Source organism: Pipistrellus kuhlii, unplaced genomic scaffold (assembly GCF_014108245.1).
Source record: "Pipistrellus kuhlii isolate mPipKuh1 unplaced genomic scaffold, mPipKuh1.p scaffold_m20_p_20, whole genome shotgun sequence".
Taxonomy (NCBI): domain Eukaryota; kingdom Metazoa; phylum Chordata; class Mammalia; order Chiroptera; family Vespertilionidae; genus Pipistrellus; species Pipistrellus kuhlii.
Window position 1 is genome coordinate 12,357,004 of NW_023425516.1, and position 249,015 is coordinate 12,606,018.

At 58.5% G+C, this 249,015-nt stretch overlaps 8 protein-coding genes across 20 annotated transcripts; 5 read left to right on the forward strand and 3 right to left on the reverse strand.

The window, feature by feature from the left end:
* Positions 1–2,233: 2,233 nt before the first annotated feature.
* Positions 2,234–22,474, reverse strand: TANGO2 (transport and golgi organization 2 homolog). 5 transcript variants are annotated; one of them, XM_045585491.1, is made up of 10 exons: positions 22,206–22,227; positions 17,184–17,185; positions 14,144–14,240; positions 13,135–13,223; positions 11,214–11,333; positions 10,268–10,382; positions 9,657–9,727; positions 7,128–7,281; positions 5,161–5,265; positions 2,234–2,934 (listed from the first exon to the last, which is right to left on the reverse strand). In XM_045585491.1, exons 3-10 carry the CDS (start codon positions 14,197–14,199, stop codon positions 2,814–2,816), a joined length of 831 nt encoding a protein of 276 aa, XP_045441447.1. In that variant the 5' UTR covers positions 14,200–14,240; positions 17,184–17,185; positions 22,206–22,227; the 3' UTR covers positions 2,234–2,813. The 5 variants fall into 5 exon arrangements, 4 of the variants coding, with proteins under 4 accessions (XP_045441447.1, XP_036305557.1, XP_045441446.1 ...); XM_036449664.2 differs by lacking the exons at positions 17,184–17,185; positions 22,206–22,227 and adding an exon at positions 22,425–22,474; XM_045585490.1 differs by lacking the exons at positions 17,184–17,185; positions 22,206–22,227 and adding an exon at positions 21,559–21,688.
* A 4,322-nt stretch (positions 22,475–26,796) lies between these two features.
* Positions 26,797–74,305, forward strand: ARVCF (ARVCF delta catenin family member). 5 transcript variants are annotated; one of them, XM_036449102.2, is made up of 20 exons: positions 26,797–27,007; positions 33,251–33,304; positions 53,059–53,286; positions 61,739–61,897; positions 62,053–62,597; positions 63,894–64,399; positions 64,947–65,130; positions 65,976–66,093; positions 66,429–66,600; positions 67,503–67,520; positions 68,533–68,604; positions 69,166–69,293; positions 69,621–69,771; positions 70,677–70,875; positions 70,952–71,063; positions 71,170–71,260; positions 71,626–71,679; positions 72,384–72,469; positions 73,047–73,166; positions 73,578–74,305. In XM_036449102.2, exons 3-19 carry the CDS (start codon positions 53,077–53,079, stop codon positions 73,152–73,154), a joined length of 2,913 nt encoding a protein of 970 aa, XP_036304995.1. In that variant the 5' UTR covers positions 26,797–27,007; positions 33,251–33,304; positions 53,059–53,076; the 3' UTR covers positions 73,155–73,166; positions 73,578–74,305. The 5 variants fall into 5 exon arrangements, with proteins under 5 accessions (XP_036304995.1, XP_045441450.1, XP_045441451.1 ...); XM_045585494.1 differs by lacking the exon at positions 67,503–67,520 and having other exon boundaries at positions 26,798–27,007; XM_045585495.1 differs by lacking the exons at positions 26,797–27,007; positions 33,251–33,304; positions 53,059–53,286 and adding an exon at positions 56,493–56,647 and having other exon boundaries at positions 64,899–65,130.
* A 1,174-nt stretch (positions 74,306–75,479) lies between these two features.
* On the reverse strand, positions 75,480–96,195 carry COMT (catechol-O-methyltransferase). Of its 2 annotated transcripts, none has more exons than XM_036449107.2 (5): positions 96,091–96,195; positions 81,828–82,113; positions 80,592–80,785; positions 79,540–79,671; positions 75,480–76,275 (listed from the first exon to the last, which is right to left on the reverse strand). In XM_036449107.2, exons 2-5 carry the CDS (start codon positions 82,111–82,113, stop codon positions 76,075–76,077), a joined length of 813 nt encoding a protein of 270 aa, XP_036305000.1. In that variant the 5' UTR covers positions 96,091–96,195; the 3' UTR covers positions 75,480–76,074. The 2 variants fall into 2 exon arrangements, with proteins under 2 accessions (XP_036305000.1, XP_045441454.1); XM_045585498.1 differs by lacking the exon at positions 96,091–96,195 and adding an exon at positions 82,282–82,292.
* Positions 92,634–94,301, forward strand: LOC118725568 (transcription initiation factor IIA subunit 1-like). The gene has a single exon (XM_036449499.2). It carries the CDS (start codon positions 92,873–92,875, stop codon positions 93,992–93,994), a length of 1,122 nt encoding a protein of 373 aa, XP_036305392.1. The 5' UTR covers positions 92,634–92,872; the 3' UTR covers positions 93,995–94,301.
* Positions 96,120–142,642, forward strand: TXNRD2 (thioredoxin reductase 2). 4 transcript variants are annotated; one of them, XM_036449150.2, is made up of 18 exons: positions 96,123–96,269; positions 99,651–99,719; positions 100,819–100,875; positions 101,544–101,688; positions 103,122–103,196; positions 104,814–104,892; positions 105,334–105,396; positions 110,699–110,769; positions 118,989–119,008; positions 119,745–119,836; positions 122,879–123,053; positions 133,494–133,630; positions 136,738–136,833; positions 137,266–137,358; positions 138,940–139,011; positions 139,183–139,280; positions 141,231–141,439; positions 142,359–142,642. In XM_036449150.2, exons 1-17 carry the CDS (start codon positions 96,146–96,148, stop codon positions 141,352–141,354), a joined length of 1,590 nt encoding a protein of 529 aa, XP_036305043.2. In that variant the 5' UTR covers positions 96,123–96,145; the 3' UTR covers positions 141,355–141,439; positions 142,359–142,642. The 4 variants fall into 4 exon arrangements, with proteins under 4 accessions (XP_045441452.1, XP_036305043.2, XP_036305042.2 ...); XM_036449149.2 differs by having other exon boundaries at positions 96,130–96,269; positions 99,654–99,719; XM_045585497.1 differs by lacking the exon at positions 96,123–96,269 and adding an exon at positions 96,711–96,732 and having other exon boundaries at positions 99,654–99,719.
* Positions 142,643–151,748: 9,106 nt separating this feature from the next.
* On the forward strand, positions 151,749–156,780 carry RTL10 (retrotransposon Gag like 10). Its single transcript, XM_045585361.1, is given in 5 exon segments — positions 151,749–151,820; positions 155,353–155,442; positions 155,444–155,657; positions 155,660–155,928; positions 155,930–156,780. Coding segments are annotated over 5 exon segments (786 nt in total). The 3' UTR covers positions 156,071–156,780.
* On the forward strand, positions 152,464–207,608 carry GNB1L (G protein subunit beta 1 like). The gene is made up of 8 exons (XM_036449151.2): positions 152,464–152,600; positions 152,864–152,961; positions 177,494–177,627; positions 178,115–178,240; positions 180,388–180,550; positions 184,810–184,908; positions 187,603–187,818; positions 201,404–207,608. The coding sequence occupies exons 3-8, from the start codon at positions 177,515–177,517 to the stop codon at positions 201,653–201,655; spliced, it is 969 nt and encodes a 322-aa protein (XP_036305044.1). The 5' UTR covers positions 152,464–152,600; positions 152,864–152,961; positions 177,494–177,514; the 3' UTR covers positions 201,656–207,608.
* Positions 207,609–214,888: 7,280 nt separating this feature from the next.
* On the reverse strand, positions 214,889–223,071 carry TBX1 (T-box transcription factor 1). The gene is given in 9 exon segments (XM_036449439.2): positions 214,889–215,798; positions 216,153–216,253; positions 216,363–216,430; positions 217,094–217,249; positions 217,749–217,920; positions 218,766–218,867; positions 220,790–221,013; positions 221,015–221,163; positions 222,449–223,071. Coding segments are annotated over 9 exon segments (1,644 nt in total). The 5' UTR covers positions 222,636–223,071; the 3' UTR covers positions 214,889–215,313.
* Between the last annotated feature and the right edge of the window lie 25,944 nt (positions 223,072–249,015).

Here is a 249,015-nt window from a genome sequence, read left to right on the forward strand (position 1 = left end):
TCTGGGGACTGAGGGACTGTCATATCTAAGCCTCGGTTGTCTCATCTGTCAAGTGAAGGTCACAATATATTATTTTGCTAGGACTGCCATGACAAAGCACCACAAACGAGTGGCTTCAACAGCAGAAATGTATACTCTCACGGTACTGGAGGCCTGAAGTCTAAGATCAGGATGACAGCAGGGGGCCACACGCCCTCGAATGGTGCCAGGAAAGGGACTGTTCCAGGCCTTTCTCCCAGCTTCTGGCAATTTCTTGGTGTGTGGCAGCATAGTCATTGTCTTCATAGGGCATTCTCCTGTGTGCATGTCCAAATTTCCCCTTTTTTTAATAAGGACATCAGTCATACTTGCTTAGGGCCCACCTTCATGGCCTCACTTTATCTTGATTGCCTCTAATACGGTCCCATTCTGAGGTCCTGGGATCAGGCTTACAGCATATCTTTTGGGGGTACAAAATTCAACCCCTGCCAAAACCGGTTTCGCTCAATGGATAGAGCATCGGTCTGCAGACTGAAGGGTCCCAGGTTCGATCCCTGTCAAGGGCACGTACGTTGGTTGCGGGCACATCCCCAGTAGGTGGCGTGCAAGAGGCAGCTGGTCAATGTTTCTCTCTCATAGATGTTTCTAGCTCTCTATCCTTCTCCTTTCCTCTCTGTAAAAAAATCAATAAAATATATATTTTTAAAAATCAACCCCTAACAATCACAGAATTACACCTTTAGCTGCCTCTTCCTCTGGGGACCCAGGCTATTGGGCAGCCCTGGGCAGGCTAGACACCGAGGAGTCCATGACACAGGTGGGAAAGCATTCCCTTGATGCCCACCCCTGGGGCAGAGGTGAATACCTTTGGAGACTCTTCAGTGGCTCTGCACCCAGCCCAGTGGTGCCCCACGAGGGTGAGCATGCCTGGCTAGGGTAGATGCTGGTGTGGGCACTGGCCCCCGCTGTGGGGCAGCCTGCTGAGGCAGAGAGGGGCTGTCGACACTAGCAGTGCCTGAGCCAGAAGCCTGGCTCATCTGGCTCAGCCAGCCACTGCAGGGACTTGGGGCCAGTTTCCTCTTGGGCCTGGGAACATGGGGCTGTGTCCCCTACGCAAACCCCCTCCTGCTCAAGCACTTTTCTTCTCAGTTCCCAGTGAGCCAAGGAGGGCATTCAGACCCCTGAGGGCTGAGGAAGGGATGAGCAGCACAGTCGGGCCTGATGCACCCCCATAAGCTCTCATTTCTCTGCGAAGGCCAAGTTGGGGGTCGGCTACGGAGGCAGGGGGAAGCCTGGGTCCTGGCATTGGACATGTGGGACCCCCTTGTGCTTGGCCCCAGATGGGGACAGGAACTTCTGAGTGCTTGCCCAAAACCCTGGTCCTGGGGCTGAGACAGACTCCATTCCCCTCTTACCTTGAAACCCACTCCACAGTCCAGACCAAGTGCAGGTCTGACCACACTGCTCCCTCAGGGGGTCCTCAGGGGCTCCCCACGGAACCTGGATAAATCCCTGGCTCCTCGGCCTAGCTCAGGAGGCCCTGTCACTGGCACCTACTATATCCCATATACACAGGCCCTCTCACACCCCGGCATCAGCCAAAGGACCTGCACTGTGCTCTCCTCACCATGAGCAAAGGAGAAAGTGGGAAGAGCCCTGGACTAGCATCTATGCCGTCGGAGTGCCTGCAGGCTGGAGAGCAGCCACCAACCCCTCGCATAAAACGGCTCCATTTGTCCCCCTCACACAAGTGAAGCACGCGGAATGCATGGACTCACCAGAGCCTCAGAGTTTTATTGTCAACATCTCACAGTCTAGTACAGGTTCCTGTGAAGTTTGATTTGCCTAAGGAGGAGGGATGGGCCGGAGCTGGCTGTGTCCTCTCGCTGAGATGGGCCCGCCCAGAACCCACGACCAGTGGGCAGGCAGAGCCTGACAGGCTGCTGGGTGCCCAGCACACACAGGACTCCAGTCACAGGACAGTCTCATGCACACGGGGCCACTGGATCCACCAACCAGACTGTGCTTCTGTTATGAGAGGAGGTTTTCCTTGGTTCTTATCCAGGACACAGGACCCAGGACCCAGGTCTGAAGACTCCAAGGACATGAGCACTTGTGAGCTCAGTGCTAAGAAGGTTCTGCTGGACCTGAAAATGCCTGTTTGTCCTCCAAGAGCAGGTCTGGTTGCTGGGAACTGGACCATGTCCAGGAGAGAAGGGGACACTTCTAGACAAAGGTCTACTACTCTTGTTTGGATCAAAGCCCAAGACCCACTGGCCAGAAGTGAGTGTGGGTGAGAGAGGCACACCTCTGCCTGTCGTCTGGCACAGGTACGTGTGTGTGTGTGTATGCCTGGGAGCGTGGTGTGTGTGTGAGTGTGTGTGTGTGTGTGTGTGTGTGTGTGTTCCAGTATGTGTGCACACATCTATTGCCTGTGCCTGTGATTGTGTGTGCCTGTGTGTGTGTGTGTGTGTATGCCCCATGGGTGTACACGTGTGCCTGTACACCTGTAGGCATGTATGTAAGCATGTGCCTTGTGTGGGTGTCTCTATGCGTGGGGAGGGGGCAGGGCCAGGTGCATTCACGCATGCACGGCACACCTGGATCTGCCCCTGACCTGGCTGTGGGACTCTTGCCACTCCCTCTGGTGTAAGGATGGATTTCGAGCTGGATACGGGGACACAGACAGATCACACACAAATCAGAGGGCCCTGGTCCTGAGGGATGCTGGCCACACAGTCACACACAGGCAGTGCATGTGTTGTGGAAGGTTCCCATCCGGTCCTCAAGGCAGGGCCTTACAGGAGCCCACTGGCTGCACTCAGGGGTCGGTCTTAGCTCTGCAGCCTAAACTCGTGGGTCCTGGTCTCCCAGCGGGAAGGGTCTTTGTCTAGCATGCTGCGCTCTGTGAAGGTCACGTGCCCATCCGCGTCCACGAGGATGACCGTGTTGGTTCTGAAAGAGAGCACAGGGCCCACGTTCAGCCCACTGCCCGCAGCCCCTGCCCACCTGTCAGAGCCCCAACTGGGGTCAGCTCTGAGGCAGAAGGGGCAAGTCCACCACGCCTGGGGTCTGTGCTGGGCACTCAGCACGGCCAGGGGCAGGTCACCAATGAGCAGCAGCCTAGGGAAGTAGAGTGACCCCCTGGGGTGGCTGGGCACTGAGCCTGGTGGGGCCTGGAGCTCCCTGGCTGAGCCCCCAGGACAAAGCTTGATGACTCCTGGTGCCTCCACGCTGACACACCCCCGGCCTTCCCTGCCCACCCTCTGTGGTACAAGTTCCAACCATCCACCGCTCTCACCAGGGTGAGCCCTGGCTCTCTGGCAAAATGGCCCAGCACGTCTTTGGGCATTTGGCCACACTCAGCTCTTCCAAGCGGTCAATCTGTCAACCATTTGGGGACCAGGCCTGTTCACCTAGGAAACTCCTCTATGCCCTCCCTCGCCTCCCCCACCGCCCTGCTCCAAATGCTCAATGCACCTCTCCTCCTGCCAGGCCCTCCCCACAGTCAAGGAGGGACCCAGCAGCCATGCAAACAGACAGGGAGTAAACCTGGCATTCTGCCTCACATACCAAGTACACATGAGCACATGGTTTAGTAAATAATAATAGTAATAATAATAATAATAATAATAATAATAAATAATAAGTCTAGGATGGAGGAGGGCTTGAGGGAAATATGCCCCTGCCCAAGGAAAAAGCAGCCCAGCCAGAAAGACTGCCATTCAGGTGTGCAACCCTCCTGGGCCCTGGGAGCTTAAGGGCCAGGCATTCACACCATCCACCCCCCGCAGCCAGAGGGCTTGGGACGGTCATTTCCTGGGGGACAGAGACTCAGAGGGGCCTGCCTCTCTCTCGGCAAGCTGGTCACCAGGACTTCACATGCCCATTTCCCTGCCTGACGCCCTCAGCACCAGCCGAGCCTCAGCCATGTCACCGTAGCAAGGTTGGCACACATCCATCCTCCTGGGGAGGCAGCAATAACCAACCCTCCCGCCTGCGGGGAAAGCAGGGGCTCGGCTCACTCAACCTCAAACCTGAATCCAAAAACCAGGCGTATGTGGGACAGCACCCTGACATTAGTCAGTAGTACTGGTCGCGGCCTGAACGCCTCTTCCCTGAGTCCTTGGTAGGCATGGGGCCCCCAAGGGCACGGCCCATCCACCACAGTCACTGCAGGTCCCCGGCCTGGCACAAGGCGGGTGCCCCTGGGGCCTGATGCCAGCTGAGCCTCGGTAGATGTGGCTCGCACAGGAGGATGTGCTCCATCTGCAGGCCGGGGGGCCAGGCACGTGGCAGCAGCACTCCTAACGCATCTGGCTGGACCCCAACCTCCCCTCCCCTGTGCATGCCAGCCACCTCTAAGTACAGCACGTGGGCTGCCCTCTGATGATGGAACCACGTGGGCAGGCCAGGACTCCCAGCCTCACACCCAGGAGGGAGGAAGACAAGAAAAGAATTCAGCTGAAACCAGTTTTGCTCAGTGGGTAGAGCATCGGCCTGCAGACTGAAAGGTCCCAGGTTCAATTCCGGTCAAGGGCATGTATCTTGGTTGTGGGCACATCCCCAGTAAGGGATGTGAAGGAGGCAGCTGATCGGTGTTTCTCTCTCATCGATGTTTCTAGCTCTCTCTCTCTCTCTATCCCACTCCCTTCCTGTCTGTAAAAAATCAATAAAATATATTAAAGAAAAAAAAAGAAAAAGAAAGGAATTCAGATGCCCACGCCAACAGCTTCTCCCCCCTGGACATTATCATCTTGCGGCCGAGACCTTTCCACCTTTCCTGGTATACGGCAGCATCCCAGGCTGAGGTGACCGAATCCCGACCCTGGTCACGCAAAGAACATACAAGGCCCAGGGACACAGGCAAGTGAAGGGGAGAGCCAGACAGTGGGACCTCCGGGCTGACAGGGATCTGCCCAATGCCATGCTGGCCCCCTGGTGGCTGTGGAAGAGGGTAGGGGGCAGCCCAGGACCCCCGCTTAGGAAGCCATGGCAGCCTCAGCGGCCTTGTGCCTGGTCTGCAGCACCCCTGGGAGCTGGCATCTGCTCACCCCACAGCCCCCCGAGCTGAAATGGCACCCACTTCTAGATCAGGCAGAGGCTCTGGGGTCCACAGGGCTCGGGTAAGGCCAGGCTCCTGGTGAGACAGGACCAGACGCGCCCAGCAGCCCGCCGTACCTGGTGCCGTAGCCTGGGCAGCGCACGCACACGGCCGCGTACTTGCTCAGAATGGGCTGCACATACTCCCTGCCCTGGTCCTCGATGGCCGGGTCTGGCAACTGCCTGGAAGGACAAAGGAGGGCTCACATCCCCCGCCTCCCGCCCCCGCTGCCCGCTGCCCGCCCGCAGCCTGTAGTGCCCGAGGAGCTCGCCAGCCTTGGGAGTCTATTTTGTGCACTTTTCTGCTCAAAGGCTCAGATCGTGGTCAAGACTTAGGCCGAAACCGGTTTGGCTCAGTGGATAGAGCGTCAGCCTGCGGACTGATTCCGGACAAGGGCATGTACCTTGGTTGCGAGCACGTCCCCAGTAGGGGGTGTGCAAGAGGTAGCTGGTCGGTGATTCTCTCTCATTGATGTTTCTAACTCTCTATCCCTCTCTCTTGCTCTCTGTAAAAAATCAATAATATATATATATATATATATATATATATATATATATATATATATATATATATTTTTTTTTTTTTTTTTTTTTTTTTTTTTAAGACTTTCACTTAGGACTCCGTGGCTGGGCCTAGGTGACCGGACAGCGGTTACTGGGACAGCGCCCCCTGCCAGGGCCACCAGCAGCTTTCCCAGGACCCAGGACCCAGGACCCAAGACTCTGAGGACATGAGAACTCGTGAGCTCAGTGCTAGGCAGGCTCTGCTGGACCTGAAAATGCCTGGGGAATGAAACCTGATTCATGCTACAGGGTCCTCTGCAGGGGAACAGAACCCATTCTGGGAACAAGCTTGCCTCCTGCTCTCCGTGGGGCCTGGGCCAGTGGGGGCACTGCGGGCAGGGGCCAGGCTGAGAGATGCAGTCACCTGGCCACATGTGCTCCTGCTTATGTCAAGAGGTGCCCTTATGGGCATCTCTCCACATGACAGGAACCCACGCAAGCCCTGCAGCTTGCTGGCCACCACAGCTATCAATAAAAGCAGCCAGGGCCGCCAAAACCGGTTTGGCTCAGTGGATAGAGAGCGTCGGCCTGCAGACTGAAGGGCCCCAGGTTCGATTCCAGTCAAGGGCATGTACCTTGGTTGCGGGCACATCCCCAGTAGGGGGTGTGCAAGAGGCAGCTGATTGATGATTCTCTCTCATCGATGTTTCTAGCTCTCTATCCCTCTCTCTTCCTTTCTGTAAAAAATCAATAAAATATATTTTAAAAAAAAAGGCAGCCAGGGCCTGTCATGAGCCGCAGGGATGACAGGCAGTGACCAGGCCGGCCCAGGCAGGGCTTCCCCGAGGGGTTGGCTGGGCTGAGGCTGTGCCCTGGTTCATGGCTCAAAGAGGGGAGGGAGGGGGAGCCGGGGCAGGAAGGGGCTGTCGGGGAGAGGAGTGAGAGGCAGGCTGTGGGCGGCTCTTCTCAGAGGCCATGGCATCTGGGCAGGACGCTGGCCCGGCCTGAGGGGGGTAGAGGGGGGATGTGCGGACTGTGCTGCTGTGTGGGAGGGAGGTAGCGTGGCCAGCACCTTGACATACTCCCCCTACCCCTCCCTGGGATGCTGAAATGTGCCGTTCCATGCAGAGACCTCTCAGGGGCCTCAGGGGAGTTGGGCCGGAGACAGCTTCTCCCCAGGTGCTATCTGGGCGGGCCTCAGCTCCCGTGTGCAAACAGAGGGGAGCCTCCAGCTCCCGGGAGCACCACCCAAGCCCACATCAAGCTCTGAAAGCACCGAGCTTCCCAGCACCCTAGCCCACGACGGCCCCATCTCCCACCCTCAAAGGTCCCCGTCGGAAACCTTACCCGTCCACAGGGACGGGGGGGGGGGGGGGGGGGGTAGTGTGTCAGCATATCCGTCGGGTTCTCCTTCAGCTGAGGAGCTGGCCCGCGTCACCTCCACGGGCCTCACCGGGCAGCAGAGACCGCCTGCCTCTCTGCCCCAGGGCCGGGGCGATGGGGAGACACTCCGCTCACCCCAGCAGGACCCACCCACTCACGCCTCCTCGTTGTTGAGCACGTCCAGAAGCTGGGCCACGAGGGCATCCTTAGGGAGTGCCTGGCTCCGCTCCACAGCCTCCAGGAAGAGCCGCTTCCCGAAGCACAGCTTCCTCCAAGGCGTGTCCAGTAGCGCGTTGCTCAGCCCGTAGGTCCCTGGGGGGAGGCATCAGTCCACCAGTGCAAAGGGCCCGCGGTCTGAATTTAGGGTAAGCTCCCGCCCACCTACCCAGCACCAGGCAAGGAGCCAGGATACAGCTAGGGATGGGGGTGGGCACTGAAGCCAGGCCACCCCACACGCCAGCTTCTTCTCTATGGGTATTCCCAACCATCTGCATGGCAAGAGGTGGAAAACCAACATGGTAGGGCACCAGTAGGAGACTGCAAGGTACAGAGGCCAAATGGCCTTGACAACGAGGAATGAACAACCAGAAATCCAGCTGGGCCACGGAAAGGGGGAACCACCTCCCCATCTCACTCTCGTCCCTCCCTAAGCTAGGAAAAGGCTTCCATGTGTGGGTCCACCTGTGAACAGGTCAACCAGAGGCCAGGAGGGCGACGGCCCCAAATGGGTCCTGGCTTAGATCAGCAGGTAGAGAACCCACCACATCACGACAGCTCCACCTGGTGGGCACAGGCAGGGCATCCTCTGTTCTACTTGCTGGCAGGGACCCTGGCTGGGGAGCCTTAAGGTCTTGACACAAGTTTCTCAGAACAAGTTCTAGGTGGTTAATAGAAGGCATCATACACACACACACATACACACACACACACACAGGGTTTCTCCTGTTGAGGGAGAAAGAGAGAGAGAGAGAGAGAGAGAGAGAGAGAGAGAGAGAGAGAGAGAGAGAGAGAAAGAAATGGCCTTGAGGTGGAGAGGCTACAGCAGGTAGCAGGGGTAGTAGAGCTCAGAGTCATGCATCCTGAAAGATACGCTGAGGACGGGGAGTCACCACCCTCTCCAGCTACCAGACTTTCCAGGCAAGATCTTGACCAACTATGACATGACGTACCTAGGCCATGTTTTAGCAACTTCCAAGGAAGACAGCCCTGGCTTCGCCGGGCCCCCATAGCCATGCCACCAGCCAAGAGAACCACTGTGCTTTATCTATCCAGAGTGACGGGAAAGGCCCCTCATCCATGGTACGGGCATCTGGGCAGCCACATGCAGAGAAGCGAATGGAACCCCTTCCTCGCACCATATACAAAAATCAATTCAAAAGGTCCCAAAGACCTAAATGTAAAAGCTGAAACTCTTAGAAGAAAGAATAGGGGAAAAGCTACACAACCTTAGATGAGGCAATGATTTCCTAGCTATGATACCAAAAGCGTGCGCGCATGTGCGCGCGTGTGCGCACACACACACACACACACACACACAAATTTAAAAAAAATATATATATATATACATATATATATATAATGAACATCATCAATTTACAATAATGCACTTCAAAACTTTCTTGATCAACAAGAAAGTAAAAAGAAAATTCACAGAAGGGTAGACAATTTTTATAAATTATATATCTGATAAGGGACTAGAAGCTACAATATATAATGAACTTCAACTTAATAATAAAAACACAAACAATCCAATTCAAGATCTGAATAGACATGTCTTCAAAGAAGATATAAAAATGACTATCCAGCACACAAAAAGTTGCTCAATATCATTAGCCAACAGGAACATGCAAATCAAAACCACACTGAGATACCACTTCACACACACAAACAGACAATGACAACTTTTGGCCAGGCTGTGAAGAACCCAGAACTTTGTATACTGTTGGGAATGTCAAATGGTGTAGCTGCTTTGGAAAACAGTTGGCAGTTTCTCAAAAGAGTAAATAGTTGCTTTATAATCCAGCAATTCCACTCCTAAGTATATACCCAAGAGAAATAGAAAACATGTGTCCACACAAAAACTTGTAACAAATGTTCCTAGCTGCATTATCCACAATAGCCAAAAGGTAGAAAAATATAAAAGACCCAAAAGCCCATCAAGGGTTGAAGAGAGAAACAAAATGTAGAATATACATGCAATGGAATATAACACAGCAAGAAGAAGGAATGAAACTTGTTTCATGCTACAACATGGATGAACCTTGAAAGCATGCTAAATGAGAACAGGAAAAGCCATGGAGACAGGAAGTAGATTGGTGGTTGCCAGGGGCTGGGGAAGAGGAGGAAGGGAGTGACTACTAATGGGTCCAGTTTCATTTTCAGATGAAAATGTTGAATTGCCAAAACTGGTTTGGCTCAGTGGATAGAGCGTCGGCCTGCGGACTGAAGGGCCCCAGGTTTGATTCCGGTCAAGGCATGTACCTTGGTTGAGGGAACGTCCCCAGTAGGGGGTGTGCAAGAGGCAGCTGATCGATGATTCTCTCTCATTGATTTTTCTAACTCTCTATCCCTTTCTCTCCCTCTCTGAAAAAATCAATAAAATATTTAAAAAATAAATAAAAGTACAGAGGTGTCCCCACAGGAGCAGCGTCCACCCTGCCACCACCCGCCAGGGCAGGCAAGCTCACCTGGCGCCAGGACGATGGGTTCGGGGTCCCCCTGGTTTCCGTAGTAGCAGAAGACATCTCCCTTCTCGGTGCTGTCAACAGGAGGGCGGAGAGGGTCGCAGGGGGGCCACTCGCTGCCTGGCCCTCTCCACAGCCCTATCCCCGTGGGGGCCCAGAGTGCTCCAGGACCACTGCCGGCTGTGCTTGCACCTTCCTTCTCCAGCAGGGGGCACCCCTGCCTCCCGGAAAGCAGTGCAAGTAAGGCATGGTCCCAAAAGAGGGGGCTCCTCAGCCACAGGCACAGGGAGAGGACCCAGGGCCGAGGGGCAGGTGTCCGGCCGGGGCGTGGCCTGCACCAAGAGAACCCTGCGGTCATGCTCCGGTTCCCCGGTGGCAGGAGCCAACAGCCCTCACCCCGTCACAGCAACCCCCTTTGCTTCCCAAGTCCCCACAGCATTGGGTTTGAGAGGGGCCCAGCCCTCAGGACGCTCACCAAGCCACTAATAGAGGCTGCCAGCAGGGCAAGCACCCTGCTCCCTGCTGAGTCCGGTCCCAATCCTGTGGAGGCACTCAGCGGGCTGCCCCCCCCCCCAAACTTCCCCCACTTTCCCCCCCTCCCGCAGCAGGCTCACCTCAGGTCAGCGGCTAAGAGGTTGAAGCCGTTGTACAGGTGACCCTCTGTGGAGACCTTCTTCAAGTAGGAAAAGCTGTCCATGTCTGTGGTCAGGAAGTGGGTCACCAGCTCACCTGTGAGCAGGGAACAGCTGTGGCTGAGGCAGAAGGCTCAGCCCCCTCCCTGGGGGGGGGGGGGGGGATGGCCCCGCCTGGGCTGGCTACACCCACAGCCAAGGAGGTGAACATAGAGGACTCTGCTTTTATTGGTTAAAAAAAAAAAAAATAGTTTGCAGAAACTGGTTTGGCTCAGTGGATAGAGCGTCGGCCTGCAGACTAAAAGATCCCGGGTTTGATTCTGGTCAAGGGCATGTACCTTGGTTGCAGGCACATCCCCAGTAGGGTGTGTGCAAGAGGCAGCTGACCGATGTTTCTCTCTCATCGATGTTTCTAACTCTCTATCCCTCTCTCTTCCTCTGTGTAAAAAATCAATAAAATATATATATTTAAAAAAAAAAAAAAAGTTTTCCTCCATTATGCCCCCATATGGAAGTCCAGCATGAGGGGGAAGGTCTTTAGTAGGGAGGGCATGTGTCCCTGGAACTATCCTCCCACAGGCATCTGCTCTGCAAACATTGAACAGGTGGGGACAATGACACACAGCCGGAGTGGCACACGGCCTGGGGATGAGTCTGAGGCGCGTTCCCCGAGAGAGGTGAAAGGTCAGTGTCATGGGTGTCATGTGGGCCAGACTAAGGGTGGTGCCCACAGTGACTGCCACCCAGTGGATTACCGGACCCAGGAAACGTGCCCTCTTCCCCATTCTAGCTCCTCCTCCTCCTCCTCCTGTCTCTGCACATGCCCAAGGAAGCCCCCATCCCAGGCCCACCCCCCAGGGCCAGCCCCTGCTCCCCTAAGCTAGCCCCCAGCCCCCAGCCCCCGCCCCCTGCCCCAGCCCCATGGTACCTCGGCCCCTGGCATCTGGGTCCTGCCGCGGCTGCAGGTAGTTGGTGAGTGCTGCCAGCTTCCCGCGAGTGCTGATGCCCAGCCACGTGCCTCCTTCCTTGCCTTCCACCATGTCGAGCCCTGGACAGACGCCAGCATCACCACCAGCCGTACCCACACTCTCCCTGCGTCCTGGCAGTCAGACCTCACCCCCCGGCCCTGGATCCGGGGACGTGACTCCACAGGGCGGGGCAGCAGGACACTGGGAAGATGCCCTCACCATGCTCCGCCCCTTGGGCTAACTGATGCCAACAGCATCCTGGAGCTTGGGTTGGCACTGGGCTGGGAGCAGAGCCCCAGCTCCATCACAGAACCCCATCCTGCATCCGGTGCCAGGGTGTCTGGCTGTCCTCCTCTGGCAGAGAGCACAGGACCCTCACCGTGAGGAGCCAGGTGCACAGCCAGGCCTGCAGTGTACCCACCCGCCGCCTGTGCCACTGACTTTGGTGTGTTTGCCCCTAAGCTGGCGCAGCAGCCCTGGGCTCACCCGCACTGTGCTGCAGCTAGGTCACCCTTCCCCTGGGCAGGCGCACCTTATCAGCAGGCCAGGGCCCCCTCCAAATCACTACAACGGAGGAACAATTTGCAGCGGCTGGAGCGTCCCAGCCAGGACTGGCACAGGGGCAGGGTGCTGGCCAGGGTGGCCCAGGCAGTCTAACCTTTCATCCAAACCTCATCTGCAGAAATCCTTGAGAGGTGCCTCCCGCCCCTCTACCCTAAGGCAACAGCCCCTCATCCCACTCAGCCTGACAAGCCCCCCTCAACACACACACGCACACACACACACACACACACACGCTTCAGCCTCCCTGTGTGCAGCAGCGACACACACAGCCTGCCCTATCCCATAACCCCTTCTGTTCCATGCTAGCCCAAGATGGCCGCGACCCAGCCTCTCCTCCCTCTTGCACTCAGTCATCCTGAGTCCCCACGCACAGCCTCTCGGCAGCTTTCCCCACCACCTCTGAGACCTCCCGCCCTGGACAGCACCCTGCCCTGGTCCCCCCCACCCCCACTCCTGTCCTCCTGTCACACCGCACCAGGATGGTCTAGCAGTGCTTCCTTCCCACCACCGCACAGCTGAGCTTTTAGACGTTCAGAGCACACGCTGCCTCCCTGGGCCCAGGAGGCCACCTGCCCAGCACACTGGGCACCCTGTCAACTCTGCCAGGCTCCCCGGTACTTGCCTGGCGCCTGGCTCCCAGGCAGAGGGACTCCTGACCTAGCCAACACCTGTCTGCATGCCCTCTAAGTCAACCCCTGCCCACCCCATGGGCAGGAACTGCTCCCTGTCCAAGTGGCTAAGGGAGGCTGTTGGCTGGGTGGGCGGAGGACCTGGCTGTCACCTTCATTTCTCCTCCACGGGGACCCCTCATGAGGCTCCCACCCAAAGGTGCCCCAACCAAACCTCTGCTCCCCAAATTCAGACCAGCTCTCACTGGAACAAGGGTGCTTGGATGTAAACAGAAACGTGTTGCAGAGATAAGCACACGTGTGTGTGCACATATACGTGCACACACGCACACACACAACTATGATACTGCACAGAGGGACAGAGGGTGGACTTACACCTCATACCAATACAACTGCATGTCCACGGGGAACATGTGGATCCAAATAAGACCAATCGATCCTTCCAGCTACTTCTTCTGGGGATCCACAACACGTGAAGCCACGGGGACAATGCAGGGGGGACAATTCCGGGGCTGGTCAGCCCAACACTGCCCCGGGACCGAGACTTCGGAACCGACCCCATTAGACCCATGAGTGTCCACTTACTCATTCCGGGTTTACACAGGGAAGCAGCGCCATAACTGCTAGACCCGCCGGGGGCTGGCGCTTCCTGCCACGCTGGCGCCACCCACCACGAGTAAAGACTCACCGCTGAGGATCTCGTTGTTGTTGCCCCAGAAGTCCGCCATCTTGGATGGTCTGTGGTAGAACTCATCCCTGTTGGAGGCCAGGATGAGCCTGAAGAAGAAAGCACGACTGAAACTCCCAAGTCAAAACAGGGAAGCCACACTCCTCTCTCGCTAGTTAACAAAGAAAATTTACCTCAGTAACAACATGGGCAAGTCCCAAAGAGAACAGGAACCCGCACCCTGACTACATGACCCAGACCTCTTCCGGCAACACAGACCAGCCAGTGCAAGTGGGGCTCCCACACTCAATTCTGCTGTGTGTGTGTGTGTGTCCCCGTCCTCTGTCAGCCCACAGGGATGTGCTGCTTGCCTGGACCCACTTGACTCCTCTGTCCTGCCCACACAGTCCATTTTAGTGGCTGAGTCTTAGTATTAGTATCTTATCTAATAATAGATAGACATGTAAATTGACCTACCTCCACCACACCTACCGGCCAATCAGGAACGATATGTAAATTAACCCAACAAAGATGGCAGTTAATTTGCATACACAGGCACCCAGCAACAGGAGGCAGGTGGGATTGCCTGCATCCTCGCCATGGCGATGATGCAGGCATTCCACCCCACCCCTGATCTCTCGGGGCCTCTGGGCAGCGTGGGAAGGCAGGAACAGAGCAGAAAGAGGCGGCTCCAGGGCTGGGCCGGAATGGCAAGGCGGTGCCAGCAGCCAGAGAAAGGAAGGCCCATTCTAGCACGAATCTTTATGCGTTGGGCTTCTAGTGCTTGTACAATTTGTACATCAGCTCCGGTATTTACAGCGGAGAGGTATTCCCTCCAGCACCCACGCTGAATGACCACTGTCTGAGAGGCACTGCCAGGCCTGTGCGGCTCACCCCAGGGCTGCCCTCTCCCTGCCTGGGCACAGCAGCAGCGGCATGCCTCTCCTGCTTGGGTCACCTACATGGGCACTGTGGACTGTGGGGCACCCAAGGCTGAGCAGATGATGGCAGACTCAGAGTGAGGGGTTACCTGTACGCATTTTTGGAAACAGGGCGAGGATCAAACTTAAAGAAGATGATGCACATGGGTCCCTGAGGGTGGCTTTGCTCACACGAAGTTACACAGTCTGTGGGAAAAGGGGGGGGGGAGGGGGGAGGACATGATTTGAGTAACCAGCAGACAACAGAACCACCGTCCCAAAGCTGCAATGGTCTTTGAACAGAACCAGCTCTGTACTGCCCCCGGCCTTCCCTAGACATGCCAGTCATGTGCCCAATGGCATGACACTCAGCAGCACTGCCCAGCCGTCTCCCTGCCGGCACCCCATGGGCAGGTGGATGGGCAGCAGGAGCTACAGCCACAGAAGAGACAAGGGAGGCCAAGGCCCAAGGCTGTCACCACGAACACAACCTCAGCTGAGAGCCTCTCTGAGGCAGCCTCGCTCCTGGGGCCTCCCTGTGGACAAAGCCAGGGTGTTCCCACCACTCCACTCACTTCTGCTCACTGGTCTGGCTGGGGGGAAGGTGGAAGTGAGGGGGGAGGGGGGCAAGAGTAGCGACTCCATTACTATCTCCACTGGTTCCCACGAGCCCTGGAGGGACCCCCAGGACTTGGCCCCCTGTTCCTCCTGGCCCCTTCAGGCGTAGGCAAAGGCGAGGGCCTCAGGGGAGCTACCGTTGCCCCCAGTAAAGCCTGTAGCTGGGCAGGTGAGGTGTCCCCATGGTGACGAGCAGAAGTGCAAAGTGCTAGGGGATGTACAGCCATAGGAGATGGGCTGCTGGCCACCAGCCTGAGCTGACAGGCGCAGGCTGCGTTCCACCCGTGGGCGCCCTGACCATCCCAATATTTGTGGACAGCCTGATGGAACCAACATTCTTGGTCAAAACTCAAAATGCTTGAGAGAATGCGAAAATATCTTCCCAAGCAGCCAAGAGCTAACTGGTCACATAGAATTTAGCCAATATCTTGGAGAACGGAGGAATCCAGAGATGGGAAAAACAGAGCTTGGGGTATTCCTTGCCCTGGGGCACTGACTCATCTGGGCAAACCTGGCTCTGGTGACCCTGGGAGGGAGGGCCAGCCAGAAGACAAAACCCAGGACCACCTCAGGACAAACCTCGTAGGAAACCCCCCAAGGGAAGCTGGAACCCTGAGAAGCAGCATTCAGAGGGCCAGGGTAGGCTGTACCCACAGCCGCCAAGGGTGGCAGGGGCGGCCTACAAGGGAGGAAGTCCTTGAGAAGCTCCGAGAGCCGAACCAGGGCCACACCATGGGTCCAGGAACCCTCAAGCCAAGACTCGGTTTGAGGAGTCCCACACTGGCAGTGCCCCTGGGCACCTAGCAAACCAGAGTTCTCATCTTCACCCCAGACCTCCAAGGAGTCTCCCAAATAATCTCTAGGACAAAGCAGTGCAGGGTCTGAAAGAACCGCATAGCAGAGCGAAGCACCAAGCACAAGAACCAGCAGAAGGAGACCCCCCCCTCCCACCACACACACACACACACACACACACACACACACACACACACGTCTCGTCAATAACCACACTCTGATTGCAGCAAAAAGGGAGTTTGGGAATACCCACAGAGAAAAAGGGGTTCACAAAGCACCAGATACAACTTTTCCAAGTGGGAGACATAGATAACGGCCAACTACAACTCGGCAATGGACTGAACAGCAGGTTAGACACAGCGTATGAGATGAGTCAGCGCAGAATCATCCAGAACATAGTGCGGGGAGACAGGAAGCATGCTGGGCCTCCCAGGACCCCAGGTGTCCCGCCCACCAGGCAGAGCTGGCAGGGTTTCCAGCAGTGCCAGCGGATCATGGTCCAACACAGAAGACACAGGTCTCCTCCCTCGCCCCAGAGGAGCTGGTCTCTCTCAGGCATCAGAATGCTCCAAGCAAGGCCGGCTGGTGGTGTCCCTGGCACCCAGGCTGCCCCAGTCAGCGGCAGGAGCCCTGCCAGTCCATCCCTGCTGAAATCCCACGGGTCCAGACACACACACACACACACACACACACACACACACACACACCGGGACAAAGGGCTGTTCTGAAGGCTGCTTCACTAAGGATGCGCTGCTGGAAACCAATCATTGTCTCACTAATAGAAAGAGGCTGGTCAGCCGTGAAGCTCTGAGAAGTCAGAGCCAAACACTCCCTATCTAATTGAGACCGACGGTAACTGAGGCAACGTCCCTATCTTGTAATCATGTAAATCCTTACTGATATGATAATCCACTTATTACCTGCCTGAGGGCTATGGGTGTTTCCCAAAGCTGCTTAAGGGTACTGGGTGTATCCCATAGCCTCAATAAAAGGGAGAGCAAGGCCAGAGCCTACTGGTAGTCTTCCCACTAGAGGTGGACTCCCCCCTGGCCCCCCATTTTTCCAAATTAACTCTTCCAGTCTCTTCATTTTAGAGCTCAGCCTTCTCCAGAAACAGGACCCTAGCGGGCCCTGAACCACGCGGGGCATCTTAAGAGATCCCACAATGCGCCACTCGGACTGTCATCATGTCTGCCTGGACCTACCGTGTCCCTCCCCACTGATGCTCATGGGCCATATAGAGACTCAGCTGTAGGACCCCATTGACCTAGCTGGCCCAAGTGAGTGGCAGGTCAGCCTCCCAGGTTGGCGCAGGGAGGGTTCTGTGGTCTCAGGAAAGGCCACCCATGGGTCTCCAGGCAGCCTTGTGCCAGAGGGGTGGGCACAGAGCCCAGGGCTGCAGCCTCGACGAAAACGCAGTCATTGGGAGGGAAGGACCAGAGGAAAGCCAGCTCCTGGGGAGGGGACCATCAGGAACTGCCTTTCTCTCCAATCCCTCGCCCCCCCCACTCGGCCAGGCCCGCTGCCCACAGGCCCCTCCCCTTCCTTGCTTCCCTTCCCACCTGCCGCTGGGGCGGACCCACACGTGTAGAGCAGGGCTAGCGCGACCCACATGCACGGGGAGTCCCTGGGTACACACCTCTGAAGGGCAGAACAAAAGGAAAACACCCTCTTCAGACTCAAGCCAAGAGCTTCCCATGCCATCTAAGCGGAAGTCTTCCCAGCTCACAGCGAGACGCCTCTGGCTTTGCCCTGGTCTCACCACCTGGTAATTCGGAAGCACGGGAAGGAGCGGGTCGCAGATTTGGCGCTGGTGCCGGCTACAGAGCACAGAAGCTTTCCAGGCAATCAGCCCATCTGCTGAGAGCGCTTTTGCGGGTTCTCCTGGCCTGCTGCGTCCTGCTGCTCACTCCCTGCCTCTGAATCACCCCCTCCAGCTGGCGCCTCCTTCCTCCTCTCCCGCCTCCAGGAGGACCAACAGGGCTGCTTCCAACAGCCAAGTGGAAACAGCCAGGTAAACTGCCTGACTCTGTCAGAAGGCTCAGGCTTCTCAATGAATCAAGCTTCAAACCTGACTCGGTGTGGCATCTCACAAGAGCACAGTGAGCAAATGACAGGCAGGCAGACAGGCCTGGCCAAGTCAGGCCAGAGTAACGTGCCAAGAGATGCAGCGATGACTGCACTGGCTCAGGCAAGGGCCACGGGGAACGTACCCTGGCAGCGGGATGGACCGGTCCACAGCCTGCTGACCAACCGTGAGGATCTGCTTCCCTGCTCCCCGACCCCCCACCCAGCACCGAGCACAGACAGGTGGGTGAAAGGCAAAGTGAGCCATCAACCTCATGGGGGCCACTGGGAGAGGAGGCAAGAGGGGCCGAAGGGCCACCGACAGGGCCCCGTTGTCACTGCCAGCCGGGGCGGGGGGGGGGGGGGGGGGAGAAGGACCCAGCAGGGGGACCGACAGACCTCAGCACTGCTGGGGGTGGTCCAATCCCTACCTGGCTGCCCGCCTCACCAGACAGGGTGGCTAACGGCAGAGCTCACTGCCTGCTGCCACCCACCCAGTGCCTACCAGCACCACCTCCTGCAGCGTTTGCACCAAGGGCCTCTCCCTTCCCCTTCCTCCCAGCACACCTGTCCTCTCACACACAAGGCAGGCTCATTGGTCCAGCCTCTCGGTACCCAAGCCCAAGGCTCCACACCTCCTGCTGACACAACCAGCAGCTCCTAGGGGGCCAGCGGGGTCTGTGGTTGTGGTTCCCCCTCCCAGGTCGCCCAGGCACACACTCTCTCATCTGGAAATTTTCCAACTATGCACAACCAGCAAGAGCCCCATCTCCAGTCAGCTGTGTGCGTTCACATCTTTCTCGGCCAAGTATGATGTACAGGGTTAGCTCACAAGTGGGATTTCATTGCCCATCTTCCCTGTGACTGGCTAGGCAGGAGGCTGGACAGGCACAGACCCAGCCCTGGCTCACAGTGCCTCAAAACAGGGACCACGCACAGCTGAGCCGTTGCAACGTCTGCACAACAACAGGCTGACACCAAAGTCACACCAGGTGTGGACGGGGCCAGAGGGGTGAAGGGGACCTGCTCCCTGATGGGGACCACTTCCCTTTATCAACTAAAAAGGCCAACAGGGCGTCTGGTCGGCGGGGAGATATAGGTCAGAATGTAGCAATGAACAGCAGGGACGCATGCCGGTGAATGACGAGGTATTTTTGCCACAACACAGAGCCAAGGGGGCGAGACACTCAGGAAAGTGAATCTCCCGGTTCACATCAAATCAGCATTAAAAAAAAAAGACCAGGCCCTAGCCAGTTTGGCTCAGTGGATACAGCATTGGCCTGAGGACTGAAGGGGCCCTCCTGGGTTTGATTCAGGTCAAGGGCACATGCCTGGGGTTGCAGGTTTGATCCCCAATAGTAGGGGATGTGCAGGAGGCAGCTGATCAATGATTCTCTCTCATCAGTGATGTTTCTATCTCTCTCCCTCTCCCTTCCTCTCTGAGATCAATAAAAATATTTCAAAAAATCAGTGACCTGCTCTAGCTGGTTTGGCCCAGTGGATACAGCATCAGTCTGCAGACTGAGGGGTCCCGGGTTGGGATTTCAGCCAAGAGCACATGCTCGGTCCCCAGTGGGAGGGCATGCAGAGGGCAGTCCATCGGTGAATCTCTCTCATCATTGATGCTTCTCTCTCTCTCTCCCTCTCCCTTCCTCTCTGAAGTCAATTAAAAAATATATATATTTTTTTATATTTATATATTTTTATATATATAATATATATACATATGTATTATATATATATATATATATATATATATATATATATATTTTTTTTTTTTTTTTAAGTCAGTGTCCTATCCATCTGCACATGCTAAGGCTCCAGACAGATTTTAACTGGTCCCTGGAGCCAGGTCCAATTTCATTACGCTGAGCATTTTACACATTTGGGAATACATGTTTAAGTCTCACCAGCCTGTCTCTCTGGTCTTGAGAAGCCGTGCAGAGGATAGGATCGCTCAGGCTTCACACATGATGGCTACAGGGCCAGGCACCTCCTCCCCGCCAGGTAACAGCTCCCTGGGGCAGAGCTGGAAAGCACTGGCTCGCTGCTCTTTTCACATGCACATGCCGCCCGAAGCCCTCCTAGCGGTTGCTAGCAGGCGAGGTAAACACACATGGGAACACAGTGTCGCTGTTCCCAGGCCTTGGCTGGGAAAGCCCTGACGTCTGTAAATATTCCAAGCGGCCGGCCCGCTGCAATGCTCCACCCTCCCCGCCACTCAGGGACGGAGCACTCCTGGATCCACACTTGGTGGTTTTGCCTGGGGGGTGGCATTTCACCGTGACAGATGTTCCGCAGTGACACTCTCTCCTAGGAGATCTGAGATGTTTTAGGAGCACTGACTCATTCCGCCTCACGCCACTCGCGGGTCAAAGAGCAGCACAGAGGAGGGACATCGGTGAGCTCTGAGGAACGCACCAGTCGTGAGGTGGCCCCTGCACCTTGGCCTCTCCTGCAGGAACACTCGCTTCCCCACAAGCCAGCCAGGCCTCCCAGTGGTTAGCACAGGAGGAAGGGGCCACCAACCCTTCAAAACAGGACGAAAGCAAGCATTTAAAGTTGGCCTGGTCCTGAAGACCTCAATAGATGAACCCAAGCAGAAGCAGTCACCAGGAGATGGGGCTCGGCTTTTTTACTTTTAAGTGTGCGTATATTATTTTGCCATCTAAAAAGAAAGTTGAGCCGAAACCGGTTTGGCTCAGTGGTAGCGCGTCGGTCTGCAGACTGAAGGATCCCAGGTTTGATTCCGGTCAGGGGCATGTACGTTAGTTGCGGGCACACCCCCGGTAGGGCATGTGCAGGAGGCAGCTGGTCGATGTTTCTCTCTCATCGACGTTTCTAACTCTCTATCTCTCTCCCTTCCTCTCTGTAAAAAAAAGCAATAAGATATATTAAAAATAAATAAATAAGTAAAAATAAAATATTTTTAAAAATAAAAATATAAAAAAAAATAAAAAGAAAGTTGAGCCCGGCTCAGTGGTTGAGTATCAACCTATGAACCAGGAGGTCACGGTTTGGTTCCCGGCCAAGGGCACGTGCCCGGGTTGGAGGCTTGATCCCCAGAGTGGAGCATGCAGGAGGCAGCTGATCAATGATTCTCTCTCGTCACTGATGTTTCTCTCTCTCTCTCCCTCTCCCGTCCTCTCTGAAATCAATAAACATATATTTAAATAAATAAATAAATAAATAAATAGAAAGTTGATGAGAGAAAGAGAAAAGCTGCATTGATAATATGAAAGGGCAGCTCAGTAATTCTGGGGTGACCTATTTTCATAGAACCCATCATCAAACCCATGGTCCAGACCAACCAACACCAGGAACTGCCGTGCTGTCCTCACGTGCAGACTGAAATGTTAGCAGAGGATGGGCTCTGTTCTGGAACCGGAGTATCAGTGTCAGCATAGCCCCACTTCTAGAAGCCTCCAGTTTCCCTGCCTCGGGGCTGTTTCTCTCCAGACAGGCCCTGGGGTCCCCTCATCTGTTCACAGAGGACCTCAGCGGCACCAGCGGCAGTGCCCTCGGAGAGCTTGCCCTTTCCTACAGAGGCCAGGTCCGAGAACACGGAACAAACAACCAAAATGACAGTCATCAAAAGAAAACACAAAAGAAGCTCAGGGGCTGGGCCGCCAAACAGAGGGGCTGGCCTGTTGCCTTCATTCAGGGAAGGACTGTCATCACCACAAGTTGGAGCAGGCAGTGGCCTGCAGTCTGTGGACACATAAGAACATGAAGCTGCAGGACTGAGGTAAACAGTCAGGGCCCTGGGGGTGGGAGCCCCAGAGCAAACCACCCTGTCCCCCGGGAATGCGGGGGTCCTGGAGAAGAGCGTTGGAGTGGGATAGAGACCTCTGTTCACCTGCCTACACAGCACAGCCATCCTCTCCAGTTGTCACCTGACAGGTCACGTGATGCAGGAAGGCTCCTGGGAGAGAGACCCAGAAAGAGAAGCGGCACTAGGAGCCAGCCCTGACTCTATGTGACCTTGGGAGCACCATTTGCCTCTCAGCCTGAGGTTTCTTCATTGTGGTCAATGAACACTTGCCCCAGAAGATAGCCCAGAGGACCATCAGACAAGTGTGAGAAAGCACTGCCAAAGCACTACCAGCTGGAGGCACCTCTTACAGCTGCCACCGCATCACGTCTGCCTCACAGAAGAGGGTGCGGAGCCCAAACAGCAGCAGCAAAACAGTGGTCAGCTGGTCTGGAGCAGGACAAGCCAGGCCTGTACCTGAGGCTCTGGGACCTGTCCAAGGGCAGAAGGCTCCCTCTAGCTGTGGCCCAGCAGGCAGCCAGGAGGCATGGAAGGTGTCAGGGTGGGAAAAGGGGTCTCAAACGCTAGCAAAGGGGCCAGGCCTCACCCTGGGCGCACGCAGCTCTACCCAGCTCTCAACCCTGATGACCTGGGGGAGGGTCTGACCACCAGAGCCACCCCAGAAAGGCCTTGCCCAGGCGAAAGGATAACCCAGCATTTGCTGCCTGCTCAGACATGCATCAGCTGTCACCCCGCTGGCCCCGCTGGACGCCAGGAGGCAGCAGCGTGACTCAGGGCTCCGTAGCTGACCGACACCATGACCACGCAACTCCCAGCACGGACAGTCTCTCTTCGCTGCAGCGAGACCAGCCCTGCTGCCAGCAGCCCCCCGCATCCCATCCTGGCGGGGATCCCTAGAGAAAATGCCTTTCAATTACGCGCGGGGCCCTCCGTCAGCCTGGGTTGGTTTGGTCTCCCCGGAGCTGCCCGCTGGATTTCTTACTCCACGCCTCAGGAAGGGGAAACTGAAGCAGGCAAGGCAGGGAGGTGCGACCCCGCCCCTCTGCACCCGAGCGTCCCGAGCCCAGCGCCCGGAGCCCAGGCCCGCCCCCCGGGGAGCTGAGTCCGCCAGCCCAGGCAGCCAGCCGCGCACTCACCGCCTCCGCCGCCGCCGACTTCCGGGTGTCCTGCCCGCGCGCCGCCGCCGCCACCGCCCAGGTTCCGCCTCTGACACCATTTGCGCGCTCTTCATTGGGTCGTCTGGTGAGGGGCGGGGAAGTGCGCTACATCCCCGGGTACGATTGGCTAGCTGCGCTGTCGCTCCGGGACTGCAGCCTCCCGGCGCCCCGCCCCCAGGGCTGCGCCAAGCCTCAGGGCTGCGCGGCGGCGGCATCTGCGGATCCGTGGTCTGCAAGGACCTCCCAGCCTTCTGCGCGTCCCGATCCTGGGGACGCCCCGCGGGAGTTCGCAGCTGCTTGCAGCCGCCCCCGAGCTCACGCCCGCGAGGGGCCCGTGGGGCCGCAGCCTGAGCTCCAGAAGCTTAAGGTCAACCTGTCCACCCGAAGGCTCGCTGGAAGCACTGCAGGGATGCTCACTTCCGGACCCGCCCCTCAGGTCGGGGTCCTTGTCCTCCTCTTCCCCATCCCCACCCACAGGTCCATCCTTTGTGGGCCTCTGGACCTGGCCATCCTCTTCTCTGTAATCCTGATACCCTGACATTCCTGACAGACCCTGGACTAGGCATCCTAGCCCCTTCCAGCCACCATAGCCTACGAGCCCACCCTGGAGGCTGTTCTGCAGGTCCAGATCCCAAGGATGAAGGGCTAGCCAGGCCTGATCTGTACTAGGTGAGCCAGTGAGCTCTATCCACTGAGTCAAACCGGTTTCAGCACACCCCACTTTTTTGCCATCTCATTTATGTTCCCCCTGGAACCCTGCAAAAGCCCTTGGCAGACACGGGAACTGAGGACTTCAGATGCCTAAGGACATAGTCTTCCTTCCTGTTCTGTCACTCCTGACTCCAGTCTGGATGACGTTTGGTGTTAGGGAGCAGGCAAGACCAATGAGATGGGTCAAGGCGGACATCTGAGCCCTGAAGTCTCAGGGCTGCAAGGGGGCTCACTACCATCCCACTTCTAATTGCACACGTCCCTGGACAGGGAGCTCACTACCTTATGTGGACATGCTTTTGGTGTCTGAACATCTGCATCTGCTGGAAAGCTCTTCCTGACATCTATCCTCCATGTAGTTTTCCTCACGTGCCCCCGGGTGTCATTCAGAGCTGGCCAGTGGCTGAGAAGAAAGAGTGGGAGAGAGGAGACTTGTGGCACGTGATCTCTGCCCTGTGGCAGTGAACGCCTGGTAGAGTCCATCTCTCCTGCTCTCTGACTTTCCGGCCTCCACCCGCAGCTTGGGTCATGGTGGGCCCACTACTGGATAGTGGCCAAATCCTCTTGGAACTGTGGGTGCCCACCCTGATCCTCTGTATGTGCTGGTGATCTAGTTCAGGGGCAGATGGGTCTTTGCAACCCTGTCGAGAATTAAGGGGGGGCCCTAGCTGGTTTGGCTCAGTGGATAGAGCGGCGGCCTGTGGACCGAAGGGACCCAGGTTCAATTCCAGTCAAGGACATGTACCTTGGTTGCAGGCACATCCCCAGTAGGGAGTGTGCAGGAGGCAGCTGGTCGGTGTTTCTCTCTCATCGCTGTTTCTAGCTCTCTATCCCTCTTCCTTCCTCTCTGTAAAAAATCAATAAAATATATTTTTTTAAAAAAAAGAATTAAGGGGGAGGGAGGTGACTGCTTGGGCTGTAAGATCACTGTAAGGAGAGGGGATCCAGAAGGACCAGGGCCCGAGGCCCTTGGTAAGACCTATAGTGAATGTTGGACTAATTAAATCAACTTCTAAATGCCCCAGCCTACGTGGCGAGCAGGCCAGAATGTCACTGATTATGTGGCTCCGAGGGAGAAGAGCTATCTTCCTAAACAAGGCCTTTGTGTTCCAAAAGGGACACCATCCTGCCCGCCCAGAGCTTTGAGCAACATCCTTGTGCCAGGATGCCAAATGGCTGTCCCCTTGAAAAGGGTTAGCTAGCCAGCTTAATTAGGCAGACAAGAAGGGCGGGTGTCCAGGGAGGGTGGAGGCATTTCTGGCCTGAGCAATTAAAACAGCCATAAGGGAGATCAAAAGCAACCCTGACCTGAACAGATAAGATGAATACGTGAAGGGCACCACGTGGGCTTTGAGCTTTGAAACGAATACTCTATAGCAGAATGACCAATGAGGAAAGTATGGCGGTCCTAAATTAAGGAAAGGTCTAATTAGGAAGGTCATGTTTAGACAACTATAGCCTTTATAAACTCTACTGCGTCTCCTTCGCCGCTGTACAAGGAGACTCAGTAGATATAGATTTTAGGTTTTTGAATTTATATTTTTCGAGAGAAAGAGAGAGAGAGCGAGAGAGAGAGAGAGAGAGAGAGAGAGGAGAGCAGGCTTTTCTCATTTAGGGGCCCCTCCCCAGGGGGAACCCTTTGGGGACACTCCTGCCCAGATAGAGTTTGCATATGCTTCCAATAAGCTTCTACGTTTTTATTAAAGAAGCCTCTTTGTCTGCAGTTTCATTCTTCAAATTTCATGGGGCAAGGACCCACGGGAGAAGACTCTGCACCCTGAACCCCACATTTCACCCTTAAGTTCCAACTCCTGTTGATTGGTGGTGGCTGCATGGCTCTGAAAGGCTGCTGGGATCAAGTTGCCTTATATGCCAAGGCGCATGGGGACCCAATGGTGGCACCAGTGGCGAGTTCTAACCTCAAGACAGTTCCCTGTCTTTGTTCTGACTAAGAAACTATTGGGTGGCCAAAAACCGGTTTGGCTCAGTGGATAGAGCATCGGCCTGCCGACTAAAGGGTCCCGGGTTCGATTCCGGTCAAGGGCATGTACCTTGGTTGCGGGCACATCCCCAGTGGGGGGTGTGCAGGAGGCAGCTGATGGATGTTTCTCTCACATCGATGTTTCTAACTCTATCTCTCTCCCTTCTTCTCTGTAAAAAAATCAATAAAATATATTAAATAAAAAAATAAACTATTGGGTGAACACTCTGGCCTCTGACATGGGTGGATAAGACATGGATGTCTGGTCCCTCCATTAGCAGTGTTTTGGGCAGTGTAGCTCCCTGGGTGGCCACAGGGAATATGGTGAGGTGAGGATCTAGCTGGCCATCATCTCCAGGTGCAACCAGGACTGGAAAGGCTTAGAACCAAGAACCAGTTTTCTGAAACAACCCCCCATGGGCAGCATTCCCATGGGTGCCTCCCACACCACAAAGTTAACTGGAGTTGGCCTAGGGTTAGAGTCCCATTCATGGTCACATGTGCACCCTGTGTCACTGCAGGGACCTGGTGGCTGCTCTCCACTTGGCAGGGAAATACAACCTTTGCTAAACTCAACCCAGGTGGCAGGACCCCACAGGGTTCCTCTGTGCACCCAGGGGAGGGTGGAGGAAGTGGAATACCAGGAAAGGGGAGTAATAAAGGCACACATTCCTGTGGCGATGGGAGGAGGGATGTGATAAAGGGTAGTCCCGAGGAGTGCCGTAAGGTGGGCTGAGCCCACTGTGTCTGAAGATTCAGGCCTGATCGTAGAAGAAAACCCCTTAAAAAAAAAACAAAAAACAACAAGCCAGAACCAGTATGGCTCAGCGGATAGAGCTTGGGCCTGCGGACTGAAAGGTCCCGGGTTCAATTCCCGTCAAGGGCATGTACCTGGGTTGCGGGCACATCCTCAGTGGGGGGGTGTGCAGGAGGCAGTTGATCGATGTTCCGCTCTCATCGATGTTTCTAGCTCTCTATCCTTCCTTCCTTCCTCTCTGGAAACCTTGCAGGACATCACCCAGGACAGCCCCTCTGAGCCTGCTCCCTGCCTTGGCTGTGGGAACCCTGGGGAGATGAAGTGGGTGTGTGTGTGTGTGGGGGGGAGCTTCCAGGGCCCAGGTATCAGACGGACTGAGTTCGAGCCGTGGTGGCCTATAGCAAGTGAGAACTTTCCTGCGTCTGGTTCCCAACCTGCAAACGGGGATGGCAGCAGAACTCTCCCTCGTGGGTTGTGGGAGGGACACCATTCCATGTGGACAGGAGAAGCGCTGGGCAAACAGCAGGTGCCAGTGAAGAATACCTACGAAGTGGGGGTGGTGATGTCCGGAATCAGGGGAGGGGGCCTTAGACCTTCCAGCTCCTGTTCGGGGCCCGGACGGTCCGGGGACGTCCCCGAAGGAGGGAGAGAGGGAACCGCCTCGCGGCCCCGACCGCCCACCGCAGCCGCGGTCCAGGCAGGTGCAGGTGTCCGGCCTTCGCCGCTCTACAAGGGGACCGGTATCGGCCGGGACGGACGTTAAGATGGCCCAATGGCAAGCCGGCGTCTTCCCGAGCCTGGCCAATCGGCGCCGGTTGCTGGGCCCTCCTGGCCAATGGGAAAATTTGCGGGCGGAGGGGGCGGGGCGGAGAGCCGAGCCGCTGGCGAGGGCCGCTCTGCGCGAGGGCCACGGTGAGGGGCGCGAGGGCTGTCCTGGGGGCTGATCGCCGGGCCGGAGGGTCCGCCCCCCGCTCGGACAGACCCAACTCTGGGCCCTGCGAACGGTCCCTGGCTGGACGCCCTGGGGACGCCGCGCCCCGCACGCTCGGGGACCCGGGGACACCCGTCTGGGGGCGGGGGCCGCGCTGCGGAGCCGCCCACGCCGAGCTCCAGGTAGGCTGGGCCGGAGGAGGGCGGGGTTCGCGGGGAGCCGGGGTTGGAGATGATGTAGGTGAGGGCCCGGCAGGGGCTGGGGCGGGGCGGGGTCTTTGGCTGGGAGTCCCAAGTCTGGATCCGGCCGGGTCGGGGCTGGGGATCGGAACCCAGCGCCTCCCCATCCGCACCTCCTCTGCGCCACGGCGCGCAAGACCCTCGACTGGCGGGGACAGGTCCCTTTGTGCGTGGCCTCGGGGCCCCGCCCCCGACCGGCCTGGGCCCCGGACTGCACGGTGCCTGGTGGATGGACTAGAACCAGGGCTGTGCATCCACGGAAACTTTACAACCGCGGGGGGGGGGGGGGGGGAGGGAGAGTAATGGGGACAGGGAAGTTTCCTGGAGGCCGTGCGCCTCTGGGAAGCGCTGGGGCTCGTCGGGGGCCAAGGGGATGTCTCTGCATCCCGTTGCTTCCGCCGCCTAGAGGACACGAGGGAGAGGGGGACGCTGTCCTGGGTTCAGAGCGGTGCCCCGACCTGGGCCCCACCCACCTTCATCCCCTCCTCCCCTGCACCACACCGGCCCGAGCAGAACCACGTCCTGTCCGCTCAGAATGCTTCCCCAGCCCGGGTTCGCTGAGGTGTCACGCCTTGGGCAGGCAACCTGGCATTCCCAGCCTTCCATTTTAGTCTTTAAATAATCAAATATTGGGGACTTAACAGCCAGTCACGGTTTCTAACCTGTGCCGGGTGTATTGCTCTGGTTCCGACGATGCACTTCAGATCCAAACACGTTTAGGAACAAAGGAAAGAGCAGAACCTGATCCTTGGGGTTTGGTCGTTGAGGATAGACTTTTAATGTGACCTCAGGCGGTTACCTCTTGCTCACGCCCCTTCCCCTTATCAGCCACGTTACTGTGCCTGGCACAGGGTCAGGGCTTACCCATTCACGTGCTCAGGGGATGAGCAGCTTCAAGCCTATGGGGGAACCTGCCCCATAAGGCCAGCACTGGAGTGGGGGGTGGGGGGAGCCGCACGGTCTGAGTCCCTCCTCTTCCTTCCTCCACTCCCAGATCCAGCCTGCCACCAGAGGTCTGCCTGTCCTGAGCACATTGTGCCTGACCTGTGCTCAGTGCATCTCTGGGACTGGGCTGGACACAGAGGGACAGTCAGAGCCCATGGCCATTCAGTTCCCGAGCAGGTGGTCCAGGCCTTGAGTTTGGCCACAGCGTGTGTGGCCATGAATCCAGAAGGTAGGCTCTCTCCCAGCCTTTCTCTCTTCCATCTGCTGTACCGTGCCTGTCCCCTGTTGGCCCTGCAAGTCTGTGGTGTCTGCCAGCATCTAGCACGGAGCTGGGCACAGAGCATTCTTTTAGCTGGGGACTCTCATCTGGCCTGGGGAGGAGGGTCATGGGAGTACAGCCAGGCCAGCGCCCCCCCCCCCCCCCCCCCCCCGCTCTTCCTCACTTGCTTTTCTGCAAGACACCGGTATCGGATGACCAAGTCCCTCCTGGATGAACAGGCTCAAGCCCTCAGCCTTCAGTCCTACTAAGTCAGAGCTGCCGCCATTCCCCTGTCACATCGGACTGTAGTGCCCCCTCCAGAGGTGGCCCCTCAGGTCTCTTCCTAATCTAGGGGTTCCTTTGCATCTCCTTTCCTATTTGTGTTGCATAAGGATTGGGGGGGGGGGGTTGCTGTGCCCCCTTCACCCCAAGAGACAGGCTTGGGGGACATGGAGAGCGGGATTCTTTGACTCCAAGAGCAACCAGAAACTGAAACACAGCTGGGGGCGGGGAGGGTGTGTGCGCGCCAAGGACAGCAGGCATGCAGAGCCTCAGCCAGCCCCTAGCATCTGCCCTGTGACCCAGCTTCAGCAGAGAGAGGGAGGGGGCAGAGCTGGAGTGGAGGACCAGGAAAGGAACATGAGGGTCCTGGGGCAAGCACTGTGGGATACCCGGAGGCGGGATGGATGGTACAAGGGATTCTGGGAACTTCCCCAGGAATGGCTCAAATGGGGGGGAAGGCATGTGTCTGTTGCTGCAGCTTCCATCAAGATCAGGACGAGGTCTAGGGCCACTCCGCAGGAGCCCCTGAATTAGGGGGTAGCCAGAAGGGGGGACCTGGGGTCAGGAATCCTTTCGTGGGCCTTCCCAACTGGAAGGGCAGCACATCGTGACCCACCTACTTCACAGGACAGAAGGTGAGCCCTGTGCTAGTGGACAACCACCTCCCCTACATGGCTCCCCTTTCCCTTCCCCCCACCCGGGGTCAGTCACAGGCGTCCCCCCTGCCCCAGTGGACCCAGAGGGGCCGGCAGCCTCTAGAGCAGGGGTGGGGAACCTCTTTTCTGCCAACGGCCGTTTGAATATTTATAACATCCATCCAGGGCCATACAAAATGATCAACTTAAAAATCCACTTGAAGTATTCGGTCAGACATCTAATTAACTCACCCCTCACGCCTTGGCAGGGCCGGACCAAACGATTTCTCAGGCCTAGTGCTCCCCAGGGCTGGACAGTCCCCACCCCTGGTCTAGAGCAAAGCAGCAGCGCGCTACGTGCGGCCACCAGAGGGCACCAGGGACCACCATGCCAGGCAAGACTGGCTCCACCCAGGACCCCTCCTGAGGCGCCCTGTGGGGAGACCGGAGCCCTGCTTTCTCCAGGTTGCCGGTTCTGGGGGTGCGGCTGGAGAGGAGCAAGGGCCCCTGGATTTAGCCCCTTGCCAGCCCTCAGACCCCCTCGCCACCTTCGGTGCCGGCAGGGGAGACCCAGAGTCTGGATGGCAGGGTGATTGGGCACCGTCTTGGGCAGGGGCAGCGAGGGACAGGCCCTGCACCTGCACAGCGCTGAGAGCGAGGACTCCTTCGGTTGAATGCCCCAAGCACCGCCCTGCTTCTGTAGGCTGGCCCTGCCACCACGAGCCTTCCAGGCGAGGACTCCGAACTAGCCACTCCGGCCGGGGCTGTGCCCCTGTGCCTCCGTGCCCTCAGCTATAAAATGAAAGGGTGCAGCCAAAGGGGGTGCCTTTTCATGAGACAACGAGTTACCAGAGTGACGAGCGGCTTGGAAGAGCTCGTTAGGAGTTGCCGTGGTGCAGCCGGAGGCTCTGGTGCAAAGCAGGCTCTCCGACAGCCCTGCTGGACCCTCCCCTGAGCTCCTCATAACCCACGATGGCCCCAGGTCACCTGCCCAGCCCTCCCAGCCCCAGCCCCGGCCCTCCTCTGGACTCCGTGTGTGCCCACGGGAGCTGTCTCGTTGTCAGATGTCTGTGGGTCCACAGCTTGCTGCTCTGGCCTGGTGGCTGGCCCTTGAAAGCTGGGCTGGGCTTCTGCCTCAGCTGGAGGCACAGCAGGCCTTCCCTAGGCTGGGGTGGGTCTGAGAAGGGGTGTGGTGACCCCCTTGACTTTGAGGATCTTGGTAGAGGGTCCTTGGCCTGGCAGGTGAGCCCAGGACCTGCAGACCAGTTCTGAGGGGGGTGATGAGAAGGGCTCCCTGTGACAGGTAGCCCCTGCCCTCACCTCACAAATCCCATCACTGGTTCCACCTCCATATCTCAAGTCTGTCCATCTGTTTGTCCATCTGTCCAGTGCCCTGGGACTTCTGTTTTAGGCTCTGCCCCACCCTGACCAACACAACACCGCTGTGACAAGGATGCCCTGGGAGTGGAGACCACGCCTCCCCATACCCTCCCCCCCTCCCCGCCCCTTTTCCCTCTGCTTCCATCCTCCACTGTGGGAAACTCTTCCTTGGACTCCCTCCTCTGTACAGCCCTGCAGACGTCTCCTCCCCCACCCTGGTGTTTACTACTTGGCCTCCTCTGTGCTTGTGGAGTTCTTGGCCTGGCCGGAGCCCCACGAAAAGGAGCACGTTCTTCTTGGGACCGCACATTCCCAGCTCAGTGGGTGAGCCGTGGGAGTCCCCGGACAGGAAAACCTCCTGATGTGCTGGCCCAGTGCTACCTCGCCAGGACCCAGTCTCCCTATCTGTAAAATGGGGTGTTGGGCCGGCCCAAGGTGTTGAGTGAGCGCCCATAGTGCACAGCCAGCACTTACAGAGACTTCTCATCAGTGAATAGAGCGATGGCCTGCGGACTGAAGGGTCCCAGGTTTGATTCTGGTCAAGGGCACGTGCCCAGGTTGTGAGCTTTATCCCCAGGAGGGGGCGTGCAAGAGGCAGCCAATCAATGATTCTCATCATTGATGTTTCTCTTTCCCCCTCTCCCTTCCTCTCTGAAATCAATATATATATATAAAATAAAATAAAATAATAAAACTCCATCATTTTTTAAACAGAGGCTTCTCATGACGCCGGTGTTGGGGAGAGGCTGGTGGTTTGTTTGTTTGTTAATCCTCACCTGAGGATATTTTCCCAATGATTTTTAGAGAGAGTGGAGGGAGTGGGAGGGATAGAGAGAGGGAAACATCGATTAGTTGCCTCCCGCACACACCTGGACCAGGGCCAGGGATTGAGGCTGCAACAGAGGTATGTGCCCTTGACCAGAATCGAACCCAGGACCCTTCAGTCCAAGGGCTGATGCTCTATCCACTGAGCCAAACCAGCTAGGGTGAGGCTGATGGTTTTCAGGCCTGAATAAATAAATAAAAAAGGCATGCAGTTCTCTGGGACAAGCTCTATATAGGAACATTAAAAATATATATATATATATATATATATATATTTTTTTTTTTTTATTTTTTACAGAGAGGAAGGGAGAGGGATAGAGAGTTAGAAACATGGATGAGAGAGAAACATTGATCAGCTGCCTCCTGCACACCTCCCACTGGGGATGTGCCCACAGCCAAGGTACATGTTCTTGACTGGAATTGAACCTGGGACCCTTCAGTCTTCAGGTTGATGCTCCATCCACTGAGCCAAACCGGTTTTGGCTATATATGAACATTTAATCCAGAAACAGGTGTCCCAGAAATGTCCCATTCGGAGCCCAAGCTGATCCTTGAGCCTCAGACCCAGGGACAGGGGCAGCAGCACCTGGCTGTGAGCAGGAGGGCATCCGGGGGCAGGTGGACTCCTGGCCACACCTCCCTTCCTTGGCGCACAAGCTCATGTCTTCACACGTATGTGCGTGCCCAGCATGGGTCCCTGTGCTCCCCTGCCTCGGGCCCAGCGTCCTGCCTCCGACCCCATGGTCCTCCCTGACTTGGAGCCCCTACCCTTGACGAAGGGGCTGCAGTGAGGAGGAAGGCCCACCCACTTGGGCCACGCCCACAAAGGAAGATTGGACACGGGTGGAACAATCTGGAAGGTACCATGGAGCTGAGGGAGAGCGCTCCTGACCTCAGTCACGCCTCTCAGGAGGTAGCTCCTCCCTCTGGGGTCCAGACCCGCCCTGCCTGTCTCTGCCACCCTGGCTTTCTGTTTTCGTGACACAGACACTCCCTGGCTTGATATGAGGGGGGACGTATTCCCAGGTTGTTGGTCAAGACGGAAGGCCACGTGGGTCCTCCGTCCGCACTTCTGCAGGCATGTGAAGGGCGCTGGGCCTTAGCTCCAGCCCTGGGGCCCAGAGACCAGGGTGCTGGGTTGGCCTGAGGGAGCCTCAGGAAAGGCAGGTGGCCTGTCCTGCAGGACAGGCAGGGGGAAGTAAGGCCCAGCAGGGGGTCGGGTCGTGACACCCTGCATGGACTGGACACTGGTGTGAGAGTTCTCCCTTCTGGGCCTTTAACACAACAAGAACACCCTGTCTTCTGGAAGAGGGACAAATGTTATCATCGGTTCACAACTCAGCAGTCACACTTTATATATATATATATATATATATATATATATATATATATATATATATATATATAATATTTTTATTGATTTTTTACAGAAAGGGAGAGGGATAGAGAGCTAGAAAACATAGATGAGAGAGAATCATGCATCAGCTGCCTCTTGCACACCCCCTACCGGGGATGTGCCTGCAACCAAGGTACATGCCCTTGACTGGAATCGAACCTGGGACTCTTCAGTCCGCAGGCTGACGCTCTATCCACTGAGCCAAACTGGTTTGGGCAACAGCCACACTTTTGAAGAATCGTCACAGGATTAGAAACACAGGGACCATGGCACTCCAGTGCCCACTGTAGATGTGACGGCCCCAGTCGAGTGGGGACAGGAGCGTTCACAGCTGTGCGTACCAGAAGCCCCAAAGAGGACCTCGGGATCAGGGATGGCAGTGCCCAGGCAGGCGACTGGCCACATCCAGAAGAGACTTCGCCTGGCAGGGGGGCCTCACGAGGTGCCCTCTGGTTTCCCCGCAGGAGCTGGCGTCGGCAGGATGGGTGTCGGGACATGCTGATCTCCCCTTGAGACAGGTAGGTGACCCGGGCTTGGCCTGGGCACATTTCCTCACACAGGACAGCAGACTGTCCTGGTGGGCTGGGTCCGTGTGGTCAATAGGGATGGACCGTGGCTCTGAGTGGTGTGTGCTCCCAGTGAGCTTCTCGCTGGGTGGGCATAACACCCTGGACTGGACTGGGGCCTCCTGCCACCCCTGCCTGGATTCACTGATGGCGTGAGCGGGGACAGCAGCCACCATCTGACATCTGGCTGGAGGGATGAGCCTGCCTTCGGGCCAACCGACCAGGACGTTAGCTGGGCAGTTCTGTACCACCTTCCCATGGACGTCTGCCACAGCAGTGTCTGATCCTGGCACAACCCTCCCCGCTCTGCTCTTAGCTCAGGGTGGTCTCTGTGGACAGGCAGTGTGCCCACATGCCAGAGTGCCAGGAGGAGGGCACCAAGGCCAAGCAGTAGGCTTTGCCGGGCCCAGAGAGGAAATGTCTCAATCCTGCCGGCCGTAGGTCTTGCCACTCACAGCCACACTGGTCTGCGTTGTAGAGAGAAAGCTGCCCCGGTCGACAGTGCCCTGAACAGTATGATGACATGTGCTGGCCCAAGGCCTTGGGCGGTATCTGTTTTGTGGGTTTCCTCTGCCCATCACAGCTCCAGTGGGATGGGCATGGTGCCAGTAAGTGTAGCAGGAGGCTGAGTGGTCCCTGTCTCCCCAAGGACCCTCTGGATGGTGCAAGGGGTGCCCTGCTGACACCCCAGTCTGCCAGAGTTCCCTGTGGCGATGGCTTTCATAGAGTGGCGGTGGCTTGTAAGAATGCGCCCAGTCACTCTTCTCCGCCCAGTACAGGCTCCCAGTCCCCAGCCCAGTGATCTGCCCCAGACCCACTGGGTGCCGTCTCTGTAGGAGGCTCAGCCGACCAGCTCTGTGAATCCTCAGTGCCACTGAGTGTCCAGGGCGGAGGGCTCAGCTCGGCTTTTGTGGTTGAGCGAGGCTGCACTTCTGTGACCACTGGCCCCTAGCCAGGGTTTCTTGAGGTTTTGATGTGTTTCTTAGCCATTGGTATGAGTCTTGATGCATTACAGAATGAATTCTTCCCTTGTCTGCCTGCCTGCTGCTGCAAGTTTTTTTGGGTTTTTTTTTTTAGCCTTTTAGAATTTGTTTGTGATGGTTTACATATTCAGACATTTTTCATATTTTGTGGTGAAACCTGCTGATTTTTTTTTCTTTCCTTTTTCCTTATTCCATTGTTCTATGCATTGTCCTCCCTACCATGTAGCCAGATAGATCCACATGGATCCTTTCCTGTGGGCATTTCTAGTTTAATGTTTACCCTCGAAGATTTCGTTCATCTGGAATTTACTTCGTCATAAATGTGAGGTGAGGATTTAACTTTAAAAATATATATATTTTTAAAAATTGATTTCAGAGAGGAAGGGAGAGGGAGAGAGAGATTAGAAACACCAATGATGAGAGAGAATCATTGATTGGCTGCCTCCTGCGTGCCCCCTCCTGGGGATCAAGCCTAACCCGGGCATGTGCCCTTGGCTGGAATTGAACCTGGGACCCTTCAGTCCGCAGGCCAATGCTCTATCCATTGAGCCAAACTAGCCAGGGCAGACTCAACTTTTTTTTATATGGTTGTATCTGAACTGTTTCTTTTTTTTGTTTATCTTGAGGATAAGCTGGGGACAGCAGAACAAGGAAGGGCTGAGGGTAGAGGAAGCAATAAGAAAGAGCAGTAGGGCTGCTGTAGCTTTCTAGAAACGTTATGGGGAAGAAGTGAGCCAAGGCGGGGCTGCTGTCTGCTTGCTGGAGCGTCAGAGAAAAGGGGGCCTGGGGGACAAGTTCAGGGGGCTAGCCTGGGATGAGCTGCTGCTGCCCTTTGCTCCCCTGGTTGCAATTCTTGTGGGATCCCTTAGCATTTAGGAGGTGCACGAATTTGGGGGGAAGAAGGAGGAGAAGGAGAAGGCGCAGGCATGCTCTGGGGAGGGGGGGGGGTGCTGAACCATGTCTTTTTGTTGTTGTTAATCCTCACCCAAGGATATTTTTCCATTGATTTTTAGGGAGAGTCAAAGAGAGAGAGAGAAAGATAGGGAGAAACATCATTGATGTGAGAGAAACATTATTAACTGGTTGCCTCCTGCAGCCTGGACCACGGCCTGGGCCGGAGGGGAGTCCGCAACCAAGGTACATGCCCTTGACTGGAATCGAACCCGGGACCCTTTGATCCACAGGCTGACACTATCCACTGAGCCAAAAACGGCTTCGGCTTCTGAACTGTGTCTTGACTAATATTTTCTGTCACCAGAAATTGGGCTTGTGGTGCCCTTGGCCAGAGCCCAGTGGATCGTTAAGATCCGGCCAGGGCCTCCCGTGACCAGCCCTTGTTCTCAGAAGCCCATCCCTCTGTGTGCTTACTTATAGGGACGTGTTGGGTCCACACTGTCGGGACCTCCCCCGTCGCTGGAATCATAGGCTGGCACTGCCGGAGCCCTCTGGCTCTCCCCTCTGTGGGTCTGTGTCACGTCCCTCGTGCACGCTCTATTTTCCCTGGGTCTTGGGCTCGAAGCCCCTCTGAGCACCCGTCATTCCTGGGAACAGGTCCCTGCCATGGTGGGGTCCCCCTCAGAAACCCCGCAGGTGACCGGGTCCCATTGAGGACATCCAGGCTTTGAATGCTCTGTGCTACCTCTGGCCAGGGACAGGCCCAGAACCACCTGCACGGGGGGGGGGGGGGGGGGGGGCATGGGTGTCCCTTACCCAGGCGGCTTTGTCATGCTGGGGGAGTGAACTGGCCTCTTTCTCAAGGGTCAGGAGCCTGGCATCCCCATGCCCGCCGTGGGTGGCACCACCCGGCCAGGGGCTCACGTATCCTGTCTGTGTCTCAGCCTCAGGGGCTGGCAGGCTTGTGGTGACCAGCCAGTCCACCTGCCACACAGGATCTTGACCTCATGGCTGCAAAGCCTGGTTCAGGCCGGCCGGCTGCCCTCTCCCCTGTGGGCCATCCTAAGCCAGGCCTCCAGGGGCCTCTGTGATTGGACGTGTGGGTCATCCCCCAGGCAGGCTCTGTTAGAGTCGCCGAAGGAGGAACACATGAGGCTGAACCTGGTAAAGGATTATAAATTTAGCCGAAACCGGTTTGGTTCGGTGGATAGAGCGTCAGCCTACAGACTGAAGGGTCCCGGGTTTGATTCCGGTCAAGGGCATGTACCTGGGTTGCGGGCACATCCCCAGTGGGGGGGTGGGGGGTGCAGGAGGCAGCTGATCGATGTTTCTCTCTCATCATGTTTTTAACTTTCTATCCCTCTCCCTTCCTCTCCGTAAAAATCAATAATATATATATATATATATATATATATATATATATATATATATATATATATATATAAAGAATTATAAATTTATTAAGTCGTCTGGTTAGACCAGTTAGGCTTGAGCCCCAAAAGGGTGCCTGCAGGGGAGTCGGATATTTTAAAGGACTCTGGGTGGACTTTTTCAGCGGGGAATTCTCTGGGCAGGTCCGGATCCTGGGCAAGTCCGGAGGGGAAAGTGACTGGTCTTCTTAGCAAATGGACTGTGGTCTAAGCAGAAGGGAACGCCAGACCTGAGATTATTTGAAGGTCCGTTTCCCAGGGGAGGGGTTATCGATTCAATGATTTGATCAGACCTAACAGGCTCACTGTGAGAAACGGGAGCCACCACCGCAGCCCCAGAACCCATGCGTCTCAGGGGAGGCCAAGGAAGGACACTGATGCGGCAGGACTGGGTTCAGACCCTGGCTCTGCCTGCCCCACAGGCCGCAGGGCGGGCTCCGTGCCCGCCACTGCGGCTGTGATGTGCGTGCCATGCCAGCTTCCGGCTGCGCCATCCCTCAGGGTGACTCACAGCCCGTGGTGTGGGGGGTACAGGGGGCCAGCTTAGTGAGGCCACGCAGTCCCTGCAGTGGCTGTTGTGGTGTGTTTACCCTCCATCCCCACCCCAGCCCCATCACTCTCCTCCCAGAGCACGCCCTGCCCCTCTGCTCTTCTCTCGTGGCCTCCCCTGGGGCCTCTCGCTGTCACTCTGGCCAGAGTCAGCTTTGGGCTCCTCCCTGGACTTGTTCTGCTCTGTCCCCTCCTCGTACTGCCCTTGAGGGAGCTGCCGAGGGGCCTCTGTTCCCCCAGGCCCCGGCGCCCCGCCCAGCATGCCTCTCAGCTGGAGCCCGGGAGCCGTCAGCTCTGTTTCTCTCCCCCACAGGGAAGGCATCGCGGTGAGTGGGGGAAGCCAGAGGCACCCCACCCCCATGGCGCTTCCTGCCAGGTTGATGTTTGCAGTTGATGAGTTTGGTATTTCGGATATGCCTTTAGTTAAACTCTCTCTTTTCAAAATATTTCGCTCTCCTGGAAAACCTAATTAGGCCATTCATTCGTCTGAATGTGCTTGCTGCTCTCTGCATTTTGGGAGATAATGAGGCGGTGGAGAGAGGCTGCCAAACCGCTCCTGGGGGAGGGGGAGGCCTTTGCTCTGGGCCCTGGAGGGGGAGGTGCCCCTGAGGCCTTCCCTGGCCTGTGGGACCTAAGCCCCAGATGGAGGATGGGGCGGGGGACACGCACCAAGTTTATAGATGGGGAAACAGGCCTCAGTCACTGAATGAAAGGTGAGACAGGGGCGGAGACCGGGACACAGGCTTTATCAGAGGAGAAGGACCCCTGCCGGCTGCCTCCCAAACGGAGAGAGAGCCCGTGTGCAGAGGTGAAGGCACCTTTTTTTTTTTTTTAATTAGTGTTGTTTTTTTTTACAGAGAGGAAGAGAGAGGGATAGAGTTAGAAACATCGATGAGAGAGAATCATCGATCAGCTGCCTCTTGCACTCCTCCTACTGGGGATGTGCCCGCAACCAAGGTACATGCCCTTGACCAGAGTCGAACCTGGGACCTTTCAGTCCGCAGGCCTACGCTCCAGCCCCTGACCCAAACCGGTTTCGACTGGAGACGCCTTTTGAGGGGAGGAAAAAAGGGGCGTGGCCTAGGATACTCGGCACGCGCTGATTGGTGGTTTCATATAAGGCACATGATTAGGCACTTAGGGACTTAGGAATGGGCAGAGGCGGGGCTTAGGGTATTGGGCAGGTGCTGATTGGTGGTTCAATGTACAGTCCATGTAAGGTGCCTGGTCAGGTGCTCAGGAATGTCTGTGCTGCAGGTACAGGTTACATCATACTCCGTCCATCCCTTGGGGTAAGGGAAGATCTGTCACTGAAGAGTCTGGGATGGCATAGGTGGAGGGGTCTCAGCCCCACAAGTCATCTCCTGTCACCTCTTGTCACACACCCTTTTCCCCCACCCCCATCACCTCCTCTCACCCTAGGCCCTGGGTCAAGGCCATGGCCTCAGTGATGCCACGGAGGTGCCTCCTTAAGCCCCTGGGCCAGGCTCACCCCGAGGGGCTGAGAGCCAGGAAGAGGCCACAGGACCAACCCACAGACGCTCAACCACAGTGGCACCAGAGCCTTTTTAATAAATTATAAACCAGCCGAAACCAGCTTGGCTCAGTGGATAGAGCATCAGCCTGCGGACTCACGAGTCCCAGGTTCAATTCCGGTCAAGGGCACGTACCTTGGTTGCGGGCACATCCCTAGTAGGGGGTGTGCAGGAGGCAGCTGGTCGATGTCTCTCTCTCTCATCGATGTTTCTAACTCTCCCTTCCTCTCTGTAAAAAATCAATAAAATATATATATTTTAAAAAAGAATAGCCAATATTCTAAAATAAATAAATAAAAATAAATTATAAACCAATATGTGCCTCTCTATAGAAAATGTAGAAAATAAACCAGAAAAGGGGGGCGGGGAATAGTGGCTGTCACACCCCTGCATCCTGGCCCTGGCAATCCTTCCCAGGCTCCTGGGGGGGGGGGGTGGCTTCTGCATGGAGAAGTTTAAGCTGCTGGGGTTGGGACTCCGCCTCCCCTCACCCGAATCTTCTGTGCTGATGCTTTGCCAACACAAGAGAGTGAGTGCCCTTCACTGCTGGCCCTGCCACCCGCTCCTCTGGCCACCTGGCTGTTCCCTGCCCCCTCCCCACCCACAGCCTCAGGCCCAGCTGGGGCCCGGGACTTGGGTGAGACCAAGACCCCCCTGGCCTCTTGGGCCTCCAGCATGGGCGTGAGAGATTACGAAGGGGAAACTGAGGCTCCACAAGCAGAGTGGTGGTGGGGGAGGAAGGGGGTGGCTCCCAGGCCTGCCCCAGACAAGTACATCTTCCGTTTCCGTCTTCCTGGTAACAGTTCTCCGGCCTTTGTTGCCTGCAGAAACCTATTATTGGTGATGAGGCTGATTCAGAAGATTCAAATTAGTAGAAATAATTCCAGACGTTTATTTGCCAAATCTTTTTTTTTTTTTTTTTTTTTAAACAGGGGCACTCGTTAATTTTTAATCAAGCCTTTGTGCTTGCAGACGTTGTCTCTGCAGAACCGGGACTCCCGGAGGGTTCGTGTTGCTAGCGGGGGAGGTGTACGAGGCCCAGGGTGCCTGGCGGGAAGGAGGCCAGCTGTGACCCGTGACAAAGGAACCCTGGGCCCAGCATGCAGGCTGCCATGTCCTCGTGCTCCTGGTTGTCCTCCCTGGTCTGCTCTGTTAGCTCAGACTCCTCCCTCTGTCCCCACCAACTGATGGGCAGGAGGCGTGGACCTCAGGCCAGGCACATGGAGTCTGAAGACAGCAGGGGAAGGGAGCTGGGTGCAGTGGAAGAGTGTCTGCCATTCCCCCCCCGCCCCCCGCCCTGCCCTGAAGCCGGTGGTGGGCTGCTTTGGCCAGGGCAGGGGAAGCTCCTGAGCTGGGTCTGGTTCTCCTACCGGGTAGGACCTACCCCATGAGATGCTTCCCCATCGCCTTCAGGATAAAGGCCATACCCGGTCCCTGTGATACCACCAGCCTCACTCCTTGCCGCACCCACCTTCAGCATCCGCAGGCTCTGCCTGGGTCAGGTCTCCATGCCCACTCTCCCCTCGTGCCATTCTAGACGACTCAGATGCACTCTCTTCCAGTGTGTGTCCTTCTGAGCCCTCAGGCGCCCCAAGGCAGTCCATCTCCTGACATTTCTCCAGTTTCTTGCAAAAACTGGCCTCTGTGTACAGCACATGCTCTGACTCTTCGGGGCCGCCCCGGCGTGGGAGCCACAGGGCTCTGTTCACCTGCGCACGGTGCTCCAGCTGCTCAGCCTCCCTTCCTTCATGCAGCAGAAACTACTTGAGCTCGGCTGCATGCCAGGCGCTGTGCTGGCTGCCACTCAGCTCTGGCCTGTCATTCAGTATGAGATGAGGTGATGGCTGTCCCCGCCCTCCTGCACCTTCAGCTCTATCGGAGGCCGCAGGTGAAACGTTAGATTGGTTGTTGTGTCTGCCTTGTTCGTACAGAGGCTTAAGGACTGAGGGAGGCATAGCAGTAGCTTCACATTGTGGTCCTCGCTAGGTTCAGAGATTAACTTTCTCTCTGTCTTCCGTCAGCCCTGCTAGGTTCATAGGTTAATTTTCTCTATTAGAAAATTTTTTTTCCATTTCTGGCATATGAAAGGTAGTCAGTGAGAGATGCATTGGTTATTTCAATGAGAATCTTGGTTTGGGGACTTAGATTAGCCCGTGTGCTCATTTATTTAAAAATATTAATTTTTTATTTTTTAATTAGGAAAGTAATTAAGGCAATGAATTTACCTCTGAGAACGGCTTTAGCTATAACCCATATTTTTATTTCCAGCTTTATTGAGATGTAATTAACATATAATACTGTGTAAATTTATGGTATATAATGTGACGATTTGAGATATATATATATATATACATTGAAATGTTTACAACAATAGGATTCGTTAACCCATCCCTTCACCTCACATTATTATTATTGTTCTGTTGTAGTTACAGTGAGAATATTAAAGTTCTTCTCTCATAGCAACTTTCTAAAAATATATATATATTATTGATTGTTTTACAGAGAGGAAGGGAGAGGGAAGAGTGAGTTAGAAACATTGATCAGCTGCCTCCTGCACACCCCCTACTGGGGATGTACCCGCAACCAAGGTACATGCCCTTGACCGGAATCGAACCTGGGACCCTGGAGTCTGCAGGCCGACACTCTATCTACTGAGCCAAACCGGTTAGGCTAAGGTTAAACCCTTTTAAAGATCTCGGGTTAAGGAGGCGAGGTTTCCGGTTTGTTCTTAATAAGGCTGTCAGCTATTTTTTTTTAACAAAAAGAGTGTCTGCAACAAGGGAGGTGATGCGTGGGCAGCGGATGCTGCAGCTGACATCTATGAATATCCGGACCGTGGCCAGGGCCGTGGGCAGCCACACGGAGAACATGAACCCGGACCTCAGTGTGGCCTGGGGCGCCCGCCTGGGCAGGCCTCCCTCCCGCACTGCAGAGTGGGCACCACGTGTGCAAGAAGTCCGAGGGAACAGCAGCCTAAGGAGAGTGAATCGTGAAACCCAGGGAATAGACATGCCCATGGTTTTCTCAGCTCCGACCCGGACGATGGCAGCCCCGCGAGAGGCCTTCTCTGTGAAGGTGGTGGCTGACCTTCTCCTTGGGTCCCCGGTCTATTTTTTTCTGCCTCAGAGAGTCCCTGTGATGTCAAAACTCGGCCCGGCTTTCATTTTCCACATCACCTGTCTCCCCTCTTGTATCAGCTCTTTAATCATCGTCTGCTGGTTTGGAAGGACAGCCTCGGGTTTGCTTTCTGCTAACCCACCCACCGTAACCTGGTTTGCTTTCGGCGCTGCCTCTGCCGTGTTTTCCTGTAAATCTCTGCAGGAGCCTCCTCATTGGTGATCGTTCCTTTTCATTAAGGTCTGTTCTCAGGGCATCCGTTCAACGCTGCCTTTGGCCATCTGAGAACACACGCCGGCTGGTCCTTGATATCGGTGCTAATAAATGCACTAAACACGGTTTAGCATAAGGCTCTCGGGTCTCCAAAGGGCACAAGGTCTGCCCGGGGTGTGGGGTGCTGCAGGAGGTCCCTGCATGCTGGCTACTTCTGACCAGGGTCCGAGGCCCAGCCACCCCCCATCTGTCACAGACAGACCTCAGTGTGGACCAGAGGCATGGGGCTGCTTGCAGACTGTGTTGTCAGGAACAGGTCTGGTCTCATGGTCGGGGGCAGCTTTGCCTGGTGTTTAGGACAGTAATAGGGTCTGCCCAGGACAGTGGTCGGCAAACTCATGAGTCCACAGAGCCAAATATCAACAGCACAATGATTGAAATTTCTTTTGAGAGCCAAATTATTTTTTTAATATGTTTAAAAAATATATATATATTTTATTGATTTTCCACACAGAGGAAGGGAGAGGCATAGAGAGCTAGAAACGTCAATGAGAGAGAAACATCGACCAGGTGTCGCCTGCACACCCCACACTGGGGATGTGCCCGCAACCAAGGTACATGCCCTTGACTGGAATTGAACCTGGGACCTTTCAGTCCGCAGGCCGACGCTCTATCCACTGAGCTAAACCGGTTTCAGCGAAAGCCAAAATTTTAAACTTAAACTTCTTCTAATGCCACTTCTTCAAAATAGACTCGCCCAGGCCATGGTATTTTGTGGAAGAGCCACACTCAAGAGGCCAAAGAGCCAGCCTCATGTGGCTCGCGAGCCATAGTTTGCTGACCACGGGCCCAGGACCTCTGATCCTCACCAGGAGCCACGATGGCTAAGAAGCCATAGTTTTACCTTCCCCTCCTCACAAGGACTGCCAGGCCACCTGACATATGCCACCCATTTTCTTATGGTAAGTTCATCAGCAGCCACACAGAGCAGACAGTATGCGTGCGTGCGTGTGTATGCGTGACTGTGTGGGTGGCTGCATGCAGGTGCTACAGGTGAATTTGAGGAAATCCCCAAATAGTCAGCCAGCCTCTGCAGTGTTCCTTCCTCCTTGTGGCCAGCCACGAACAAGCCTGGTTCCCAGCAGGCTCTGGGGGTATATTACATATGTGTGCGGGTTGGGGGAGCCAGACAGGGCCACTGCAGGGCTTGAAGGCCGCGCTGGGTGGGGGTGGGGTGGAGACCCTGCCCAGTCCCACCGGGGTTATTTGCATATGAAAAGCAGGACTCGGCTGTTGGCTGGAGGTTGGTGGTGTCTGGACTTGTTGCCATGGGCACTCCGCTGCTTCAGAGCAGCAGAGCTGGTTCCCAGGAGGAGGAGAGCGGTTGGGAGCAGCAATGCTGGCATCCAGCTCCGTTTCTGGGAGGGAAGTGCCGACCCTGAAGGTCCCTCCAAGGAGCCAGAGCCGGCCAGAGGCCACACTTGGGAGTGTGGGCTAGAGCAGACCAGAGGGGACCTGGCCCTCGGATGCAGCCGGCCAGCAGTAAGGCTGGAAGTGCCTGGAACCTCGCTCCCCAGGCCATGCCCACCTCTGATCCATCCAGAATCAGGCAGCCACGGCCGCTCTGCCTCTGCCACAGCGGCTGGAGGGGCTCTGACATGGCGCTGCTGTGGGCCCTCTCCCTGTCCCTGAGCTGGGAGTGCTGTGCAGGTGAAGCCACGTGGCGTCTCCCCGCTTGGGTCCCCAGCGCTGATTCCTGATGAGGGAGTGAGGGCCCATTCCCCACACATCTCCCTCCTCCCGGAGAACCTTCTTCTGGGGCCTGCGGGTGATGGAGCTGGGCCCCAAGCCCCATCTCCCCTGGGCTCTGTTGGGGTCCCCTCCCACCTCCCTCCTGCCCAGAGCCATGGGGAGGACTGACTGGGTTTATTGCTGATGATGGTCCCTGTAGGCACATCCAGCTGCCTGAAAGTGTCAGCAGCCAGCAGGAATGCTGAGAGAGCTGGCCAGGTGGGTGGAGCAGGGGCCAACATCGGGGTCAGCAGGGGGCGGTTGCTGACTTGCAGGGGCACTCATGTGTTAGGGCCGCCCTCCCTGGCATCCGAGGGGTTCTGCCCACAAAGGGAAGAATCTGTCGTGGGGGCTGTAACCGCCTCATTTGCCCCCTGGGCCTGTGATTCCCCCCACACACACACATACTCCAGGGGCTTAGTTAGCAAAGCTGCAGGGGGTCAGACTGAGGTCACGTGGGGAGGGCCAGCCCGGCAGGGGCCCAACGGGCAGGGGCACTGCCAAGCGCCTGGTCAGCAGCAGCCAGGGTGGGAGGGACCTGTGGGCTAGGATGGGGACGGGCTCTATGGCTAGGGCCACCTCCAGGGTGGGGGGGGGGGGGGAAGGGATCTGTTGGGGTGAGTCTCCCTGACTGTGGAGCTGGGGCACAAACAGGACAAACATGCGGGGGGTGAGGGTATGGGTGGGAATGGGGCCTCCACGTTTGGTCCCTCTCCCTGTGCCCTGGACCTACGTGGCCCTCATAGTCCAATCTCCCCAACTCTGGAGCAAGCCAGGCTGTTGTGGGATCGAACCCTGGAGTCAAAAATAAGACCACCGGAGGCTGCTGATTGATTTTAAAAAAGAGGCAAGGATTTATTGAACTGGCCAGGACGGCCCCGAGAGCACACACGCAGGCGGAGTCCACACTCGCCGCTCCAGGTGCAGGCAGTCCTTTTAAAGGTCTAAACTAGGGGTGTCTAACTCAATCAGAGAAGGGGCCAAAATCTAAAATCCAGCCTAAATCGCGGGCCGAATGGTTTACTGAACAGTCATAAACTGTCATTGTGATGGAAACGCAGCGGAGTGCAGTGATGACAGCGCGGTGCGGGCCACATTGCAAGGCCTGGCGGAACGGATTTGGCCCGCGGGCCTTGTGTTTGACACATGTGGTCTAAACCACAAACATTCTCCTTTGTTCTGAATTCTAAATCCTAAAGGCAGGGAACAGCCTGCAGGGTCGTTCCCAGCCACACCCTGCTGGACATTGGAATGTGGACCTATCTTGCGAAAGCAGGTAGTACAGAAGCACAACTGAGCAAAGTTCACCTCTAAAGGTTATCTGCAGTTTCTTTTTTCTTTTCTTTTTTTAAATATATTTTATTGATTTTGTACAGAGAGGGAGAGAGATAAAGAGTTAGAAACGTCGATGATAGACATCGATCAGCTGTCTCTTGCACCCCCCCTACTGGGGATGTGCCTGCAATCAAGGTACATGCCCTTGACCGGAATCGAACCCAGGACCTTTCAGTCCCCAAGCCGACGCTCTATCCATTGAGCCAAACCGGTCTTGGCGGTTATCTGCAGTTTCAGCTCCAGGAGCTACAGATTGAGTCAGTGGGAACCCATCTCCTGTGGTCCTGGTCCACAGGCTCAGGAAAATCGCCTTAGCTTCCAAGTCTCAATCTGGACCCTATATTGTTTAAGCAAGTAAGCGAGCGCCGAAGCCGGAGTAGCAGGGTTGAAATTCAAACAGCGGTGTTTACCTAAGCGTGGTGGCTGCCATACCTCACAGGCCACAACCAGGTTCCCTTATCCAAGCCCGTCATAAGGTTGTGGCTGCAGCAAGTCTGCCCCGGGCCCCACGGCTCGGCTGGCAGGATTCTCAGGGCAGGCAGGCAGGCAGGCAGGCGGAGATGGGGGCCTCTACAGTGGGGGAAGCCAGGCTAGAGAATCGAGGGACGGTGAACTGGGATGGACCGGACACTGTGCACAGTCCCTTCAGCACCCTGGTCCCAGGCCTCCTGTTACCTCCTGGCACCCAGGACCTTCCTGCCTGGTTTCCACTGAGGTGGGAGTTCCCCTGTGCTGCTTTCCGTTTACCTAGGCAGAGCACGCTGCTTGTCAGAGGATGGGGGAGACAGCGGGAAGTTTCCCAGCCACTTCCAGGTGCCCCGATGTTCATCCCAGGGACCCCTAACCCTCAGGCTCTCCTGTCCCGGCTTCCTTGGCTCTGTCATGGGGGGGGGGGGGGTGAGCAGGGGATGGAGGGTCCCTGTCTCATCATCTCCCAGGGGCTGTAACCCCACTGCCCCTCAAAGAGGCTTTGTACGCCACAAAGAGGCTCTGTCCCTCCCGGAGAAGCCTGGGTGTTGCCATGGAGACAGAGGGGGCCTGGAAGAAGGGGGTCCACTGTGTCAGGGGGGAAAGAGACATTCCAGGCAGAGGGCACTGGTGTGCACAGGCCCGTGGCTGGTGTGGGCGGCGGCTGCACTGCCAGGCTGCAGCCCCGCTGTGCCAGGTGGGGCCGTCGGAACATCTACCTCACGGACCCCTTGTCCCCTCAGTCGAGGCTGGGCTCCCAGGCCCTTGGTTGCTGTGGGTCTGTCTGGGTTTGGTCCCAGCCTGGCTGTGAGCCTCGGATCACCCCAGAGAGCGGTGGGTTGGGTCACTGAGCCGGGGCCCTTGTAACTGTCCCCCGCCCCCCCCCACACACACACACGGCCCTGCTCTTCCGGAGTGGAAGGCTGTGGGGTGAGCAGGGCTCCCTGGAGGGGTTGGGGCAGCCACACAGGGTGCCTTGCAGGCTGGGTGCCCGGTGGGGAAGGCCAAGGAGGCAGAGGGCCAGCTGACCCCACACAGTGGGGCACCTCTGAGTTCAGCCCCTCCTCTGTGCCTCCGTTCCCCTCTCATGGCGGGACCTGGAGTGGCGCTGGGAGGCTCACCTGCCCGCCTGTGTTGCTGTGTCTGACCTGCAGTCACCGGGCCACTCCCCGGGCTCCCTGTGGCTCTGGCCTCCCACTAGGAGGGGCAGCAGCTGGGAGGCTCACCGGCCCCTGCCTGCCATCGCTACATCTGACCTGCAATCTCCCGGCCACTCCCCAGCCCCGCCCCCGCTCCAGGCTCTCAGGTTCCCTGGGCCCCCGGGCTGTCCCTGCCTGGATCTGACCCTGAACTCACTGCATCATGCGTCCCCCCTCCCCTAACACACACACACACACACACACACACACACACACACAGCCCAGTTCTTCTGGACCGCCTGCCAAATGGTCCCCCTGGGGGTGCTGACCAGTGCTTCACCTAGGGCGCCCCATAAATGTTTGAAGAACACCCCCAGATTGTCTCCCCACGTGTAGGAGTTGTCTTCCATGTGATCGGGGGATGGGTGCTGCTGGGGGTCCATGTGGACAGGCAGTCCAGGGGCAGGAGGAGGTCACCAAGGGGCCGTCTGGTGCCCCCCTCCACCCACCCCCCGTGTATGATCCAATGCAGCAGGCGCGCCTCCTCTGCCGGGGAAATCTAATTTCCGGGATGAATGCAATTACGGCTCTGCCAGCTCCCTGACAACCCTACGGCTCCCCTTGGGCGGGCAGTGCCCAGGCCCCGGCGAGCTCAGTGCCCTAGCCTCTTCACCCGCTTGGCTGCCAGCTGGGCGGGTGTCTGCTTCTCCCGTTTCTCTCTTAGGGTCTGATGGTCACAGAAACTTGTGCTCCTTCCTAGGACCTCGGCTGGGGACCAAGGGGCCTGGAGCTGCCGCGGCCAGAGGTGGACTCCTTCCCGTCTTTGCTCTGTGTCCGCGCTCACGCTCCCACCTGCTCCCCCTCTCACCGCATCTTCTCTCTCGGGCCACGTCCCTTGTCTATGACCTTTACCTACTTGGAGTTGGGGTTTTGGTTTTTCTATTGATTTGTAAGAGCGCTTTGTAGACAAAGGAGACACTTGACCGCAAGGAAACTTTATCCCAGAGTGCCGATGGGCTCCGGGTTATCTTGATGCCTTTTCCTCCTGCTCCCCAGTGTGGAAAATTACAAACCCACAGGCGTGGAGAGACCGGGGTGGCGCGTCTCCACGCACCCTCACCAGTCACCGTCTAGAAGCAGAGTCATTGTCTTCCATCTGTAACGTTCTCTGCGTGTGCTACTGTAAATGGTGTCACTTTAAAAAACACACCAAAAAACCTATAACCAAAATGCAAGGCTTTTATTTATTTATTTATTTGTTTATTTATTTATTTTTATTGATTTTGTACAGAGAGGAAGGGAGAGAGAGAGCTAGAAACATCGATGAGAGAGAGTCATCCATCAGCTGCCTCTTGCACACCCCCCACTGGGGATATGCCCGCAACCAAAGTACATGCCCTTGACCGGAATCGAACCTGGGACCCTTCAGTCCGCAGGCCGACGCTCTATCCACTGAGCCAAACCAGTTTCGGCATGGCTTTTATTTTTGATGGACAGAAATGTCTCATTCTCCCAAAGTTAAGCTGGTTTGCCTTTTCCTTGGCAGTTTCTTTTTTTAAATATATATTTTATTAACTTTTTACAGAGAGGAAGTGAGAGAGAGAGTTAGAAACCATCCATCAGCTGCCTCCCGCACCCCCACCCCCACCGGGGATGTGCCCACAACCAAGGTACATGCCCTTGACTGGAATCGAACCTGGGACCTTTCAGTCCGCAGGCCGACGCTCTATCCACTGAGCCAAACCGGTTTCAGCCTTGACAGTTTCTTTAAGGTTGAGATCAGCCTCCTCCTGCCCAGGCAGCCAGGCCCTGCACTGACTATGAGTGACCCAGTGGCCCTGGCTGGGATGGATGGATGGATGGATGGATGGACGGACGGACAGACAGACGAGGATTCCACCCTTGTGAACCCCACGCCCCGGCCTCCTGTTCCAACCTTGTCCCCAGCCTCGGCACAGTGTGTGTCCTTGTAGGCTGACCAGAAGCTACCCTTGTGGCAGTAACCACAGGAGGGGGCGACAGGGTAAAGTTGGGCCCCCACAGGCCAGAGGTGTAGGGAGCAAGCCTCCCTGCTGGCAGTGCTGAGCGGACATGGCGCCCCCTGGCAGAGGGAGCTCCGGCACCACCAGACCTGGGTTCCGCTCTTCTGCTCCTGCTGGCCCTTCCTCCCCGTCCAGATGGGTGGGGAGTGGGGTGTGGAAGGAGGTTCAACCGGTGCCAAGCCCCCTCTCTCCCCTCCTGGGGGACAGGGACAGCTGGTGGTGTGCTCACAGATGGCCGGTGAGAGGTCAGGACCAGAGCCTGCCCGCCTGACCCTTAGGAAATTCCTCTAATTCCTCAACCCAGATTGGAGTCAGGCCCCATAATTTGATTTTCTGGAGCAGGATTTGGCTGTACTCCCTGTGAGGAGGAATGTCTGGGGTCAGCAGGAAGACGTCAAATGTGGGCTTAGGTCCTGACGGGCGGTGTTCAGTGGTTAGAGCGTTGGCCTGTGCACCAAAAGGTCGGGGGTTCAATTCCCAGTCAGGGTTGTGGTTCGCACCCCACCTCCGGTCGGGAGGCAACCAATCGATGTGTCTCTCTCATATTTTCTCTCTCTTTCTCTCTCTCTCCCTCCTCCCCCCCTTCCTTCTTCCTTCTCTCCCTCCTTCCCCTCCCCAAATTCCTCCCCCCATCCCTTCCAGTGTCTCTAAAGAGGCAATGGAAAAAAACGTCCTCTGGTGAGGATTAACAGCAACAAAAATGTGGCTTAGGTTTCGGGGAGAGGTTCAGCATCTCCCCCCAATTCCTCTGCTGGAGCCTTTGGTTCCGATGGAGCGCAGTGGCCCCAGTTGTGCCCCAGAGGCTCGTGGGCAAGGCCCCTCCTCCCAGTGGTGTCTCAGGGCCTCATTCTTGCCCACCTGCCCGCTCATTGATCTGCCCAACTGTCCATTTACTCATCCCTCCAGCCAGCCTGCACCCATCCCTTTACCCTGCCTATGCAGCCACCCACCCACCCACCCGTCCACTCCTCTGCCCCATCCTCTCATCCAACGACCTACTTATTCCGCAGTCCACACATCCGTTTACTCGTTCATTCCTTTCCCCTTCCATCCAGCCTCTGTACTTTCTTTTTCTTTTTTTCTTTTTTTTTAAATATATATTTTATTGATTTTTCACAGAGAGGAAAGGAGAGGGACGGAGAGTTAGAAACGTCGATGAGAGAGAAACATCGACCAGCCGCCACCCGCACACACCCCACTGGGTTTGTGCCTGCAACCAAGGCACATGCCCTTGACCGGAATCGAACCTGGGACAACCCTCTCCCCCCCAGTCCGCAGACCGAAGCTCTATCCACTGAGCCAAACCGGTTTTTCAGCCTCTATGCTTTCATCCCTCCCCCCTCCCCACCTGGGGACACTCGTGGGTGTCCAAGCCTGGACAGGCTTTCCCCAGGTCGAGCACCTCCACTCCTGCCCTGAGACAGGCAAGGCTGTCTGTGGACGGCCTGTCTGTTCCTGTCTTCTGGCTACATCACCTCCCTGGGCAGGCGGGCGCCGGTGCAAAGGTGGTGCCTGGGCTCAGGGTGGGGATCATGGTAGGTCTGGCCTGCAGGCAGGGCAGGGCCCTTCCCCGGTGAATGGCTGGGATGACGTCAGCCCATGTGGCCCCTCCCGGTCCCAGCAGGACCCCGGGATCGGAGCTCCACCCCAGGGCCAGCTGAGGACACAGCTGGGAAAGTCTTGTGGTTGATCTTAAAAATTCATGCACATGTTTGCCTTTCGTGTCACTACATAGTTATTTATGTTTTAATGTAAAAATAGCATTTTGAGTGATCATCAGAAAAGCCACCTCCGGGACCCCTGTGCCCACTTAGGACGTAGGGAAGCTATCATGCCAGGAGAGTGGGCCTGTGTCTTCCCGGCTCCCTAGATGCCCCCGGCCGGCAGTCTGCCTCCTGTGTGTGCCAGGGCTGCTCTTGGGGCCACCAAGGTGACGAGGCGGCAGCCTGCAAGGTTCAGTGCCCTCACCCACAGGCAGACAGAGGGGTGTACCCTCAGCCCGGAGCAGAGGGCATGGGCCCCAGGCCGGGGTCTCTGTTCTCCAGGAGGCAGCTGTGGGGTACTCTACCCTCCAGCTGGCTGGCATTGGGGAGTGTCACCTGGGAGACGCACAGCCATGCAGCTCCAGCTGAGAGAACTGGGTAATGGAAAGGTCAGTGTGGGGTTTGGCCACCTTCTCACGAGAGGCTCAGAATTCTGGGCCACTGGCCAGCTCCCAGCCAGAGCAAGTGGGCCGGGCCCCTTTCAGAGCTGGGGCCTGCGGGAGGGCTCAGGGCAGGGAAGCTGGAGGCTAAGGCGCCCCCCTCGCCTGCCATCCCAAGGTCTGGGAGGAGGGGAATCCTGAGGGTAGGCAGGAGCCCACGTCTCTGCATGAGGAGGGAGGGAAGCCACCTCCTGGCCCCTAGGTCCTGGTCATCCCCTTCCAGGCACACTGGCCCTCCTCCCGGTGGCCCCGGGCTCAGCTGTGCTGCCCGGGCATGAGGCTCAGCTGAGGCCGCCCTGCTTCAATCAAGACTGGCTGCAGGCTGGCACCTTCACCCTGCCCTGTGCTGCCCTCGAGGGAGAAAGGGCCCATCACACCCACCTGGGCAGCCAGGTTTAGCTGATCTGTGCCCGGGGCCAGGTGGCCACCAGATGCAGGTGTGTCTGTGACCCCGGCACAGAGGGGCTGCGTGCCCCTGGCTGTGTCCAGGCCGGGCCTTGTCCCCTGCTGGCCCACGGCACCCCCACCTCGCTGTGAGTGCCAGGACCTCTCCCGGCAGGAGTTCAGTTCATTCTTCCGCCTGCGCTGACCTCACCGCCCCTCCTCCAGGCCACACTGGCAGTTTGTTTGTGTGACTGGTTCTGGGGAAATGAAGAACAGCTGCTGGGACCCATGCTGGCCTCTTTTCCTCTCTGGGCCTCAGTTTCCCCAGTTGTCATGGTGGATGGGACTCTGGGGTGTTCTTTAAACTGGAGGCGCACCCTTTCTCTCCACAGTGTCCCTGGCCCAGCCAGCATCAGTGGGGCAAGCCTAACACTGACCTTCCTCTAAGCCTAGCACTGACCTTCCTCTAAGGTCTTGGCCCCTGCAGCTGGACCTTCTCACGCGCTGCCCACTCTCTAAGCTCAGGCCTTACATGAGTGGAGGGCTGCGGTGGCCAGCGGAGGCAGCCTCAGTGGCCTGGTGCGGGTCGGATCAGGAGGATGCCCTGAGCAGCACTGGCTCCATGGGGCACCGTAAGTGCCTGGCAGGGTGGCCACATGGCCTATACCCCATGTGGCTGGGTGTGAACTCCCTATTCGGCTAGGTGTGAACGCCAAATGCTCCTCCTGCGTCTTTTTGCCCATGAAAAGCAATCACACTGAGTAGCCAGGGAGCAAGCGGTGAAGAACCTGGCTTTGTCATTGCAGCTGCCAGGCTTTGCCACCCCCTCCCCATCCCCTGGGACCTGCAGGGGAAGCACTGGGCCCGGACCCAGGCAGGCCTGGCCCTGTTGGCACACTGGGCCTGGGTAGCCTGGGCCCCCTACCCTCAGCCTCCTCCGGATCCAGTATTCACGGGCCACTCTCAGGCGCAGCATCACAACCACGCTGTACGCGGCTCTCACTCTGCCCTGCGGGCAGACGTCACCCTGTTCCAGCCGGCGTAGCTGTGAATGGAGGCCGGATCGCTGGTCTGAAGGCCAGTGTCACCCCTGTGCCTGCTGGGTGTCCCGGGTACAGCTAGTGGCTGGGCAGGGACAGCTGACGTCCGGCTCACTGGCACATCGGCTCTGCCACGCCGGCTGTGTGGCTATGGGCAGGTCCCCCAACCTCTCTGGGCCCCAGCTTCACCTCGGTGAGAGGAGCCTGGGCTGCCCCCATGAGATGGGGTGGGTTGGCATGTGCTGTGGGCAGCAGAGGGCCTGGGAGGTCTGAGTGCTGGTCACACCCAGCTCTTTTGGCCCTTCCCTTCCAAGTGGGCTCCCAGGACCCCCCAATAATCTACGGTTCTGCTGAGCCTGCCCCGGAGCAGAGCCCCACACCCCACCGGGAAGGAGCCGGCTGCTTCCGGCCAGCCTCAGATGAATGGCTTTTAATTTAGAATTTAATCAATGTGGCTTCCCTCTCGAGAGCTGGACGCTCCAGCGTGGGAGTGAGTTGTGTGATTGGCGAGTGGGGCTGGCAGGGGGCCCTCGGTGCCCTCCGCCTCGGCCCCACCCTTGACCTTGCTCTGCTTTGCCTGCAGCCGGCAGGCGCCCTGGCCATGGAGGACTGCAACGTGCACTCAGCCGCCAGCATCCTGGCCTCGGTGAAGGAGCAGGAGGCTCGCTTTGAGCGGCTGACGCGGGCGCTGGAGCAGGAGCGGCGCCATGTTGCCCTGCAGCTGGAGCGTGCCCAGCAGCCGGGCGTGGGCAGCGGCGGCGTGGGCAGCGGGCAGCCCCTGCCGACGGCCTGGCAACAGCTGGTCTTGCAGGTAACGGCCCAGGGACTCAGGAAGGGTCAAATGGTCACGTGGGAAAACGGTCGAGGGGTCCTGGTGGGCCACAGGCCAGCATGCATTGGTTTAATTGCAAGACCGCCTGGGGTCTCTGGGGGGAGAGGAGAAAAGGGGGATCCCAGAGAGACTAGAAATCCCGGGTGGGTATGCAGGGCACCATGCGATGAATGGGCAGGACACACCCTGACCCTCCACTTGAGTGAGGCCCCAGAACCCAGGCAGCTGAACAGGGTCCCATCCTGGGCATCTCCTTGGTCAGCATGGCGACACTGAGGGTTTTGCCAGCCCTGGAGTCACCCTGCCAGAGCAACCTTCCTAGCGTGCACCAATGCATCAGCCCCAGCAAGGCCTTGGGCTCTGCCTGCAGCCCGGAGGCTAACCCGGGAGTTCAGTGTCTCCACCGGCTGTTACCCTCAGAGGGGTATCTGGCCCTGATCAGCCCCCAAGAGGTGTGGAACCCTGTCCACTTTGTGGCCAGACTCTGAAAACTGAGGTTCATGGTTAGGAGTCAGGCCACCAGGACTCCTCCCGCCACCCGCGCTGCCCCAGAGCCTGACCTGCAGACCAGTTACAGAAGCACCTTGCTCTCGGGGTGGTAGGGGCAGAACAAAGAGATGCGGGAGTCCTGGAGTTTGGCAAGATTATTTTGGTCTCCATTATTAACCGTGGCATGGGGTTGGGGACAGGCAGGGTGGAGCTAACCCGGGAACTTAGGAGGAGCTGGAAATAGGGTCGCTGTGTGGGGATCCCACCATGCAGGCCTCCCATGGTGCCCCCTCCTCACCACTAGGCTCACTGGCCTCGGCGGGCACAGGAGTGAATGTCCCCCTGGGTTCCTCGCAGTGACCCTGGAGGCCCTCCCCGTGGGCTCCTCAGGTTCCTGGGCCGGACAGCAGGGTTGCTCTCCTAAACTTGGCCCCCGGAGTTCTCCTCCTGATGCTTCCCCATGCACGTGCACATCCTCCCTTCTCTGGTCCCGCCGAGCCCTCCAAAGGTGAAGCCTGTACCCCCCAAACTCAAGGAGGGGGCAGAACAGCCTATAACTGGGTCACATGGGGACAGCAACAGCCAGTGACCCCAAGGCTGCCCCTCAGGCGCCAGGAGCTCTGTCCAGCCCTTCCAGGCCGGAAAAGGCTTGGCCTTCAGCCCAGAGGGCACCGGCAAGGGTTGATGCCCCCGAGGGGAGAGGGAAGATGTTCCCATGGCCTGGAGCTGCCCCAGCTTCCTGGGGGCGGGGCGGGGGAGACCTCAGGCCACCACTCCTCTCTGCCCACCCCCCCTCCCCAGCCTTTCCCAGCCTGCCCTCCGTTTTTTCTATTTGGGAGGATATGGTTTTCTCAGGCTGAGATGGGAGAGTGTGTTCCCAGGGCGGTGGTTAGACTGGCAGGGCTGAGGGGGGTTGTGGGGGAGGTGGGACCACGTCTGGCTGTCCAGTCCTAGCAACCTCCATGCCAACCCTGCTTTCCAGATCCGTCTCAGCACGAGGGGTCCTCGTGACCTCCCTGCCGAGCCACAGAGCTCCCGGGAGCTGCTCCTCAGGGCCAGAGCTGGGCTCCTCGCAGCTTGGGAGCAGGTAGCTGGACCACGGGGGCTGAGAGGCCAGGGGCTACTGCTGCCAGGGGGTGCCCCCACGCCCCTGGACTGTGCCACGGTCCTGGTTGCCTGCCCTTCATCCTCCAGCAGGAAGAGTCCCCTCCTCCAGACACCTGCCTGGAGCAGGACTGGTCCTCACCAGACTGTGTGTGGTGGTGTGTGTGTGTGTGTGTGTGTGTGTATTGGGGGTTAGAGGGGGGCGGTCAACACCTACCCAGCTTCAGGCTGGGGCACTGGCAGCTGGTGTGATTTGGGAGAAGACAGAAATGAACCCAATGTAAGCATCCAGGCCACGTGACCAGGGCAGCGGTCCGTCCTCCTGCTTCTGCCCCAGCCCTCTTGCTTCTGCTCCACCGAGGGCTGCCACGGGTTGACGACATAGGGGCCAGTGGTCAGGTCATCTCACCCCTGTGCCCGTGGTAAAACTGAGGCTCAGAGGGACACGCAGTGCACACCCCGAGTGCTCACGCATGCTGGCTGCGTGGTCTGTGGTACGGGGCGTGTTGTGGAAGGAGAGGCCCCGTGGTAGCGCTGAGGGGTGCCCGCGGAGAAACAGGTAGGCGATGGGAGGCCTGGCCACCTCTCTTTTCTGACACACGGAACCTCCCTGGGCTGGCCCAGCTCTGTGCCTCCCGGCGCCTGGTTAGGTTACCTTGATTATAATGCAAGAGCCACCGGCTTGTTTTTGTGAGATGTGACCCAAGCGGTGGCCCAGCCAGCCCTTTTCTTGTCTACGTTTCTTTCAATCAGAGCCAGACTCCCCGGGGTGTGGCTTCACCTTCTCAGCAGGCTTCTGGGAGGAGGGGGGAGTGTATCCTGATTAACCCACTATTCTGGTCCCGCCCCCCCCCCACACACCACCCCCCCCACTTCCTAGTAGATCAAAGACATGGAAGGGAGAGGGTCTGAGGCAACTCAGCCTCAAAAGCTTTCACCCAGGGTCACCAACAGTCTCCCTCCGCCTTCCTCCCCGCGCCCCGCCCCCTTTGGTCTCCTTAGGGTGGAGAGATCCTGGGCTTGGGCCTTGAGGGAGAAAACCCAAGACAAAGTGGGTCAGTGCAGGTCCCTTGGCCAGGTCTCCGTTGAGCTCTGTGGAGACACTTAGGCCTTTTGGGGATGGACAGCTGGCCTGGAGCGGGATCTGAGAGACCTTTGAGGCACTGCCATGGTAGTAACCGCTGTCTTATCGGCCCCCATTTCACAGCAAGGGGAAACCGAGTCCCAGCCAGGATGAGCAGAGAGTGGCCTTGCACTCTGTCCAGTGCCACACTGGATCCTGCATTGCCCCAGCTGTTTCCTCAACTCTACCGGGGGAGGGGTGGGGAGGTGGAGGGTGTGTGTGTGAGCTTTCTTACTGGGGACGGACCTAAGCCCGGGAAGAGGGACTGGGCCCATCTCTGGGCAGGAAAAATATCACCCTCGCGGGGAAGTGGGGTGCGGGGAGGGATGAGGAGCCCGGGGACCTTTTGCAGGGGAGACCCGCCCCCCTACCTCGCCTCGCCCAGGCTGCAGAGCTCCGCCCGGCCCGGCCCCGCCCCCCGCCCCCGCCCCGCCCCGCCTGGGCGCGGCCCCGCCCGATTGGCTGCTCGCCGCGGCCGCCGCCAGGCCCGCCCCCACGGGTGCGAGTCCGCGGAGCCTGAGCCCCAGCCGCCCAGGCTCCGGAGCCGATCCCGGACCGGCCGCTGCCGCCCCACCTCCGGCCCGCGCCGCCCCCGCCGGCCCGATGCCGGCCGAACTCAGACAGGTTGGAGGGAACTTGGTCCCGGGACCGGCGGCGGCGGGCGGGGCGCCGGTCCTCCTGGGGGGACCCGCTTTTGTTTCTCGGAGGCGCCGGCGGCCGGAGGCGGCTATTGTCTGCGCTCCGGGCCGGCGCATCTGGGGCGGCGGGGTGGGCGCGCCCCCCGGGGCTCTGCCTGGCGCGGGCCGCGGGGTCTCCGGGGGCCGGGCGCGGGGGTCCCGGGCGCTGCGACCCTGAGCGGGGATCGGGGATCTCGGGGGTGGGGGTTGCACCCCGGGCCAGCGCCCAGGACAGGTGCCGGCGACAGGGACGGAGGGCGCAGGCCTTGGGGAGCAGCCCCTCGGTGCAAGGGGGATGCCAAGCCCGAAGGGGGGAGCTCAGCCAGGCCTCTGTCCCCCTCCGTCCCCCCACGCGGGTTTAGGCGCTGGGAGACCCACGGAGGAGGCTCTGGAGGGAGGTTTAAGGGAAACCCTGTCTGCGGCGGCGGCACACGTGAGGGGAGGGGAGGGGTGGGGTGGGGACGGCCCTGCCCACGTGCAGAGGCGGGTGGGGTCTCCGAGGAGAGCAGAGGCGACCTGCCTTCCAGCCCTGGGGCCGGGGGAGGCCTATGTGCAGCCTGCGCTCTAGCCCGGAGTGGGCGGGGCCCAGTGATAGACCCAAAAGCAGGCTGAGTGCAGGAACCACCACAGGGGCAGCCCTTGTGCTGTCTTCCCCCCCCCACATCTGCCTCCTGGGACACCCAGCCTGTCTCTGCTCCTCTGTATCCCCGCTGTGGTCCCCGGGGGCTGGCCACTGACAGCCCCAGAGAGGAGGTAGTCATTGGAGGAGCTGGGGCATCTGGGCCACAGTGTGGCCAATGGGTGTGGGCTGGGTTTGGGGGAGTTGGGGTGAGTGACAGCCAGCTCTGGCTTCTGGGCCCCACCATCCTGCTCCCGCAGCCTGCCTGCTGGGCACCCAGGACCTCTTGGCCTCTCTGCCGCTCAGCGTGAGGCTGTGCCCTGGCAGGAGGACTGCTGCTGTGGAGGGCTGGTCTCCAGCCTGCCAGGGCTGGGCAGAGGCCATGGGCACCGAGGGAGAGAGAGTGTCTGTGGTGGCTAAGGGTTTGCTCCCTGAGGAGAGATGCCAGCCTGGCTCATCCTCGAGTCCAGCTGGGATGGCCCTGCTGGTGGGAGCGGGCTGTCACTCCTCCACCCCTCTGCTCATTCAGCAGCATCCATCTTATGCCCTCTGGGGGCCTGGCCCCGGGGGATTATGGGAGCCAGGTGCGGGATGCCAGCATTCCCTGTGTTTGCTAACGGGAATGTGGACAGAGTGGGACACCTGCCCCTTTGGTTCATTATTCATGAAACAGACTGACCACGGGTGCTCATCTGACAAGTGCAGATGGTGCAGATAGATCCATGCCTCTGGGACCCCAGTCCAGTCTCCCGCACCCGCCCCCCCCCACAACCCCTCCATTACAACTTGGCTTGTTTCCTCTGTCCCCTCCCTCAGCCATTTCCAATGTCCCCCAGAGGCTATTGTGGCCTCTTGCCCAGGTGCTGATCCCTCTGCATTGTCCCACATCTGGCCACAAAGGTGGACGGACACTGTCTCCGCCTGTCCCACAGCCTCGACAGCACGGGTCCTTCCTGTTTGTGTGTGAAGAAGCCAAGCCCCTCCTGTGTGCAGGGGCCCATGGCCCTCATGCTGTGCTCAGCTCTGTGCCTCTGGGCATCCTCTCGTGAGCATTACTTTTCTGGGGAACTCCAGCCCCCACTCGGAGACCTAGGCCAACCCGCTTCCCCATAAGTCCCAGGGAGCTCATGGGAAACCCCAGGTTATGGCAACAGCCCCTCTCTGGGCCAGAGCCCCTGGGCCACGGACCTGGTGAACCATGGATAGGTGTATCCCAGGGCGGATTTGGGCCCAGAGGTGGGTGATGGGAGGCTGGGCAGCGGTTCCAGTGAGAGCTGCAAGGATGAGGCCGGATCTGGAGAAAGAGTGCCAAGACACAGGTGACAGGACTTGACAGGATTTGGGACATGGAGGAGGGCTGGGGTGGTGTGTCCATGCAGGTGCCCATGTCTGGGGTATAGCGGGGTCAAGGGGGGACTGGGGCTGCAGGGCCAGGGGTTCCTTGAGGGTGGGCTGGCCTGGGTAGGTGGACATGGGTGGTACATGGGACCCTAGAGCAGGGCCTCAAAACCAGACAAGCATCCAACTGTGTGCTGGTCATCAGCCTATGATCCCATGTCCCCAACCCAAAGATGTTGGACAGCCCCAAGCCATAGGCAGACCTTGGGCTCCTCCCATCTGGCTTCCAGCTCTGAGACTCCTGGAGTGGATGCCTGGGTGCTGGTAGAGGGAGTCTGGCCCATGGCGGAAGACAGGAGGTGGCGGGGATGTGTGCACACCCCTGCGGGTGGTGGGCACTGTGCACTGAGTGCTGTTAGAGCCCACACACACTGATCTCCTCAAGCCCATGGGCCAGGCTGGTTCTCATGCACACGTGTGTCCCTTTCAGAGGGATCAGGTACATACATGCACATGTGTGACTAGGTCCCTGTCTGCATGCGTGTGCCCCGGCATATGGAATGGGGGCCAGGCCTTTCCATGATCTCCAGCTGACTCAGGCTCCTGCCTGCCCGCCTGCCCGCTTGGGTGAAGTCATCGCCTGTTTTTAGCTCCCTGAGGTCATTTGCCAGCAGGGGCCCTTGGTGCTACAGGGCTGCCTGGACTGGGTGTTGATGGGTGGTGCTGCAGGATCATCAGGCCCTGTTGGGGGGCCCTGGGTCTCCTGGTCACCCCACCTCCTCACCCTCCTGACTTAAAGGTGTCAGAACCTAACTACAGGTCAGAATGAAAAGAATAAGCTGGACCACAGAGTGGTATTGAGATCTGAAATGTGCTTCCCCCAATCCCAGCCAGGAAAGCGATAATGTATGCAAATGTATGCAAATTTACAGAGGGGCCATAGCCCACTTGGCAGTGTCGTGTCCTGGGCAACAGTCCTGATCCCTCGTGCCCGTCTTGCTTCCTGCCCCGCCCTGATACTTGCAGCCACCAGTTCCAGGCCTGAAGCCCCTGCGTGCCTGGCCCTCCGCCTGGCTGTCCGGAGCCCAGCGGAGAGAATGCAGTCCCTGCCACGCATCTGTTCCTGTACTTGCTAAATACAGACGGGGCACCCAAGGCCCCAGCAGTGACGGGCCGTTCCTAAACCTTCTCCTGTTTCAGAACTCTCCCGGCTCCCCAGGGCCCTCCAAGGAGCGCTCAGGCCACCCTGCCCGGCAGCCCATCCGCATGTCCCGGCTCTGGGCCTCAGTGTACTTCTCTTTCCCAGCGCACAGTGTTCCTCCCCCCTGGCCTGGTCTCCGATAGGCACTCCACCTGCAGCCCAAGACAGAGAGTGACAGTCAAGGCTGTGGCCCGCAGGGGTGAGGCGTGGCTAATTGGCTTTGCAAAATTGTCTTCTGTGCAAAATTGTCTTCTATAAGGATGCCTGGAATCCCCCCAGGGGCAGTTTGGGAAGTTCTGGGTAGAGCTTTCTCCCTTGGTCAGGTTTCAGTTTCCCTTTTATAAAATCACATCTTTTCTCCTGCGTTGGTTACGTTCTGTGCCTCTTCCTGTGTCACCAGAGCCCAAGGGATGCACCTGTCCTCTCAGGATAGTTTAGGCCCTTCCCTGGACCCTGAGGAAGTTACAGGGACCCCGAACCTCCACACTGCAAGCTGGGGGGCTCAAGTACTCCTTCAGGACAGGACCCCGACCTGGGAAAATGTCACACCCTGAAGGCACCGCTGACTACCTTCCCCTGCATCACTCTGAGACCCAGGGATAGAAGCTGAGGAGGGCTCTGATGCCAGGCAGATGCAGATGGGAGTTGCTGGCTTCCCCTGGGCCTCAGCCCTACCATGTCTGTGCAGGCCTTCGGGGCCTGGGGCCCAGGTGGGGCACCCATCCTGCATGGCATGGGGCCTGGGCTGCAGAGCAGAGCCTGTGCGTCTGCTGGCTCCGGCTGTCCAGGAATGTGCTCCCCGTGACCCGCCCCCTGAACTGGATTTCAGCCCCTGCCCATCCTGGCCAAGTGCTGACCCTGAGACGCTGTGGGTGGAATTCATGTGGTCAGAGATCCAGGGGTAGATCTCGGTCCCTGTGCCACACGGCACAGCAGGGGACTAGCCAGTTCTTCTATGGGCTGGCCTGTCCTCTTTGAGCCCCCGTTTCCCCATTGGCCAGAGGCATATGGGCCTTTGAAAAGCCTCTGTCCAGAGCCGTCTTGCCTGGAAGTCCACCAGGATCGGCCCCTGCAGGGATGAAGGCAGGAGGTGCGTGTGTGTGTGTGTGTGTGTGTGTGTGTGTGTGTGGCGGGGGCGGGGACAGGTTGAGAATGAGGCAGGTGTTGGGGAGCTGAGGGCCAAGGTTGGGAGACCCGGGGTGGTGAACAGAGAGGGACAAGCTGAACCCTCTTGGCCCGAACCCACTCTCCGGGCTCTCAGGGTCTGAGTGATGGTAGGACTAAGGCCTTGCCCACGCAACACCCTTCAGAGTGTCTGGGCCGGAAGGAGTGTGAGGATATTTTGGTCCTCTGAGTGCCCAAGGCATTCTGGGAGCTGAGTATTTCTGGTCTGCGAGGGTGTGTGGCTGGCCTCGGGGACAGGGGAGCCTCGGTGTGGCCACGGCGAGTTGGTGAACACTAGTGACACTGCCACCTTAAGGCCTCTCACCCAGCATTTGTGAGGTGGGGCAGGGAGGTGGCCCGGGACACCTGGGGGACACCCAGTGGGTCCCTTGGGCCCCCAGGAGCCTGCTGCAGTCACCTCACTGCTAAGACACAGGACCTTCCCTGCCAGCTCAGCCTCAGGAGGCGCTGGAATGGGGGGCCAGCCTCTGGAGCCCCGCCTTGGGATGGGGCGACAGGGCAAGGTCAGCCCCTCAGCGTCCAGAGGCAGGCACGAGCTGTCCTCACCAGCTGGGCTGCTGCAGGCCCTCTCTCCGGTCTGTGGGCTCTGAGGGAGGGGATGAAGTCATTCCTGGCATCCAGGCCGGCACCTACCTGCACGCTAGGGCCGGGCGAGCATTGGGTCCTCCCGCTGACACCCTCCCCCCTCCCCCCAGGAGCAGAGCCCCAGCAGCCAGGTCTCCCTGGCCACCATGCCGGAGGCGCCCGAGGTGCTGGAGGAGACGGTGACGGTGGAGGAGGACCCGGGCACGCCCACCTCCCACGTGTCCATTGTCATGTCCGAGGATGGCACCACGCGGCGCACGGAGACCAAGGTGCGGCTGGGCCCACGCTGTCCCATGTGTAGGGCGGGCGCACGCCCCAGCTTCCTTTTGGGGGGGGGGGGGGAGACTGAGGCCACGCTGGCCCTGTGGGCACTGTCCGGGCCCCTCGGGCTGCCCAGCCCATCGCCTACCTGCTTACCCACCAGGTCACCAAGATGGTGAAGACCGTGACGACACGGACGGTGCGCCAGGTGCCCATGGGCCCGGACGGCCTCCCCCTCCTGGACGGCGGCCCCCCGCCCCTGGGGCACTTCGCCGACGGCCCCCTGGACCGGCACTTCCTGCTGCGCGGGGGCGGCCCGGCGGCCACGCTCTCCCGAACCTTCCTCAGCGGCGGGAGCGGCTTTCCCGACAGCCCGGAGCCCCGGGACATCCCCAGCTACGGCAGCCTGTCCCGGGGGCTGGGGCTGCGGCCCCCACGGGGCGGGCCCCTCGGCCCCGGCCCCGGTGACGGCTGCTTCACGCTGCCCGGCCGCCGGGAAGCCTTCACCGAGGGCCCGGAGCCTGTGCCGCTGGCGCCGCCGCTGCCGGCCGGGCGCTCCCAGCCCGAGCGCTTCCAGGCAGAGCCGTACGGCCTGGAAGACGACACCCGCAGCCTGGCTGCCGACGACGGGGGCGGCCCCGAGCTGGAGCCCGACTTCGGCACCGCCACAAGGAGGCGGCCTGATGGTGGCCGGGGCCTGCGCAGTAGGTGAGCACCCTGTGCCCTGCCAGCACAGACAGGGAGTCTGCCTTCCACTCTGCCCACCACAGAGGACCCCACAGGTGGTCCAGCTGCCGGGTCTCACACACACACACACACACACACACACACACGTCCGTTTGGCCTCTATTCTCCTCAAGGGCAGCAGCAAGGATAGGCTCGGGGATGGTGGACGTTGCCCTGGGTGCCCTCCCTGCAGGTCTGGGCACGAAAGAAGCTGGTCGTAGTGCCCGATCCCCGCTGCCCCTGCTCTAGGCAGGTGACCCTGAAGTCGGGAACCCAAGAGGCTCAGGGTGTTTCTCGAAGTTTGAGGCCTCGGCCTCTCCCCATGCCTCATGCACAGAGGCAGCTGGAACCCCAAGAACGCCCCTTCCCCCAGACCTTCTCGGCGTAACCTCTGGACCTGTTCCCTCCGCCCTCAGTTTCTCCGTCTGTGGAATGGGAACATGAACACAGCCTGGGTCCGGAGTGTGTTGCATGGCCATGGGCAAGACACCTGGCTCCTTCTAACCTTAGTCCCTCTCCTGGGAAGCGGGTTTGATGGGAAAAACCCACAAGGACATCTGTGCCCTGGGGGAACTGGAAGTCTGTATGCCCTTTATTTTTATTTTATGTTATTTTAAAAAATTATTTTATTGATTTTTTTTTTTTTTTTACAGAGAGGAAGGGAGAGAGATAGTTGGAAACATCGATGAGAGAGAAACATCCATCAGCTGCCTCCTGCACACCTCCCACTGGGGATGTGCCCGCAACCAAGGTACATGGCCTTGACTGGAATCGAAGCTGGGACCTTTCAGTCCGCGGGCCAACGCTCTATCCACTGAGCCAAACCGGTCAGGGCTGTATGCCCTTTAGATGGGCCCAGCAGGGTGGCCATATACAAAGAGATCACCTCCCCCCACATCCTGGCACCAGGCAGAGAAGGGGCCTCAGGGGAAGGTGGGACTTCCCAGGCATGGGCAGATATTTCATAGAAAGGCGTTTAGCTCCGAATCGGGGGCCACTGCCTTGGTGATGGGAGTGAGTGAGCCCTCTCTGGGAGGGATGCAGCCCTGGTGGCCATGGGCTGGGGTTGGGTCCGTCACTGGTTCTGAATCGGTTCTTGCCGGGCTGGGGTAGGACTCTCCACGCCCACGTGGTGCGTGGGCCCATGTACCAACACCCCAGGCCCAGTGCCACCCTGGGCGGGTTCAGGATTCCCCGGAGGTCCGCTGGGGGCGGCAGCTCAGGGCTCGGGCGGGCAGCCGCCGAGACCGCGCCCGTGCGCCCTGCTCGTCGGCACAGGCCCTACGAGGACGTGGCAGAGGACGGCGGCGGCGGCGAGCTGATGGAGGAGAGGCCCCCGTTCCCAGCCACGGCGGCGCCCCTGGCCCAGCCGGAGCGGGGCAGCCTGGGCAGCCTGGACCGGGCGGCGCGGCGCTCGCCCTCCGTCGACAGCGCCCGCAAAGAGCCGCGCTGGCGGGACCCCGAGCTGCCCGAGGTGCTGGCCATGCTGCGGCACCCCGTGGACCCCGTGAAGGCCAACGCGGCCGCCTACCTGCAGCACCTGTGCTTCGAGAACGAGGGCGTCAAGCGGCGCGTGAGGCAGCTGCGGGGGCTGCCCCTGCTGGTGGCTCTGCTGGACCACCCCCGGGCCGAGGTGCGGCGCCGGGCCTGCGGGGCGCTGCGCAACCTCTCCTTCGGCCGAGACCCCGACAACAAGGCCGCCATCCGGGACTGCGGCGGCGTGCCCGCCCTGGTGCGCCTGCTGCGGGCCGCCCGGGACAGCGAGGTCCGAGAGCTCGTCACAGGTGAGTGGCGCCCGGCCCGCCCTGCATCCCCCCCCACCCTCCCCGGGGAGAGACGAGAGCGAGGCTTGGCCCCGGAAGGCACCACCCCGTTCAGGCAGGAGTCCCAGCGGCTGGGGGCAGGTGTCAGGCTTAGATGCCATGAAAGGCCCCCAGGCGTTACCTCTGACTTAGCTGCCAACTGGTGGGGTTGGCACTGGGCCCCTCCCCACCGGATCCCACTCCCAATGGCCAGGCAGGGTCACGTGACCGCCTTTGATTGTCACGTGACCGGGGTGGGGACGAGAAGGCACCTGCTGTATCCGGCCCCAGGCTCCCTGTTCTTGTCCTAGCCCCTTGGGCCCTCACCCCCTCCTCAGTGGGAGCCCGTGGTAGGTGCCATATGCCCCAGCCAGGAGGAGCCTTCAGAACCTCTCACAGCTTCTGTCGCTGCCTCCCTCCGGGCCTGAGCTGGGGCAGGATGGATGGCGCGGCAGGTCCTGAGCAGTCCCATGGGCGGTAGGGAGGCAGTGCCCATGGTCAGCACTGGCTGGTCAATGGTGCCCCACAGGCACACTCTGGAACCTGTCATCCTACGAGCCCCTGAAGATGGTCATCATTGACCATGGCCTACAGACACTGACCCACGAGGTCATTGTGCCCCATTCGGGCTGGGAGCGAGAGCCCAATGAGGACTCCAAGCCACGGGATGCCGAGTGGACGACTGTCTTCAAGAACACATCAGGCTGCTTGAGGTGGGGGTGGGGCCGGGCTCAGGCACCCCCTGAGCAGCTGCCCTGGGCTGTTCTTGGTCAAGGAGGCAGGAGCCGGGCACCAGAACATGCATGCAAACAGCTGTCCTGGGAGAGCAAAGTCCTGTCCCACATAAGTGGGAAGACAGCTAGCTGACCGAGTCTTAGGGATCAGCCGTGTCCCAGTTCCTGTCCCAGCCCTGAGTATAACCCCGGCGGGCTTGTACTGACTCCCCAAGGGCAGCCTCTGGACCAGGTCTGCCACCCTGTTGGGCGGTGCCCCATGGCCCTATCCCTGCCCAGCTTCAACCCATTCTTCCACCATCATGACATCCAGGGAACAGACAGCCAGGACCCTCCTCTTCAGTCTGCCTCAGGGGCCTCATCCCATCTCCTGTGACCCCTCCCCCATTCTCGGGGGGCCCCGCAGAGCCCACAGGCAGTCCAGTGTCCCCACCGTCCTGACTGTTGATCAAGATGTGGCCCATCCTATAGGATCCTGACCTGGGGAATAGCAGAGCTGCCATGGGGGCAGGGGGAAGCCAGAATGGTCTGTCCAGGCTTCTGGACCCACTCTGCCTCTTCGCAAGTCAACTGGGAGCCAGGAAAGCCTCTCCCCCGCCCCCCTCCGCCATGGAGATGCCAGGTTAGGGCTCCCTCCCCCGAAGGAAGGCCAGCCTCACCCCCTTCACGGCTGCAGGCTGGTGTCCGCTGCCGACCGCCTCCACAGGGCAGTGTTAGTGTCTGTTCTGTAGATGGAAACAGGACCCCCCCCCCCCAGGCCAGGTAGGGGCCCGGGGCGTTCCGGCGGGAGCCAGGGGTCATGGGGCTTGCTCTTGGCTACCCAGGAACGTGAGCTCAGATGGCGCGGAGGCCCGGCGGCGGCTTCGGGAGTGTGAAGGGCTGGTGGACGCGCTCCTGCATGCCCTCCAGTCAGCCGTGGGCAGGAAGGACACAGACAACAAGGTGGGCGGGGTGGGTGAGGCAGGGTGGTCCCCGCAGGTCCCAGGCAGGGGCAGTCTCGGCCTCCCTCAGAGGTCCAGGGAGATGGACCAGACCCAGGGCTTGAAGCATATGGGTGGCACCGCGGGACAGGCCCGCACCTCCGGGGCAGCGCGGGCCACCCTGTAGTGACCACAGAGCCCCGCTGCCCTTTCCCTCTCGGCCCCTGCCTGAGGGTGCTTGCCCGTGTGGGCCCCCTGCCTCAGGCCTCCATGTCTGCACCCTCCTCGGTCCTCTCAGAGGCATGGCGTCCCCCGTGCCCACCGGCCCGTCCCCCCACCAGCTCTCTCCTCCCGCAGTCGGTGGAGAACTGCGTGTGCATCATGCGGAACCTGTCGTACCACGTGCACAAGGAGGTGCCCGGGGCCGACAGGTACCAGGAGGCCGAGCCCGGGCCCCTGGGCGGTACCGTGGGCTCCCAGCACCGGAGGCGGGACGATGCCGGCTGCTTTGGTGGCAAGAAGACCAAAGGTGTGTGGAGGGGCCTGGGTGGGGTACCACTTTATTTTTATTTCATATTATTTTTTAAAAAAGATTTTATTGAGTTTTTACAGAGAGGAAGGGAGAGGGATAGAGAGCTAGAAACATCGATGAGAGAGAAACATCCATCAGCTGCCTCCTGCACACCCCCTACCGGGGATGTGCCCGCAACCAATGTACGTGCCCTTGACCGGAACCGAACCTGGGACCTTTCAGTCCGCAGGCCGACACTCTATCCCACTGAGCCAAACCGGTTTTGGCTGGGGTACCGCTTTCGCACCTCTTCCCTCCGTCCCCCGACTCTCCCCTTCCCCCGACACAGGCTGCGGCTCTCGGTGCCCATGCCATTCATGGGAAGTGGGGAAGCAGGGAGCCAAGGTGGGTGGGCGGGCCGCCCTGGGGTGCCCATCCCACAGGCCCAGCCTTCACGCCTCTCTCTGCGCTGTGGTGCCTGCAGGGGAGGAGGGGAGGAGAGGACCCACGTGGGGGGCCTAGTCCCTTAGCTCTAGGGAGGGTTCTGTGGGCCCAAGTTTGGAAAGTGCCAAAGGTGATGCCCCCTGCTGGCACTGATAGAGCACCTACCAGGAGACCCTGAGAGATCGTGGGGGGCAGCACCCCACCCCTTCAGGGTGCAGGTTCCAGCATCCCCCAGCGGCTGCCAGGTGGAATTGGGGGATCGCCCTCGCCTGTCCTGCCTGTGTGGGCCTCTGCTGACCCCTGTCCTACACGCGGGCACTCAACCCCCAGCAGCAATTGGGGTGAGATCCCACCTGCCGCCTGTCTAACCCAGGGTGTGCAGTGGGAAGTTGAGGCTTCCTGGGAGGGCCCGGGGTCGGGGGGTGCTGCCCGCTCAGGCTCGTCTCCTTTCTCCTGTGCTTCCTCCGGCCGCCCAGAGGACTGGTTCCATCAAGGTGAGTCCCTGTCTGTCCTGCCATCCAGGCCTGGCGGGTGCCGTGGGCACCAAGGAGGCACAGCCCCCTCCCCTTAGTGCTCAGGCAGCGATGATCTTCGAAACTGCAGGGCTTTCCAGACTCAAGGTCCTGCCCCACCTCCAGTCCCTTCTCCGGGCAGCCATCTCCATGACAACGGCAGGAATGTCAGCCTTGGACTCATTTGGAGGCTCAGGGGCTGTCCCTCTGTAACCTCAGACTTGGCTCCCCGGGCAGGGCTGGGCCTGGAGCTAGGACTGGGGCAGAGCCATGTCCTCAAGGCCTGGGGGGCGTCTCCCCAGTGGAGTGGGGCGTGTGAGGCTCACACAGGGACACACAAAGGCCCCCGGAGGCCAGGGATGGTGGGGGTCCCAGGTCATCTAGACCAGCGGTCGCCATCTGGTGGCCCGTGAGGTCCAAAAAGGTTGGCGACCGCTGAAACTCGGCTCCGCTGCCTTCCGAAGGAGAAACGCCTCCATGGCGGCCCAGAGGGGGACAGGTCGAGGCTGACAGGTGTGAGGTGGAGCTGCTGCAGGGGTTTGGCCCGTGAGCAGGGTTTTCCTGGCCAACAGAGCCTGGGACAGGGTCTAGGCCCAAGACGGGCAAGTTTCCCCTGGGGTAGGACTCCTTGGCCCCCGCCCTGCCTTGTGGGTAGCCAGGCATGTCCTGTCCCTGCCAGGCCTCGGCTTCCCTGTGTGCCCCTACCCACCACCCAGCCACCGGATCCCTCAGTTCACACACCCGCCAGCCACAGGAGGCCACTGGGCAGGTCTGGGCGCAGCTCCCGGCACCTGGTGGGAGACGGACGGATGAGTCCTGGCTGGGACAGCCCTAGGCCCTGCTGCTGACCCTGCTCCCCTGGTCTCTGGGTGTCTAATCCTGGACCTGGGGGTGCTTCCTGGGCTCTAGGCAGGAACGTGCTGGGCCCAGCTCTCATCACACACGCCTTCCCCCGACGGGGTCCACCTCACCTCCCGCTGTTGTTCTGTTCCAGGGAGGAAGGACGGTGAGATGGACCGGAACTTCGACACGTTGGACCTGCCCAAGAGGACGGAGGCCGCCAAAGGTGAGCGGGTGGAGGTGGAGTCCTGGCTCAGGACTGTCTTGTCGTGAAGCTTTGTGCCACGAAGGAGGCCTTGCAGATCCAATATGGACACGGGCCCACAGGTGTGGTGTTCCCCGGAGGACCACCTAGTCCCCGGGCACCAGCAGAGGGTGCCACAGGTGCCCAGGATTGGGGGATAGAGAGGCCAGGCTTTTTTAAAATATATTTATTTATTTATTTATTTATTTATTTATTTTTTTACAGAGAGAAAGGGAGAGGGATAGAAAGTTAGAAACATTGATCAGCTGCCTCCTGCACACCCCCTACTGGGGATATGCCTGCAACCAAGGTACATGCCCTTGACCGGAATCGAACCCGGGTCTCTTCAGTCCCCAAGCCTATGCTCTATCCATTGAGCCAAACCGGTCTTGGCTGGGGCTGCTTTTTCTGTGGGGCAGCCATAACATTGTTAAACATTTCCTGACTCACCACCCCATCTCAGCCTCGCCCCGGAAGGAGGAGGGGGAGGCGGTGATGTGGGGAGGTCTGGGCGACCGTTGGCAGCTGGTGCTCTGTGCCCAGGCTTTGAGTTGCTGTACCAGCCCGAGGTGGTGCGTCTCTACCTCTCACTCCTCACCGAGAGCCGGAACTTCAACACCCTGGAGGCTGCGGCCGGTGCCCTGCAGAACCTCAGTGCTGGCAACTGGATGGTGAGAGGGCCGTGTCTGGCAGGGAGGGGCCAGAGGGGGATTCCCTGTGTGTCTCTGTGGGTGCTGGCAGGCAGGGGGAGGGGAGGAGCCCTCCCTAAGGACAGAGAGAGGTTCAGGGCGCTGGGGCTGCAAGAAGCGTGCCCTGGGTGGTGGGGTTTGGAGGTGCCCTGAGTGGTGGAGTGTGGAGGCGTCTGGCGGAGGGAGCATTGGGCTGCTGGTGGAAGGCTGTGTCAGGAGCACAGTCTCCGCTGCAGGAGTGGCCAGGGCTCAGGCGGGAGCGTGTCCCTCCTGTGCGCTGAGCGCGCTCCGCCCCCTCTGCCGCCGCAGTGGGCCACGTACATCCGCGCCACGGTGCGCAAGGAGCGCGGGCTGCCCGTGCTGGTGGAGCTGCTGCAGTCCGAGACCGACAAGGTGGTGCGCGCCGTGGCCATCGCCCTGCGGAACCTCTCGCTGGACCGGCGCAACAAGGACCTCATAGGTGAGGACGCAGGTGGGGCAGAGCCTGGGCGGGAACCGGTGGAGGGCTCTACCAGTGTTTCCCAAAGTGTGGTACGCGTCCCCCCAGGGGTACGGGAAGAGTTGGATGGGGGTACGCGTTGCACCAGAGTTTGGTGGGGATATGCCCTGCGCTGAGCTTAGCTGCGCCTAATTCTACGTTCTCATGAGTATGAGGGGTACTCAGCGTTACGAAAATTATAGAAGGGGTGCACATATGTCAAAAGTTTGGGGAACACTGCAAGGTGACCAGATCGTCCAGGTGTTGGTGGGACAGTCCTGATTTCTAACAATTTTTCCCGCGTCGTTTAAAAAAAAGTCCCGATTTTTGGAAAGAATCTTTCCAATCTTATAAAAAATCGGGACTTTTTTTTTTAAAAACGCCGCGGGAAGTGGGAAAAGTTGTTAGAAATCAGGACTCTCCCGCCAACACCTGGACGATCTGGTCACCTTACTCTAGGCCCTAGGCTTACTCTAGACTAGAGTCTAGAGCACATGTGTCAAACACAAGGCCCGCGGGCCAAATCCGTCCCGCCAGGCCTTGCAATGTGGCCCGCACCGCGCTGTCATCACTGCACTCCGCTGCATTTCCATCACAGTGACAGTTTATGACTGTTCAGTAAACCATTCGGCCCGCGATTTAGGCTGGATTTTAGATTTTGGCCCCTTCTCTGATTGAGTTCGACACCCCTAGTAGGGCCTGGCCTGGGCCCCATCACATCACTTTGTCCCAGGCGCTGGAGTCTCCCATCAAGCTGCCTGAGCCTGGTCTACCCCTGTGCGCTGGGAGCTGTGGGCTCCTCTCTCCCCATAGGAGGTGGGGGGGTGGGCAGAGGCCTGTCCTAACACCACCCCCCCTCCCCGCTCCTCGTTCCCCCTCCCCCCCAGGGAGCTACGCCATGGCAGAGCTGGTGCGGAACGTGCGCAACGCGCAGGCGCCCGCGCGCCCCGGGGCCCGCCTGGAGGAGGACACGGTGGTGGCCGTGCTCAACACCATCCACGAGATCGTGTCCGACAGCCCGGACAACGCGCGCTCGCTGCTGCAGGCCCGCGGCGTGCCGGCGCTGGCGGCCCTGGGCGCCTCCAGGTACGCGGGCGGGGGAGCGGGAGGGAGGCCCGGGGGCGGGGCCGGACGCTGACCCCGCCCTGGGCCCCGGCCACAGCCAATCGGTGCGCGAGGCGAAGGCCGCGTCCCACGTGCTGCAGACCGTGTGGAGCTACAAGGAGCTGCGCGGCGCCCTGCAGAGGGACGGCTGGACCAAGGCCCGCTTCCAGGTGCACGGCCTTTCTTTGCTCACGTTGCCAGGCTGCGTCCCCCGCCGCCGGAGTGCGTGCCCCTGACCCCCTCCCTCCCCTGTCTGTTTGGCTGTCCCCCCTCCAGTCCGCTGCTGCTCATGCCAAGGGGCCCAAGGGCGCCCTGAGTCCCGGAGGGTTTGATGACAGCACGCTGCCGCTGGTGGACAAGAGCCTCGGTGAGGACGGGCGGGGTGTGGGGAGCCACCCCTGAGCTAGAGCCGTGTCTCTCCACCCGGTGCATGGATAGTGACCAGGCTGGTGAGGCGTGGAGGAGGGAGGTGGGCCTTCTTACAGGAAAATGGCCTCAGGGAGGTCCCTTCCCCCGTTTGCAGCCCTGTACATCCTCTCCCCCTGGGGTACTCCCATTGGTGCCAGGCTGTGGGGAGAGATTGGCAGTGGGCAGTGAGCCAGCAAAAGGGTGCAGAGATGTTAGTGATGAAGGGTGCCCAGGGTCTCTGAGGCCAGCCCTGCCATGGGGGTATCTGCCCTGGGCCCCCCACTGCTGCCTGCAACCAGCCAGCCCCTTGCTTGTGCCTTTTAGATGGTGAGAAGCCAGGCAGCCGGGATGTGATTCCCATGGAGGCCCTTGGCCCAGGTGAGTGCAGGGGCAGTGCCCAGTGCCTCCTGTGTGGGGAGGAGGGGGCGTGGCCAGGTGGTTATGCTCTGTGTGTGTGTGTGTTTGTGTGTGTGTGTGTGCTCGTATGTGTTGTTGGGAATGCCCAGGAAGCAGTGGTTGAAAAAGAAAGGTTTGGCCGAAACCGGTTTGGCTCAGTGGATAGAGCGTCGGCCTGCGGACGGAGGGGTCCCGGGTTCGATTCCCGTCGAGGGCATGTACCTTGGTTGTGGGCACATCCCCAGTAGGGGGTGTGCAAGAGGCAGCTGATCGATGTCTCTCTCTCTCATCCATGTTTCTAACTCTCTATCCCTCTCTCTTCCTCTCTGTGAAAAATCAACAAAATATATTTTAAAAAAAAGAAAAGAAAAAGAGACGTTTGGTGTAGGGGTGCTCAGAGGGTACTGGGGTGGGGCCAGGAAGAGGTCAGTGCCCAGCGAGGGTCTCTGGTCTGTCAGCTGAAGGGAGGCTGGGCAGTCCGGAGCTGCCAAGGGGAAGCAGCGAGCCGCTGCAGGGCCTGAGCGGTTGAGGCAGGGGAGGGTGAGAGCCGGGAGGAGGAGCTTGGGAAGACCCGTCCTAGGCCCCCCGGACAGAGCTGGGGCAGGGAAGCTGGTGCCCTGTCCCAGCCGAGAGGGAGACCTGCTCCGGGGGGCCTGCCCCTCAGGACCTCCCTTGCGCCCCCACAGATGGATACTCCACGATGGACCGGAGAGAGTGGAGGGCTCGAGGCAGTGCCCCCGCAGGGGAGGCCTCTGAGAAGGAGCCCTTGAAAGTGAGTGGCTGGGCAGCTGCCCAGGGGGGCGGCATGAGCAGTGGTTGCCAGGAGAGGGGCTCAGGCAAGGCGGGGCCTGGCATCCGCCCAGGGCGGGCTCACCTGTAGGGCGGCTGGGCTGGGAGATTGGGCCCGGGAGCGGCCCCTCCACCTTGGGGACCTCACATCAGAGCCAGTCTGTGGGTGCAGCTGGTTCAGAGCTCACGCTCAGAGAGGGAGGGGGCCCGTGACCCAGGGCATGGCCTGGCACGGTGCACAGGACCCCAGGAGTCTGAGCAAGGGTGTCTACCCTCTACTCTGGGCAAGAGCGCCTCGTGTTCCCACTTCCAGGGCAGCACCTGCCCCCTGCTCTGTGCCAATCCCCTGGCTTCGGGCTCAGGCCTTGTGCACCCACACTCATCACGCTGCACCTGTGTGAGCCACGTTAGCCTGGCTCCCCGCCCCCTCGGCCCTCTCCTCCTGTGCACCAGCATGGATAGGCCCTGCCCCTCGGACCAGCCCAGCGCCCAGAGCCAGCTCTGACTAACCTCCTGTGTTCTGCCTCTAACACCCCCGTGCCCACGCCCTTCTCCTGCAGCCTGACCCCAGCAGGAAGGCTGCTCCTCCGGGGCCCAGCAGGCCCGCGGTCAGGCTGGTGGACGCTGTGGGGGACGCTAAGCCTCAGCCCGTTGACTCCTGGGTCTAGCTTGCATGCCTGGTACGTTCTCTCCTCTGGTTGTCTGTCCGGCCGTTTCCCCTCCTCTGGGCAGGGGCTCTTCTCGCCTCTGCTGGCTGCATGCTCTGTTCTCCCTGCGCGCTCCCTGGGGGGACCCCTCCCCGACCCCCACCTGGAGCCCAGCCGCCTGAATCTTAGGGGAGGACAAGCCAAGTCGGGGCCCAGAGGATATGGGACCAGAGCAGAGGTGGCCCCCCTACACCTTAAAACACCCCAAGTGCATGGCCTCTGAAGAAGAGCATGTTGGGATTGGCCCCGGGGGTGAAACCCTCAGGGTCGTCCCACAGCAGCTGCCTCTGTATACACCTCCGTCTGCCTAGTCTGAGGGGGCAGCCCTCCCCTGCCACCCCGCCACCCCGCCACCCTGCTCAGCCCTGCCCTCTCCCTCCTCAGGGCCTGGGCCCAGCTTTTCATTCTTAGGAATCTGATGGAGGGAAGAAGGGAACTCCAGGGCCAGCCTGCACAGACCCAGCCTCGGAGCTTGGAGCCCCCTGGTGGCAAGAGTCGGCAGTGCCTCTGCGCGGGAGCCAAGGCCGGACTTTCTGGACACGCCTCTCTTCCCACCCCCTGGCTCCCTCCCTCCTAACTCCCTAGGCAGAGTTAGCTGTTTACTGACATGGTGCTGTGTGCATGGTGCTGTGTGCGAGTGCGAGAGGAGGCTGGGGGGCTGCAGGGCAGGGTCCGGGGAGGCGGCAGGAGAGGGGGGCCTGGAAGGACAGGAGAGGGGAGTGCCCCGGAAGAGCTGGGCAGCTGGCCCTGGGAACAGGCAGCTGGGCAGGGAGTGGGGCTCAGAGGTGTTTGACTCCGAAGGGTAGAGGGGACCCCCTGGGTTTCCACTCCCGGCCCCCCACTCACCCCCGGGGGCAGGCCAGCCACTGGGCTGCCCTAGGGGGGCTGATCCCACAGAGCGGATTGGAGACAGCTTGATGGGGGTCAGGCTGTTCTAGCCCCCACCCTGGCCTTGGGTGCCTGGGACCCCCGTGCAGTGGGAGTCTTCCTCAGTGCCCGGTCTGCCGGCCAGAGCCCGGGACTGACCCGCCCGGCCTGACCCTCCGAAGCAGCGGGGGACTGCTGTTCAGTGCCTGCTGTTTGTGACTTCAAAACGGAAGAAAAGCACTGACGGAAAGCATTATACACAAAACCAAAACAAGACTGTATTGGTAAACACGTACACTTTTGTAAGAAAATTTAAAAATTAAAAAAAGCGACCAAGGAACGTCTCTCACGGCTCAGATCTCTCGCCGCAAGCTGATGGCTCCTGTTTGCCAGGTGGGGAGTGGGGCGGGGGGATGGGGGCCCAGTGCCCAGAGGGACCTCAGCTCTCAGGCCCCCGGCGGTTCCCACACACACACACACACACACACACACACACACACATCCTCCCAGACTCACTGCCATCCCCTCGCTACATACAAAGAGGAGTGGGCTTGCTCCTGGGCGGTGGGCTGGGCCCTGAGCCCCAGCGTGGTGTCCTGGGCAGAGGGGCTCACCCAGGACAGGTGCTCCCCTGAGCTGGCCAGAGGTCCAAGCAGGCTGGGGGTTGGGATGGGAGGGACAGGGCTGGGGCTGGAGTTAGTGGATACAAATCAGCTCTACCTCATTCCTCACCAGCTGTGCAGCCTGGGCTGAGTCTTTTCCATAAACAAGGCTGAGTGGGCCTGGGGCGGTGCCCCCATTAGTGCCACCGGGGGGCCCTGAGGGACCAGCTGCCGGAGGCCATGCCTGGCACTGCCGCAGAGCCGTGTCCTCCATCCCCCCACACCTGCTTGGCCAGAGATGGGTGTGAAGGGTGGCCAGCTGCCCTGTTCTGGTTTCGCAGGTGACCCAGCCTGCAGCTGTCCAGGTGGGGCTGTGACTGGCTCCTGGCCGGGTGACACAGCCTGCAGCTATCCAGGTGTGGCTGGGACAGGCTCCTGGCCGGGTGACACAGCCTGCAGCTGTCCAGGTGGGGCTGGGACAGGCTCCCTGGCCGGGTGACACAGCCTGCAGCTGTCCAGGTGGGGCTGGGACAGGCGCCTGGCCGGGTGACACAGCCTGCAGCTGTCCAGGTGGGGCTGGGACAGGCTCCCTGGCGGGGTGACACAGCCTGCAGCTGTCCAGGTGGGGCTGTGACCGGCTCCTGGCCAGGCCACTGGAGGAGCAGTGCTGGGGGCTGGGAGCCCCTGGGCATGTGGACAACATTGGCATCCAGTCAAGGGGAGCACTGTGTGTTTGGTGCCAACATGGAGGGCGCCAGCGGAGGGAAAGAGCAGCGTGGTGGTTGAAAAACACACACAAAGTGGACCTCTTATATTTAAATACTTAGATCTTTAATTACTGTCTTAGTATCTTTTAGTCATGATTGTCAAGGTATAAAATTGTTAAAACAGTCAGCCAGCTTTAGTGAAGTTGCATTTCTTTCTTGAAAAGGAGAAGGGAAAACCCGGAGGAATCAGAGAGGTGTGATGTGTTGTTGGTCACAGTGCCCTCGCTGAGGCAGTGCTGCTGCCCGGCGACTGCAGAGGACAGACTGGGTGCACAGCCCGGTCTCCAGATGTTCCCACCTCCCCCCTCGCCCGGGCGAAGGGCCTGTCCGTGTAAGAAACCCTACTAGGGTGCTGGTAAGAGGGCCGAGGGAGCCACGGCCACCGCCTCCCCTGGCTCACTGTTCACGCATAGCTTTCCAGATGGACTGCGGGGATGGGGCACGGTGAGCAGCTTGCTCTGGGCGGGGGGCCGGGTGTGACAGCTCGGGGCCATGTGCAGAGGGGCCGGTGTGGCTGGCCTGGGCCTCGCAGGCCTTGTGTGTGTGGCATGGAGGACAGAACTGCAGAAGCAGAGAGGGCAGCAGCGAACCCATCGTGACCTTCCTAACCGGGCTTGGGGGGGGCCCCCCGCGGAGTGTGGGCGGTCAAGGCGGGGCCGGGCTGCCCGGGCCCATGTAGACGGCCTTCTCCAGACCGTCCACGGTCTGGGAGTACTCCAGGAAGGAGGAGAAGTGCGTGCAGTGGAAGCGGCTGTTCCCGCGCACGTACGCCAGGAACTCGGGCGTCCCCGGGCAGATGACGTTGTCGGCCAGCAGCACCGTCCCCTTGCGTAACAGGCCGCACTCCTGCGGGGGACAAGGCGGTGGGAGGGGGTGCAGGTCAGGGGTGCCCAGCCAGTGTGCTCCAAACCAGCAGTTCAGGGGCACCTGACCAGGTGGGGGGCTCCCTATGCTGCTGGCCTGACCCCCGGTTTCACCCCCTCACCTCCTGGGGTCACATGAGTCTCTCTGCAGCTTCCCCTCCCCCAGCATGTCCTCTGCAAGAAGGCTGTGCTGGCCAAAACCGGTTTTGCTCAGTGGGTAGAGCGTCAGCCTGCAGACTGAAAGGTCCCAGGTTCGATTCCAGTCAAGGGCCTGTACCTTGGTTGCAGGCACATCCCCAGTGGGGGATGTGCAAAAGGCAGCTGACTGATGTTTCTCTCTCATTGATGTTTCTAGCTCTTTATCTCTCTCCCTTCCTCTCTGTGAAAACTCAATGAAATATATAAAAAAAAAAAAAAAAAAGAAAGAAAAAAAGAGAAAAGAAAAAAGAAAAAAGAAGGCTGCCGACAGGACCACACACAAGGGGCACCCCCAGGTGACCGGACATCGGACTGGAACTCTGCGCCCAGGACAGAGTCTTCCTGGGGTCCCAGCCCTCCTGGCCGTGCTGGCTGCGGTTCCCTCCAGCCTGTGGGCTGTGGGGCAGCCGAGGGCCCTCCAGCCAGCGCTCCGGACAACAGGCACGGGTGAGGTCACGAGGCTGGGGCAACCCACGAGGCAGAATTGCAACAGAAAGGATCATTACGAGTCACGGAGTGTTTTCTCTTCCAAAAGAGAAGGAACCGAATTTTACGCCAGCACAGGACACAGGCCCCTGGAGACTCCTGCCAGAAGCGCAGTCTGAGAAGCCGGCTTGTGCTAGCTGCCCGGGAGGAAACGGGGTGTGAGCACAGGGGGCCAAGGGCGAGGTGACTTTAACACTGTGTCCCCAGTTCGGCCCTTCAAGGAGTGGGCGTGGGCTGGGCCCAGAAACTGGCTTCTAACACAGAGAAGCAGAAGCCCCAGGGACTAGGTCACACCCAGCCCCTCCTTCTGTCTGTCTGTCTGTCTGTCTGCCTCTTGCTCTCTGACCCCTGGCTTTGGGGGAAGCCAGCTGCCACGACTGAGGACACCTCAAGCCGCCCCGTTGGTGACTCAAAGGTGCCAAGGGACTGAGGCCTCCTCCAAGCGGCCACCTGACTTTGAACTGGCACCCTGCCAGCCCTATTCCCAGCGGAGGGGCGGGGCAGCTGGCCCTGCCCCGCACAGGCCAGGGGCCTGCAGAGCCCCCGGTGAGAAACGCAGCTGGTCCCAATCGGGGCTTCTCTTTGGAGAGAATTCCCAGCCTCGAACGAGGAGCACTGAGAACACGATCAGGCTCCTGGTGACGGAACGGCGGTGTTTGCTGCTCTTCCGTCCGTGCCGGCCCTGTCCTCGCCATCACACCCAGGCTGCTGGAACCCTCCCCGCCCTGTGACACAGGCCCGGCGGGGCGGCCGCCTGCTTTCTGCCCTGAATACCTGACTTCCAGGTTCCCGCCCCTCTGCCTGGTGGACCCCCCCAGGCTCAGGAATGCTTTCTGTTCACATTCTGCCTCGTGGTTGGGTTGCCCCAGCCCAGGCGTCTTCAAACTACGGCCCGCGGGCCACATGCGGCCCGCAGAGGAGTCTGATCCGGCCCGCCAGGGTTTTTTGGGCAGTGAGCGCAGCCGAGGTGTTACAGTAGGAATTAGTAGTTCATATAATCCGGCCCTCCAGCTCTCTGAGGGACCGTGATCTGGCCCCCACTTTAAAAAGTTTGAGGACCCCTGCCCCAGCCTCTTACGGGTTTTAAAACTGTGTCCATGCCCTGGGGCTACTGCTTCTCTGTGTGAGAAGCCAGTCTCTGGGCCCAGCCCACGTCCACCTCTTACGGGTGTTGTCCGAAACTCTGGCTGGAGGGCCCTCGGCTGCCCCACAGCCCACAGGCTGGAGGGAACCGCAGCCAGCACGGCCAGGAGGGCTGGGACCCCAGGAAGACTCTGTCCTGAGGCACAGCCTCTCCCCCCACCCCACCTCTCCTGGTCACCTCCTCATTGCCCGCATGTCTCAGCCAACTCAGGGCCTGCCCCACTTCCAACCCAGGGTCCCCTTCCTTTCCACCACCAGCACCCACTGCCTCCCTGAGGTTCGGGACACCTGCACCCCTCCTCACGGCCATCCCTCCCCACGCTCTGCCCGCCCAACGGGGATCCTTCCTGGACCCCAACCTCACCCTCGTGGGCTGGGAGCCCATGTGGCATTTGAGGCCATCCACACACAGCTCTGGCCCTCTGGCCCAAGTTGGCCCCCACCTGGAACATCCCGTGCCCTTTCACACCCCCCGGAACCACTGGGTTCCAGGTGCTTCCAGTCCCTGCACTGGGCAGAGTGTCCACCCGGAGGGAGCGGAGGTGGGGGAGCCTGGGACAGGTAACATGGGGCGGTGCCAGGCTGGCCCTCGGGCAGGGAGGCGGGGGTGGGACAGTGTCCCAGGTCCTCCAGGAGGGCCCAGATGCTTCTAAGAGTCCTCTTGACCGCCCAGGGAGGGCCAACGCATCCGTATTAAGTGCCGCGTGTCAACTCACTACAGGCCCCAAGCTTAAGGTGACCAGACGTCCCGATGTCTAACAGTTTGTCCCGCGGCCCGCGGCGTTTTTTAAAAAAAAGTCCCAATTTTTCTTTCAAAAATAAATAAATAAATAAATCAGGACTTTTTTAAAAACGCCGCGGGACAAATTGTTAAAAATCGGGACTGTCCCGCCCAAAGCGGGACATCTGGTCACCTTACCCAAGCTCCACCCTCCTGACAAGGCAGCCCAATGGTCACCGCTCTGTGCCGGCTGAGCAGCTGGCACTGAGGGCCGGGCCAGTCTGGTGATGGGGACATGGGGGGTGGGGGAAGGAGGGCAGGAGACGCCGAGTTCCCTAACCCGCACCATCCAGCAGGGAGAGCCAGCACGGCTGCCAGGCTGCTTCCCTCCTGCCTCCTCTGCCCTGGGCCCTCTTGGACCAGGCCATCTGGTCCAGGAGCGCCCGGCCTGCTGCCCTGGCACAGGCCGCCTGAGCCCGTTCCTGGTCTCCTTCCTGCCCCGGGGCCTCCTGCACGCAGCCCTCTGAGCTCCCTGACCATCGGTGGCCAGCAGGAGCCACCTGTGGCCCCCCGGCCCCCCCCCCCCCCCGGCAGGGCCACGCTGGAGCGCTTGGCTCCTCAGAGGCGGAGGCCCCCCGGCCAGGCAGCCCATGCTCGCCGGCAGCCGGTGCATCCCCACCGGGCAGCGGCACAGCTCACCTCCAGGAGGCGGGTGTCCGGCAGGTACCGGTCCTTCCAGTGGTCCAGGAAGACCATGTCCAGCGTGTCCACGTCATACTTCTTCTTCAGCTGGGGGATGATGTCCTGGGACGCCCCAAGGATCACGGTGACCTGCAATGGCGCTCCATCAGTGCCTGTGCCCACGGGGGTCAAAGAGCACCCCCCCCCCCCCGCCGCCCCCAGACTCCTAGGCAAATCCACCCACAGTTCCTCTGCGGTTCTGGGGACACAAGTCTCCGCTCTGCCCCTCCCTCTGCGGAGGTTTCCTGCTCTGAGGGATGGGCAGTAAGACTAAGGCGACCAGCCGAAACCGGTTTGGCTTAGTGGATAGAGCGTCGGCCTGCGGACTGAAAGATCCCGAGTTTGATTCCGGTCAAGGGCATGTACCTTGGCTGTGGGCACATCCCCAGCGGGAGGTGTGCAAGAGGCAGCTGGTCAATGTTTCTCTCTTATCGACATTTCTAACTCTCTATCCCTCTCAATTCCTCTCTGTGTAAAATCAATAAAATATATTTAAAAAAAAAAAAAAAGACTAAGGTGACCAGACGTCCCATTTCTTCCTTCCTTTCTTCCTTTCTTTCTTTCTTTTTAATATATTTTATTTATTGATTTTTTACAGAGAGGAAGAGAGAGGGACAGAGAGTTAGAAACATCAATGAGAGAGAATCATCGACCAGCTGCCTCCTGCACACCCCCCACCGGGGATGTGCCTGCAGCCAAGGTACATGCCCTTGATGGGAATCGATCCCGGGACCTTTCAGTCCGCAGGCCGACGCTCTATCCACTGAGCCAAACCGGTTTGGGCAGACGTCCTGATTTTTTAACCATTTGTCCCGCGTCCTGGGACGTCTGGTCACCTTAAGTAAGATGCCCTCACGGAGCTGCTGGAGGCCCGTGATCCCTGGCCCAGGAGGCGTTGAGGCCTGGCTCCCGCGGGACAAACGTGTTTTGAACTATGTGGGGCAGACCCCAGGCCTCCCCCTCCCACCCGCCCACCCCTGGCTCTGTCACGGGCGGGGGGAGGTGCGCACCCTGTCCTGCAGGCCGGCGAAGTCCAGCATCTGCTGGGTGATGGCGGCGTAGTCGGGATTGAGCTCGATGGTGAGCAGGCGGGCGCCGGGAGCCAGCAGGCGGCCCATCCGGACGGCCGAGTAGCCGCAGTACGCCCCCAGCTCCAGCAGCACGGAGGGGCGCTGCTCGCGCACCACCGCGTCCACGATCTGGCCTTCAGGGGTGGACAGGGGTGAGCGCAGGGCGGGAGGACACCCACTCTGAGTCCTGGCCCCCCCAGCCCTCCCCCAAGGCCCCGTCTCACGGCACTGACCCCTCCCTCCCCCCCAAACCCCCATGGTACCGTAGGCCTCTGCCTTTCCACACACTGGCCCTTCTCTTTCCACGTTCCCTGGCTGGCGCGTACTGGCTCTAACCCAGAGCTGCCCTCTGTGGAAGACCCCCACCCCATCCCCACTCCACCCAGGGGCCACTCTCAGTCCCTGGAGCCAGACAGTAGCTGTCGTTTGTCCTCAGGGCTGGACTTCAGGGCGTGCAACACAGCACATTCCATGCTGGAGTCCAAGGTCAGGAGGCAGCCAATGCCTGGGCCGGGCAGAGTCCAAGGAGCTCTTTGCACCCTCGTGCCTGGCAGGGACACCCAGGAACCCACTGTCCACCTTGCACCAGCCGAGCTCTGAGGTATGGCGTGTGAATACAGGGCCTCCTGGAGCCACTACTGTCCCCCCTAATACTGGCTGTTGGTCTGCGGCAAGGGGGGGGGGCGGGGGAGACGCTACGCAGTGGCCTCCTGAGTGGCTTATCAAATGTCCCTCTCGCCAAAACCGGTTTGGCTCAATGGATAGAGCTTCGGCTTGGGGACGGAAAGGTCCCGGGTTCGATTCCGGTCAAGGGCATGTATCCCCAGTATCCCCAGTAGGGGGTGTGCAAGAGGCAGCTGATCGATGACTCTCTCTCATCGATGTTTCTAACTCTGTATCTCCCTCCCTTCCTCTCTGTACAAAATCAATAAAATATATTAAAACAAAACAAAACAAAACAAAAAAAACACCACCAAATGTCCCTCTCTCCCCATGGAGACAGGGATGTGTGGGTGTTAGGGTTTCTGCACAGGCTTGACCCCTGGCTGGACAGGTGGCTCCGGCCCCCGGGGCTCCAGATGAGTTCAATGTTCAGAAATGGGGTGATAGTTGGCTGTGCTGCCCGGTCTGGGGTCCCCCTCCCTGTAGTCGCCCCCTGCTGGCCGGGCCGCCCACCTTTCTTGTCGCCCACGTTCATGGCCCACTCCTTCTGTGAGCAGTAGGTGTCGATGGCGTCCAGCACGCTCTGCGGGTCCCCGGCGGCCGCGTGCTGCAGCACGTAGCGCAGGATGCGCTGCTCCTTGCTGTCCCCCATGAGCAGGTTGCGCACGGGCTGCAGGACGAACTCGTTCCAGCCGATGAGGAGCAGGCCACTGGGTCCTCCTCGTAGGCACAGCAGCAGCCCCAGCAGGGACAGGCCCAATAAAAAGGCTGCCCACAGCAGGGGTGGGGCCTCCAGCATCTGAGATAGGGCGGGGTGGGCGGGGGAGGAGGAGAGAGGAGGAGGAGGAGGAGGAAGTCAAGGGGAGGGTGGCCGGCTTCAGGGCTTGGTGGCTGGCCAAGGCAGTCCTGAAGCCAGCTGGGGGGAGGGCGGGGAATAGGGCTCAAGCTCCCCCACGTTAGTGCAGACCTGTCCTCCTGGCCCTCCTGCTTCCTCCTGCGTGTGTTGGTGCTACTGGGTTTTTTGTTTGTTTTTAAAATGTAATCAATGGTATTCTTTTTTTTTAAATAAATATATTTTATTGTTTTTTTACAGAGAGGAGGAGAAAGGGACAGAGAGCTACCCTTTCCCCTCGAAAATAAGACAGTGTCTTATATTATTAATTTTTTCTCCCAAAGTTGCGCTAGGTCTTATTTTCAGGGGATGTCTTATCTTTCCATGCGCTAGGTCTTATTTTCGGAGGATGTCTTATTTTCGGGGAAACTCGGTAGAAACATCGTCAATGAGAAAGAAACATCGACCAGCTGTCTCCTGCACGCCCCCTACCATGGATATGCCCACAACCAATGTACATGCCCCCCCCCCCGACTGGAATCGAACCCAGGACCCTTCAGTCCGCAGACCGACGCTCTACCACTGAGCCAAACCGGTTTCGGCTGTTGGCGCTGCTGTTGCAGGCAGTTAGGCATGAGGTCAGGTCCAGAAGGTCATCAGGGCGGAAAGCCCCAGGTGCCTAGCAATGCAGGGTGGGACCTCCCTGCAGGGTGACCTTTTCTCCCCTCGCACATGAGGTTTGGACCCCTTGACCTTTCCTCCCTAGAGATAGTAACATCTAGAGGCCTCGGTTGGTCTTCAGCTCCAGGCCCAGAGAAGCAACAGAACCAGCCATGGGACCAGCTGCATGGAATAGTGACCCCCCTGGCCTGATGCCAGCCAATCCATCAGTGGAGACCACTGAGTGGGCACACCTGGAAAGCTACGGAATATTCTATTAAAGCTCTTGTCCTGGGATCTCCCCTAACATCGCAGCCCTTAAAACCCTTAGAATGGAGGACCCGGGGCCCTCCCTGTCCCAGGAGTAACCCTGTCCCTTCCTCTCTCCCACCTCCCTGCCCAGGCATACTGCCATTAGCTTCCTCATTCCCAAGCTCCGAGGGCCCTTCCACTTTGACTCCCATAACCAGTTTCCTAAGCCCAGTGGTCGGCAAACGGTGGCTCTCGAGCCACATGCGGCTCTTTGGCCCCTTGAGTGTGGCTCTTCCACAAAACGCCACGGCCTGGGCGAGTCTGTGTTGAAGAAGTGGCGTTAGAAGACGTTTAAGCTTAAAAAAATCTGGCTCTCAAAAGAAGAAGTTTAAGTTTAAAAAAATGTGGCTCTCCCACGAAATGTCAATCGTCGTGCTGTCGATTTTGGCTCTGTGGACTAATGAGTTTGCTGGCTACACAGAATGTGCTGTGTTGCACGCCCTGAAGTCCAGCCCTGAGGACAAACACGACTTCCTCTCCCTCTGTGACTTGCCAAATAAGTGTTCTCTTCCAGTTGGGGTCTTGCTCTGAATTCTTTCCTAGTCGGAACCCAAGGACTGAGGTTGCTGAACCCAGGTCCGGACTGACCCCACTGGTCTAACACCTGCTGCCCTCCCACTGCCCGCCGACAACACCACCATTGTCTCCCTGGTGCTGATGGGGCCCACGGCTCAAGAGTTCTACCAAGTGCCCAATCGCCCCTGCTAAGAGCTTCCGGCTAAGGACGAATCCTCAGGCAGACGGCCCAGGTGTGTGTCTGACAGTCCTGCTTGGGGGCCTGCTGGTCACAGTCCCCCCTCTCTGGGCACTTTCCCAGACAGCCTGGGACCAGCCACTGCCCTATGGGGGGCACAGCTGGCACAGGGGAGGTCCTGTTCTAAGTTCAGCCCAGGTGGGTGCCCACTCAGAATGGTCTGGGGTCTCATGTGGTTCTTCACGTGAGTTTTCAGATAAGGACAAAGCCAGTCCTCAGGCCAGGCATAGGGGGCGAGTCTATCTCCCCCCCGCCCCCCCCGCCCCGTTTTTCTTTTTTAAATATACTTTATTGATTTTTTACAGAGAGGAAGGGAGAGGGATAGAGAGCTAGAAACACCGATGAGAGAGAAATATCGACCAGCTGCCTCCTACACACCCTCTACCGGGGATGTGCCTGCAACCAAGGTACATGCCCTTGACCGGAATAGAACTTGGGACCTTTCAGTCCGCAGGCCGACACTCTATCCACTGAGCCAAACCGGTTTCGGCTGAAGATTTTTTTTATTAAGAAAAAGGGAAAGAGAGAGAGAGAAACATTGATGTGAGAGCAAAACATCAATTGGCTGCCTCCTGAATGTCTCCTGCCGGGGGCTGAACCAGCAACCCAGGCATGTGGCCTGATCAGGAATCAAACTGGCAACCTTTTTGGTGCATGGGACACCCAACCAACTGCCCCACACAGGCCAGGGCTCCAGGCCATCTCTGGACAAGGAAGGCCAGCCCTGCCACCTGCCCCCCAGGGTAAGCAAGAGGTGCCAGCTCTATCCACTGCCACAAGTGCCGGTTGGCCTCCCCTGGTTGGGCATTCCTCAAGCAAGTAGGTCAGGAGCCAGCCACGTGGAGCCGGGCCAGGGCCCCCGGAGACAGGGCAAGGCCTGGTTAGCCCCGAGATTTCCAAGTGTGCAGGGCGCATGCTCAGATTTCAGGCTGGAGACTGCACCATGTTAAAGGACAAAAGGGAGAGGATTATGGGAAGCTTCCCTCAGCAGGGTGGTCACTCACAAGAAAGGCCCTTTAGGATCCTGGCAGCCACGCAGGACCCTGCTCTCCACGAAGCTCCCGCTCGGAAAGGCACCCCCAGGGGAGCAGGCAGGCCCAGGGCCTGGGAGGGGCGACCCCCTCCAGAACAGCTGACGGCCAAAACCGGTTTGGCTCAGTGGATAGAGCGTCGGCCTGCGGACTGAAGGGTCCCGGGTTATTTATTTATTTAATACATTTTATTGATTTTTTTACAGAGAGGAAGAGAGAGGGATAGAGAGTTAGAAACATCGATGAGAGAGAAACATCGATCAGCTGTCTCCTGCACACCCCCCCTACTGGGGATGTGCCTGCAACCAAGGTGCATGCCCTTGACCGGAATCAAACCCGGGATCCTTCAATCCCCAGGCCGACGCTCTATCCACTGAGCCAAACCGGTTTTGGCTCAATAAAATATATTTAAAAAACAAAACAAAACAAAACAAAACAAAAATGACACTTAAAAAACCAACAAACAAACAAACAAAAAACAGCTGTCAGCCCAAACCCCACCGCCCTGGACCACGAGGAACAGACAGCGGGCAATGAACGTCAGAGCTGACACTCCACCCAGGGGAGTGTGCACACTCCAGGCTCCCTCAGGCCACAGGGCCTGTTTACACAAGGCTGAGCGCTCAGCAGGTCCAAGTTTGCACAACCAATGGGCCCAACTCCTCGCTCCACACCCCTGCTCCCAGCACCACCCAGGCCTTCAGAGCAGATTTCCCCGCACGCCCCCCCAGTGGGGATCGAGCACGCAACCTGGGCACGTGCCCTTGACTGGAATTGAACCCGGGACCCTGCAGTCCGCAGGCTGATGCTCTCTATCCACTGAGCCACACCGGCGGCCAGGGCTGGGGAGTTCTTTTGCCTTGAGGTTATCACCAGTGGAAACTGTAACTTGAAAATGGCCAGGGTCCAGATATCTGAGCCATTTTCGCTCTCCACCTCCCCTCCTCGGGGGAAGGAGCACGGAAGGCCTCGGAGAGGCCACAGCCCCGGAGACAAGGGACAGGCCCTCTGGTCCTCGCCGGCCCCCCCGGGGTGAGGAGGGCACATGCACCGTACCTGATAGAAAGCAGGAGAAATGAACGAAGGCCGGTGTTCCAGGATAGCAATTTCCAATTTAGACGTGACAGATAAGACCAAAGGCCAGTTACAAAGAGTACATACCAATCAGGGAGAGAAAGACGAGTGAAGGCAGCACGCACGAAGCTGACAGGAGGAGGCCGGGAGCCCAGAGCAGACACGGGAAACGAGGAAAGGTCCTGGCACCGGAGTGGGTGACCCTGGGCCTCACCAGCCTGACAGAGTGTGAGTCAGGCTTGTTTCTGCGGAAGCTCCGGGGCCCGCGGGACAGGACACACCCCGCAGGTGAGGGGTCACGTGGGCAGAGGGCATGATAGGCAAGGACAGTGCCTCTCCTCTGGGGCTCGGATTCCCAGGACTGTTCACAGAGCTCCTGCCTGCTTCCAGCCACCCCTGTGCTGCTGCTGCTGCTGCTGCTGCTTCTTCTTCTTCTTTTTCTTCTTCTTCTTTTTAAAGAATAGCATTTTTTAAAAATATATATTTTATTGATTTTCTACAGAGATGAAGGTAGAGGGATAGAGAGCCAGAAACATCGATGAAAGAGAAACATTGACCAGTTGCCTCTTGCACACCCCTTACCAGGGATGTGACTGCAACCAATGTACATGCCTTTGACCAGAATCCAAGCCGGGACCCTTCAGTCCACAGGCCGACACTCTATCCACTGAGCCAAACCGGTTTTTGCAAGAATAGCATTAAAAAAAAAAAAAAAAAATATATATATATATATATATATATATATATATATTTTTTTTTTTTTTTTTTTTTTTTTTTTACAGAGAGGAAGGGAGAGGGATAGAGAGCTAGAAACTTCGACGAGAGAGAATCATTGATCAGCTGCCTCTTGCATACTCCCTACTGGGGATGTGCCCGCAACCAAGGTACATGCCCTTGACTGGAATCGAACCTGGGACCTTTCAGTCCGCAGGCCGACACTCTATCCACTGAGCCAAACCAGTTTCGGCTACACCTGTGCTTCTTTATTATTGTTACTATTATGGCTAGGGTGTTTGGGTGGTGAGATCCTGGGCCATTTTGTTTTATTCTCTGTATTTTAAAAAAAACACAACCTACTAAATGTTAGAAATAAATATCTTAATCAAGAAAAAGTATTCTGCTTAAATAGCGAATTACTTGGCAAACTCAGGGATCGTGGACTATACATCTCAATCCCCTGAATACTCGAATTGTGTAAGCATCTGGCTTTTAAATCTCTACCTCTAGGTCTGTCTGTCCATCGTTATGGACAGAAGGGTGCAGAGAGGGGCCCCACCTGTGGGGTGGCCTGTAGCCCCTTCCCTTCCTGTAAGGAGCGGGTGGCAGGCCCGACAGGCAGGGCAGCTCTAAGCAGGGCCCAAGTGGCCCCACGTGCAGGGGCTGTCATGCTTCCTCACCGCCTGTCACGCCCACCTCCCACTGGCTCTTCCAGGCCCCCTGGAGTCATGGGGCTCAGGGAGACACTCAGGGTACTATCCCCCACCCCATGCAGTGCCTGGGGGAATGGGCTTCAAGTCCACCTCATCTGGTCCTCCAGCAACCCTGGAGAGAGGGACGCGCTGCCCCTGGCCACCAGCTGAGCACGGGTGACTGGCCACACTGCCTCCCAGTGGGCACCTCCCCTTCTAACACCGAAACCCCACTAGACTTCCCTGACTGCAGGGTCATCCTGTTCCTAAACCTCCCTGCTCTGAGTTGCCCAGCAACGCTGGGCGAGGTCACACCCACCCAGCCCTGGGAGAGAACAGTCCGGGTCCGCCCAGAGCTTTGCAGAACAAAAGGGCGGACGTGTGAAAGAGTCATGCCGAAACCAGTTTGGCTCAGTGGATAGAACGTCAGCCTGCAGACTGAAGGGTCCTGGGTTCGATTCCGGTACCTTGGTTGCGGGCACATCCCCAGTAGGGGGTATGTAAGAGGCAGCTGATCGATGTTTCTAACTCTCTATCCCTCTCTCTCTTCCTCTCTGTAAAAAAATCAATAAAATATATTAAAAAAAAAAAAGAGAGTCATGCCATCTATAATAATAAAAGCATAATATGCTAATTAGAGCGGACATCCTCCCGGACTTCCTTCTGGACGTAGCTGGGACTGTGAGGGAAGCCTGGGTCCCAGGTGCCTGCCAGCAGCCAGAGGGAAGCCGGCAGCCGGGGGCAAGAGGGCCTACGCTTGCAGGAATTCCGTGCATCGGGCCTCTCGTCAAAAATGAAATCACACAGACTCCACAGAGGAAGCCACCCAGAGTGTGCAGATGTTCTGACCTGGGGTTTTGCCCGGCGAGTCCTTCGTGGGGAAATGAGTAGTAAACACAGGAGCTCCTCTTGCTTGGGGCCCTGGGACCTGCATGCCCGCTGCTCTGCCCTGGGGAAGAGCTGAGGGTGAGGGCAGTCTGCTCCCGGCAGACAGACAGCCTCAGCGTTGTTTACAACGGCCAAAGCCCAGCAACCGCCCAAGCGTCCATCCATCGATGAATGAACGGGGAAGAAAATGTGGTCTATCCACCCAACGGGACATCGTTTAGTTAAAGCGAATGCAATACGGATAGATGCTACTCCACAGGTGGGCCTTGATGACATTATGTGCCCAGGACAGTGTGGCACAGTGGGTTGGAGGGTTGTCCCGTACACCGAAAAAGGTTTTGGCTTCAGTCCTGAGTCAGGGCACATATTCAGAAGGGAAAGAGCTGTCTCTCTCTCTCTCTCTCTCTCTCTCTCTCTCTCTCTCTCTCTCTCCCCTCTTCCCTCCCTTTCCCTCTCTCCCTCTCAGAATAAACTCAGGCGAGGATATAAAAAATAAAAATAAAGACGTTATGCTAAGTGAAATAAGCCAGACACAAAAGGACAAATATTGCCTGATTCCACTTATATGGAAAAGAACAGGCAACTCCATAGACACAGAAAGTGGAATAGAGGTTGCCAGGGGCTGGAGGGAGGTGGGATTACTGCTGAATGGATAGAGTTTCTTGTTGTTGTTAATCCTCACCCGAGGATATTTTTCCCTTTTTTTTTGAGAGAGTGGGAGGGGAAGAGACATAGAGAGAAGAGAAAGAATCGAGTGAGAGAGACATGTTGATTGGTTGTCTCCCACATGAACCCCCAACCAGGATTGGGGATCGTGTCTGCAACTGAAGTACGTGCCCTTTGCCTGGAATCGAACCTGGGACCCTTCAGTCCACAGGCCGACGCTCTATCCATAAGGCAAAGCGTTTCTTTTTGGAATGGTGAGAAAGTTCTGGCAATACTGGCCGTAGTTAGACAACAATGCCACTGGATTGTACACTCAGAAATGCCAACGTGGTACGTTTTAGGTTATTATGCTTTACTATGGTAAATAAACAAACAAAGAAAAGAAAACAGTGGAAAACCAATAGCACAAACCTCCGGCACTCCTGTCCCAGAAAGGGAAGGGACATGCCGTTCCCCAAGGAAGCAGGACTGAGAGGAGCAGCCAAGATCTCTGCTCCCTGGGGGACCAGACCCAGGAATGCCTCTCTGCTGCCCGCTGCCTGCCATGATCCAGACTCCCGCAGGCCTGCACACACCGAGCGGGACACCTGCCTCCAGGGTGCACGCTCATCTCCCCCACTCTTTTTAAAAAAAATATTTTATTGATTTTTTACAGAGAGGAAGGGAGAGAGATAGAAACATCGATGAGAGTCATCGATCAGCTGACTCTTGCACGCCCCCTACTGGGGATGTGCCCGCAACCCAGGTATATGCCCTTGACCGGAATCGAACCCGGGACCCTTCAGTCCGCAGGCCGATGCTCTATCTACTGAGCCAAACCGGTTTTGGCTCCCCTCCCCCCTTGGAGGCAGCAGAAGGGGTCTTCCTGTCCCAGCAGAATCTGCCCACCCCACATGCTTCCACACAGCGTGCCAGTGTGTGAATCCCATGTACAATACATCTCAGACAACACAGACATGGGCAAGGGGCAGGCCAGGCCCTTTCCCAAAGCCACGATAGCACGCCCCTCCCCCCAAACTTTCCTTAAATAAGCCCATTCTTTGTAAAATTATATATTTTATTGATTTTTTTACAGAGAGGAAGAGAGAGGGAGAGAGAGTTAGAAACATCGATGAGAGGGAAACATCGACCACCTGCCTCCTGCACATCCCCTACCAGGGATGTGCCTGCAACCAAGGTACATGCCCTTGACCGGAATTGAACCCGGGACCCTTCAGTCCGCAGGCCAACACTCTATCCGATGAACCAAACTGGTTTCGGTGAAATAAGTCAAGGGCACATGCCCTGGGTTGCAGGTTTGATCCCCAGTAGGGGGTGAGCAGGAGGCAGCCGATCGATGGTTCTCTCTCATCATTGATGTTTCTATCTCCCTCCCCCTTGCTCTCTGAAATCAATAAAAATATATTTAAAAAAAAATCTAATCTAAGATGCCCATAAAAAGTTCCACAAAGAACACTTTAAAAAACCTGGTTCCTAGACTGGTTTCATGGGTCCAGCACTACACCTGACAAGCTCAAGGGAGGCCTGCACGGGCGGGCCTTACAAACTCAGAGACCGAAAGTAACCACGCAGGATGGTCCGAACAGAAAAATTCCCAACTGAAAGTGAGTCCGATCTTTATCTTGAGCAAGCCTGTCCACATTGGCTTTGTTTTTTTTGCCTTTAAGGTAACATACCTTTGAAGATTAGTTTAAGAAGATTACTCTTTACGAGGCCCCTCAGGGCACAAGACCGGAAGCCCTCATCTGTTATTTTGTTTCCCATACACCATCTCTAAGTGCTGTAAATATTAGTTATAGCTGTGCTGTAACCTCCAAGAGCTGAGTGTCTCTCCGGTTTACTTTTAAAAAAGTAGTTTATTGATTTTGAGAGAGAGAGAGAGAGAGAGAGAGAGAGAGAGAGAGAAACATCGATGTGAGAGTGTAACATTGATAGGCTGCCTCCTTCACATCCCCTACTGGGGACAGAGCCAGCAACCTGGGCATGTGCCCTTGACCAGGAGTCCGACCTCCCTGTGCATAGGACGACCCCCAGCCGACTGAGCCACACTGGCAGGGGCTCCCGTTTACTTTCTATTTAATCCCAGAGATTTCCCGCCCCCTGTTTTGCTTCCTCTGGCCCCCTGAACCCTCCCAACGGCCCCTCACGGGGAGCGTTTTCTCAAGCCAGTGAGATGTTGCTTCCGGGCAATTGGCAGTTTGGCTCAAAAAAAAAAAAAAAAAAAAAAAAACCTCATAAAAATTCTCTACAGGTTTGGACGCTTCTTATAACAACATAAACCAGGCCAAATTTAATGACACGACTTATTTTGAAAAAAAGAATAATCACTCTGATCATCTTATTTAAAAAACAAACAAACAAACAAAAAACAACTCTGGCTATCTTTGATCAAAAAGGAGAAAGTGACTGTAGAGATAAATTTCTCAACGGAGAAAAAAATGCACCCTGAGGAGACCAGTCCTGTTCACTGTCTTCGAGATTTTATCACCTACAGAGGAGGGACATGGGTCTGCCATCTTATACACATTGTCAGCCTTTACCAAGTCATTTAAAAAAAAAATCTATCTATCTATCTATCTATCTATCTATCTATATTATTGAGTTTTTACAGAGAAGAAGGGAGAGGGATAGAGAGCTACAAACAACCAGCTGTACATGCCCTTGACTGGAATCGAACCTGGGACCTTTCAGTCTACAAGCTGCCGCTGTATCCACTGAGCCAAACCAGCCACGGCTGATACATGTTTCTTGTAATGATGTTTCTCTCCCTTTCTCACCTTCCTCTCTCTCTAAAATAAATACATTGTTTTTTACATGCTGGATTGCTTGCACCATCTAGCAAATATTCTCTATTACCAAGTCCCAACAGATGGTTCAGCTGTTCCTTAAGGAACAAAAGATAAGCAAACAGGCAATGGACCTTCATTCTTCTCTCCTTCAAGGAGAACAGGATTTGATAAGGTCTCTCTCCTTGACCAAATCCTCCCTGAGCCTTCTCCTCAACTAGGCCTCAACCTTGGCCTATAAAGACTTGAACAAACACTAACACAGTTTCTAACAGCTCAAGGCTGCCCCCATCCATCCCCAGGAGGACCCCATCCCTCCCTTAAGGTGTCTGCCTGTTCCAGCCAATAACCGAGGACACACCCGTCTCCCTGCCTCGGTGGGAGGGCAGGAACCTAACGTCCCTAAGTGCCAGTGAGCAAGCTAGTGAGCCAGGATGAGCAGTAGAGGGAAACGGAGACAGACGGGTAGTTCAACTGCCGTGTGCCGCCGTCTAGAAGAATCTAGATGCCAAGCAGTTTCTAGACACCTAGTAAATCCCCTAAATCACTTAGGAGCGGATGGCTTGCACTTTGGGAACCAGAGGGAAAATAGCTTCAATGCCTGACTAGGAAGACAGCAGGAATCCAATTAGTGCCATTGGCCAAGCACACCCAAGGATAGATGAGATTAAGGGAATCAATCTCATTGTGGTCCATCAGCATAAAGTGGATTAATATTCTATTGAGACCCTCCCCTAAAGGCCAGGCTATAAAACCCCTGAGGAGGGGCTGGCGCTGCAGTCGGTGGCGGCAGCGGTGGCGTGAGGACCTGGGGAGAGGCGATCTGTGGTGGTTTCCCTCCTGGGTGCAGCGGGCAACGGCCCCTGGACTCCTCCAGAGTCTTGGCTTTTTCTTTTTCTTTCTTTTTTTTTTTTTTAAGGGCGATTCTCGAGGTTTTAAGCTTCGGGAGGACTGCCCCCTCCTTCCTCCTCTCACCGCTCCCCTCTACTCCTTCAGGATCTGATTTTGCTTTACCCCACCCCCCTTTTACCCCCCAGTCTTGCGGTGACTTGCTTGGGTCACCCTCCGGCGATTTTTTTGTTTGTTTTGTTTTTCCTTTGGTTTTGTTTTTTAGCTTGTTTTCTCGGGGTTGTGTTGTGTGTGGAAATGGCGACCCGGGCAATTACAAACAGCATGCCTAACTTTTACAGATCCGTGATCGAAGACGTTATCGATGAGGTGAGAGACATCTTTTTGGAAGAAGGAGTCGACAAACAGGTCCTGATGGAACTGAAAACCCTGTGGGAGGATAAACTAGCGCAGTCGAGGGCCGTGGATGGATTTCATTCGGAAGAGCAGCAGCTTTTACCGCGAGTTCAACAGCAGCGTCAAACCCAGCAACAGTGGCCTCCTCACCACCACCACCACCACCTGCAAGCTCCACCGCAGCCCGCGGCCCCTCAGCAAGCGCGGCCCCGGCAGGTCCTCATTCCTGCACCGCGGCCAGCTGCCGCGCCACAAGCTGCTGCTGCTCCGGATTCTAAGCTGACAAAGCCCATGAGTGCATCCAACGTGAGTGCTGCTGCTACAGCTGCCATCTTAGCACTCCCTGCTGGAGTGACTCCCGTGCAACACGTATTAACAAGCTCAGGCCAGCTTCTTCAAGTGATCAGAGCAGCCAACGGTGCCCAGTATATCCTCCAGCCTCGGCAGCCCGTGGTTCTGCCGCAGCAGGCTAGACCACCCACGCAGCCTGGCGGAGTACAGCAGGCATCGGCCCCTCTTCCTGGAGGGACTTCGCCACAGACAGCGGTCATCCTCCAGCCTCAGCAAATCGTATTTACCGGAAGTAAGGCTCGAGTTATCGCCACCACGGCGGGGGCTCCCACCCCAGCCCACGCGCGGATAACGGCAGCTGGCCAACAGCCACCGCAGGCCCAGCCTGCCCAGCAACAGGCTCCCTCGGTATTGCAAGTGGATGGAACTGGGGATACATCGTCTGAAGAAGATGGCGATGAAGAAGATGACGACGATGAGGAGGAGGAGGAAGACAAAGAGAAAGGTGGAGCTGAAGGTGGGCAGGTCGAAGAGATGCCCCTCAACAGCGATGACGACGTGAGTGACGAGGAAGGAGAGAAACTCTTTGATACCGAACACGTGGTTGTGTGCCTCTACGATAAGATACACAGAAGCAAAAACAAGTGGAGATTTCATCTCAAGGATGGCATTATGAGTCTTCAGGGAAGAGATTATATATTTTCCAAAGCCTTTGGAGATGCAGAATGGTGAAGCGTTGGTTCTTTGCTTTTATAAATAAGATGAAAGAAACTTTAAAAAAAATTAAAAGGGACCGTTTGACACTTGGGACATACGCCAACCAAAACTTAACTTCTGCATGCCAGAAAAAGTGCTGTGGAAGCAAAGCTACCGGAACAAAGAGGCCTTGACAGCACAGACACTACTTCTAACGGGCGAGCCATGGAACTGCAGCGCCTGGGGTTGCTGGGGATTTTGGGGTTTTGTGTAGGAAAACCCTAATTGTCCATGTTAAATACAGGTGCCTGCCACTGGTCATTAGCATGTAAAGCTTTGTCTGTATTCCTTCTTCCGCCTTGGGTTCAATCAGAAAACACTTGTTAGAATGAAATAAAGAAACTTCCCTTTTGATAGGCTGAAACGAAACTGCTTATTGTATGTGGTTCTATTTGGTGAAAATTGCACGTGTGCTTTTTTATTTATTTATTTATTTATTTATTTATTTATTTATTTTTTAATATATTTTGTTGAGAGGAAGGGAGAGAGATAGCTAGAAACGTCGATGAGAGAGAAACGTCGACCAGTTGCCTCTTGCACACCCCCTACTGGGGATGTGTGCGAAACCAAGATACATGCCCTTGACCAGAATTGAACCTGGGATCTTTCAGTCCGCAGACCGATGCTCTACCACTGAGCCAAACCGGTTTTGGCACATGTGTGCTTTGTACAAGAGGGCAAGGATTATGGTGCTGAATTAAAAAAAAATATATATATATATATATATATATATATATATATATATATATATATATATATAATTTGATTTTTTTACAGAGAGGAAGGGATAGGGATAGAGTTAGAAACATTGATGAGAAAGATCAGCTGTCTCCAGCTGCCTTACTTAGGTGGACCCGCCACGAGCCAGGTCCCCTTTCCCGTAAGTGTCACGTGGACCAATTACAAAAAAAAAAAAAAATCTGCTTTTTGTAATTTTTCACTTTCCTGACTCTCTCAAGCCCCCATACCCTGACCCCCGAGCCCCACCCCCCATTTTATTCTCCCTTTAAAAACACCCAGTTTCACCTAACCGGTGTGGCTCCGTGGCTGAGTATTGACTTGTGAACCTGGTGATCAAAGTTGGATTCCCGGTGAAGGCACATGAGGGCAGGATCCCCAGTGGGCGGCATGCACAAGGCAGCCGATCAATGCTTCTCTGTCATCATTGACATTTCTCTCTCTTTCTCCCTTTCCCTTCCTCTCTGAAATCAATAAAAAAATATACAAAAAAAAAGACATCCAGTTTCCTCTGAGCATTTTATCCTTTGCCCTGGATAAAATTCATCCTCACCGCCTGAGCTAGTGTCTGGCTGTGTTCATCTAGGACACTGTCCTTTCTCTGCACAGGACTCGCCCCTCAGAGCCCCGCTAGGAGTTGGGAGACAAAGGCACTTGGCAGGCGTCCCTGGCTGGAAACCCCCAAAGTTAGCAGGCCGCCTAGGCCTGGGGCCACTTCCCCTTTCTCTCCAGTCCGGGGCTACTGTCATGGCCTCCTGGTGCTGGGGCAGCCTTTTCCTATGATTGGTGCCCCAAGGCCTGCAAGAGGGAGCCTGCTGGGGACATCCCCGAGCCCCCCTGGGCCTGGGCCCTCACTATCCCGCTCCCAAGGTTAAGGATCCAGCTCCAAGGTCAAGGGTGACCATCTCTCGGGGGAGTCAGGACCTGACTCTGCAATCAGGCACCAGGTCAGGGCCCTCCCCCAGCGGCAGGTCCCCCACCCAGGAGTCTGGATCCCCACGGAAGTGGGAGACCACCCCCCCCTAAGTCTGGATCCCCCCCAAGTCTGGACATCCCCATCTCCAGGTCGGATCCTGCCCCACAGCACAGAGCTCCCTCTCCCTCGGTGAAGCCTGGCTCCCCTCCCAACTCCTGCCCTGAGACACCCCCCCAAACCCCCAAAGGTCGGACCCCTCCATCAGGGTCTGAACCCCCCACCCCTCCAACCGAATCCCCAACTCCACTCCAGAGACACCCCCAACCCGCCCTCCTCACCCCCCACCCCAGGTCGCAGCGCCCCCGCCCGGCCCGGACCCCGGCCGGGGCACCAGGCGCGACCGGCCGCGCGCACTCACCTCACCCGGCGGCGCAGGCAGCGCAGCGGGCAGCCCGGCCCGAGGCCCCGCGGCGATGGCGGCGACGGCGGCGACAGCGGTGCTGGCGGCGCTGCGGGGCTTCTTCGGGCGCTTCCGGTGGCGGCCGCAGGCCCCGGCCTTGGCGGGCGGGGTGCGGGGCGCGGCGCGGAGCGCGGCAGGTAGGGCGGGGTCCCCGGGGGAGAGCCGGCGTCCTCCAGCTGCCGCCGGGCGCCCTCGGACCCTGTGCAGACGGAGGAGCTGCGGGAAGCCCGCCCTGCAGCGGTGCTGCCGGGGCGCTCCCTCCCGCTGCCCAGGGCTAACGGTGGGCCCGGGAGGAGGACCGCCCAGCTCCTGAGGTTCCCAGGGGCCGTCCCCTCCTGCACAGCCCGGCGGCCACCCCCTCCCCGGGGTCCTGGCGCCCCACCCACCAGGTTTTCAGAACAGGCACCTGGGGGAGTCCGGGAGGGGTGCCAGGGAGCCGGGAGTGGGGGGCCCCCCAGCTGCTCTGCAGGTGCCCTGGGCAGGGGTCCGGATTTGTGTTCAACTTCCTGGAGCCACTAAGGGACACTGACCAAACCAGGACCGTGATCACAGACCCACACGTGCCACCAGGGCCTGAGCAGGGGCTGGCTGCTCAGGAGGGTGTGAGTGTGTGACTGAGTGTGCAAGGGCCTGGGCAGGGGCCCGGGGAAGGATCCTTCACGGATTTGGGGCTGCGGGAATGGAGTGGTGGGCCCTTGGCCATGGGGGCTGGAGAGCAAGGACTGACTCTGCGCGTGTAACTGGGCAAACAGGGACTTCGTGGCCTTGGGGAACCCGGGAGGCCAAGGAAAAGCTTTGTAAACAGGAGCTGCCCCAGGGTTCAGTTTGTTTTTGTTCTTTTAAAGGAGAGGGTCACACCAGTGGCCTTGGGATGGAGTCTTTAGTTTCCAGTCAGGCAGGAGGCAGTGCACCAAGAATTCTGCCCCCTCCCCCCTCCAGCTGTGGTGAGGAGCAGGTAGGGCCAACCCCCAACAAAGACACCTGGCCAGATGTTACACCTCCTCCTCCGTGCCAGCCTCGCGGTGTGCCTGAGAGGAGAAAGGTGCCTGCTGTGTCCCAGGCGTGTGGGGACACTGTCCCGAACACCTATTGCCAGGGTCTCCCCGAGGAAGTGCCCCGAGCTAGCGGGCACACCCGTGGGCCCCTTGCCCCCCTCCCAGGGCGGCACGCTGTTCACTCAGCCTTGCCACGCTTGCTGGGCCCCTGTCAGAGAGGAGCAGAAAATTAAAGGGCAATTTGCCAAAACCGGTTTGGCTCAGTGGATAGAGCATCGGTCTGTGGACTGAAAGGTCCCAGGTTCAATTCCGGTGAAGGGCATGCACATTGGTTGTGGGCACATCCCCAGTGGGGGGTGTGCAGGAGGCAGCTGGTCGATGTCTCTCTCTCATCGATGTTTCTAGCTCTCTATCCCTCTCTCTTCCTCTCTGTAGAAAGTCAATAATATATATATATATATGAAAATTAAAGGGCAATGGGCTCAGAACGCCATGGCCAGACAGACCTTCCCGGGCCAGCCCTGCCTGCTGTGCCTGGCCGAGGTGGGGAGGGCGAGGCTGTGAGGTTCATGAGTGGATGTGAGGCAGCCCAGGGCCTCTGGGGAACCCTGCAGAGTGGCTCCCACCCCGTCCGCTCTGGGGTCCTTCTGGGTCAGTCCTCCCCAGCGAGCTATCGAAGCCTTCCCCTGAGTGTAGAGGCTCCCACTTACCAAAGGCTCGCTCCACTGTGGCTTCTTCCAAGTGGTTATCGGGCTCGGAGGGCTCCTGGGCGTGCACAGTGAGTGGGGAGAGCAAACCGCCAAAGATAAGCCCGTAATCCACATGGCCAGTTGCTCTTCCTGCCCTCTGCCTGGTAACTGGCCGGATAAAGTGGGGCGGGTGGGGTGGGGGGCACCGGGCGGAGAGACTCAGCGGAGCACCTGCCATGGAAGGTAGGGGTGTTTTACGGGGTAAAGCCTCCCCCTGTCACCCCCCGGCAGGCAGCCGGAGCGGCAGGCCTGAGCTCCTCATCCGGAGGTAGCTTTTCTCCAACAGCAGTTGGTTTGGGGTTCTCTAGGCTCCTGTGGAAGCCGTCCGAGGGACTGACAGCAGGCGAAGACCTCGTGAGAATCCTTGAGTTGCGTTTGGAATTGGGTCCCCTTTGGACCGGCTGTTTGAGCGGAGTTGTGGCTCCATTCGATGATCCCTAAGAACCTGTCGGTGCATCTCAGGTGCCTCCTGCTGGAGGGAACCTGCACGACCCTGCTGCTTGGCGGGCACAGCGGCGGGTCCCCCTGGGCAGGCTGCCTGCAGGCCGTGGACCGAGGGCCTGGGCACAGCTCTGGGCTGCTCCTCCCCAGGCTTCCTCAGCTGCATGCAACCCAGGGCTTCCTCTGGCCCGAGCTGCTGTGTCCCTGAGGAGCTTGGGCCCCGGCCTGGGGCCTGTGGGGCATTACTGAGCTCAGGTCCCTGAGGGGTCCGGGCGCTGCGTGTTTTCTCCACAGCCAGGAAGGTTACGTGGCTGCAGAAACAGCCGCACTCTCCTCGCCGAGAGGCCCAGGCTCGGAGGCTCCCTGGCCTTGGGTAGTTATCAGACCCACGGACTGATCATTTCCTATCATTTCTCCCTTCCTGCTGCTCTGGGCTCACATGGGAGCCATTAGAGTCACTGACAGCCGTTTAAGACTCTTCAGAGGCTTTGATCCTGTGCCTGTGCTGGGTATCCCCAACCTGGGCCTGGGTTAGAGCTCTCACAGGCTGGCCATCCCTAAGGACACCCCTGTCCTTGCCTGCTCACTCCATTCCCCTTCTCCATGTCTTCTTTCCCGCTGTCTGTCTGTCTGTCTCTCTCTCTCTCTCTCTCTCTCTCTCTCTCTTTTGTTGATGCTTGGCATAAAGTTTTAATAGACAAAATTTTGTGATAAATCCAGCTGTCATTTTCTTGCCTAATAACAAAGATCAATTTTGCATTTATTTGGCTGTCTCTTGACTGCCTTCTACGTCAGTAGTTTGCAGAAGAGGCGAGCAGTCCTCTGTGCTGGGCGCGGGAGTGGGGGCCGCGTGCTGCCTCTGAGGTGACACCACAGTGAGCCCCAGAGACATTTCAGGGAGGAGCCTGTATGTGCCTTTGCCCAGAATCGAACCCGGGACCCTTTGGTCCACAGGCTGACACTCTGTCCACTGAGTCTGTGCCACTTTTTTTAAAATTTTTTTTTAAATATATTTTATTGATTTTTTTACAGAGAAGAAGGGAGAGAGAGAGCTAGACACGTCAATGAGAGAAACATCGACCAGTTGCCTCTTGCACACCCCCTACCGGGGATGTTCCCGCAACCAAGGTACATGCCCTTGACCGGAATCAAACCCAGGACCTTTCAGTCCGCAGACCAACGCTCTACCACTGAGCCAAACCAGTTTCGGCCAGCCTGTGCCACTTTTAACCAGGCAGGGCTGCTTGCCCTTTGGAAATGATGTGTCTCCTTCTGGGATTGGTGCCCCAGGCTTGTCCTGCCCTTCCTTCTTACCCCTGTCTCCTTACTCCAGCAGGACGACCGGACTACGACCTCCTGGTGATTGGCGGGGGATCCGGCGGGCTGGCCTGTGCCAAGGAAGGTCTGTGCCCTGTGCCCTGTGCCCTGCTGGTGTCACTGAGTCTCCAGTGCCCCCTGGAGTAGGTGGTGGTGTTCTCAGGGATGTGCCCTGAGAAGCCATGAGCAGCATTCATTGTCTCCACAGCTGGCCTCCAGGGTCCTGTCACTCTGCCGGGATCACCCCAGCAATCTTGCCACCGTGCCCTGCTCCCCACTGTCTGTCCCTCTGCGGGTGACTGTCTTTTTACATAAAGATACTGGTCATATCGTATTAGCGCCTACCCACATGACCTCACTGTACCAGCCCAGCCCCGGAAAGACCCTGTCTTCAAGGACATTCTGAGATTCTGGGGGTCAGCACGCCAATTTGGGAGGGACACAATGCAGCCGATAACCACCCTCAAAGTTTCCTCAAACCCCGGGAAGTCCTCCCTGCCCCCCCTCCCCCTGCGTCCCCCGGCAAGCCCCGTCTGTGTTCTCTCCCTGTACATTAGTTTGCATTTTCTAAAATTGTGTGTAAGTGGAATCATGCTGTATGTACTCCTTCCTGGCTTCTTTCACGTAGCAGGATTACTTTGAGATCTATCTATGTTGCTGTATATATCCACAGTCCTTTCTCTTTTCTTGTTGGTTAGCATTCTGTTCTATACATATCACATTTTGTTGGTTCATTCGCCTGTAAATGGACATTTGGCTTGTTTCTTGTTTGGGCTATCGTGAACAGTGCTGCTATGAACTGTGTGTGTGTGTGGGGGGGGGGGAAGAGGGATATATGTTTGTTTTTTTAAATATATTTTTATTGATTTCAGAGAGAGAAGGAGAGGGAGGGAAGGAGGGAGGAAGGGGGAGAGAGAGAGGGAGAAACATCAACACATTGACAGCACTAGGCTTGCTGAGTGTCTGGGGGTGGGAGGCGAGGGGGAGCTGGGCCCAGAGGAGGGTCCCGCCTGTGGGCAGCACAGCTGGGTGGCGGCAGGCAGTGGGAGACCCAGGTGCAGAGCTGGTGGTGCCCCAGGCCCTCGTCCTTTCCCACCCTCTTCTGGGTCCCATAGGCTCCTGGGGTCCCAGCCCCAAACCAGCTCCCAGTTGTGCCCACCTGCCCTCTCCTCTTGTCATTGCAGCCGCTCAGCTGGGAAAGAAGGTGGCCGTGGTAGACTACGTGGAACCGTCCCCGCGAGGTAGGCAGCCCCCAGCCGGGGCCACGTGTCCCGGGGAAGTGGGCAGGGAAGGGCAGTTCCTGGTACAAAGGGCAGCTGAGCCACCAGGCGCTCTGCTTGCCAGAGTCTCCACAGAGGGCCCTGCCTTCCCTGTAAACTGCCATTCCTTTAAAGATCCTCGTCCTTATGTAAGAACGACTCTGGCCCTGGCTGGTATACCTCAGTGGTTAGAGTGTCGGCCTGTGCTCCTAAGGGTTGCAGGCCTGATTTCCGGTCAAGGGCACGTACCTGAGTGGCAGGTTCGAGCCCTGGCCCAGTCAGGATTAACAACAAAACCACGCTAACAAAGGACCCTGGACGTGATTACACCGAGCAGGGTCACCTGAGCCATGTGAGAGTTACAAACCACAACCTAAGCAGGGGTCCTCAAACTTTTTAAAGTGGGGGCCAGATCACGGTCCCTCAGAGAGCAGGAGGGCTGGACTGTATGAACTACTAATTCCTACTGTAACACCTCGGCTGCGCTCACTGCCCAAAAAACCTGGCGGGCCGGATCAGACTCCTCTGCGGGCCGCATGTGGCCCGCGGGCAGTAGTTTGGAGACGCCTGAAAAGGCATGCTAAACTGCGGCAGAGCAGGAAAGCCCTCGCCTGAATGTGAATCTGAATGTGCTCTTCTGCGCACACCAGGCACCCGGTGGGGCCTCGGCGGCACCTGTGTGAACGTCGGCTGCATCCCCAAGAAGCTGATGCACCACGCCGCGCTGCTGGGGGCCATGATCCACGACGCCCCCCACTACGGCTGGGGGGTGCCCCAGCAGGTCCCGCACGACTGGTGAGGAGCCGGCTGTTCTCAGCGCCTGCCTGCTTCCCTCCCTCCCTCCCTCCCTTTCTCCCTCCCTCCCTCCCTTTCTTCCTAATTTTTAAAAAAATATATATTTTATTGATTTTTCACAGAGAGGAAAGGAGAGGGATAGAGAGTTAGAAACATCAATGGGAGAGAATCATTGATCAGCTGCCTCTTGCACACCCCTTACTGGGGATGTGCCCGCAACCCAGGTACATGCCTCTGACCGGAATCGAACCCGGGACCTTTCAGTCTGCAGGCTGACGCTCTATTTACTGAGCCAAACCGATTTTGGCTTCCTTCCTAATTTTTATTTATTATCTAAAGTTTTTTTTTAAATTAATATATTTTATTGATTTTTTACAGAGAGGAAGGGAGAGAGAGAGAGAGAGAGAGAGTGAGTTAGAAACATCAATGAGAGAGAAACATTAATCAGCTGCCTCCTACAAACCTCCTACTGGGGATGTGCCCCCAACCAAGGTACATGCCCTTGACCGGAATCGAACCTGGGACCCTTCAGTCCGCAGGCTGATGCTCTATCCACCGAGCCAAACCAGTTTTGGCTCTAATTTTTATCTTTTTATTTTTTAAAAATAAATATTATCTTAATTTGTCATTTTTTAAATTAAATTATTATATGTGTACATACCTTACCATTGCCCCCCCCTCTAATTTTTATTTATTGTCTAAAGTTTTACATATGTCTCCTTTTTCCCCAGTTGACCCCCCCCTTCCCCCAGCCACTCCCACCCCGGGGCCAGTCCCCCTCTCCTGCCCCCGCCCAGTGTGTTTCTGCTACCCCCGGAGGAGGCGGGTGTGTGTGTGTGTGTGTGTGTGTGTGTGTGTGTGTGTTATTCATCTGTTAACCTGCAGGGGGCCATGCTGTCCCCTGGGGCTTCTCATCCGGGCAGCCTTGGGCCCCGGACTCGGGGCAGTGTCCGGAGACTTTCTGGTTATCCCCGGAGGGGTGGGTAGGGGACTGCTGCTACGTCTACTGGGGAGCACCCTGGGATGCTGCTAACGGTCCTGCAGCACACAGGACGCCCCCATGTAGGATGACGTGACCCCAAAGGCCAGTGCTTCGGGGCGGACGCCGTTTTAGGCTTAGCAGGCGGCACCTGGTCCGCCGGGAGCCACGCACAGGCCCCTTGGTGGTTCTCGGTGGCTGAGATGCAAGGCCGCTGCCTGGTCCTGCCTCTGTGGACCAAAGCCCTGTTTTCCACGAGGCTAAAGGCCCACAGCCCCGAACCTGGGACAGCGGTGGTGGCCACGGGGAGGGACGTCATGTTTGACCATGGTTAGAAACACCTCTGTTTCTTGGTGTTTCTGTTAACGCTCTATTTGCATCTAACAGGCCGTTTGGGACTCTGCAGCTGCCACTCCTGCGGTGGCTTTTAACGTTTCCTTTTGTGCATTCACAGGAGTAAAATGGCGGAAGCCGTTCAAAACTACGTGAAGTCGCTGAACTGGGGGCACCGGGTCCAGCTGCAGGAGAGGTACGGACCGCGCCGCCCCCGGGCCTTCCCTGGGTCACCTCAGACCCCGGCCAGCCCCTGCTCATGGGAGCTCAGCAGCAGGGAGGTGGGAGTCCCTGCTCAGAGGGTGGAGCGTGCGGATAAGCAGCCGGCAGGCGAGTGCCCTGGGAGCGGAGGCTGCCCTGCAGGGCGGCCCAGCAGAGCCCGGGGCAGCAGAGCGGGAGGCTCACAGCGGATAAGGATCAGCAGGCGGCCCCTGTCCCGGCTCCCGGCTCCCTGGGCACGGGGTCGGGGCCTGGCTCGATGTGATCGCTCCAGCCTGAGCCCAGCGGGGCCATCAGCCCTCTGGGACCCCCTCCCCCGATGCTGACGTTTCCTCCCGGCGCAGCAGCTCCCGTCCGGTCCGTAGGGAGAGGTGCCTGACGCCGCGCTGACCCAGGCTGAGCTGTGCTCCTTGTCCCGCTGTTCTGCCCTGGGCCGTGTGGGTCGTGGAGGACACCCACTCCCTCAGAGCTCTGGCGGCCCTCACCGGAGCACCCTTAGCTTGGTCCCGAGGGATCTTCCTGGCCGTGCCGGAGGCAGCTGTGTTGTGCCCTGCTACCTAAAGAAAGCTCAGCCACGCCGAAACCGGTTTGGCTCAGTGGATAGAGCGTCGGCCTGCGGACTGAAAGGTCCCGGGTTCGATTCCGGTCAAGGGCATGTACCTTGGTTGCGGGCACATCTTCAGTAGCGGGTGTGCAGGAGGCAGCTGATCAGTGTCTCTCTCTCATCGATGTTTGTAACTCTCTATCCCTTTCTCTTCCTCTCTGAAAAATCAATAAAATATATTTTAAAAAGAAAGAAAGAAAGAAAGAAAAGAAAAGAAAAGAAAAGAAAAGAAAGCTGAGCCAGGAGGCTGCTACCTTGGCTTCCCCAGCGGCCCCGCGGGGAGCTAGGCCACATCGTGTCATTTCTTCCCCGAATGGGGCTCGCTGCTCCCCAGTGCGGTTTTCTGGAGGCATCGGGCTCTGCCGTTTGTTCTGTCGGGCGGGCACCCAGCAGGAAGCTGGGGCGGATCTGTGGATCTGTGTCCTGCAGCCCTTCATGGGCTGTGGGTGAGCGAGGACTCTGTAGGGGCTTCAGGTGGGACAGGAGGCACAGGGCTTGGCCTTGGGGAGAATGCCAGGTCAGGGCGGTAGGGACGGCTCACAGCCTTCGTGATCAGAGAGGGCGGGTTGCTTCTGCGCAGCCTGCTCCCCCCACCCTTGGGCTCCTGTTGGACCCATTTCCCGGTCTCCCTGTCCCTAAAGACTGGGGTGCTGCCTGCCCTCTGGGCTCTCTTCCTTGCCCGCGGGAAGTTGGTGGTGGGGATGTTTGGGGGTAACTGGGTGCACGTGGGGGGTCTCTTCCTGGTGGAACGTGCCTGACGCCTAGGGGAGGCCGGGCTTCTGCCCCTCCTCCTCCTCCCCCCCCCCCCCCCCGTGCTTCCCTGGCGCTGTTCTCTCTGCTTCCCCGCCTGGACTGGGGGCCGAGAACGTGCCCTGGGGCCCGCGCTCACACCGTACTGGCCACACAGGGCTCCTCCCTGTGTAAACCGCCCCCCCCCCGGTGATGCCCAATCTGCAAAGGAAACGTTTGAAAATTCCATTTGTTTTGCAGAAAAGTCAGTTACTTTAACATGAAGGCCAGCTTTGTGGATGAGCACGTGGTCCGCGGTGTCACAAAAGGTGGGAAAGAGGTGAGTCCCGGCCGTGCCGGGGGACCCAGGTGCTGTTCTCCGTCATCGGTGCTGCTGGGTGGACGGGGCGGATGCCTCTGAGGCTGCTCGGCATTCTCTGTGAGGGATGACGCGGATCCTGGGCGATTCGTGGGCCTCGTGGGGCGGCGCCTGAGGAGGCGGTGGGGTGGCTGATCGCACCTGGGTTAGCGGGAACGAGACGCCCGCGGGGTGCTTTGTAAGCTTTGTAAGCTTTGACAACTCCCTGCCCTCTTCTGCCTGCCCCTGGACCCGCACGGGCTCCCAGCTCCATGGGGCCTCGGAGCTGCCGTCCGCAGGGTCTGCAGGGCCCGGCAGGGGTTGCATTAGAAGCGTGGCTCTCTGCCCTGGGGTACCTGCTGGCAGAGGCGTGGGTGCCCACAGTGTATCTGTCTGACCCTGGGGCTCCTGGTTTCTCCTCAGACTCTGCTTTCGGCTAAGCACATTGTCATCGCTACCGGAGGGAGACCGAGGTACCCCACGGAGGTGAGTGCCCCCGAGCACAGCCTCCCCTGCCGCCTGCGTGTCCATGGTCTCTGGGCTCGTGTGATGTGCTGTCCGCTGTGCTCACGCTCCCCAGCCCATCAGCACTCCCCGCGCTTCCTCCTCCTCTTTAAAAAGGGGTTTTTGTGTACTTACCATCATTACTTTCTGTTTTCCAATTCTTTCTTGAATCCACTCTGCTGAGTCAGGCCACCAGGACCTGAACACTGCTGAATCCTAAGAGCCATTCTCAAGTCATTCTTTAAAAAAAAAAAAAAAAGGTTTTATTGATTATAGAGAGAGGAAGGGAGAGGCCTAGAGAGATGGGAACATCGATGAAAGAGAAACATCAATTGGCTGCCTCTTGCACGCCCCCTACTGGGAACCAGCTGCAACCTGGGATAGAACTGGGGGCCCTCTCGGTTCTCGGGTGGATGCTCAGGCCCTGAGCAGCACCGGCTGGGCTCGGGTCCTTCTCCAGCCGGCATCTGGGGACCGCCAGGCCCGTTCTCCTTTATCTCAGGGCCACTTGTTCTGTCTCCTTTGTTGGTTCTTCCTTTTCTCTTCAGCCTCAGAACATTGGAACATGCAGGACTTAAACCTTGTTCTTCCTCCCCCAAACCCAAATCTTTTTTTTTTCCTAATTGACAAAATTTACATACCATAAAATGTACCCTTTTATTTTATTTTATTTTTTATTATTATTTTTAAAATATATTTTATTGATTTTTTTTACAGAGAGGAAGGGAGAGAGATAGAGAGCTAGAAACATCGATGAGAGAGAAACATTGACCAACTGCCTCTTGCACACCCCCTACCGGGGATGTGCCTGCAACCAACGTACATGCCCTTGACCGGAATCGAACCTGAGACCTTTCAGTCCGCAGACTGACGCTCTACCACTGAGCCAAACTGGTTTCGGCTACCCTTTTATTTTTTAAAATATATATTCTTCATTGATTTCAGAGAGGAAGGGAGAAGGAGAGAAAGATAGCAATATCAATGATGAGAGAATCATTGATGGGCTGCCTCCTGCACACCCCTCACTGGGGATTAAGCCTGCAACCCAGGCATGTGCCCTTGGCTGGTATCAAGCCTGGGTCCCTTCAGTCTGCAGGCCGACGCTCTATCCACTGAGCCAAGCTGGCTAGGGCTAAAATGTGCCCTTTTAAAGGATACAATTCAGTGGCTGGTTCATGGAGTTGTGCAACCATCAATCACCATTACTTCATCCCAGAACATTTTCATCACCCAAAAATGAATCCCTGTACCCCTTAGCAGTCACTCCCCATTCCCTGCTTCCCCAGCCCCTGGCAACCACGGGCATGCTTTGTGTCTCTCTGGATCTGCCTGTGCCGGACATGTCACATGCATGGAACCACACACGGCGTGGCCTTTGCACTGACTTCTGCCTTGGCGTAACATCTTCAGGGTTCGTTCCTGGTGGAGCCTCTATCAGAACTTCATCTCCTTTTATGATGAGTAATGCCGCATTGCTCATGTGTACGTCACGTTTTGTTTACACCCTTGTCCACTGATGACTATCTGGGCTGTTTCCACTTTGGGCTTTTACAGATCATGCTGCTGTGAACATCTCTGTGGACTTAAGTTTCCACTTCTTCTGCAGATTATTATGATCTCTGAACGCTTAATAATCTGGCCATTCAGTGTGTGTATGTGTGTGTGTGTGTGTGTATTAAAGGCCAGGTGCATGAATTCGTGCATGAGTGGGGTCTGGCCAGCCTGGCCAGGGGGAAGGGACATGGGCAGTTGGCCGGCCTGCCAGCTGGTCAAACTCCTGGTCGAAGGGACAATTTGCATATTGGCCTTTTATTATATAGGATATACACTGAGTGGCCAGATTATTATGCGTTCAGAGACCATAATAATCTGGCCACTCGGTGTATATACGTTGGAGTGGAGTTGCTGGGTCATATGAACTCTATGTTTAACCTCCTGAGGAATTGCCGGGCTGTTTTCCAAAGCAGCTACCTTGGTTGCGGGCACATCCCCAGTAGAAAATTTTATATTCCTGCCAGCAGTGAGTGAAGGTCATGCTTTCTTGTTTCTTTGCTTGTCTCATAGTTTTTTGTTGATAATGTAATTTTTCATTCTTTAAAAAAAATATGTATTTTTATTAATTTCAGAGAGGAAGGGAGAGGGAGAGATAGACACATCAATGAGAGATAATCATTGATTGACTGTCTTCTGCACACTCCCTACTGGGGATTGAGCCTGCAACTTGGGCATGTGCCCTGACTGGGAATCAAACCATGACCTCCTGGATCCTAGGTCCACGCTCAACCACTGAGCCACACCGGCTAGGCCATAGCAGGACTTTTCAAATTAAATAATATGTTAACTCTGGGAATCAGAGTCTCTCTCCACTGTAGGGCTTTGTGTATTGCTGTTGGATGATTTTTTTATGAACTGATTTTGTAAAGTCTTTATTCTTTGTTGTGTGAGGCCTGTGAATTCTCTGCTCAGTTAGCTTAGCGGTCAGCTAACGACAGAGATAGCCTTAAACACCTGGAACCAAGAAATCCCCCGTCTCTGCCGAGGGCCCCGTGGGCATTTCGAGGCAGACCCTTCGGCACGGAGCCAGGCACGGGAACTGCCTGAGCCCTCACTTCCTGCTGGGCCAGAGCCCGAGGTCAGCCCGGGGCTGAGAGCTCGGTGCCACCTCAGGCCTCTCCCGGGCATGTGCGCCGCCCAGTGCCAACGCCCGGCCGTCCAGATCCCAGGAACTCGTTGGAGCTTTCGAAAGCCCCAGTGGACACCTCCGGCCCCAGCTTTTCCTTTTCCGCTCTTGGTTGAGGCTGCTGTTTGCGTCCGTTGTGATCCATCACGGGAGGCAGCCGTGATGCTCAGTCACTGGGCACGTCCTCCCCCGGGAGGGGCTTTCAGCGCGGGCGGGTTCGGGCAGGCCGGAGGGAGAGCCGCCCATGGAGCGGGGCCTTCCAGGGAACCCCCGGCCCCGGCCTGCCAGCGGCTGCTCCCGGGGGAGGAGCTTTGCCCGGGCTCCGGCTCGGCTCCGTTCTGCTCTCTCCGTGCTGTGGTTTTTCAAGGCTGCCCCGGAGCTGGGGGAGGGACTGGCGTAAGTTTATATCCCGCAAAACTTGCCGTTCTTACCAAGTTTCAGCCATTTTTCTTGACTTCACGGTTCCCGGCGTTGCCACAAGCCGTCCGTTAACTTCCGGAGTTATGAAAAAGTCGAATCTGACCAGCTGTGGCCGGCTCTCCTGCTGTTTTCATGGAGGGGTGGGCCTTGGGGGGCCCCTCAGTCCACACCCTTGGTGCTGACGGCACCTCCCGGGGGCTTCTCCGTCCCCCCTGCTGCCAGGAAGGCGAGCCGAGGAAGAGGCCCCAGGTGGGGTGAGGCAGAATGGGCAGCGGGACGGGAGGAAGGAGGGGTTTGGCTGAGCCACATCCTCGAGGGTCTCCCAGGGTCCCCAGGAAGTGGGTGCTGCAAGCCCTGAGCCTCCACGTGGGCTGCAGCAAAGGGCACCACAGGTCCCACCAGCCTGGAGGGCTCCTGCCTCCTCCCGAGACCCAGATGGATGGAAGAACAAGGGCTGGTCCCGTTTCCTCCCAGACGCCTGAACCCCGAACCTCCAGCTCCTGTTTTGTGCTTCCTCTGGAAAGGGGGCGCCGAGGGAAAAGCACCCTCTGGCCTCAGAGACCACTGGGCCTTCCCTTCTGCCGCCAGGCCAGCGGGAGCAGCCTCGGGGATGGGGTAGGGGAAAGCTTGTGCTCAGGGCTGGCCCTGGAGCAGGCTGCGTGGCTCTGTAGGACTGCGCTGTTGGTCAAGGTAGCTACAACACATAGGGGCGAAACGGGTGACTGTCAATGACCCTCCCCCAGCCTAGAGCCCCAGGAGGCGGGTAGTCATCTCAGCTCCTCTGAGGCCCGGGCGGAGCCGCACACAGCCCCACCCCCTGTGGGGGGCACTGGCCCGGCTCCACCCTGCTGGACCTCGGCTGGGCAGCTGCCCATGTCTGCCCAGAGGGAGATGAGGTAGGAGCTGCGGGTCCTAGTCCCGGCTGTCCTGCTCTCGGACACCTCACACTGCTGCCCCTGCTGCCCACCCCCCTGGGTGCCTGCCAAGATTTGCTTGTGTTTCAGTCCCTTTGATTTTCAGAACTTTCGGTTTCCCTTCAGCAAACCCAAGAAATCCCTGACTTTGTTTTTTTTGCCAGTTGGAATCATAAACTGTTTGAAATCCATTTCCTCTCCACCAGCACATCTTGCTCTCACAGGTCTGAGGGAGTGCTCATCTGGGGTCTTTTTTTTAATTTTATTTATTCATTCATTCATTCATTCATTTATTTATTTTAAGTAATCTAGAGGAAGAGAGGGACAGAGAGTTAGAAACATTGATGAGAGAGAAATATTGATGAGCTGCCTCCTGCATACCTTCTACTGGGGATGTGCACGCAACCAAGGTACATGCCCTTGACTGGAATCGAACCTGGGACCCTTCCATCTGCAGGCCGATGCACCTTCCACTGAGCCAAACCGGTTAGGGCTCGCCTGGTGTCTTTCCACTTGTTCGAGAGCCCCACTGGGATACAGGAGGATCCATGTAGTTCCTGAGCATGGCCACCCGTGCTTCCTCTCCAGGGTAGAGACCATTGGGCTTCCCATCCAGCCTTCAGCCTGGTGCCCTTGGAGATGGCTTGCTCCCCCACCCCTGCCTCGCTTCCCCCATCCTTTCCCTCCCCTCCCCACAGCTCTGGGTCTGGAGGAAGTTGGGGGTCCCGGAGAGCGGAGAGGAAAGAGCTGCTGGCCGTGTCTGGCTCTCTGGTCACCTTGCACAGCCGAGGACAGGCAGTGCCTTCATGCTGGGCAGATGGCACACCTAGTTAGGTACAGACAGGTCACCGGTCCCTAGAGCCACACCCTGAAGAAGGCTGTGGAGCAGGAAAGGGCACCCACAAGTGGCCTGGGTGGGTCTGGTTGTGCTGTGTCTACAAAATGGGCGTCCCCTTGCCGAAACCAGTTTGGCTCAGTGGATAGAGCGTCGGCCTGCGGACTGAAGGGTCCCGGGTTCCATTCCGGTCAAGGGCATGTACCTTGGTTGCAGGCACATCCCCAGTGGGGAGTGTGCAAGAGGCAGCTGATCGATGATTCTCTCTCATCGGTGTTTCTAACTCCCTCTCTCTCTCTCTCTCTCTCTCTCTCTTTCTTCCTCTCTAAAAAAATCAATAAAAAATATTTTTTTAAAAAATGGGCGTCCCCGTTGAGGAAGCCCCTCAGACAGGTCCAATGACACTCTTTCACGTTGATCCTTTTTTCTGGATAGATTGAAGGTGCCCTGGAACATGGGATTACAAGCGATGACATCTTCTGGCTGAAGGAATCCCCTGGAAAAACGTAAGACGTGATGCATGCCTGCGTGAGGGACCCTTTGTTCACTTCTTACACATCAGGGTCAAGTAGGACATCATGTGGTCCACTCTCCTGGTGCATTGCTCCCATCTCCCTGGGAGGAGGACAGAAAGCCCATTATCGTGCCCCCGAGCGGGGTTGTGTGACATCTTGGAAATGATGGCACACGTGTCACCAAGTGAATCAAATATTGTCCAGGGCCATGGTCGGCACACTGCGGCTTGCGAGCCACTTGCGGCTCTTTGGCCCCTTGAGTGTGGCTCTTCCACAAAATACCACGGCCTGGGCGAGTCTAATTTGAAGAAGTGGCATAAGAAGAAGTTTAAGTTTAAAAAATTTGGCTCTCCAAAGAAATTTCAGTCGTTGTACTGCTGATATTTGGCTCTGTGGACTAGGAGTTTGCCAACCACTGATCTAGGGCGATAGTGTTCAAACAGGGTTCCTTGGAGCCCCAGGGTTCCAGTGGGTCCAGAGAGAGGAGCATTCAAGAGGGAAAGAGGGTCAGGTCATCAGGAAAAGCCCTCAGCCCCTCTGGCCTCAAACTTTTCTACTTCCTCCTGGTTCGCACCATGGACTTCCCTGAGATCTCTTAAAGTAGGTTCCAGAGGCCTCAGAAACCACATCCCAGTTGTGGAAATGAGGTCTGTGAAGCACGTGAGTGGCTTCATGTTTCCCAAGCAGGTGAAAAGCACTAAGTTCATTTCCTGCCTCCACAGAGCTGTTCTAGGTCCATAGAGCTCCTGCCTCTAGGTTATGGAGGGAACTTCGTGCTAATTTCAACCAAAAGACCACCAGAGGGCGACAGAGGCTTGGCCGTGAGCAGCACCGGGCTGCCTTGGGACTTGCCTGCAAGGAAAGTGGGTGGAAAATGTGTCCAGAGGTGGACAGGCGTATGTGCACAAGCATACATGGGAGGCTGTGTGTGTGTGTGTGTGTGTGTGTGTGTGTGTGTACATGGGGAGTGTGTCTGCATGTCACGTGCTCTGCTCACCATCATCATTTCCTGTTTACCAAGCATCTTTGTTCAGGGCAGAGGCTGGATTCCCTTGAATGGATATATTGTAGTTTATTTTATCTTTTCACTGTACTGGAGAACATTTCAGTAGTTTCTCTTTTTCATTGTTATACAATGTTGCAATGGAAACCTTTGGCGTGTATCTTATATACCATCATAAATACCACTTCTTTCTTTTTTTTTTTTTTTTTTTGGTTAACCCTCACCTGAGATTTTTAGAGAGAGTGGAAGAAAGGGGGAGAGGCAGAGAGAGAGAGAGACACATTGATTGGTTGCTTCCTCATGCGCCCCCAACCAGCGCTGGGGATTGAGCCTGAAACCAAAGTATGTGCCCTTGACCGGACTTGAACCTGGGACACTCTGTCCACTGAGCCAAACCGGCCGGGGCATAAGTGCTGCTTATGTGTGACATATACCTGCGGGTGTTTTGGGAGTAGAAACCGGAGGTCCAAGGCAGATGCCCTTCACACCTTGACCCATCTGCTGACAAGCTCTCCCCTGGCGGGCTGCTCCCTGTTATACGGGCACCTCTGCCTGCTGCCTCCCTCCTCCTGTGGGCACCAGCTTTCCCACAGGCATACAAATTAAAGGAGCCTCTCCCGCCCCCATCAGGTGGGCACAGTGCTTCTGCCCGAGGCACGTCCGGGTCCCTCCCAGCATCTGCGCTCAAGCTCATGCAGGTGTGTGGCCCTCGGTCCCTCACCTTCCACCAGCACCCCCAGGCCGTGGCTTACCTTTTGACTTAAAGGTAGTTTTTCATGCAGACATGTTTAATTTTTATGTTGCCGCCTTTATTCCTTTTTTTCTCTTCATGCATAATTTCTGGGTTTCTGTTCTTTTATCTTGGAGTATCCAATAGGTTAAACTGGTTTTATTTGCATTTGTTATTCTTCATGATCTTTCTGTATATTTCTGGGCCATTTAAGTGCAGTATCTGCATGTGAGTTTGTGTGTGAAGGTCTGTGTGCCTGCGCGCGCACGCGCGTGTGAATTGTTAGCTCGGTCCTCGGCCTGCTTTCTATCTGGTTTTCTTTTTCTCCTCTTATCTCTTATCTCCCAGCTGGTTTGCATATTAGGACTGTGATCCCTTGTCGTTTATGTTGCAGGCTTTCTCAGCTTGTCATGTCTTTTCACTCGAGCAATGTACAAATGTTTCTTTTAATGTAACTTAGATCTCTTTTTACACTTAATGGCTTTTAGATTTATTGCATGTTCAGGAAGGCCTTCCCTACCCCCACGATTTTTTTTTTCCCCCCTTAAAAGAAAAAAAAAAAAAAAAGCTTCTGTATTTTCCCCTTCGGGCTTCCACCCTTCAGCTTTGCCTTTGTGTCGTGCATTTGCAGTTCATCTGTGGTGTGGGTGGGGTGGCGACCCGGCTGCTGGAGTCCAGTGTCGCTGGCCACTCCATCCCTCAGGCCAATCTGAAATCTTCACCTAGGAATTGAGTCCTGTCCTGCCCTGGCTCTCAACTCCAGCTTTTCCTGTGACATTGGCAAGAGTGCCTGCCTGGCATCGTCTTCAGAGGGGTAGGGTGGGAGGCTCGGGTGCAGTGGGAACCGGCGACATTGGCATGTGGCGAGGTGGTCCTGGCTGGCACTGCTCCTCCATTCGGCCAGGAAGACACGGCCCCCAGATACTTTGGTTGAGGAATGAAACTGTAGTGTTTATTTTCTTCGTTAAAAAAATTAGAAGATTTTTTTTTTTTTTTAAACAAGCTCTTTCGTTTAGAAGGAATCTAGGTATGTTATTGTTTAAGGGGGGAAAAAAAGTGTTTGCAATGTATCAGTCACCCGTTTCGTTCTGAGCATGATTTATGTGAGGAAATGGTTTTTTTTTTTTTTTGGTTTTTTTTTTTAAATTAAGCTGGAGATATATCCCTGTACGATGCTTCTGTGAAAATGCGGCTTTTGTCCGGTGCTGTTAATGCAAGTTGTAACAGTGCGATAGGGGAGGCAGTGTTTACATGTTACATTCCTCCGCGCAGTCAAAATAAGCCCGCGGGGTCTACAGTAGCATTTCTGTATTTTATCAGCTTGGGCCGGGGCCGAGGGGGAGGCCTCCTCTCACACTTGGAGGGGCCGTTCCTGCCAGATTTATTTGCCTTATAAATATTCCCCGTGTTTATTTTAACTCGCCTTTAAAATGGAGCTGAAATTAATATGGGCCCGAGGGCTGCCCCCTGGCCCCAAGCGCCTCCCGTCGCCGGCCGGGGCGTTTCTGCTCGGCCCCGTCGAGGAGGCCAGGCTGGTGGCCGAGCGTGCCCGAGCGCCCGGCCTCCTCCCGCAGCGGGCACCGTGCCCTCTGAACCGCTCCCCACGGCCTCCGGAGGCTTTGGGTGGCATGCCCGGCCCCACCCAGCTTTCTCATGGACCTGCTGCACGTACAGGCCTCCCTCTCTCCTCTTCCTGTGAGGGGGCCTGGGCAGCCCGAGACCCTCTTTTTTTTAATGTATATATATATGTTTTATTGATTTTTATAGAGAAGAAGAGAGAGGGATGGAGAGTTAGAAACATCGATGAGAGAGAATCACCGGTCAGCTGCCTCTTGCACACCCCCTCCGGGGGATGTACCCGCAACCAAGGTACATGCCCTTGACCGGAATCGAACCCGGGACCTTTCAGTCCGCAGGCCAACGCTCTATCCACTGAGCCACACCGGTTCCGGCAGCAGGAGGCCTCCTTGCAATGGCGCACGATGACCAGTGACTTCCGATCTGGCACGTGGAGCCCACGGTGGGGCCTGCAGCTTCCAGCTTCCCGAGTTCGCTCCGCCACCTTTGTTGCTCTTTGTGGACCCCCCACAGCCACAGTGGCGTCCTAGCCTCCTGGACGTGTGAGGAGACCCCTTCGTCCTCTGCTTGTGTCCAGGTCTGAGGAGCCCAGGGCTCACAGATGGCAGCGGGGGTGGCCAAGCCAGCCAACACGCTCCCTCCCCAGCTGGGTGCCTGGTTCGGGCCTCCCGGAGGTGACGCATCCCATCTAGAGGACGCCAGCAAGGGCAGCGTGAGTTCCGAGTTCACGGGCAGGCCCTCCGGAGGCCAGGCGGGCTGGGCCAGCACGTGGCGAGGCCTGAGGCCGGCTGTGGAGGTCGGCATCTTCAGCTCGGCCGCCTGGACGCCAGTGCTGTGCCCGGCTTGTGTCCCTTTTCCATTATTCTTGTTTCTCTCTCTCTCTCTCTCTCTCTCTCTCTCTCTCTCTCTCTCTCTCTTTAAAAATATATTTTTATTGATTTCAGAGAGGAAGGAAGAGGGAGGGAGAGAGAGATAGAAACATCAAGGATGAGAGAGAATCATTACAGGCTGCCTCCTGTAAGCCCCTCACTGGGGATCAAGCCTGCAACCCAGGCATGTGCCCTTGACTGGAATCGAACCTGGGACCCTTCAGTCCATAGGCTGATGCTCTCTACCCACTGAACCAAACTGGTGAGGGCCTCATCTCTTTATTTTTGTGTGGAAACCCGGGATGGGTTGTAGATGCACGGATGATTCCGGAAGAAGGAAGGGGTCCTCTGGGCTGGCAGGAGCCTATTGGGGAGGAATGGGCAGGGGGGTAACGGCCACTTTGGGAAGCTGACCCCAACCGGCGGAGGAAGTAGGGGCACAGAGCGGGTGTACAGCCCTGCCCAGGGAGGCCCAAGCCCTGCATGGCACTGTCATTCAGCTGGGCAGCCCCTGGGCAGGTGGAGGGAACCTGGGAGGGGAGAGAGGGGCCCACGCCCCTACAGCTCCTGGAAGGATGCTCGGGTCCTGGGGTATCTACCCCCAAGTGCCCCTGAGGCAGCCGGCTCCACCTCCCTCCACGGCCCCCAGGATGTTCGCTCGTTCACACGGAGGGCCATCTCCCCTCAGAGGCCTTTTGGCCCCAGGCGGCCTGGTTGGGACTTGGGCGCAGCCACCCAACCTGCGCAGGCCCAGGACCAGCTGGTCCCTGCGTGTTGGCGCTGTTTGCGTGCCGTCAGGGTAGGCAGTCAAGGTCACTGTCCTCAACCCCCTCGGCTTCCGGGCGCAGCTTGCTCAGCCCTGCTGCCTGGGGCTCGCTCCGGGCTTGAGGTCAGCTGTCTGCAGACCTGGCTCCGAGCGAGAGCTCTCGGCCGAGGTCAGTGCCGGAACTTTCTCTGATGGCAAAGAGGGCCCGAAGGAGACCGGAGCCACCTGGGGCGGCTCTTCTCCCACGTGGGACCCGCCAGGCAGCACAGAGTTGCCATGTCCAGACGGGACCCAGGATCCTGTGTTCCCGCTGTCACTGGGCCGCCGAGGTCTGTGTGCAGAGGGAGGCGCTGGCCGGCCTGCCCTGCATGGCCCATAGCCTGACCTCTGTCCTTGGGCCCCGGCGAGCGTGAAGCCGGGAGCGTCTGTGACGGGGGCTGCCTGTCAGAGTAGGGCACGGGAGGAGCTTCTGCGGGACCCTTGTTGAGCTCAGAAGCTGATTGGGTACCGTAACCGCTTTTCTCTCTCTTCCTAAGAGCAAGAGAGAAGAATATAAATTTTATTTTTGCGAAGCACCACAGCCATGCATTTAGGAAAATCCACTGCAGCTTCATTTTTCATCTTCCGCCTAACTGCCACGTTTGTGTAGCGTGAGCGTGATATCCTTACGTCCGGCAAAGGGAGTGAGCCAGCAGCGTGGACCTGGCTACCCGGTGGAAGGCACTGCCGCCCGTCTCCCGGAGCGTGCCCCTGTGACTGCGTCGTGGAGGGCTCGGGCCGAGGAGACACCTCCTCGGGGCGGCAGGAGCGGCGGGGCCGGAGCCTGAGGTGGCATCTGAATGTAGAGAACCGGGCCCCGGTGGAAGTGGGCCCGGCCATAGGCCCTGCGGGAGGGAGGGGGCTGGCGCACACGGAGGAGGAGGCCGAGGGTCTCCCGCCCTCTCCCACTCTCCCCCGTGCTGCCTCCCCAGGGCCTGTTTGGCATTTCCTGCGCTGGCAGGGCTGCCAAGGGGCCAGGTGCCTGCCGCGAGGCCCTCCCTTGGGGTGGGTATTCCCCTCGGGGAGCAGATCAGGGGCCTTCAGACTCGAGAGGCAGGTGGAGAGCTCCTTAAGCCAGGGCTTCCCGGCCCGCATTAAGGCTTTTGTTTCTGTTTCCCTCCCACATCCAGATCTCGAACAAGAAAGCCTGCCCTGTGATTAGGCTAATCCCGCGGTAGCTGTGCCTTCGTGTAAAATGTTTGCACACAGAAAGGCACAGAGAGAGAGAGAGAGAGAGAGAGAGTAGGACTGCTCAGAGCGCCAGGAAAATGGAACCAGCGCCTCCGTGTGCAGATGGCGACTTCCGGCGTGGGCTGACGGCCTGGTCCCGGGCCTCCGCATGCAGAGATCGGCAGGTTTCCAGCCCTCAGAGGCTCACTCCTCCCGCCCCAGGTGCAACCGGCGGGCCCCCCACTGCCGCTGCCAGCACCACTGCCCCCCCGTGGCCGGCCAGGGCCAGCATTGGCCACCGAGACGCTTAGTGACCAGCACCCAGGCTCAGCCCCATCGTCCCCAGCCCCCCCCCATCCAGGCCCAGCAGGTCCTCGGTGGCCAGCGGAAGCTGATCTGCAGTTTCAGACTTAACAGTAAAAACCAGGTGGCGCCGAAACCGGTTTGGCTCAGTGGATAGAGCATCGGCCTGGGGACTGAAAGGTCTCGGGTTCGATTCCAGTCAAGGGCATGTACCGTGGTTGCAGGCACATCCCCAGTAGGGGGTGTGCAGGAGGCAGCTGATTGATGTTTCTCTCTCATCTTTCTATCCCTCTCTCTTCCTCTCTGTAAAAACTCAAAATATATTAAAAAACAACAACAACAACAAAAAATGAGGTGGCACCCCTGCCTCCTGGCACTCGCCCCGCTCATGACCTGGAGGCTCCTCTGTTGCTCCGTCTCGCTCATACTTCAGTCCACTTGCAGGGTTTCTCTGGCTGAGTTCTCGGACCCAAGTAGCTAACGTCTGTTCGTGTCGTCATTTCATATCTTCAAGAAAGGCTTACTCCTCTCGTCATATAATCAAGTCCCCCCCAAAAAATAGATCTTTTGTTATTTTGAAAATGTGCCTGTGCTTTGACCTCTATGTGACACCCCACGGGTGCAGGAGTCCCCTCAGCTTCCCCGTGCACCGAGCTCGCAGCAGTCCCCCAGGCCTGACTCCGTGGCTCCCTCCGGCTCCCGAGAGGAAGCCATGTGCCCGCTGCCTCTCACTGGGCACCTGCACGAGTGTTCCCCGGGATCCGCCACTTCTTGAAACGGAATTATATCATTAGTACCGGGCGGGATTAGCGCTGACACCAGGCTTAGCCATCCTTACATCACCTCCTCTTGTTCAAAGGCTGGAGGAGCGATCTGACAAGCCCACCCACACACCGCCTCCCAGGCTGGGAGTTTTCCTCCTGCGTTCGGTTCCGTGCGTGTGTGCGTGTGTGAGCATGCGTGCAAGTGCGTGTGTGTGTGTGTGTGAGCATGCCGGGCGTGGAGCTGAATGGCAGGAGAGCATGTGTACGATTATGGCAGATACTTTAAAATGATTCTGCTGGGTCCCTGTGTCGTGTGTCTGCCTCTGCTCCCAGGTACCCTTCTCCTTGCTCAGAGAAGCTGGCTTTCCAGGCCCTGGGCCTGCCTGATCTGGTTGGGGCTAGACGGGCAGGTGTCCGCCTTCTGGTCTGGTCTTCCCTGGTTAAGAGTGCTCTGCTTTCCAGGTGCCCCCACCCCACTGCGTGGTGCCCTCCCCATTCTGCCAAGTGTCCTTGTTGCCCCCCCCCTGGCCGCAGGAGGTCCAGAGAGACCCCAAGGCAGAGCTTACCTGAGGGAGAAGGGAAAACCCTTCTGCTTCCTCAGACGGGGCTTTTCCCACCATGCCCCTGGGTCCGTGCGGGCCGCACTCCCAGGGCCTTTCACAGGACACGTGCTATTTTGTCACAGGCCCCTCACATCCTTCAGCACCAGGCAGTTCTCTGACCCGGTGACACTGTTTGCCATGCTGTATGTCACAGCGGCAGCCTCTGGGAGTGGGCTTTGTGCCTCGGGACGAGCTGTTTGCACACTCGGCCTCAGCGGACGCGCCTGACGTCGCACGTCCGCTGCCCGAGTGCCCCGCGCGGAGGCCGAGGGGCCCCGTCCCCGCGGCAGAGCCCCCCCGTGGAGCAGCTGCCTGTGCGTGAGTGACGGTGAGCCACGTGGGAGACTCACGTCTGCTCTTCTCCTCTGTGTTCGCTCCTCTAACAGGCTGGTGGTCGGAGGCAGCTGTATCCTTTGGCGGCGTGCAGGTGACCAGGGGCCTCCCCGAGCCCTCCCCCGCCCGCCCTCTGCCCGCGAGTACACTCGCTGCCTGGAAGCAGGCACTTACAGGGCCACTCCGAGAGGATGACCTGTACCCAGGGCACAGTTTCAGGCTGACCTTTGAGTCTAGGGCTTCCGGAGGCTGTTCCTGAGCCACACACGGAGCGGCTGGGGCGGCCGGGCCAGCTGGACGCAGCCGCGAGGCAGGTGATCCGCCCCGGAGGGCGGCCCCCCTCACTGAGGTCCGTTCCGTTAGCGGGAGCAGCAGAACCGGGGGGGAGGGGGGGGGGTGTCAGGCGGGGAGCCACAGGAGGCCCCGGGGTCAGGAAGGGGGTCACCCCGGGAAGATGAAAGTGCTGCTGCCTTGTGTCTTTCACGGTCGGGGTGCTTCCTCTCCGTCACCACCCGGACCCCACAGAGCGGGCCTCATCCTGGAGGCTGAGGTGAGACTCTGGGGAGTCTGGATCGATGCCCCGTGGAGGCAGAAGCCGCCTGGCCCGTGGGTGCTGCAGGGAGCCCCTCCCGTGCCCCGCATGTGTGAGAGATGGGGAGGGGCGCCCTGCGGCTGGTGTCGGGAGACTCCTCTGGGCCGGCCGGGCACTGCCGGGAAGGGGGCTGCTGGTGTCAGGCCCCGGGGATCTCGCCACTTGGCTCCTGACGTCACAATGGGCTGGCGAGCCCTCCTTAGCTGGTCTCTGGCAGACGTGGCCCTGGAGTGCGCCGGCTTCCTCACCGGCCTCGGACTGGACACCACCGTCATGATACGCAGCATCCCCCTGCGGGGCTTCGACCAGGTACAGCCCAGGCCCCGCCCCCAGCCCGTGGCCCGCTCCCGCCAGCCTGTGGGGTCTGCTCATGCCGACCTGTGGGGTCTGCTCACACCGGTCCGTGGCCCACTCACACCGACCCGTGGCCCGCTCCCACCACCCTGTGGCCCGCTCACACCACCCTGTGGCCTGCTCACACGGGCCTGTGGCCCGCTCACACCTCCCTGTGGCCTGCTCACACGGGCCTGTGGCCCGCTCACACCTCCCTGTGGCCCGCTCACACCACCCTGTGGCCCACTCACACCGGCCCGTGGGGTCTGCTCACACCTCCCTGTGGCCCGCTCACACCACCCTGTGGCCCGCTCACACCACCCTGTGGCCCGCTCACACCTCCCTGTGGCCCGCTCACACCTCCCTGTGGCCCGCTCCCACCGGCCCGTGGCCCGCTCACACCACCCTGTGGCCCGCTCACACCACCCTGTGGCCTGCTCACACCACCCTGTAGCCCACTCACACAGGCCCGTGGCCCGCTCACACCGGCCCGTGGCCCGCTCACACCGGCCCGTGGCCCGCTCACACCTCCCTGTGGCCCGCTCACACCACCCTGTGGCCCGCTCACACCTCCCTGTGGCCCGCTCACACCGGCCCGTGGCCCGCTCACACCACCCTGTGGCCCGCTCACACCACCCTGTGGCCCGCTCACACCTCCCTGTGGCCCGCTCACACCACCCTGTGGCCCGCTCACACCACCCTGTGGCCCGCTCACACCTCCCTGTGGCCCGCTCCCACCACCCTGTGGCCCGCTCACACCACCCTGTGGCCCGCTCACACCGGCCCGTGGCCCGCTCACACCGGCCCGTGGCCCGCTCACACCGGCCCGTGGCCCGCTCACACCGGCCCGTGGCTCCCGTCCAGGCAGGCGCAGGTGTGGGCTGGGAGCCTCTCGGTCTTTAGAAGCTGGCCCTTGAGTTGAATGAGGAGGTTGTTCATAAAACATACAACACCTGCCAGAGCAGAAGCAGGATCGTCACGTAGAGCGTGTGGCAGCTCAGGGCACGCCGGGCCAGCCTCTCAGACCTCGGCAGGTGTGTGTCAGCAGAGGTGCGAGCCCCGCCTCCTTGCTGGAGTGTGATGGGGGTGCCCCCTCGGCCAGGGGAGCGCCAGGCAGGGAAGCAGGTGGCAGACTGGCGAGGCCCTTGGCGGCCACTTCAGAAGACAGAGCTCCTAGCCGCAGGACTGGCCGCCTGCCATAGACGGACAGACGGGACCCGTGAGCCCCGGTGAGCACTCTGCTCCCAGCCGCGGGCAGTCACCCTGAGCGCTCGGAGCGTCAGCACAGCCCCTGAGCCTCATCGCTCACATGCCCTGTTCAGGGGCAGCGCCGGCTGCGGGCACAGTGGGCCTGGGTGTCCTCTCCTGACCGCTGTGTGGCAGGCGCTGAGGGCCATCTCCCCTGTGCAGGTTGTCCTCACGAGTGTGCGGGACGCAGACACCTATGTGATGGCAGATGCAGCCACGTGAACAGCATGTTGAATGCTTTTATCTAAAAACTCTCCAAGGAAAGGTCACCTGTTAAAATCCAAGCGTGGGGTTGTTGTTACAATGGCAGACCCTCTGTGCCTCCCCAAAGACAGACAGCCGCTCCTCACACGGTCCCGCTGGCCCTCTGTCTGCCCTCCGCTCCCGGGCCTGCCCTGCCCCGCCTGGTGGGCCCACCATGTGCTGTTTGCACTTCTGCTGCCACCCTCAGCGCACAGGCCCTGAGTGCCTGCTGAGGGGACAGGCCTCTGAGCCCCGGGCTGTGGGGAGAATGTGCCAGGCAGCAGACAGGAGCCACGAGGAGGCCACACGGAGGAGGCAGGAGAGGCTGTGGGGACCAGGGCTGCGGGAGAACTGGCCTTGGCACTGAATGGAGGCAGAAGCTGGGGACAATGGGAAGGGGAGCAGTTCCCAGCGAGGGGCCAATGGAGGGAAGGTGAAGAGGCTGGATCCGGCCCCCCGAGGGGCTGCAGTGAGCAAGGCCGGGCTGGAGGGCCCATTGGCAGATGAGTTCCCCGGAGGCATCGCAGCAGGGGAGGCAGTCTGATGCCGGGGCACAGTCGGATTCGTCCCACTTGGGGACAGCGGGATCACCCGAGGGAGGGGAGGGAGAGAGGGGTGCCCTGGGGGAGGGACAGTGGCAAGGCCAGGTGACCGAGGCCATGCTTCAGCAGGAAGCGTCAGTCAGAGCTCCGCACTGCAGCCCCAGCGGCAGGCCTGGGGACGGTGGAGCTGCGCCGAAGCTCAGGGGGCCAGCAGTTCCCCTCAGACCGAGACAGGGATGTCCAGGCCGTCAGGAGTCCAGAGGGCTCCAGGAAGGGCAGGCAATCCCAGAGAGGCAGGGCTTCTCCTGGTGTCCCCGTCCCTAAGCGAGCTGGTGCATCTGAGCAGACAACAGAGCGTTTAGAGTGACTTTTACTTTCTCCTGTGGCTGACTGCGCCCTGTGCCATGGTGACAGCCCGCGGGGGCTCCAGAACTAGGCTCCCCGTCCGCAGCCCGGGAGCGCGGGCCGGGAGGAAGGAGCCCTCTCTATAGAGGACCCCCGCCCCCCCAGCAGCACCCACTCTCCTGCATTTCCTGGTGGGGAACAGAGGGGCCCCCCTCCTGTCCCAGCTCCCTGCTCCAGGAGGGAGGGTGGGGAGCCCCAGGAGAAGGCTGCTTCTCTGTCATTACTTTCCGTGCAGACGGTTAATTAGCATCTAAAGAAGAGCCCAGAGGTCAAGTGCATCCTGACGGAAGGGCTCAGGGTTCTCTGGCGTAGAGCTGAGGGCTGGGGAAGGGGGTGCCCTGCTCTCCCGGCTCCACGGAGAACAAGGGGGCCCAGAGGTAGGGGCGGGCGGTCCGCATGGGGCCACGTAGAAGAAGGGGAGCCCTGAGCCTCCTCTTTGGAAGAGACCCGCTCTTACCGCCACCTCAAGGCCTTCGCAAGGAGGCAGGCGGCTCGGTCCTCTCTCTCCTCCTGCTCCGTCATCGGTGGCGACATTTTCTCGGCCGCCTGGTCCTCACGGCGTGTGCTCTGTGCTTCGCAGCAAATGTCAGCCCTGGTCACGGACTACATGGCCTCTCACGGGACCCGGTTTCTGAGGGGCTGCACCGTCATGAGCGTGAAACGGCTCCCGGACAGCCAGCTCCAGGTCACCTGGAAGGAGCTCGCCTCTGGCGGGGAGGGCACGGACACCTTCAACACCGTCCTGTGGGCCGTAGGTAAGGTGTGTGAGCCGCGCGGGCGCGGGCGTGAGCGCCACGGGTGGGGAGCGTGGTGCCGCCTCCCCCTCCCGCTGCTCCCGGGGGCCCCCTCGCCCTGCTGGCTCTTAGGTGGGCTGGCGCTGCAGTGCACCCCTGGGGCCGTCGCAAAGACTCGCCGGATTGCTCCTGATAAACCTCCTGGTGGGTTGCTGTGCGCACTTAAGTCATCAGATGCTCCAGGGGCCCTTTTCCCGGCCTTTCTGGCAGTCACACTGCAGATTTCCAAGGACAGCACCCAGGGCCAGGACAGAGACCGAGGCCTCTTCCGGCCAGGCACAGGCTGTGTTCTCATCCTCCAGTGCTAGTGCTCTGAGAGGCCCTGGGGCAGCTGCTGGGAGGGCAGAGGCCTGGCAGGTGGGGCTGCTCAGAACTCGCCCATTGCCCTCCTTGTCGGACACACTCCCTCCCAGTCGGGACCCTCCCTGCACCCCTAGGCCCCCCCTGGGGAGGAGGCGGGGAGTGTGGGGGTGGTGGGGGGAGATCCTTGCTCAGGGCCTGGACTCGGAAGGGGACTGGGCTTTGAGGAAAGGCCAGGAGCTCGGTGGGAGGACAGGGGCCCAGGCACCACGCCCTGGGAGCCTGGTCTCTGCTGGGACGCTCCTGCTGTGGCTTCTGGGGGTTGGAGTTGTTTTCCTCATCGCTCCCCAGCGTGCGTGTTGCATCAAGGTCTTGCTCGCTCTTGAGGTGTTCAGCGTGAGGGGTTTTCTCCGTCTGGTCAGTTGTCCGTCTTCGGTGAATCTGGGCTTGAAATCCTGTGGCTCACAGGCTTGTCCCCGGGCCCGTGTCCGTGAAGCCCGTGGTTACCGAGCGCTGGAGGGCGTCCTGCCGGCGCTGGCGAGGCCTGGTGGCTCGGTCCCCGTGCTCCTGGGGGTGGGGCTTCTGGCGGGAGCAGGTGTGCATCGTGGAGCAGTGGGTTTCCGAAAAGCCTGTGTTCCGAGCTGCTCAGAGTGACCGGAAATCACAGGGAGAACTGACCTCCAGAGGATGCTCCCTTGGGTGGTCAATGTGAGCGGATCTGAGGAGCAAGGAGAAGGATCGGAAATGCCCCCGAGCGAATTGAGTGCCTCTTCCTCCAAAGTCAGTAAGTCACCAAAGGAGATGTTCTTGACCCACTTGTACATTTTAAGTAGCTCTATGCTGATGAACACTGGAAGACTGTAATTGCTCAGACTCAGAAGTGTAAATTGACCGGTAACACCTTAAACCCCCGCTCTAACCCAGGAGGCGGCACGTTTCTCTTTCCCATTTGTGCCCCAGCACCCACCAGTCCTTCGTCTTCTGACGTCTCTGTGCCCCCCCACACCCCTGGTCTCCACCTCTGCATCGAGGTGCAAGCCTGCCCCCAGCGCTACCTGCTGAGGCCATGCCGATGGCAGCCACTCCGAGGGCGTGGGTCTGTGCCCTCAGAGAGCTTTAGGGTCGCCTGGCTTCCAGACGGGGCCCGGTGGAGGGCAAAGCAAGGCCCCCCAACATGCATGCCTGCCCGCCCTCCCCCACCAGGAGTTAGTTTTATTTTTTTTTGTGTGTGTGTGTGTTTTCAAAAAGAGCATCCCCAGACAGTCTGCCCGGCATGATTGATGCCGGGGGTGTAAGCTTTTCACAGCCCTTGGCCTTTGACCCTGCCTCCCCAGGCGGCGCGGCGGCGGCGGCGGTTTCTGGCACGCCTCCCGGGGCTGCACGGGCATGTGCTGACTTTGCTGCTCGCTCCTGGGCCAGGTTTTGTAAACACCGGGAGCTGCTCCCCAGTTTAACAACTGGGAATGCTTTTCTGCCGGTTTGACTCCCGTAAGCCTTTCGCCAACGCTCTCTCTCTACTTGCCATAAAGGATGATCCGATCCGGGAGGTTAAAATAAAACGCCCTGGGGGCGGTGTGTGTGTGTGTGTGTGTGTGTGTGTGTGTGTGTGTGTGTAACACGCCTGGTGCTACAGAGCTCCTGGACCGGACATCCCGCCCCGCAGCGAGCTGGGCTTGGACGTCGGTTAAACAGAGAAGGGAAGGATGCCCCTCACGCCCCGCAGACACGCACGGGGGGCCTGCCAGGAGCACCGGTGGGCTGCGTGCCGGCCCGGCCCCGATGGATGCCCCGGTGCCCGACGCCTGCCTGGGCCACAGCTGGCGAGCGCCGGGCACCGCAGCCTGCAAGCCAAGGAGGACTCTGCGCCTCTTCCTCCGCGCAGCCTTGATCTCCACGTGGTGGATTAGACACATTAGCAGTTAAAGCAGTTAATTGCTGTGCAGGGGGCCCTCTCATTGTTTGTCTCTGAATCACCCACCCACACCAGGTGTCTCAGATAATAGACTGGGAACTCTCCGCGAGGAGGATTTCCTGTCTGCAGATGTGCCGATTACAGTGCTGAGTGAAGACAGTCAGCCTGCGCTGCCGGCTCGAATTCGCCCGGCACAGTTAACCAGTTGTGGCCTGGATCCCCGCCGCCTGGGGGAGCCGGCGCAGGACGGGCGTCGGGAGCGAACACTTCGAGCATCAGCGCTTCTAGGCGGGCGGTCAGCTTTGGTCCGGCCCAGGTTCTGTTTCTAAAGCGCGGACGAAAGGGGTTTGGATCGCAGCCTGGAAAGTCACAAGCCAGAACCCCCTGCCCCTCAGCGTCTCCAGCCTCTCGGGAAGATTCTGTCCTTCACTCGAGGGAAGGATGAAGGCTTTGGCGCCTCCATCCCCGGGCCATGGCACGCTGCTCACTGTTGGAAGAGCCAGATGGCCATGTTCTCAGACCCACCTCGGGAGCCCCCGGGTCTGCTGGGTGAGACCCGGGGAACCAGCCCGGAAGCCATTTCCGTTTCTCAGGCTTCGTCCCAGCAGGGGTCGTCGCCCTGTCAGGTCACTCTGAGCCCCCGAGGTGGTGTAAAAGGAGCCAGCAGGCCCTGGCGCCGAGGCACTGCGGGCCCAGCGTTCCCGCTTCCAGCCACCACCCCGAGGCACCCACCACAGGCCACTCTTGAGTACAGCCCACCCACGCAGCACGGGTCCTGGGACCTCGGCCAGGGACACAGGAGGGGCCCGGGGGCCACGATGGGGGCCACCACGCCCAGGGAGGGGAGCACACGTGTCCAGCGTGGACTGCAGCCTGAGCTCTTCTCTCTCTGCCCCGGGATCGTGTTGCAGGGCACATAGTAGCCGTCCTGGTTCAATTGTGCCCATGGCCTGGCGTGGCCACACTGCACACTCGGCTCACAGAGTCCCTGAGGAGTTTTCCTCACGGGGCCAGGCAGCAGGAGAGGGCTGGCAGGAGGCACCACAGAACTGAGCCCCAGGGCTGGGGGTTCATGGGTGGGAGTGCTCCGAGTCCAGCAAAAAGGACGAGGCAGCCCAGGGCTCCGGCTCCTTGAGGCCATCGATGTTGGGGAGGAGCTTGTGGGCTGACCGGGGACGCAGCCTGGATTGGAGAAGCCAGGTCCACGGCCCGCGGGCCTGTCCTCTGGGAACGCCCGCTGCTGTGGCTGCAGGAGAGCACGTGCCTGGCTGTCTCCGTCCCGGAGGGGGCTCTGCAGTGGCCTGGCTGTGGCAGTCACATCCAGAAGACTGCGCTGTGACAGATAGCGCGATTCACCCAGTGTCCACCCTTCCCTCGCCCCAGGCGGAGCAGCTGGCCTTGAAGAAGGAATCACTCTTCTGCTATCCTAATGCCTTTTAGGTCAGTGCAAACGTCAAGTTTGTAATTACATCAGGAGAGACCCAGACCTGCTTGTGGCTGAGCTTTGCTTTTGGAGGAAAAGAAGATGTGTATGGAGCTCACAGGCCAGGGTGCAGCCACAGGCGTGCCTACCACCCCGTGCGGCCGGCAGTGCGCCCCGCTCCTGAAGCAGCGCCGTCGGCTGTGACCTTCACTTCCCTCCGCCCCGGCTTGCAGTGGCAGAAGCCAGGAGAAGGGCAGCGGGAAGACAGTGCCCTGTGCTCCCAGACTGGCCTCGCGCCCTCTGCTTGGGGTGGAGAGCTGTGCCAGCTCCTTGTGTCCAGGGTCACCGGGCCCCCCACAGCCACCGGAGCCAGCCAGCCTCGGTGCCCACGGGGATCAGATTGGGGCTCTTTACCAAGTCAAATCCAGGATTTATGGTTAGAACTTGGTAGAAGAAACCAATTAGGAAAAAAGGCAAGAGAAAACAAAAACAGAAAAATACCGCACCTTTGTGAAAGTCCTAGAGATAACCGGGCACCACATTAACGTGCACTGTCTGAGTCTGCATGCGCCCCTCGGAGCAGCCAGCCGCGGGGGAATTACATCTCTCACCGTTACAGCTACAACGCTGCCCTCCACAGAGCCGCTCCTTCCTGGGGCCCTTGGGCCAGGCTGCCGCTGGCACCGAGCTGGAGGTTCCGCTGAGTCCACGGGCTGCCTGCAGGCCCAGCGTGGCTTTTTCATGCGATGCTAGTGCTGGCACACCGGCTCGGATAGGAAAGACCCACACGCGGTCTTCCAGATGGACTCTGGCCGACAGTGCGCCCCAATCGGTAAGCTCTCCCCGCTTGTCCAAGGAGCCTTCCAGGGAAGAGGCTCCCTCATGATGGCCCAGGACAGTGGTCGGCAAACTCATCAGTCCACAGAGCTAAATATTAACAGTACAATGATTGAAACTTCTTTTGAGAGCCAGATTTTTTAAACTTAAACTATATAGGTAGGTACACTGTTACTATCTTAATTAGGGTACTCCTAAGTTGTCCTTTGCTAAAAACTCAAGGGGCCAAAGAGCTGCATGTGGCTCGCAGGCCGCGGTTTGCCGACCAGTGGCCTAGGAGGCCCTAGTGGGTGCTAGTGGTCACAGCAGGCAGCCCGCCTCAGGTCGCACTGAGGTCCAGGGCCTCACTCATTCATTCCGCAAACATGGAGCCCTGCCTGGGAGGCCGAGGCCAGCAGGAGAACAGCTCTGTCCTCGGCGGGCTGGCAGCTGTGGGTCGGCCTGGGACTCACTGAGAAGGGGCCATTTGAGAACATAAAAGAAGCCCTTTGCTGTTTTTATCATTTCCCCTTACGTCTGAAGGGTGACGAGACGCACAGCATACATTTTTGAAAAGTTAAGTCTCCAAAAATCCAACCGGAGGCTCCGAAGGTGTGGGTTCCCGTTTGTGCCTGGTTCGAGGTGCTGCACAGGCCTGGCCAGGGCGGGTGGCCGGCTCGGGGGGTCCACGAGCCCCTCAGGAGGGTCGCTCGGAGGTGGGGGTGGGGCTCGATGAGCCTGTGTGTGAAGCTCTTTCCGGGCCCTCGCCCACGCTGTCTGTCCGGCCTCCTAGGCTCCCGAGCTCGCAGCACTGAGCCTCCAGCTGCTTCCTGCAAATCCCTGCTGCATCTCTCTGATCACAGTCCTCACTCACCCCGTCATACCCCTGCTGGCACTTAAATCTTACCTCGTTACACGGATTGCCCTTCACTCGTCAGAACATGTGCTCCAGGCAGGCGTGAAATCGGGGGGGAATGCCTGTCCTTCCCATAATGGATGGAAGAGGCGCGTGAAGCTGCCTGCGCCCAGTTATCTGCGCCCCGTGCCCGGCAGAGCAAGGAGTAATGGCCAGGGCCTCTTGGGGTTCTCAGACGTGGCTTCTCCAGCAGCTGTGTGGTATGGTGGCCGGTGAGCAGCAGCAGCCGTGGGCATCAGGGGAGGGCTGGCCCAGTCCGGTTGTACCATGAACGTCTGGGCTGACTGCTGATTCCACCACCCCTGTAGGGCCCTGGGTGCCCTGGGTGGTGGGTGCTGGGAAGGAGGGACTGTTTGACCTCAGAGATACCAGGGGTCACATGGCCCTCCAGAGGGACAGGGCTGGGCCTGGGGATGGAGGCAGCTCCCCGGGCAGAGAGGGGTGGGGTCCACACATTCGTGCAGATGGTTGTGGCCTCTGAAGAGGAAGGGAGAACATCTGCTTGTACCTGGAACGTTAATGCTCCCGTTGTTTGCTGTAACAACGGCACAGTATCATATGTGTATTCCCTGAGAAGCTCTTGCAAGGCCAGAAAGTCATGAAAACCAACTGTTAGCGAATGAGAAAAGGCAGGAACTGACAATTTGCAAGAGGAAATGGAGTTAATGTGTGGCCAAGAAATAAGCTGACTAGTAACGATCAGCACTGAGAGCGCGCTGAGCCCTCACCTCCCCCCCCCCCACCTCCTCTTTGGGAAGGAGCAGAGCCCTGAACCCCCGAAGAAGCGGCCCTGGGGGTGCAGCCTCCTGCCCGGCCCATGGCCCTCCTCTGAGGACCTGCCCCAGGGAACTAAACGGACATGCGGACAGATGGCCACCTCCAGCCGGGGGCGTCCAGGGAGCAGGACTTGGGAGCCTCCGGGAGCCCCCCGGGGGAGCCATTCAGCCATACTTGGACCCCAGCTGGTGCCAAGAGCCCAGGCTGAAGGGGAGCGATTCTGTGCGGGGTCTGTAGGGGTGTTGGGGGGGATATTGTGTGTGACACGCAGGGTGATGCAGCCTGGGGCACAGTGGGGGCTTCCCTCTTCCCCCAAATCCTTCGAGGAGGGGTACCTTTTATTTATTTTTTAATCCTCACCGGAGGATTGAAAGAGAGGGGAAGGGAGAGAGAGAGAGAAACATCGATGTGAGAGAGAAACATCCGTTGTCTTCCCATACACAGTGGAATCAGGGATCAAACTTGCAACTTTTTGGTTTACTGGACGATCCTCTAGCCAACTAACAGCCATACCGGCCAGAGTAGTACCTTTATTTTAACCTAAGATAAAAGGAAAACGGGCCTAGGCTGGACATTCTCCATGTCTTAGAGCTGCCCTGCTTGTGAGGCCAGCCACTGCTTCCACCCTGGCACCCATTCTCCCCCCTCTGGGCCTCGGGGGTCCTAAACATTCTGCCTTCAAAACGGACTGTAGAGGCAACCTGATTCCTGCATTTGTTATTCATAAGTTTGATATTTAGTAACAAATTTACTACTCTTAAATGTATCTATACAGTGGTCTCCTGGTATGCATGGTTTTGCCTTCTGCTACTTCAGTTACCCGCAGTCGACTGAAGCCCAAAAATATTAAGAGAAAATTCCAGAAACAAACAGCGCACACGTTTTAAATGGCATGCTGTTCCGAGTGGAGGGATGAAATCCTGCGTGATTCCACTCCATCCTGCCTGGGACGTGAATCGTCCCTGTGTCCAGGGTCTCCACAATGTCTCTGCCTCCCACCCATTAGTCACTGAGCAGCTGTCTGTTACCAGATCAACCGCCCAGGTATTAACAGTGCTTGTGTGTTCAAGCAGCCCTTATTTTACTTAATAATGGCCCCAAAGCAGAAGAGTAGCGATGCTGACAGTTCGAATATGCCAACCAGAAGCCATAAAGTGCTTCCTTTAAGTGAAAGGGCATGCATGTATAACAGTGGCTTTCAACCACTGTGCCGCAGGAATTTTTAAAGCAGGGGTCTTCAAACTACGGCCCGCGGGCCACTTGCGACTCGCAGAGGAGTCTGATCCGGCCCGCCAGGTTTTTTGGGCAGTGAGCGCAGCCGAGGTGTTACAGTTGGAATTAGTAGTTCATATAGTCCGGCCCTCCAGCTCTCTGAGGGACTGTGATCTGGCCCCCACTTTAAAAATTTGAGGACGCCTGTTTTAAAGCATGCAATACCCGAACGAGCCAGGGGCACTGACCTCTTTTCCCTTAGGTTGTCAAATGAAAAAATGACAACAGTCACTGTGACAATAGCCGTCCCGTGTGAGTGAATCAAAACTATACCCATTTTTTTTAGTCAGATTGGCAGAAGATATATTTTTTTGGTGTGCCACAGAATTTTTAGTAATCAGTTTAGGTTTGCCACGAGATGAAAAAGGTTGGAAATTGCAGATGTATAAGAAAGAAAAGAAAAAAAGTATAAGTTTCAGTACAATGCATGGTTTCAAGCACCCACCGGGGGTGTTGGAATGAATCACGTCCGTGAACGGGGGATACTGTATTTTCTTAGGGACCTCGGATGTGGTTTGCTGGCATCCGCAAGGTGTGTAGTTACCATGGTTACCGCAAAGCACGTGAGGAAACGCTCTTGGCCTCCTGTGACCTGCCAGGCAGGAGTGCAGGAGAGAGTTCGGGTACGGCGTGGTCAGCACAGTTTGGGGGACCCGCTTGCCCCAGCCCTCAGCAATCCGCAGGAAGCGGCGGGCATGGTGAGCTGCGGTGTGCTGGGTCCCCCAGAACTGGGGGCCTGGGGAAGAACCAGCGTGCTGAGCTGTGAGCCCTCTGCCTGCAGGGACCCTCGGCCCCCCCAGCCAGCCCCCTCCAGCTCTGCCCACGGGACCCAGCTCCTTCCTCACACAGAGGCACAACCAAATGTGTGCCCACTGGTTCCAAAAAAACCAATCTCTCTTATTATGTGGGAGCCAGGCCTGGACCCCCACCCCCACCCCCACCCCCACCCCCAGGCCATCTTGTCCAGGGCAGGACGCTGGCCGCGGTGGCGTGTCCCACTCTGCATCCTCACGGGTCTCCGGTCATACCACTCCCGTCCGTCCGAACGCAGGGACCCCGGAGCCTCTTGCTGCCTGTGTCTGGCCTCCGTGGTGATAGGTGCCAGCCTGCCTGGCACCCGATTCCTGTGGCCGAGGAGAGTGAAGAGGCTGGAGCCGGCTCCCCACGAACTTGAGAAGCACGGCTTAGCCGAGTCTCTGTTTTGACTTCCCGCTTCAAGAGGGCAGCTGGAGGCGAGGTCTCCCTTTCACACGGCTCGGCCCTCCAGATGTTCCGATTGGCACCGCCCGCTCCCGGCCTCTTGTGTGTCTGAGCCACCACACGTTGTGGGAACCGTGCCTCGGGAATCATTAGTTTTTGTCATTGGGGGATCATCCTGAGCCTCGGGGGCACGAGCTGCCCACTGCCCTCTCAGGGTCGGGCGGGAAGAGCGGCCTTTGCCACTTCCTTGCTCAGTGAGGCCACAGCGACTAGATGAGGGGGAAAGGGGGCCCGTGCTGACAGCTCGGCTGTGATGACACCCACGCTGCTGCCTGTGGAGCCTGGCACCCAGGGACCACTGTCCCCTGCCCCTCCTGGCCTCTCTGCACCCAAGAGCAGGGTTAACCGCGCTGACTGCACCGAGGGTGGGTGTGGTGTGCTCTGCCCCTGGGCCCAGGTCTGCTCTGCACTTTGGGGGTCTCCAAGCTGGGGCTGCCTGCTGGTCAGGCCATGACACACAGAAGTGGGGCAGCTGATGTCTGCAGGGTGGAGCTGCCACAGGAACCGCCTTGCAGCCCCCTAGAAGGACTTGGGGGCCCGTCCTGAGACCCTGAGCAGCGTGGGAGTTTGTGCATTCTTGCTGCTTGCTCAGGGCTGGCTCCTGGGACACAAGGCCACAGCTGATCCACTCAGCCTGATGGTAGGATGGAAGCGTAAAATCACCATGAGGTGCTGTCCTCGCCCCAGTGGGGTCATCAGGAGGAGCAGGGGAGCCCTAGGGTCACAGAGAGTGGAAGAGCCATATGAGGACTCACGAGGCCGTCAGCTCACCTGAGGCCCACAGGTGGGCTCCATGGGGACCTCAGTGGAAAATGCACGTGCAGGACAGGAGCTGTGGCTTCTGTGAGGGGCCTGGGTATGGATGGTCTTCCCCGGGGGACGTGATGTCTGTAACAGCTGCATGGCCCTGTCCCGTCATGCCTGTGGCTGCGCTGCCATGTCCAAGGCACCCCGGCCGGAGTGGGCTACACCAGGGTCATGGCCCCTTCATGGCGGACGGGTTTAGTGATCACAGGCTCGATGCACATCGCCTTTGGGTCATCACTGCTTCTAGACCTTTCTGTGGTAAGAACCAGGAACTTTATATATAAAAAAAATGAATGAATTTCAAATTTAACATTACGAGGTTTTAACTGTTCTCTGTGACACACAAGATCTGTTTGCAGCTTTATTGTTAGGACATAACCCTCTGAGGATATTCAGTTAAAATGTTGGTTCCTTCTGTTCTTGAACGAGTCATCTTTCTATTGCTCTGTTACCAGCTGCATCCACACCCAGGCCCCTTCGTTTCAGGTTATTTGTAGGTCATAGGGATTTCCCCCATTTTTAATTTAAGTTTATTTTTTAATTTGTAATCACATAAATGGCTAAAAAAACAAAATTGTATCACAGGATGTGCTTAGAGAAGTCCTATTCCTGTCTCTGTCCCTTCCCCCAGCTTCCTCCCTTTCCGAGGCCCACTGTTTCTGCTGGTCCTGCCTCATCCTTTCATGGATTCTTTGTGCAAATAAATGTAAGGAGAGAGCGAGAGCGAGAGCGAGAGAGAGAGCGAGAGCGAATGTGTGTGTTGCCCGTGGAGGCCAGGAGTCCCCCAGCTATGTTTGTGTTTGATGTTTTACCAGTTCTAAAGCAGGCAGTCGGAGAAGTGTTTCAAATAAACCAAGGATCGTGGTCAGGACGGCTAAAGAAAACTGCGGTCAGTAAACTGCTCTTCCTTTCCTTCAGGGCGAGTTGCAGAAACCAGAAACCTGGATCTGGAGAAGGCTGGAGTGGACATCAACCCTAAGAGTAAGAAGATCCTGGTGGATGCCCGGGAAGCCACCTCCGTCCCCCATATCTATGCCATTGGAGACACAGCGGAGGTATGGCTGGTGCCCGATGCCTGACCCCCTCCCCCAACCCTGGCCAGGCCGTGGGGAAACACGTGGCTGACAGAGGCGCTGGGCCAAGTCCCAGGTGCCACTAGACTTGAGTTCTGGGAGGAGTCGGGCATCAGCCTCTCTCTCTCAAATGCTCTTCCTTGCCATGGAGGGCAGGTGGGAACCCTGACAAATGGCTTAGAGCACCGTTAGCAGATTCCTATTGCAAATCTCTGCATCAGTTCTGAGGCAGGGACACCTGTTCACCGCCATGGCCGCCTCACCCTCCCCGCAGGCGGGCAGAGGTGCACTGGAAATGCCGCCACGTTGGCCCCAGGGCACTGGGTCTGATCTCTGGGCGGGTCAGCACTCTCCCTGGGCTGGCAGATGGGCAGGGCCTGAGGGCACTGGAGCCTGACAGCGTGTGGACCCAGCCCCACCCAGGCCTGCCGGTTCCCTCCCCTGGAGAGGAGGGCGCACACTACCTGCGAGTCCCTGGTGGAAGCTCTGTCCCCCCCCCCCCCAGGCTCCTAGCAAGACCTTCCGCTGGTCAGTTGTGGGGTCCCTGCTCCCCCGAAGCCTCAGGAGCAGTGAGCCTGCCCCACACGTGTGCAGCACACACCAAGGAGGTGGCTCAGGAGAGTCCCTGGTCAAAGGGGACCGAGAGGGGCCCCAGGCACCCTGACCCCAGCAGCCTCCCAGCCTGGAGACCTGCTGGCGTCACTGACACGTGTCCCAGGGCTGCCATCCCAAATCACGCGAACGGGGTGGCCGAGGACGATGGAAGTTTACTTTCCCTGATTCTGGAGCCTGGAGGTCTGAAGGCCCCCCCTCCCAAGCCTCTCGGGAAGGACCTTTCCCGCCCCTTCGGCATCTGATGGCCCGGATGGTCCGGCTCGGAGCGGCCGCCCTGCAGTCTCTGCCTCACGTGACCGTCTCCTCCAGGGGGCTGCGCTCTTGTTCTTCTCCTGGCAGGACCCTCTCACTGGATTTAGGGCCCCCCCTACTCCAGTATGACCTCATCTCCATCCTTACCTTAGTCATATCTGCAGAGACCTTTATTTCCAAATAAGGCCACGCTCTGAGGTTCCAGGCAGAGGTGAATTGGGGCTGGGGAGCAGGGAGCTGTTAAACCCACAACGATGTGCTAATTTACATTCATTCATTCATTCATTCATTCATTCATCATGTGCTGACTGAGTGCCCACTGTTCTGGTACCAATAACTGTTCTGGGTATTGTGGCCACCGTGGGAACAGATAAAATCCCAGGCCTCAAAGAGGTAACATTCTGATAGTGGCCGCAGGTGACAAACACGAGGAAACGATTCCAGATTCAGAAGATGCTTAGTTCCTGGGGGTCAGGAGAGATCTAAGGAATTTTCAGATTCAGAAGATGCTTAGTTACGGGGTGGGGGGGAAGGGTGAAGGAAGTCTGGGCTGGAGAAGAGCTAGAAAAGGCACAGGGGAGCTGAATGAGGATGCTGGTGCCCAGGTACACCAGGGAACCCACTTTGGGAAATGCCTAGGGATGGGGGAGCCAGTATCTAAGGTGAGTGGGTCCCTGGGTGGGGCATCCTGGAGCTGCGAGGCAGCTGTCACTGATGCTACGGGACCATCCTTCCCACAGTCTCTGCTGTGGTCATGGTGTCTGGGGGCCTTGGGAAGAGCTGGGACACATGGAGGCAGCCAGGGCGGGTACATGCAAGGCTGGATCCTCCTGTTGTTGGTGAAGGGCCAGTGTTCCCATCGGCGTGGATGGGGCTCAGCTGGGGCGTGTGGCCAGAGCTCTGGTCAGTTCTCCTCCGGGTCAGCTTTGACCATCTAGTGGTCCTGATGTGTCAATGGAAGGGAGTGACTGCACGTGTTCTCAAGTGTCCCATGGACCCAGCCTGCGCAGCCAGCAGCCGCTGCTCAGATGATCTCTGATGGCCTGGGAGTGGCATTGGCTGCCGGTGTCCGTCCCGTGAGCCGTGCCCTCAGGCAGCGCCATGGTCTCGGGGGAGAGCCCAGTTCGAATAAGACGCGCTCTCTACGCACCCCAGGAACGGAGTGAGTTGGAGTCCCATCAGCTACAGGGCTTGTGCTAACACAGCAGAAACAGTTCATATTTTAGACCAGTGGTCGCCAACCTCTCGGACCTCACAGACCACCGGTTAGCGACCGCTGCTTTAGACCACGTGGCCAGGAGCATATGGCACACACAAAGCATCACGTATTCAGATAATTAAATTCGCTTCCTTGGGAAGGTCATTCTGAGCAGGCACAAGGGTTAACATCGCAATGGGTCCGGGTTGGTGTGTGTGTTTTGTGTGTGTGTGTGTGTGTGTGTGTGTGTGTGTGTGTGCAGGGGCTGGGGGGGGGGAGCCATTGTTGAGTGTGATATTGTGCGCGTGCGCCTGGAGGTTTCCTGAACTAGCCAGGCTCAGTGGAATGCACAGCCTGCTCTCCTGAGTTATCTCTGCGGATCTCCATTCATTTCTGGAATGTCAAACAACATCTGCATTTCCTGCTGCTGCAGGGGTGATTGGCAGCCTGTCCCGGGCCTACCCATGCAGGAACGCTGAGGGCTGTGTCCCCCGCTCTCGCCCCCACCCCACCCCCCTGCCTGCAGGACACACACTGGGACCGAGGGGACCCCAGGAGAGTGACATTTTCCCTTTGGGTTTGTAATGGGCCGTGATGAGCGGTGTCAGGAGCGCACAGAATGCGTCCAGGGCCCGGGTCAGCCAGAGGCCCAGTCCATTGAAGGGCTGAGTGGCAGCAGGATCTCTGGGGCTTCGTTGTGGGCTCAGCTCTGCCAGGTCGCTGCCATGAAGAAGGGGTGCAGGTAGAGGCCTCGAGGGAGCCTGGCGGGCTCGTTAGAAGCTCACCGCTCTGCTGGGGAGGTGTGATCACCCAGAGCTGGGCGGAGGGAGTGAGGAGAGAACCACAGGCTGGCAGAGGGCCTGCTGTCCCAGGGCGGCCCAGCAGCAAACAGCCTGGGGAGTTTCTGACAGGGAGACACCTCACTAGGGAGGTGAGGGCGATGGAGGGACTGCACGGACTCCCTAAGGAGACATGCTGAGCTGACTCCACTTCTCACTGCCTCCACACTTCTCCCTCCTCGCAGGGGCGGCCTGAGCTGACACCCACCGCCATCATGGCAGGGAGGCTGCTGGCCCAGAGGCTCTGCGGCCAGTCCAAAGACCTGATGGACTACGACAATGTGAGTGCTCACGGCTCTTCCCGGGCTAGCTTCAGCCTGAAGTGTGAGGGTATGTGTGCACGTTCATGTAGGGGTGCACATATGTACACATCTGTGTGGATGTGTGGTGCGAGTACATGTCTGTGTGCGTGCATATATCTGTGCATTTTGTGCATGTCTTTGCATATGTGCATGCGTATTATGGGTGTATATATACACACATCTATATGTGCATGTGTGTGTGGGCGTGCATCAGTGGGTGGGTGCATGTCTGCGTGTGTGTGTGTGTGTGTGTGTGTGTGTGTGGGTGTGTGTGAAGTTTAGCCCAGGAATAAGTGAGTGAGTCTGCCCACCGCCTGTGGCCTGCCAGCCAGCGTGTCTGGTGACTTGGCCCGGTGAGAATCTTCAGTCTTGTGCCCCCGGCGGTGTGCCTGACTCAGAACCTTCTCCCAGGTCCCCACGACGGTGTTCACCCCGCTGGAATATGGCTGCGTGGGGCTGTCCGAGGAGGAGGCGGTGGCACGCCACGGAGCAGATCACGTGGAGGTCAGTCAGGGCCCCGAGCAGAAGGGGCTGCCACAACGGGACACCCGTGTGGCCCTCGTGCCCTCTGGCACCCCCTCCCTGAGAGGCCCAGGACTGCACCTCTGAGGGCAGGAGCAGGGCGGGGCCTGGGGCCCAGACCAGGGCTGAGAGGCTGTGATGTGGCCGGAAGGGACATGTGCATGGGTGGGAGTGTTAGAGGGTGGCCTCGGGAGCCTTTGGGGGATGGCCACCTCACAGGGGCACATGTCTCCCTAGACCTGGGAAGGCTTCTCCTGCACTCTGACCTCTAACCCTTGTCCCCTGTTCTCCTGCCCCAGCCTGGCCCTGCCCCCAGGTACCTCGACTTCCTGCAACTCCCCAACTCCCCTGTGATCCCTGCAGTCTGTGACCCCTCACCTGCCCCCCAGCCCCCTGCCAGCTTCTGCCTCTGCTCCTCTTACGAGACCCGCCCAGTCCCCGCAGGCCCCTGACAGCCCAGGCTCGGCCTCATCCCAGAGGCAGGGCTTTCGTCAGACAAGGCTGCTTCTGGGGTGTGCTCCGACGGGCCAGCTGTGCCTGGGGGTGGCACAGCGCGTGCCCAGGCAGCCTGGCAGGACGTGGGGACACTTTGGGTGCTGGAAGCCTTCCGTGTGGCCTCCTCTTGCTGCCGCAGCCTGCAGGCGGACCCATTAGGAACCAGACCCCATGCGGTCACCACAGCAGGGCTCGGGGCCCTCTGGGAATAAGGCCCTGGACTCCGGGGCCTGCCCCTTGCCCCAGCGCCCCAGTCCCCTCCATCAACAGGCCGGGCTTGACAGGCCGGCCTTCCCCTCAGCACTTTATTTGCTATTTTTGTTTGATTCATCGTGAGTACACTGGGACATATGTTCGTGGCATTTTATAATGTTGTTTTATGTTTCACAATGTTGAATGGCCAAATACCCTTTGTTTGTTTTTTTTACAATTCGGTCTTAGTTAGAACAATATTCTCTGAAGCTCCATTAATTAATAATGGCTGTGCAACACATGTGAGGGCCCTGCTCATTTTTTACTCGGCCGCAGCCCCGAACGCGCTGTCGGTCGGTCCCTTCTCGGGTGCTGAAAGCCTTTGTCCGACAGCTCGCCGGTGTGGGCCGGAGGGCCCTGCGCCTGCCCCCTCCTCCCTGCTCAGCAAGGGCCCCCCAAGCCCCAGGGTGCCTGAGGGAGGCCAGACGGCCACCCGCTCACCCGCTCCCGTCTCCCGCCGCCTCCGTCACCCGGTCACTCCGCAGCGTCCACTCAGACCGCCCTCCTGGGGGGGTTCCCGTGCCCTGTGCTGAGCTCTGGGCCCAGGGACCAGTCACAGCGGGTGGCACTAGCCTGGCGCCTGCTCTGCTGCCATGGTTCACGGGGACCTCGGCCTGAGGGGGAGAGGCCTGCCCTACAGTGCGGCTCTGGCCATAGACGGCCTCTGTGAGGGGGAGGGTCCTGGCCCCGGACCACAGCCGCCTGGGAGAGCCCGGGCCCCTGCTGCGTCCGCACAGCCTGTCCGAGCTGGACCGTGTGCAGGGGGCTCGAGGGGCTGCAGCCACTGACTCCAGGGATCGGTGTCTTGTCGCCCAGGTGTATCACGCCTACTATAAGCCACTGGAGTTCACAGTGGCCGAACGGGACGCGTCCCAGTGTTACATAAAGGTGAGTGTCCTCAGGGGCCAGGCTGGGGCATGCCAGAGGGTGAGAGAGAGGGAAAGAGTGGGCCCCAGGGGTGGGGGAGCCCCCCACGGCCACACATACATGGGGGGGAGGTCCACAGGCAGCCCCGGGCTCCCGCCTCTGGCAGACGGCAGCTGACTCTGTGGCTTTCAGATGGTGTGCCTGCGGAAGCCCCCGAAGCCGGTGCTGGGCCTGCACTTCCTGGGCCCCAACGCGGGGGAAGTTACTCAGGGATTCGCGCTGGGGATCAAGTAAGTCCGGGAGAACGCGGCCGCGGCCCGGTGCGCAGACGGGGGTCCCTCTGCATGCTGGCAGCGCTGCAGGGAGCTTTCTGTGTTCTCCGCAGGACGGCTCCCCCGAAGGGGCAGGCTCAGCCAGGCCAGAGGCAGCTTCCTCCTCCTGCCAAACCCCGCTAGGCCGGCCACGCTGAGGGTGTATGGCCAGGCCACTTGGGGAGCAAGAGGAGAGCGTCCTGTCCTTGGCGGCCCTCGGGGGGAAGGGGGGTCACTCTCTGGGCCTTCTCTCACTCAGAGTGAGCAGGATTAGGGCCCTTGTTCATGGGCCCCAGCATCCAGGTAGCCATGAGCCAAGTCTCAGCCTCAGGTGCGCTGTGAGTGCCAGCCCCCCCCCCTTGCACCCCCTCCCTGCATTCTCCCCCCCCAGCAGGCACTTGTCTGCAGGAGCCCCAGCCATTGTCTGGATCTCGGGCTCAGGCTGTGCACCGTGGGCCCCCGCCTGGAGCCTCTGCTGACGGAGGTTCTGGGTAGGAGTGGGTTGTGTAGGGCAGTGAGGAGGTTGGGCAGCTGGGTGTGGGCCTGCCAGAGGTTGGGGGGATGAGAGGAGGAGGAGGGGCTGGACTCGTAAAGGAAGACATGCCTCCTGGATCCCCATTGATTCTTGGGGTGTGTGGAGGTTCAAGGAGCAGGACTGATACCCAGGAAACCTGGTGATGGAGGGCTACAAAGGCGAGGAGGGTCTAGTCCAGACGTCCCAGAGACACCTCAGCCTCGGCCCTCCGATGGGGCACCCGTCACAGGGCAGCCAGCCTCAGGCCTCCCATCGCCCTCCGGGCCCTTCCCGCACGCATCCAGGCGATCACTGGGTGTGGGGTCAGGTTGTCCGCAGAGGGGAGGGGAGCTGGGCCTCGGAGGAGAGGAAGGCGGCAGGGCTGGGTCCAGGAACATGTGTCCGTGGTCCTTAATCACGGGATTCATCTTACATGGAGTGACCATTGGAAGGAGGCCCAGGAGCCTGGTACAAAGCTCTGCTGAGCCTTGCCAGAGCCCACTGTGGGGAGGGCAGTCCATCCTGGGCACAAGAACAGCTGAGGGTGCCCCCTGGAGCCCAGCCCTTGACCTGTGTGAGTGCCGGCAGGCCGGCTCCTCCAGGCTCCGGCCCAGATCTCCGTGGCATGCGGATGCTTTTGTCAGGACTGTCACTCAGCTGGAACAATTTCTGGAGACTCTAAATGCGGGCAGCCTTTTTAATAATGCAACTGGAAAGGGCTGGTTTCTTTCATATGCAAAGAACTCTTAGAAATCAACAGTAATTATAGGACGAATCCAGTAGACAAGAGAAGATGAACAGGCAATTCAGAGGAAAAGAGCATAAAAATAAGTAGAGAGCTGATGTGTCTCAATCAGGATTTTAAAATGTGATTAAAAGACCAGGAAGCCCTTTCGGTCGGGGAGGGCGTCCAGCAGATCCTTTCCCAGCGTGCCCAGGACGCACCGTGCATGGGGAGGGGTCGTGGGCGGCACGCAGGCGGCACTTGTGAGCAGAAGAGCGGGCTGGACGGGAGGCTGGGCGGGTGCAGGCTGCGGCAGTAACACGTGGGCTCAGGCAGACGGAGGCCGTGGGCCCACGGAAGGACCAGGTGGAGCCACAGCCCCAGCAGAGCTGTGTCTGGTGGGCGGGGAGCCGCAGGGGGCCAGGCTGGAGCAAGTGAGGGAAGGTCAGGCGGGAGGTGGGGCCGCCGGGCCAATGCAGGCATTTTCTCGGAGGGAGATGGGATGGGTCCAGCTGTTGTTGGCAGGTGTCTCTGGCTGCTGGCTGCAGGAGAGAGGGTGGGGGCCAGGCTTGGGAGGGGGTGAGGAGACCAAGACCTCTGAGGGGCCCTCCTGGGTGCCACCCTCCCGGGGGCAGGGCCACGTGCACAGGCCTCCCTGCACTGCCTCACGGCCCCGCCCCCCCGCGCGCAGGTGCGGGGCCTCCTACGCGCAGGTGATGCGGACGGTGGGCATCCACCCCACGTGTGCCGAGGAGGTGACCAAACTGCGCATCACCAAGCGCTCCGGCATGGACCCCACCGTGACGGGCTGCTGAGGTTAAGCCGCCATCCCTGCCGAGCCCAGGGCGCACGGCACGCCCTCTGCCCCCGCCCCCAGGCCCTTTGGGGCTTTGGATCCAGGTACGTGTGGGCCGGGCTCCCAGTGAGGATAGAGCCGTGACAGACGGGGAGGGTGCCACTGTGAACTGCCCTCCGGGTGCCTGGCAGACTGTGCCCCCCTCCCGTGCCACCTCACAGGGAGCCCCGGGCCCGGGCCATAGGAACCAAAGACACAAGGATGGGAAAGGAGGCCGCCGAGGGCCCCACCCTCCCCAGGGTGCCCCAGACCCTGGCCAGGCTGCCGCTGCTCCCACAGGCAGGAAGTGTCTTGTGGGCTCACCCATCTCAGTGGCCCGCGCCAGCTGGCACACTGGATGTGGAAAGCGCCCCCAGGCCGAGCTCAGCGGCCGCTGGGCGCTGGCGCTGGGCGGGAGGAGCGGGCCTCCCTCTCCTTCCCGCTCATTTCCCTCTCGCCCAGAAGGTGGAGATGCTGCCTTGCGCACGGCTGCCTCTGCCAGAGCTGCGCAGAGCCGGGCTGGGCCGGCAGCTGCCGGAAACCTCTAGCTCATTGTTGCCTCCACCCCTCTTCTGAGGAGGAAGGCATTAGCCAGACCCTCCCTGACCCCGGCCACAGGGCTGGCTGCCTGTGGTCCGAGCCTTCCATCTCTCAGGCCCAGCATCCTCCGGCTCAGCCTGAGGGGCGGTGCGGTGGCTCAGGGCCTCTCCAGGGGCATCCCGGGGGCACCTGCTCCACCAGGGTGCCCCCGTCAGGGCTGCCTTCGATGGAGACAAACACAGGAAACTCTTATCTGAATGTCACACCTGAAAGATGATAAACATTTTACCATCGCAAAGTAGTTTTCACAGTACAGTGCTCCCTGCGACCCATCCCGGGGGTCCGTCTGCCCTGAGAGGGTCCCTGCACGTGGGCACGAGAGTCGTGGCCACGGGTGTGCGGAGATGGGGTGGCCATCTCATGCTGACCCCCCACCTTTGGCAGGACCCCGAGGGCCCAGCCCAGGCGACCCTCAGCCCAGCCTGGAGAGCCCCGAGGAACCCAGCGTGGGCGGCGTGTCTGGATGGACTGCCCGTGTGCCCTGCAGGGATGGCCCCCGTGGGACGTCAGCCCCACACCTGCCCTGTTGCCCTTCGTGCCTGGGCCGGCCCTGCCAGGCCCCCGATGCCAGTTGATGACGACCTGCGCAGAAACCCACCCCGTGGGCTGCTCACGTCCGAGCCCCCCTGGCATTTCTGGAGAGCAAATAAAGAGGGTGTTTTCCTGAAGTGTGCCCTGCCTGTGGTGCCCCCGATGTGCCCCCACCAGCCTTTCACACACACACACACACACACACACACACACACACACACCCATCACCTCCCTTCGTCATTTGGGAACTGCTTCCAGATGGTTCTGCACCGAGAGCTGGGTAGCATCCCTGCGTTCCCAGCATCAGGGCCTCGGAGGACCCCGGCCCTTCTTCCCTGCACCGATCTCGGGGAACCCCTCCCGGGACCCTCTGAGCTCCCGGTAGGGGAGCATCCTGCCAGCAGCGTGGCCCGGCGACAGGAGCAGGCAGGGGTTGGAGGCTCTCTGTCCCCTGAATGTCAGGCACCTCATTCGTTTCCACGGTGGCCTCCCAAGCCAGCCTGTGTGCTGTGCTCCGGCTAATCCCGCACATTGAGGCTTGATGGTGCCTGTCAGTCACCGCCGAGAGAGAGGCTGACAGCGCCGGGCAGGGCCTGGCATTGTGCTGGGGCTTTAGTGGCGGTTAATCTCGTGTCTTTCTTAAGAAAACATCACTTAGTCTGCGGGCCCGGGAGCCCTGGATGGGACCCTGCTTGTCAGCAAACAAAGGAATGCCTTTGCACCTTAATGGGCCTGCGGGAGCCTCGTTCTGTGGGAAGCGTGCGCGGGAGCTCTCAGACGCCCAATTAAGATGCCAAGTGCTGGGCTGGGCCGGGCCCTCTCGACAAGTGCAGCGCGAGATCAGCCGTGTCCCATTTAACGCACGGCTGGCGGCGCGCCCCAGGCTGGATCCTGCGCGGGGAGGAGGGGTGCCCTGTCCTGGAGGCAAAGGTGAGGTCTGCGGAGGCCAGCTAACGCGGGCTGCCAGGGGCCCTCCAGGCAGGGGCTTCAGGTGCCCTGAGCCCGATGGGTCTCTGCCTTGGGGCAATGAGGAGCCCGGAATGCCCTTGTTGCTTTTGGTGGCGATGGAAATGATGCCGCCTGAGTGGCAGGCACCCTCGTGCATACTGGGCACCTCTCTGAGGGGGAGGGTCAGGATCGCCCACCACTGGCTGCCAGGGTGCCCCCACGTGCCTGCCCCCAGCTCTCCCACCCCCAGGGGTTTTCTCTGCACGCCCCTTTCCGCAGTACCAACCTTGCACCTGCCGTGTCTGCAATGCCCACCCTGGGCTGCCTGGCCTGTGCCATCCCCTGGGAGAGAGCAATGCACGCTTGGGGCTGGGCACCGCCAGCCTCGCCATCCAGTCCTGCAGGGCTCGGGACAGCTCGTGGGGGTGCTGTCTGTGTGGCCCCTAAGCTCCATAGGCCCGCTGGCTCCCCTTCATGGGGTTCATGTTTTTTTTTTTGGTAAACGGTGGGCAGGGGCCTGGCCCAGCGGAAAGCCTGCCACAGAGGGCCTGGCCTTGGCGACCGCCGTCGCCGGAGCCACCTCTGAGCCTCTGCCCTGTGCCCACTCCTCTCAGGATGCAGTTCCTGCCACGGCGCCCAGTAACCTGGACTCCCACATGCACACACTGCGCTGGGGGGACCTGGGGGCCAGATTCTGGGGTCCCAGCTGGGCAGGGTGTTCTGACAGCTGCTTCCCTGAGTGAGGGCTCACCCTGCCCGTGGGCCTCAGTAGGAGCACGGAGCAGTCATCTGTCCAGCATGCGGCTGGGCTCCAGGCTCACAGGACGGCCTGAGGCCCCTCTCGAGGCCCACCCCTGTCCCGCCCCCGCCTCCCCAGGACGCGGGAGGGGCCAGAGCGCCACGGGCCAGGTGCTCTCCACCTGGCCCGAGGGCCGCCTTCCCGCCGCCTTTGCAAGTTTTTATGGTGCAATGAAAATATGATTTTAATTCCTCAGATTGTTCGGTGTAACCTACAATTACTCTGGGTGATTCCTGCACACTTCTGCCTACGGCTCAGATTGCACAACCCCATGGGAGGGAAAGGGGCTGCACTCAGGGGCCAAGCCACCCCCGCCCGGCCTCACCCTTAGCTCGGAAGCTGGGCAAGGCACCTCCAGCGGCACCCTCTTCCCCCCCCCCATCCCCCACTCCTCTTCCTCCTCCAGCCGCTGAGGTGCTGCACCCTCCGGAGGCAGGTATACAGAAGAGGGTGACAAGCCGTTTTTGAGGGCTGGATGGAAACTGAAATAGGCAAGGCAAGGGAGGAGGGGACTGACTGCAGGGTGCAGAAGGGGCCATCAGCTCAGGGGAGGTGGCCAACATGCTTGGCTGTGGTTCCCTCCAAACCACAGGCTGCTGGTGTCTTCCCAGCATCTCGCAGCCCGGCCAAGACGCCCAGCTTTTCTCGGCCGTAGCGGGGAGCGCCCGCCCCCGTGCGTGCTTCAGCCATGCTTTTCACATGGCGGGGAGGTGGGGGGCCGGGAGGCCTGGCTCAGGAAGTGCCCACCTTGCTGAGCCAAGGGCCCTTGCAGGCAGAGCTGCCCCATGAGAAACAGGTCCCCATCCGGCAGTGCCTGTGCTTCCGGGTGTCTGTGCCTGCAGCCCCCGAGGACCCTGGGGTGGCTTGTCCCGTAGAATCAGTTACACGCCTCGCTGCACACCCAGCCCAGGCAGCAGCTCGGAGCCCCAGCCTGCTCCACAGCCTGGCTCAGGCCTGAGCCCCTCACCCACCGCTCTCCACCGGGGGCAGCGCTGCTGCAGTGAGAGCGGCCCCGGACCCTGCAAGAGGGGCCCCTGAATCGGCCAGACAGGGCCTGTGTCGTCTTGAGAGACCCATGGCTTCCGAGCCACATCACTGAGCCCTCCGGACTCTGTTCAGGCTCCAGATGCTCGGGCCACCCAGGTGAGGGGGGCTCCTTGCATGGCCTCAGGGCCCTGTGCTCACATCACTCACTGGACGTGCACGCATTGGTGTCTGGCTCTTATAAGAACATTGGGGTCCAGGCCAGGGCACTCAGGGGTGGCCACCAGGAGCCACTCCTGCCTCCCTGAGTTGTTCACAACCGACTGGGAGCCACTTGCCCTCCGTTCCCATCCCAGAGGTCCCCACGAGGCAGCAAGGGCTGAGTGACTTTAAGAGTGATGCCCCAGGGAGGGGACAGAGTGGATGGGGGGTTGGGCCTGTCTTACAGATGCTGCTTCATGTTCCACGTGCACTTGGTCATGGGATGGCCAGGGCCCAACCTTCAGACCCGGAAGTAACGTCTACAGGAGGACAGTCCAGGGCGCTCCCCTGCAGAACTGCCCTGAGCAGGCCTGACCTACTCTGCCCTGTGCCCACTCCTCCCCCACCTGCCACCCCAGCTCCCAGGAGTCTCCTGGATTTCTTGTACCGCCACGGTGGACCCCAGGAGCCCTGTACATGCTGGTCCTTGGCCAAGCGCCTGTGCCTGCAAGGCCAGCAAAGAGGTCACTGAGGGGGCCCCATGGGGCCCAGCAAAGCATCTTAGAGCTGAGCTCACCTAATCCCAGCCCCAACACGCTATGGTGCTCGGGTTTCCCTAATCCCGAAACCAAAACCAGGGCCTGCAGCCTTCCCAGGGCCATCTGAGGGGCGGCCACAGGACCCCCTCCCGCGTGCCTGTTCTGGTTAGAGCTGACCCCCACCAGGACAGGACAGGGAGCTCGGCACCCACAGGGTGAAGATCCAACCCGGTGAGCCCCGCTGAGCTCAGGAAACAGCCGAGCCTTCGGCTCCCGGCTGGTCAGGGCAGGAAATTCAAAGCCGGCGGCGACAGCAGAAATGATGGGCGAGGCAGGCCCACCTCGAGCCCGCCGAGGTCCTGGCCTCTAGGGTTTCCCGGGACAGTGATCTGGCCATGAAATTAAGCTTTTTCCCCCCCTAATAAAACCAGGATCTTTTTGGCTTACCACCGATGATCAAATAACACCAAATGCTTGGGAATAAAGGGGAACCATACACAAGAGACCGTGTGACCTTGTTATGTACCAGCTGGGGGTCAGGAGCCAGCTGGGCCCAGCTCTCTGCTCCGACCACTGGCCACTGACCCAGCCAAGGCTCCCAGGGGACTGGGCACGAGGCACGTGGATGCAAGCACCCCAGCATGGGGCACCCCCACAGGCTTCCCTTTTACAGTTCCAGTAGAGAGGTACGCAGGCGTGTTGTGTGAGAACAGTTAATGGCACCTCGTGGTCTAAGCATCTTTGAAGAATTTTCATACCCACAATTTCCCCAGAGCAGATGCAGTTAGCTCCTGAACTACCAGGGTCGAGATGGGAGACAGAATGTGAGATCAAAGCAACATACGAATGTGGTGGTGTGTGTGTGTGTGTGTGTGTGTGTGTGTGTGTGTTTTGAGGGGGCAGCTCCCACTTGATGAGTGAGAAAACCGATGCCCAGACTCTCCAGAAGTCCCCGTGGGGCACAGCGTGCAGCCACACTGCCTCCTTAGTGCCAGGCCTCTGCTTGTCGGACAGGGCAATGGGGGACAAGACCTTCAATGACTCCTTGTTCGGCCTGTGGTGGCCAGAACTGGACGGGTGATTATACTAATAAAGCCCTAAGCATGAGCAGAGGTTGGGTTTCCATGGCTGGGGGAGTGTTTGATTTTCAAAGTCTTGGGGAGAAGGTGGATAAATGGAGTATATGGTTCACATCAGCCCACTCCTTGCAAGTCAGAGCCCCATCCAGCACCTTACATCTCTCCAAAGGTGTGCTACCCGTCAGCTCCCTGGTGCCTGAGCACATCAGGGCGGGAGGAGGCCCATGCACAGTGTGAATGAGGATTGCCTTCACCAACTCAAACAAGCTCTGACCCCCACCCACCCACTTACCAGGGCCTCTATGAACACCTGCTGCCTGAAGAACTTCCTATAGCAGTTATTTTATTGATTTTTTACAGAGAGGAAGAGAGAGGGATAGAGTTAGAAACATCAGTGAGAGAAACATCGATCAACTGCCTCCTGCACACCTCCTACTGGCTCAGTGGATAGAGTGCCGGCCTGGGGACTGAAGGGTCCTAGATTCAATTCTGGTCAAAAGCACATGCCCGGGTTGCAGGCTCAGTGCAGCCAATCAATGATTTTCTCTCATCATTGATGTTTCTATCTCTCTTTCTCTCTCTCTGCCTTCCTCTCTGAAATCAATAAAAAATATATTTAAAAAAAGATGATAAGGCAATGTTATGAACAAATTTAATTCAATATATTAGACAAGTTAGAAATGGACAGATTTCTTTATGTTTACAAGAAGAAGTAGAAAATATGAATAGGTTTACATCTCTTAAAGGAATTAAGTTCTTTATTAAAGGTATCCCATAAAGAAGACTCCAGGCCTACATATTTTCACTGATGAGTTTTAAATATATTTTATTTGATTTTTTACAGAGAAGAAGGGAGAGAGAAAGAGAGCTAGAAACATCAATGAGAGAGAAACGTCGACCAGCTGCCTCTTGTACACCCCCTACCAGGGATGTGCCCGCAACCAATATACATGCCCTTGACCGGAATCAAACCTGGGACCTTTCAGTCCGCAGACCAACACTCTACCACTGAGCCAAACAGTCTTTGGCTTCACTGATGAATTTTAGCAAACACTTAAGGAATAAATAATGCTAACCCTACACCAGTTATTTCAGAAAGTAGAGGAGGAAAAACACTTCCCAAGTCAGTTTATCAAGCCAGTATTACCTTGATTTCAAAACAAAACAAAGATGTTACAGGAAAGGAAAATAACGAACCAACATCCCTTAAGTAGGTAGACCAAGGTCCTTAACAAAATGTGAGTGTGCAACCTAGCAATACATGCAAAGAATTCATATGGCTAAGTGGGGTTTATCCAGGAATGCAAGTGGTTTTATGTCAACATTCAATCCTTGCGATTTGTCACATTAACAGAATGAACAAAAATACTGTGATTATAGTAAAGATGGTGTAAAAGCATTTGGCCAAATTCCACACCCATTTATAAAAACAAAAACAAAAAAACACAACAAAACTTCTGCAAACTAGGACTCAAAGGAAACTCCCTTAACCAAATAAAAAGGCATCTATGAAAAACATTGACAGCTAACACCAAACTTCATAGTGAAAGATCAGACTCCCCTTCTAAGATTTAGAATAGGTCAAGGATGCCTACTCCTACCACTTTTCTGAAGTTTTCGCCGCTGCAACAGGCAAAAAAAAAAAAAAAAAAAAAAAAAGTCATAATAGTTGTGTGTGTGTGTGTATAGACATATATATGTAACATTCCACATAAATATACAAATGTTATATATAAAAGAAAGAAGGACAATTGTCTTTATTTGCATATGGTTGTGTATATAGGTAATCTTAAGAAATCTATAAAACAACTACTAGAAATATTAAGTTAACCTAGCAAGAGCATAAGATAAAATGTCAATTCTATTTTTACATACTAGCAAAGAACAACTGGAAAATAAAAATATTTTATTTATTTATTTACTTGTTTGTTTATTAAAATATATTTTATTGATTTTTTACAGAGAGGAAGAGAGAGGGGTAGGCAATTAGAAACATCATGGGAGAGAAACATCCATCAGCTGCCTCCTGCACACCCCCTACTGGGGATGTGCCCACAACCAAGGTACATGCCCTTGACCGGAATCGAACCTGGGACCTTTCAGTCCGCAGGCTCTATCCACTGAGCCAAACCAGTTTCGGCTGGAAAATAAAAATATTTTAAGTACTATTTACATTAGTATCTAAACCCTTAAAATGTTTAGAGATAAATTTAACAAAATCAATTTTTAAAAATCTTAATTTTAAAAAAGCAGAAGAGAGAAAATGATTGTGAGGATTTGGAAAAATTAGCAACTGTATTGCTGGTGGGTGCAGCTGCTGTGGAAAAGTTCGGTAGTTCCTGAAAAAGTTAAACATAGGGTTACCATATGATTCAGTAATTCCACTTCTGCGTATATACCTTAAAAAGGTGAAAGCAGGTACTCAGATATTTGTACATCCATGTTCATAACATCACTAGTCACATCAGCCAAAAGATGGAAACAACCCAAGTGTCCATTAATAGATAAGTGGATAAACAAAATGTGGTATCTACATATATAAGCCTACGTGACCGATTGACCAGTCAACTGGTCGCCATAACATGCACTGACCACCAGGGGGCAGATGCTCGACACAGGAGCTGCCCCCTGGTGGTCAGTGTGCTCCCACAACCAACCTCCTGCAGCCAGCCAACCTCCCTCAGTTCCTCCCCCAGCCAGTTGACACCATCAACCCCATCTCAGGCCAGACTGAGGGACCCCACCTGTACATGAATTCGTGCACCGGGCCTCTAGTGTACACATAATGGAATATTATTCAGCCATAAAAAGACACAGAATTCTGATAGATACTACAACATGGATGAACCTTTAAGGCTATTCTAGCCCTGGCTGGCGTGGCTCAGTTGGTTGGAGCATCACCCCATACACTGAAAGGTCGTGGGTTCAATTCCCCATCAGATCGCATACCTAGATGGTAGGTTCAATCCCTGGTTGGGAAGTGCATCAGTGTGTGAGGCAACCAATCAATGTGTCTCTCTCACACTGATCTCTTTCTCTCTCTCTCTCTCTCTCTCTCTCTCTCTCTCTCTCTCTCTCTCTCTCTCTCTCTCTCTCTCTCTCTCTCGTCAAACAAATTCTCGGGTGAGGATTAAAAGCAGCTATTCTAAGTGAAATGATAATGTGTGATTCCACTTATTCAAGGTACCTAGTATAGGCAAATTAATATAGACAAGTAGAATAGAGGTTACTAGGGACTGCTGAAAGAGGTGATGTTGAGGAGTTAAGTGTTTATTTTATATATATTTTATTGATTTTTTACAGAGAGGAAGAGAGAGTTAGAAACATCGATGAGAGAGAATCAGCGATCAGCTGCCCCCTGCACAACCCCTACTGGGGATGTGCCCACAAATCAAGGTACATGCCCTTGACTGGAATCGAATCCAGTACCTTTCAGTCCACAGGCCGACGCTCTATCCACTGAGCCAAACCGGTTTCAGTGAGGAGTTAAGTGTTTAACGGGGACAGTTTCTGTGTGGGGTGATGAAGTTCTAGAATTGGGTGGTGGTGAGGGGCTGCACCACAATGTGAATGTAATTAGTGCCACTGAGCCTACACATGGCTACAGTGGTAAATACTATCTCATATATTTTACCACAATTTAAAAAAATACATATACAGCCGAAACTGGTTTGGCTCAATGGATAGAGCATCGGCTTGGGGACTGAAAGGTCCCGGGTTCGATTCCAGTCAAGGGCATGTACCTTGGTTGCGGGCATATCCCCAGTGGGGGGTGTGCAAGAGGCAGCTGATCGATGATTCTCTCTCATCGATGTTTCTAACTATCTCTCTCCCTTCCTCTCTGTACAAAATCAATAAAATATATATTTTTAAAAAATACATATACTTAGATGGCCTGAGTGGGAGGAAAAACGCAATTTGGACCTACACAGTTGTTTTCTGATGGCCCGGCTGGGCTGAATTAGCCTTTCACACAAGCCTGCTGATGGGCCCTGAGCTGGCCTTCGCTGCCTAGTGCCTGAGGTAAGCCAAATTGTCGGAAACTCCCCCTCTCCTTTGAGGCAGGAAGTTTAAATTATCAGGTCAATTAGGAAAGATACAACCGAAAAATACAAGTTTCATTCACGCTTCAAGGAGGCGTTTCCTGGCCGGGTGCCACTTCTATTATTTTTGGCCGAGGCTGCTGAAAGCCCGCAGACCCGGTGGAGGTACAATGTGAGCTTTGATTTGCGTTTCAGAGATCAAAGAGAGTGCGTTTGGGTGTAAATGCAGATAACATTTCAGAGATCCTTTCATGAAAGGAGTCACTAGACCAGGGCAGAAGGGGAGCTGATGTGTTACGTGTGTTCGCCTTGGGAAAAATCATTTTCCCCCCCAGCGACTTCGGCGCTGTCCCTGGCCCCAGGAACCCCTGGCCTGCATCCAGGTCCTTGGCCCACAGGACGTTATGTCCTTGCGCTGGGGGCTGGCACCTTCTCCCACCTCTGTCTGGTCTAAGCACCGGGAGGGCGCGGGGAGGAGGCATGAGCTGTGCTTTGAGGGTGAGGAGCCCCCCATCCCGTCCTCCACCCGCGTTCCCAGTGTCCCTGGGTGCTGACTGGGCACGCCGCTCCCGGCTGCCTTGGCAGCCTGCCCTCATTGTCCGCTCTGGGGCCGGCCTCTGCTGGGGTAGAGCAGCATAAACCCACCAACGATGCGAAACCCACAGGCCCCGCCCACCCGCAGGTGGTGGAGGGTCCTTGCGGGCCGAGCTGCCCGGCCGGAGGTACGCAGAGCCTGGCCCTTTAACACGGGGCACTGGACAGGGAGAGAGGCTTTGCAGAGGAGCGCTGCGGCCCCTCTTCGTGCAAACCCGCCCTGATGCCCGCAGCCCCCAGTGCCCCGCTGATTCGAGGTGGTAAACCCGGGCTCCAGGGGCTTCAAGACCTGCATCTCCACGAAACTGGTTTGGCTCAGTGGATAGAGCGTAGGCCTGCGGACTGAGAGGGTCCCGGGTTCGATTCTGGTCAAGGGCATGTACCATACATAGGTTGTGGGCACATCCCCAGTGGGGGGTGTGCAGGAGGCAGCTGATGGATGTTTCTCTCTCATCGACATTTCTAAATCTCTCTCTCTTCCTCTCTGTAAAAAATCAATAAAATATATTTAAAAAAACAAACAAACAAACTGTCTCTGCAGGAGCCAGGTGGGCGCCGCGGCGCCACCCGCTAGCTGCTCAGTCCTCCTCCCACGTGTGCTCCCCGCCCGGCCGGGGAAGTGCCACCCGCGCAGCCCCGCCCCCTCCCGCCACTCCGCGCATGCGCACGCGGCCCTGCGTGCTCTCGTGGCACTTGGCGCGGCATAGGGCTCAGCGCGATCCCATCAGCCCTCGCGCTGGCGAGACCTGGGAGCTTGCGCGCGGCCGCGACCCCAGGGCGCACGGCGCAGGCGCGGCGGCGGCGCCTTCCGGGAGGCTGTGCGCACGCAGGGGGTGTGGCTGCACCGCGCGGTGGGGCCCTGAGGTCCTCACTGCTCCGAGTTGGAGTCACTTATCTTCGGCTCTAGGGTCAGTGGGGCGGCGAGAACCCGGGCGACCGGCAGTGGGGTTCCGCCCTCCGTCCCTTCCCCAATCCCAGTCCTCGGAGACGGAGTCCCCGGCCTGGGTCCCCGCGGGCCTTCCGGCCACCGGGCCTCAGTTTGTCCATCCGCGCCGGGGCCGAGGGGGCGTCTGCAATGGTTTTGGGGTGGTTCCCGCCGTCTCTGCGTCCCCAGAGGTAGTCCCCACCCCCGCCTCGCCTCACGGCGGCGATCTTGTTCTCCGCTTTCTAGGTGACCCTGGGACTCTCGGCCTCGGAGGGAGACGCGTTCGCGAGGTCTCTGACTGCAGATTCGTGGACCCTTTTCGTGGGCGCCTGGCGTAGCCGTAGGTGGGTCAGATTCCTCTTGGGGTGGAGCTTGTGAGCTCCGATCCCCGCGGCTTGCTGCGTGGCGGCTGCAGGAGGGGTGGGGCAGTGGTCTGCCCTGAAGTGGAGGCACTTGCGATGGGGCTTTGGGCAAGTTATGCTACTCTTGGGGGGCCCGGGGTCTCCTCGGAGTAGAGGATGTCCCGTGGTGCCAGGCGAGGCAAGTGCACGTGAGCCGCGGTACCCGCTCCCTGATAGAACGAGCGCTGTCCAGCCCAGGAGAAGGGCCCAGGTTCCTCGGTGCCAGACATGGTGAGGATAGAAACCAGGGAGACCAGCAGATTGATAGGTGTGGGAGAGCCAGGATTCTCTCACCAGTCAGGCTCAGGCTTTGGAAGGTTCTGGCCCATGCAGGGCAAAGTTGGCTGCTTGGTGCAGAAATGCTTTCTTCCTGAGATTGCAGAGGGCACACAGGAGTAATGACGGGTTGGGAGGGTGACAGCTAGGGTTCCAAGTGGGGATGGGAGGTCCAAACTGGGAGAAGGGAGTGCATTGGCTCCTGGGCCTGGGATGTGGTCTCCGTGGGCGACCTGGCGCCTAACCTCAGGTGGGTGATCAGAGCTCAGTGAGGGACTGGACTGGACTGGACTCTGAGTGCACTGCATTTGGGTGCTGCTCCTTGGGCCACTGCTGCAGCAGGCCCTAGAATATTCTTTCCTTGTATTAGGATGGGAAAGGCTTTTAGGGGAAGACCACCCCCAGAGAAGGAAATATATCTAAGAGGTTCAGTAATGCTTGGGTGGCAGAGGTAGGTGCTGGTGGCCCTGGCAGCTTTGCGTGCTGCAGGCCACCCTGGGAGGTTCTGGGCGGAAAGACCAATAGAGCTGAGCCCTCCTGGAGGAACTCACTCTGAAGGGGGCCAGGCAAACACACGGGAAACTGCACACGAAGGTGTGTGCAGGCCGCGGTGCCCTAGGTGCGGAGCGCTGGGATGTGAGTGGAGGGGTGGGGTGTTGGGAAAACTGCACAAGGAGGGGTGAAGCAGAGAGTGCTGCAGAGGCCATGAGTGGCCCTCCCTTTGCAGAGCCAGGGGAGGTGACTGCGTTAGGCTGGGCAGCTTGACAGCCCTTGGGGAGGGCTCCTTGCCGTGGGAAAGAACTGTGCCTGCTGGTGGCCGCAGCCTCCTTTCCCTGAATACCCAGGGCTGATGATCACTGCTCCCCAGGCCCTTAGCAGGAGTAACTTGAGGGAGCTGAGAGAAGAGGCAGCACGTGGGATTAAACTTGAACGATCAGATACTGGGTTCGCGACAGGGAAAGGAGTGCAGGGAGGTGGCATTCAGGGTCAGGGTGGCATTGCCTGTCGGCTGTACTCTGAGCGGTGAAGTGAGTCTGGAAAGCCTAGGGCCCAGAGACAGCATAGCCCGGCCCAGGGCTTCTGTCACACACACGGGTACCGTGCTCCTAGTGCTATAGTGGAGGACAGTCGTATGACCATCTGTGCCACAGGTTGGTGTTAGTGCTTGGGGCAGCTAAAGACTCCTAAGCAGGTTGTAAAGTGTAGTTCATAATTGGTGTGGTGAAGGTGATGGTTAAGGGTTTGGTCACCAGAGCCAGGTTCAGCTGCCTCTGCCGCTTACTGCTTGGTGTGTGGCTTCAGACAAGCGACGTCACTCACCAGTCTGCCTCGGGAACCATAATATAGTAATAATTAGGTCTAGTAATAATTAATACTAGACCTAATTATTACTTATGCGAGGGTCAGAGTGTGGTGTGGGTAGAGCAGTTAGTAAAAGGTTGCTACTGTCATTCTCCTGAAATTCCCTGAGAGCCAGGCTGTTCAGGGCAGCCCAGGAGGCTCTGATCTGACCCTCTTTCCTTCGTACTGACAGCGTCTGCCATCGCATCTTGCCCTTGAAATGTCACAAGTGGCCTTTGCCAGCCTTCTTGGGCATCCCAGGCCTTGCTTCCACTCAGAACTCCTGGTGGGTTACCTCCTGCAGCCCCTTGGTGATGATTAGGCCTAGTTTCTGCTCTTCCCCACCTTGTGTTTGGACAGGATGCCTTGGATGGTGACCTGTGTTTGACAGTCCTATGAGCTCTTCTCAGCTCCCCTGACCCTCAGCACTTGCCCAGAACACCTGGGTTTACCACACCCATCTAGCCCATCTCTTGTCGTCTTGTGTCCTGTGCGTCTCTTCTGACCCCTCCCCCCTTCCTATGCCATGTCTTCCTCTCTTTTCCCCTTCTTTTTAGCAGTTGGTGCAGCAGCCTCCCTCCACTCCCAGCATTCCTTGTGGCTGGCACCGGTGGAGGGTCCTTGCAGTCCCATCTGGGCTGCAGCCAATTATGCCAACACACACCCCTTGGCAAGAGATTGACTGGGCCTCTCCTGAGGCTGCATATGCCCCCTTAGTGGGTCCGCTTTTTGGCCCAGATGGACGATTGCATGTCTTTCCGCTTCGAGCACTACCAGGACAACCTCAGCTGTGTCTGCAAGATCCTCAGGGCGCCTGACAGACCCCGCTTGGGCGTGGGCAGCCCCCTACCCTGACGGGGACCTATCCCTGCCTGGTGATTATGAGCTCTTTTGCCAGGATCTTGAGGAGGTTATTCAAAACCTGAACAGTTTTGCTGAGTACCATGCTGCAGCCCTGCCCCTTGTCCCCGCCTCAAGCCAGCCACCAGTGGCCCTGCAGCCTGCGGTGAGGCAGTCCTTAGCTAGTTCTCCGAGGCCCTGGCACTCAACACGGGTGCTGCCCTCAGGCCTGTCCCAGGCATTCTGGCCACCCCTGCTATTTCTAGTTCTGACTCTGAATTGAAAAATCCTCTGCCTGAGCAGCAGCTGGCCAAGGAGAGCAGCCCTGGGCCCACTGAGCCCCCTGCCTTGTCCACTTCTGCGTGTAGCACCAATCCTGTTCTGGGGGGGCCAGCCTCCTCCCAGCCAACAGAGATGGTCCCCAAACCTGTCCTTGTGCTTTTAGAGCCTGCCTAACCCCCCTGCCCAGCAACCAGATCCCACTCACCCAAGGGGGACAGAACCCCAGAAGGTAGGGGAGGTTGGTGGCCCACAGGGGGCGGTGGACACCCCAGAGACCCCAGCAGAGCCACCTTTTTCTCCTGCTGCCCGATGACTCTGGATGTAGTGCTGCCAGGTGTGGCGCTGTCCACTGGTCCCATTGCTGGGCAGGAGGTGTACTTATTTAGACTCTGCCTTTGTCCTCCCCTTCCCCCCCCCACAGCAGACCACTGGCCTCTGCCCCGTGCTCCTCATTCTCTGACTTCCCCGCTGGCACAGAGGCTGCTTCCTGCTGGGCTCTGGATCCCCACACCTGCCCTTGGAGTGCCATCTCACCTGGGTTTGCTCCCCCTAGTTGGACAGAGCTCTATAGATCAGTCCTCACCATATATTTGCACTGTCTTTGTAAGCCTACCCCACTTCCATACCCCTTATCTCCCCCCCGCCCCCCCTTCACCCACACACACACAGAACCCCCTTCAGTGCTGGCGGCAACTGGGCTGGGTGTGCCACACCAGCCTTTTTGGGATTTGGTCCCTGTATGGTCTTTGCTCTGCCCCCCACCCCTATGTCTGATTCCCGTGACCTGTCCCCTGGGCTGGAATTTAAGGAAGGGTGCATGGAGGAGTTGGCCACTTTCATTGTTGAGTCAGATGGTGCTTGGTAGAGAAAGATGCTTTTCTGTGGGCTTAGCAGCGGCCCCGGTCAGCTGGGAAGGCTCAAATACAGGAAGGTAGAATGCAAGCTACCTTTCAGTCTCAGCTCTGTTCCAGGCATTTTCTTCTGTGTTAACATTTAGTCACCTGGTTTTCTTCAGTTTTCCTATCTCAGTGCCTTTGCCCTGATGCCCTCCCACTTTCTGCTCTTCAACGGTCATTGCCATTTGCCCACTCTTGCACATTGCTGAGTCAGCACTGAACCCAGCACCACATGACTGTATATCTGCGAAGACTGTGAGCCTCTAGGGCAGGAGCTCCATCTTAGCTCGTGTCCCTGATGCACAGCCAGTGCTCATCAAATGTGCGACAGATCCGTGGCTGAGCCTGTGGCGCCGTGGCTGCCCACAAGCAGAGTCTGTCCCATTGGCTGGAGCCCTGTGCCCGTCCTGTCAGGAACAGAGAGGCCAGGCCCCGCCCCAAGCGCCCCAGGTCTTACTGCATGTATGGTTGGGAGCTCTGAGGGCTGGAAGGGTTTGGGTGAGGAGTTGGGCTGAATGGGTGGGAGTGGGAGGCCTGGCAGGTGAAGTGTGGCCTTGAAAACTGACTTTTCTACACGAGTAGAGGTGAAGTGAGGAGCAGGCAGCAGACCTGAGTTGTGAGGCCCCGGGGGGCCAGAGGATTGGAATGAAGAAAGACCTGTTCTGCACAAGGATGTGTTTCCTAATGATGAGCTGAGCTGGGAAGCTCCCTCAAGCTAAATTTAACGTAGGGTTAGTACAGTACACCAACTGAGCAGTGGTTAGGCAAGAATTTCAAGCCCCTTTCAGTTTTACAATTGTGTAAACAAAAGAACACCTTCCTGGAAAGAATAAATAGAAGAAATAAGTGGAAATGAGAACTGCAACTAAAAGTAGTTATTTTAGGAAAAATTGTAATAAAACATCTGATAAAAGTTTTTAAACACATTGTTGGGATTATTTTATTTAATAACTCACTTCAAAAGGCTCTGGGTTCAGATGGTTTTATGTGTGTGAGTTATTTTAAGGCACAGATAACCTGCAGGTACAACAGTTGCAAGTCTTGGAAAAAGGTGGGAAGCTAATACAACCCTAAAAGCCAAACAAGCAAGCTGACAAAAGAAATATGCAGCCTTTCTGATCAGATGTGGAAAATCCCAGAATGTTCTAGGCAGCCCCAGTCCCTCTGGGTGGGATAACACTACTGGCTGCCCTGCCCTGCTGTTGCTCAGGTCCAGACCCTCCTTTTGCAGGCGCAGTCTGACTGCTCCCGCCCACTCCAGCCAGCCTGTCCCTAACACCTCCGCACGCCTGCCAGGCCATGCAGCTTTCAGGAGCACCTCCTTGGGGTCGCCCGCCCGTGTGTGGAGAGCCGGGAGTGGCAAATGCTCAAAGGGCCCTCCTTCCACCAAGCATGACGTGCCTCCTCTCCTGACGCTGTGTTCCTGTCCCCCCCAGAGTGGGAAAGCAACTAGGTCAGTGCCAGAGGAAGCTATCACTTTGCAACACTGTACACACTGCCTGTGTGGCAGCCAGGCCAGAGCCCTCCCATCCTCTCCTGATGCCACTCAAGAGCAGGCACCTTGCCATCACCAGTGAGGTCCTGTCCTCTTCTTTGCTTTCTCCAAATTAAACAGGTCCTCTGGCGTCTCCCCCAACCCCCTTAGGTCTGCCTCGGCAAAGCTGGCCCTCGGGAGAGGTGTGTCAGATGGTAACCCAAGCCCACAGGAGCTGCCTGGAGCCTGAGGGAGGGAAAAACCCAGGGGGCAGAAGGGAAAATGCCAATCTTGAGCTGAAGGAATTCACTCCAGGCCCACTGCATGGAGACAGGAGAGGCAGCCGTGCAGAGGCCAGCAGCATAGCAGGGTGTCAACTGGGCCCCCCCCCAGAGAGCAGCTTTAGGCTCCACTGCCAGAGCTGTCTTGCCAGCTCAAATGAGGGCCCTTCTAGATCATCATGCCTGTCCTTCACTTCTTGGAAATACCTGCAGACTTAATTTCTTAAAGAGAGGACACAGCGGGCACTATGGGAGGGCTTTCTACGTATCTGTCTCCAAGAAAATTCTAACACTGGAATTATTGAGGGAAAGGTCCTATGAGATACTGAACATTTTATAAAGCTGCAATAATGAAGGTGCTTGGAAATTGGTGTGGACAGATGAACAGAGGAGAATAGAGAACTTTGGAATAAAGCCAAATAGGAATTTAGTCCTAGAGGTGTTTCAAATTAATGGGAATAAAATGTATTATTTAATAAAAGGAATTGGAACAACTGATTAGCCATCTGGAAAATAGTAAAACTGCATACTTGCCTCTTCCTACTAGCCTATACTCCGGATGAATTAAAGATTTCAACATTTAAAAAATCATTAAAGTAGTATTAATCCAGTCTGTGATTCCAGAACTTACTTTAAAAGTCTGAGATACCCAGAATTGCTGAAAGCATGGGGAAACAGACTTTTTTTTTAATGCTATTGGTTAGTGTCAAATACTACAATTTGACCACATGACATTTCTAGGTGCGTAGACACTGACCACTTGCCTGCATATATTTGGTCATTGTTCATTCCTTGGTGTGGGGCTTCAGAGCATGGACTTGAGCTTGGTCATACCTTTCCTATTACACTTGGAAGCGACAGCCCTTGGCGTCACCTTGACTTCTGTGAGCTGTAGTTTACCCACACAGGGTGTGGAAGGGTTGAATGAGATAACACCTGTGCAGTGGCCTGAGCCCTTGTGACTGCCAAATGAGCCTCACTGCAGCAAAACGAAACAGCCCAAAGGCCCAGCAGTAAGGAGGGAGGTAAACAGAGCTGTTATCTACTGTGTCAGTCAGGATGCGCCAGGTTATGCTGCAGTAACAAACTGCATCTCCGTCACAGATCAACTGGGACGCCCTCTGCCTTTTGTAGCGCCTTAGGGACCCGTGCCAACAGGAGCCCCACTGGATGTGTTTTTCTGCGAACACAGAACGAGTGGAAAGACCACAGTGAACCGCAGGTGATCCCTGTCTCTCCCCTCCCATTACCGACTCCCTGGCCAGAGAAGCCACACCTGAGTTTGCATGGATGAGAGCATCTAATCCTCCTGTGGGGCGCTCGGCCTTGAGAAGAGCAAGCATCCACTCAGCACGGCTGAAGGCAGTGGTTGGCGTGCTCCAGCATTACCCTGGAAAGACACCTGCGTGCGTTTATAGGGCTCATGGCTTAAACCAAAAATGTGTGTGTCTTCCACAGTCTGGTGGCTAGAAGTCTAACATCACGGAATCTACAGGGTGGTTCCTCCTGAGGCCCCTTTCGTAGCTTGTGATGGCTATCTTCCCCTCAGATGGTGGTCCCTCTGTGCCTGCCTGTGTCCTGATCTCTTAGAGGACACCAGTCCTGTTGTTAGGGCCCACCCATATGACTTAATTTAATCTTAATTACCTCTTTAAGGGTCACGTCTCCAAATAATCACATTCTGAGGTACCGGGGGTTAGAACTCTGAATTTGGGGGAACACAATTATACTGCCCAAGATGGATTTCTTTTTTAAATTAATTTATTTGCAATTTTGGTTAGTGCTGTCATGAGAATCCTTCTTAGTGTCACTGAATGCCCTGGGTGGAGCCCCTCTAGGCCCCTGGAGCAGGAAGTAAGTGCCCAGTTGTTTTGTATACAGGACTCTCACTTCCTTTTTAAATTAATATTTTAAACATGTTTTTATTGATATCAGAGAGAGGAAGGGAGAGGGAGAGAGAGAAACATCAATGATGAGAATCATCAACCTGCTGCCTCCTGCATGCCCCCACTGGGGATTCAGCCCGGAACCCTGGCATGTGCCCTGACTGGGAATCGAACTGTGACCTGGTTCATGTTTTGATGCTCAACCACAGTGCCACACTGGCTGGGCCTTCTTTGTTTTTTCTTAACGCCTCACCTGAGTATATGTTTTTATTGACTTTAGAGAGAGAGGAAAACATCGATGTGAGAGATAAATATCCATCAGTTGCCTCCAATCAAGGATCAAACCTGCAACCTTTTTTTGGTGCATGGGATGACACTGCAACCAACTGAGCCATCTGGCTAGGGCAGGACTCTTCTTAAGAAATATCTCCCTACTTGATGGTCAAAGACATTACACTGTATTCCCAAGTGTTAATGCTTTGCCTTTTGCATTGACTGGACTCTGTAATGGTGTGGTGGGCGGAGGTGTCTGCTGCTGGCATCGGAGAGCCTGAGAAGAGTGGTTTCTCCACCCACCGGCGCTGAACATGTCATAGGGATGGAAATAAACATTGAATGTGTGAAGCTACTGAGTTTGGGGACCTGTGTTTTCCACAGCATGACCTACTCTATCCTAACTGATAGCAGACCCATTTTACCTTTCCCTCAGGGCAGTGCCTGTCAGCCTCCAGTGCTGGATGCCATGCTGCCCACACCTGTCCATGATGCCATCTCATACACGCCTGGCTCTGGTCTGTTCTATCCCTCACCAACGAGCTAGCTTTATGGTACATCTTCTTTATCTGGTAGAGAAACATACTCTCCTCCCCGGTTCTTCAGATTGTCTCGGCTAGTTTTTAAAGCACATTTCATCACAACACAGGAGTGGAGAGGATGGCACAGTGAACCGCATTGTGCCCACCTGGCTCCAGCAGTGGTCCTCCCCCCGGGGTTCTGCGTTGGGGGACTGCTGGGCTGGGCATGCTCTCTGGAGCAGCAGGAGTCCTGAGCTCACCTTAGCTGTCTTGGAGCAGTGGTGTCCTCATTTGCAGATGGGTGACATGATCTCTGTTACAGGGGTGTCGAGGGTGGGCCCAGGAGGGGCCCCTGGGCTGCAGGGTGCCCTTGGCAGCCCGTTCCTTCTCTCCTGGCCTCAGGGGTACACAGCCAGGGCTGGGACCTGTGGGTCATGAGTGTTCATCCACTTGCCAGGTGCTTCTGTCTCCCTATTGGCACAACCATCAGATGGCAGAGGCCTGTCCGTGGGCAGCTTTCCACCTGTGGTCAGCTCAGGGACACCAGCTGGCTGCTGGGATGCTGCATCTTGCACTCCCCATAGTTCAAGTGCAAAGAGTCGTCATTCACCTTGACACTTCCACCATAGCCAGGCTTTCTACAGGCGGTGGGTGGGAGGTGGGTGGCCTGAGAGGGCCTGCAGGATGGAGGATCCAGGAGGCGTTGGGTCAGACACCTGATCCAATGCTCTGTTCCCTGGGGCACCACATTCTCCCACCACCGAGTACCTATATTCCTCCCCTGGAAATCAGGGTACACATTGGAGCCTTGGGGTGATGGCAGCCAGGAGGTGATCCAGGGCCAGTGCAGTCCTGTCCTTGTCCATCCGTCCGCTCCAGGGGCACACTTCATAATGCCCACTTCAGCCTCTTGGTCCTACTCCCAGCAAGCTGCTGAACTCCTTATTGTCCCCACTCCCAGCAAGCTGCCGAACTCCTCGGCCTGTAAATGAGAACTTCTGCCTCCATGTGCCTGGAAAGTAGCAGGCCCCTCCGGGCTGTAGTCACTGTCCCTGACCCTTCCCTCCCTGAGCCTTCCACCAGGCCCTGCTGGCAGCCATTCATGTGCGTACACAGTGGGGGGTGGGGGGGGTGCCCCTAGACCTGCAGCCCATTGTGAACATGCAGTGCATTGTACGTTTGTTATTTGAGGCTGTGTTGGGCAGATCCCTGGAGGGAGGGAGTCCCCCATTAGCTGCCACGGGAGCAACTGTGTGGATCCCTGTCAGGAAGTGCATCACCGTGGTTGGGGTCCTTCTTCAAGTGGGATTGGGTTCCCAGGAGCTGCCCCCTTCCCATGCCCTGGGTGAGAGTTGTCTGGGTGCTATCAGCAGCACTGGGCAGCTGGATGCTGTGGACCAGGGGTGCGCCCCAGAGGCTGGCACTGGCACCAGGGGATGGTCACACTTCTTGTAACACAAGCTTTCCCATGTGTTCACCGGTGACAAAAAGACAGGTGGCCTGTCGCTGGCCCGATTCCCACCTCTGCCTGTAAGTGCCTGGGGGCAGGTTGGCTGAAAAGGCCCCTCCGTCAGGCTTCCTTCCTGCCATCTCGGGGCTCCTTGGAGCTGCCCCTGGGGGTAACGGATGTCCTCAGCTGCAGCTTGAGACGCCTGTTCACGGAGAGGCCCTGCCCGCCCATCCTGCCTGCCCTTGCAGCCCCGCCGCCCCTCACCCTGGCATTTCCTTCCTTTCAGCCCAGTCCCGAGGAGAAGTCTGCGGGACTCTCCCGGCCTCAGCACCCACAGCTGTGGGAGGCCCCTGCTGGCTGTGAGCAGACTGGTCATTCACACGCCTACCCGGCCTGCAGGCTGTGAGACATCACGTGCCTTTATCTCCTGAAGGCTCCCTCCTGCTGCCCCCGCCCAGCTGGCCCTGCCAGGGCATTGGCTGTGACGTGGCAGGGGAGAAGAGCAGGCCGAGGTGCCTGGCGGAGGGGGGGAGGGGGGCCCACACCTCTGCCTGGGCACCGACCACAGCAGGCGGGCCTTGACTCCAGCAGAAGATCTGGTCTTGGGAGGCTCGGCTATCACTTGGTCTGTTACCCTCTTTCCCAAACACAGTGGGGCTCGTCTGGAAAAGGGGTGCTTTTGGACCTGGTGGGGTGAGTGTCCAGGCACTGTGAGGCAAAGCCTAACTCCCTGCAGGCCCGGAGCCCCCTAGGCCTTCACAGGGATCAAGGGGCCTGGGATACTGCCCCCAGGGAGGCGAGGTGAGTGTCTGCGCCTGCCTGAGGCAGCTGCTTTGCAAAAGCAGAAGGTCCAAGTTATGGAGCAAGCGACTCTTCTTGGATGGAAGGAGAGGCTTCACGCCAAAGGCAGAGGTGGTGGCTTTTCTAACCCCAGGTCCTTCGGGAGTGTGACGGTTGGCTCCACCACAAAAGCCTGTGTCTGCGGCTGTCCCCCGAGTTATGTTTTGGGGACTCCCTGGCTCATGGGGAGATGCCCTACCTGCAGGGGTGCCCAGGCGGTACACGGAGCTCAGAGGGGGCTCCTGGCAGCGGGGCTAGGCTGTTTTCCCTGTGCACTCACAGAACGGGGCCTTGCCCAGTCAAGGCCAAGGCCACTGCCTGCTGCTCTGGGAGACAGATATGCCAGAGGCAGGCAGGCCTGGGACCAGCTTCAGAACCTCAAGGGAAAGGGCTATTGGGGTGTGCCTGTCACTCCCCTATACACACACACACACACACACACACACACTCACACACTCACACACACAGTTATATCAGCCCCCTGGGGAGCTGGGAATGGCTGTGGTTGGACAGTGTGCACTTTGTGCCGTGGGGGAGGCGGATGCAGGGACCGGGCTGGGCTCCCACCTCCTCACTGGGCTATGAGGTCCGAGGTGTGTAGGGCTGGGCTGCTTGTGGCACCAACCTCCCTCCTCCCTCCTCTCTCCTCTCCCCCACCCTCCCCTGCTCCCTCCCTCCCTCTGGGGCAGGGCTGGCCAGGCTGCATCCCGGAACCCTCCCCAGGATCTGCATCTTTGAAGCCATGGATACTGACAGAGGATTCAATGAATCCAAGGTCGCCAGCCGGGTGTTGACAGACGCCCGGCCATGATACTATTTCTGATTTAATAACCGAATGGGAGGCTGGCCCTTGGTAATAATTAGGGCTAATTACTGAGGAGGTGTTGACAGAGGGCTGAGAGGAAACAAACTACCTTTATCCCGGGGCTTAGAGTCAGATTACCGGCCCGTACTATCTGCCTCTCAGAAAGTAGACGCTTCAATCACTCAGCACGGCTTCAAAGGGGCAAGGGCCCTGACAATGCACGGGGTTTGGAAAGGAGCTATGAAGTGCGCCTTTGACTTCAGCTCACCAACGGAGCCCCATTCCAGGAATGGTTTCTTTGTGAAGTTTGAGTTACCCGGGGCAGACCTGCCTCCCAGCGCGGGCGGGACCTGCCCAGGCCTTCCGTTGTGGCGGTTCCCTGGCTGGGGAGTGGGTCCAGGTCTCGGTATGGCTGTGAGCTGCAGGTAAGGGGATCGGCTCTTGTGATCCCAGCAGGCTGTTCCTTCCCTTGCCTTAGCCGGACACAGATTTCCTGGAGCCTTCAAGGGCAGGTCTGGCCTCGTTGCAAGGGGGTCTGCTTTGTGATAGGACCACCCCTTGGGGCCAGGTGTCACTCATGGGGCTGCCCCACCCCCATCTCGAGCAAGGAGCCCATGTTGTGGACAGGACACTGACTCCCAGGGTCTCAGTGACGGAGAGGTGAAGGGCCGTCCTAAGTCAATCAGATGTATTGTATGGGAACCTGATGACTGCCGTGGACCCCCCTGGACCTCAGAGACAGTGCGGGGGCTGTGGTCAGACCTCCGCTTCCGGATGGGAAGCAGCAGCCCTGGGAAGGGTCCCACTCTCTTGGCCTGGACCGCAGGCCGCTGCATCTCTCGAGGGGCCAGCTGGGAGGGGGAGATGGCCGGCTAAGGCCATCATGGCTGAATGCAGGGGTCTGGGACTCTGGGCTTTGCCAGGGTCTGTCTTGATCAGGGAGGTGGGAGGGCAGTGAGGCCTCACTCAGGACCAACCCGTACAAAGAATGTCTTTTAGATCCCATCTGTGGCCCGGGAGGTGCAGAGGGAGCGGGCTGCTGTTCACTGGCCTAAGGACCAGCCAATCCAGAATTTTCCCACGAGGCTGGCAGTGCTACTTCAGAGAGAAGGAGTAGGTCTCGCTGGTGGAGAGCACTATTGTTAGATGACTTCTTCTTTTCCCAGGCATGCTGCTCCGTTTCTAGAAGGAACGATGATGATGATGCGGGTCAAGGTCACCCACTAATTTGCTTCATTCAATATGGACTACCTTGTATTCGGGACATTATTGATGAATTTAAACCCAATTTATATTAGGGCAAAAAATGGAATGGTATTTTCAATGGGAGAAGCGCTTAAAAATTGGCATTAAATCTGCTTAAAGTCACCTTGAGTAGAATTAGAAGTTGGCTCTACATCTGAAAGAATCTAAACAGGAAACTGGGTGTTTATAATATGTTAGCGGTGAACTAAATGCCATTACTTAAAGCGTGAGAAAAAGTAGCACAAAAATATTGAACAATGTATTTTATTTGAAAAGGAGCCCCCTCAGAAAACCAAAGGTGTGTTACCATGGACACAGAAGCGTGCCTGAGCACTGTTCCCTTTTAAGATTAACATCTTCTGTTAGCATGGTACAGTTGTCATGGCGATGAAACAACATAGATGCATTGTTATTGACTGAAGTCTATACTTTATTCAGTTTTCTTGAGTTTTTAGCGAATGTCCTTTTTCTATTCCAGGATCCCATCCAGGGTCCTAGGTTGTATTTAGTCGTCCTTTCTCCTTAGTTTCTTCTGGCTTGTTTTTGTGGCCATGACGGTTTTGAGGTCTTTTGTAGACTGTCCCTCGGCTGGGTTTTGCTGTGTGTTTTTCTCGTGAATAGATAGAGGTTGAGGGGTTTTGGGAGCCAGACCTCAAAGATAAGTGCCACCTCATTACATCATATCACAGGTGCATGCTGTCACCATGACATCACTGTGGATGCTGACCTTGCTCCCCCGAGGCTTCTCCACTGTAAAGCTGCTGCTTCCCCCCTGTCCAGATCGTGCTCTTAGGAAGGATGTCGCTTTGTCAAGCCACTCCTCAGGGGTGGGTGTTCTGCTCCGACTCCTTCAGGGCGGAGCATCTACATCCATAATCTGGAATTCTGGGTGGGAAATTTGTCTTCTTTCCTGTCTTTGCATAAGTATGAACTCATGAATATCTTGTATGAATGCTATGATTATTGTGAAATCCACTTACAGGGAGTCTTCACACCTGCCCACACAAGCATCCCACAATCCGGATACCGAAGCTGTCTCATTAACTCAGAAGCCTCCCCCTGCAGCCCCTCAGTAGTCAGCCCATGGCCCTCCCCCGGACCCCTGACCATGGCCCATTTGTGGTGTCTGCCTAGTTTTGCCTTTTCCAGAGTGCCATATCATCAGGCTCACACAGTCTATAGCCTTTAACTTACCATAATTCTCTAGATATTCATCATCGATGTTGTATTTATTAGTCATTTGTTCCTTTTTATTGCTCAAGAGTGTGCCGTTCACCCGTGGCTATCATTTGGGTAATTTCCCATTTTGGACAATATTAATACAGTAGAACTGCTATTAATACAGCAAACTTTTGTTTGCTCACAAGTTTTCACTTCTCTAGAATATACAGGGTAGGATTGTTGGGCAATATGATACATGTATAGTTCCTTTGATAAGAAACTACTCCGCTGTTTTCCAGAATGCTTGTACCATTTTGCATTCTCACCAACAATGTATGAGAAGTCCAGTTGCTCCGCATTCCAGCCAGCACTTGGTCTTGTCGGGTTTTTCCCCTTTTTCTTTTAGCCATTCTAACGGTCTGTGGTCTTCAGTTCCATTTCATCTAAGTTGTTGAATGTGTGTGCATTGAATTGTTTATAGTATTTCCTTATCATTCTTTTAGTGTTTGAGGTGTCTAGTGATAACCCTTCTTTCATTATTATACTTGTTTCTTCTCTCTTTTTTTTTTTGGTTGTCAGTCTAGCTAGATTTATCATTTTTATTGATCTTTTTAAAGAACCAATGTCTGGTTTTATTGATTTTTCTCTATCATATTACTGTTCTCTCTTTCTTTTTTAAAAAAATATATTTTATTGATTTTGTACAGAGAGGAAGAGAGAGGGATAGAGAGCTAGAAACATCGATGAGAGAGAAACATCGATCAGCTGCCTCTTGCACACCCCCCACCGGAGATATGCCCACAACCAAGGTACATGCCCTTGATCGGAATCGAACCCAGGACCCTTCAGTCCCCAAGCCGATGCTCTATCCACTGAGCCAAACCAGCTTTGGCCTGTTCTCTCTTTCATTTCTACTCTAACCTTATTTCCTTTCCTTGGCTTGTGGTGGGCTTATTTTGCTTCTCTTCTTCTAGTTTCTTTCTTTTTTTATTTTTTTAATATATTTTATTGATTTTTTACAGAGAGGAAGGGAGAGAGCTAGAGAGCTAGAAACATCGATGAGAGAGAAACACCGACCAGCTGCCTCTTGCAAACCCCTTACTGGGGATGTGCCCGCAACCAACATACATGCCCCTGACCAGAATCAAACCTGCGACCTTTCAGTCTGCAGACCGGCGCTCTACCATTGAGCCAAACCGGTTTCGGCTCTTCTAGTTTCCTAAGGTGGAAGCTAGGCCATAGTTTTCTTCTCTTCTAACGTATGCACTAGTGGTAGGAATTTTTCTCTAAATTCTACAAGTTTTGACTTTTTATTTTTTATTCAGGTAACATTTTTTCTAATTTCTCTTAGGACTTCTTTGACCCATTTAAAATAACTCATTGGGTATTTAAAGTGTGTCACTTATTTTCCAAATATTTGGATATTTTCCAGTTATCTTTCTGTTATTAATTTCCAGGTTAATTCCATAATCTGGAGAACATATTTTGTGTACTTTTTGGGTTCTTCTTCATTTTTAAAGGTTTGTTTTGTGGCCCAGGATATGGCCTGTCTTGATGAATGTGCCGCGTGCATTGAGAAGAATGTTCTTCAGCTGGGTGGAGTATTTTCTTAATGTCACCGAGGTCAAGTAGATAGTGTTAGTCAAGGCTCCTGTGTGACTCTCTGGCCACTTGCTCAATAGATGACTAAGGAGTAGTTTACATCTCTAGCTATAATTATGTGTTTGTTTATTTCTGCTTTCGGTTCCACCAGCTTTTCCTAAATGCATTTTGTTGTTAAATGAATACATATTTAGAACTTTTATGTTTTTTTGACGAATTGGTGCCTTATGTTTTTATATATCCTTCTTATCCCTGATGATACTTCTTGCTCTGAGGTCTGTTTTGTCTGATGTTAATATATCCACTCCAACTTTCTTTTGTTGTTTGTATATCTCTTTCATTTTTTTTACTTTTATCTATGTTTTTAAACTAAAACGGGCTTATTCTAGATAACTTATAGTTTTTTTATAATAGCTTATAATTATGGGGGCCTTATAATTTACATGTTGAGAGTATTTACATTTATTATAATCATTGATATAGTCTTATTTTGGCTTACCATTTTGTTTTCTCTGTTTCCTCTGATTGCTTGTTCTTCTCTCCTCTTTTCTTTTTTTTAATCCTGGAGTGAGGATATTTTTTTCCATTGATTTTTGTTTGTTTGTTTTTTGTTTGTTTTTTTTTTTAAATATATTCTATTGATTTTTTACAGAGAGGAGGAAGGGAGAGAGATAGAGAGCTAGAAACGTCGATGAGAGAGAAACATTGACCAGCTGCCTCTCGCACAACCCCTACTGGAGATGTGCCCGCAACCAACGTACATGCCCTTGCCCGGAATCGAACCTGGGACCTTTCAGTCCGCAGACCGACGCTCTACCACTGAGCCAAACCGGCTTCGGCTGTTTGTTTTGTTAATCCTCACTTGAGGATGTTTTTCCATTGATTTTTAGGGAGAATGGAAGAGAGGGAAAGACAAAGAGAAATATCGATGTGAGAGAAATACATCGATTGCTTGCTTCCTGCATACTCCCTGACCAGGGCCTGGGCCAGGGAGGAGCCTGCAACCAAGGTATGTGTCCTTGACCGGAATCAAACCAGCGACCCTTTGGTCTGCAGGTTGACGCTCTATCAACTGGGCCAAACTGGCGAGGGCTTTTTCCATTGATTTTTAGAAAGAATAGAAGGGAGGGGGAAGGGAAAGAGAGAACCATCAATGTGAGAGAGAGAGATACAGCGATTGGTTGCCTCTCACATGCACCCTGACTGGGGCCCGGGATATAACCTGCAAACCAGGTATGTGACCTTGACTGGGGATTGAACCTGAGACCCTTCAGTGCTCAGGCGGACACTCTAACCACTGAGCAATGCCGACCAGCGCTGTCCCCTCTTCTGCCTTTAGGATGACTTGGATATTTTCAAATAGTCTGTTTAAATTTTTCTATTAGTCTTATGAATATACCTTTTTCTGTTACATAATATGTTTTAAATGTTTGCTCTAGGGATTACAGTCTACATACTAAACCTCTGACAGTCTTCTTAGAGTTAGTTTTTTTTATTTTTTTATTTCAAAATAAAATATAGAAGCCTTACAACCATATGGGTCCCCTTACTCTTCCACCTTCCTGTTATAGCTGTTACATTGAAGAACCCAGCAGTGTTATAATTTTAACAATATACATGTTCACTTAAGAGGTGAAAACTTGTATTTTATGTTTTCCCAGATATTTACCATTTCTTTTACTCTACTGTCTAGAAATTCCACATTTCTTTCTCATTACCATTTCTTTTGAGCTGTATAACTTCCTTTAGTATATATTTTGTAGCACATCTGCTGGCAAGAAATTCTCTTCTTTTTTTTTTTTTTTTCATCTGAGAATATTTTTATTTTGCCTTCATTCACAAAGGGCCATATGCTGGATATAAAGTTCTTTTCTTTCATTGCTTTAAAGGTGTTCTGCTGTCTTCTGGCTTCCACATTTTCTGATGAGAAATCCACACTCATTTAAATTATTATTTCCTTATGTATAATTTGTTGTTACTGTCAAGATTCTTTTTTTATCATTTGTGTTTGAGTGTGGTTTTATCTTGCTTCTTATTCATTTGAATTCTTGAATCTGTAAATCTTTCTTTTCCCAATTTTGTGAAATTTCAGGCACTATTGAAGTAATTTTTGTACTTCAGTCTCTTTCTCTTCTTCTCAAATTCCAATAGCATGAATGTCAGACCTTTTACTGTTCTCCCACAAGTCCTGGATGCTGTATTGAATGTAATCTTTTTCTTTTTGACCTTATATTAGATAGTTTCTATTGATCAGTCTTCATGTTCATTGACTCTTTCCTTTGTCCTCTCCCATTCCATTATTGATTTTTTGGTTTCAGATATTTTATTATTCAGTTCTGAAATTTCCTTTAAAAAGCAATTCTTATATCTCTGCTGAGAACTTTCCTTCCATTAAGTTCAAGTGTATTTACCTTTGCTTCGTAAAGCATAATCGTGAAAGCTGTTTTAAAATCCTTATCTGATATTTCCAGCATCTGAATCATCAAGGCTGGCATCTGTAAGTTGTTTTTTCCCTTGAGAATTGGCGTCATTTTCTGGTTCTTGGAATGTTGAATAATTCGGTATTGTATCCTAGACATATCCTGGATTGAGTGTTATGCTGGGTTCTTTGGAGAATGTTGGGTTTGGGGTTAGCAGGTAGTCAACCCACTTAGCTTTGTATCACAAGTTCTGTCTTGCCCTCCATGGACTATGGTGTTCATCTCATTTTAATTTTCAAAGCTTTTGAGATGCTGCTTTGGGGCTGTCCCACACATCAGCCACTTGGGGGTCTGTCGGAGATTTGGGTGGTGGTATAAATCTTAGTCCACGTCTTAAAGCTGGTGCTGCTTTGGGCCTGTCCCAGGCATGTACAATGCAGGAATGAGCCTGGGACTTTTGTGGCTTCCTTCACAAAATTAAGGGATCTTTTCTTTATCTCTGCCCCTCTTCAGTTCCCCCGCCTTCCTGCATACACCTGTTCCACCCACAGTTCATCCTGGGTCCCCTAGATTACTCAGGCCTGAAAGACAGGGGTTTCTCACAGTCACTTGTTTCACACAGCTCCCTGTCTAGGCCCATCGCTGGGACAGCTCCAAGAGAGAAGAGACAGACAGACCATCAGGGATTTCCTCTCACATTCTTCAGACTTTTCCTTTGTACAGAAATTAGGTGTTTTGCATTGTTGTTTTCAAAATTTGTGATTTAAGTTTTTCCCCTTTCCCCTTAAATTCATTTAATACATTTGGTTTAACATTTTTAGTTGCAGGGATCTTTTGCGTTTTATTCTTGTTAATCTCTGGTTGAATTGCACTATAGTTATAGGATATCGTTTATTATTTTTCATATTTATTGAGCTTACCAATGTTTCTTTTTGTTTTTTAATCCTCACTTGAGGATGTTTTTCCATTGATTTTAGAGAGAGAAAGACAGAGAGAAGTATTGATGTGAGAGAAATACATCGATTGGTTGCCTCCTGCATGGACCTCTGACCAGGGCCGGTGCCGGGGAGGAGCCTGCAGCCAAGGTACATGCCCTTGACTGGAATCAAACCTGGGAATTTCAACCCTCAGACTGACGCTTTATTTACTGAGCCAATGTTTGCTTTGTGACACCCAATATACAAACAGTGGTTTTTAAATATATATATACTAGAGGCCCGATGCACGAAATTTGTGCAAGGGGCCTGGCCCCCTATTGCCTCGGCCCCATCCCCATGGCTTCATCTAGAAGGTTGTCTGTAAGGACGGCCAGTCTAATTAGCATATTACTCTTTTATTATTATAGATTTTTATTGATTTCAGAGAGGACAGAGAGGGAGATAGAAACACCAATGATGAGAAAGACATACGGATTGGTTGCCTCCTGCTCGCACCCTGACCAGGGCCAGGGATCCAGCTTGCGACTTAGGTATGTGCCCTTGACTGGAATTGAACCTGGGACCCTTTAGTCTGCAGGCCGATGCTCTATTTGAGCCAAACCGGCTAGGGCTACAATCGGTTTTTACACATGTTTATGTGCTTTTGAGAAGAAGGCTTAGTCTCTCATCCACAATATCTTTCCTGTTGTGTCTTCTCTCTCATTATTATCTACTGGGCTCGGCTTGTACTAAGAGCCATTAGTGAGTTTTTTTTGACTTCTTGCGTCTTCTGTAGTTTGGCTTTTGGCTTTATATAGGTTTAGTACACAGGTGTCTATAAGTATCATATATCCATTGTGAATTTCAGCTTTTAGTGTTAGAAAGTGTCTGGCTTTGTCAAGTTTAACGCTTTTTTGGCTAGAATTCAACTTCATTGATATCAGTATTTCAATCTCTGCCAGTATTTCAATCTCCGCTTTCTTTCTTTTTTTTTTTTTTTTAATATATTTTTTATTGATTTTGTACAGAAAGGAAGGGAGAGAGACAGAGAGTTAGTAACATCGATGAGAGAGAGTCATCGATCAGCTGCCTCTTGCACACCCCCCACCGGGGATATGCCCGCAACCAAGGTACTTGCCCTTGACCGGAATCGAACCCGGGACCCTTCAGTCCCCAAGCCGACGCTCTATCCATTGAGCCAAACCGGTCCCGGCAATCTCTGCTTTCTTATTGTTTCCACTTGCCTGGTATAACTGTCTATCTAATTCCAGCCTTTTGGAACAACTTTAACATTTTGTTTCTTATTGGTTTTTACATTCTGAGTATGAGTTCTTTATCAGATATATTGTGTGACTGTATATATTTCCCCCTGTCTGTAGCCTTTTTGTTGTTGTTGTTGTTGTTGTTGTTGTTGTGTAGCCTGGTTTTGATTCTTCACTGCCTCTCGCAGAGATTGTGATATTGAGCTTCATCCCTGTGAGGTTGGAGTTGATCCATTTTCCACTTCGTAGGAATATTCTATTGTAGGAACGCTCCACAATTATCACATTCAGCAGATGACGGCCGTTTGGATTGTTTCTGGGTTTTTTGTGTTGTTTTCTTTAACTGTACACAATACCGCTGTAAGCACTCCTGCACAAATTTCTTTGTGTGCGTGTGTGAGAATTTCTGTAGGATGTTTATCTAAGAGTGGGGTTGCTGAGTCACATAGTGTGCGAAATATAGATTGTTTTTCCAGGTTGTTTTCCAAACGGATTGTGTCAGCTTATGCTCCCTCTGGCTTGGTAAGGGGTTCCAGTTGTCCCACATCTTGGTCAACATTTGACAGACTGTTTAATTTTTTACTGATTTGCTGGAAGTGTAGTTACGTCGCATGGCAGTTTTGACAGGCATGTCTAAGATTATTAATTAGGTTAAACATATGTTTATCAGCCACTTTTGTTTCTTGTGAAATATCTGCTCAAGTCGTTTGATCATTTTTCTTTTTTGGTGTTTGCTTTTTTTTTATGGTATTTAAGTTTTTTTTTATTTTTCCACTATTGGTTTTTTTTTTTTTTTTAGAGTGGAAGGAAAGAAGGGTGGAAGGGAGGGGGAGAGAAGGAGAGCCAGAAGGGGGGACGGGGAGAAACATTGAAGTGAGAGAGACACATTGATTGGTTGCCTCCTGCATGAGCCCCAACTAGGGCCAGGGATTGAATCTGCAACCCAGGTATGTGCCCTTGATTGGGAATCGAACCCACGACCCTGTGGTGTTCAGACTGGTGCTCTAACTACTGGGCAACACTGTCCAGGGCTTTTTTACGATATTGATGTGTGTGATTTTTATGCTTCCCCCTCCTCTAATGTGCTTTTATATTGTTAAACCTGCAGAAATGTTATAAGCATAGTATATAATGAATACCTAGGTATCCTTCACCTGTGATCACCAATTGTTAACATTTTCCCACATTTACTTTACCGCTCTGCCTATATATTTAAATGTACATAGAAATAAAGAAATTTTTTCCCCCTGAAGCATTTGCAACAGATTGCAGACATCATGACATTTCACTTTAAAAATACTGTAGCATAGGAATAAAGACAGTCTTCTCCATAAAACACCATCACCCTTCCCGAGAAAATGAACAAAATTCCCCATTACCTGCAGTCCATCTTTGGATTTCCTCCGTTGTCCCAAGCAATTTCTCTGTGGGTCCTCTCCTTTTTTAATGTTTTTTGTTGTTGTTGTTTGTTTGTTTTCTTTTTGTTTTTGTTTTGTTTTTACTTTTAGAGAGAGGAAGGGAGAGGGATAGAGAGATAGAAACCTCTGTGAGAGAGAGGAACATCATCCATTGGCTGCCCCCTACTGGGCATCGAGCCTGCAACCTGGGCATGTGCCCTGACTGGGAATCGAACCGGCGTGTGGGTCCCCGCCCCCCCCTTTTTTTTTAAATATTTTAATTAATCATTATTTCAAACAAATACGTGTTCTATCTTTGGTTATAAAATAAAAATTTCCTGAGGATCTACAAGGTACTAGGCACAATAACCAAGATACATGTGGTCTCCATTGTCCATTAAGTTCAGAGTGTCATCAGTGTACATTCCTGGTTAAAGCTTCTCGGGTTCCCCCTTTTTGACCCAGGATCTAATCATGATTCTTGTGCTGCATTTGATCGTGATGGTTAATTTACAAGAGTTGCCCGGCTTTTGCTCTTGTTGTTTTTCTTGACCGTGACCTTTGGATAAGTCCACGCTCGTTGCCTAGTCCCGTAACCTGGCTGTGTCTGCCTGTTTCCTGCACGCTCTGGCATGGCCGTGCGAGGATGGTGCCACGTCTTCTTGCCTCGCCCCGGGCGATCGGTGATGTCAGTGTGTTTACGATTGGCAGTGCCAGTTTTGATCAGATGGTGAAGGTGGTGACAGCCAGATGCCTCCATTGTAAAGGGATCTTTTCCTTTTGTGATTAGTTAATAATCAGAAGAGTAATGCCTTGGCTGTATGCAAATCACCTGTTTCCCAGTAACCTTTTTAACCAGTTGGGTCCTTTTTCAGATCTGATTGGTGATTTTTATAGCCTTTTGCTCTCTGCTTGTCGTTTTAGCTCCTTCTTTTTCTTTAAAACCATCAAGCATTCTTATTTTCAATATACCTGAATGCTCTGCTCTGGAGGCCTAGCTCTGCTCCCTGTTGTTTCTCATGGCTCTCACGCATGGTGCCATGCTTCCTTATTTATTTTTATTAGTTTTTTTCTTTTTTCTTTTTAAATATACTTTTATTGCTGAAACTGGTTTGGCTCATTGGATAGAGCGTCGGCCTGGGGACTGAAAGGTCCAGGGTTCGATTCCTGTCAAGGGCAAGTACCTTGGTTGCGGGTACATCCCCAGTGGGGGGTGTGCAAGAGGCAGCTGATCAATGATTCTCTCTCATTGATGTTTCTAGCTCTCTATCCTTCTCTCTTCCTCTCTGTAAAAAATCAATAAAATATATATTTTTAAAAACAAATAAATATACTTTTATTGATTTCAGAGAGGAAGGGAGAGGGAGAGAGAGAGAGAGAGAGAGAGAAACATCAATGATGAGAGATAATCATTGATTGGCTGCCTCCTGCACGCCCCCTACTGGGAATCAAGCCGCAACCTGGGCACGTGCCCTTGACCGGAATTGAACCCGGGACCTTTCACTCCCCAGTGCTGATGCTCTATCCCCATACCCACCACCATGGCAGCCCCAGTCACCCGAGAAACCGGGAACCGGACAGACAGGCTTCCTCCGGGAAGAAGCCTTGGCCAGGGGGTTGATGCCAGGCTTGGAGGGGGTTCCAGGCCTAGGGCAGAGGCCTGCAGGAGGGGCCGCAGGCTGCAGCTGGGCATATGCGCGGGCAGCAGAGGCTCCCTTCTCCTCTTCTGGACATAAGCCTGCCAGGCTGGAGCCACTGAGGGGACACAGGGGATGTTGTCATTGCTCATCTGAGGGCTGAGGGCTCCGGGCTTTTGGGGGCATGTGTAACCTCGGTTAGAGTGGCTGTCAGAGTTGTGCAAATTGTGTCAGGTTGTCTTTCCTTTTTAATTTTTGAAAGAATGTGCATCTCGCTTTGCCATCTCGAAGAGCAGGCAGAATGCGAAGTTGTGCTCGGCGGATTGAGTTTCGTGTTCCTTTGCCCTCCGGGAGGGAGAGACAGTGATGGGACAGGGACCGGAGGCGGTGACGCCGGCGGGGGCCACGTCGCACGTCAGCCTTGCGCAAGGCTGCGGCCTCCGCTCCGGGCCGCGCTGCCAGGGGAGATAGGATAATGCGATTATTCTCAATTAGATTAATAAAGAATAATTAGATGTCATAAATCAAGCCATCGCAGGATATTGTCATGGGAAAAATATGTAGGTAGAATTAATTAGTGTTCAAATAAAGCATTTATTTTAATTGCTGGAAATGATGGAGCCCTTAATTGCCGATGCATCATGTTGGCCTGCGCATTTCGGTTGTTGCAACAACGTGACGGGTTTGTTCCCTGCGCTTGTGGGGAAACAATGGAGGAGAACGTGATTTCATCACCTCCGAGCGAGCCTCGTGCTGGTGAGGTTCTGGAAACTCCTTTCTGGCCCCAGGCAGGTGGCCAGTGTGGGCTGGGCTTCAGCTGGCACCGCCTGTGTATGTGTGTGCGCATGCATGTGAGCACACGCCTGTGTGTGTCAATAAGCATGTGCGTGTATATGGGTAGGTGTGCGTGTGTGAGCCCCCGTGCGTGTGTACAGGAGCATGAACGGGGTGGGAGTGTGCGTGTCGGGGCCGCACAGTGGGAGCCTGCAGAGGTGGCCTGCTGGACTCTGAGGCGCGGACTGAGTGGCGGGTGCCTCCCCGTCCTGAATTGGGGCTTTTCTGCTGGGTTGGGGTGCTTTAGCAGGCTCTGCATCCTTTGGTTCCTCTGACCCCGGGGCCCAGCAACTCTGTGCCCGTTGCTGACTCTCTGCTCTTACGGGGTAGGCACAGCCCGGACAAGCCGTGGTTTCTGAGGGCCCAGCAGCTGCTCCTCGGACCTTGTCCACCAGGCCAGCCTGCCCAGGGCCCTCGCGCTCCCTGACTTTTCGGGGGGTGGGGGAGGAGGCTGGGGTGGGCTCTCCGAGGGACAAACTGGAGCGAGGCCTGGTCAGTAGCAGGACTCAGCCAGGCCTGCCGTCAGGGCGGCCCCTGCGCAGCGTGGGCGAGGAGGGCCTGGCTGGCCTGAGTGGACAGTGCTCAGGGCCAGGGGGAGCCAGGCAGCCAGGAGGTGTAGCCGGTGCGGCCCGGAGTTCCTGTGGGCTCTGTGCCGGACAGGCGTGGCTACAGGAGGCTGTGGCCACGGCTGTGCCCATGCTGGGCCTGGGGTGGTCCCACGTGGCTGCAGAGGCCATGGCAGAAGGCAGACGGGATGGACAGCATCCAGGGAGGCCTCCCCCTGCCTTTCGGAAGGGGGACAGTGGGTCACTCACTGCCCCCCCTCGGTCCCCAGGGGGCTGCAGCCCTGCCCAGCATGGCAGCCCCGCCGGACCCCCAGTTCGTCCTCCGGGGCACCCAGTCGGCGGTGCACGCGCTGCATTTCTGTGGAGGAGCCCAGGGGCGGGAGCACCAGCGTCTCCTCTCGGGGTGAGTAGCTGCTGCTGGCCCGCCACGGGGGCTGGCCCAGGGAGAGGTTTGGGGGGCTGACAATTAGATGGCGTTTGTTTGGGGTCCTGCTGAGCAGCTCAGGCTGCCTGTCCCCCGGACACACTTTGAGAGCCCACTGGACATACTGTCTGTCCCCTTGGGCCTCACCCCCTAGGGGAGGCAGGGACACACGCCCGTTCTGTTACAGGTGCCACCCAGTTTGCACTGCCAGCGGCAGCCCTCCCGCCCTCTGCCAGGAGGCAGGCTCTGCCTAAGGGCCCTCAGAGGTCCCCATGGAGGAAGAGCGTGTGCCACTTTAGCCTGAGTGCGTGTTCAGAGCTGGCACCTAATCTAAAGGCTCAGGCAGCTGGAACCCCGGTCCGCCCCGGTCCACCCCGGTCCACCCGACTGGCCCTGGGGAGCGGGCGGGGCACGGCCACCTCCTCCGACACCTCCTCCCCACCCTGCCCTGCCCTCTTCTGGACAGGTCCCTGAGCGGGCTGGTGCACATCTGGAGCCTGCAGACGCGGAGGGCCATCGCCACCCTGGACGGGCACGGGGGTCAGTGTGTGATCTGGCTGCAGACACTGCCCCAGGGACCCCAGCTCCTCAGGTAGGTCTCAGTGGCAGTCCCAAAGGAGCCGGGCTGTGCAGCCTCCCCTAGCCACTCAGGCTGCCCCACCCCCAGGGGCAGGATAGGGCGTGACCTCTGCTCTCAGCTCATCCTGAGGCAGAGCGCCTGGGGGTGCTGGGTGCTGTCCCGCTGTGCTCACTGAGAAGGGCCGAATGAACGTAGAGGACGGCTCTGTCCGTAGCCCCATCGCCGGCGGCTGAGCAGAGCCCGCCTGGCCTGCTGCAGCTCCCAGTGGTGGGAGCTGGGGTCCCTGGCCAGGCTGGCCCCGATGTCACCGCCCACACTTGGTACAACGGACCCTCACAGTCTCCGTCTTTCCCTGAATAGAGTAGGTGTCTTGTCTGAATACCCCCCTGAGGCACTTGTACCAGGAGCCGCCATTTATAAATGCTCCTGCAGAACTTTCCGCTGGGGTGTAGGCCCTCCGGGCCTCCTGCTCTCTGGGGCCCAGGCACCTTGGCCGTCTTCTGGGGACCCCTGGCCGAGAGGGGACATGACACCTTGCTCTGATGCTTCAGGCCATGGAGATCTGGGCCAGCGCGGTGCGGGGTGGACAGCTCCCGCTGTAGCCTGTAAGGATGGCACCCCTCCTTCTGGTCCCGATGGCCCCGCGGCAGCCCCCCTCCAGGCTGGGCCTGCGGTGAGGAGGCCCGCAGCGCAGACCCTGCAGCCGCTTGGAATGCGCAGGTGCGTTTACGTTGCACGAGAGGCTGTGCGCCCAGCTGTGTTTGCAAGTCAAGTCCCTCCCAAGTGGCTCTTGAGGGCGGAGAGTGAGCTTTCATGTCGAGGAGAGTCTGGAGGACGGAAAGCGAGGAGCCAGAGGCCCCGGCCCGCACCAGCCTCTGCAAGGGGCTCCCGGGAGCCCGGGGGCGGCTCCACGGACACCCCCGGCCCCACCGACGGACTCGAGGACACACCTGGGCGGGTGTGTTTCCCGCCTCTCACTCACTGTGAGGTGAAGCACACTCACCGGAGAGCGCGGAGAACAAGTTTGCAGACTGCTGCGCGGTCCCAGAGTGGCCACCTGTGTAAGCGGCCCAGCAGGACGCGGACTCTGCAGCCCGCTCCCTGCCTGTCCCCGGAGGCAGCCCCTCCCGCCTCACGTGTGTTTGCCACCGGCACGCGCATCTCCAAAAGGCAAAGGCTCGTTTTGTCTGGTTTTTGTTGTTGTTATTGTTCTTTACTTAAGAAAGTGGGGTCCCCCAGAGCAGCTTCCTGCGCATCTGACATTTGCACTGAGCTCTGTCTTTGCGGGATCCCCCTCGGTGCACGTGGCCGCAGTGCACTGCGCGGGCTTCTCCGGGGGGGCGTCGCCTGGATGTGTGCACCCCGGTGACTTCTGTCCTGCTGTGGATGGAGGTCTGAGTTGTCCACCCGCTGCAGATATGATGGAGGAAGGCTCTCAGCCAGGCCTCCGGGGGATCCTGCACCCACGGATAGAACGTTCGAGCACACTGGGCTGCCTGGGAGCACCAGGCTGCACTGGTCCCGGTGCAGCGAGGTGTGCCCCCCCCCTCCCCCCTGGGCCAAGGAGCTCTGGGTGTGGCTGTCCCCGTGCGCGGATCATCTGGGGTGATGGGCGTCGGGCCAGAACAGGGTGTACGCAGCGGCGTTAGCAATTAGGTGGCGGGCAAAGGAGGCGTGGGAGGCCTTCCCGCTGTTCTCACAACTGTCCTGTGCGTTCGACACAAATTCAGAATAAAAAGCTCCTTAAAAACAGGCCGGTCCTTGCTTACGGCCTGGCTGCCGTCTTGGCCGTGAGTCAGATGCCCCTCCGTGTGTGAGCACGTCTCTCCTGCATTAGGCTCGGGCTCGTCCTTGTGTGGAGGTCACTGCCACGTCCGGCTCCCTCACAGCCCAGCAGAGCCCAGGGTCAGCCCGCTCCTTCAGAGAGCCGCGCGATTCTCAGTTCCCCCGACGCTCAGGCGTGATCAGCAGCCCGGACAGACTCCTGTGGGCGCCAGGGCCCCCCAGCCGATGATGCGGCGGCAGCCGGGGTCCCCTCGGCAGGGCCCCTGCCGGCCTTGCGCCTCAGGCCGGCCCCAGCACGCCGGCATCTGTCCAGGCGGGACGTGCAGACGGCTCACCTGGGAGGCTCACGGCCGGTCTCTCCTTGGTTTTGGCAGTCAGGGCCGAGACCTGAAGCTGTGCCTGTGGGACCTGGCGGAGGGCAGGAACGCCGTGGTGGACTCTGTGGACCTGGAGAGCGTGGGCTTCTGCAGGGGCTCCATCCTGGCCCGGGGTCAGCAGCGCTGGATGCTGGCTGTACCCGGGAGAGGCAGCGACGAGGTGAGCGCCAGCCTGCCCAGCCCTGTTCACGGGTCGCCGGAGACTCATTTTCCCTACGTGGGCATGGGCGTGGGCAACCTTAGCGTTGGGCTGCAGGAGCGCTGCTCTCCACAGGACCCGGTGAGCTGTGGGAGGTCTGGGTCTGACTGCTGGGTGCAGCTCCAGGGGCCTCGGGATGGGCCTTCCTCTGGGCACCTGGGAGCTGTTCCTGGTGGCGACAGTCAGGAAGGAGGCCCACAGGGTGACTCTGGGAGGACCAGGCACCCAGCGCACTGCAGAGGGACGAGGGGCAAGGCCTGAGGCATTCAGGGGAACTGGGGAGGCCACCCAGACAGGTCCTCAGAGGACTTCGGAACAGGCACGTGTGCGGGGAAGTCCCCAGCAGACCAGCAGGAGGTGGTGGAAAGCAGACCAAGGCCTTGGTGAAGTTGCCGTGGGATCTGGGAGCCAGGGCGGCAGGGGAGGGGCAGTACGGGACCCTGGACCGGACCCTGGTGTGAGAGGCCTCGGGTAGGGTTGGGTCTGGGGGGGTCAGGGCTGGCACTGGGTGGTGACTGCAGTGTAGAGGGACACCGGCAATTAGGGGAGTGTCAGAGGATGGGGCTGGAGGGTGGGGTGGGTGTGACAGAGCCTAGAGGTCACCGTCAGATGGTGCCCATGCCAGCGCGGCCAGCGGTGGTTGGCAGTGGCAAGGACTGCACAGTGGTGTCCACAGCCGGGGGACAGAGCAGGCAGAGTCCCCCACAGGAAGCAGCGCCCAGCACGTGGGGCAGAGAGCAGGAAGCCTGGGAGGGGAGGAGGGTGTGGCTGTGAGGGAGCTGAAGGGAAATGGGGGGGAAACCCAGGAGCGGGGATTGGCTGGAGGAGAGGTGGGGTCCCGCCTGGGTGGAGCGGGTCAGGGGAGGGAGCGGGAGCCCCTGTCCGCCGCCCACTCCCGTGTTCTCCCCGGGAGTCTGCCCGCTGGCAGCGCTGGGCAGGGACCTGCGGCCTGTGCACACGGGAGGCTTGGCCCCCTGCCCAAGAGGAGCCGTTTGTCTGCAAGCAGGTTCAGTTCATAAATAACGAGATAGGAACAGGCATTTATTTGTTCATGATGGCATTTAAATCACCAATTAGGAGCTACATGCACTTTTCTTGCCAATTTGCCAAAAACCTGTTAAAGGTTTTATTAATGTGAAAGGAGAGAGGTGTGTTTCCTTCGGGAGGGCAGGAGCCGGGCAGCCAGCCTTCCCCCTGCCTGCACACCCAGAGCCAGCCGGCCCAGGGCCGAGCCAGCTCCCACCGGGGCCGGGTGCTGTGTGCTGGCTTCCACCTCGGCCACCCTGGGACTTCTGGCTGCTCTCATCCCTCCTCCTGCCCTCACCCTCCACCCCCCACCCTCCTCTCCCAGGCCTGGTCCCTAAGACCACTCCTGCCTTCTGCTTGAGGCTTTTTTATCCCACCTACTGGCTCCCAGCTCTGGCAGCATCTGTGTTTTTCAGGAGCAGCCAGTCCTAGGACCTCGCGCATCCTGGGAAAATGGTTCTTTTCCATGTTCCCACCTGGAATCTGCCTGGACGAGGCCCTGGAAAAGCATCGCTGGGCTGTGCCCAGACAGTGCCGGGGGAGGACGTGCTCCTGCCCCCCTTGGCCGTCTGGGTGGCCACGCTTGCTCAAACCAACATTTTTCCTTCTGGAAACAAAAGTTGCGGTTGAGTGCCAGATGGAAAGCACTCCGGCGCCTGCAGGAGGCTCTGGGCACAGGCCACTGGGCTGTGCTGGTCCTGGGGCCACGGCTCCTTGCTCTCCTTTCCCCACGCTCCCTCCCACGGCACCCAGCTCAGTCTCAGGGCTGCCACGTTCCCCCCCGAGCCCTTCCTTCCCCTCCTGACCCAAGCAGACTTGCTGGGTGACTCCCGAGCCCATATGGGTCTTCCTGAGCCTGAGCCCAAAGACCAGGATGGGCCATTCCCCACTGACTGTGGGCCTGTGTGCCCGGCCATCCAAGGTGTGACTCTGTGCATACCATGTCCAGCGACATCTGCTTCTTCCGACATCCCTCTCCCTGTGGCTTCTCCTCCCGCTCCAGCCACTTAGCATCTTTTTATTTTTATTTATTTATTTTTTTTTTTATTGATTTTTAACAGAGAGGAAGAGAGAGGGATAGAGAGTTAGAAACATCAATCAGCTGCCTCTGCACACTCCCCACTGGGGACGTGCCCGCAACCAAGATACAGTGGTGCCTCGCATAAAGAACGCCTCGCACAGCGAACGCTGCACACAACGAACTTCATTTCATGATTCATACAACGAACTTCGTTTCACACAACGAAGTCGCCCAGGCTTCCACGACCGCTTTGCCCGAGCTTCCACGATCCCTGCCAATGTATTGCATCCTTCCGCGCAGGCACTGCAGGCAGTCGTTAGTCACTGCGCTTAACTTAAGCACGTATCGCGGCAATCGTTCTTCATTACGAATTAAATCACGCACGTATCACGGCAGTCGTCCTTTTAAGTTAAACTCAATATTTTTTTTATATCATGATGTATCTAAATAAAAATAATAACAAAAAAATTTATCTTTTTTTATGTCATCTTAGCATATTTTATGCTACAGAACGAATTATTTTTTTTAGCATGTATTGTTATGGGAAAATGCGTTTCACATAACGAACTTTTCGCATAACAAACTTGCCCCTGGAACGAATTAAGTTCGTTGTGTGAGGCACCACTGTACATGCCCTTGACCGGAATCGAACCTGGGAGCCCTCAGTCCGCAGGCTGATGCTCTCTATCCACTGAGCCAAACCGGTTTCGGCTACCTCATCTTTCTTATATTTCTTTTCATTTTTCTGGAACTTCTCCTCGGGCATGTGGGCTGCTCCAGGGTTCTTTTTCTGGCCGACCTTTATTTCATGACCGTGACACAGTTCTCGTCACTTCTGTTCTTTTCTGTCTCCTTCGTGGGCAGCGAGGGCCGTTGTCTGCGTGTGTGAGTGTGTGTGTGTTTGTGTGCGTGTTCACACTGGCAGGGGCCCCTGGACTCACCCTTCCTGCCCGTGCTGGGGCCGGGGCGCTTTGCAGGCTTCCGTTGAGATCCCTGCCCAGAGCACACCCACAGCCCCAGCTTGTGGACGTGCCGCCCGAGCACAGAGGCAGGCCTGGGGCGCCATGCAGGGCCTCGAAGCTGAGAGGACCAGGCCACCAGCACACACACATGTGGCAGAACTGGAACTCAGACCCGGGACTTAACTCTGGGGCCCTTCTCCTATGCGTGTCAGCGGGAGCTCCGCCACACTCGCACAACTCGAGTTCACCCTGGTTCTCCCCGCTGGCGGTTCTGAGTTCTGGGCATCAGACCATAGGCCAGCTGTCCCCTCAGCATTCTCGACTCCTTTGAACTCAGACCTCTTGTCTGCAAACCAGAGCATGCCTCCGTGTGGGCGAGGGGTGGCCTGCGGCTCCACAGTGGCCGCCCATTGTTGCTGTGGTGTTGGTGGAGCTGCTCTCACCAGCGCATGGGGAGCTAAGGGCTGGCCGAACCCCCAAATATGGAGCAGTGGACCTGCCTCTCCTGGGGTCCTCTTCTGAGCCCTGCAGGCAGGTGAGGGGGCTGAGGCCGGAGGGGTGCAGATGTCTGAGAGCCCATTGCCAGTCTCCAGCTCTGAGCCTGCTCCTTTGACTTCGGCTGTCCCCTGCAGACAAGGGGGACCGAACCCGGCCCAACTCCGCGGACAGGCCCGAGCCTGAGCTGTCTGCGCGGGGCAGCGACGCACATCTGCCGGCCGAGGTGACATGCCGCACGACAGCCAGGGCAAGGCTCGGGCGCCGGGCCAGGCCTTACACAGAGCTTCCCCCGGTGCACATTGTGGTCATTTCCTAGGCGGGGTAGAGGGTCCCCAAGCGGTCGCTGGGCCAGTCTGTTCCATTTGATCCACTGAGAGAGCGGAGTCACTCCCGTAGAACCCGCAACAGGAGAGGGAAGCAGGCAGAGGCCGGGAGAGCGGGTGAAACAACTGGGGAGAGGCCGGAGGCTGCCCTGGGCAGAACGCTACTCGCGGCCGCCCGGGAATGACGCCGCGCACGTCGTCTCCCGAGGCGCGTACGTAGCCCTCGAGCCCACGAGCCTGTGCGGCCTAATTAGGCTGGGCTCCCAGGCTCCGAAGGGGAGCAGACAGAAACCCGCAGCCGTCTTAGCTAATCGCCTTAAAAGTCTCTTGTTTGTATAGAACAGACTCGACTTGGCGCCGGCCCAAATCAACTTGTTTTCTTACTGTCAGATTCAGATTCTGGAGATGCCATCCAAGACGTCAGTGTGCACCCTGAAGCCAGAGGCAGATGCCAAGCCAGGCATGCCCATGTGCCTGGAGCTGCGGCAGGTAAGGCCCAGTGCACGCCAGCCACGCCCTGCCAGCCACGCCCGCCGGGCCGTGAATCATGCCCCATCCAGGATTCGGTTTGTCGTCAAACCGACAGGGCAGTGAGCCCCTCGGGAGACCTGCGCACACCGCTTCCACCACCGCCTCCATCCCCGCAGCCCCCGTGCTTCGAGGGATGCTCCTGCCCACTGCCACAGGGCTTCTGCTGTCCCCTGCAGGCCCGGCGGCGGGAAGGGGGCACCCCCTGCCAATGCAGGGAGGGGGCACAGCTGGGTCAGCTGAGCTGGCCGCCTCCCAGGAAGGATTCCCCTTTCCTCTCCCCACCCCGTTCCCCTCTCCTGGACCCGCCCACCTTCACCGGAGGCCCTGACTTTCCTTGATGCACAGCCCCCCAAAGGTCAGAGGTCAACACTGGCTCCCCGTAAGCGTGCCCATGCCTTGGGTCACTGTGTTTGGCACAGCAAAGCAAATGGGTGGCGTGTTCGCTTAGAAGGCATCCTGGAGGCGTCTCGGCCGTGGCAGAGAGCGTGGGAAGCAGGTGCCTGAGCAGTGTCCATCTCGGGAGCGCTGCTCAGGCCGTTTCTCAGCTCTTTGCAGTCCACCGGGACCTTCGGAGGGCCGCCCCGTGCCCGTCCAGGATCGGGAGCTGGCGGTTCCTGCCGGGCGCCTCAGTGCCTGTTGGAACTCTTCCTGAGAGGCAGACCGATGGGCTCAGGCCGCGTGGGGAGGATTGCATGGCCGATGGGATTCAGGGGGACAGGCCGAGCCATTGGCCGCTCTCAGGACCAGGAAGATTCCCTGGCCTTTCTAGCCGCTGGTTTCCTCCTGGAGTTCCTTAACCAGTGACTTTCCAGCTGGAAGTCCGGATCCCGGGCGAGGAGGTGAGGGAGGCTCCGAGGCCCGCTCGTCTGGGTGACACAGCTCCTGGCGCCAGCAGGTTCTCGGCAGACGCTTGGTGGGAATACCCCGAGGCCGTGGTGCTGGGGGCGGGCGTGGCGTGGCGCTCACAGCCCCGGGCAGGGCGGCAGGGGCCACATCCGCTCACACTCCACTCCCTGGAAGTGCTGTCATTGCGTAATCGTGTAAAAATTCCAGCAGAAAAATGTGTAGAAACGGGATGTACAAACTTGTTAAGGTAATTAATATAGTTGACAGAAGGACAAATCACGTTTTTGTTAGTTGATATGGATCCAACACAAAAGCAAACTCTCTGTTAATCTTAAATGTCCCTTTTTTTTCCTCTCCAAACACGGAGGCTCAGACTCCAGTTTATTAGGCCTGAAGTGGCATTTTTTTTCCTGAAGTTTTCAGATGCAGTCAGTCTCGTTTTATCCCTCAAGGAGGCTGACCTGCGTTGTCACGGTGATTATCACATAAAATGTCAGAATCAGAGTCAAGCCTCATGCAGAGTTACTCACACCCCCTTCAGAGCAATGGGCCCCACCCGAGCCGGGGGCTCCCCACAGGACCTTGGGGTGCCGTGGACAGGGCCTGCCTGCCTGCTGGGGTCCTCACAGTCACTTCAGGCCCTCACTCCATGGAGGTCAGCTGGCGCTGTGGGTGTGGCCACTGGAGCACTGTCCCACCCGCAGTCTGTCCCTGGGGGGACCCACGGGACCCTGCATGCTGGGGAAGTAGCTGGAGTGGCCTGCAGTCAGGTGGGGAGTAGAGGCTGGAGCTCAGCATGTGGCCCCCTTGGCAGCTGCTGGGTGAGGCGCTGCTCTGGCTGCCCTGTCCGTCGTCTGTAGTCCTGAACTGGTTGAGCTGTTCGGAACCCAGAGGCACAGGTGGCCCAGGAGGCAGTCTTGCTGACCAGCCCCCCTTTCTCACCGATCACCATCGGGGCTGAAGGCCAGGCCGGGTCAGAGCTGGAGGGGATGTGCTCAGTGATTTCTCACACTCCAGTGGGGCCATCTCCAGGCCATTCGGGGGGGACTGCTGAGACAAGTGAAGAGATAAAGCATGGGACACAGGAGTCCCGGAAGCAACCTGGGCACCTGTCCTGGAGGCACTTCCTGTTGGTAGTGTCTGGGGACCGGGCACCGCGCCTGGTGCTGCCACTCTCGGTGCCAGGGTGACTCGGAGGCCTGCCGTGCTCTCTGGAGTCGACACAGAGGTGAGATGAACGAGGCGTCTGCCCAGGGCGCGGGCCCTCTGACCTGTGCCCTCATTTATCACAATAGCTCAGCGCCGAGGCGGCTCACCCAGCCCCGGGACGGGGAGGGGGGGCGCGCTTCCGCAGCGACGTTGACAAAGCCCAGAAAGTCCATTTTTCATTGACAAAGAGCTCGCGATTTTCTCTGGCTGGTGGTTGTAGACAGGTGACCGGCCCCGCCAACGGGCGGTGGGGAGTCTCAGGCCCGCGGGAAGGACCCTGTGATCCTGGCAGGACCCGGGCTGGCAAGCAGCGGCACTGCAGTGTTAGGTGGGGGCGTGCTAAGCTCCGTGCCCTCCCGTCCCGGTCCCCGGGGTGCCCCAACCCCAGCCCGCACAGGTCCTGTACCAATGGCATCATCCACGGGGGGAGGGGGTGTGGAGCCTCCGCACTGTCACTGCCGGGGGAGGACCCTGGGAAGCAGCTCCTCAGCGGGGCTGCCCCCAGGGCAGCAGGGGAAACAGCCCGTTTCCAGAGCCCCCGGTCCCCAGAACGCACTGGGACCCCTCGGGAGCTGACCGCCGCTCTGTTCCCCGCAGACTGACTCCAGCCCCCGCCCGCGCCTCCTGGCCGGCTATGAGGACGGATCGGTGGCCCTGTGGGATGTCTCCGAGCGGAAGGTGTGCAGCCGGATCGCCTGCCACACGGAGCCCGTCATGGGCCTTGACTTTGACTCCCAGAAGGCCCGGGGCGTCTCAGGCTCCGCGGAGAAGGCGCTGGCTGTCTGGAGCCTGGATGAGCAGCAGGCCCTGCAGGTCAGTGCGCCAGACCCTGGGTGCCATTTATCCTGCTCTGCACTAACAGTCTGATAGGCTGAAACAATATTTAGGCATGAAGAGGAGTTGTTGCAGATCGCCGGCTAATTAATCACTCCGAGGCGGGGTGCAGGCGGGCCTGTCTGTGGGGCCGGCGCAGGAAGAAGGGGGCCTGGGCGTCCGTGAACCGTTCACATGGTTTGGGTTTCCCTCGGACCCTGGGTTAATAGCAGTCACGTCTTGTCCATCTAGAGAAAAGGCATGTAGAGTCCAGGAGTAAGGACGCCAGCCCATTTGCAAAAACTCAGAGGAATTCGGTCAGCAAGGAACTGATTAATCAAAAAAACAAAAACAGCCCGATGTGGAGAAATCCACGGAGTCACGCCCGGGTGGCGGTCTGCAAGCCAGCCCCAGGGAGGCCGCGCCTCACGGGCAGCGGGGAAGGGCTGTGAGGCCTCGGGGTGGAGAGGGGAGTTGCTGAAAGCCAACCCCCTAATGTCCCGGGAGCCCTCACAACATCCCAGTGGACTTTTCCAGCCAGCCCGCCTCGCAGAGCACCTGGGAGCCACCTCTGGGCCGTGCCCGGCGCTCCGCACGGGGTGGTCTACCCTGCTTGCTCAGCCCTGTTTGGGATGGAGGGATGGAGGGATGGAGGGATGGAGGGGTGGTGTTTGGGGGCGGGAGTCCTCCTCCCCAGGCCTCACTCTGGTGCAGGTCCCAGGAGCTACAGGTCATGGGGGAGGAGACGTGCCGGGTGTGTCCTGTACCTACTGGCCCCCAGAGGGTCACCTGGGTGCACACCGGCTTCTGGGGGTGAGCGAGGAGCCCCATCAGCCAGGGCATCTTGGACTTGACCGTAGCCAGCAAGTAGAAGCTTCTCAGAAGGGCAGCTCTGTGACCCAGGTCTGGAGGCAGTGGCAGCAGCAGCCCAGCCCTTGGCCTCACTGGGCCTTCACCACTGGAATGCTGGAGAGCAGGTCCGAGGCTGTCCCTGCAAGGCTATGGTCCGGGCTTCCCACCAGAGATGAGCGGGCAGAGAAGAGGCATCTCTCGGCGTCCCTTTCCAGGTGGGGAGCCTTGCCCAGCAGCCTGCCAAGCCTGCCACATGCTCGCCCAGACCGGACCCCCACAGCAAGGGAAGGGGCACCCTCAGGCACATGGGATGGAGGGGGGATGGGCCTCAGGTGAAAATCAGAACACACTGTGGCATCCAGCAGGCATCACCACACTCTGGCTGTAACCTGAGGGTGTGACATGGTCACCAGATCACCCCCAGAGGAACAGAGCAAGGACAGCCAGGACAGGAGAGGGTGTCCAGGAGAGCAGTGACGTAAAGGCCTGAGGATAGACACTGAGGTCAGGCAGAGTGAGACTGGGAGGTGCCCCCCACGTTACAGCTGAGGGGCCGCTGGCATCCCAACAAGAACAGTCTTTCTGGAGAACCAAGGTTAGAGCCAGAGCAGGGGGTGGCGGCAGCAGGGTAGGGCCATGCCAGCTGCCCAGGTGTGAGGCTGCCCGGACTCTGCAGGTGGGACCTGAGGGTCTGCCTTGAGCTCTGTGGGTCAGGAGGAGCAGCGGTCAGAGCCCAGCACGACCGGAGAAGGAGGGGGTCACATGTCATGTTTGGGGACAGGGCACATGTTCATGCTTCTTTGGCATCACTCTTCCTAATGTCCAAGCATCCCTCCATCCTTCTGTCACCCCAGGGAGCCACAAGGCCCTGAAGGAAGGGGGTCAGACAGGCCTCCCAGTGGGTCCAGGCCAGGCAGCGGGGGCTGAGCTTCGAGTGCCTTCATCCTGGAGGAGGGCCCCTGTGGACCCGCCGGGGGTGGGAGTGAAGGTCATAGCGGTGGCGGCCATCTTTAGAAGGGAGCAGAGCCACTCCAGTGCTACATCTCCATGTGCTGGGTCCTCAGCAGTGGAGTCAGCCTTGCTGAGGCCTGAGTCCTCCCCCCTCCATGGGCAGCAGGGTGCTCCCTCACTCCCTCCCCTCTGGCTCCCCGAGCCTCGTAGAGACCCACTCACTGTGGAGTCCCGTGCTCCACCCCACTGCGCCTTGAACTTCGTCGGCCTGACTTCTCCAAGAGCCCAAGACTCAGGCAGCTTCTCTGAGGCCCCTGCCCAGGCTGCAGTGCCCCCGGGTCCCGGGTCCCGGGAATGGGCCCTCCTGGCTCCGACCTGCCTGGTCTCTCCTGGCTCCCTCGAGAAACAGCTGCTGGAACTTAAGACTTAAATTTATGGGGCACGTTGCAGTCCAGAGATGAACTTTTACCGTACCGATGAATTGAAAAGTTAAAGCAGAGGGCATTATTAATGAATTGGAAAGTTCTAGCAGACGGCGAGCAGGCTCTGCAGGACGGCTGTAGCTGGCGTGGTGGCGGTGCCTGGGCCGGGGCCTCGCTCAGCTGGGGAGGGCTCCTCCCGCTGAGCACGCCACCTCCCCCAGGGACAACTGGGCACCGTCTTCAAAGCTAGTTGGGACCGGAGGCTTTCGGGCCGTGCAGCTCAGGCCTCTGAGGAGGAGGCATCCGGGGGCCCCCAGGCCCTCATCATCCACGGGCGTCCTTGCCCCAGGGCCCTGGGTACGCTGTGCCCGGCCCTAAGGTGGGCACTGTGATGTGGCTGCCCACTGGCCCACAAGCCACGCGGGCACAGATGCACCTCACCTTTCGGCCTGCTGCTGCAGTCTCTAATGAGCCCAAATCAATCTCTCCCGGGCGGGCGCTGGGCGCGGAGACGCAGATGAGGCTTCCCGCAGCCGAGCGTGGGTAATGGGAACCAGATGGCGGCCGCGCCGCGCGCGCATTCCTGGCACCTGAGGTCATGCGCTGCGAGAGCCACTGGTGGCCAGGGCTCCTTCCCGGAGGGGCCCGGCCCAGGACAGGTCCGGCCAGGGCCGGGGTGGCGGCCAGAGTCCTGGGTCACCCGCATCGGGATCCTGCGGCCTCGAGGACGCGCGCGATGCCAGGCTGCTCACCTGCCTCCCCGAGGTGCCCTCCGGGGCGCCACCAGGAGCTCCGGCCTCTGTCGTCAGACACAGGTGGTGCACAGACCCGCTCCTTCCTCCCGCACGTGGGGCAGGGCCCGCGGCCTTGAAGCAGGGGCTGATTTACGGCCGGCAATATTTTTAGGCCTTTAAATAATAATGAGCCCCCCCCCCAGGCCAGCCCAGCTCAGCCAGCCAGGACTGGGAAGCAGACTAACCGCACTCCCCCCTCCCTGTGCCTGAGGCCGGCCAGGTGTCCCCGTGCGTGGCCACTGCCCTCCCTCCCCTCGCCCTGCAGGGCCTTCTCTCCAAAGCGTTGGCAGCAGGGCGCGGGGGCAGGTTCGGGGGCGCCCACGGGGCCCTGAGGGGCCTGTGGCTCCACCGGCCTGTGGTATGCACCTCAGGAACACGGCGGGAGGGGGCCATGGCCACCGGGAACGCCCGACGGGACTCCTGTCCCTGAGGACACCCAGCGCGGGGACAGCGCGCTCCCCGGGTGGGTCCCCCTGACACGTCACCGCCTTCTCATGGCCGTGGAGAGCGGTGAGCCGCAGGCCTCTGCCCCGCTGCTGCTGCTGCTGCTGCTGCTGCTGCTGCTGCTGCGCTTCCAGGAGGGGCTGTGAGGGCGGCAGGTGGGGATCCTCATAGCTGACCCCTGGGCAGCACTGGGCACCGCAGCCCTGCAGGTGGCGATGCTGCCGTGGGGGGCGGGGTGAAATCCACAGGAGAGAGGCGTGGGGAACCGTGGCCGTCAGCCTCTCGTGGCCGTCCCAGCCGCCAGCTCTCTGTCCGTGCGACTCAGGAGGGGCCTCCACGCACGGGCACACGCGTGACGTTGTCTCCTCCACCCGTGCACAGTGGCTTCCACCGCCACGGCCCTGCCCCAGCGCCTGCGTGTGGAGCCGGGAGCCACCGCAGGCGTCCTGGCCGCGCCGCTGGTGGGCTGGGAGAGCCGCCTTGGCTGTGTAGTTTGCAAATTTTCTCTTTAAAAAAAAAATATTTTATTGATTTTTTACAGAGAGGAAGAGAGAGGGATAGAGAGTTAGAAACATCGATGAGAGAGAATCATCCATCAGTTGCCTCTTGCACACACCCTACTGGGGATGTGCCTGCAACCAAGGTACATGCCCTTGACCGGAATCGAACCTGGGACCTTTCAGTCCGCAGGCCTAAGCTCTATCCACTGAGCCAAACCGGCTTCGGCTGGTTTGCAAATTTTCATTACGGGGTTAGGTTCTCTCCCACTCCTGGTGGGGCGGGAATCTGGGTCTGGAGGCCCTATTGGGCCATCAGACTCGGCTTTTCTTCTCAGATCCGATAACGTAGTAAATTCTACTGTTCGGTGTCTGATAACACTGCATCAGTTGCACAGCGCTAAAACAACCCGCTCCCCAGCATGTCCTCTGAGGGGCTCGGTCGGAGTTGGTCAGGGCCGCCTGTCAGTAGACGGCTGTGCCCTCTTCCTGTCTCCTCGCGCTGCTTATTGCATCGGGGTGCCAGGAGCCCCAGGATCAGGAGGCGGAATCCCCCCCTCTGCTGGCCTCTGGACACGCTGACGGGGGCCTGATTCCGGGGTGGCTGTGGGTCAGTCCTTGCCTGTTCCGGGGGGCAGGCGTGTTCCCCGTAGGGAAGGTCCGATATTCTTCTGGGACTAATTTACGTGTCTTGATTTTTGAGTTAGTTTTATTTCCTGTAGGCATAAAGATCCTCAAGGTGTTTTCGTATTGACTTTTTCATAGGCGTTGGTAAGGACTGTCCGTTTCTGCTGTGTTTGCAGGAATGTCCCTTTGTTATTCCTCCTCAGTCTTGTCTTTGTTGGTCTTTCTTTTTCTGTCCCAGCGTTTCTGCTCCGCTCTTCCCGCCTCCCTCGCCCGCTCGGGGCGCACGCCGTGGCTGCCTGGGGCCGGCGCATGACGCACTCGCTCCGGCCTCTTCTCAAAGCAGCCGAAGTCTGCGCCCCACATTGCACGATGTCGCCGTCTCCATCACCCCTCACTCCGGGCGGACCTGATTTTTATTTGTTCTCTGACTGCTGAGCTGATTAGAGTGTTTTTATGTTTCCAAATGTTTGATTCCACCCCCACCCCCCACCCCAAGTTATTTTTTATTTTTCATTTTCTCGTTTAATTCCATTGTGGTCGGAGAAGAAGGTCTGAATGATATCAGCTCTTTGCAATGTGGAGGCCAGTCCAGTCTCATGAGTGCTCCACATGTGCTGAGAGGGGAGTGCTTCTCCCTGCGAGACGCATGGCTATACCTGTGCGAACCGGGTCAGCACGGCACCCCCCACCCCCGTGCTTGCGGCCCACGGGCCTGGGGAGGGTCAGGGGGAGCCTCCAGCTGCTGCACATCTTGCTAACCTTTCCTGTGGGCCTGTCCATTCTGCTTTCTGCATTTCAAAGCGGCTTATGGACACACAAGTTCAGAATGCTGCCAAAACCGGTTTGGCTCAGTGGATAGAGCGTTGCCTGCAGACTGAAGGGTTGCAGGTTCGAATCCGGTCAACGGCATGTACCTTGGTTGCGGGCATATCCCAAGTGGGGGATGTGCTGGTCGATGTTTCTCTCTCATCGATGTTTCTAGCTCTTTATCCCTCTCCCTTCTTCTCTGTAAAAAAAAAAAATCAATAAAATATATATTTTTTTAAAAGAATGCTAACCTTCATGGGGAGTTGAACCTTTTCTTTTTTTAAATGTTTCTATTGATTTCAGAGAGGGGGAGAGGGAGAGAGAGATAGAAACATCAGTGATGAGAGAGAATCATGGATCGGCTGCCTCCTGCACGCCCCACACTGGGGATCAAGCCCGCAACCCGTGCATGTGCCCTGACCGGGAATCGAACCGCGACCTCCTGGTCCAGACGTAGGCGGACGCTCCACCACGGAGCCACGCCGGCCGGGCTGAGCCTTCCCTTTAGTCACCCACGTCACCACTGGAAAGGATTTTTACCTAAAGGCCGATTCTGCCAACTGCTCACATCGCTAGGGCCAAGTTTCTTCGGATGATACATCCTTTTATAGCTTTTACCTTTTTAATCCTTTCGCCTCCCCCTTCCTCCAGATGTCCCGTCTCGCACAGATTGCATCTCCTCGCTACCATTTTGTGCCATGAGCGTTGCCCACATTTTTGCATCTCAAGCCCTCCTCTCTAGAAACCGAGGGGGCTGTCCTCGGCAGTGCGTTAGCGGGGACCGCTGAGCGCCAGCCTCACGTGGACGGTGCCCACCGTCGTCGGTGCCCCTGTGCCGGGCCACGGAGGAGTCGGCTTCCCGTCTCGCCACCGGCCTCTGCGGGTCCGTCCCACGCATTTTGATTTATGGTGTCTTCATTTTTATTCCGTCGAAAATTCTTTCTATTTTCCCTTGTGATTTCTTCTTTGATCCAGTGGTTCCTTAGAAGTATATTATTTAATTTCCAAATATTTGTTGAATTTGTGGATATCTTTAATCTCGGTTAATTCTGCTGTCAGTGGAGGTGCCCTGTGCAATGTCAGGATGCAGATATTTATTGAGGCCTGTGTTTTGGCCCAGCACATGGTGTATCCTGGTGAAAGCGCATGTGTTCTGCAGTTGTTGGGCGGAGTGTCCTGTCAGCCCGACGTGGGCCGGGGTGCTCGGAGCGCTGCTCGGGCCTTCGGGATCCTCACCCACCTTTCTGTCTGGTTTTCGGCCGGGTCCTGAGCGGGGGCTCACCGTCTCCGGGTGCGGCTGTGCACGTGCCTGTTTCTCCCTTTGGTCTGTCAGGTTTGCCTCAGGCGTTTGAAAGCTCTGTGATAGGACTGTGAGCATTTCAGATGGCTCCCACATCCCGCTGGATGGTCATTTTATGAAATGTCCTGCGTGTCTCTTTAACATCCTTTGTGCTCAAGTCGGCTTTGTTTGATACTAGAACTGTGGCATGAGCTGTCTTCTGTTTCCTCTTTGCACGATATATCTCTTATATTAAAAAAACAAACAAAAAAACAACAACACCACAATCTTTGTCCTGATCGGTTTGGCTCAGTGGATAGAGCATGAAAGGTCCCGGGTTCGATTCCGGTCAAGGGCATGTACCTTGGTTGCGGGCACATCCCCAGTAGGGGGTGTGCAAGAGGCAGCTGATGGATGCTTCTCTCTCATCGATGTTTCTAACTCTCTATCCCTCTCCCTTCCTCTCCGTAAAAAAATCAATAAAATATACATTAAAAAAACACAAAAAACAATCTTTGTTGTTGAAAGTATTACATGTGTTCCTCCTTTACCACCTCCAACCTCCACCTTCACTAACCTCTCTCTTACTTTAACCTGTCTTGATCTCTTCGCATTTAAAAGCTTCTTTGGTAGCCTTGCTTTTGGACCCTTTGTGACAATCTCTGTCTTTTAATTGGGGCACTTATCATAATTAGTGATGTGTCTGGCATCAAGTCGACCATCTTGGTATGTGTTTCACTTGCCACCTCTGTTTTTGACCCTCTCTTACTCCTTTCCCCTTCTTGTGTGCTAATCGGGTATTTGGTTTTTAGCATCCCACTTCACCTCCTCTCCTGGCTTCTTCCCTGGACAGCTCTTGTCTGCTTGGTGCTGTCACCTGCCTGTCCTGTGTCCCAGCCCTGCACGAGCAGGGTCAAAGTGCCCACCCTCCCACGCTTTCTGCTGTGCTGTTGTAGATTTCACTTCCACATTCACTGTAAACCCCACCTTACAATGTTACTGGTTTTGGGCCCTAGCCGGTATAGCCCAGTGGTAGTGCGTCAGCCTGCCTACTGAAGGGTCCAGGGTTCAACTCTAGTCAAGGGCACATGCCCAGGTTTCAGACTGGATCCCCAGCAGGGGGCGTGCAGAAGGCAGCCGATCCATGACTCTCTCTCATCATTTGTTTCTCTCTCCTCTTCCTCTCTGAAAGCAATAAAAAAATTTTTTTTAAATATATTTTATTGATTTTGTACAGAGAAGAAGGGAGAGAGATAGAGAGTTAGAAACATTGATGAGAGATAGACATCGATCAGCAGCCTGTTGCACACCCCCTACTGGGGATATGTCTGCAACCAAGGTACATGCCCTTGACCGGAATCGAACGCAGGACCTTTCAGTCCCCAAGCCAACGCTCTATCCATTGAGCCAAACCGGTCTTGGCAGAAAGCAATAAAAAAATTTTTTTTAATCAATTGTTATTTCTTAAAAATCACAATAAATAAAAACATATTATAAAAGTTTCGTTTTTTGCCGAAACCGGTTTGGCTCAGTGGTAGAGCGTCGGTCTGTGGACTGAAAGGTCCCAGGTTCGATTCCGGTCAGGGGCATGTACTTTGGTTGCGGGCACACCCCCAGTAAGGGGTGTGCAAGAGGCAGCTGGTTGGTGTTTCTCTCTCATCGACGTTTCTAGCTCTCTATCTCTCTCCCTTCCTCTCTGTAAAAAATCAATAAAAATATATATTTTTTAAAAAGTTTCATTTTTTAACATTGTAGGTTTCAAATGTCATAATCTCTCCCTTTTTTTTTTTTTTTTTTTTTTTTTTTTTTTTTTTTTCTTTATTGATTTTTTACAGAGAGGAAGGGAGAGATATAGAGAGCCAGAAACGTCGATGAGAGAGAAACACCGACCAGCTGCCTCTTGCACACCCCTTACTGGGGATGTGCCCGCAACTCGGGTACATGCCCCCGACCGGAACCGAACCTGGGACCCTTCAGTCCGCAGACCGACGCTCTACCACTGAGCCAAACCGGTTTCGGCTCCCTTTTTTTTTTTTTTTTTTTTAAATCAACTTTATTGAGATGTGCTTTCTATACAACAGAAGTACATAGTTGGAAGAGTTTCTGTGTTTTTAAATATATTTTTTACTATTGATTTCAGAGAGGAAGGGAGAGGGAGAGAGAGATAGAAACATCAATGATGAGAGAGAATCATTGATTGGCTGCCTCCTGCACACCCCCCACTGGGGATTGAGCTCGAAATCTGGGCATATGCCCTGACTGGGAATCGAACCTGTGATCTCTTGGTTCCTGGGTCCACGCTCAACCGCTGAGCCACATCCGGCTGGGCTGGTGTCATAATCTCTTGAATGCCGTGGGCTCGCCCAGCTCTGGTGCTGATGAACTGGCCCCGGAAGCCCCTTGGCTCCTGGGTGAACCCCATGTAGGGCCATCCAAACGCGGTTGTCTGCAACTGATTTTAATAGAAAAATAAATCAGATCCTTGTCCCCTGGGGACAAATGTGATGGGTGTGTTAATTTCATTAACAAGAGTGCAGCCAACCAGAAAAGTGAATAAAATCAGCTTTATGCAGCTTAAACACTGACATTTGAAACAAATCATTATTGCATTAGCTGTCACATTGGTAACTCTAGAATCTAAGGGAAAAACATATTATGGATGTTTTCATAAACCTTTGCAAATGCACTGATAAGATAATTTATGATCGTTTGGAAATGTGGTTGGGTCCTGGTGAATATCTGCTCTCTAAATAAGGCTCCCTGTTGCCCCAGGCACATTTGACACCCCTGTGCCATTCCCACTCCTAACCCCCATCCTTCACGATGGAGTCAGCGGAGGCTCTTGTATTTGTTTATTTATTTTTAATTTCTTAAATACATTTTTAAAATATATTTTATTGATTTTTTTTGCAGATAGGAAGAGAGAGGGATAGAGAGTTAGAAACATCGATGAGAGAGAATCATCGATCAGCCGCTTCTTGCACACCCCCCACTGGGGATGTGCCCGCAACCAAGGTACATGCCCCTGACCGGAATCGAACCCGGGACCTTTCAGTCACAGACTGACGCTCTATCCATTGAGCCAAACTGATTTCGGCTAGATATATTTTTATTGATTTCAGAAAGGAAGAGAGAGAGATAGAAACATCAATGATGAGAAAGAATCATCGATTGGCTGCCTCCTGCACACCCACTCTTGGGGATCAAGCCCATCACCCTGGTATGTGTCCTTGACCGGAATTGAACCTTGGACCCCTCAGTCCGCAGGCCGATGCTCTATCCACTGAGTCAAAGCAGCCAGGGCTGGAGGCACAAACCTGATGAGCATGGGGTCACTTCTTCACTCTGGCCTGCCCCTGCCCTTGGGTGGAAGACTTGGTGCCATGACAGACTCATCTGAAATGTGCGGCAGGTCAGAGGCTGGTGCTGCCGAGCCCTGAGGGTCAGGTAGCATCAGTTTTCCAACTTTATTTTCTCCTTTAACACTGTGCTGGCTATTTTGGGTGTGTTTTGTTTTTTTTTGTTTGTTTTTTTTTTAATATGTATATATAACTTTAATTTCTCTGGTAATAGTTCTTATCTCTTCACTCACCAAGACAGTAATTATTTAATGCATTTCCTTTCATGTTTTCTTTAAAAACATATTTAAATAGTTGCTTTAAAATCTCTGTCTGATATGTTCAACATCTGTGCCATTCTGGGCCAGTTTCTATAAACTGCTTTTTCTCCCCCTTGCCTCTGGGTCATTATATTTCTGCTTCTTTGCATGTCTAATAATGTTCTGTTTGTTTGCGGACGTTATAAATAATAGGGGATAGAGACTCCGAATTCTATTCTTCTGCTTTGAAGAGGGTTCAGTTTTGTTCTCGCAGGCAGCGCAGTCACCGGCTGTTAACCTTGAACTTGTGTGGGTTTGGTTTTGTGCTCGTTAGGGCAGGCCTGTGGGAAGCCCAGAGTCATTCCCAGGTCCCTCTAATGTGGTGGGACCAACTTCCAAACTCGTAGGGCCTGGTTTCCAGCCTCGTCACAGTCAGACTGGAGTGGGCCCTGCCCCAAGGTGTAATCCTCATTCTTGAAGCCAGGCCATGTGGCATCTCAGGGAGTATTAGGTTGTCATGCAGTCTCTGCACTCCCATCCCGGCTGGACCTGAGCTCACTGCTGGTCTCTAGTATCTGTAATGTTTAACCCTGTAGCAGCCACTGTCTGGTTAAACCTGGGGTGGAACCCTGAGCATGCAGCCTCACACAGAAGCCCTGGGACCACACACGCCCTTCAGTCCCTCCACCAGCCCCCTCTGTGCCGCTGCCATGCCCCAGATTTCAGCTGCTCCAGCTGCCCCACACTCTGACCTTCACAAAGCTGCTGGGCTCCACACTGCCCTTTCGTCCTGTTGTCCGGTATCTGTTCATAGTTGCTTAGTATACTTTGTCCAGTTTGGTGGTTGTTTACAGCAAGAGGATGGTCTAGTACCAGTTACTCTCTCCGAGCCACTTTTCTATTATTCTTGCTTAAGATAAGACTGTTTATTTGTTGATCGATATTCATAGCTCTTTATTATGACCTGTATCCTTTATCATTGTTAAGTATGGTACATAGTCTGACACAATGCATTTGACTCTGAATTCAGCCTTTCTTAATGAGATTGGACCCCTGTTTCTCTTGTCTGTAGTCTCCTGGTATATCTTTGCCAGTCATTGTGTGGGCATCTCTCTCATACGTAGCACAGATTTGTATTTAGCTTTGGATTCCAATCATAAATCTGTTTTTTAATCCTTTGTGGAGAAATATAAGAGCAAATGCTAGGAAACAAAGGTACCTAAAGTCTAGGGTGGTGGGGCAGAGGAAATAATGTTTTGTCTTTATTTACTGAGTATGAGATAATCTCTCAAACAGGAGGTTGACTAGTGTATCTTTTCCCCAAATGACAAAAGATGGGCCACTCGGTTAACTTAGCATCCGCTCTCTCTTGCTACCCTCCCCTATTCCTGTTAGTTACATAACCGGTTCTATAGCCATAATCCCCGTATTGTTTTAGACCTAATCCTACAGGTAAGTCGATTCTGTGTTCTCTGCCAGGCCATTTGCTGCAGTTCTCCAGTTCTCTTAGGAGACTGGGGTTAATCTCCTAGTCCTTCAGGAAGAGCTTATGGGAGCATATAGCTTTGAGTTCTTACATGTTCAAAAATGCTTGTCTATTGTCTTTATATTTGAGCGGCAGTTTGGCTGGATATAAAATTCTTGGGCCCTGCCTCCTCCACAGTCTCTGCAGGCATCACTCTGCCGTCTGCTAGCACGGATCGTTCTGAGGACAGCTAACCCTCACCCTCCTAAACCATCTTGCTCTGTTTGCCTGACTACCAAAGGGACTTTTCAGCCGCCACGTCCAATGATTTGACTAGACCAGTGGTCGGCAAACTCATTAGTCAGCAGAGCCAGATATCAACAGTACAACGATTGAAATTCCTTTTGAGAGCCAATTTTTTAAAACTTAAACTAACTAGGTAGGTACATTGTTATAAAATTAATTAGGGCACTCGTAAGCTGGCCTTTGCTAAAAACTCAAGGGGCCAAAGAGCTGCATGTGGCTCGCGAGCTGCAGTTTGCCCACCACTGGACTAGACATAGCTTAACGCTGACTATTCCCTTTGCTCCCTTTCATTTTGCTCACTTTGTGCCATTCCTGCCTTCACTGTCTTGTTACGAGGCTCCGGGTCTCGTCTGCTGTGTGTGACTCCCCTTCATGTCTCTGCATTTTCCTTCCCCTCTTCCTGTGCACTGCCAGTGTGTCTCCTCCCCACTGTGCTGCTTTGGGTTTTTGTTTTATAGAGGTGACGGCTTCATGAAGTTTTGTTTGTGAATTTAAGGCTGAAATGCTTGCTGACGTTTTCTATTGGCTTCCAAGGAATGTCGCCATTCCTTTTTCTGCATTTCTTTCCTTCGTTTCCCTTGTGCTATCTTTGAAGAAATGAGTGCTTCTTATCTAGGTCACTGTGGCCCCATTGGGAAGTGAAGCAGGAGAAAAGGGGGTGCTGGTGAGGAGCGGCGAGGTGACTCCTCAGTGCCAGGTGCCTCTGGCATTTAGTGTTGGGGGCACAGAGGTGCCAGGTGCCCTGCAGAGCTCAGCCCAGTCCTGTGTGACCCAGAGCAGCGTGACCCCAGGCAGCTCCGGGTGCCTGTCGGGGAGGGGTCGCCACCTGGCACTGAGGAGCGTGGGGGTGTCAGAGCCAGCGATGCCAGCCCTGATGGCTGCTCCACACAAACGGATGTGCCTGTGCAGCTCCTCGCTTTGTGCCAGCATCGCTTTCTTCTGGGACCCAGGCTGGGGACGGAGGTTTCCCTGCCTTCGCCACGCCCTGCAGCCTGTGGTCAGTGTTGTCCTCCATTCGTCTCGCCCACGTACTGCACGTTCCCGCTCTTGGCCGCCTCCAACCCTCTCGCTTTTGAGGTCTCCCTCGCTCTCGGCTTTGCTGAAGATGGACTTGCGTTGGTTGGACTCCTGGTGCTTTGGGCGGGTGTGAGATTTCTCCGGAGGGAGAAATGCCGGCTTCGTGTTGCCGTCAGTGGACATGCTGCCACTCCCCTGGACACTGGGTGCAGCGGGGAGGCGCCCCACGATCCCCTCACTGCGGGTTTTCCTGAGGGCCTGATGGGAGGGACTCAGAGCCCCCAAATTCCTAGCTCTGTGGGGCCTCGGGACTCTCTGAGGGAAGGTCCGAAGTCCTCCCTCCTAACCCCAGGGCGTGGCTAAGGGCAGGGCTCAGGCCGCTTCCCGCAGGAAGGGGTAAGTTTGCGAACAGCCCCCGTGTCCACCGGCTCAGCTGCGGGGCGGGCTGGGCGGATGTTCGCGACGGGAGCCTCCGTGCCGGGTCAGAAGCCCCTGACGACTCTCTGCCTCCCTCTCGATGCTGCAGGTGCGCGGGACTCACCAGCTCACCAACCCCGGGATCTCCGACGTCAAGATCCGGCCCGACCGGAAGCTCCTGGCCACGGCGGGCTGGGACCACCGTGTCCGCGTGTTCCACTGGCGGACGATGAAGCCGCTGGCCGTGCTGGCCTTCCACAGCGCCGCGGTCCACTGCGTGGCCTTCGCCGCGGACGGCCTGCTGGCCGCGGGGTCCAAGGACCGTCGCATCAGCGTCTGGTCGCTCTACCCACCCTCGTGACGGGCCCGCTCCCTGTTCCGGACGCACAGAGGGCAGAGAGGTGCGGCCGCACTTAGGCCTGACCCGGGCCTGAGGAGGCCATGCTCAGGGCCCTGCGGACAGCAAGTCACCACTCCCCTTCCTCCTCCCGTCTCGAGAAGAGCGTGGTCTGCGGAGTCCTCGCTTTTTGCCCTCGGCTGTTTCCTCCTGTGAAATAGGGCATCTGTGCAGCCGTGACTCTGCAGTTCACAGGGTAACTGGGCAGACGCCTGGGTAAGAGGCCATGGGGAGCTTTACGGTCAAATGAAAGTTTCAGACTCGAGGTACGAATTCTCCAAGGCAAGCCCCCTCCCCCGCCACAGGGTCACAGCCAAGACCCTCCACTGGGCTGACGCTCAGCCTGTATCCACGCTGCACACTGAGTGTGGTCCCTGGGACCTGCCAACTCCATATGGCGCCTCACCCCAAGGACAGCGGGAGCTCAGTCTGAAGCCTGGAGAGCAGAAGGAAGTGACGAAGGAGGCCAGGCAGAGAGAGGGCGCTGAGGGGGGTGGCGAAGGCAGCTGGGCAGAGAGACCCCAAACGCAGGATTAGCGGGAGGAAGAGTGAGACCAGGGGTTGGCTCAGCCCATGTCCGGGGCGGCTTTGGGGCGGGGGGCACAGCAGCATGTGTGACAGGCCAGGCCCCGCAGCCAAGGCACAGTCCTCGCCTGCACCTCACACCCAGGGCAGCGGGAATTAGCAGCCAAATCAGGCGTTGCACCCACAGCCTCCGCAGGTCAGGCGTCATCCCTTAAAGCTGAATCGCTGATAGGGGAGAAGTACGACCCTCCAAACGGGGTAGGAGCTGGTAGATCCCGGCGAAGCCGGCGGCTCAGACCCCTTTGTTCTGCCGGCTTCTTTGCCAGAAGAGCCCCTTTGCCCGCCCTGAGCCGGTGAGCCCTCCTTTACCTGAGCACCTAGAACGGCCCCCACAGGCAGGGGCCCCTCAGCCCGCCCCTCTCTGCTTATAACCAGACGCAGGCCCGCAGGCCCAGGGCTGAGAGCAGAGTGTGACCCGTGAGGAGGAGGCTCTGCTCCAGGGGAGCTGGTCCTCCCCGCTTGGCAGGCGGAGGTCTGGCGCGCACGTGTGGGCCCAGGTGGCGGGAAGATGAGGCATCAGGCGAGTCCGCGGAGCAGGTCCGCCGGCAGATCTGCCTGAGGCCGCAGCGCCGGGAATCGGAAAGGCCTGAGGTCTCACGGGTCGTTTGAAACACGGCCCACAGGCAGGCACACACGTAGGACCGGAAGGCCAGACCGCCTGGGGCTCGCAGTGGGGGGGGTCTGAGGGCTTAGGGAGATTAAGGTGTTTAGGCGACTTAGCAAGGGAGACCCGCGGGAGGGCCCGGGGGGCGCGCCTGTCCCACGACCGTGGGGACCACGTCAGTGAGGCCTGGGCCCCTGGAAGGTCTGCACCGCCCGTCTCCCCGGGGCAGGAACTCCAGCGGGAGCTGCTGCCGCAGAGCAGGGACCTCTCGATGCGGGAGGCAGGGCTGTTGGTGGCGCTCAGGTGCGAGAGGCAGGTGGGCACGGCTGTCATGGCGCCTGGTGGGGGAGCAGGCACAGGCTGGTGATCGTGGTCCCTGGAAGAGGATGGAGGTCAGCCTGCTCCAGTCTGACTTGGTCCATGCGAGCAGAGGGTCGTTTCTAGGAAACAAAATCGGACCTGGGCTACCAAAACAGAGGCCCGGCCGCTCAGTCAGACCCAGGCCCCTGAGGAAAGACCCCACTGCCCTCCGCCCAGCCTCCCCCAGGGCCTCTGGCTGAGCCCAGGAGCTGAGCACCGTCCCGGAAGGCAGGCCTGGTCCTGAGCGATGGACCTCCCCGTGAGGGACTGGCCCCCCAGTTGGACAGAGGCGCTGCGGGAGATCTGGCACCTTACGGGGGAGCGGGGGACCACAGAGGCCCCAAGTGTCCCATAACCAGGCCACCGGGAAGCTGGGGACACTTCCAGAGGATTCCACAGCAGGAATGTCAGGGAGGAGTAGCTGTTTGGGCTGCAACGTGAGCCCCATGAGACGGGAGGGAAGCCGCCGGGTGAGCCATGCCCTGGGGCTCCTCCAGGGAGCCGCCAGGTCAGGGGCGACGGGGGGGCGACCTCACCAAGCCACAGCCCGGCCGCGGCTCCCGCAGGAGGCCACGCGCTGGGTGAGCCACTTCAGAACGCCCGTCCTCTGCCGCCTCTGCAGCAGAGGAGCCAGGTGTGTGTCCGTTTCAGCGTGAACCTCCCGCTGGCCCTGCCCACAGCCGGACTCACGAGCCTCGCACACCTCCCTGACCTGGTCCAGCAAAGCTGCCACGCCGTTTCCAGAGGCGCTGACCGCCGTGGCTGCTGCCAAAGAGCAAAGACCTGTCAGACGAGGCTCCACACCCACCGGCCTCGTGGAGGCAAAGCCGGGGAACACGGGCCAAAGGTGCTGGGGAGATGCCCCCGCAGGGAGGGGCGCCTCGTCAGTGTCCTGCGCCCCCTCCACGGTCCCGCTTGAACCCACTGCTGTGCTGGGCCCCCTGTGGTCTTCCCGCCTCAGCTTGGACTCCGAGGCGCCGGGCGCTGGGCTGGGCATTCAGGAGGCCGTGAAACTGGTCCCTGCAGAGGGACCGCCCCGCCCCTGTGAAGCCCATGTCGCCAGCTCCCCGAGAATCTCCATGACGCTGCCCTGTATTTACAGAGATACCACGGAGGTGTCACACAGACCAGGACGCGTGCGGTGCCTCCAGCGCCGGGGGCGCGTGTGGACTGCCGGCACCCCACGCCCAGAGACGGGGAAGAGCGGGTGCTGGTGACGCAGACCCGTGTGCGTCCCTGGCCCTTGTCTTGGTGCTGAAGACGCGAGCAGAGGCCCAGAGCGTCCCAGGCGGCTGGTGAGCAGTGTCCCGGGGACATCTTGTGGCCAAGCTCAGTGTACGGGGACCAAGCCAGGCCGTGAGCTCCCCGCCTGCCTCGGCTCCTCCGTGCAGAGCGGAGCCTGCACCGGGTTCCGGGCGGGTGAGGGCGCAGGGTCCGCAGCCCCCGAGGCTTCATGGGTGGCTGAGAATCCTGTTGACTCAGCTGAGCTGCCTAGAACAGAGTGACGCCAGCTTACCAGACACATCGGTGTCCGCAGTGGCGGGGCCTCCAGGTGGTCCTCGGGGCTCCTCCTCCGCACCCCCCGTGGGACCCGAGGCTTCGGAGCCCGGCCTCTGCATCCACAGGACCTGGGCAGCAGCAGGTGGCCACGGAGCTCCCACGCCGTGAGGCACAGGCCGTGTTCCAGACACCCAGCCCGGGGAGGACGCTTCACGTGGGCAAAGCCTCGGACGACCCTTGTCAGGCCTGAGCTGTGCGGGCAGCCAGCTGAGCTCCGGGGCCAGGGCTGCAGGGCCCTGCCATCTGCCCGCAGCCCCTCTTCTGCCTCGTGGCTTGCCGTGCACGGCCCTCACCGGCACCCCACGGCCCTCACCGGCACCCCACGGCCCTCACCGGCGTCCCACGGCCCTCACCGGCACCCCACGGCCCTCACCGGCACCCCACGGCCCTCGCCAGCGTCCCACGGCCCTCACCGGCGTCCCACGGCCCTCACCGGCACCCCACGGCCCTCACCGGCGTCCCACGGCCCTCACCGGCGTCCCACAGCCCTCACCGGCACCCCACGGCCCTCACCGGCACCCCACGGCCCTCACCAGCATCTCACCGGCACCCCACAGCCCTCACCGGCAACCCACGGCCCTCACCGGCATCCCACGGCCCTCACCGGCGTCCCACGGCCCTCACCGGCATCCCACGGCCCTCACCGGCGTCCCACGGCCTGTTGGGTTCTCCTCAGACAAGCCGGAGGCTGACGGCAGAGCAGGCAGTGACCAGGGACACAGCCTTTAGCATTCACCGTCTTTCCCTGTGCTTCCCGAGTGTCACAGATGGGCTCATGTCAGAAAGCCGCGTGCCCTGGAGACAGGCAGACGAGCCCGTGTGCGGCAGCGGGTGACCCGGGAAGGGCCTGCGGGGCAGCAGCCGGGATCCCTCGCTACGCCGGCTCGGCATCGGGCTTTGTGCTGACGTGCGGTGCGTGTCTTTGCACTCCTGACTGAGTGATGTTCAATCAGGTGTTTCCCACCTGCGTCTCTGCCAAGAAGCCACAGAACACCCTCTGCACAAAAGGACTGTTTGCACAAAGAGAAAACATTCCTCCAGGGGGTTCTTCAGAAACGCTTGATACTCAACTAGCTATAACTGCCCGGGAAAGCCTGGTGTTAAAGACGAGCTGGCACAGGAGAGGCCTTGCAGCCGAGCTCGCCGTGCACCTGTGCGCCGGTGCAGACGGGCCACCTCCCCGCCTGCAGCCCCCCATGCAGCCCGCACCCCGGCTCCCGCCCCGCCCCGCCTCTGCTCTGGTTTTCACATGTGTCGGGGCCAGCTCAGCCCTGCCTCCACTCTGCCGCCCAGGCCGGAGAGTGGCGTGTCCAGGAGGCCCGTTAGGAGCCGGGAGGAAGGAAGCACCTGGCCGGAAGGAGCCGAGCAAATGCAGAGGGCGAGGCCGCTGCAGCTGAGCAGGCCAGACACACACCTGACCCACCCAGACAGATGCCCGCCAAAAGCAGTTCCAAAGCCACGCCTGGGGATCCACGCGGAAAAGCATCTGAGTGGGAGGTGCACCCACGTGCCAAAGGCAGCAGGGTACGCCCACATGGTGCGTCAACTGAAAAAATGCAGTCAGCGCGCTCACGGCTTGCACCCAGCATGGGCACTGAGACCCTTGGGGCAAGTCCGGGAAGCACGCCCTGCGTGTCATCAGCCCTCATGCTTGCTCCAGGGCGTGTGGGACCTCGGCCCCGCAGAGCCACTGCCTGGCCCTTCACAGGAACGCGTGTTGGCCCTGCCTTAAAGGGTAGCTGCTTCCGGGGCACAGGCCGAGGTGAGGAATCGCTGCTGCCCCAAAGCTGGGTTGTGTTCAGAGGTGCCAGAAGCAGCACTGAGGGTCAAGGGGCCTCCCACACAGGCCTGGGACCTGGGACGAATGGGGGAGACTCTCATAATCCAAGAATTCTCATTGACACTCAAATAAGAAGTTACCAAAAAGCATACCAGGAAGGAAGGTATTGTGATGAGGTCAGCTGTGCCTGGAGGCTGCTATGGTCTGAATGTTTGTGTTCCCCCAAATCCATAGGAAGCCTGACCTTTTCCCCCTTCCCCCGCCCCCCCAGGTAATGGTATTAAGAGGTGGGGCCTTTGGGTCGTGAGGGTGGAGCCCTCAGGAATGGGATTAGTGCCCTAAAACGAGATTCCAGAGCAATTCCACCATCTGAGGACACAGAGAGAAGACGGCCATCTATGAGGCCCTCACCAACACGGAATCGCCCCTGAGCCGGGACTTCCCGCCTCCAGAACCGTGAGAAGTGTATTTCTGCTGTTCATAAGCCACCGACCAGCCTGGCATTTTGTTAGAGCAGCCTGAGACAAGATGCTTACATTTTTATTGTTTAATTTATTTTTTAAATTTAGTTTTTATTGAGGGAACACTGATTTATAGATTATATAAGTTTCAGGTGTGCGCCGCTATGATCGACATCTGAATGTGCTCCATCATGCCCCCCACCAAAGTCTAGTTTCCATCTGTCGCCATGCAATCGAGCCCTGTACCCATCTCACTTCGCTTGCTTTTTAAAGATGTGGAATGGTGAGTCATCGAGTCGTTTGCTCCACCCGGTTGTAGTTATCCATTGCTGCCTCAATAACCAGCCCAAACGTAGCCTCTGAGCACATGGGCCAGCAATCTGGAGGGGCTTGCCGGACTGTGGGCCCCCAAGAGGGCGGGCCACAGGGAGGACCGTCGATGCCAGCCCCTCAATCAAGAATGAGTGACAGTCAGCCCTAACTGGTGTGGCTCAGTGGGTAGAGAGTTGGCCTGCGGACTGAAGGGGCCCAGGTTCGATTCCAGTCAAGGGCATGTACCTCAGTTGTGGGCACATCCCCAAGAGCGGTGTTGCAGGAGGCAGCTGATCGATGCTTCTCTCTCATCGATGTTTCTAATTCTCTATCCTTCTCCCTTCCTCTCTGTAAAAAGTCAATAAAATATATTTAAAAAAAGAAAAGAAAGAAAAAAAAGAATGAGTGACATTCATCTTGATGAGCACAGACATCTGAGACTCCAGAGTGTGGGGAAGGAGCTGGGGGCAGCAACCGAGCTCCTGCCATCAGCAGGTGGGAGTGTCCGGCCACCCCTCCCTCCGGCCACGTACACGCAGCCCCACTCGGCCCTGCCGGGTGTGATAAAATGCTCGCCCGGAAGGTTGCTCATCTCAGCACACCAGGGTCTTATCTCCGAATAACAGGACATCGGGTCAGGACTTCGCACCTACAGGAAACTTAGCGAATCCCTCATCTCAGGGAGAGAAGCCAAGGGTCAGGAACTGAAAATAAAAATGAACGACGGGGCCCTGGTTACGAGCTCCCCAATCTGCAGGAAAGTGCTGCTCTGAAGAGAGGCTCAGGCTGAGGCCGGGCGGGCCCGCCTCGCTGGAAGGCAGCACCAGCCCCTCCAGAGGTGCCTGGCCACCCGATTGGCGGGTCGAGCCCTGGGGGTGCCGAGAACACCCCCAAGAAAGAACGGGTGTTTGTGTTCCCCTTTTAGAACCGCTTCTCAGACTGCGTGTGCGTCTGTCCTGAGATGTTAAGACATTTTTAGAAGTGATAGGTGAGGCTTGTCGTTTTTGTTAAATATTTAGAAGTGTTTTTGATGAATCTGCAACCAATGTTTAAACTTTGGGGTAATTTTACTTTGTTATAGCCATGAATTTGGATTTATCAACTGAGTTGGAGTGGGACTATATAGAGAATTATGTATTACACAGCATGCAATTTGTTCATCTTAAGAATTCATTGAACACTGGCTTCTTTCTTTTCTTTCTTTCTTTCTTTTTTTTTTTTTTTTAATTTCAACCACAGACCAAAGTGAAGGGGGAAACAACTATTCCAGGGTAGCCAGCACCCACTTCAACATTAAATAACTGGGGTATTAAAAAGTCAGCCCTGGCGCCCTGGCCCATGTGGCTCAGTTGGTTGAGCGTCATCCGTGCACCGAAAGGTTGCTGGTTCGATTCCGGTCAGGGCACGGGGCCAGGTTGGGAATTTGTTTCCCAGGTTCCAGGTCTGTGCTCCTGGGCAGTGGAGCTCACAGCTGCTCCTGCAGCACACGGGTGACAGCTCCAGATAAGAGAGGACAAAGCATTTTACCAAACACGTCGCTTTCTCCTTGTAGACGAGGCTGAGATCAAGTCTGAATGTGCGGATGGGCGGGAGTGCTGGCTCCGCTGGGGGCCCACAGCCACACGGGGGCCACTGAGGACAGCACACACCTCTCCCACCCACGACCATGGAACGTGCCATCGCTCTCACCTACTTGGAGAAGTAAAGAACAAAAACATGCTGCTTTGCTCGCAGAATAACATCCTAAACCATTCCCGGGACACCGTTCAGCGAGGTGAGGGGCCGACGGGGAGGAGGGGGAAAGAACAGACACCAGAAGCAAAGGCAGGTTCTTCCTGTGTGGAGCAGAGCGAAGCTCACTCTTCAGCAGATGGCTGTGTGAACGGTGACAGCCTCCTACCGCCCGCACGCTGGTCTGTTTTCTGCAGCTTCGCCTTCCAGATGCCGTGGACGGACCCGCAGAGGGCGCCGCCCGCAGAGCCCTGCCGTTCGCTCACCTGACGCCTCGCCATCCACTCCGCTCCTTCCTCTTCACGGCCGGGTCCTACCCTGAGGAAGGAGGAGCCACAGTGCCCACCCCCCACCTGCGGTGCGCCCCGCCTGGGTCCTGGTTCCGGCCACCCCCACTGCGCCTGACATTCGGGTGCAAGTCTCTGCTTCCCTTCCTTCCAAAGCTTCGCTCGGCCACCTGATCACGCACTGTTCTACGGTTTGGGCCCCGTGGTTGCCCCTGAGAAGCAGTTCCTCTCTCCCAGAGTCACCCCCAAATGTGGGAGACCCTGCCCGGCTGGTGTGGCTCAGTGGTTGAGCGAAGACCTATGAACCAGACAGTCATGTTCTATTCCCTGTCAGGCACATACCCCAGTTATTAACTCGATCCCCAGTAGGGGGCATGGAGGGGGCAGCCAGTCAGTGATTCTCTCGTCATTGATGCTTCTTTTCTCTCTCTCTCTCAGAAATCAATAAATATATATATATATTTTTTTAAATATGCGGGAGACCCCATTCCTGAGCAGTGGGTGGGGGGAGGTCAGACCCATCACCCACGTTGTCTTGCTTCTGAAGGACCTGCCCTGAGCCCCTCCCCCCCACAGCGAAGAGCCCGCCATGCCCTCTAGAGATGTACCACCTGATGGGGCGGGTCCAGGCTGTGTTCACCTGCAGCCGGGCAGCCTTCCTGTCCCCGGTGCCACCCCCACCTTCACTGCGATGGGGTCGCCCTGGGGAAGAATCTAGAAAACACCTGGGATACAGATGTGTTTGGAGATGGGGGACACATGGAGATAGGACTGGAGGCTAAGGTGTCACCGAGGAGCAGCGAGCAGGAGGCAGGGCGGGCGGCGTGTGTGTGTGTGTGTGTGTGTGTGTGTGTCCAGCCCGGAGGGCAGGGCCAAGGTGGGGGGTGAAGTTCGGGGCCTGGGGCCTGAGGACCCGGGAACTGATCTGCAAGGTCTCCCAGGCTGAGGTGCCAGCGCCCAGGTGGCTGGGGCTCCGGGCTCAGCAGGCACTCATAAATGCATGGCTGAAGGGGTGACCACATCTGGGCCCCATCCACCAGAAGGGGCACCGCACACTCCTGCTGGGGGGGGGGGGGGCATGGAAAAGGCCTCCGGTTACACTGTGAGCCCCTTCCGTAGAGACGTGTTCCCGCTTCAGAGATGCTGGGGGAGGCGGGGGGGAGGGGGGAAGGGGGGAAGAAGGGGATTAAGTGCTCACTCTGTGCAGTTGAACACTGATAGATAAAGGGCGCTGCAGTGCCCTCCCTCTGTATAATTAAAAAGATCATTTAATTACCGCGATTAAAACCTGAGCTTCTCCCCCACCTGAGCTGCTTTTAACCAAACACCCCGGGTCCCGCGGCTCCCACCGGCAGACCCGCCGGCGGTCACACAGACGCCGCGGCTCCGGGGCTCCGGCTCGGAGCCATCTGGTTTGAAGCAGTGCGACAAGCAGGAGAGGGAACCGAATCAAAGGCACGGCCGGGCATTTTTTTTTTTTTTTTTCAAATGCAGAAAACGTGTGGGGTAGACCAGGAGACCACCATCCCCCCCTCCCCTCTCGGGACTGGGTGCCACCACCTGGTCTCTGGCTGGACACAGAGGCGGCTTCGAGGGGTGAGGGCGGCGGCCGGGAGGAGGCCTGCGGGGTCAGGATGGGCAGACGCTTCAGATGCCTGCTCCCCTGCATTGAGGGGAAACCGAGGCACTGAGCCACAGAGCCAGCACGCCCATGCTCTCCCTCACACCTGGGTCCTGGCTGGGCTGCACTCCTGCCACCCCCGGAATCGCCCCCTCGGTCCTGGACGCAGCCCCTCGCCCCCACCTCCCGCCGCCCCCTGCACACGGCCGGCCGGTCTGCCCTCAGCAGCTGTGGCCCCGGGTCCGCGGTGCGCGGGCGCTTTGATCTGCAGCACACCTGGCGATCAGGGCCTCCCGCTCCGCCAGCCACAGTCATATGGGTCCCACACACACCGCGGGCCTCCCCAGCGGGAGGAAGGGGGGCTGGGGCTCCCCGGGGTGGAGGCTGGAGCCCTACAACCGCTAAGCTCCCCTCCTCCCCCTGCAACTGCAGGCTTCCGGCTCCCCTCGTTTCGTGGCCAAAGGTCAGCGCGTGGCCTCTGCACCCCAGTGCTCCCCGGGGGGGATGGCCACCAGCCTCCCCCAGAGGCCCATGCCCCCGTCTGCAGTGCCAGCCAGTGCCCGGCACGCTGCCTTCTCTGTCCCTCTGAAGGCGTGGGCGTCGCCAGCTTTACGTGATGGCCGTGCAAGGGAGGGGGCCGCCCAGAGCCTCTTCAAACCACCATGCGTGCGGGCAAGGCCCTGCGTCCTGTAGGGCCTCAGAGCGCCCACATCTCGGCTTTGGGAGACTCGGGTGCGAGGAGGCTGTGCTGTGAGCCCCAGGCGCCCGGACCCGGTGAGTCCTCCCAGGCGGGGGTGTGGGATGTCCTCCCCAGCAGGCGGAGCTCCCCAAGGCCCCTGGGGCGGAGTGGGTAAGGCACAGACGGAGGCTCCCCAGCCGAAGGCCGGTCTTCCTCCTCTGAGAACAGGAGCTGGGCTGCTGGGGGTCGTCCCGCCACCCCTCCGGGTCCTGGGGTTCCCTAGTCCCTCATGTGAGACCCGAAAGGGTGGAGGGGAATGGGCAGGCCCACCGCGCCTCGCTGTGCTTCACACATGGGGGGTCTGGTTTTCTTGAAGGGCTTCACGTGGCCAGGAGTCTGGGGTCCCTGGACCCGAAGGTCTCGGAGGTCCTTGCGAGTCCAAACGCCTGTTCTCCCAGGTCCATGGAGACAGGCAAAGGGCCTCTGGTCCGACCGGGGGGGTCCGGGGGAGGCGCTGTGGAGGCATCCAACAGCTTTGGGTGAGCCCGCGAGGGGCAGGGTGGGCGGGCAGGACCCCAAGCCCTGCACAGCACAGCGGGCACAGAAGGGGTAAGCCAGGCGTGGGTGCGGAGGCACCCTCAGGGAGGGGCACGGAAGCAAGGAGGAGTAGGACACAGGAAGTCAAGGACTGTCCAGGGGCAGATGCCGCCACGTCAGCCCCACAGCAGCAGCCAGACAGAACCTGCAGCGGGGGGCGCTCACCAACCACTCCCCTCAGGAGCGAATGACCAAGAGATGCCCGGTGCCTTTCTGAAGCGGGGAGCCTCCCGGAGAAGCTGGGTAACCCCAATGAGCCCTTCGTTCACCGCCCCCATCCCGGGGTGCAAGGCAGGGTGACAGCCCGGTAACCTGGGGAGGTGATGCGTGGCCCCACCCGGCAGGCTGCCCGGAGGAGCCAGCCCCGCCCCCGCATCCTCCTAAACCCGTGGTCGGCAAACTGCGGCTCTCGAGCCACAGATGGCTCTTGGGCCCCTTGAGTGTGGCTCTTCCACGAAATACCTCGGCCTGGGCGAGTCTATGTTGAAGAAGTGGCGTTAGAAGAAGTTTTAAGTTTTAAAAAATTGGCTCTCCAAAGAAATGTCAATCGTTGTCCTGTGGCTATTTGGCTCTGTGGACTCATGAGTTTGCCGACCCCTGTCCTAAACCAACCAGGTGCCCTTCACAGGGCGCGGGGCACTGGCAGCACTGAGCCACGGGAGCAGCAGCATTGGCGGCCTGGGACACACCCTGAAGCAGGAGCGGCCAGCCCAGGCTCCCCGCTGCCCGACCCCACTTCTGAGGTCTCCGTTGGGCAGACTCATCATCCATGAGGCAGAGGAGAGAAAGCCATGCCTTTGGGGGCTGTACGTCCGTCCGTGCAGGCCACGCCCTCGTTTGTAGCGTCCGGCACTCGGAATGGAGCCTGTGAGGAACCCGATGTTTAATTTTATTCTAGTTTCCTTCATTAAAACGTCGGTGGCCACCATGTTGGCCAGCAGGGAGGCCCTCCGTGCTGAGGGGTTAGAGATGTGGGAGGGGTCACATCCAAGGTGCGTGCCCCTGCGTCCTCTCCTCGGCAAACACCCAGCCCCGGCGTCCGATCCAAGGGGCACTTCTCACTTCAGCTTTGGAGAAAAGCAAAACGGAGATCTCTCCCACTGCGGTTCTCACCCCCCATGCCCCCGCCCTCTCCCCAGGGCCCATGTGCAGAGAGGAAGGCCTGAGAATCCCAGCGGGCCCCGGAGGGATGCCCAGCCCCCGCAGGACACTGGGCCTGCAGGGCCACCCGCAGCCCAGCACGCCTGCAGGCCTCCCGGGACAAGGAAGGGTGAGGGTGCATTTGTGGTGCAAATTCAAAACATGCTCCTGGGGAGCGGGGCTGGACAGGTGTCCAAGGGCGGTATCCAGAGCTTCCCTTACGAGTGCCTCCCTGAAGCCGTGTCCACGGAGCCTGCTGGCCACTTGAGCAGAGGCTGCGAGAGTCTTCACACCCTTGGAGGCTTTTTTTTTTTTGGGGGGGGGGGGGTCTGGCTCCAGAGCTCACCCCTCAGCAGCCTCAGTCACTTCCTAGCCCACTTCCTGGCACCAGTTCCTGCCACCCCGTTTCTAAACCCTCGGTCCCTTCACACGCCCAGGGCAAACACATCTGGGCAGAAAGCGTCCAGTCCAGGGCAGACACCAGGAAATGCCTGGCCGTGCCCTCAGGGATCAGGCCTGCCACTGCCGTGTGGCAGCGACAGTCACAAACACTAGGACAAAACCTCAACCCCTCGCATTTCCCGTTCATGTCGCGTCCAAGTGAGTAGCCTTGACATTGACTGGCTGTCAGCTTTTCCTGCCCGGACTCAGGAAGGGAGGGATCAAAGGGTTCCTCTGGGCCATCCCTGGTGTTGAGTAGATGGGGAGAAGGTCCCTCACCACCTGGCCTGGGAAAAACGCTTCACAGACAGGTTTCAAGATGACTCATGGCCACTGTCACTGTGCCCCCTGGCCCAGGTCACCCCGTGGGGACGCTCCCAGTGAATAGAGTCAATAAACAGGGGAAACACAGGCCGGGCAGGGCCAGCGGGGGGGAAATGCGAGGAGAGCAGAACGGCCTGTTTTGTCTCTCCTTCCTCAGAGCCAGGCTGCTCCCTCGCCAATCCCCAGTGACAGTGCTCTGTCATTCCCGGCTTCCCTGGAAAAGCACGCAGAACCGGCATGGGCCCTGAAAACAGGACCTGGGCGTGGGTCCAAGTCCTAGGAGAGGGACAACTGCCCGGGCGGGCGAGGAATTTCAGTAAAAAGGCCGGATGCACACCTGGGGCTGGGCGGGGCCCGGGTACCCACTGCCTGGGGGTGGGGTGCCAGGTCCGAGTGGGAAAGGGGCGCGCGGGCAGGGCCGGGGAGAGGCCGGGAGGGGGCAGTAAGAGCAAACCCGACCGGGCCTGCCGCTGAGGGGGCGGGGAGAGGACGGAGAGAGGTGTGGCTGGGGAAAGGCTCTAGGAAGGAGCTCCCAGGTCCAGAGCAGGGGACCCCCCCCCCTCGGGCTGTGCCCAACTGCCCGACCTGCGGCCTTCGGGGCCTAGAGCTGGGCAGACCCTCAAGTCCCCGAGTCCAACCGAGCTGCTGCCCCCGAAACCCCCATGCCCCGCGCGCGCGATCTGGCTGTTCTCAAATAAATGGACACGCAGGCAGCTTCCAAAAGAGGCGAAACCGTTTATCATCAAGTCGCTGAAGGCGCGATATCTACAGTATCTACACATATCTACACGTATCTACACCGCCCACAGACGGACAGGGCTCCCGGGCCGTGTCTACGCGGCAGCGGCGGGCCGGGCCGGGGCGCCGGGCCGCGCGGAGAACAATAAATACCACTTCCTTCCGCGGCCGGCGCTTTGGCACTGGCGGCGCCCCCGCGGCCCCCGGGCTGGGGAGGCGGAGGCGGGGAGCGGGGGGCCGCGGGGGCGCCCGGCCCGGGAGCCAGGTCTTCTTCCCACAGCGCCGGGGCGGGGGGCGGAGGGCCCCGGGGCTGCGAGGCTGGAGAGGGGTCCCCGCGGAGGCCCGGGGCCGGGGCGCGCTCCCGGCCGGCCTCGGGGCTGCCGGGCCGCGGGGGCGGCCGCGTTACCGGGGGCAGTAGTCGTAGGAGCCCGGCGGCGCGGCCCCGGCGGCCGAGTACATGTTGGCGGCGGCGGCGGCGGCAGCGGCGGCGGCGGCGGCGGCGGCGGCCGCGGGGCTCACCGCGTGGTGGTGCGGGTGCGGGTGCGCGTGGTAGCCGTGGCCGCGCAGGCCGGGCAGCGGGTAGGGCGCCGGCCGGCTCTTGGCCCCGAGGTAGTGGTCGTAGGCGGCGGCGGCGGCCGGGTACTTGTAGGGGTGGTGGTGCAGCGGCTCGGACGCGCCGGGCGCCTCCAGGCGCAGCTCGGGGTGCGGGGGGCTGGGCCGGCCTCCGGGCGCGCCGGGCAGCGGGACGAGGCCCCCGGCGCCGCCGGCCCCGGGCAGCGCGGGGCTCAGCACGCGCGCCAGCAGCGGCGGCGGCGGGGGCGCCGGGTCCCCGAGCACGGCCGGCCCGCCCGCCTCGCGCTCGAACTCCCGCCGGGCTTCGGCCGCGTCTGCGAGGAGAGCCGGCGGGTGAGCGTGGGGGGCCGGAGCGCAGAGGGGACCCGCCGGCAGGAGGAGGCGCTAGGGCACCCCCCCCCCCGTCACCTCCACTTCTCTCCGAACCAGCCCGAGCCCCCGGCCCTCCCCAGGAGCCCGCGCCCCTCCGCGGGCGGCCGGGCGAGGCTTCGCCGTCGGGCCGGGCGGGCGAGTGCGCGCTTGCCCGCCGCCGCCGCCGCCGCGGCCGTTGTGCAAGCGGCGGGGAGGCCGCGAGCGCCCCGGAGGCGCGGGCAGGGCCGGGCGCAGCCGCCTCCCGGGGGCGGAGCGCGCGCGGGGCCGCGGCCCGGATCCCACGACCCCGGCCCTACCTTTGTCCGCGCCGTTGGGCTGCCCGGGGGAGGCCACCGGGTTCCGCGAGCGCGCGAAGGCGGTCATGAGCGGCAGCGCGCCGGGCCGGTGGTTGCGGGGCCTGCGGGAGGGAGGGAAGGAGGCAGGCGGTGGGTCGGGGGGGGGGGAGATGCTCCGTTGCCGGCGCGGCGGCGTCCGGGGGCGCTCGCTGGCTCCTCGGGGACACTCACCAGTCTTCAGGGTCGCAGTCTCGGAAGCCTTTGGCGAAGGGGTTGCTGGCGATCTTGAGCTGCGTGATCTGCGGGGACCGAGGGCACGCACTGAGCACGCGCTGGAGGAGCCCTGCGTGCAGGGAGCCGGGGGACCCCCGCGGGGACTTGGGGAGCGTTGGGGAGCATGGAGGGGGGCTGCTCCCGAGAGGGCTCCTCTCCCCTCCCCTCCGCGGACTGAGCGGCCCGCAGCCGCCCCTCCCCCACGGAGGTTGTGCCTCTCTCCTGCGGCGGGATGTGTGTCTGCGGAGCGAGCCTCGCTTCTCCTCGGGAAGGAGCCCCTTTGCCTCTGGGGGACCCCAAGCGGTTGGGATGGAGACCCCTACACCCTGGCTGAGATGGGAATGCGGTCCCCTCCACCCCCTCCCCGCAGGGGAGAAGAGCAGAGTGAAGCGGCGCCCTAGGAATCTGGGTAAACCTCAGATCTGGCCCCTGACGGGGAGTTTCCGGAATGGTTTGGAAAACAAACTTTCAGGCCACATTGACAGTTGCTGCTTGAAAGGTCAACCTGATAGGAGGCCGGGGCGTCCTGCGGCAGAGGGGAGGGGGCGGCGGGAGGCCCTTGGGGGTGGGGCTGCGAGCTGGTTTCGTTCCACGGCCCCCACCCCCATCATTTGCAGGTCCAAACCTTCCGGTCCTGAACCCGGGCAGGGGCTGACAAACCTCACCCTGTCCCCGCAGGCCGCACTCACCCTGTGGTTCTGGTAGGCGGTGACGGCCGTGAAGCGCGTCTCCTCGAACACGAAGGTCTTGAAGTTCTCCTCGGCGTACTTCTCGCTGTCCTTGCGCGGGTCCACGTACACCACGTGGAAGCGGGGCTGGTATCTGTGCATGGAGTTGAGAATAATCTGGAAGACAAGGTGGCGAGGCCGGAGCTAGGGAAGCGGCCGAGATCTTCACAGGCAGCGAACGGAGAACTCGGGCAAAACCCTTATCTCCCGACACGAGGCCTGGCCTGGGGGGGACCCAGGGGGACACTGTGACCAACGGGGTGGGGCCACAAGGGGAAAAAAATGCTCCTCCGAGCGGCAAAAGATCGAGGCTTAGATTCTCTTTCCTTAACTCATCGCCAGCCTGGACTCCAAAAAGCCTCCTTGCACCGACCCCCACGGCCAGCCGGCACCCTCTTTTCCGGTTAAAAATCAACAAAAGATGGTGCCCCCTCTCCCAGGCCTGAGGTCCCCCAGATCCTGGGAGCCCCTGCCCAGAGGGGCTGCCCTCTGCAGCCTGTCCCTCACCCACACCCCAGCCTCCCAAGCTCTGCCCTCTGCGTGCAGGGAGCACGGAGGGAGGGCCTGCAGGGGTGGGGCCCCCGTGGTGGCCAGCCGGGGGCAGGGGGCCGCTCACGTGGCCGTTGTCGTCCAGCAGGTTGTTGGTCAGCTTGAGCTTGTCGAAGGACACGATCTGCTTCATCCACTGGGCGCCCTTGGCGGGCGAGTCCGGGTGGTAGTGCACTCGGCCGGGCGTGGCGGGGTCTGCCTTCCCCGCCACCAGCCAGGAGGAGCTGTGGAAGGCGTACCTGGGACAGCACCAGAGCACGGGTCACGTCCTGAGGGGGGGCCAGCTGGGGGAACCCCGAAAGCGCCTCTGATGCGTTTCCCCCATCGGGGGAGCTTTGGCTGCCGCACGCAGGCTGGGAAAGCTTCTCCTCCGAGGGGACTCGTAGAGAAAACAGAAAACTCCCTCCAGTCCCAACACACAGGACAGCGGGAATCCGCCCCCAGGAGGGGGGATGGGGGGAGGGCGGAGGGAGGCTGAGCGCCCGGTGCCACATTTCGCTGCACACGGGTCTGCCTGCTCTGGCCTTCCCTGCTGCTGGCCTCCCGTGTCGCCTGCTCCGCGGGCGCCTGGGTCTGGCCACGAAGGCTGCCTGGGGCACGGGGCAAACCGCGTTCTCTTTATTAATTGCTGTTAATTGTCTGGGCAGCTAAGGCCCGCCCTGCATAATCTCTCCCAGTCACCCCTCCTTTCCTGCCCTGCTTGTGTGTGTGTGTGGGGGGGGGGGGAGGGCAGCATTCCCTGGGGGTGGGGGAAGGGGACAAGGTGTGCACCTCCTGGGAGGAGACAGGACGAAGGAGGGCTGTGTGTTGGGGTCTCCCCTGCAGGGGCGCTCGCTGTGGTGGGCCTGAAGCTGGTGGGGAGGTGACCAGCCTGTGTGACCTCCTAAGTGGGGTTCTGGAGAGCCTTCTGGGGGGCGGGATGTTGGAGAGTCTGGGGTCCCCCAGAGTGGGAAGGGAACGGGACACAAAAGCTGGTGGGGATGCTGGCACAGATGCCTCTCTGGCCACCGCATTGCCAATGTCGTCGTGCGGGGAGCGTGGCTGCCCAGGGCACCCTCCCTCCCGGGTCCCGCTGGGCGCTCACCGGTAGCGCTTGTCGTCCACGGGCACAAAGTCCATGAGGAGCATGTAGTCGGCCATGGGGTCCATGCCGAACAGCTTCACTTGGAAGGTGGGGAACATGCGCCTGGGGACAGGACGGCGGGAGGCAGGTCACCTTAGACTGAGAGGGACAGGATCGCTCCACCTTGACCAGCCAGGGAAGGGCTGCCTCCGTGACTGCAGAGTGTGCTGTGGGGGACGGTCCCTCCATCTCAGCTCCCCTCGCTCGCTCGCTCAGCGGCTCTAGCCCGACCAGGCCCCTGCCCAGTGAGGGGGTAAGATTTGCCCCCGTTTTTAAAGCATGAAAACGGCCAGCTCAACCCTGGGGCCCTGGCCAATCGCTTCTGTCACCCTCGCCTGCACGGACCCAGCCTAGCAATCGCCGAGCTAGCCTCCGCCGGCAACACCCCAGCCACATGATCCAGCCCCGGCCCTCAGCAGAGCCACCCCAGCTCGGTCTAAGCTCCCGGCTCAGACAAAGTGAAACCGGGGTATTTTTTCTGTGAGATTCCAAGGAGTCCTGGTTGCACTTTCGCCCGCCTGGGCCTTGGCTGTTCCCAGATCCTGCAGGAAGGCCTAGGCCCTGGAGCCCGCAGCCTCTGCTGTGACCCATCCCTCAGGCCCTGCCTCCCGCCCGCCCAGGGCTGGAGTCTCCCTACCTACAAGTTCCCGCTCCCCCGACTGCCACCATGACCCTAAGGCACAGCTACTCGGGCAGACCTGGCTTGTGCCCTCATGGTCTCTAACTCTCCCTCCCCCGGGGCTCCAACTTAATAACCAGATCAGGCTCATGAGAGGGCATTGTGCCACTCCAGGATGGGCCGCTGGCTATGGGCCGGCCCTGCCCGCCGTGGGGCCCTGAAGCACAGCGCTAGGTGTAGCTCCTGCCCTTCCTACGGCTTCCCCTCACTCCCTGCAGGCGGTGGGCAGAAAACAGATGACACTGAGCTGGCCCTCCTGGACTGGCCTGCCACCACCACCACTACCACCTCTGCAGGCTGGAGGGTGCATGCTGACTGCTGGGGTGAAGCCTAGCGGGTGCCAAGACCCTTGCTGGGTTGGGCTGGCCTGGATCAGAGGCTGGGGCACAGGCCTGGGGGAGAGGGGTGCCCAGGACAGCACAGACAGCCTGGAGCAGACCCGCTGAGCTGGAGCTGAGCGTGGGCCCCAGGCTACCCAGGGAGGACGGCCCCAGCGAGGAAACAGAAACCACCAGAAGGCTCTGCAAACAGGCCCTGAGCTCCCTTTGGCCGGGCGGACTCGGAGCCGGTGTCTCTGTGTGTACATTAGACACAGCCCGGCACTCGCCTTTGTCTGTTGGTCAAATCCGTTGCATCGAAAAACTTGTTCCCCTTCTTCTCTCGGGGCCCTTACAGCAAATACAGGCCAATTGGAGGACGAGGCCCCGGCGGCAGAGCCAGGCCCCACAATCACCCGGAATTCAGGCCTAAGACAACCGGGTAGCAAAGCTCCACGGAACAGGACACGCTGTTTTAAGAGTCCTAATTCCCCCCTAAAACGTTCCCGACAATTGCCCAGCTGCTGCTCTTTCGCCGGGATAGACCGAACTAAAGAACCAAAGTCCGAGTTTTCTCGGAGGTGGGATCCACCACCCGGAGGGAGCCCGAGCTGGAGCCGGCTGGTGGCAAGGCCCCTCACCGGCGGCTGCCTTCCCTCCCAGGCTCGGTGTGTACTCAGAGCCGGTCCGGTTCTGGGGCTGCTGCTGGTCGGGGCGGCCGGTCCTCCGCAGGGTTTCTATCCGCCTTCCCGGCCAACCGAGCAGTCCCCTCCGGCCTGGCCTGGCGCGCCAGGCGGCCGTCGCTAGAGCCGGGTCCCGGGGAGCGGGGAGCTGGCCCCGCGCGCAGAGGAGCCCGCAGGTGGCCAGGCCGCGCCCCCCACCCCGCTTCCCTGTCTCGGTCTCGCTCCCGCGGATCGGGCCAAAGCCCCGCTGCCCCCGAGCCCGGCGCCACGTGGGGAGGGTCGCGGCGGGGAGAAGGGCGCCCTGACCTGCCGGCCTTGGTGACGATCATCTCGGTGCCCAGCTGGTTGAACTCGTCCCACAGAGCCTTCATCTCGAGCTGCACGCTCACGCTGGCCACCTTGGCGTTCTTCTTCACCGGCGCCTTGGCGGCGGCCGCGCAGCTGGCCCCGGGGCCCTCGGGCTCGGCGGCGGCGCTGCTAGCGGCCCCGGCGGCCGGCGCGAACGGGTAGGCGTGCGGCGGCGGCGGCGGCGGCCGGGGCGCCCGGGGCGGCGGCGGCGGCGCACGGGTCGTAGCGCGGCGGCGGCGGCTCGCGCGGGCCGTAGGGGTCCGCGCCCGGCGACGCGGCGCCCGGGAAGCCCCCGGCGGCCCCCAGGCTGCTCAGGCTGCTGGCCGTGAAGGCTGCAACGTCGCAGAAGTGCGAGAGCTGCGTGAGCCACGGGCTGGACACGGCGGAGATCATGACCCGCGGGCCGCCGACCCCGCCGCCGCCGCCGAGGTGAGCGCTCCCCCGCGCCCCGGGCCGAGTGGCGGGCGCCGCGCCGCGCCCGGGGCCGCGCCGCCCCACACCGCGGGCCGGCCCCGAGAGGCGCCCCGCCCCGCCCCGCCCCGCGCTCCCCACCCCACCCCCGCCGAGACAATGCCTCCTTCCCCTCCCTCCTCCCCTCCCCGCGCCCCTCCTCCGCCCCTTCCCCCTCCCCGGCCCCCAGCCCGCCCGCCCGCCCGCCGCGGCTGCTCGGCCCGGGCCCCCCGACCGCCCGGACCGGCTCCCCAGAGCGCCGGCCGCCCGCCCGCCCGCCGCCGCCCCTTGCTCTGCCGCCCTCCCGCGTTGCACTTCTCCCTTCTCGGTCTGTCCAGGCTCTCTTTCCAGTGTATTTATTTATTTTATTTTTTACCTTTGTCTTGATCATTTAGAATTTCCCTCCTAGCCGTCTTCCCTTCTCCCACTATCTCTTTCGTTTCTCTCTATTTCTGTTGGCTTTTCTGCCTCTTCCTCGTTTTCCTGTTATGTCTTTTTCTTTCCGCTTTATTTTTCATCCCCCTTTTTCTTTTTCCGTCTGCCTTTCCCCTCTGGTTTTTGTATATCCTTCTTTGTTATTCATTGTTTTTCCTCCCCTTTTTGAAACAAAATGAAGACAAGTTTTTCTCTAACTTTTCCTTTTTTAAATGACTTTCTGAAAATTTCTTTCCCTTGCTTCTTTTTGTTCTTGCCCTCTATTTCTTTTTCTCCTTTCTCTTTTTCCCTACCCTCCTTTCGGGTTTTCTGTGTTTTCTTTCTTTCCCTCCCCCCCCCCCTCAATTTCTCCTCCTGGCTGCCTCTCTTTCTCCTTTTCCCCTCCTTCCTTGAGCTTTCATCCCACTTCCCCCAGCTGAGGGCTTCTCCCTCTGCCCCCTTCTCTGGTCCTCCTCTCCTGTCCTTCCCCGCCTCCACTCACCTCTGCTGGGCCTGTGTCTAGCTTTGTGCAGGTCTCTGGAGCTGGGTCCCCAGGCTGGAGGGTGCACAAGCCGTGGGCAGGATGCCCGCCCTTTTCTCTGCCCCAGAGCTGAAGCTAGAAGCCTGGAGCCCACCCTGCCAGAGCTCCCCTCACACCCACGCGGTGCCCCGGCCCCGCCAACCCTCTCTGGGGCAGCGGAGGCAGAGGATCTGGAGGGCGGGCAGCGGTGTAGACGCTGCGGGAAGGCTCACCTTCCATGTCCCTGGTGACGGTGCTGAAGTGCATCCCGGCCGGGGATCCCAGCAGCCGGTGAAGCTTCGCCGCCCGGTGGGAGGCCCCGGGGCCCAGGCGGGCGGTGCGCTCCGCGGCCTCTGCTGCAACCAGAGAGGCGATGCTGAACGCGCTGGCCCGGGGAGACAGCGGGCTGCGCGCGTCCATAGGCGCCCGGCGGCCTGGCCGGCGCCGCCTCCGACTGCGCGCACCCAGCCGCACCGAGGCCGGCCCAGCCCACGGGAACCGGGGGCGGGAGCCTGCGGTGCCACTCACAGCCCTCAGCCCAGACCCAGGGGATTATGGCGTCACGACCCCCGATCCCGACCAGTGGCAGCCGAGGGGCCCGGCCGGGCGGGGCGCCCAGAGAGCATGGGGCCCTTCTGCTTTTCAAGTTCCTCGCCCCTGGCCTCTGCTCCCGGGGCCCTCCATGGCCAGGGCCCCTGGGACATCCCGCCGCTCCCAGGAAGGCCAGGTTCTGTCCGTCAGCCTCCACAGCCCCGGGGGAAGGGGGTTATACCGGGAGCACTCAGCCCCAGCCAGAGGCAGTGGAGCACGGAGGAAACACCAGGGGCCGCCTGGGCCCAGCCCAGCCCCTACCCCTGCCCTCAGCCCCTCCTGCCTCCTCCTCCTCCCTGGCTGCCCCTGCACCTGGGTGAGGAGAGGGCAGTTCAGGCTCCAGCACGGCCTCTGCGAAGCAGGACAGTACCCCGGCCAGCGAATGCCCCGGGCCCCCTTCGATTGGCTCACTGCTGTGGCCGGGGGGACCCCAAGCGGAGGGACACCGCCCAGGCTGCGGCAGCCCAGCCTGGGAGTCCCAGCGTCACGCGCAACCCGCGTACACCGCCCGCCTCTGGCCCGGACGCTTATACATCCGGAGGGTGGGCAGTGCCCGCTCCTCTGACCTCCCAGCGCACCGGCCAGGCGCAGGGAGGGCCGGGGGCGGAGCCTGGACCGGCCGAGGGAGCCGAGGACACGTAGGGAGCTCAGGCCTCCCAGTGCGGCGGTGTGCTGCTGCCCCTCGCTGCATCCTGCTCCGCAGTCAGCCTGCCCACCGGGGCAGTTAGGCCCAGCACAGTGAGGCAGGGCCTGCCTGAGGCCTCCAGGCCCTTAGGCACAGGCATCTGGGATGAAAAGGCCGGTGCCTTCTCCTACCCACTGCTTCCGGGGCCTCCTCTGACCCTAGCAGGCACCCATGGCCTCCCAGTCCGGTGTCTCCCGAGCAAGCCTCCTGCCTCCCAGGAACCTCTCGGTCCCGCACGAAGGCTACGGCAGCCAGGGCCTCCTTCCCAAGGCCTCTCCGCCTGCAACCACATCATTTGCCTGTGCTTGTCTGGAGGGGGGTAGGGGGCAGGCAAGGCAGTCTCTCTCGGGGCTTTTACAATCCCAGGGCCTCGGACCTGAGGCTGCAGGGGTTGTTGCTGGCTGGGAGGCAGGGAAGGCCCAGGAAAACGGGGACCAGGGATTAGGCCCCAGTGGGAAGTGCTGACTTTGGGGCCTGAGGTCCAGGAAAGGGTGTGAGGCCGGTGGGTGGGCATGTGGGGTGGGTGTGCTGTGTGTGACCTCATGCACAGCGAGACCCTCACACCTCCCCATCCCCCAGCCCGCCCCCAGGCTTTATGGGCTATGGAAGGGAAGGGAAGCTGTTAGCAGGGACGGTGACAGTGACAGCGACCTGTGGGGCCTAGGGCCAGGTCCAAGGAGGAGTGTGATGTGGGACTAGCCAGGCTCCCCTGTCCCCCCTTGGTGAACGGAGGGGACAAGGGTGGGGCAGGTCTAGAAGTATTGCAGGAGCTGTGCCTGGTGCTGGCGGTTCACATCCAGAGATGTGCAGGGCCCTGTCACCGTGTCACCAGGGGGGACCTTTTGCTGATATGTAGCTATACCCACCCACCATTGATGTGTGGGTCCCGCTGTAGGGGCTCCGTGGGGTGGGCTGTGCATTGTCGGGGGTGCCAGTGATGGCGTCCTCCTCCGAACCTGGGGGAGCCTTCCCTGTATGTCCAGGGCGAATACCTGAATGAAGGCAGCGGCCAAGTGAGTCCCAGGGTGACACCAACACCAAGAAGTGAAAGTGAAAAACCCCGGGTCTTCCTGGGGACTCCGAGTCAGCCTCCTGGGGCGCCATCCTGAGGTCGCTGACCCACCAGGGCAGAGGTGGGGAGTGGAGAGGGGGTCCTCCCAGCCCTCATTAACCCCTTCCTGCGCAAACGGGGACCCGCCAGGGGTCGGCTGTTTTGTCCAAAGCTTCAGAGCCGAGGAGAAACTTCTTGGTCCACGACTGGGCGACAGGGCGACAGGTAGGTGTGAGGGGCCCCACCCGGGCTGCTCGGGTTTGCTGAGAGATTCGCTCCACGCTGCTGCGGGTTCTGATCCGGAGCGACTGCATAACCGCGCACCCCGCTGCCCCACGCGCTGGCCCTCCTGGAGCCCAGAGAGGCCGGGGGCGCCAGGCCGCCTGCCCGAGCCTCCAGCTGCCTCCACCGCCCACCGGGCTGCGCTCCTCCGGCCTCCCGTCGGTCCCTCCCCGGCCGCACCGCCCTCCCGCTCCGCCACGCTCCCCCGCCCCGCAACCCGCCCCGGCTCCCGGCCGTCCGCGCCGCCCACCCTCCCCGGTGCGGGCCGCAGTGCGCCCGGAGGGGACGCGCCCGCGGGCGGCCGGGCGCCCCGCACACCCCGTCCCCCGCGCCGCCGCCCGCGGGAAGGCTCCCTCCCTCACCTGGACGGGCCGCGGCTCCCGGCCGCCTCGCTCCCCCTGCCGGCCGCGCCTCCATGACGCCGCCGGGGCAGGAGGCCGGGCCGCACGGACCCGGAGGGCAAACCGAGGCCGGGGTCTCGGGCGGCGCGCGGCTGCGGCCTGGACCTGGCGGCGCTGCCCTCCGCCTGGGACGAAGAGGGAGGACCAGACCCGCATCTCGCCGCGCCGGGCCGGCCGGCGGGCTGGCTGGCCGGCCGCGAGGTAGGTGCTATGAGACCATTTCACAGGCCGCACCGCCGAGGCTGGGGCTCGGCCGGCTGCAGGGAGGACGGAGTAGGAGCCGGCCGCCTGGAGGAGGGCGGACGGCGGCGGGGGCGCGCAGGGCGCTGCGGCCGCGGCGCCTCCTTGGCTTCTCCCCGCGCACGGTCCCACGTGCGGTCCCCCCGGCACTGCCCCCGGGAGCCTTGCGCCTCGGCTCACTCAGCGCCGCCTTCCCCCGCAACCTCGGAGAGTTTCGACTAAAGCGAGCCCCGCGTCCAGCCTGATTTCGGGTGTTTTCTCCCCGGCGCGCGGGGGGCGGCCCCTGGGGAGGCTTGGGCTTGGCTGGCTCGTCGCCGCCCAGCCCCGCCTCCTCGGAGCGCACCAAGGCGGGCACCCCCACATTCTTTCCGCGGGGACCCCCGCTCCGCGCTCTCGGTCCGTTGTGAGCGCACGTCCGTCCACCGCGCCGCCGCGTTCCGCGCTCGGAATCCGCTCCGGCCTCTTTGTTCCCGGCCTTGGGGGGACCTGCGCGCCCCCACGCGCCTCCAGCGGGCGCCGAGCCCCTGCGCCTTGCCCCGGAGTGCTCCCCAGACAAGGTGCACTCCCCGCCCTGTTCGCCCCCGGGCTCCCCATGGGTACCGGGCCCTCCGGGGCAAAAGCAGCGCAGAGGGATGCGTGCAAGCGGCCCACGGGATGTGAGTCCGTGGTGCCCTGGCACCCCCCTCCTCTCCTCCCCTAGGGATCAGAGGATGGAGCGGAGGAGACCCGGGTTGCGCCCGTCACCCCCGGCTCAGACAGAGGGGGGCTGGGCTTTCCTGGACCCCATTCATTCGTTGCAGAATTGATTGGCCGGGGACTGCGTCCAGCGCCTGCCCGGACTCGGCCTCGGGGTCTCCCCCGGGGAGGCCCCGCGCCAGGAGCAGCTTGAACCGAGTCAGGGGCTCCTCCCGGCCGGCCCGCAGCCCTCCCTGGGCCTCTGGGGGCCCGGGTCTCAGCGGGGGCAGCGGCGGGGGGCAGGAGAGGAGCCGCCTTCGCTGGAGCCGGGCTCAGCAGCTTCGTCCTCCCTTCCCGGCTCTGTCCCCACCGCTCGGATTGGGAGTGCCCGGCCCTGCTGTCTCTCCATTCACCGGCGGTGCTTGGCCCGCGATGCCTGCGTGTGATCGCGGCTTTCTGGGTAGCCCTGATGGGCGTGATGGGCGGGTAGGGACCGCCGTGCCCCCTTATCCTCCCGCTGCTGTGCTGAGACCTCCCTTTGCTGCGTCCCCGGTCTCAGAAGACCCCTGGGGCTCTGCGCTTGGGGGGAGGATCGGGCGCGGCTAGTGCCAGGGCTGCGTCTAAGCCAGAATCTAAAATCTAAGCCAGAATCAATCGGAGTGGGAGCTTCCTCCAGCGCCCAGCGGGCACCTCGGAAGCACAGCCGTGCAGACACGGTGGATGCCCGGTCAGCAGTGGAGGCCCGCGGAGCTTGCCGTGTGGCCAGGGCTGGGGCCACCCTGGGGGCCTGGGGCAGAAGCAGTTTTCCTACTCACACACCCTCTCTGGCACAGGTCCTGGGCTCTTGGGACACTGCCCCGCAGAGGTGGAAGAGGCAACCCTCTCTCCCCCGCCCCTTGGGGAGAGCAGTGGCTCCACTGCCCCTGACTGTCCCCTGGCCCTTCCCTCGGGTGCCCCCCTACTGAAGCCGCAGTCCCTGCCAGCCCCCCCCCCCCAGGCGTCCTCCTGGGTGTTGGGCCCTCATAAACCTTGGGTAGGGGCACAGCGGTGCACGCATGAATGGGGTCCACACGAGGAGACTCAACTCCAAGCAGATTCCCCACTGAGGCTGGGCAGACAAGCCCAGAGGAATTCTCGAAAAGACTCAGGAGTTAGAAACAGCCTGGTGAGTGCACTCTGGCGGCATGGAGGGGGTGGGGTGGGAGTGAGCTGAGCGATAGCCAGGGAGGAGCTGGATCTCTCCCCCCCAACCCCCCCACTTCTCCCAAAGCATCATCTCAGACCTCAGCGCCACCTGCCTCTGGTCCCGGGACAGGAACCTCTCCGAGTGCTGGTGCCTGGACCCAGGGGGACTAATGGCAGAAGGAGGAACAAAGAGGAAAACTGAGACAGTGAGTGGGAGTGGCAGGCGTGGGAGAAGGCAGGACAGAGAGAGAGGCTCACACCCCAGTGACGCCGGTCCCCTCAGAGCCGGGAGGGGACGGACCCGCGTTCGGACAGCCGTGCACAGCTGGGTGGAAGTCTCCTCTCTGCCACCTCCCTCGCTGTGGGTGCTGGGTGCTGTCTCCTGGGTCCCGTGCTCCCCTCCTCCCCCCTTATGTGGGTGCTGTCTTCTGGGCCCAGTGCCCAGGAAGACAGATGGGGGCGGAGATGATGGGAGGGATGGCCAGACAGGATGGGGATGTCAGCTAGGCCTGGGGAAGAGCACCCCCGCCAGCCCCCCCTGCTGGGCACCAGAGCCCCCTGCAGGCTGAAAGTTCCCACAACTCCAGAACAAACAAAAACAGACAGACAGGCTGGTGCACCACCGGGCCCTGGGCCCCTCTCTGATCGCTGGGCCTGTTGATTTAGCGGGAGGACCCAGCCACATGGGGAGCCGGCTGTCCATATGTCTGTCCATCTAACGGCCACACTAGTCCCTCCACCTCAGCTGCCCTCAGGCAGAGGTGGGGCTCAGAGACCAGATGACCTAGATTTAGGCTGCCTACTGGGGGGGCTGAGGAAACCCTGAACTCTGTGGCCAAGGCAAGTGGGACCCACTCTTTCTGAGGAAAGGAACGAAAAGCCCCTGGGGTGTGTTAGGTGAGAGGAGGCGGCCAGAAAAGGGGCACCTGCAGGCGCTCTCTGCAGGTCCCTCTGGCCAGCAGGGGAACCTGGCTGGGCACCAACATCCACCCATCACACACCCACATGGAATCCCTAGCACTGCACACATGCCCGTGAGGGCGGGCGTCATGTGTGCTGGGTATGCACACGCCATACATACATGGACACATCCACAGCTGAGTGTTTATGCATATGCATGTGAGCACACTACACACACATGTGATCATGAGCAGACACACCCACACACACATACACACACACACGCTGTTCACAGACAGACACCAAAGTGGGCCAGATGGCACATATTGTCCATTCGGAACATTGACATGGACGTGCACGCGTATGCCGGTAGATCTTCAGTGCCGGGGACACTCACTTCAGTAACTCACGTGGTCTGATGTTTACTTGACATGGACGAGGTCCACATGGAGCCGATGGAAACATATGAGGAAGGAAGAATGACATGTCTCACTCCACTCCTGTTGGGTCATTTCCTGAAGGTGACACACTCCGATGTTGCCCCAAGGGGTAAGGTCTGAGGGCCAGGACGAGGCCCTAGACACTGGGCACAGGAAGAGTCCCTTCTGGGTGGAGTCACTGGGAGGTCACTCCCTGCCCAGGCCCAGCCTGCATCGGGCTGGGCAGGGAAGAGGCGCCCTGGGAAGCTCTGAGAAGTGAGAATCTGGGGTTGGGCCCAGGGGGATGGAGAATGACTGCTGAGCCAGTGACATTAGCACCTTAAAAAAAATAAAAAAATTATATATATATATATATATATATATATATATATATATATATATATAATTGATCTTTTTTTTACAGAGAGGAAGGGAAAGGGATAGAGAGTTAGAAACATGGATGAGAGAGAAACATCTATCAGCTGCCTCCTGCATGCCCCCCACTGGGGATGTGCCCAAAACCAATGTACATGCCCTTGACCAGAATCGAACCTGGGACCTACCCCTCAGTCCGCAGACAGAGGCTCCATCCACTGAGCCAAACCGGTTTCGGTGACATCGGGACCTTTGTTAGCAGGTCCTAGAGAGGGGGTTCTCCTGTAGTCATTGGATCTGTTGCGTCTCCCCTTAAAGACAGTGCGTGTAAGATAACAGAGTATATCTGCCTTGGAATTTCCGTTCGCTGTTCACTGCGACAGCCTCCTGTGACTATTTGGAGAAACTGGGCGGGAGTCTGGCCCCAGGGCAGGAGAGGGTTGGTTCTGTGGCTGTGCCCTTTGTCATCCACTCCGCTTCCAAGACCACGCCCAGGGGATGTGGCCTGGCACCCAGAGTCTCTGTGCCCACTGCCCTCCGAAGACTCACCTTGCAGTGCCCCTCAGCCTGCCCCTCTGGGCTGCAGGCAGGAGGCAGGGACCCGGTCCTGCCTGGAGGGGATGCTCTTCATGGCACAGGACGGCCTGATGAGCAGCGTTCCAGAACGGGGGGCCAGGACCCCAAGGGCAGATGGGAGACGGAGGCCTGTGGAGACCAGTGGAGGCAGCAAGACCTTCCTGAGGGACTTCCATCCCCAGCAGGTCTCCCAGCCAGGCCTGGCCTCCTGCTTTCTTGGGGAAGGAGCGGCCGGGAAAAAGGTGGGACAGCCTTTCAGAGGAAAATGGGACTCTTCCTGGCAGGTCTCCTTGTCCCGCTGGCCCTTCAGAGCGGGGCAGAACCAGAGCTGGTCGTGTGGCCCAGACATCAGGAGCCGGGGCCAGGTGCAAGCCTCACCCTGCCATGCTCTGTGTCTGACGACACAAGCTCGGCCGCTCCAAGACTCAGTGATTTCTGTCTAAGAAATGGGGAGAATGCTAGAGGCCCCGCAGCATGGATCCAATGAGCTCCTGCTGGCTTCTGAATATGGCTTCTTAGCTGGTGTTACCATGGCTGCTGCCCACGCCTCCTCGGGCCACCCCCTCACCTAGCTGCCCCCCCCCCCCAGGACGAAGGGCGGGCAGCTGTTGCTGTGCTCCTCTGTGGCCTCCAGCCCTGGCCTGGGATGGAGAGAGGAGGGGTCCTGGCTGTGTGCCCCCAGGAAGCCCAGGCAGGCACGCATGCTCTGCCCGACTCCCCCGCCCAGCCCAGGTCCCACACTCAGCCGTGGACCCCACCCCGCTCCAGCCAGACAAATCCCTTCCCTTCTCCGAGGCTCTGCTGAACCAGGTTGGAATTTCCCAAAAGCAAACAAATAGGCCAGCTCCGAGCTGTGGTTTTCAGAGCTCAGATTCCTCCGTCTGTCTGAGCAGCACCAGGCCCTGCTGACTGCCCCACGGTAGGCTGGACAGGGCCCGCGGCTGAGCCCCCAGGACACCGTCCCTGGAGCCCGGGGCTGCCCCCAATTCCTCCTGCTGCCCGGACGATGGCTGGGCCTGGAGGGGAAGGGCGGGTGTGACCGGGGACCCACGGTGGGGACCGCGGCCGGTGACAGTGCTGTGCGGGCAGGGCTGGGGGGAGCAGGGCGGGAGAGGGCCAGGCGGCCATCGGAGCAGGTGGGGATGTTGTGTAGGCTCAGGGGCAGGGCCGTGAGGCTGTGTGGGAACGTGGGGCGGAGAGGCAGGAGGCTCAGGAGAGCACCTCAAGGGGCCCACAGGGCGAGGAGGGAGGGCTGGGGTGAGGGAGGGCCCAGAGGGGGCTCTCGCCAGGTGGTCTTAATCTCCTCAGTGAAATAGGAGTCCCGGGGGCGGGTGGGGGAGGTGGGAGCGTGAGACAGCTGCCGGGAGGGGACGGCCTGGCAGCCCGGAGGCCCCCGCGGAGCCCTGGTCAGCCCCTGGGTGGGTCCCCCGGCCGAGACTTGGGGCCGGTTCTTCTCCCCACGCCTCCTGCTGGGCCTCTCCTGCCTTTGTGGCTGAGAGGGCCCGGCCTGCCTCTGTGGGCGTAGGGTGGCCAGGCCCTTCCTGCCGTCTGAGTATCCATCGGTGACTGGGTGGGACAGGGACTGGGCCCGTTTTCCTCTGCCGCAGACCCACCTCTGGGGTTCCCGCTCACCCACCAAGCTATTCGTGGCTCTGGAGCCCCAGCTTCCCACCAGAGCCAGACACTGGGACCAGAAGGACAGAGGGGAGGGTCCGGCTGAATCTTCCCCCCCCCCCCCCCACCGCCCCTGCCATGCGTTGGTCTTTTCCTCTACCCACCAAGGGGCCTCTCAGAGATGGGAAAACTGAGGCCAAGACGGGGTGGGTGAAGCTGTCCTTGGCTGCCAGGCACCTGGGGCAAGAGGGGGCATGGGCAGCGTGGAGGCACCCTCTGCCCCATCTGCTGAGCAAACACTTGGCATCAGCTGGGGGGGGGGCTCCCTCCAGGGTGTTGGCCGGGAACGAATGCTCGTGGGGCCGTCCCACGCCGGGCAGGGGGTAGGCCAGCGCCTGGCTGTCTCGGGCCTCCCTGGGAACGGCCAGGACCAGAGGCGGATGTGAGTGCCGAGGTGCCCGCTGGAGAAACCGAGGCAGCCCCCTGACAAAGGCAGCGTGGCTCTGCTTCCAGCTCCACGCAGGCCCCTCTTGGAATCGCCTGCCTCCCTGGGTCCCGGCTTCCATCTGGGCCGCGGGCCGCGTGTCCCCTCCTCCCTGGCTCTGTGCCACGGTTCTGCCCCCACCCACCCACCGAAAACGGAATTCATCTCAGGACTGCACCCTGGGGCCCGCCGGGTCCCCCTCTGCTCTGCTCGGCTGCTTCTGCCCGTTCCCTGAGCCTGGGGGGGGGGGGGGGAGTGGTAAAGCAGGACCAAGCCATGTGGGCAAGCGGCCTGGACGGTGCACCAGGCGGTGGCACAGCAGGGGGGCTAAGCTAGCCCTCAGGAGCTGGGCCCCGGCTGGGACCCCAGAATCAGCCCTCCCAGGGCCCCTTCTTCCCCTTACACCCAGACAGTCCCCTCTCGTGGCTCCAGATGTCACTATGCCCCTGAGCGCGCCTCTCCCTCCGACACAGACTCTCGGGCAGGATGACCATTCGTAACTCACTTTATTTTTATTTATTTTTAAAATATATTTCATTCATTTTTTACAGAGAGGGAGGGAGAGAGAGAGTTAGAAACATCGATGAGAGAGAGTCATCCATCAGCTACCTCTTGCACACCCCCTACTGGGGATGTGCCCGCAACCAAGGTCCATGCCCTTGACCGGAATCGAACCCGGGCCCTTCAGCCTGCAGGCCGACGCTCTACCCACTGGGCCAAACCGGCTCGTAACTCACTTTAGAGTAGGGGTGTCGAACTCAATCAGAGAAGGGGCCAAAATCTAAAATCCAGCCTAAATCGCGGGCCGAATGGTTTACTGAACAGTCATAAACTGTCATTGTGATGGAAACGCAGCGGAGTGCAGTGATGACAGCGCGGTGCGGGCCACATTGCAAGGCCTGGCGGGACGGATTTGGCCCGCGGGCCTTGTGTTTGACACATGTGCTTTAGAGGGAACTTTGGCTGATTGTATGGTGAGACTGACCAGAGTCTTGCTTCAGGGGTTCCAGACAGAAATGCCTGTCCGTCTGAGGAGGCAGAAGGGGTCAGTACCTTCCAGACGTCTGCAGAGCTGTCCCGGGACAGAGGAAGCAGCCCTGGTCTAAGGGCAGAAAGTTCTGGAAGAGCACTGCTGCTCCCAGATGAAAAGCTATGCCATAGCCAGGGCTGCCTGGGAGGTAAGCAGAGGGGGTGGCCCCGGGGAAGGGAGGGCACTGGGGGTGGCAGAGGCCAGAGGGGGCACGGAGCCGCCGGCCCTGATCTGCAGGGCGTTTTCCTGACTCCGGCTTCGGCTCTGGCTTTCCTTCCTGGGGAGGAGCTGCCTTCTGCGCTCGGCGGGCGTGTTCTCTGCGGGTGTCCGCCCGGGTGTGTGTGTGTGTGTGTGTGTGTGTGTGTGTGTGTGCGCGTGCGTGCAGCGGCCTCATGCCCCTGGTCTGGGAGCTTCGGCTTCGGGGCTTACTTTCCTGGCCTGCAGGCCCGGGAGGGAGCGGGGGCCTCATTGGTGCTCGGGGCCGGGGGCAGTGCGGAGTGTGTTGTGGATCAGGGGTCAGGGCAGAGGGCCGAGGCTGCGGCAGTGAAAGACACGTCGCAGGGTGGCCCCCGGGGGCCTCGGGAGCGGGGCTGTGAGAAGGGACCGTGGTCAGGGGTCGCTGAGCACCCTGTCGGTAAATTATTCCCGTGAGCCGGTCACGTCCCCACGTGGCAGTGCTCATTGTGCAGCTGCTGACGACATTGCCCTGGGCCTGGACACTGCTCTCTCCGTATGCCGTGCCACCTCCTTCGCTCTACATGTGCTGTCTGTCTGTCTTTCTTTCTTTAAAATATATTTTATTGATTTTTTACAGAGAGGAAGAGAGTTAGAAACATCGATGAGAGAGGAACACCGATCAGCTGCCTCCTGCACACCCCCACCAGGGATGTGCCCGCAACCAAGGTACATGCCCTTGACCGGAATCGAACCTGGGACCCTTCAGTTTGCAGGCCGACGCTCTATCCACTGAGCCAAACCGGCTTCGGCTGTGCTGTCTTTCTTAGTGTGGCCCCCCTCGCACCCCTGGTTCTGATCTTGAGGCTGGCTGGCTCCCAATAGCTGCCCAAGGCCTTCTAGACCTCCTGGCAGCCCTCTCCTCCGCACGCTTTGGTTTGTGGCCGGGACACGCCCCCAGGGGAACGCCCACAGCCGCCGTGGACAGCCAGCATCAAGCATCTTAGATTTCTGACAAGGGGACCTCCCACCTGGTGGCCGCTGACACCTGAGCCCGCCCCACCCAGTGGCAAGGGCAGAGGTGAGTGACCTGCCTGCAGACAGCTGCTGTGGGAAAATGCCCAGGCGGCTCACGCCAATGCCAGAGAGAGGAGGCTGGGGCAGGGCACGGAGCAGGGCAAGGCCTCGGGCATCGGTGAGGGGCCTTGCCCAGCTGGGGTCCTGCCCCATCCCAGCCTGGCCCTGCCCTGGGTGCCCTGCACACCTCTCCTGTCCATCCGCCCGCCCGCCCAGGCAAGAAAATGGTCATTTCCTCCAGCCCCCGCCCCAGGGAGCGACACGGAGCTGGCAAAACAAACAGGCCATTCCTCCTGTGGCCACTGGCTGGTGATGGATGGCCAGAAGGGCTGGCCGTGCTGATGGACGACCGCCCATCATGTGTGGGCCGGGGGCGGGGGCCCAGCGAGGCCTCGGACACAGGCATAGACTCACACTCGTGAGCCGTGGTGCTGGCCTTCCTGGTCCCAGTCCGAGACCCTTCCGGGCCAGAGACCCCAGCGGACCAAGACCTGGGCCAGCCAGTGCCCCCGAGCCTCACCTTTCCCGTCTGTGTGTGGTCTCCGCCCCCATCGTGGGTGGGGGATAAGCCAACGTGACGATGTACCTGACTGTGGGATCCCCCATGTACCCTCCGAGACCCCTACCTCTCGCCGGAGTCCCCTCCTCAGCCAAGCGGGCGCTCTGGAGCCTTTCCCAGCACCTGAGTGTGTGCCTGGGCCCAGGAGGGCTGCACTGCCCGGTGCCCCCGGCAGGGGCTGAGCTGAAGGCACCTGGTCAGGGAGAAAGGCTCAGGTGCAGGGGCAGGCATAGCAGGGGGCTTAGGTTTTTTTGTTTTGTTTGTTTGTTTGTTTTTAATATATTTTATTGATTTTTTTTACAGAGAGGAAGGGAGAGGGATAGAGAGCTAGAAACATCGATGAGAGAGAAGCATCGACCAGCTGCCTCCTGCACAGCCCCTACCAGGGAGGTGCCCGCAACCAATATACATGCCCTTGACTGGAATCGAACCTGGGACCTTTTTCAGTCCGCAGGCCGACGCTCTACCACTGAGCCAAACCGGTTTCTGCTGGGCTTAGGCTTTGATGGAAGGCCAGCTCGGGGAGGGGGGGGAGGCTTCGAAGCTTGGGGCCCAGTGGGCTGGAAGCACTGCCCCACCCCAGACAGCCCCAGGGTCCTCTGCCCCATCCAAGCCCAGCTCCAACCTTCACCAGCCCCTCCGCCGGTTGGGGCCAGAGACTGCCACCCTATCCCACAGATGGGAAGACAGGGGATTGGGAAAGTTGGGGCTGGAGGAGGGAATACAGGCCCCGGCCCGCCGGGGTGAGCCCACTGGACACTGCTGAGCCCTGCCACACCCATCTGATGGCAATCCTTGCCCGTCAGGGTGGGCTGTACCCACAGCCCCCAGCCTGGGCGGGCTCCCAGACCTTCTGGCCTCCACTGCCGGCCACCTGTGGGCCTGAGGGACCCCCTGCTCACCCAGCCCGTGGTGGCAGAGCCCACCCAGCTGGTGACCGGCTGGGAGGAAGGGGCAGCTGCGGCCAGGCCTCTGACCCTCCCGCCGCTCGGCCCCACGGCGAGCACGCACGTCTGGCTGTGAAAGGAAGCTCCCGAGACCCCCACTTCCTGAACCTCAGAGCAAGCGGGGCCGGGGCCCCTGCACTTCCCTCCAGAGCCCCCCGCCCTGCCCTCGGCTTCTCCAAACGTGGCCCCCAGGCCCCTCGGCTGCTTGTTTCCTGGGGCGGAGGGTGGAGGGGGGATGGCCAGGCAGCTCAGCCTGGTCTGGGTTCAGCAGGGACAGGAAGCCCCACTGAAGGGGGTGTGAAGACCTGGCGGGTGAGGGGCCTGGCGGAAGGGGAGGGCTGGGCTGAGGAGGGATTTTTCTCTGGAGACAAGGCTGCCCGGGACAGGGCTGTGCCATCTACCTAAGACCCTTGCAGCGAGGCGGGCCTGCCTCTGCCGTCCCCATGGTGACGCGGTGATGCGGCCATCCGGCTCCAGAGACAGATTCGGAATGCCTGAGGCGGGCGGTGGGGCAGCAGGTGATGCCGGCGTGGGGGTGTCTGAAGGCGGGGGTCTGTGGGCAGGGATCTGGGGTTTTGAGGTTTTGAGCTCTCTGGTCTGGCGAGTTTGGACTGCCTACGGGGCTCGGGGAGGCTGAGAGAGACATCCCCGCCGCTCCACGCTGCTGGGGCCGGAAGCCTGGGTCTGGCCCCGGGCTGGCAGCATGGGGGCTGGCCCGAGGCGCCCACGTGGGGCAGGAAAAGGTCCTGGACTCCAGGAGGGATGGGTGGCCTCGGAGGGGCCGCTTCCTCCCCGGGAACATCCTGCTGGGCAGCGGGAGGGAGGAGGGCTCCAGTCCAGGAAGGCAGGAAGGGCCTGGGGCTTGGGTCCCTCGTCCCCCCATCCCCTCAGCAGGGCCTGGAAGTCCCAGGAGGGGGTGAGCTCATGGATGCCGGAGCCTCTGAGCACAAGGCTGCTGCTCCCCACCCACCACAGCCTGGAGCTCCTGTTTGCCTCCCCATAGCCCCCCTGCCCCCTCGGGGCTGAGCTCATGGAGTGTCCAGCTCAGTCGGCCTTTTCATCCTTCAGGGTCAGGAGCTCAGACGCAGGCCCAGGGTCAGTCCCCATGTGAGCCATGGCCAGAGCCCGTGCCTCCCCCGGACCAGCAGCTATGGGCAGAGGGGCAGGGGCCTAGGCAGCACCCGCGGGCAGCACCCTGTGCCCCAGAGCTCCACCCAAGCCACCAGGCCGCCCCGGGCAGACGGCCCAGGCCCAGCTGCCCTGCTCTGGGCCCCGGGAGGGGTCAGCAGCCCAGCACCCCCCTAAATGGCCTAAATATAACCTGAGCAGGCGCCTGGCCGGGAATAGAGACCTCTGTCAGCTCCCAGCAGGTGCTGGTGGGAGGAAGGTCAGCGTGATTGGCAGGGGCGCTGGCCAGGCAGCCAGCCAGGCGCGGGTCATGTGAATGCTGGTGGCAAGGCCCAAGGGTGAGGCGGCGTGTCCTCGCAGGACAGCTGGGTCCCCGGCCCGCTCCGCTCAGAGCGGCCCCGAGCCCTGCCCTCACCCTGGGCTCAAGCCCCTCGAAAGGGCAGACCCGCCCGGAACTGACCGGGCCCTCGGCATGGACCCACCCGCCACTCTGGCCCCACGGCCCCCGCCCCCACCTGCCCCCTTCCCCCTCAGGCCCTATCCTGCCCTGTGTATTCATCCTGTACCACCCCATGCCAGCCCCTCTCCTCTCCAGGCCGTTCTGAGCTGACTCCTTGCCTGATAGAGGAAGCCTGACTGCAGTGTCGTCCCCCCCACCCCATTCCAGCCCCCAAACTGCGTGATGGTCAAGGGAGGTCCTTTGAGCCCCACCTCACTGGGGTCAACTCCCCAACCTCTCGGCTGCCCTCCCCAGCCCCCTCTCAGCTGCCAGCCTCTGGGCCCAGGGTCCGACCTTGGCCTGTCTCCCCAGCCCAGGGCTGCATGCCCCCCCCTGCAGGGCGGGACCTGGCCCACAGGCAGCCTGGGTTCCAATATGGCTCCCTGGCCAGCCCCTCGCCGTTTCCCTAAAGCACACGGCCTCCTCCTCCTCGCCCCCTCCTCCGCCCGGCTAAGAACCTGCAGCTGCCCGGAAAGGCCGCGCAGCCTGGGGCAGCCGGAGCCGCCCCAGTTTTCCGTTGTGGCCATTCCAGGGACTTGAATCCAAACCAGCAGTTTCCACTCTCACGGGACTGAAGTCACACGCAGAGCCCTGGGGGCAGGCGTGGCAGGTGCGGCCGAGGCGAGTCCCGGCCGAGGCCCTGCAGGGTCCGGGGTCTGGCCTGACCTCAGAGGAGCCCGGAGGGCAGGGCCAGGCAGTGGGGAGATGCAGGCTGGTGAGCCCAAGGCCCCCGCTGCCACGAAACCCCCCGGGGGGTGGGGTGTAGGCTGCATATGCTTGCTCGTGTGTGTGCCAGCACCTGCGGTGGGCCCAGCGCTGTGCACATGCCCATCCAGCGGTCAGAGGCCTGGGAACTGGGGCTCTCGGAGGGAGCCTTGGGTCTAGGGCAATGGCCACCTTTCGGACCTCACAGACCACCAGTGGACCTCAGACCACCGGTTGGGGGCGGCTGGTCTAGGGACTCTTGGTCTGAAGGGGACCCCTCCAGCCTGCATGTCTCCCTGGAGCCCCCTGCGGGCTTCTGCCCCGACTCTCACGCTCCTGGCGGTGAGAGGCTCCCTGCCCAGAGGCAGCTCAGGGCACCCAGGCCCGCAGGCTGTGTAGCTCTTCTTTGCAAGCTGGCGGCTCGAAAGCCCATCCCCGGAGAGACAGCAGGGTGATGCCTGGTGCGGCAGGGCCTCGGGTTGGGGAGGCAGGCAGGGGCAGACCAGAGAGTGTGGACTCTGCACCCCCCCTTCCCGGCTACCCCTGCTGCCCTGCCCCTCAGGACCCGGAGCGGCCTGCGCTGGGCACGGTGGAGGCCACAGCTGTAGGCTTGTTTGTTCTCCATCTAGTTTTTCTGGTTTGGAGCTCAGGTGCCCAGCAGGGCTAGGGGCCTGGGAACCAGTGTGGGTAGGGGGTGGGAGAGGAGGGGGCCCTGGCAGGGGTGTGGCCGAGGAAAGGAATCGGGCCCAGGTGCAAGGCCATCTCTGGACCCTGCCTCACTGCCACCTTCCTGTCGGTATCGGCCCTCACCTGCTGGCAGGTGGGTGGGCTCCACCTTGAGCTGCTGGGGTCACTCTGGCTCTCCCAGGTTCTGGGCATGGGGGGGGCGGGGAATGGCCCAGCCCCACCAGCTGAGCCAGAGCAGGGACACGGTGCAGGTGCTTTGAAAGCTGCCCCCCCCCCCAACGCTAACTGGGGTCGTCAGGATTCGCCCACCCTGGGAGAATCCGCGGAACATCTGCCTCCTCACTCCCCACATTCCCAGCTGGCCATGGGCTGGCGCAGCCCCCAAGACATTTCTCAGAGATTAGGCCCTAATCCTGCCAGACCCGGCAGGTCCCCAGCCTCCCCGCCCTGGGCTGTCCCACCAGCCTGGCCCCTCCACCCGTGCTGCTCTGGCTCTCCAGGCCCTGGGAGCTCCCAGAGAGAAGATGGCTCCAGGGAGTCCCTGGGAGGGACTTGAAGCCTGGGCCTCACCCAGGCCAGCTCTGCTCAGCCTGAGTGAGCTTCAGGCCCCTCTGTCACCCAGGCAACTGGGAGTCCAATGTCAAGCTTGCTTTTTCAGGAAGCCAGTTCCAGCACACACATCCATCCTCCACCCAGTTCCCAGGCAGACATCGCCAATCGATCCCAGATCTCCTGCTCCGTGGGCCCACAGCCTTCAGTTTCTCCAGCCCCGAGCTCTAGGTGGCTTCTGCCCGTGGGTCAAAAGCAACACGGCACTGTCCCCCCTCCTGGCGGTGGGGAGGGACAGTCTGGGAGCATCGGGAAGGCCAGCCTGAGAGGCGTTCGGGGCTCCTGATGGGCTTCCCATTGTGTGCTAGAGGCCAGATGGGACCGGCAGAGCAGGGAGCCGACACCAGGCCCCCAGCCTCGATGTTGAAGCTGCCCTGGGCTCTGACTCCTCCTAAACGGTCCTGCCTCATTGTCCCTCCGGTCCCAGCGAGGGGCAGGGTGGACTCGCGGCTGGGCTGTGAGGGCCACGGGGGTTCCTCTCCTCTGGCTGGCCCGGCCCCTGGGAGGCCTGGGTGGGAGACAGCGCAGCCCGGGCTCCAGAAACATTTGTTTTAAGTCTTAAAATATCAGGTTCCCGCATCACGGGGCTTCCCTGGGGGCCTCCGGGCAGGCGGGAGGGATTTCAGGAGTAAGAAGATTCCCCCTCTCGCCCCGCCTTCCCACCCCAGCAGCCGCTCTGCGTGCCTCTTGGCCTCCGCGGAGGCCAGCCGTGTGGTTAGGGGGTGCCCGCTGGGCCCCTACTCTCCTGTTCTTGGGGAGACCCCAGCTCACCCACATCCAGCCCAGCTCCTCAGAACTGGGGAGGCCCAGGCCCCTCAGAGCTCCCATAGGACCCGTGGATGCTTTTAGCCGAGGACAGATGGGGAAACTGAGGCCCGGGGAGGATGAGACCTTGGCCCATGGCGTCTCCGCCTCCCGCTGTCCAGCATCGTGAGGGATGCAGAGCCACTAGGAAGCAGTTTTTTTGTTTGTTTTTTTAAAAATATATTTTATTGATTTTTTTTACAGAGAGAAAGAGAGAGATAGAGAGAAACATCCATGAGAGAGAAACATCGATCAGCTGCTCCTTGCACACCCCCCTACTGGGGATGTGCCCGCAATCACGGTACATGCCCTTGACTGGAAACGAACCCGGCGGGACCTTTCAGTTTGCAGGCTGACGCTCTATCCGCTGAGCCAAACCGGTTTTGGCAGGGAGCAGTCTTGAAGAGGTGACGATGCCACATCGACGCCAGGCCTCGCCTTGGGAGTGGCTTCTTGGGGACAGAGACGTGGGGTCTTGAAGGTTGAGTGGGAGTTCTCGGGTGGCTCTGGTCCTGGCTGGGAGGTTCCCTGGACAGAAAGACACGCCTGAGCAGGACCCGGCTGGAGAGTAACTGGGGGACGGAGGACCCGAGGGGCGTGGAACCCAGGCCCAGGCAGGGGGCTGGCCCCGGTGCCGGATGAGGGTGGGGTGGGGGCCCAGAGCACACTTTGGGACCTGCTGCCTGAGGGACGAGAGAGCCCTTACGAACAGCGTTTCTGCACTCAGCACGAAGGCGGCTCCCTCCTGCGTCCGACGCCCCCGGGCCGAGGCTCGGCTCCCGGGGCCGCCCATCCCCTCCCGGGCAGACCACCGGCCTCGGCCTGAGGGGCCGGCGGCACAGAGCGGGAATCGGAGCCAGGCAGCGACAGCTGGCCCCACTCGAGCATCCTCCGGGGGCCACTGCCTTTGTTCCCAGGCCCATCCCAGCCGTTCCCAGGCTGCACCCCACCCCCAAACACCCAGGTCGGAGAAGGCTGCGAGGGACCACCTGCTAGGAACCCTCACCTACCAGGGCCACCAGGCCCAGGCGGGGCGGCCCAGCATGGCCCCTGGCTCGCTCCGCTGCCCGTGTCCCAGGGAGACCCCTCTGGCCAGGGGGGACGGTGTGCAGGGAGGCAGAGACGCCCAGCGGCTCTGGGGCCGTTGCACACCGGTCTGTGTTGAGACAGACATATATCCGTTTGGCCCTGCCAGGGGGCACGGTGGGTTGAGCACCATCCTGTGCACCCAAAGGTTGCAGGTTCGATTCCTGGTCAGGGCCCATATTGAGGTTTCGGGTTAGATGCCCCGTTGCAATGCCTATGAGAGGCAACCAGTTGATGTTTTTCTCTTACATGGATGCTTCTCTCTCTCTCTCTCTCTCTCTCTCTCTCTCTCTCTCTCTCTCTCTCCCCCCTTCCTCTCTCTCAAAAATCAATAAGAACATCCTCAAGTGAGGATTAAAAAACAAAACAAAAGAAAGACACTGAAACTGGTTTGGCTCACTGGATAGAGCATCGGCCTGCAGACTGAAAGGTCCCAGGTTCAATTCCGGTCAGGGGCATGTACCTTGGTTGCGGGCCCGTCCCCAGTGGGGGGTGTGCAAGAGGCAGCTGATCGATGTTTCTCTCTCATCGATGTTTCTAACTCTCTATCCCTCGCTTCTTCCTCTCTGTAAAAAATCAATAAAAATATATTTAAAAATAAGTAAATAATAAGAAAATGAGGAATTAAAAAAAATCAATCAAAAATATTTAAAAATAAAGAAGAAATATATTAGTCTGGTGGCTGCCATCCTCGTAGCACCAGCGGGCTAAGCGTCCCCTGTGCCTTCTTGGGTGCTGGGCTTGGGAGGGTTCCGGACAGCGCCCACAGACCCCGTGGGGCTCCTGGGTGCCAGTTCCTGTCTGTGGCCGAGGCGTGACCACCCGTGTGCCTGTAGCCCTCCCGTACCTGTCCCTGCCCCCAGAGGGTCACGGCCACGGCCACACGGAGGGCGGGCTTCTCAGAAGGGGGGGTCACTGTGCTCTTAGTTCGCTGCCTTTGCGTGTCCAACTACCTGGCCGTCCTGTAAGTTCTCAGAGGCCTCCTACACCCGGGCGGGGGCCAGACCCCAGTCTGACAGGCGGGGAAGCCCAGGTTGCGAGGCTGAGGCGGCGGCAGAGGCCTGAGGGGAAGGGGTGCCCTGGGGCCCGTCGGAGGCGGCAGGGATCAGGGCAGAGTCCTGGCAGGGAGAGGACGAGGGAAGACCCCTGAGATCCATTCCGTCACACTGTCCTCCTTCACGGCCAGGGCCCGAGGAGGAGGCAGGGGCCTGTGCCTCCCTCCCCTCTGACCCCCAACCCCCCCGGGAACCAGGGCCTGTCCCCGCGGGGGGGTGGGGGGGGCGGGGATAAGGAGGTGGTTGGCGCCCTTGAAAGCTGAGCCCGCGGCCAGACCTGGGAATGGGCGTCTGACCCCGCTGCGGCCTCCGCGATCCGGAGAAAATCCTCGAGGCCAAGTTAATACCAAGACCAATTTTTATTTCAACAAAGTTAATTCTCAACAATGTGATACGGAGGGAGAGGGATTTCCCTGCCGGGGTTGGGGAGGGGGTGGAGGGGGGGCTGACATGGAGCCACCTCCCCCTCACCCCAGCTGTCCCCGCCGCCAAGAGGGGGGACAGAGCCCTTCAGGCTGCTCCTCTGGGCGGATCCCACCCCCCCAGCTCGGCTCCCTGGGCCTGATGCACCGACAATGGGCCTCAAACCCCCTGCCTCTCTCACCTCCCGGCTGAGAGTGGGGTCTGACCCATTTGTGTCCTGGGCAAGGGCTTCGCTGGGGAACGAATGAGCTCGTGTCCCAGGGGTCATACAAGCCTAGTGTGTCCCCCAACCGCGTCCAAGTGTGTGGCATGGGTGACAGAGGGTGCCGCCCACACCTCTGCCCACCTCCAGGAGCCCATAGGGGCAAGGAAGAGAGAGGCTGGGCCCCAGAGGCTCAGGCGACCTCACTGCCAACCCCCCGCCCCCCGCAATCCAGAAGCTGCTCTCAGGCTGACTAATCAATGGGATCGGGGCCGTGGGAGGGTGGGAGCCCTGAGCCTGTCAGAAATTCCTCCTGACGAGGACCACGTGCCCCCACTGCCTGCCCTGCCCTTCCGTCTCCCGCCGCCTCCCAGGTGGGGTGCCCACCACTCCCTCGTCCGCCGGGGAGCAGCCACTCAAGGCCTCAAACCCCAGCCCACACCCGGCGCCTCCTGGTGGCACGGCCGGGCGAGGGAGACTCGGGAGGGAGGGGCCGCTCCGGAGGCAGGGCAAAGGTTAGAGGTGCATCCGGGTGGCTGGGGGACTGCCCACCCCGGCCCCAGGCTCCCCTCGGAGGGTACTGCCCGAGGGCAGGGGTGGGGGCCCAAGGGCACCCTGCGACGGGCCAAAGTCAAACCAGATGGGCCGGGGCCCCGTGGGGCCGGCGGGCCATTCGTCACCGTTATCTGCCCCGCCGCCGAAATCACAAACACATTTTTAAGTGAAGGACTGGCTGCCACCGGCCCTTGAGCCCTGATGCCGCCCAGCTGTGGCCACACGGGGCGGGGGGGGGGGAGGGGAGCGGAGGGGGCCCAGCACGCCAAGGCCTGAGGGAGGAGTGCCTGCTGCCCCCGGTGTGCCCCCCAGGTCCCCCCACTGCTATCTGTGGCCTCCTTCCAGAGCTGGGCACAGGCACCCCGGGGCGCCCCCCCCCTCCCCCGGCTCTGTCCCCGGCAGCCCTGCCTCCACCTTCCTCCCAGAGCCTGGGCGTCACAGACCCACCCTCTGACCCGCACGCCGATGCCAGGATCACTGGCGGGTGCAGAGGTGGGGGATATGCCTTCTGCCGGGGGCTGGCGGCTCAGTGGTCACTGCATGGGATGGGGCTGGGGACAGACACGGGGGCAGGTGACAGAGACGAGATGAAGGGGGAGTGGGCCTGGTGCCTGTGGCCAGAGGGCCATGCCGGGGGCACCCGGAGCCAGCTGAGCCCCACAGCACGGCCTGCCCCCCGGCGGTGCCCTGCAGGGTGTGCAGGTGAGGATGGGGCAGGGGAGGGAAGGGCGGGGCTGGGGTCCATCCGGCCACCCCTTTGGGAGCCCGATGCGGGTCCCGCCTGGCACCCTGGACCCCCAGGCAGGCCCAGGGGGGCGGGAGGCGCCGGGAGAAATGGCCTGTGACGGGGTGGGCATCCCGGCGGGAAAGCAAACAGTGTCAGCGGCTAATGAGCGGGAACCGGGCCTGGGGCCGGGGCCTGGGGAGGGGCACGGCCATCGCTCATCCTGACAGGCGGGCGGTGAGGGGGGCCGGGGGCCAGGCATGGAGGGGAGCCTGAGAGCCAACAGAGGGGCCCTCAGAGACACGACCCCGAACACAGACAGACAGACAGACAGACAGGAGAGGCAGCCAGGAACCCTTCCCCCCACCTCCACCCCCCACCGCTGGCTCCCACCCCCAGTTGTGGCCTCGGGGGACCTGGTCCAGGACCCCCCTGTCAGGCCTGGCTGGCTGCCCCCTCCCCCTCCTGGAGACATAGCGGGACAAAGGAGACTGTGCAGGATGGGGAGCTGAGCCTGGGACCCCCATATTGTACGTTGGGGAGCAGGAACCTGGGGTCTTGAGGCCCTGCCCCTCTGGGTCTCAGTTTCCCGGTCTCTACAAGGCAGAGGAGGGCAGGCATGCTCTGAGGGAACCTCCCTACCTTGACTCTTCATCACCACCACTCCTTCCTCTCTGGGTGCAGCCCCAGCTGTCCTTGAGGCCCCCACGCTTTCAGACAGTCCCCCCCCAAACCCCGATGCCTCCAAAGGGCCCAGGAGCAGTGGGTGGGTTGACTCCACATCCGAGGAAAGGAGCCCCTCCCATCCTGCACATTCAAGCTGCCGTCCCATTTCATAGGTGGGAAGACTGAGGTGCAGTGTAGGGGAGGTAAGATGGATGTTGGACACGTTCCTGCACCCTAGCCCTGGCCCAGGCGGAGCTGACCCAGCCTTTCGGCCTCCCTGCATCTGCCCTGAGCACCCTGAAATGTCAGGGTTTCAGAGCCTCCTGGCCCCGCTCCCCGTGACAGCCTGGCTGGCTGAGCGGCCTGTAGGTACCTGCCTGCAGGGCGTCCGGGCCCCTGTGCTGCCTCCGCCAGGAGGGAGGGGCGGCCATAAATTCACACTGCCAGTCGCCCGCGGGATAAATGTGTCATCGGCTGCAGGATTTACAAGCGCACCCCTGGCCGGAGAGGCAGAGAAAACAAGCCTCTGTGTACACACGGCGCGGCGGGCAGGGGCGGCGGCCCGGGGGCCGCGGGGCGCGACGGGCCGGCAGGCCACGCGCGCGGGGAGGTGTGAGGCCAGGGTCCCGCGCGCGGGGAGGTGGGGGCCCAGGCGCGCGGGGAGGTGTGAGGCCAGGGTCCCGCGCGCGGGGAGGTGAGGGCCCAGGCGCGCTCGTGCAGGAAGGTGAGGCTGTGATCTCATGTGGGGGCCGTGCTGCCATGCCGTACACTCACACGTCAGGAGGTGGCACAGCGTGCGGGGGACACGAGCGGGCATGCCACTCAGAGGCATGGCATCAGCCTGGCGTGAGCCCCTCAGAGGAGCCAGACCCGCCAAGGGAAGGCGGAAGGAAGGCTCTCTGGATGCGTGTGCGTGCGCGTGTAGGTGCAGGTGTGTTTGTGTGTCAGTGGCCATGTGTTTTGTTTCGCTTTTTAATGTATTTTATTGATTCTTTACAGAGAGGAAGAGAGAGGGATAGAGAGTTAGAAACATCGACCAGCCGCCTCTCGCACACACCCCACTGGGGATGTGCCCGCAACCAAGGTACATGCCCTTGACCGGAATCGAACCCGGGACCTTTCAGTCCTCAGGCCGACGCTCCATCCACTGAGCCAAATAGGTTTCAGCTGGTCATGTGTTTTTGTGTACATGGGCTTATGCATGCAGGGGTGCATGTGTGTTTGCACGTGTGTGTGTGTGTGTGTGTACATATGGTATGCGTTTGTGCCTTGTGCATGTGAGTGCATGTTTGTGTACATGTGTTGGTATGCACATCTGCGTTTGTGCGTGTGTGTATCGAATATTTGTGTGTGTGTGTGTGTGTGTGTGTGTGTGCAGTCTCCCCATCCCCAGACACTCCTTGAGGGTCCAAATGGAAGGGACCAGGTCACTGTTCAGGGAGGCAAAGCAGAGCAGGAGACGGGCTGGTCAAGGAGGATTGGGCAAACTTGGTGGGAGGTGACGTGCAGGAGCGGGAAGGGGGGGGAAACCTCAGTCCTGCCTGGGTCCCGCCTGCTTGGAGGGCTGACTGTTTCAGAGGCCTGCCAGTCCAGACACTGAATACACCCCAGACACCAGCGCTGGACTGACAGGGCTGCCCACCGTGCCCCCGTCCACCTTGTCCACCGGACTCCGCAGGGCATTTCCAGGCCCCACTGCTGCCACCTCAGGTCCCCGCCCAAGCCTGAGAATGTGGGGGATGGGCACCGCAGGCGAGCTCCTAGACACCTCAGGGAGCACTCCAGGAGGGCTGGGAGGACCCTGGGAGGACTCAGGAAGGAGTCGGGGAGGAGTTAGGAAGACTGGGAGCTTCGTAGAGCGGAGGCTGTGGGTCAGCCTTAGCTTCGACACCCTCCCATGGACGGCCTGGCTGTGTTCCAGCCACTCCTATTGGCTCAGGAGGTCGCCTGGGCCGATTCCCACCCGGAGAGAAGGGGCCGGCTGATGTCACAGAGGCCACGGAGACAGGGCCTGACACCCCACGTAAGGAGAGGCAGCATCAGGAATGCCCCACACCGAGGACCCACAGAGCAGACGCCGGGAGAGCTGAGACCAGGGACCCCCCCACCAGGGACTCACTGGACAGGGGCCTCAGACCAGGGACCCCCCCAGAGATCACTGTAGCAAGGACCCACCGAGAAGAGCCATGCAGAGCGGGACCCCAGATGAGGGACCCGTAGCAGAGAGACCCACAGCATGGGAACCCCCCTCCAGGGATCCCTCAGGACAGGGGGGGGCCTGAGAGGCATTTACTGCCAGGAGAGGGAGCCCGGGCCCCTCCACTCTGACGTCAGGAGAAAGCTGATGGTCTCCTGCACCCCTCCACATGGGCATGAGGGGGGCACGTGTGGAGAGCGGCTACAGCGATTGTACAGGTTCCGACCTGGGACTAATGATCCTCTCCTGGCAAAGCCACGTGCAAGTCCCAGCACAATGAGAGCCAAAGGCTGTGGTGGGAAGCTTGACCTTATGGTCCGAACCTGTGGTCCCTCGTGGCTGAGTGGTACGGGCTGCGGGAGGGGCAGCAAGTAAACAAACCTTGATCAGGTGCCTGTCATTGACATTGAGAAGATTCAAGTAAACAAAGCTTGATCAGGTGCGTGTAATGGAGCAGATTCGAAACCCAGGAGAACTTTGTCAACATCTTGGCCACGCCCTTCCTTGGCCTCGTGGCATCTGGCTATAAAATAAAGACTCGCCTTGCAGGCCGCGGCACTATCGCTAGCTCTGCATCAGGGAGGTCGGCCTCCCACCCGGACCCAGCTTTCTTTTCTCGTCTGTCTTTTCTCCATCCTGCACCGTCCCCTCTGAGGCTCCCGGAACCTGGCCGTGCCGGCTCGGCACAGGCACGGGCTCCTCTCCCTGCTCTGGGTCCTGGTCACGGGGGCTCTTCCGGGCCGGCCCCCAGGCTTTGCCCCCACAGGGAGGCAGGGCAGCCCCTGAGCCGCAAGCACCTTTCGTGGGCACACAGGGGCACTGGCAGGCGTGCTTGGACAGGCGGCTGTCGGGGGGGCCCATCTCTCCCAGCCCTGCCTAGACAGAAGCTCTTTCCTTAGCCGGTGCAAAGACTGGCTGGAATTCTCCAAGAGCATCTTTAAATAAACAAAGCGAAGAGAAAGGCAAACTCCCGAATACAAATCGCATCAAATAGGTTTCTCCACAGACACGGGCAGAGCTAGGCCTTTGGTCCCCACAAAGACACCTCCTCAAAACTCCCCCTAAGCCGAAACCGGTTTGGCTCAGTGGATACAGCGTCGGCCTACGGACTCGAGGGTCCCGGGTTTGATTCGGTCATGGGCATGTGCCTTGGTTGTGGGCACATCCCCAGTGGGGGGTGTGCAGAAGGCAGCTGGTCAATGATTCTCATCGATGTTTCTAACTCTCTATCCCTCTCCTTTCCTCCCTGTGAAAATCAATAAAATATATATTTTTTTAAAAACGAAACAACAAAAAACTCCTCCCAAGCCTGTGCATCCCCCCTCCCCCCTCCTTCCTCACCCCCCTCACCTGGCCCAAAAGCACAACTGCCCGGGCTCTGCCCTGGGATCCTCACTCCCCACCCCCCTTCCCTGGACCTCCAGCCCCAGGCTGCAGCCTCCATCTTGGGGTTGGGCGTGCCAGGCCTGTCCACACACCTGGGCAAGACCTGGGGGACCCTCTCTTTCTCTAGGGGTGTCTGTTAGGCAGAGCGTGAGGGGTTCTTTCCCAGACCCTCACGCCTCTGAGGGTTCCTCGACCCCAGCAGGGGGGCAGTGACCTTGTGGGGTGGCCCCAGGACCCCGTGTGGCTGGGACAGAGTAGAAAAAGCACCCCTGGGCAGGCGGGGGGCTCCCCCCCCACACTCCTTGTCATATGAGGGTCTGTCTGGCCCCGAGCCCCTCAGTTTGTCCGCCATGCTTAATCCGGGCGGGACGAGCCCCCGAGGGACACGGGAAGGAGGGAGCTGGCCGGTCCCCTTGGGCTGAGCCCACCAGGAGGGTGGAGGGGAGAGGGGGGTGTCTGCTGGGCGGAGGTCTGGGACCGAGGGGCCTGCAGGGCTGCACACTGTTTGGAAGAAGGACCACCGAGGATAAATGGATGGTTGGGTGGGGGCTCCCGCGCACACACGGGCACCTCCGCCCTCTCCTGCAGGCTGCGCTCAGCACACCACTCAGCCCTCACTCCGGCCTTCCCCTGGAGCGGCGTCCCCTGGCCGCAGTGCCGCTGCTTCAGTCTGGACTCCCCGGGAGGCCTGCCCAGCCCCCTGGGGACACACCGGTCAGTGCTCCAGAGGTCTCAGGGAGAGGGGCAGCTCAGGCTTGGTCTGAGGATCAAGGGGACTGTCCAGCCCTAACCGGTTTGGCTCAGTGGAT

Coding starts and splice junctions, on each gene's coding strand:
- LOC118725568 (XM_036449499.2), top strand. CDS start 92,873: ATGGCGACCCGGGCAATTACAAACAGCATGCCTAACTTTTACAGATCC.
- GNB1L (XM_036449151.2), top strand. CDS start 177,515: ATGGCAGCCCCGCCGGACCCCCAGTTCGTCCTCCGGGGCACCCAGTCG. Junction 180,551..184,809: donor CCGGGAGAGGCAGCGACGAG/GTGAGCGCCAGC, acceptor TCTTACTGTCAG/ATTCAGATTCTGGAGATGCC. Junction 187,819..201,403: donor ATGAGCAGCAGGCCCTGCAG/GTCAGTGCGCCA, acceptor TCGATGCTGCAG/GTGCGCGGGACTCACCAGCT.
- TANGO2 (XM_045585490.1), bottom strand. CDS start 21,583: ATGGTCCTCTGGGCTATCTTCTGGG. Junction 13,224..14,143: donor GTTTCCAAAAATGCGTACAG/GTAACCCCTCAC, acceptor TTTCTTCTTCAG/GCTCATCCTGGCCTCCAACA. Junction 11,334..13,134: donor CAACAACGAGATCCTCAGCG/GTGAGTCTTTAC, acceptor GCGTCTGTCCAG/GGCTCGACATGGTGGAAGGC.
- COMT (XM_036449107.2), bottom strand. CDS start 82,113: ATGCTGGAGGCCCCACCCCTGCTGTGGGCAGCCTTTTTATTGGGCCTG. Junction 79,672..80,591: donor TCGCCGGCCTGCAGGACAGG/GTGCGCACCTCC, acceptor GCGCCATTGCAG/GTCACCGTGATCCTTGGGGC. Junction 76,276..79,539: donor CGGACACCCGCCTCCTGGAG/GTGAGCTGTGCC, acceptor TGTCCCCCGCAG/GAGTGCGGCCTGTTACGCAA.
- TXNRD2 (XM_036449150.2), top strand. CDS start 96,146: ATGGCGGCGACGGCGGCGACAGCGGTGCTGGCGGCGCTGCGGGGCTTC. Junction 104,893..105,333: donor TCACAAAAGGTGGGAAAGAG/GTGAGTCCCGGC, acceptor GTTTCTCCTCAG/ACTCTGCTTTCGGCTAAGCA. Junction 133,631..136,737: donor CCATTGGAGACACAGCGGAG/GTATGGCTGGTG, acceptor CCCTCCTCGCAG/GGGCGGCCTGAGCTGACACC.
- ARVCF (XM_036449102.2), top strand. CDS start 53,077: ATGGAGGACTGCAACGTGCACTCAGCCGCCAGCATCCTGGCCTCGGTG. Junction 64,400..64,946: donor GGTCCGAGAGCTCGTCACAG/GTGAGTGGCGCC, acceptor GGTGCCCCACAG/GCACACTCTGGAACCTGTCA. Junction 69,772..70,676: donor GCGCAACAAGGACCTCATAG/GTGAGGACGCAG, acceptor CCTCCCCCCCAG/GGAGCTACGCCATGGCAGAG.